The sequence below is a fragment of the Dendrobates tinctorius genome, unplaced genomic scaffold (assembly GCF_039654945.1).
Source record: "Dendrobates tinctorius isolate UK_male_01 unplaced genomic scaffold, ASM3965494v1 ptg000082l, whole genome shotgun sequence".
NCBI classification, from domain to species: Eukaryota; Metazoa; Chordata; class Amphibia; order Anura; family Dendrobatidae; genus Dendrobates; species Dendrobates tinctorius.
The window spans coordinates 18084015-18372372 of NW_027361750.1; the positions used below are offsets into that span (position 1 = coordinate 18084015).

Here is a 288358-nt window from a genome sequence, read left to right on the forward strand (position 1 = left end):
TATTAAAGGCGAATTGGCCGAAGCCAAGAAAGAGGCCACAAGGAGTTGGCCTGGGCCGGGTAAAGGAGGCATGAACCATCACGGCCCTCACCCAAGTCGGTCCCCACGACCATTCGCCTGTTACGATTGTGGAGAATTGAGACACTCTGCCCGAGAGTGCCCGCGTTCCAGGGGAAACGCGCCCCGTTGGCCAAGAAGAGCAGAGGACCCTGAGCCGTGGAGACACCGCCTGGAGCCGGAGCCCACCACACGGGGTGGAGGAAGTCACGAAGACCTGGTTGCACGGTGCCCAGTGGTATGGGCAGAGATCGAAGGCCGTGCCGTACGATGCCTAGTAGATACGGGATCGCAAGTAAGAACCATGCCAGAGACTTATTTTCGGCAGCATTTTCCCGAAGCAGTGAGACCTCAGTGGGGGTCCGTGATAAAGGTGGTAGCCGCCAACTAGCTACCAGTTCCTGTTGTCGGAGTAGCCTGGATGCAGGTTTTGATAAGCGGCAAATCACTAGGCCGCCGGGGAGTGGTCCTGACCCAGGGAGACACAAACAGCAAACATCCGGTTACTTTGGGTATGAACATACTACGAGAGTTCGGCAACCTCCTCCTCAATGAGCCCACACAAGAGACTCTGAGCCAGTGGGGCTCCTGCATGGCCCAGGGGCAGGTATTCCAGCAGTTGGTGCGGGGAGCGCGAGTCCTCTGGGACTGCCAGGAGGGCAAGGTACTGGGGAAGGTGGTCACGCCGGCAGCTCCTCTACTCGTGCTGCCACCTGGGCAGACGGTAGTAGCCTTGCCTATTCGGGCCCCTGTGCACCTGGAGGGAGTAGAGATGCAGGTGGAGCCGTGCTTCTCGGAGCGTCTGCCCTCTGGAGTCCTGGTGGCCCGCACCCTAGCCACCGTGTGGGAGGGGACCATCCTGGTGCGCTGCGTCAACCTAGAAGACCAAGACATTGTCCTGAAGCCACGAGCCGAAATGGCGAAACTGGTGAGACCTTTGGAAGAGGTGCTGCCGACCCCTGCGTTTCAACTAAAAGTGCAGGCAGGGGACCCTTGGGTGGTGTCTATCCAGTCTCTTCAGGCCACCGGGATCTCGACAGAAGAAAAGGGCCTAGCCATCCTGGAAAGAATGCGAGCAGAACCCTCGGGCCTTACATCAGCCCAAATTCTCCAGAATGAAATGCTTTCGGGTCAGTACCAGGAGGTATTAGCCAAACATGAAGATGATTTTGGATGTACTACAGCCATTACGCACGGCATTCCCACGGCAGGAACCGCTCCCATCAGAGAGCGGTATCGGCAGATTCCCCCACAACTATACCAGGAGGTGAAAACTTTACTGGGCCAGATGCTGCGGAAGGGGGTCATCCAAGAAAGCCAGAGTCCCTGGGCAGCTCCCATCGTATTGGTTCACAAAAAAGATGGCACCTTGCGGTTCTGTGTGGACTATCGGAAATTGAACGCATGTACCATCAAGGACTCATACCAGCTGCCGCGGATAGAAGAGTCCCTATCCGCCCTGGAGAAGGCAACGTACTTCTCGACTCTAGATCTGGCCAGCGGGTACTGGCAAGTGCCAATGTCAGAGGAAGACAGGGCCAAGACTGCGTTAATTCTTCCCATGGGACTGTTTGAGTTCAATCGGATGCTGTTTGGGCTGGCCAACGCCCCGGGGACCTTTCAGCGGCTGATGGAGCGGTGTCTGGGAGATCTCAACTTCGAAGCCATGCTGATATATCTGGACGACATCATCATCTATGCTACCACGTTTGAGGACCACCTGCGGCAGTTGGGGCAAGTACTCGTCTGGCTGCAGAAGTACGGGTTGAAGGTAAAACCCCAGAAATGCCACCTGTTCCGCACCGAGATTGAATATCCCGGGCATACCGTCTCGGCCTAAGGCATTAGACCGTCCCGGGAAAAGGTTTCCGCAATACAGGGACGGCCTACTCCCGAGACGGTAAAAGACGTGCGGGCCTTCCTGGGGTTAGCCGGATCCTACCATCGTTTCGTAAAGAATTTTGCACGTCGAGCCCCGACCCTGCAAGACCTGCTAAAGGGGGCTCCTGCCGGGGCGAATGGGTGGAAAATCCAGTGGCAACAACCGCAAGAAGACGCTTTTCAAGATCTCAAGGCTGCACTCTTGGGCGCCCCGGTGTTATCTTATGCGGACTTTTCGCAACTGTTCATACTGCACACCGACGGGAGCCTCCATGGATTAGGGGCTGTGCTGTCACAGGTTCAAGACGGCCGAGAGAAAGTGATCGCCTATGGTAGCCGATCACTACATGACTCCGAACATAACCCTGACAATTACAGCTCCTTTAAGCTTGAGCTCTTCGCGGTAGTGTGGGCAATGACGGAGCGGTTCGCAGAGTACATGGCGGGCTCCGAGGTAGTGGTGCGGACTGACAACAACCCACTGGCCCATTTGGAAAATGCCAAACTGGGGGCTCTGGAGCAGAGATGGGTGGCCCGGATGGCCAAGTTCAACTATAAGATCATCTATAAAAGAGGAGCCAAAAATGTACACGCCAACGCCCTCTCTAGGATCCGGCACACAACCCCAGGGAAAAGTCGGGATGACGAATTGGAAGGGGAAGAGACGTCGTTCGCCCTCACCACTGCCGCGCTTGCAGCTGTCGCGCAGGAAGCGTCCCATTCGGGACCATCACGGGGAATGCTGGAACAGACACGGGACAGATGGATCCAGCAGCAGCAGGAAGATGGAGAAATTGGACTCCTGCGTCGATGGGTAACCACTGGCAAATTGCCCACTGACTCACAGAGACAGACTTTGTCCCAGGATATGTTGCTGATGTTGTGCCAATTGGAGAAATTAGTCATCAAGAAGGGGCTATTATATCGTAAGGCAGTGTCACGGACAACGTCTGATATAACTTGGCAGGTGGTCGTGCCCCGAGCCCATCTAGGCAAACTGGCGCATGAAGCCCCCGAAAAAGGGCTCACTTCGGTGCTCAAAAGACTTTGCAATGGTTACAACAGATAGTTTACCACCCGCGCTTACACGCCGCTGTGGCAGAAGTTTGCCGAACCTGCCGCCCATGCGAGCTTGCTAAACCACCCGCACAACGAGCCCCGGTGCAAACAATCGTAACATCAGCTCCCCTTGAGCTCCTCACGGTGGACTATCTGACCATAGGTCCCGCATACCAGGGGTATGAACATTGTCTCGTTATGGTGGATCATTTCACCAAATTCGCCGTGGTCACCCCCATCCGAGACCAAACTGCAGAGTCGGCCGCCTATGCGATTTGTAAAAACTTCATCCAAGTGTACGGCTGCCCGCAACGAATACATTCGGCTCAGGGAGCGTGCTTCCTAGGAAGAGTCATGGAAGAATTGCATCATCTCTACGGTATCGATAAGTCTCGGACTACACCATATTACCCGCAGGGGAATGGAGCCTGTGAACGAATCGGACACTAATTCAAATGCTGCGTACCCTGGAAAGCGACCGAAAGGCCCGCTGGCCTGAGTATGTCCCTGAACTGGTGTGGGTTTACAACAATCGAGTGCACCGGGTGACCGGTTATACCCCCTATTCACTGCTGTTTGGACGAGAAGGCAAAGGGATCACAGAAGTGGAGTTAAAACCCGGAAGAACCTCAACCCTGGACTGGAGTATCCTCTTGGGTCCGGAGCCACCGGCACCGACTACAAACCCTCCACCGAATCGTCCATACAAAGCTCCAGGACCTAGAACACCAGGGGGAGCGCTACCGCCACCTACTGACTTTCAAACTGGGGATCGGGTACTCGTGCTTGATCAATGCCATCAAAACAAGTTAGAGCCATGGTGGGAGGAAAACCAGTACCAAGTGTTGCACCAAATAAACCCCGATGGGCCTGTGTATGAAATACAATCTGAAGGAAGCGGCGCGCCTGTCACTCGGGTTGTACACCGTAACATGCTACGTCCATGTATGTCCACTGATCCTCTGCGATCAGAGCCGTTTCCTCAGGTCCCCGACCCCCCGTCAGCGGTCTGGGACCTGGATGATGAGGAGGACTCCCCAGCCGTACCCACGGGCTATCCAAGTAGTGATATCGCAGTGGACCCAGCCACCCCACCAAAATCAACCGACCTACCACCATCCACCACCCCAGAAAACTCCACCACAACCGAACTTAGACGCTCCAAGCGGTCAAGAGCTGGCAAACCCCCTGAACGCTACGAACAGGACCAGTTCGTATGGCGACAAGAACTGTTGTCTCAAAAGACTAACTTGAGTCTACTAAAGCCCTTGCCCGAGGACTGGCAAGCATACAGGGTTGGGGAGTGTGGGAGAGAGGGTCCCCGCCGAGTGTCCGGGTCGGAACCAAGGGGACCGGCACCTAGGTTCCGGGGGAAACTGTTCCCGGGGTACAGAGTTCAGGGACGGACCTGTAAGATTGACAGATGGGCTGGGGGAGGAGCTGGTATAAAAGGGGCAGGGAATGAGAGTCACAGTGAGTCAGCAGAACGGGAGAGAAGGCGCAGGAGACCGTGGGAGCGACTGAGAGCCGGAGCAACTCACCGGAGCCAGGAAGGAGGCCAGAGACTGGAGAGATACTCCCCCTGGACGTCAGTGGGATGGTGCCGAGACGACCGTCCGAGAGCCGCTGCCCCGCGTCGACCGGCGGCTGCTGCCACCTTACTCTGGCCCGCGGCTGCGGCCTGCCCGCGGTCACCAGCAGCCGCTGCTGCCTTCCTCCAGCCCGCGGCTGCGGCCTGCCCACGGTCACCAGCAGCCGCTGCTGCCTTCCTCCAGCCCGTGGCTGCGGCCTGCCCGCGGTCACCAGCAGCCACTGCCGCCTTCCTCCAGCCCGCGGCTGCGGCCTGCCCGCGGTCACCAGCAGCCGCCTTCCTCCAGCCCGCGGCTGCCGCATGCCCGTGGTCACCAGCGGCCACTGCCGCCTCACTTCAGCCCGAGGCTGCGGCCTGTCTCCCGCCGCCTGCAGCCGCCCCGCTTCTACCTGTGGCCGTGGCTAGTTCTGTGCCGTTGGCAGCCACCACTGTCCCGCTCCAGTCCACGGCAAGGGCCGGGCCGTTGCTCGCCGCGGGTTCTCCGTTGCAGTCGCTGGCTGCGCAGGTGGCCTGCCAGCCGCCACCCCACATCGCCGCTGCTTGCCCCTATCCGGGGGCTACGGCCCATCTATCCAAGGACTCCTCCAGGGCCTGTTGTGCACCTGCTTCACCAGAGCGTTGGAACGCTCGAAGACTACGAAAGATCTTCAGTGGCTGGGCCCAGCGTCTGCTACGCCGAAGAACCATCGTCCGGGACGCCGAGGAACGTCGAGCCGGTTAAGTGTGACCGGCTTTGCCGGACTTAGTCGTGTTCTTAGATTTCCGTGTTGGCTTGTATTGAGTCCCTGCGAGGACAATTCCTGCTATTTTGGTCGGTTGCTTAGACTATCCCTGCGGATAGTTACCTATAAACCTATAAAAGTTGTTACCAAAAAAACACAAAACCGTCTCGCGTCTCGACACTGCATCCTGCGTACCTGCTGGTACCACACCTCTGCCGCCTACCAGCTTCCTGCTGGCCTCTGCAGCCTCCGAGTACCACAGTAGCACTGAAGAAGGCCAAGATAGGGAGCTAACAGTGCGCTCCAGTGCACTTCAGAGCAGCGCTGATAGAAAAGATCATGTAGCCTAAAAGACTAACCAAAACGGAAACACTGCAGAGGTGGCTGGTAACCAAGACAAGAGCAGTAAAAAATCTCATTCCAACATCTATTATCAGGGGAAAGTCAGAACACCCCACATACGTGTTAGATGGCGGCCAGTCCTTCTGGGAACGGCTGGTATGGCTAAGCTCATCTAAGGTGTGGTTGTGCATTTTTTTAATTTAGAAAAGTCACGTAATGCCATCATCTCATGAACCAATGACAATCTGACAGGTAATAAATAATGTGGAAAAACTCCCTAAAAGAGAATGATGTTATCTGGTCCCACCAGACAGAAGGACTAATTCTGAGGATGCAGAGCTTGCCTGTACAGGGCTTGTGTGCACACAATATTAGTTCCTCATACACACTTTGTTGTTATCAGACACTTTGGATGTATATCAGCAACATCATTTGTCAGTAAAATGAGTTTGTCTTCTGCTGGACCTGCCACATCCTGTCAGAGGATCCCTTGGTACTCTACTTGGCCAATTTGACCCTGTTCAGTAGATACAAAAGCATCATTGAGTGTAATTTCTTAAAGGAGCTGTCAAAGTTTGCACAAAGTCTGCAGTCACTCTATTTACCTGCAGATGTGTGAATTCTTACATTGCGTAAAAGCATATGCTGTCAGAATTTTCTGGTGCCTGTGCCAAGAGCGGGCAATCGTGACCACAAGAATGCTATAAGCGTACTCCTGGCCACATTCCAACTAGACATACACAGCTTCTCTTTATTGAAGGGAACTGAACCAGGTGAAGACACACCTCCTATTGAAATTTGGATGGAAGTATGCACATCGCATACTTGGGGTCACATGACCGTACATGACGCAGAGGCCACAACTGGGCCCTCAAGGGTGGTGGCCCACCGACATCAGCTCAAACATCAACTGGATGTGCATCCTCAGATGTACATTCAGCTGAAGTGTATTGCGACACAGAGACCTGATGGGTCCGTGCACGGCAATACATGCTGCCGGCCAATCAGAAGCCAGCAGCTGACATCAACGTGCACATGACGGGGGAAAAAATGGCAGTAACATCATGCACTTCTGTCGCTTGCACGCTGAAGTCAACTGCCGACTTCACAAGGGGACTTGGCACGGTGGGGGAGCGAAGGAAAGTTGCGTATTTGTTTATTTTTTTCTGAGCATTAAAGAACAGTGGCAGAATGGTGGACATATACCAGGATGGGGACCAAGATAAGGGACATATATATCAGTATGGCAGATACATATACCAGGATAAGGGATACAGTATATATACCAGGATGGAGGAGATATATATATATATATATATATATATATTTATATATACACATACCAGGATGGGGCCTAGGATAAGGGACATATATATCAGTATGGTGGATACATATACCAGGATAAGGGATATACAGTGCCTTGCAAAAGTATTCAGCCCCTTGGAACTTTTCAACCTTTTCCCACATATCATGCTTCAAACATAAAGATGCCAAATGCAATTTTTTGGTGAAGAATCAATAACAAGTGGGACACAATTGTGAAGTTGAATGAATTTTATTGGTTATTTTTAATTTTTGTGGAAATTCAAAAACTGAAAAGTGGGCGTGTAATATTATTCGGCCCCTTTACTTTCAGTGCAGCAAACTCACTCCACTTGTGGCTCTCTAAATGATCCAATGTTGTCCTAAATGACTAATGATGATAAATATAATCCACCTGTGTGTAATCAAGTCTCCGTGTAAATACACCTGTTCTGTTATAGTCTCAGAGTTCTGTTTGAAGCACAGAGAGCATCATGAAGACCAAGGAACACAACAGGCAGATCCGTGATACTGTTGTGGAGAAGTTTAAAGCCGGATTTGGATACAAAATTATTTCCAAAACTTTAAACATCCCAAGGAGCACTGTGCAAGTGATCATATTGAAATGGAAGGAATATCATACCGCTGCAAATCTACCAAGACCTAGCCGTCCCTCTAAACTTTCATCTCAAACAAGGAGAAGACTGATTAGAAATGCAGCCAAGAGGCCCATGATCACTCTGAATGAACTGCAGAGATCTACAGCTGAGGTGGGACAGTCTGTCCATAGGACAACAATCAGTCGTACACTACACAAATCTGGCTTTTATGGAAGAGTGGCAAGAAGAAAGCCTTTTCTCAAAGATATCCATAAAAAGTGTTGTTTAAAGTTTGCAACAAGCCAACTGGGAGACACACCAAACATGTGGAAGAAGGTGCTCTGGTCAGATGAAACCAAAATCAAATTTTTTGGCAACAATGCCAAACGATATGTTTGGCGTAAAGGCAACACAGCTCATCACCATGAACACACCATCCTCACTGTCAAACATGGTGGTGGCAGCATCATGGCTTGGGCCTGTTTTTTTTTCAGCAGGGACAGGGAAGATGGTTAAAAGTGATGGGAAGATGGATGGAGCCAAATACAGGACCATTCTTGAAAACCTGTTGGAGTCTGCAAAAGACCTGAGACTGGGGTGGAGATTTGTCTTCCAGCAAGACAATGATCCCAAACTTAAAGCAAAATTTACAATGGAATGGTTCACAAATAAACGTAACCAGGTGTTAGAATGGCCAAGTCAAAGTCAGACCTGAATCCAATCGAGAATCTGTGGAAAAAGCTGAAAACTGCTGTTCACAAACGATCTCCATCAAACCTCACTGAGCTAAAGCTGTTTGACAAGGAAGAATGGGCAAGAACTTCAGTCTCTCGATGTACAAAACTGATAGAGATATACCCCAAGCGACTTGCAGCTGTAATCGCAGCAAAAGGTGGCGCAACAAAGTATTAAGTTAAAGGGGCCGAATAATATTGCACGCCCCACTTTTCAGTTTTTGAATTTCTACAAAAATGTAAAAAAGCCAATAAATTTCGTTCAACTTCACAATTGTGTCCCACTTGTTGTTGATTCTTCACCAAAAACTTACATTTGGTATCTTTATGTTTGAAGCATGATAAGTGGGAAAAGGTTGAAAAGTTCCAGGGGACCGAATACTTTTGCAAGGCACTGTATATATACCAGGGTGGAGGATATATATATATATATATATATATATATATATACACATACATACCAGGATGGGGCCTAGGATGGGGAATATATACCAGGAAGGGAGATATATATACAAGGATGGTGCCTGGGATTAGGAACATATATACCAGGAGGGGAATATATATACCAGGATTGGGCCCAGGATAAAGAGCATATATACCAGAATGGGGGAAATACTGTACATACCAGGATGGAGCCCAGGATTAGGGACATATGTAAACTATATATACCTGGAAGAGGGATATATTCTGTACACATGTGGTCAAAATTATTGGTACCCCTCGTTTAATGACAGAAAAACTCACAATGGTGACAGAAATAACTTGAATCTGACAAAAGTAATAATAAATCAAAAATCTATGAAAATGAACAAATGAAAGTCAGACATTGCTTCTTAACCATGATTCCACAGAATTTTAAAAAAAAATAAAACTCATGAAATAGTCCTGGACAGAAATGTTGGTATCCTTAACTTAATATTTTGTTGCACAACCTTTTGAGGCAATCACTGCAATCAAACGATTCTTGTAACTGTCAATGCGACTTCTGCACCTCTCGACAGGTATTTTGGCCCACTCCTCAAGAGAAAACTACTCCAGTTGTCTCGTGTTTGAAGGTTGCCTTTTCCAGATGGCATGTTTCAGCTCTTTCCAAAGATGCTCCATAGGATTTAGGTCAGAGCTCATAGAAGAACACTTCAGAATAGTCCAATGTTTTCCTTTCAGCCATTCTTGGGTGTTTTTAGCTGTGTGTTTTGGGTCATTATCCTGTTGCAAGACCCATGACCTACGACTGAGACCAAGCTTTCTGACACTGGGCAGCGCATTGCTCTCTAGAATCCCTTGATAGTCTTGAGAGTTCTTTGCACCCTGCACAGATTCTAGACGCCTTGTGCCAGATGCAGCAAAGCAGCCTCAGAACATAACAAAGCCTCCTCCATGTTTCACAGTAGGGACAGTGTTCTTTTCTTGATATGCTTCATTTTTCCGTCTGTGAACATAGAGCTGATGTGTCTTGCCAAAAATTTCCATTTTTGTCTCATCTGTCCATAGGACATTTTCCCAGAAGCTTTGTGGCTTGTCAACATGTAGTTTGGCAAATTCCATTCTGGCTTTTTTATGATTTTTTACAACAATGGTGTCCTCCTTGATCCTCTCCCATGAAGTCCACTTTGGCTCATACAATGATGGATTGTGCGATCTGGCGCTGATGTTCCTTGAGCTTGAAGTTCACCTTTAATCTGTTTAGAAGTTTTTCTGGGATATTTTGTTACCATTCGCTTTATCCATCTCTTTAATTTGTCATAAATTTTTCTCCTGTGGCCACGTCCAGGGAGGTTGGCTACAGTCCCATGGAGCTTAAATTTCTGGATAATAGATGGAACTGTAGTCACAGGAACATCAAGCTGCTTGGAGATGGTCTTATAACTTTTACTTTAAGGCCGGGATCACACTATCGTGTGTGATGCGAGAAACTTGCACGGGTCTCTTGCATCAACACCCGACACTACCGCCGGCACTCAGGACCGGAGCTGCGGCTGCATAGAAATACATGCAGCCGCAGCTGCAGTCCTGAGTGCCGGTGGTAGCGCCAGGTGTTGATGCGAGAGACTCATGCAAGTTTCTCGCATCACACACGGCAGTATGATCCCAACCTTAACATGTTTGTCTATAATTTTCTTTCTAATCTCCTGAGACAACTCTTTCCTTTGCTTCTTCTGGTCCATGTTGAGTGTGATACAGCGCCACCATCAGGGCATTACTGCCCTGAATGGCATATGGGGCCCGGTGGGCAGAGGGGGCCCGCATTGGGCCCCGTCTCATCTGTTCATCGGGCCCTACCAGCAGGATAAACCGGGCCCTTAGCGGCGCTGCGGCATTTCAACTCTATTGACTTGCGGGCCTGGGCCCGCACATCAATAGTTAACAGCCGCCAGCCAATCGGAGGCTGGCAGCTGACGTCAGCCGCCGCGCGCACGTCGCCGGCGTCTGACGTCATTGTCAGTCGCATAATTAGTATCACAGGTGTCTACAATCTTGGAATCAATGAGTGGGCCTGTATAGAGGGATACAGATACTCACTGTGCTGTTTGGTGACATGGTGTGTATCACACCAGGGCTGCCACTAGGAATTTCGGGGCCCCATAGGCCCCATTCTAGATGCAACAAGGTGAATATTGTACACGCTCTATACTTGTATGATGACTGAATATTACTGTGCACAGAAACACTGAACAGAAAAAATATTTTCTGAAAAATGTTTTCATTTCTAATTTGCTTAATGTTTTCTTCTATGGCATCATTTTGCTTTACAGAGAAAAAAGTTCCTTCCGCCTGGGTAGACGATATTATCAAGAAAGAAGGCATCTCTTTCTTTATCCAAAGATTTGAAAGTGCTGGCATTGTGGCTGGCACCCATTATGGCATATTTCATACCCCCACCCTGCAGGACTTGACTAATACTTCTTTACGAGCTGTGCTTCAGTGGATGGATATGTTGCTCGCAGCTCTGGATTGTTATAATACATTTATGGGTATGCCTGCTGTGAAACCACAGACTTTGCTTGGTAAGTAAACTAGCCTTGTTTACCACTTGGAATTTGAACGAGTGACACATTGCCTTGATTTCTATGTAAGCGTTATGTTTATTTATAGCCATTCGTTCTGCTGTTTTTTAACATTTGGCTTCATGAATCAAAGCATTTTTAACTTTATAAAAAAGTGGTAGATCACTGAGGATCGACTCTTGGACCCCCAGCGAACAGACGGCACGGCAGCGGATTGGAGGAGTTTGAATGAAGTAGTGGTCCAGCCTCTGCCCACCACCATACTCAAACTCTTGGCACTGTTCAACAGCATCGACATACTGTATACCCTTCAATACTCTAATTTTTTCTGCAACATTGTGAAAATGCCACCAGCATGTTTACACAGTTGTACACTTTTGCTGCTTTGTGTAAATGTCTCAAATGTTCATAAAATTATTCAAGAGAAGAGGCCAAAATTTTCACAGTCCAGATCATAGTAAATATCCAAGCCATGAAAGCACTTAATATAACCACTATTAATGGTCGAGTGAATTGTAGGTGTTTTTTTCTAATCGTATATAAATGAAATCACTTGATGGTCTGACCACTCTGCTAGATGTTGGTGCCGTGCCTCTGTACCATGTGTCTATGATAGCAATTTTAAAAAATATATAAACTACACTTAGTCATATACGTCTCGGAGGGTGACAGATTCCCTTTAAAAAGAATTAAAAATCAACCCATCTGCAAAAGTCCCATGAAAGTATGCAATCATTTAACCCCTGAGATAAATGCTATAAAGCAAAAAAAACAAACAAAAAGGCCAGAAGTCCTCACTTTAACAAAGAAAAATGCAATAAAACATTGGATGGAAATAGTACCTATAAAATTTACATTTCGCTATTCCTAAAAATAGACCATCAAGCAACTCCCATCAACCAGAAAATAAAAAAAAATTAAAGAGCTTAAAATTTGGTGACCTAAACCAATTAATTTTTCACCAAATCGGTGAATGTTTGTTCAGCTCTTTTAAAAGAAAAACTATACAAGTTTGGTATCATCCTAATTGTCCTGACCCTGGAGAATGAGATTGCCAAGAGATTATTTGCAGTAAAGCATTGCCTGTTACATTATCTGTACTTACACTTTATACAGGTAAAGTTGTATCTGAACCTTGTACATAAATGCTACAAACAGTGAAGAGCAATTAAACGGCACAGATGTAAGGACTTCTGCTTCCTGTGGACCATATGGCAATATGGATCTACACAGATGGCTTTAATACTCTACTCAGGAGATCTGCCCATAGTGCACTTTTCTCTTATTTAGATTCTGAAATGAAATCAAACAAATTAGTTTACTCAACTCCTAAGTGGTGACATTTTTCACGTGTCGTCTTGAGTATAGTTAATACCATATGTCTTCACCGTGTTGCTGCGCCTTTCTTTTTTTTTTGTTTTGGGATTATTTCAAAAAAAGGTTTTTTTGCTCCAGCAAAAAGCCTGAATGATGTTAAATCCATGCCGTCTATTTTCATTAGAGATGACCTCCTCATATATTAGTGACTGGATGCAGCTGATAGCCCTTCACCACATATAGATACGCCTCTGAGCATTACACATGGCACCTACCATGCTGCAGGGCAGCAGGCGACGTGCCTCATGATGACTGTACACGCCAATGGTTTTCCGACATGTTGTATGTCATAAACACTTATAGGTGATCACATTTATAAAGAATTGTAAAGACTTTAAGAATAAATCGGTCCCTGGAGTGATCAAACCTCCCCGTCTTGCTAAAAAGTTTTAATACAATTCGACACAACTCTTTAAATGTGTCCAAACACCCTAAGGCATCATTCACCCATCCGTGTTTAAACACTTAACGTGAAAAAAATGACACCGGTGTCTTCAGTATTTTGGTTCCATGGGTCATCAGGGTTCGGTCCGCGCGTCCATTTTTACCATCAGTGTTTTTCATGGATGGGTGAAGTAATCAATAAATGACAAAGCTTCTCCTATACTTTGTAATTTTACATACGGACGGCACACGGTCTGTACACTGAGGCCATCTGTGTGCTCTGTGTTTTTCATGGACTCATAGATCTGTATTGGCCATTTTCATCCATGATACTGTAAAAAAAATGGACATCTTGTGTGTTGCACGGCCACATGGTGTGTGAAAAAACACAGACATGTGAATAGCACTGTAGATGGTAATGGGTACGCACTGAAAAAAGGGAATACAATACGTATGTGCAACATGGACGTATGAATGAGGACTAAAAAGCAGCCTATGTCTCATGGGAACAGAGGATCGGGCATAGTGAGCGCCAACATGCCCATTTCTTTCCTTCAACACCTGCCATTGGGGGTGAACTGGTGTAGCCAAAACCAATTCCATATCTGGCTGGTCCTACTAAAATCTAATGTGCATTGGCACCATAACTTAACTGTCATTAAAATCAATGAGAGTGTGTTTCCAATCTAGATTTTCAGAAGTGCTGAAAAGCTCAGGCGCCTTATAGGACCTATAATTTTAGAAATTAGACCAAAATTTAGCAATTTGATTTTCTGTCATGTGTTTATGACATCTGAGATTATTTTTTACTCTATTTTTCCCAGTTTTGCAATCGTGTGAACTATTTTCCTAGATAAGTAGCATATTCCTCCCTGTCTAGCAGCATTTAATCCCCCTTTTTCCAGTGTAACATGGCGTGGGGCGGTAGCCATGGGTGAAGTACTTGTCTTCCACACTCCAAGACGCTACATGAAAATAAGGGTCCTGGCTGGGTGTGTGGGTGTTGTCTACGGGGGCACTATCTGTGCAGGCCGCATGATTTTGGTGACTTCAGCTGACCAGGACCAGGTGTTGAAAGGTTCAGTGAGGGAAACCACCAGCCAACAATAAACAGTTAAGGCCCCGTCTCACTAAGCGATCTCGGTAGCGAGATCGCTGCTGAGTCACAACTTTTGTGACGAAACAGCGATCTCACCAGCGAGATCGCTGTGTGTGACAGCGATCAGCGAGCGGCCCCCCTGCCGGTATCGCTGGAAGAAACCTCTGGACATTTCTTTGGTCGCTGGCCAGCACGCATCGCTGTGTGTGACAGGCGGGAGACCAGCGATCAGGTGTAAAAAAATAATAAAAAAAATAAAAAATATAGTTATTCTCACCTTCCGACGTCCTGTTCAGCCATCCCGTCTCTCTCCACGTTCCGGTCCCAGTGATCCTTTGCACGAATGACAGCGAGATTTTATTATCCCTCGAGACCGTGACATTTCGCGGTCATTCGTGCAAAGGATCACTGGGACCGGTGCGTGGAGAGAGGCAGGATGGCTGAACGCGACGTCGGAAGGTGAGAATAACTATATTTTTTAATTTGATTCTATTTTTTACAGCGATGGCCAGCGATGCCGGGCGCTCGGCATCGCTGTGCTGATCACTGGTGAAGCTGTCTGTGTGACAGCTCACCAGCGATCACATAGCGACTACTAGCGATCCTGACACCTTGATATCGGTGTCGGGATCGCTGGTAAGTCGCTTAGTGTGACGGGGCCTTTAGTCTTTTACTGACAAGCAACTTGGGGGGAACTATGTACAGTAGATAGCGGGTGCATAACTTCACAAATGTTTATTTTTGAACACGTATCATCTTCACACACATTTTCTGCTTTCTTTCTCTAGGCTCATTTGCCTCTGCCTCACCTAGTATCGCTACCTTTGCTACTACCCATCACAATACTTACTTCGGGAGTTTCTCCAGTCCCCAATAACGGTATACAATCTAGTAAGTGGGAGTCCTATACTTCAACCTGAGGTTCCGTATCCTTCTTTTCACCTTAGGGGAGCCAGATTGCTATATGGGCCTTTACTTAGCTTCTCTTCTTGCTGACGCTTTGTATCTCCTGCCCGGGGCACTCTCTTTGTCTCACGTTTCCTGTTCCATACTGGCCCGTTACCTCTTTATCTTGGGGACGTCCTGTCCCAGGACCCGTCTCTGGTAAATCACTCTGTCCTTCTATCACTTTTCCTTTCTCTGCTCAAGATAACGTTTTCCACTGACTCGGTCTCCATTCACTTTGGGGACTGTAAGGGGAGGCCAGGACTATAGTCGTGGCCAGAGACACTAAAGCATCTGTGTCCCGGCCTTCCCTCACAGAGAATTGCATTACACTGTTCAGCGTACCTGCTTCTCCAGATTCAGGTCCCCCTCGGTACTTCCCAAGCGGCGTTGGCTCTTCTCCGTGGCAACTCCCAGTAATTGAGACACAGTCCAGAGTAACTTGAACATTTTCTTTACTTATGACTTTACACATTATATCCACAGTTGGCACATCATGGGATACACATTCAACTTCACTTGCTTCCTCAGCTCTCCCTACTTTGCTGACACTTCGATACGGCACACGTCCGGACTGGACCTTCTTAGACTGCTTCCCAGCTTCTTCCTGGCCTAACCTCGCCATGATGACAATTCCTTCTGCCTGTTCCCCCCCAGATTTGAAATCATCAGCCACCCGGTTTAGGTACCGTTCCCTGCGAAGCGCCAACTTCCTTCTGTTCCTCACTCCAACCGACTCCCGCCCTAAAGGCATCCACCCAGGCTATGAGTCGCCACATCTTCTCTCTACTGTACTGGCCCACGATATTGATGTCAAGTGGCCCTGGATAACGTGGGCTGTTGCGCTTTAACGTTATGTGGCTGCCGAGCCATTCTGGGCCAATTGCCCATGTGGACACTTCAGGCACCCTGGCCCTGTCTGAACTAACTTCCATTCTGCTTTAACCTTAACTTGTGGCAGCTCCTCTTATTATATTAACCCTACACTAAACCTATCTACTGACTACAACTAGTGTGTGCTAGGATGCCCCCCAACTAGTGGCCATTTCCACGCATTACACTTGCCCTATACTACAATGAGCATTTAACATTAATGGTAATACATTTAAGATGTAGCAGTACCAATTGCGTATACAGTGGTAATACACTAGAAGTGTAGCAGTACCACAAAATAACATATTTACATACAACGAGCAACAACATTTCTCTGTCCCCTTACAGGACCTCCAACTCACACGGCTCAGCTGAGTACACAGACCAAAGGTCTACTGTAGCTGCAAGAAGCCCTGTCTGACTCTCTACTTGGAAGTACTCTCTGATCTTGCTACATAGCTCACCCCTCTCTGGGCTAGTCCCAACTCTTAACTCTATCCATACCTATTCACTACCTGTTGCTGGGCAGAACACAACTGAATCACATAACAATGTAAAACATTATAATGCATCACATCACAGCACATATCAAGAAGGTCGAATGTGGGAAAAACTTCCATCTTTTTACATCAGCATGCAGGTTCTTTAAAAATAATTCTCAATCACCAATCATTCTAGGTAAGATCACTCAATAAATGTTTGAAAAATAGTGGTGTGGGGGTGTGCAGCTGCAGTAGGTTCTCTCCCTCAGTGTATGTGAGACTGCATGGTGTTAGAGCAGACATGTGATTGGTTCAGCACAGCTCGTAAGCCCCATACACTGTTGGGCAATCGATTGGTATATCTCCCACGACTCCTCTATACACAGGAAAGCTCCAGATTGCTGACTGTTCCTGTGTTCCCTATGTGAGCAGCGGTTTATCTCTGCTCTGAACCAAAGGATCAGTCACGGAAACTCAACAGATTGAATTCTTATTTTTCCCCAAATACTGTCATTCACATTAGATGGTTTTAACAATCCTGCTGAAATTGACAGGTTTGGCCACCATTTTTCTAATGAGTGGTGGTGTTAATATCACAAAAAGCAGGAGAAATATCTCATCAAGAGGCGGCTGCTCACTCAGCAAGTATGGAAGAAGAAAAATGTGTATTTGCAGAAACCATCTGAAGGAAAGAAGAATACCCAAATATGCTGGTTATGCACATTATTTCTTAATGTACACAGAAAATGTAGGTATTCAATTTGTATTTTTAGTTCTTTTAACAGGAGTGCCTGATCCATGTCATGACACACATGCCCGAATTAACTATATTGGGATCTGTTGCGTTTATATCCTAAGGTTATTCCATCTACTGAGCGGAGCCTCCAATGAAGATGTGAATAGCGCTTATTTGGCACCGTAGGGGCACTTTAATAAGCCGTGGATGCTCTACTGTACAGACGATACATACATCATTTCACCAACCTATTTTCTGCTTATAGTGAAAATTGAAATATTCAAGAAAATGATGTCAGACCTATATTCTCCATGTTCTTATAAAAGACATGCCTCCCCCCTCCTTATTAAAAACTGACAAATGCTCATCTATTCTCTGCCGCATTCACATACATGACAATATTTAGTATGACTGTCATGTGTTGTGGTAAAATATTCCATTCCATTATACAGGATTTTCCCAGCAGGGGCAGCCCTGTCCATTAGCAACAGAAAAATCCACTATAGATTCGCAATGTATGTTTCCAATGACAGATGTGCTCAGTGTGATAAAACAATGGTAGTGGATCCAGTTACACTAAACCAGTCCATGTCCATGATGTCCACCGGGAATGTTTGACTCTTAAACGCTGCGGAATTTCAGAGAACAACATACTTTAAAAGCTAGCGGGGACCGAGCCACAGGGGACACTGGTCGGACAGGCAGGTCCCTGGTGGCTTCTCTCCACTCGTTGCCCTTGAGTGACAGTCACTCCGAGGTGGGGAGAAGATGTCGGTGACCCCCCGTCTGACTAATCTCCTGTGTGGCTCGGTCCCCAGTGGTTTTTAAAGTATGTTGTTCTCCGAAACATCACAGGGTAAAACATGCATGGCTGAAATCATACATCCGGTGTCTGATACATGCTGCCCGTGGATCAGGCAACATGCATCATCTGTCAGGTTCCCTTTAAAATAGTTGTTTGTTAGACAAATATTTCTCATGTCTATCAAAAACAGTGCCACACCTTCCCACAGGATGTGTGTGGTATTGCAACTCGTTTCTCTTTACGTCAATAGAGCGGAGCTGCAAATCTATTCTTGCTAGGCAAGTGGGCATGGTACTGTCACGGGTGTGTCAGAGGCTGCAGATAGTTGCACAGCATCTGGCTGCAGAAGGTCTGTGCGGTTGACTTTTCAGAGGCCTTCCTAATCCTTCTGGCTCTTGGGTCCATTGGCAACCTCCCCCGGCTCTAATTGACACATCTGGACTGGGTGTTTATAGACTTCCTGTCTGCCTCTGGGAATTGCCGGTGATATTTCCATTTTCCCCTGTTGAGGCTTGGCGCTATAGCAATCGGCTAGCTTCCTCTTTGATGCTGTTGGATGACATCTGTGTTACCTCTCTGAGTCTACTCAAGATAAGTGTTCTCCTTGTTTGTCTATCCCAGCTGTCTTTAGTTGTAGTGGGGATTGGCTAGTGCATACCCCGTCCTTACCTAAGCAGGGCTTATTGTCAGGGTCAGGTATGGATTAGGTTCCTGCTCAGTAATAGGTGCAACACCTATATATGGATGTGTAGGGCAGACAGGGTGACGTTATATCTGCCTAGGGGTCCCCACTCCCCCTTTCCCTAGTGTTGGGATCCCCTCCCCTCATCCCTTTGTGTTGCACGTAGTCTTCCCACACTGTACATGACAGGTACTCAACTGTACTCTATGAGTATCTTCTGGAGGACCACGCCCAGTTGGCTGAGAAGACTAGATTTGTATACATGGCAGAAAGGCGATGTATCTTGCATGCAATGGCACAGGAAGAAAACAATAATGCCAGATTCAGGAGAACAGCGGCATAATGACCATGTTAAAAAAACCTCATATTTGTGATTGGCGACAGGTCGTCTTTACAGTTCTAGATTCAGACATTGGCCATGTCACATACATTACATGTGTAAATATATAATATCTAGCATTCCCATGCAGGATTTGTGGTCTTATCTAGGCTGATGTCGGTGTGTGGACAGCTTCCTGAAATATTGCATATTTTCACAATTCAGGCTTTTAACCTATAAATATTAAATGAAGCTAAATAATACAAAGACGGCTTGTGGTTATAAGTAACAGTTACTAGGTGTCAGTGGCAGTTAGAGGTAACATGCCCTGCATTAATCACTGATTTCTTCATATACTAATCATCGCTATAGACACTGTCTGCTGATGACATGCTGTATATCTGGGATACATTCTTCTAAGTGCTACAATTTTCCCACTATCCATTTGTGGAGAGATATGTATATCTCCGTGGTCCTCATCTTAGTCCACAGGGACTGCATTTCAGTACTGGTTTTAGAAGGAAGCATGATCGCTGTAAGTGCTCTTTTATTTCATCTTTATTTATGTCAAGAACTCTTGAGCTTGTTGAAAATCACCGTCATGTGAATAGTAGATGCTATATAACATTCTTTCCTTCTCTTTCAGGTTGCTTGAGAGTTTCCCAAAATAGTGAAGAAAGGCTCCTGGAAGAGACACAGCCGCCATGCAGAACGTCTTGCTGCAAGATTTTTTATGTCAATTGGCATAAAGTGTATCTGTCATTTTAGTTGACTTCACAGAATAACCTGTTGTGCGTGTGTGAGAAATACCACTATTTCTGGCCATTTTATGACTTGTATCCGGCATTTTTGACAAGTTTTCTACTCTGTAGCCTGTATCTTCAATTGTCAACTGTGGTTACTGACTAGCTATGATGTCTATTATATACAGCATGCACAGACATAAGGGATTCCTAATCTCTTGGGAATGTAGCGCACCTTCAGGATGTTATACAGCACTACTGAGCAGTGTAGATGTGAATTCAGCACTGGAGTGAGATAAACACTTACTATAAAGCAGCAACAAAGGTTAGTGTGTTCCTATCTCAACTGCTCTCTTCTTCATTCTCTCCTCATCCCTCCTCTGTTCAAAGACTTCAATGGACAGTTGTAATCGGATTCCTCAGTGAATTGGCAGCCCTTTGTGTTTCACCCAAGATGGATTTTAGCTGTAGTTTAGAGAAATAGATGAATTTAGGAGGCAGGGAAGAATACAAATTTTTCATGATTGGAGAAAGAAGCATATTTCTCTGATAAGATATAAACCATAGTTTCTTCTTTACTCTTGCGCTATTGATTTAAGCAAAGTTTATTGACCATTTATAGGCCAGCATTATTTGGGGCACTCATAGAATCATATAATTGTAGAGTTGGAAGGGACCTCCTGGGTCATCTGGTCCAATCCCCTGCTCAAAGCAGGATTCCCTAAATCATCCCAGACAGATGTCTGTCCAGCCTCTGTTTGAAGACTTCTATTGAAGGAGAACTCACCACCTCTCGTGGCAGCCTGTTCCACTCATTGATCACTCTAACTATCAAAAAGTTCTTTCTAATATCTAATCTGTGTCTCCTCCCATTCAGTTTCATCCCATTGCTTCTAGTCTTTCCTTGTGCAAATGAGAATAAAGATGGCTTGATCATTCATTGGGTTGCACTTTGTTATCACTGCTAAGGTCACTCTGACAAAGGCACTATACTGTGACCTGTGTGCCACACACATCTATGACAGGCTGATTCTAAAAAGCAGGCAAGTTTGCCCACCAGGCTACAAAATCAGGAGGCCATGGTGAACAGCTGGCCAATAGAAGACATCCTCTAATTGACCTGTCTGCAAAAGTTTTTACAAAGCTGGATTTGACATTTCAACATAATGTGCACAATAGCAAAAAAGAGGGTCCTATCATCCAGTAGCACCCAGTCATCCAGTAGCACCCAGTCCTCTTTTCACAGCACGTTACAACCTTGAGAAATGATCAACCTCTTTCTAATGCCACAGTAACCACATGTAGGTGGTACTGCCTATCGTGAATACTGTGAGAACATCAAGCATTACTCAGAAATCCATTGCATCGAGGTGAGAGATGGTTATCATCTAGTGATGTAGAGGTGTCAAGGTATGACCAAAGGGAACTTATTTCTCGCTTTTTCCAGCTCATAGTTTCTCTTATTTCTCAGAATCCAATAAATGTTTATCTCAATAGAGTAAATGGTGGAAGTCATTTCATAGACACATTAGCACGTTGGTCAGATGTACGGGACCCTGTAGGGTTCTAGATCTTATAAAGACATATGGGTTCGCCCCCACATTTCAAAAAAGACTACAGATAAAATATATAAATCTCATAGAAAACACAGCAGTAAGATCATTTCCTAAGTAATACAGTTACCAAGTAAATATCACCCCATTGTTGCTGAACAAGTCCGCTATTACAAAACTAATATATCAAAAGTAAACCACATAAAGGGGAAAAACAGCGCAATGACCATATGTTATCGCCATAGCGTAATAATAGTGTCACCCATCCAGGCCCCTTTCTTTAATAATGTTCCCTGTCCTCACACCCATAGTGTGCCCACATCTTGTCCTCATCCCAATGCTTCTTCTGTAAGCAAAAAAAAGTAAAAATGAATTCTTCTTACCTGTCCTTGCTCCTACGATAAGCAATGTCCTCTTTTTCCTATATAGCTGGAGCAGGGTGGCAGCGCGGTGCATGGCAGTGACGTTATGTGACGCCCATGAAGGGCATGCCTACGTCAGCTGTCAGCCGAAAATTGACTAGTGGCTTGTATGGCTATTTCGGTGAAGCAAGCAGCAAAATTGATTCTGCCAATAGGATATCAATAAGCAACAAGCTGGTAATTAGAATATATAAAAAAAAAGAATATTCAGGGTTGCAATTAGGTAGTGAATTCCCTGCCAGAAACCAAGTAAAACAGCAAAATATTTCAGGGAATGACATCTCCAACAAAGGGTCAGACAGGTTGTTAGCCCATGGTGTCCACAGAATGTGACCTTAGTGTACTTATTGTGATCTTAGACAGGCACTGACATATAAGAATCTTCTGTAACGTGCTAGGGGGCGTTGGATAGCGGCGTCCCAGTGACATAGGCAGACACAGTCCATATCAGGAAAATGGGGGGCTTTGTTTTCTGCCAAAATGTAGCAAACAATAAAGCAAGCGAAAAACAACAAAGCCTGCCCGGGTAGATGCTAACTAACACATCATAACTCTGACTTACGCTACCAGTGATGTGTGCGTGGCTTGGCTCTTCAGCAACTCAGCGTTTAGCACATTCAACCACCATGTAGGTCCTTCCCAGGACTACACCATATCACTCCGGAGGCTGTCTCTCTCTCTCTGAAGCTTTTTCTTCAGCCTTTTCTGTGTCTGTAATGAGACAATCTCACTCAACTGAGCTGGCTTCCCATACTGGAGCGGGAGTAGGAGTGATGAGTCCCACCACCAAATCCTCCCCATCACTCCAATAAAACCTAGCCTGAAACTATCATAAAAACAACGGCTCAGCACATAAGTTGCTGCACCAATCGCTACTATCCGGATTTAATATCTCAGCCCGCTTAACTTTCCCTGAGAGATATACACTCCATCCAGTATCTTTCCTGTAAGCTGCCTACACTTCATAATATATCTTAGAGAAAAATGCCTCTTTCTTGATGCATCAGCAGCTTCTTTTCACCCTACCCATCTTTCATTCTCAAAACTGCTAAAATTTGACTTCTAGGTCTGTGCATCTGCAAGTAATAGTAGGTTGCTGCAAAGTGAAATAAAAGCAGAGAGACACATAAAAAGTAAGTTGTTTTTTTTTTAAACCTGGTGCTGGATTCATATTTACACTGCTCAGTACTGCTGTATTATGTCCTGAATGCTAAGAGAGTTTACTACAGAGATTAGAGCAGGAATCCCGCATGGCTCTATGTATGGGAGACTTGCCCACTAACTTAGAGAACAATGACTATATATAACATCTGTACCAGTTCCTTATCCCTCTGATTCCACTCTAGCCACTGGGCGACTCTGCGCCTTTTTTTGCGGGCAACGCTTAATAGCGACAGCCCTCTTTTTTTAAGGGGACTTTTGGTGCCATTAAATCAGGGAGCTATGGGATGAATTATTTTCTGTTGTTGATTAATCCTTCCTGAGAGCCCTGGGCCAGGTTGGTGCTATTTAAATTCCTGTTCCTCTGACTTCCACTGCCAGTTAATAAGTTCTGCCTACCTGGTCTATAGCACTAGTCCTTGCTCTTGTTGTGTCTCCTGATTTATCCTGTTTTCTGACCTCGGCTTGTATTTTTGACAACCTGAATACTTTTTTATTTTATCCCTGATGTGACCTCTTGGTGCTGACCTAGCACGAAGAACTTTCTTGGGAGGAGCTTGCTGCACCATTCAGCAGCTGACTCCGTGGCCCCACCCCAGGGGTCTGGTCATTGTGTAAGTCCATATTCTAATATAGGGGTTAAAGGTTGAAGGCCAGAAAAACTCCTGGGATCTGGAAAACAGAGTGGTTTGCACTATGCTGGGTCCTTGGAAACCCTTTTAACAGCTGCCAGGCTTCCACGTATAGTGCAACAGTTACACAATTATATTGATATTACAAAGAGGGAAACTTGATAAAATGCAGGAGATACAATTCATATAATGTCTAAAAATGCAATATTCCTCATGCACACGCCATAATTTATTCTTAAAGTCACTTGAAGAGACAAATATGCTGTAATGTAAGTTGAAATAAAGCATAGAAGATGAAATGTTATCGACAATGTTATTGTCAAGTGTTTACAACCAAGTGGACTCAGGTTAGCCAATATATTTGTGTGTGTCCATGGGTGAGTAATCCTAATTCCTAGCAGAACAGAAGACACACTTCTTGACTATAAGGTGATAGGTGAAATCTAAAGTCTCTTTAAGACATCCGTACATGTTCTATCCATGTAATAAAAGCATGAAACTATCATACAGCAACCCAGTACTATCCTCTTTTCTTGACAGACTCATTCACTTGAATGGATGAGTTTGATCCACAAATCGGACATGTCTCTATTTGTTTTTACTTGCAGATAATTGGTCTTCAGAAAAAATCTGAGCAAGTGAACCTGTTCATAGACGATAATGGGTATGTGTTCTATGCATGAAAAGCACAGATGAAGCATACATGTGAAAAGCAGACATCTAAAAGAGTATAGAGGCTTTTTCACATCCTATTTACTGTGTACAGATGACATGTATGCCGGGGAAATCTCCTAAGCTATGAATCAGAGCCTGGCTGCACGATTGCCACCTGTTATATTTTTCTCTGAAATGCTCCAGATTATAGTTTGAAGAGCTTCCCGTGGACTATAGAGGGAGCTCTGACTATGTAGCACCATCGGATCGCTTCTTCCCATTCTGCTCCACTTGATTGATTTGTTCCTCCTTCTGTGTGACCCAGGGAGAAACCTGTCAATCAACTAGAGCGAAGCAAGAAGAAGCCAGATGAGGACAACACCTACTAGTCTGGTCTCTCGCCACAGTCCTCTCTGCCTCATACTCCAGCATCTCAAGCCACGTTTATACGTTCAGTGTTTGGTCAGTATTTTACCTCAGTATAAGCCAAAACCAGGAGTGGAACTTCTGTATTTATCACCCATTCTTTGTTTTGGCTTACAGATACTGATGTAAAATACTGACCAAATACTGAACGTGTGAACGTGGCCTCATAGACATTCCTGGCTGCCATCATGTAGCCAGCTTCTAATTGCCTGTAGATTGAGCAGCATGAATTGAGTGACCGATTCTTTTTAAAAATCAGGGTTGACATCAGACAAATAAATGTGGCAAAAAATAATCCATGTGGTTAGATTGGATGCTTGTTATATTCAGAAGTGCTCAATATTGCATGCAGACATTTTCCCATATCTGCTGTGATTCTGTTATTCCTCCGCGCACATATTATTTGTTGGATTATTAGGAGGCCATGCCATGGGCTGACATCGCTGTGAGCAGAGCTGGGGGCTTGGGAACAGGGAACGTCTTCCCATCATCATCTGACCATGTATGGCCAAATTACTCCTCAGCTTTCCTTCACCAAGAAAACCTCATTTTCTGCTTATCCATTATTCAATATAATATAATGTGCATATTAAATGTATTGTAATATCATACCACCATGTCACCGCTAGCTAGGCACGAACGCTGGGAATCCTTACACGGATGTCATCTCAAGCTGTCTTAGATCCATTTTGTTTCATACAGAAGAGCTGGTCAGATTATTTTCATCCATCGTAGGCGAGTAACAGGTTAATATTGCAATATATAATGCATGCAGCAGCCTTCACAACAAGCCACAAGGTGTTCCACTTAATCATGTCATCTCCTGTGTACGTGCTTCTCCGCGTTCCTTCTTCCCATTTTACTGACATCTCATGTGATGTATTTATTTGTGGTCAAATTATGCAGCACCTCTCTGGCTGCCAACAAATTGCTAGAATGAACAGTGTCAGGAAAGCTGCATGTATTAGAGATGACTCTGCCCCGGGCAGATTTGTATTGATAGCTCTACACAGGGACCTATTGATCATGTTGCGCAAAGTCATGAAAAGCCAAAATACGCTGCAATTTACTGAGTTTTTACATTCGGAAACTTTATCGTAATTTATCAATCTGACTTGTAGAATTGTGCTGAGGTTTGGAGGCCTCTGTGAGTAAACTACAATGTGAGAAAATACTGATTACTAGAATAAAAATATACCTCTAAAATATCTGGTAGAGAATACGTCATCCGACTAAGCATTGGTCTACACTCTCCATAATGAAAAGTCAAGGGACCTTATAGAGAGCTTACAAAAATGCTGAGCCAACACATCGAGGGACAGACAGTGGTCTCGTTTTTATTAAATGACAGTAAAAAACTCTACAGGTGCCAGATTATAACCCTGTATGGATTATCACCCTGAGTGAGTGATTACAGCCCTAGTGCCATAAATATCAGAGCAATATAGAGCCATAAAACAAGCAGCTCCCTAGGAGAACATCTATCACTATAGAAGTTAGTACGTAGCTGAAAGTTCGGTCAAAAGTAACATTTCTTTAATATGGCATCGTACCCCTGGACCAGACAGGAGTGGGATTTTCAGATACTCCGGACTGTCAGGTACCTGGTCATTGCTTCTCAATCTTCTATATCTAGTCGTGAGAAAATGTAAATTATATTTGAGTTTCTTTCTTTGTCAGATTATCAAATTTTGTAGAAGTTTGACTGCTGCACTACAGGAATTTCCATATACCACAAGCTTTTCAGACCTTTGTGATTGGTTATCTCCAGTGTCGGACTGGTGTTCTTTGGGCCCACCAGATAAAATTCTTTGATTTGTTTATGTCAGTTCTCTCCTGTATTTTTCCATGCTGATGATGATGATGATGATGATGATGATGATGATGATGAATAAAGCAGATACTATTTCTACCATTGTAAAAACAGTCCATTCTCCTACAATGTATGAGAGCTGATGATTCTGCTGAAAGCTGAAATCTGCAACAGCACAATCTTATAGTTGACTTATAACATACCATCACTATCTGGAATGAAATCAGCCATGTTTGAAATCTTCATCAGATGAGATGGAGGTAAGATCTTTTGCTGGTATAGAAGATCTTTTGTCCATGGATGAATCAGTGTTTATAGAATAGTAGATTGTGTGTCCTTCATCCAGTGTCATTGATCATGCATGGCTAGTTTCAACAACTGCAATATCCAGTATGGATTAATATGTGTTACGGCTATACTGACATAATCATCGTTCATTTGACAACCATTCATTCAGAGATTGTCAACGATCAACCTATTTTCATCTAATGAATGACCAGTTGACAATAACTGTACATCGTCAATTTTGGTAGCCTCAAAACACTCAGAGAACAGAAGTTGTCCAAGAGATACATTTTATGACCACTCTAACAGGTTGTTCAAATTCCCTTGGTTCGTCTCACAACCCTCCCATATAACATTTAGTATTGCTCCCATAACTTCCTTAATGTTAATGTTCCTTGTTGTTCAGGATTAAAAACTCAGTTTAGACTATTTTTTTTAAGATCAAGGAGTCATCAGAACGATAGAGAATAATACAGATAATATTTCTGTTGCAATATCAAGCTGAGGAGATATTGCATATTTATCTCATGTCAACTGAGTGTTAAATTTAAACTAAAATACGACACTTGTAGAAAAAGTTATAAAGATAAGAACAAATTAAGATAGTTAGAGGAAGAACAGACATTTATCTACAGTTATTCAGTGATTAAGATAAAATATCAGTACCATTGCCAGTCTGTCAATATCTAGGCAGGAACTAGATCATTTCGAACTTTCGAACTTGATAATTCACCTTTCCACTTATCTTTCAAGGTGGAGGAAGTTCATTTAGTTCTCACAGGTAAGGCTAGGTTCACATTGCGTTAATGCAGTCCGCTCAACGCATAGCGTTGGCGGACTGCGTTACCGCTACTCCTGATTTGTGATCGCGTTATGCGATCCCGCTAGAGCAGATGCTTCATCTGTGCTAGCAGTGACGGACTCTCAGAGGCTGCAGCCCGCTTCTGAGGGTCCGTCATAGAATGACAGCACATTGCTAACACATGCCGATTATGCTCCATTTTTTGGTTTGTAGTTGGGTGCTTAACTACTACTTAATAAATGTCTGGGTGGTCCACTCTTTACTCTGCAGTGACGTTCTAAAATGTCAATGCAGTTTAAGCAGCTTGTAAAAGATCTTGCAGCTGTGGGGATGGGAAGTTGGCTGTCATACACAGCTAGACTCCTCACGGAAAAGATAAACAAGGTTTATTACCGTATTTTCCTTCTCAATCTTTGTATGCACAGCGCTGATCCTTCTCAGGGCCCTGTGGTCACATAATCACTTGGTGAAAGGAGGGAATGTGAGGTGCTGGGTCCTGGCAGACCCAGTCAGTTCTGTCATGCAGATAGGAGGCAGCACTTTCCCCGTAACTGGGATTAATATATCAGCCCTAGTTACAGTGGAAATCAGCATTGAAAATAATGCATTAGTATGTGAAAATGATCCACAAGGGTCTTTTAAAAACCTATGAGGGACACAGTGTGTGAAATAAATGAAAAAAATAAATAAAAAACAACACAAAAATAGAAAGAAATACATATATGAATAAAACAAAACAAAAAAGAAACACTGACAGTCTGAATTGCTGTTTCCAGCACCATCCTTAATGGAAGAATGATGTCCAATATATAAAAATAATTTCTATGGAAAGTGGAACAATTTAAAATGTTTTTTAACAGTCTTTTGGGTCGTACAAAAAAATGTGAAAAATAGACACATTTTTTCTATTTTCCCCCAGTATCACCAAAAAAGGAATATAAAGATGACATAAAAACTTAATACCATGTGTTGTAAAAAAAAAAAAAAAAAAGAGTCAAATATTTTTTAAATATCCGATCGAGAAGATTTTTATAGAGCCATTGGTAACACATGTCCGATAAAACCCCAAAATGTGCCAGGTGTGGAATGGGATAAAATGTCCTAGTCCTGAACTGGTCAGCTAGGTGTCCTAGAAAAAGTATCCAGTTGTCAAACCTTCTCAGACATGATGACCTTTGGTCCTGACCTTTATGTGTTTGAATGCTAAAAAAATAACGTACCCTAAATTAAGCAAAGTTATAATTGCGTGAAATGACACCACAAATCATAATGTTGAAAGACAATGCGTTTTTCCAACTTTCTGGACAAAAAGAGACCTGCTGGAGTTCACGTCAGATGGCAGCAGTGGATCGCCTGCTTCCCGTGCCCTCATACTTTAGCTAAGCACCACGGATTTACACTGTCCCCCTGATTTCTGTGTGATTACTGGAAGTAATATGGTGGATAGTAGCTGGCTTCTAGGATATCTTAATTTATAGGTTAGGGTTGTCTTGGGGTTAAAGAAGAGGAGCAATTTTAGGCAGAGGTTAGGCTAGGGGTTACATTTCATTGCAATTTTTGGCATTGGGTCAAGCCCAAATGGTTTAGAGATGACATCAGAGTCAAATATATTTCCCTTCCATTTAGACTTTAAAGAACATTGCTTGGAAAGAAATGTGAGCTACAGATATATAGTTAATGGGTAAAATATTTGAATAAAATCACCACTAATAGCAGCCCAAGGTAAGAAGACAAATCTGTATCCAGAAATATACGGATGCACAAAGGGTCAATGAAAGGGCCACCCAATTACAGGAGCTGTAGTCGGTTGCAATGCTGCACACATAGATGCTTCCTGGCTGGTTTTAATCATTAAAAGCTAATTACAATTTTCAGCCTAAGGGTTAGACTGTGTTTGGCTTGATTTTCTGGAAGTGACAGGATGTTAGAACACCTCGTTTTATTTACTATGAACAGAAATATACACACACGTCCAACTCACAGAAAACAGAACAGACCTGTGCATCAACTTCTTATCGTATGCCAGGGCGTACATACATCCCGCTGAGGGGCGGCCGAACCCTGGTGGTTCCGTTCGTTTTGTATGGATCATAAAGGGTTTGTCTGAAGTAGGGTGACATGGGCATTAGTTGTTTATTGCAGTTTGGCTTTAATACATTTAGAATGGCTAGCTGAACCCAACCTGGAAATAGAGGGGGCATTGTCACAGGAATAATGCAGCCACGATTTAGTTGGTGTAAACAATCCTGCACGAAACAGACCATTTGATCACTTTGAGACTGTCAGGAATGTCTGCCTTCTGCATTGCTGGAAACTCTCTTTTTATTTCCTGGAATAAATCGTTTACTTTCCAAATTTTTAAAAGAATTTCTTCCTTTAGCATCTGTACAAAGCTATTTGTCTCTTGTTTTTAGCATGTTAAGAACTAGTAGTAGATTACCCCTCTATTGTGTGTGTCACTGCTTTTATAATCCTGTACTGTGACATCACTGTGTATATTATATCTGTACTATGACATCACTGTTTATTATCCCTGTACTGTGACATCACTGTGTGTGTCCTCTCTGTACTGTGACACCACTTTTTATTATTTCTGAAGTGTGACATCACTGTGTGTATTATCTCTATACTGTGACATCACTGTTTATTATCTCTGTACTGTAACATAACTGTGTATTATCTTGTACTTTGACATCAATATGTTTATTATCTCTCTGTACTGTGACATCTCTGTGTTTATCTCTGAAATGTGATATCACTGTGCATATTATGTCTGTACTGTGACAACACTGTGTTTATTTTTTCCGAAGTGTGACATCACTGTGCGTATTATATCTGTACTGTGGCATAACTGTGTGTATTATCTCTGTACTGTGACATCACTGTGTTTATTATCTCTCTGTACTGTAACATCATTGTGTTTATTATCTTTGAAATGTGATATCACTGTCCATATTCTATTGTGCGTGTCACTGCTTTTATAATCCTGTACTGTGACATCACTGTGTTTATTATATCTGTACTATGACATCACTGTGTTTATTATTTCTGAAGTGTGACATCACTGTTTATTATCCCTGTGCTGTGACATCACTATGTGTATTCTCTCTTTACTGCGACATCACTGTGTTTATTTCTGAAGTGTGACATCACTGTGTGCATTATCTCTGTACTGTGACATCACTATGTTTATTATTTCTGAAGTGTGACAACACTGTGTGTATTCTCTCTGTTCTGTGACACCACTGTTTATTATCCCTGTAATGTGACATAACTGTGTGTATTATTTCTGTACTGTGTGTGACAGCCATCTCGATTCCACCGCTAAGTGTATATTGGATGCAGTGACTGACAGCTCAGTTTCCAATCTAGTGCAGAGGCATTTTGTGTTGTCAGTATTTTGATTTACAGCTCAGTTGACCAATCTAGTGCATTGACCGTACTCAGCTGAAGATGTTTTAATTTACTGCTCAACTGTCCAATCTGAGACTGGGAGGTGCCGTGCTTCCTTCAGGTGTTCCCTGTTCCAAGTTATTACCCAACTACTTAACTGAGCTGTCAGTCCCTCATCTCTGCCAGATGTAGCTTTCAGCTCAGGGTGTGTTTCTCTGTACCTTATACTCGGGATTCAGGCAGTCTGATCTCCTGTAGCCAGAACCTGGATTTTAGTATTGACTACTCATTTGTATTACCCCTTTTGCCTTGACACACTCTGACCTTGGAATTCTAACTCTGGACTGTTACCTGATAACGTATATGTCTCTTCCCTCTGTTTATGATGTATCCTCCTGGATCTTGACCTCGGACTCCTTGACATCCCAGACTAACAACTTGTCTATGAGAAAGGATTCAGCGTCACAGCATCACTGTGTTCATTATCCTTGTACTGTGACATCACTGTGTTTATTATTTCAATAGTGTGACATCACTGCAGTTATCACGCCGCCTGTACTGTGACATTACTATGTTTATTTACCTGCATTGGGATGTCACTGTTTTAATTATCCCTGTACTGTGACAGATCACTGTGTGTATTATCCCTGTACTTTGACATCACTGTTTGCATTATCCCTGTACTGTGACATCACTGTCTTTATTATCCCTGTACTGTGATATCACTATTTATTATCCCTGTACTGTGACATCATTGTGTTTATTATTTCTGTAGTGTAACATCACAGTGGTTATCACCCCTGTATTGTGACATCACTGTCTGTATTATCCCTGTACTGTGACATGACTATCTTTATTATCCCTGTACTGTGACATCACTGTGTGTATGATCCCTGTACTGCGACATCACTGTCTTTATTTTCCCTGTACTGTGACATCACTGTGTGTATTATCCCTGTACTGTGACATCACTGTGTGTGTTATCCCTGTACTGTGACATCACTGTGTGTATTATCCCTGTACTGTGACATCACTGTGTGTTATCCCTGTACTGTGATATCACTGTGTGTATTATCCCTGTATTGTGACATCACTGTGTGTGTTATCCCTGTACTGTGATATCACTGTATGTATTATCCTTGTACTGTGACATCACTGTGTGTATGATCCCTGTGCTGCGACATCACTGTCTTTATTTTCCCTGTACTGTGACATCACTGTGTGTATTATCCCTGTACTGTGACATCACTGTGTGTGTTATCCCTGTACTGTGACATCACTGTGTGTATTATCCCTGTACTGTGACATCACTGTGTGTTATCCCTGTACTGTGATATCACTGTGTGTATTATCCCTGTATTGTGACATCACTGTGTGTATTATCCCTGTACTGTGACATCACTGTGTGTGTTATCCCTGTACTGTGATATCACTGTATGTATTATCCCTGTACTGTGATATCACTGTATGTATTATCCTTGTACTGTGACATCACTGTGTGTATGATCCCTGTACTGCGACATCACTGTCTTTATTTTCCCTGTACTGTGACATCACTGTGTGTATTATCCCTGTACTGTGACATCACTGTGTGTGTTATCCCTGTACTGTGACATCACTGTGTGTATTATCCCTGTACTGTGACATCACTGTGTGTATTATCCCTGTACTGTGACATCACTGTGTGTGTTATCCCTGTACTGTGACATCACTGTGTGTGTTATCCCTGTACTGTGACATCACTGTGTGTTATCCCTGTACTGTGATATCACTGTGTGTATTATCCCTGTATTGTGACATCACTGTGTGTATTATCCCTGTACTGTGACATCACTGTGTGTGTTATCCCTGTACTGTGATATCACTGTATGTATTATCCCTGTACTGTGACATCACTGTGCTTATTATCCTGTTTTGTGGCATCACTGTTATTAATATTCCTGTTCTGTGACATCACTTACCTGTAGTTACATATTATTGTAAGTATTACCCAGACTGTGTGACATAACTATAAGATGTATTTCTATGGCGCTGACATCACTGTGTGCATGCATTTTCAGTACACCACTACTATACAAACATGTAAAGTTACAGATTTTGCAGTCAGACAGGAATGTGAAGTTGTGCTTCTGCTTATCATCAAGGGCAGCAGAACAGAAGTTTGACTGAAGGTCTGTAATGGGGGATACTAATTATCTCTTTCAATATTCTTAGCCTATTTGTAGCTTTCCATTATAGATTTCTATAATTCCATATGGCTTCTTCTCTCACTTTCTGTTAGCTGACTACTATCAATAACCCAATTACCCCCTTTATGCACCCTCTAACTCCATTTACAGTACCTAATACCTGTGCTGGTGGTTCCTATTGCCTATTTCAGGGGCTTGCTCACAGTAAACCCAAGCAGTTCTCTATGTATTTAGTAATACAAAGTCTAAGGTGCTGCCAAGACTGTGCCGTACCAAAAAAAGTACAGCTTTATTGCAAAGTTCAAACTTGTTACGCATCTTGTCTTCCTCATTTTCGTGTTGGGTTTTGCCAGCTATAAAAATGGGTCTCTTATGTCACCAGCGATCTCGCTGTGTGTGGCACGCATCAGCGTCCGGCCCCCCCGCCGGGTATCGCTGATCGTGCAGGAATGTCCCGGGCCATTTTTTTATCGTTGGTCTCCCGCTGACCAGTACGCATCGCGTGTGGCAGTGGGAGACCAACGATCAGCGAGCTCCCAGCGCTGTAAGCAGACGCTGGTAGCTGGTATCCAAGGTAAATAGCGGGTAACTAAGTGCGCGCGTGGCCTAGTTACCCACTGTGTACCCTGGATACCAGCGTGTTCGCGCTGGGAGCTGGTATCCAAGGTAAACAGCGAGTAATTAAGCACCGCGTGCGTTTAGTTACCCGCTATTTACCCTGGATACCAGCGTCCTCGCTGGTCCTGTTCGCTGGTGAGATTCGCCTGTTTGAGAGCTCCCCAGCGATCATGTAGCGACGCACCAGCGATCCTGACCAGGTCGTATCGTTGTGGAGATCGCTGGTGTGTCGTTTAGTGTAACAGGGACCCTTAGATCAGCCACCCCTGCGGATTTCTGTGACATCTACCAACCATCTGATGTGATTAGCGGGCTCTCACCCCCCAATCCAGGTATCTGTGTGTATGGAGGAGTTGGAAGAGATCGTTCTCGTGTGTACGGTCAACTTTAAGACTCCTTTCCCTAAAGACCCAGTGCAGACACATGGACTGCCTGTATGGTGTGTGCACCTTTTGTACTAGGTTATAGTTTAAAAATAAAAAGCAAAAACATTTGAAAAAGTAATTAAATAACAAGTAAGATGATTTTAGACAATATAGTAACTAATCCAAGAAAAATAATGGCTGTTGAAAAATAACCTGTGTTGTGATCATGCGTCCACAAAGCAGCCGATGAAGGCCATTAATGCCCCCATATTAATAATACCAGTGTTATATCGGGGGATGTACGCCCGTGCCCGATACACGCTGGAAGACAGATCCTAAAGTGGACCTTCATTTTACCTTTGCAATGACTTTTGGTAGCACAGACATACCTAAGCGGAGACACATAAATTACCATGTCAGTTTTCTGCTGGAATAGTAGTTTCAGATTTACTAGCTGAGCCTGGGGCTTCCTCCTGTAGCTGCAATACTGAGCAAACTAGGAAAGGAAACACAAGAAAAGAAGCAGAGCCAGAGCCGGAGCAGGTCAGGAGTCAGACAGGAAGCAAGAGGTACAGGAGCCGGCAACATGATCCAGAGGTCACTGTGGTTGTTGTACCAGCAGCATGCTCTCCCTCGTCTGGAAGTATTTATAGACAGGCCTGACCTTTACAGGACTAATAATCAGGAGTAATTGGGCATCTGCAGACAATGTGTAGTCAGAGCTTCTGCTGCTGGGATGTCACCGCTGCATATGGATATAGAAGGACGGAGATCTGGGGATTTATTCTGACGGAATATAGGCTGAACTGGATGGACAAATGTCTTTTTCGGCCTTACTAACTATGTTACTATGTTATGTTACTATGTGCACGCTGCATCTGATGGTCACATATGTTCCTCACAAACAGGGACAAATCTCTTTGGTGAATATAGTCAGTTATTTTCGGCAAGTCACATCTTAGATATAACAACATCATTAATATTCCTGCATTGTTATACGGCTGTTAGTAAAGCTCAGGTTCCATTCACACTGCATTTAGGACATCCGTCAGAGAATGCTTCCAGCATATAACTACCGGTAATCTATTCATCTGTCTGCAATTCATAAGCCATTGACTCCGATCATGAAAGATTGAACCCCACGATTAAATTCAGCAAACAAAAACTCCAGCTCCACACATAATCACCGGCTGGAAATGATAATAGACTCAATGCTGTATTGTTTTTATTATGTTTTTTTTTTATATGAGCGGGACTAACCTGTGGTCATAGAAATATGGGGTGGTCTTAATGAGGAGAAGCACCTTGATAAGTAACTGACTTTAACCCCTTTACCAGGGGTGGGATTCAAATTTTTAACAACAGGTTCTGTGTTTGCGGGTAGGAAAACCTCACCCATTTTAAGCCATGCCCATTTTTAAGCCACACTTATTTTAAGCCACACCCATTAACACACACCTTTTCCTCAAACATATACAAGTAGGGGCGCAGTCAAACAGTTGAAAAAAAATAAATTGGAATGAGGTCAGAGCAGTGCACATTCTGACAAGTCCCCAATAGGCAGGTAAATGTCCCCAATAGGCAGCATAGGTCCCCAATAGGCAGGTAAATGTCCTCAATAGGCAGCATAGGTCCCCAATAGGAAGCACAGAGGCAGTACAGGTCCCCAATAGGCAGCACAGATCCCCAAAAGGCAGCACAGGTCCCCAATAAGCAGCATTGTTCCCTATAGGCAGCACAGGTCCCCAATAGGCAGCATTGGCCCCCAATAGGCAGGTAAATGTCCCCAGTAGGCAGCACAGGTCCCTAATAGGCAGCATAGGTCCCCAATAGGCATCACAGGTCCCCAATAGGCAGCACAGGTCCCCAATAGGCAGCATTGTTCCCTATAGGCAGCACAGGTCCCCAATAGGCAGCATTGGTCCCCAATAGGCAGCACAGGTCCCCAATAGGCAGCATTGGTCCCCAGTAGGCAGCACAGGCCCACAATAGGCAGCACAGGTCCCCAATAGGCAGCACAGGTCCCTAATAGGCAGCACAGGTCCCCAATCGGCAGCATAGGTCCCCAACAGGCAGGCACAGGTCCCCAATAGGCAGGCGCACAGGTCCCCAATAGGCAGGCACAGGTCCCCAATAGGCAGGCACAGGTCCCCAATAGGCAGCACATACTGACCTGGCATTCGAGTGGTACAGTACACGGTGACAGGCTGCATCTGAATTAAGTCCCGCGGTTGACCAGGCCTCCTGGATGGCCCCCAGGCCCCGCACCGCCCGTCCTGCTCCACTGTGTGCACACACACACTGGCAGCCATCCACCGCATGGTCCGCACCGGTGACTGGGCTGGGTGATAGAATGATGATCTGGCACACAGGCAGGCCACAGACGAGTCCAGCGCAGCTAACACTGGGCAGCGGCCCACGGTGACTCCTCCAGCTCCAGTTACCCGCCAATAGCCGCACTGCACTGCCGCAGGTATCAGTGCGCGGGGGCCACCGGGGTGTACTCAGTCCCCGTAGTCAGAGCATGTATCAGTGCGTGGTATCCGGCGGGCGGGGCTAGGAAGCAGAGCAAGAGTCCTCCTCTGCTCCTCCGGCAACAAAGTACCGGATTGTGGCTCTTGATCTCCCCGGTTCCGGGAACCGGCTGCTTTTTTAATAACCGGTTCCACTGAACCGGGGAGAACTGGCTGAATCCCACCCCTGCCCGTTACCCACCGAGGGTGGTTTGCACGTTAACGACTACGACAATTTTTACAATTCTGACCAGTCACTTTATAAGGTAATAACTCTGGAACGCTTCAACGGATCTTGGCAATTCTGAGATTGTTTTTTTTGTGACATATTGTACTTCACGTTAGTGGTAAAATTTCTTCAATATAACTTGTGTTTATTTGTGTAAAAAATGGAAATTTGGCGAAAATTTGAAAAATTTTACAATTTTCAAACTTTTAATTTTTATGCCCTTAAAACAGAGAAATATGTCACACAAAACACTTAATAAATAACATTTCACACATGTCTACTTTACATCAGCACAATTTTGGAAACAAAATTTTTTTTGTTAGGAAGTTATAAGGGTTAAAAGTTGACCAGCGATTTCTCATTTTTACAACAAAATTTTCAAATCCATTTTTTTTAAGGACCACCTCACATTTGAAGTCACTTTGAGGTGTCTATAAGGCAGAAAATACCCAAAAGTGACAACATGATAAAAATTGCACCACTCAAGCTGATCAAAACCACATTCAAGAAGTTTATTAACCCTTCAGGTGTTTCACAGGAGCAGAAGCAACATGGAAGGAAAAAATGAACATTTAACTTTTTAGTCACAAAAATGATCTTTTAGCAACAATTTTTTTTCTTTTCACAAGGTTAAAAGGAGAAAATGGACAGAAAGTTGTTGTACAATTTCTCCTGAGTACACCAGTACCAGATATTTAGGGGAAAACCACTGCTTGGGCGCACGGCAGAGCTTGGAAGGGAAGGAGTGCTGGAATTGGCTGGAATTGAGATCAGACGCCATGTCGCGTTTTGAGACCCCCTGATGTATCTAAACAGTGGAAACCCCCAATTCTAACCCCACCCCTTACACAGCCCTACTCCTAACCCTAATCCCAACCCTAACCCTAAACAGTGGAAGCCCCCCACATGTGACCCCATTTTGAAAACTAGAACACCCAGTGAACTTATCTAGATGTGTGGTGAGCACTTTGAACCCCCAAGTGTTTCACTAAATTTTATAACACCCGGGAGTAAAAATAATTTTTTTTTTTCACAAACATGAACTTTTAGTCCCCAATATTTATTTTCCCAAGGGTAAGAGGAGAAATTGGACCCCAAAAATTGTTGCCCAATTAGTCCTGAGTACACTGATACCCCATATGTGGGGGGAACCACTGTTTGGGCACATGGCACAGCTCGGAAGGAGCGCCGTTTGACTTTTTCAAACCAAAATTGGCTGGAATTGAGATCGGACACCATGTCGCTTTTGGAGAGCCCCTGATGTGCCTAAACAGTAGAAACCCCCAACAAGTGACCCCATTTTGGAAACTAGAATACCCAAGGAACTTATCTAAATGTGTGCTGAGCACTTTGAACCCCCAAACGTTTCACTAAAGTTTATAATGCCCGGGTGTGAAAATAAAACATCATATTGTTTTCACAGACATGATCATTTTAGCTCCCAATTTTTTATTTTCCCAAGGGTAACAGGAGAAATTGGACCCCAAAAATTGTTGTCTAATTAGTCCTGAGTACACTGATCCCCCTTATGTGGGGGGGATCACTGTTTGGGCGCACGGCAGAGCTCGGAAGGGAAGGAGCGTCGTTTGACTTTTTCAAACCAAAATTGGTTGGAATTGAGATCGGGCGTCATGTCGCATTTGGAGAGCCCCTGATGTGCCTAAACAGTAGAAACCCCCCACAAGGGACCCCATTTTGGAAACTAGACCCCCAAGGAACTTATCTACATGTGTGGTGAGAACTTTGAACCTCCAAGTGTTTTACTAAAGTTTATAATGCCCGGCCATGAAAATTAAAAAGCCTATTTTTTTTCCACAAAAATGATGATCTTTTAGTCCCCAATTTTTAATTTTCCCAAGGGTAACAGGAACAATTGGACCCCAAAAGTTGTCATCCAATTTGTCCTGAGTACGCTGATATCCCATATGTGGGAAAAAATACTGTTTGGGCACACGTCGGGGCTCAGAAGGGAAGTAGTGATCTTTGGAAGGCAGACTTTGATGGAATGGTCTGCAGGCATCATGTTGCATTTGCAGAGCCCCTGATGTACCTAAATAGTAAAAAAAAAAAAACACAAGTGACATCGTTTTGGAAATTATACCCCCAAGGAACTTATCTAGATGTGCCTAAACAGTGGCAATGCCCAACAGGTGCCACATTTTTGGAAGCTAGACCCCAAGGAACTTATCTAGATATGCCTAAACAGTGGCACTGCCCAACAAGTGCCCCCTTTTTGGAAACTAGACCACCAAGGAACTTATCTAGATGTGCCCCCTTTTTGGAACTAATCTACTGTGTCCTGTTATGTAAATTTAAGTAAATTAGTAGTGCATGGAGGTGTGGTACAGTTTTAAGCAATCTTTCATACACAGGTCAGGTTTTTCGGGGCAGGTGTCACATTGATAAATGGTGTCCTTGCGTATTCCCCTTTAAAACCTGAACATGTGAACAGTGTCTAAATGAACAGGATACATTACATTTTAAATACATTAGATAGGGACTGCTCCGTGAAGGGTTACCGTGACGTGTTGGAGCAGCTTGGCATATAATTTTTGCAAAAAACGTATCGACTAAATACCCTGTATTTGTTATCCAGCACTTGCTGATTACTGCCATATTTTTTACTGCAGAGTATTTTTGCAAATTTGTCATTTTGTGTTTTCTTGTTGTATTTCAGCCATTGGGTGGCGTGAGCACTGTCTGACCGACTTGTTCACATTTTGTGCATGTCACATATGTTTTTAATCCGTTTTTTCCTTGCTCAGCATGGTTTGGGAGACCCCACCCCTCTCTTGTGTGACGTGCACATAAATGAGCTGCCATAAACCACAAGCCCATATACTAGGAGGCGCCTGTCTGTATCCTGTTCATTTAGACACTGTTCACATGTTCAGGTTTTAAATACATTAGATAGGGACTGCTCCATGAAGGGTTACTGTGACGTGGTGGAGCAGCTTGGCATATATTTTTTCCAAAAAACGTATCGACTAAATACCCTGTATTTGTTATCCAGCACTTGCTGATTACTGCCATATTTTTTACTACAGAGTATTTTTGCAAATTTGTCATTTTGTGTTTTCTTGTTATATTTCAGCCATTGGGTGGCGTGAGCACTGTCTGACCGACTTGTTCACATTTTGTGCATGTTACATATGTTTTTATTCATTTCAACTGCGTCTACAGGAGACCAGTTAGAAAATGATGAACCGGGTTTTGTGCCAAAAATTGACGAGCATATAAATTAGTTTGGACCACCATGAGGTTATCAAAATCCTCAGAGAAAAAAAACTTTGAAAAAGTCTATTTCTGTGAGGCCGGTGGTGTCAAACTTGATTCCTGATTCTGCCACAAAATATGGAATCAGTGGCTCGTAATTTTCAGGGGGCGAGCTCCATACAGGGTCCATAATGGGGTGTGCTGGTTCATCTTCTGGAATGGTGGACGCCGGCTCATTTTCTGTCCTGGGACGTCTGCGTGGCCGTTCCACAGGACTCGAGGAGGAAAATGAGGAGGAAGAGGATGAATAATCTGAGAAATAAAGAAATGTGTGATCCTCTCCCTCGCTATCAGTGTCGGAGGCAAGGAAAGCATTTGCCTCCTCCACTGAATAGTGCTGTTGAGCCGAACGTGATGGGCGGAACTTTTTTATGAATATGGTGATTGTGTCTAGTACTTTATTTTTAACTGTGTGTGTGTGTATGGGATAGTGTTTGGTGTAAACTTTTGTCTGAAAAGAAAAAGCTAAAAGAAAAAAAGCACAACCAGGGAGAAAAAAATGTCTTTGAAAAGAAAAGTGTAAAACAGCAGGCGCGAGCTCTGATGAGTGAACTGTTTCACTTTTCAAAGTTTGGCGGCTTCTGGATGTGCACACGGAGGTGGTGAAAATAAAAGTGTCTAAAACAGCAGGCACGAGCTCTGATAAGTGAACTGTTTCACTTATCAAAGTTCAGCGGCTGCTGGATATGCATACGGAGGTGGCGCAAATAAAAGTGTCTAAAACAGAAAGCACGAGCTCTGATGAGTGAACTGTTTCCCTTATCAAAGTTTGGCAGCTGCTGGATGTGCGCACGGGGGTAGCGCAAGGGGGGGTGAGAAAGAAAAGCAAGCATGAGTGTTGATCGGTGAACTGCATCATCAATCAGCGCTCAGTGGCTGCTATATGTGCACACAGAGGTGGCGCAAAGGGGGATGGAGGGAGGTAAAAAGAGGGGGAAGGGGAAGGGGGATGGGGGATTGGGGGTGGATCAGGGATCAAAACACTTACGGTTGTAGTCTCTCTTCTTTCTTCTGTCTTGTCCTCTTTCTTCCTTCTTCCTTCTTCAGGACGGATTGTGGTTTCAAAGGCTTCCGTCACACCACAAGGCCCAGCACAGCAGGAGATCCTGTAGACAGACAGGTCACAGAGCGGTGCTCTGACCTGTCAATGGTATGATCGATGGTGACATCGATCACACCAATCAGAACTGGCCCTAGTGACGCTGGCAACAGCCTAGGATCGGAGCTCACAGCTCCGATCTTAGGCAGGTCATCGGCAGGGCACAGCACGGGCACACTGCGGCTGTGCCCTGTGATTGGGGCGATCAATGTAATCGTCGATCGTGCTAGTCAGCAGCTCCTAGCCTGGGACATCACTGTTTCAGGCAATCTGGTTGCCTGAAACAATGAGAGAGGCTGTGATTGGCTGTTCAGAATTGATCAGCCAATCACAGTGATCGTGAGTGCCGGTGGGTGGGGACACCCACCAGGATGTCAACATCATCTACCCACAGGTAAGATGGCGCCGGAATTTTAAGGCCATCAACGCAACTTCAGTCGCAGTGTCGCATTAAAGAAATGACGTACTATTCCGTCAACAGGCCCAGGTCCCATGGATGGAATAGTACGCCTGATGGCAGAAAGGAGTTAATGGGAAAAAAACATCTTATGTGGATCTTGCTTCATGACTCACCAGCCTGTGCAAAACCTAGCCTATTGCACAATAAATAATTTATTTCAAGATGCCTCTGAAATTGAGTATTTGATTATAGTCTCCGGTAGGACAAAAAACATCTTTATACAATAATACCACCCAAATGTATGTTAAAAATAGGGAATTTTGGGAAAACATCCAGTAAATGGGGCCCTATAGATATGGTTGGAGCATTTCCCAGTGCACACACCAATGGGTTATGAATCTTACCAAAGTAAGCTCTACCAGTAGCAATGGCTGAGTAGTATCTTCATACGTACCTGATTTTGCTTGCTGGAGGTGTAATTTCTAATACTGCTTTGAATCTCAATATAAAATTAATCAATTTTGCTGAACTGCATAAAGCAAAGAAAAAAAAAAGCTAATCTTCTTCTGACCAGGAGATGAGTGAAACGCGGCCTTCCAGAGTCATTAAGACCAGGAACAGCCCATGCAGCGTCCCAGCTCCATTACCGCACTCTGTCATTGTCGTTCTGCAGGAAGTGCTGGCTGCGTTCCTACCGCCGATCAGGACAATAGCCTCATTTTCTTTGACAATCTCCATGAACACCATTGACATTCATCTGAGACTCCTGTGTGGGTCACTGATTTATTAATGAATATACTTGTGTCACAGCCCAGTTTTTACATAGATGCTATTAGTTTTGACTTTGCATGCCATCGATGTGCAATGTGCACTTTTTTTTTCTCAGAAATGTCATGGCCAATTCTTATCTTTTTCACTTTCTTTTTAGATAAATAAGTAAATAAAACATGGAATCTCATCTCTATTGATGGACACAGTAAACAGAAATCTACTTTGATCATTTATGTGACTCAAGACTAACATAAATTCAACAATCTGTCAGCATGTTTTTGCTATGTAATTCAAGAGCAGCAGGATGTGGGGCCAGGGAGCCCGATTCCAATTACCGTATTTTTTGGATTATAGGATGCCCTTTTTTTCTCCAAAAATTGGGGGGAAAATGGGTGTGCATCTTATTAGGCCTGTTTCACACATCCGTTTGTGTCCATCAGTCAAAATCCGCCATTTTGCAAAAAAACGGATCCGCCATTTTTCTTGGCGGATCCGCTTTTTTCCCATTGAGTTGCATTACTGGTGGATCTTGACAGATGGCCATCCGTTAGATCTGTTTTTTTGCGGATCCGCCAAAATTTTGATGTCTGCCGACATGCCCGAACGGACCATGCAACGTTTTTTCGGGCGGCCGGATCCGCATTTCTCACTGCGCATGCCCGAAAGACTTCACTCAGCCGGAAATTTAACCCTAAACTCTGTTCTGGCGGCTGAAAAATTCTCTCTCTTTCTCTCTCTTCCCCAGTTCCCCAGGCAGCGGTTCCTTTAAAATTCTTCCTTTGACGGATCTGTTAAAATAACTGTCCGGTGCCAAACGTTGTGGTCAGTACAGGAACAGATCCGTTATCCGCCATTTTAGCGGATTTTGACTGACCAAAAAAACTGATGTGTGAAACAGGCCTAATGCGTATATACGTTACCAGTACCTTTGCTGCAGGCCACAAGCTGGGATGAGGGGGTGTCCGGCGCTGCTGCCCGGTGCTGATGCAGGTGTCTCCGATGCTGTGGGGGCTTTGCCGACATTTTATGAAAGGCCAGAGCCCCGGCAGTTCCATGGTTTCCTGTGCGGTAGACTCCGGGAAAATGGCCACCAGGGACAGCGCATGCTGAGATCTCATCTCCCGAGATCTTGGTGCCAAGATCCATCTACAGCACTGGGCAACACCGCCGGACACCCCCGTAGCACCGCCGGGCACCCGCAGCACTGGAGACACCTGCAGCAGCACCGGGCAGCAGCGCCGGACACCCGCAGCAGCGCCGGACACCCGCAGTAGCGCCGGACACCCGCGGTGGCGTGCCGCACATCAAAACACCCCCTCATCCTAGCCTGGGCCTGAAGCATCTCCCCACTTCTGCCTCCTCCAGCAGTGACCCTGGGACCCCCCTTCACTGCAGCCACCACCCCCGGTAAGCAATAAGACGCATAGATTTTAAGAAGCACTACCATTTTATAAAAAAAAAAATTCCAATTTTTCGACTCCAAATTTGGGGTGCATTTTATAATCCGGAGCATTTTATAATCCAAAAAATATGGTATATATCAATTACTGGGCTGTTTGTTGTAGTCTCAATAAATCGGTGCTTTTTGAGCAGGAGATTATCACTAGAGGACTAGTTGTCTTGTGCCATGTAGTCCTCCTGCTTTGTATAACCCTGCCCCACCACTGATTGCCATCTTTCTGCCTATGCATAGTGCACAGAGAACTTTGCCACTCATTATTGTGGGAGGGTTATACAGAGCTCAGCATTCAGAGAACTGCTAGATCTGCAGCATATAAAACAGTGACTTTATCAAAATGACAGCAAGTAGCCCAGTAAGTGACATCACTGGAATCAGGGTCTCTGCCTCTACATCACGATAATCTCAGATTACATAGTAAAAGTCTGGTGACAGGTTCCCTTTAATAGAAAGTAGGATTCCTGTCCAAGTTCCCCATCAATATCCAGAATGGATAGTGACACTCACGATGAAAGACCGACATTATGTGAACAGTGCATTGATTTTAATGTAATGCTTAATTTCCCCAGTAGTGGCGCTGAAGGGACATTGAACGCTTGTAGCAATGTTCCTCCATAAATTACAGAAGAAAGCCCTATGGTTAGTTTATGATTGGGGACCCTGCTAACGTCTACTTTTTATCAATTATGAAATTTGGTGAATTATATTCTTACCTAAAACTACAATTTTTCTATTTAAACAAAAGCAAAATGTATTCTACTATTTATTCCAATGTGAAGTATACGTGACAGACTTTTTATAGTGTGTTGGTTTATAAAAAGATGTTGCTATTTTCGTGTTTCTCACGAATCTCTTTTCATCAGCACTTCCTGCCCTTCCTCCACAATTTGTCCCTGGCATACTTGTATATAGAGCGCATTCAGTTCACTGGCAAGTTGGATAGTGAACACTTATTTTTCATGTAGGAGTTATTAATTATGTAGTGAATACTACTGTTGGGTGGAGTAGTGCCATAATCCCCAATGGGGGATGTCTATTAGGTCATTGGGTGTGTGACAGATCGCACAGGGGAAGGGGGTGTCGACTTCGCTCATCTCGGGGGAGGGGAGAGATGGACCCAACAGGGATCGGCTCTCTAGTGCTACCACTTGCCCCAGGTTAGTCAGGGAATTGCACTGAGAGTAAATAGTCGGCTGAAAGGCTTCCCTTGTAGGTACGAGTTAATGACGTGCTCCCAGTGAGGGGGGATATATATCACCACCAGTCCAGGCTGGGAATATATATATATATATATATATAAACCTCTCGGCCGTCACTGCCAGAGTTCCTCACTAAAACAGTACTGTTTGCTGCCACCAGTTACTCGTTTGAAATAAGCTCCGTCCGACGGCAGGCTTATATCAGGTCAGAAACCAACCCGGGTAGCGTATAATAACCAATGGAAAGTGTGGACGTGGGGATTTGTGTATCGAGATAAAAAAGCAGCCCAAGATTAATTTTATATTTAGTCGTCGAAAAGGCGCACTAGAAATAAACAGGTATATATTTACAGAAATAAATTACCATGTTATGTAGCATGTGACCACAGGGAGCGGCTGATGGATCACAGGTCCAAATCTTAGTTACGTGGTTTTCCTGGCCGCGTCAGCTAACGGATCCTCCTGCCAGTAGAAAACTAAGCTCAAGGGAGGCTGCTCCCTCCCACACTCTGTGCCCTCCCCTGGGCTTGTGCAGCCTCTCTTCTCCCATCTCTGAAAGTATTATTTTCCAGGCAGAACTGTGGATGGCCCATAACTTTCCTGCCCGTAGCTCCAAATGGGTCGGCGGTGCCGCTACTGGTTCCACTGGATTTTATCTGTGCAGGCAGACCAAATATGCCTACCGTATGTAATCCCTGGTAGCTACACTTCATAACTCCATAACACGGAGTGCTACAGGTGACTGTCGGGCACGGGAGTGTGGGGGAAGGAATGCTGGTTACGAGAAAGTGTTCGGCTAGGCTCAGAGATATTGCATTCTTTTATTATGGGCCCTTTTCTAGACTCCATATCTCAGAGCCTTGCTGTGACCTGTGGTGCATGAGTTAGGCAAGGGAATCTAGTTTGGCTGTGCCTGCAGGAGAGTTCACACCCCTGTGCTAATTGCTAGTCACTGAGCTTCAAAGGGCTGGTTCCTGGAGTTTAATTAAAGGAAAACAATGATCGAGTGGAATCCCAAGGGTGGGGGGCACATTTCAGGAGTGGAGTGAGATGTCCTGAACCTATAATCCAAAATGGAGTCTCCCTCATCCCTCACAGGGTGTATCAGGAGGTTCTGCTTCTCAATTTTCAGTGATTGTTGACTTATTCTCAGTTGTTTTCCATGCAGAAATCTTGAGGTCACTCATAGGCCTCAATTTTACTCCAATGTGTTCCTTCATGCCTTAAAAGGGTATTTTTCATGTTTTAGGAGGTTTGTAATTTTTTCTACGTGAACGTGAGAACGTCGTCATTTATCCATTAAAGATAATATAAAAATCAAAAATATTGTTCGTACCCATTCGTTATGCTTTACTGTCTTATGCTTTCTATTCAACTAAATTGGAACCGAGCAGCAGTTATCGGCACGGCCATTACACAGAGAAAGGAACTGTCCTCTTACTGCTCAGAACACTCCTTAGATCCGGCGACCACAAGAGCTAATAACAGCTGATAGGTGGAAGTGACGACTGTCAGGCCACACGATCTGGCATTGATGACCTATCGTCATGGGGATTCCACGATAGAGAGTCGTTTTCTTTTTTTCAGGGGTCCAAAGATTGCAGTGCACGAATGCGCTGGCTGGATCTACCTTGCTTTCCAGTTCGAGATGCGGATTTCCCCTGTTCTTTGGTTGCTACGGTTAAATTCTCTTGTTTGTCTCCTAAAGCTTTCCATCCCTCTGGTATAAGTACTCACCTCTCAGCTGGGGTAGTTGCCAGCGATATCTTGCTTTACCTTGGAATTGGCTTGGAGCTGTGAGCCGTGGAAAAAGAAGTTGTTTAGGAGTTGTCTCCAAAGATTGATGTTTGGAAGTTTGTCTGGTGTCTTCCTTTTCCTTATCTCACTGTATATACCATTCTATAGTCCGGAGGCGCGCTAAGTGATTGCTGTTTTCTTTTACCCTTGTCTGTTTACCTTTGTGTCTTTATTATACAGCAGGACTAGAGTTCCTGCTGCCCCACACATTAGCCAGGGCAGCGCTTAGGGCAAGGCTGGGGTAAAAACATCATCGCCGCAAGGGATGAAAGATGCCATCTAGGGTCATCAGGTAGCTCAGGGTTGAGCAGGGAAAGATTCAGGGGTTGTCCCTCTAATCTTTCCCTAGTGGCAGTGTTCCCCTCCGTCCTTGCGTCATTTGGCTCCTTGGTGGAGTGTGACATCACCTATGTGATACATACGTCATCAATATCAAAGCAATGGATAACCCCTTTAACGTTAGCTCAGTCCACAAATTTGCTCCACATTGAATAGTCACTTATGGCCAGATGGCACGCTGTTTTTAGATGAACATACAATAGGGCTTGTTGCATACAAATAACATCTGCAGCTGCTGTGCGGCATATAGATAAGTGGGGCTAATTACCCTATTATCATTTATACTGGACATACTGTAGTGGTTTTTGTGCACAATGTGTAGCAATAGCAGTTAAAGGGATTTTCGTATGAAAGACATTGATCCAAAAATTGTTAAATAGCTGGACACGGAAGAGACGCTACTGTTGGGACCTCTGTATAGGTATTAGAGTGAGGTTCGTTGAATGCAGAGAAGAGCCGAAGGCAGAGAAGGGGTTAACAGGATTTACTGATAAGGTATACTTCGCACAGGAAGATAAGTTCAAAAACGAAATGTCACAGGAACACTGAGACAATAACAGGATTTGAACAAAAAACACAATATTTGGGGGAAATGGTATACGAAAGAGGTTATTGCTTGTAGTTCTTGTTGGAGAGAGGCTGGAATATCGCCGGATGTGAACAATGTCTCTGGCTCTGTTCTGTCTCCCGACCGTGCCGATGTATCCAGACTCGCTTGGCTTGAGAATGTTGAAATGCAGAAACAGTCTTGTCGATTCCTCTGGGATGGTGCCGAACACGAACTGCATGCAGGACCTCAGAGCGCGGCAGCGTATGAACCTCTGAGTTCCTCGCTAGGAGCAGAGCGAGCAAAGCTATCCTTCACTGGGGGCAGGAGGGACCTCGGGCAACTCAGTAAAGACACGGTCTGTTGGTGAGTCAATCCGCAGGGGACCAAAGGATGAGGCGTTAGCAGTCAGAGCAATTGGAGCCGTGGGGAGGGAGTCAACCTCCCTGTTCTCCTGTCGCCTTCCCGCCAAATCTGCCCTGTTCCCGCCAAATCTCGGCCCCTTTTATCTCCCCCATGCCCCTGCTGTCCAGTCCAAAGGTCCTCCCCCACTCAGAAGAATTGTCCCCCGGCAACAGTGGTGACAGTCCCGATAGTTCCGGCCCCAAAGTGTACAAGGAACCGCTAACCCTGTCCTGGCTCATCTTCTTACACCTCCATAGGTCACAAGAATGGGAGAAGGGTCCGCTGTTCTTCCTCACTGCCATCAGGATTGTATTTATTTATTTTACTCATTATATAGCATCATTAAATGAACAGCGCTTTACAGACATTATTGGCACTGTCCCCATTGAGACCTACAATCTAGATTCCCTATCAGTATGTCTCTGGAGTGTGGGAGGAAGGCGGAGAACTGTGAGGAAACCCACACAAACATGGAGAGAACATACAAACTCCTTGCAGATGTTTCCTTGGTGGGATTTGATCCCAGGACACCAATGCTGTAAAGCAACAGTGCTAACCACTGAGCCACCATGCTGCCCCAATTTTACTGAGTAGCGTACTCTATTACAGCATTATGGTACAGTGGTTCGCACTGTTGCTTTGCAGTGATGTGGGTCTTAAGTGCAAATCCCACCATGGACACTGTTGTGAGATCATTTTCTGGTCCACCAGTTGTGAGTTCTCCTGCCAGGCTCCCTCTGGTGGTAACAGGAGGTAGTGAGGCTGATTTAATCAGTAGAGATCTGCCACCTGATAATGAGGATGACGATTGAACCTCAGGAATCTCAGACTGGATTTAAGACAGCCGAATACCTATTCTGGTGCTGGTGATTCCTTCTGGGTTGTCAGGTCTTGGTTTTCAGCTCTGTTCCAGTCATCTAAAGCTAAGTTTTTCTGCTAATGTTCGTTCACACTTGATCTTGTTGGTCTATTCAGTTTTTGTGTTGTCAGCCAGCCCCGGCTGGGGCTGTGCTGTATTTCCACTCTTATTTACCTGTATTTTCCAATTTGCTTTTTGCCCCTTATTAGATTGGCCTCTTTTTACTCTGTCTCAGAATATTTCAGAGTGCTGATATAGTGGGAGAAGTCTAGTGACTTCAGGGTTAATTTTGCTATCAGAAGTGTTGGACATTATTTTTGAAGGTTTTTTTGCAGATTGCAGACAGTGTCTTTCCTTTCCTATCCTTTCTAGTTAGTTTGGGCCCCATCGTTTGCTCAGCCTATTTTCCTGCCTGTGTTTGTGCTTTCATCTTGTTTCACCGTCAATACATGTGTGGGGGCTGTCTTTCCTTTGGGGTCTGCTCTGGGGCAGTTAGTTTTCCCCTTTTCTTGCTTCAGGCTTATGTAGTTCTCCGGCTGTGACGAAGCGTCTAGGATCATCTTAGGTACGCTCCACGGCTGCTGCTAGTTGTGTGGTTAGGATCAGGGATCTGCAATCTGCATAGTTACCAACCTCTCTGGTTTTCTTTGACTTAGCTTGTTTTGTTTTTTTCTCCTCGGTGACCCATTCATAACAGGACACCTGCAACTAGTTTGTATGTTCTCCCTGTGTTTGCGTGGGTTTCCTCCGGGTACTCAGATTTTATCCCACGCTCCAAAGACATACTGATAGGGAATGTACATTGTGAACCCCAATGGGGACAGCATTTCAAAATATTTGTAAAGCGCTGTAGAATTTGATGATGCTTTATAAATGAGCAGAAAAAAGAATTAGTTGTCTTTGACTGCTATTACTCTATTCCATAGACATAAGATCAGTAAATCACCTCACCAGCACAATGCCATACTATTACTGACAGTTTAGGAGCCTAATCAAAGAAAACAGCTCAATACACTTGGAGCAAGTGGTGAATGATCGACTGTGGGAATCGTGCCATATGTGAAGCCAAAACATCCAACCTAAGAGAACATGTTTTTTGTAGACAGAATTCTGTGGTCAGCCATCTCATACATACACTTGCACAGAATTTTTATACACCGGGTAGATAGGTGGGGAGTTATTGATTGCTGGGGGTTTAACTTCTGGACCCCCCTGATCCCATGATCATTTAAGAGTGATGATCCAGCAAGCTCACCACCATTTTCTTAATTACCTATGAGACTGAAGGAGATACCATGTTTCCCTGAAAATAAGACCTTCCCAGAAAGTAAGCCCTAGCATGATTTTGCAACATTTTTGAAGTATGCTTGAAATATAAGCCCTATTCCAACAATAAGCCCTAGTTAAAGTCAGGACCAGTGTTAGACTTGTGAACAAACTGGCCAGTTGCCCAGGCCCCTCACTCTGGTAGAGACCCCCAGGGTTTCTATTCTGAGGTTAAGACTGCTTTGGTGCTTTGCTTTGGTGACATCAAGTTCAAGTTACTATGGTGTCACCAAAGGTTCCTTAACTGTGGGAGTCTAGAGGAACTGAGGCAGACAGACTAGTCTGTAGTCTTTATTATATATGCAGTGTCTGTATATACACGTGTATGTATGTGCAGTGTGTTTGTATATACATATATATGTGCAGTGTGTTTGTGTGTATACATCTGTATGTATGTGCAGCGTGTGTGTATATACGTATGTATGTGCAGTGTGTACATGTGTATGTATTGTGGTGTAATGACCACTGTGTCCACGAGGGGGCGCTGTGTGGATGTCCCAAGAGTGTGAGTGGTTGAAGAGCCATTATGTATCTCAAGGTGGGTGACCTTGAGATAGAGACATATGTATGTTTATGAATGCTATTGTAAAGTATATATGTCTGTGTGAAGGACCTGTGGTGAGGTCATAGTCATGTGACCCGGTGGGCGTGGCTATGGACCATATAATGTGGCCAGGTTAGGTCACATGGAGCGAATGCTGGGACCTGATTGGTCCAGTTTGGAAGGTCCCGTGAGGAGAAGGATCTCCTCACTAACAGCAGCCTGTGGAGCGGCTGTGTGTGTAATGGCGGCCAGTATCTGAGAGTCCCTGAGGAGTGAGTGGACTTCAGCGGCCTGGAGAAACAGCCATATGGGAACCCTGACGTGGGTGAGATAACCCTGGGGCTAAATAGCCTGTATAATGGACGCTCTCCTGTAATGCTGTGTATATTGCTGCTGGAGGTTTATGAAGGATGAATAAACCTCATAGACTATGATTTGTTGGAAAATCCTGTGCTGGATGTGTTTTTCGATCGCTGCAAGCGAGAACCCCTTACTTACATGACAGCGCTACCTCACATATGGTGGAGAAAGCAAAGGGCAATATTGTAGCCTTGTTGCTAGGGGCAACGGAAAAGGACTGCAGATTCGGTTGCTGGGGGCAACGCTGAGCCAGGAGGGCTGACGGTCTTAAAGCCATGTGATGTGCTGACAGGAGTCAGTGGCAAAGACTTATAGGATACCTATGCGGTAGAGAGGTCCGAGAACCTGTGCGGCCAGCAGGTGCCGGTCGGGAAAGAAGGAAAGGGGAAAAAAAAAAAAAAAAAAAAAAAAGTGTTTTACTGACCTGGGTCAGTGGTAAAGACTGTGTTCCTGGAGGGTTCAGTGAGCAAGGTCCTGGAGGGTCAGTGTTGGGAAGAGCCCTGAAGCACGTGCTATGACCTTGGACCTGGTGAGGCGTGTGTTGGGCAGTCTCAGGTGGTGACGGATGTCCTGAAGAGCACCCGCTGAGCCCCTGGACCTGGTGAGGCCGGTGTGTTGGGAGACCCTGGGAGGAGGGCTGCTCCCTGAATAGCACTCGGTGCGCCCTGTGTGGTGGACGGTCTCAGGCGGAGACGGTACGTCCTGAGTGGCACACGAACAGGACACGTGAGAGACTGTGCATGTGGTTTTTTTTTTCCTTTTCCTCGTTTTCTCTGCAAAAACCTGAAAGTGCTTGCTGTGGCTCAGTGGGGTCACGAAGGTCTCGCAGCACAGGGACCTGGTGTTTTCTTTAAGGGATCTGCCCTGGGAGCATTGGTAGCAGACGCTGTCTGTCTACGCCATCCTGCTGCAGCTTTATGGCATGTGACTAAGCGGATACAGTAGTTGTGGCTTTACACAACTATTAAGGGTGAGTACCCTGTATTATTGCTGCATAACCCATTATACCTGCACTGGTAAGGCCCTATGGGTGCACTTTTGTGGCTTTTTTATCTTTGAGGGTGACAAGCGGCTTCCAGTAACCCGGCGGGGTTACGAAGGTGACAAGCGGCTTCCGGTGGATCGGCGGGTCCACGAAGATGGCGCAGCAGGAGCTGCAGTGACACCAGCCGCTGTGTGTGTGTGTGTGTGTGAACAGCAGCCGGAGGTGCCGGTGATCAGTGACAGCAGGAGCTGTGGTGGTGCCAGCAAAGACTTGTGTGGTATCGTTAAAAGACAAACTGTACTGTGTGAACTGTGGCCTAAGAGGTTCTGCAGGACGGACATGGGGAAATCCCAAAAGGGGGCGGTGACCCAAAAGGGGGCGGTGACCCAAATTGGAGTGGTAACCCAAAAAGGGGTGGAGTCCCAAAAGGGGGCGGTGACCCAAGTTGGAGTGGTGACCCAAAAAGGGGTGGAGTTCCAAAAGGGGGCGGTGACCCAAATTGGGGTGGCAACCCAAAGTGGGGTGGTGGTCCAGAAAGGGGCCAAGTTTGAAGAAGTGACAGCACTGGGTGACTCAGTGGGTATGTCTGGGAAACTGCAGTGTACGTGTATGTCGTTTCCAGAATGTGGGATATACTTTCCGGAGCATGACGGGCCGCAAGTGTGTACAGTGATGCTGCACCGGGAAGGAATCTCGGGACGGTTGGACTCCAAGAGTCAGGTGACTCTGATAGGAACTCCTCTCACTTTCTGTCTGACCGAGAAAATGGCCCAGGTTCGCTGTAAACATGGGGTCACGGTGAACTATATGCTAGACAGAGTGGTGTTTGAGGGGCCTGGAGGCAGTGAGTGCCAAGGTGGTGGGATACCACCAGACTAGGTGTATACCTTGGAGGGCGGCCGGGACTTTGTCATGTTGGATGACCTATGGTACGAGGAGGGAGACGTTCCTATAGTTGGGCTAACAGATATTAAGACGGTGACGGTTCCTGACGGGGAGAGGTCAGAGGTGGAAGTGACTGGGAAAAGGGGTATGTCAGCCCAACGGACGGACCTGACATCTCGTGACAAAACTGACGCTGACCTGGTGGGTAAGACGGCGGAAGTAGTCACACGGTTAGTGAGTAACTGGAGGGATGACTTAATCTCTGGGGGTGACTGTGGCTCTGAGAAAGAAAGGGAGCACAGAATAGAAGGGCTAGAGAAAGAAGTCTCTGAGCTCAAAGGCCACATGGTAACGTGGCAAGGACTGAATAAGGCCCTCAGAGAGGAGGTGGATGAATGTGTCAAACAAGAAAGAGGCCTGAGACAAACAGCTGAGCACAGAGTGGATGAGCTGGAGAAGGAAGTCTCTGAGCTCAGGGGTCACCTGTCAGCATGTCAAACTATGAACAAAGCTATAGTGAAGGATATGGAGGTGCTCAGAGAGGCCCAAGAGAAGCATCAACAGGAGATTCTCAGGAGAGAGGATGAGCGTCGCTACCTGGCAGAGGAGCGAGATAAAGTTCTGCAAGAACTCAGTGGAGTAGTAAAAGGTCTTCTGTGGGAGAAGAAGTGGATGGGCGAAGACGTACAGCGGCCGTCCCCGACTGATAGCAAGGCAGAACTGACAAAGCCCATCTTGGAAAAGGGTCCTGAAGACTGTGTAAATTTCAGGAAGATGGTGAGCCAAGAGCTGCACAAGACAGTCATCCGGTCATGACAGATATCTTAAGGGAAGTGTCCGTGGGGAACCCAGAGCCATCTGTCCAGGATGAGAGCAAGTCCACGACCTTCAAGGTTGTAATTGATGTACCAGAAGACATGCAAGAAGCCTGTGCTGAGGAAGGTGTGCATGAGGCTTTCAAAGAGGCGGTCAAAGCGTGTAAGGTGCACTGGGCACCTGAGACTCGGCAGTTGGTGATAGTATCAGCTAGGGAAAACACATCAAACCGAGTAGCTGTCCTGAAAGAGATGCATTTGCAGTGTCTACGTGTCAAACAATTGGTTAGGCGGAGTAATATGAAGGCTGCTCGACGCCTAGAGATAGCAAGAGAGACTATGGATCGGTTGGGTTTGAGGAAAGATGTGGTTCCGGTACCCAAAGCTCTGATTGGGAGAATCATTGGAAGGTCCGGGAAGGTGATGCAGGACCTTGTGAATTTCTCCGGTGTGGTGAGGGTGAGGATCCCTCCTGATGACGAAGACCAGGTGTCTGGTGAAGTGGGAAGGATTCCCATGATGGTGGTTGGCTCCATGGAAAGCCTGAGGAACTTTCAATTGCTCTTGGAGTATAGAGTGGGGTACCTGCAAGAGATTGAACAGTTGAAGCTGGACCGCCAGCGGATTAATAAAGAAGTGCGGAATACCAGGTGGCGGCCGCCTTCATACCAAGCTGATACTATCACCAACTGCCATATCTAAAGGGCTGTCACATTGTAGAAGGCTCAACTTTATTCTCATTTGCACAAGGAAAGACTAGGAGCAATGGGATGAAACTGAATGGGAGGAGACACAGATTAGATATTAGAAAAAACTTTTTGACAGTTAGAGTGATCAATGAGTGGAACAGGCTGCCACGAGAAGTGGTGAGTTCTCCTTCAATGGTAGTCTTCAAACAGAGGCTGGACAGACATCTGATTGGGATGATTTAGCGAATCCTGCTTTTAGCAGGGGGTTGGACCAGATGGCCCAGGAGGTCCCTTCCAACTCTACGATTCTATGATTCTATGATTCTATGATTCAAGATGTAAGGACCCCAGGGGTACCGCCAAGAAGTGACATGGCAGATGGCCGAAGAATGTCAGCGAGTGGCAATTCGACAGACCGTACGAGGTTGAAGGGCTGTAGTTCCTGTGAGACGTTGACTGAGTCAGACTCGTGCCAGACAGCAGGATCGACTAAGACTTATGACCGCACCAACCGAGAGAGACGGTCAATGAGAGAAAGATCAGGTGACAAGGGGCACTGTAACAGTGTGGTGACTAAACAGTGTCTGATGATGCAGACAGACCGTGACTGGAGGGTCAAAGACAATGACCGGTATTATGACCGCTGGGGGCGGGGGAGGCCTAATGTAGAGATGAGGCCGTATGACAAATGGAGACAGTTCTCTCGACCTGTGGGGCAAGGTGCAATACGTGCCCGGTCTCGAGACCCTGGTGTGATGTTGTGTGTTCAACCCCACAAGTTTGAACATAGGGGGGAGGTATGTGGTGTAATGACCACTGTGTCCACGAGGGGGCGCTGTGTGGATGTCCCAAGAGTGTGAGTGGTTGAAGAGCCATTATGTATCTCAAGGTGGGTGACCTTGAGATAGAGACATATGTATGTTTATGAATGCTATTGTAAAGTATATATGTTTGTGCAGCGTCGGACTGGAACACCTTGGGCCCACCAGAGAAAATCATTCTTGGGGCCCACTATGTAGCTGCATAGAGTTAAATACCAGACCACCAATTATGCGGTAAAACACGCTAATATCCGGGTATAATATAAGGTTGTACATGTCTTAATTATGTAGCAGGAGTTGGGGTAGCCCCCTCATAGAATATAATGCAGCCCCCTCATAGAATATAATGCAGCCATCTCATAGAATATAATGCAGCCATCTCATAGAATATAATACTGCCCCCCTCATAGGGAATAATGCACCCCCTCATAGGGTATAATGCACCCCCTCATAGGGTATAATGCACCCCCTCATAGGGTATAATACTGCCCTCCTCATAGGGTATAATACTGCCCCCCTCATAGGGAATAATGCACCCCCTCATAGGGAATAATGCACCCCCTCATAGGGTATAATGCTGCCCCCTCATAGGGTATAATACTGCCCCCCTCATAGGGTATAATACTGCCCCCCTCATAGGGTATAATACTGCCCCCCTCATAGGGTATAATACTGCCCCCCTCATAGGGAATAATGCACCCCCTCATAGGGTATAATGCTGCCTTCTCATAGGGTATAATACTGCACCCCCTCATAGGGTATAATGCTGCCCCCCTCATAGGGTATAATACTGCCCCCCTCATAGGGAATAATGCACCCCCTCATAGGGAATAATGCTGCCTCCTCATAGGGTATAATACTGCCCCCCTCATAGGGAATAATGCACCCCCTCATAGGGTATAATGCTGCCTCCTCATAGGGTATAATGCTGCCTCCTCATAGGGTATAATGCTGCCTCCTCATAGGGTATAATGCTGCCCCCCTCATAGGGAATAATGCACCCCCTCATAGGGTATAATACTGCCCCCCTCATAGGGAATAATGCACCCCCTCATAGGGTATAATGCTATATAGATATATAGATATAGAGTTAGATAGATATAGATAGAAAGATAGATGTAGAAATAGATAGATATAGAGATAGATAGTAGATAATGGATAGAAAGTAGATAGAAAGATTCATAGAGAGAGATAGAGATAGATATAAAGATAGATATAGAAAGATAGATAGATCGATAGGTAGATAGATATAGAGATAGATAGAAAATAGATAATGGATAGATAGATAGATATAGAGAAAGATAGCTATAGATAGAAAGATATAGAGATAGATATATAGAGATAGATAATAGATAGAGATATACAGATATAATAATAATAATAATAATAATAATAATAATAATAATATAGACATATAGATAGATGGCTATAAATAAAAATAGATATAGAGATATATAGAGATAGATAGATATAGAGATAATAGATATAGAGATAGATAGATAGATATAGAGAGATATAGAGACAGATAGATATAGAAAGATAGATATAGAGATAGATATAGAGATAATAGCTAGATATAGAGATATGTATAGAGATAGATAGATATAGAGTTAGAAAGATAAATATAGACAGATATAGAGATAGATAGATGGATAGATAGATATAGATAATAGAGATAATAGATAGATAGATAGAGATAGATAGATGTATAGATAGATAGATATAGAGATAGATATAGAGATAGATGGATAGATCAATAGATAGATAAAGAGATAGAGATAGAGATTGATAGATAATGAGATATAGAGATAGATATAGAGATATAGTGTTAGATAGAAAGATAGAGATAGAGATATGGATATAGAGATAGATATGGATATAGATATGGATATAGAGATAACAGATATATAGATAGATATAGAGATAGATATAGAGATAGATATAGAGATAATATATAGATAGATAGATATAGAGATAATATATAGATAGCTATAGAGAGAGAGATATAGAGATAGATATAGAGAGAAACAGATATATATATATATAGATATAGAGATAGATAGGTAGATAGATATAGAGATAATAGATATAGAGATAGATAGATATAGATATAAAGATAGATAGAGAGAGCGGTAGATAGAGAGATAGATATAGAGAGAGATAGATACAGAGATCGATAAATAGATAGAGAGATAGATATAGATAATAGAGATAGATAGATAATAAATATAGAGATAACAGATAGATATAGAGATAGAGAAAGATATAGAGATAGGTAGATATATAGATAATAGAGATAGCTAGATAGATAGACATTATAGATAGATATAGAGATAGATGTAGAGATAGAAAGATAGATATAGAGATAGAGCGATAGATAGAGATAATAGATAGATAGAGATAGATAGATAGAGAAAGATAGATAGATATAGAGATAGATAGATATACAGAGAGATAGATATAGAGATAGATAGATATAGAGAGAAATAGATATAGATATAGAGATAATAGATATATATATATATAGAGATAGATATAGATATAGAGAGATAGATACAGAGAAAAGATATAGAGATAAATAGATAAAGATAGATAGATATATAGAGATAGAAAGATAGATATAGAGATAGATAGATAGAGATATATAGATAACTATAGAGATATAGATATAGAGATAGATATAAAGATAGATATAGAGATAGATATAGATATAGAGATAGAGCGAGAGATATAGAGATAGATAGATACAGAGAAAAGATATAGAGATAGATAACGGATAGATTAATAGATAGATAGGTATAGAGATAGATAGATATAGATATTAGATAGAGATATATATATATATAGATAAAGATAGATAGATATAGATGGTAGCTAGATAGATAATAAATATAGAGATAGATATAGAGAGAGTAAGATTGATAGATATAGAGATAGATAGATATATATAGAAAGATATAGAGATATATAGATAGATGTAGAGATAGAAAGATAGAGCGATAGATAGAGATAGATATAGATATAGATAATAGATAGAGATAGATAGATATAGATAGAGATAGAAAGATAGATAGATATGAGAGATATAGAGATAGATAGATAGAGACAGAGAGAGCGAGAGAGATATAAAAAAAAAAAACAAACAAACACAATACTCACCTCTCCTCCTCGCTCCCACGCTGATTCCGGCAGCCGGCTTCAGTGTCAGGAGCTGCCCCCTCTGCCAGACACACAGCGGGTGCGCGATGTAGTGACGTCATCGCGCACTGGCTGTGAGCCAGGAGCAGAGAGGACTGAGGGCGGCGCCGGCCCTGATTTACAGCTGTAGTCTGCAGAGCAGCTTACTGGGCTGGGGGCGGGGCCTCTGGGGGGTGGAGACCTGAAATGATATTCACTGCTTCGCAGTGAATATTCATTTCTCTTTAGCAGCGGGGACAGGGACTCCTGCCTCCTGACACCCGCTGCTGCTCCGCTGGCAGGGGCCCCCATAGCAGCTGCATGGTGTGCGACACACCACTGGCTGGGGGCCCCTGGAGCAGCGGGGGCCCTAGGCAACTGCTGGCCCTGTATGCCAGCAGGTGCCAGGGCCCACCAGATGCCAGGGCCCACCGGAGAATTCACCGGTTCCCCGGTGGGCCAGTCCGACGCTGTGTTTGTGTGAAGGACCTGTGGTGAGGTCATAGTCATGTGACCCGGTGGGCGTGGCTATGGACCATATAATGTGGCCAGGTTAGGTCACATGGAGCGAATGCTGGGACCTGATTGGTCCAGTTTGGAAGGTCCCGTGAGGAGAAGGATCTCCTCACTAACAGCAGCCTGTGGAGCGGCTGTGTGTGTAATGGCGGCCAGTATCTGAGAGTCCCTGAGGAGTGAGTGGACTTCAGCGGCCTGGAGAAACAGCCATATGGGGAACCCTGACGTGGGTGAGATAACCCTGGGGCTAAATAGCCTGTATAATGGACGCTCTCCTGTAATGCTGTGTATATTGCTGCTGGAGGTTTATGAAGGATGAATAAACCTCATAGACTATGATTTGTTGGAAAATCCTGTGCCGGATGTGTTTTTCGATCGCTGCAAGCGAGAACCCCTTACTTACATGACAGCGCTACCTCACAGTATGTATGTGTAGTGTGTGAATGTGTATATGTATGTGCAGTGTTTGCATATGCGTATGTGTCATGATCCAGGTAGGATGATGACAGTTAAAAGCACATGTAACCTTTTTTTTTTCCTTAAGCTGTGTGCTTAAGTTTGGTTTTGCCCCCAGTGGCCATTAGGATTATTACACAGTGGTGTATTTTGTTCTAGTTTGCCCCCGGTGGTGGTTAGCATTATTACACGGGAATCATTAACAGGTGTGATTCCTCTGGGTTAACTATAAAGGTGTGTCATGTGCTCTCACTGGTGTTGGTGATAGTGCTCATTTCCAACCATCCTTGAGGAAGAAAGGAGCTAGAGAGAGTTCCTTGCAGCACAATCAGAGTCCTGGTGTGGAAGGAGTCAGAGGGGATTTCCTTGCAGCTCTGACTGAGCTTGGTGGCAGCTATTCAGGAGGAAAGCTGCATTCTGGTGGTGGACTCTGTTGCTGGGAGCAAGAGCAACAGAGCAAAGCTAAGTGGTGTTTCCCTGTTTGTGCCTTTCCTTTATGTGTGTTTCAGTGCAGTGGTGGGATTAGTCTCTGCACCGGCCATTTCACTAGAAAGGGGTAGGTGCAGGGCGAGCTAGGGTTTAAAGGTATCCTGATCGGCGCCCGGTTGGGAACCGGCCTAGGGAACGTTAGGAGTGTAGACACTGACTAAGGGGAGTGCAGGAGGTCTCCACGCCCCTGTTCCCTATCGCAGGGCCCACCATTGTAATTGTTTCCCTGGTGTTTCCCCTTATTATTTAAATTCGCCCTGCTGGAGGCGGCGTATCCAGGGTCGCGTGTGTCATATAAATTCGCCCTGCTGGGGGTGGTGTGTCCAGTCACACGTTGACCATTACAGTATGTATGTGCAGTGTGTGAGTATATACGTATGTATGTGCAGTGTGTGTGTATATATATGTGTATATACATCGTGTGTGATGACAAGACTATATTTCACTAAATGTTAATTATTTTGTTCAAGCATAAATGTGGATTGTTGTTCATGGGGAAAAAAAATAAGACATCCCTGAAAATAAGCCCTGATTCATCTTTCGGAGCAAAAAATAATATAAGACACAGTCATATTTTCGGGGTAACACAGTAGTCCTGTAGACCGCAAAATCCATCTCATAGACAAAAACATGAAGTTAGTGTGCAGAAAGGAGGGATTGGGGGACTAATACTTCATTCCAAAATGGTTCTGAAACCTTGTGCTCAGACCGGTGGGTGTTGCACTGCTCGGACCCCTGCGAGCAATAACTTATAGCCACGAAGGAGGAGATTGTCAGCGAAGCTGTAATAATTAGTTATTTTTGTATGTCACTAATATATTAGGAAGTGTAACAAAATCCTAGCCCCCTCCTTAATTGTTCTAGATTAAGCGGCCGCTGCCTTTCACCATAAACACATAATGAAATCGATATATTCATTTTTGGGATTTTCACGTGACCTTTAGTTGAAGGGGATGCAGAGATGAGAGCCTTTTAGCTGTCTGCTGTGCCTTCCACGTATCTCTAGAAATGACTTTCTTAACATCCAGTTGTAAGTTATAATTTCCGTCTACGTGATCTCATTCTATACTATTATTTTCTATTTTAGCGATCTGTGTGATTCGCCGAATGCGGCCTTCAGACTGTACAACATGCTATTCAGCTAATCACATTGTGTGAAGCTTGTTTCACTGTGAAATTAACAAAGTAATTAGATATTATACAATCACTCTTCTACTATTATTACTACAATCCTAAACTGTGTGATCATGAACTCAGCCGGCCGTGTCTTTATCCACTTTATATATATATATAGAAGGCTACGAACACACATCCCTGCACGGGAGGCCGTTGTTCACAATTCTTTATTTAGGACATTTAAAGAGGTTGTCCTGTCATAACCGTAAGGCCACGCTCACACGTTCAGTATTCTGTCAGTATTTTACATCAGTATTTGTAAGCCAAAACCTGGAGTGGGTGATAAATACAGAAGTGGTGACGTACTTCTATTGTACTTTTCCTCTGATTGATCCAATCCTGATTTTGTCTTACAAACACTGATGTACAATACTGACCAAATACTGACCGTGAACAGATCAGCTGCTGCTCCAGGGTCAGAATAAGTAAAGACATGGAACGCAGATGCAAAGCGCAGTTGCCTTCACTGTGTAGTGGCCACTGCTGCGTACTGCAGAACACGCCTATTCTACACTTTGCAGCTTCTTTCCATGTGTTTACAGCCAGCCGCAGGCAGAGCAAATAACAGCTGATCAGTGGGGGTGCCAGGTGTTGGATAGGTCATCAATAACTTATGACAAGACAACCCCTTTAATAAACTGCAAATTGTAGAGTAAAACTCTATTTATGTGGCACAATTAAGTCCAGGGATGATAATTGTGTATCATATTAAGCAGAATTTTTGGGGGGCATTTATGTTCAACTATTAGAACATAGAAGCTTAGGTCATACTCCTATTTATAATCTGCCATACAAGCCTGATGAATCCAGGTTTCTACAGTAATTCTTTAATCTATGGAAATGAAATGCAGCCATATCTGGGGCATATTCCATAAATACTTCAGATTGGAGTACCCCTTTAAAACAGATGGGTTTAAAGTGTGGATATTGTGTTGAACTGGATCAGACTGTTAAACTTTGAATACATTTACTTTCTATGGTGCCAGTAGAAGAGGCAATGGTGTTATAGTGCTGATGCGCTGCCAGCCCGATAAGGAGGTGTTAGGGCTAACGGAACGCACCAAGTAATAAAAGATGGTGTCAAGGTGTGTTCGCAGCCCGGGGTCCACCGTGCAGAGATGTTACCTGCTGCTCAGTAATGGCGGACGCTATATGGCAGTATAACTGGACACAGACAGGTTAGCGTCACCCGGTGTGTACAGAGGTGGATTCTGTTACTGCACAGAACCGCGAAATGCTGGAGCCTGCTAACACTCACAGAGCTCGGCAAACTAAAGGCATAGTGTGCAAGTGTGCACAGTACCGCTCTGGCGGAAGCCACTAACCACCCTGACTTGGGTTAGGAAAGCGCAACACCTGCGCATGGCGCCGCGGTTGCTGCTACTTGACGCGGCACGATTGTGCCTTGCACCGAATGGCACAAACTGGCGCTAAGTATGTGCTGATAACTGGGAGCACGGTGGCGCATAAGCAATGCAACTACTAGGCACTGACTCTAACTCCAATTCCCTATCCACAAGCACAACCAGAGGAAGGGGATCATAATGAGTCAGTTGCAAACACATGCATCCGTCAGCACACACACAAAGGTACAATATACTGTCTATACTAGCACATGGCCGAGCGGCCATGCGAACCTTTTATAGCAGCGTCCTTCTGGGACCTTCCCCGTGGGCCAATCGGGGAAGCAACAGGACCTGAGCATGTGACTCCTGACCTCCAATGAGAGGTCGACCCATGGGCATGCTCAATAGCCAGAAAGAAGGACAGTCCTAGGAACTGCTCACTGCTAGCTAGTGCAGGTTGCTATAGCTGACCCTGGGATGGCAGCAGCAACCAAACCGACAGCACTAGCTGGGGCAAGACACCGGGATCGACGTCTTTGCTGAGCAGCCTCCTCTGCGGTCGGGACCGAATGGGAGACCGCAGAAGGCAAGGCTCGGGATTCCTCCTATGCAGAGGCAGGAACCTGACACCTAACAGGAGGTCTCCTGTAATCGTGATCAGACACAGCGCATCACCTTAACCATACACAGACCCTGCCCATACACATATGATTTTTGTTCCGGCATAAACAATCCAATCACTCGATGAATATGCAGCATTTTGCCTGTTTAGTATAATACACTCACTATAGTCCTCCATATAGTATAATACACTCCCTATAGTCCTCCATAGATTAAAATGCACTCCTCAGTCCTTCATATAGTATTATACACTTCCCATAGTCCTCCATATAGTATAATACACTCGTCATAGTCCTCCATATATTAAAATACACTGCTCAGTCCTACATATAGTATAATACACTCTTCACATTCCTCCATATAGTATAATACACTCCTCCATATAGTATCATACACTCCTCAGTCCTCCATATAGTATAACACACTCCTAATAGTCCTCCAAATATTAAAATACACTGCTCAGTCCTGTATATGGTATAATACATTCCTCATAGTGCTCCATATAGTATAATGCATCACCATCGTCATCCATATAGTACAATTCACATCCCATAGTATAATGCACCCCATAGTTCTTCATATAATATAATGTATTCCCCATAGTCCTCGATACAGTAAAATGCAGCCCACATATAGTATAATGCAGCCACCCCACAGAGTACAATGCAGTCCCCTCAGAGTTTAATACAGCCCCGCCATACAATATAATGTAACCTCCATATAATATAATGCAGCCCCCTCCATAGAATACAGTTGTGGCCTAAAGTATTGACACCCCTGCAATTCTGTCAGATAATACTCAGTTTCTTCCTGAAAATGATTACAAACACAAATTCTTTGGTATTATTATCTTCATTTAATTTGTCTTAAATGAAAACACACAAAAGAGAATGAAGCAAAAAGCAAAACATTGATCATTTCACACATAACTCAAAAAATGGGCCAGACAAAAGTATTGACACCCTCAGCCTAATACTTGGTTGCACAACCTTTAGCCAAAATAACTGCGACCAACCGCTTCCGGTAACCATCAATGGGTTTCTTACAATGCTCTGCTGGAATTTTAGACCATTCTTCTTTGGCAAACTGCTCCAGGTCCCTGATATTTGAAGGGTGCCTTCTCCAAACTGCCATTTATAGATCTCTCCACAGGTGTTCTATGGGATTCAGGTCTGGACTCATGGCTGGCCACCTTAGAAGTCTCCAGTGCTTTCTCTCAAACCATTTTCTAGTGCTTTTTGAAGTGTGTTTTGGGTCATTGTCCTGCTGGAAGACCCATGACCTCTGAGAGAGACCCAGCTTTCTCACACTGGGCCCTACATTATGCTGCAAAATTTGTTGGTAGTCTTCAGACTTCATAATGCCATGCACACGGTCAAACAGTTCAGTGCCAGAGGCAGCAAAGCAACCCCAAAACATCAGGGAACCTCCGCCATGTTTGATTGTAGGGACCGTGATCTTTTCTTTGAATGCCTCTTTTTTTTTCTCCTGTAAACTCTATGTTGATGCCTTTGCCCAAAAAGCTCTACTTTTGTCTCATCTGACCAGAGAACATTCTTCTAAAACGTTTTAGGCTTTTTCAGGTAAGTTTTGGCAAACTCCAGCCTGGCTTTTTTATGTCTCGGGGTAGGAAGTGGGGTCTTCCTGGGTCTCCTACCATACAGTCCCTTTTCATTCAGACGCCGACGGATAGTACGGGTTGGCACTGTTGTACCCTCGAACTGCAGGGCAGCTTGAACTTGTTTGGATGTTAGTCGAGGTTCTTTATCCAACATCCGCACAATCTTGCGTTGAAATCTCTTGTCAATTTTTCCGTCCACATCTAGGGAGGTTAGCCACAGTGCCATGGGCTTTAAACTTCTTGATGACACTGCTCACGGTAGACACAGGAACATTCAGGTCTTTGGAGATGGACTTGTAGCCTTGAGATTGCTCATGCTTCCTCACAATTTGGTTTCTCAAATCCTCAGACAGTTCTTTGGTCTTCTTTCTTTTCTCCATGCTCAATGTGGTACACACAAGGACACAGGACAGAGGTTGAGTCAACTTTAATCCATGTCGACTGGCTGCAAGTGTGATTTAGTTATTGCCAACACCTGTTAGGTGCCACAGGTAAGTTACAGGTGCTGTTAATTACACAAATTAGAGAAGCATCACATGATTTTTCGAACAGTGCCAATACTTTTGTCCACCCTCTTTTTATGTTTGGTGTGTAATTATATCCAATTTGGCTTTAGGACAATTCTTTTTGTGTTTTTTCATTTAAGACAAATTAAATGAAGATAATAATACCAAAGAATTTGTGTTTGCAATCATTTTCAGGAAGAAACTTAGTATTATCTGACAGAATTGCAGGGGTGTCAATACTTTTGGCCGCAACTGTATATGGTAGCCCCCCACAGAAAATAATGCAATATATATGATAATAATGCAAATAATATATAGTATAATGTAGCCCATCCATAGAATACAATGTAGCCCTCCTCATATCGTATAATACAGCCTCCCATAGAATATAATGTAGCCCCCTCAGAGTATAATAAAGCCCCCCATACAGTATAATCTAGCCCCCTATAGAATACAATGTAGCCCCCTCATAGAGTATGATGCAATGACCCCCATAGAATATAATAAATATAATACAGACCCCATAGAATATAATGTAGCCTCCCATAGAATATAATAAAGCCCACCTCCCCATAGAATATAATATAGCCCCCATAGAATATAATACAGTCCACCTCCCCAAAGAATACCTTTAGTGGGACAACCTCAACAAATGATAAGAAAAAAAATAATTCACAACCAAGTGACATTATATCAGCACAGATGTTGTGAACATGAGACCCTTGTAAGGTGGAGGGCCACACAAGGGCAGTGAGAAAGACATGGGCAAACAGTGACTAGGGGGGCAGGACACAAGGGGGCTAGGGGAGACAGACAAAAGGGTGACACAAGGGGGCTAGGGATCAAGGAAGACAGGCACAAGGGGACACACGAGGCTAGGAGGCAGGGGAGAAGGGCACAAGGGGACACGCGCCACCCGTGAGCTCCTAAAGGGGGATCAGAGAGGTGTGGCATGGTACATTGTCCTGCTGGAAAAAACAGTCCTCAGAGTTGGGGAACATTGCCTGAGCAGAAGGAATCAACTGTTTTTCCAGGATAACCTTTTATGCGGCTTGATTCATACGTCTTTCGCAAAGATTAACCTGCCCAATTCCAGCCTTGCTAAGTCATCCCCAGATCATAATCCATCCTCCACCAAATTTCACAGTGAGTGCAAGGCACTTTGGCTTGTACACCTCTCCAGGTCTCCGTCTAACCATTAGATGGCCAGGTGTTGGGCAAAGCTGAAAATTAGACTCATCAGAGAAGATTACCTTACTCCAGTCGTCTATGGTCCAATCCTTATGGTCTTTCTCGAACTTCAGCCTGGCTCTCCTTTGCTTCTCATTGATGAAAGGCTTTTTTCTATCTTTACATGACTTGAGCCCTGCCTCTAGGAGCCTGTTACGAACTGTTCTTGCCGTGCACTTCACCCCAGCTGCCATTTGCCATTTCTTTTGTAGGTCACTTGATGTCATCCTGCGGTTGCTGAGTGACATTCGAATAAGATGACGGTCATCCCGGTCAGTGGAGAGTCGGTTTCGCCCTCTGCCGGGATGGAGGCAACATGACGCTCACTGTATCCCTCTGCTAGCAAAGCCAGAATTGAGCCCTTGTTTTCCTCACTCAAGACTTTTCTTTTCAACTCCTTTGGCATGGTTATACGTTATTTTTTCATTTCTATTACTTTTGGGATATTACTAGAACTTGTTTTGCCATCCAGCTTGCCTCATTGCAAGAGGATTGTGAACACCACAGCAGGGTTTTTAATACTTTCCTTCATTAAATAAGATTTGGTTCAGGTGACCCCCTAATCAGAAGCACATTAAGTAGAATGAGGTGTACTCTGGTTGGAATTTAACTGACACTGGAATGGAATGGCTGTCAGACATGTAGAGAAGCTGATTTTTATAAAACTGTAAAGTGGTCTCTTAATTTTTGCCAAAGCTGTATATTGCTACACAGGTGTGAACTTAGGTAGGTTCAACAAAGCAAATAGACAACAGCAATTCATGTAATTCATTGATATAAGAGAAGGTGTGAAGGAATCATGATTAAATAAATAACAGCGTAACTGAATCAAGAATGGTGAGATCAGTTTCACAGGATGAGAAGCACTAATGGTGCAAAAAATATATTACTTGGCTGTATCAGCATAACAGAGTAAAGCAACATGCAGCTAAGCCTGTGCAAAAGAAAGCACCTTAGAACCTTGCATAAATCTTATGAAGGGTATTGAGCATGAAGCTTAGAGCCAAAGGAATTCCTGTCAAAGACTCACAATAGAATGCCGCTTGCAGTAAACATAACTGTGATTAGAGTCAAGCAAAATGAGCAAGGCGCAAAGTTTCTACCCGAGGCGGGAAAGCATATGGAAGTGTAGAGGAGTCCTGCCCCTCTGCCCCGACATGCACGTTTCGCCCAGCTTCTTCACGGCCCCCTAATTTCACACCTGTCTAGCAATATATAGTGGTGTGCCACTTCAGAAAGTGACGCAAATTTTTCAGCTCTCACTGTTATATGAGTGTCTGGGGTGAAGATGCTCTGGAACAAAGAAATGTTAATCATAATTTGTATATTTATCAACGTACAGAGATTGTAATGTTAGAAACGAGTATTAGCTAAGTTGCTGTTGTGCTCGAAGACTCATTAACAAATCCAAAATGTATTCATGACCCTTTGCCATCTTGGTTTCCTGAAAGCTTAAAGGCATTGTCCAGTACTTTTATATTGATGGTCCGTCCTTAGGACAGGTTATCAATACTAATAGATTGGTGGAGGTCTGTCCGCTGTGTACAGATCCTTGGTGGCCAGAAAACTACACTTCCCAACACAGGACTTATCTAGAGAATGGGGCGCCATCTAATGTTATCGGGATTTAGAGGTAACTGAGCATCTGCAGCTCTCCATTCACCTCTATGGAAGTTACATAAATTGCCCTTTGAAAAGGAATCTCTCACCAGGTTTTTCTATGTAATCTGAGAGCACCATGATGTAGGGGAAGAGAGCCTGATTGCAGAAATGTATCACTTATTGGGCTGTGTTTTGCCATCTCAGTACAATCAGTGTTTTATCAGCAGGAGGGTATCACTATCGGACAACTGGATTAGGTAATACCATTGATCGGGGCCGGATTGGGGGGCAACTAGAGAGAGCACAAACATAACGCCGGACAGATAATCCTAGCAGCAGCCTTCCCAACACTTTCTGCTGTTCTCCATGCATCTCCTCCATGCGGAGCTGTGCGGGGCTGGCGTACATAAGGTCATGTCAGATCCAATTTAGGACAATGAAGAAAAAAGTCTTAGAGACAGAAACACAAAGTGTAAAGTGGTCACAATGCTTTGGAGACTATACAAGTCATGTATGTCCATACATTTATTAATTCTGTATATGCCATAATATTAAAAGGTTTATAAGAGATGGAAAAAATATGGCCTGGCTGCTTTCTTCCATGACCATTGCCACTCTAGTCACATTCCATTAAGGGCTGGTAGTTGTAGCTGGGGGGACAATATCCATGGCCCCTTCCTAGGCTATGAATATCAGCCCGCAGCTGTCTGCGTAGCCTTTCTGGTTATAAAATATAGGGGGACCACACGTCATTTTTTTGGGGGTCCCCCTATTTTAATAGCCAGTAAAGGCTATGCAGACAGCTGCGGGCTGATATTCATAGCCTGGAAAGGGGCCATGGGTATTACCCCCTTCCCAGGCTACAAATATTGGCCCCCGGCTTTCCCCTCTGACGCAGAAAATTGCGAGGGAGCCCACACCATTTTTTTTTATTGAAACATATTGTTCATTAATAAACATGGATATAGATATAATTACGATCATAAGCGATTAATTTTCTTGACATCACATTGGATGTTGACCATCGCGGTCTAATACAGACCGATGTTTACAGCAAACCGACCTCGGTTAATGCTCTGATTCATGCGTCCTCAGCTCACAATCCTTCCACCATTAGGGCCGTCCCGGTCCGTCAGTTCCTGAGGGTGAGGTGAATCTGCTCATCCGACGCCAGGTTTGAGGCACAGGCCTCTGACCTGGCATCTCGTTTTCGGGCCCGTGGCTACTCCAACAGATGCATTAGAAAGGGCTACGTTCGGGCCAGGGCTACTCCATGAGCCAGTCTCCATAGATCTGATGGGACCCGGCCCACTTCTGTGGGCTTTGGTCCGATTAGATTCATTTCTACTCCCCTTGAGAAAGCGGTGCTCTGTGCACGGGAAACGTGCATTGGGGCTTTTATACCCGGTCCTGGGGTCCTCTCCGCTGCCCTTTACATTCTTTGGTGAGTTCTCTGATGTTCGGTCTTCTTTGGTATGTGCATCCATGAGACTTTTTGCTGGCATAGCTAGTTTGATGTAGCTTCTATTTGCATATGCACTTTGCTATTTACCCTCTGCTACCAATTTTTTGCTCATGCACCATTCTTTTTACCCATATTCACACCGTTCATTTTTTGAGCTTCCCTCTTGCATATATACTTTTAGTTAGGATATGCACTTGCTATTTAACCCTATATTTATATGGTATTTATGTACACTGTGTTCCAAATTATTATGCAAATGATATTTTTCTCTGATTTTCCTAAATAGTCGGTACAAATGACAGTCAGTCTAATAAAAGTCATCACTCGTTAGAGTATACATCAAATTTTATTGAAGAAACCTCCCAATGATAACAGTATAATCTCCAAAATGAATAAAAACTCAAATTGCAATGTTCCAAATTATTATGCACAGTAGAATTTCTAAACATTTGATATGTTTTAAAGAACTGAAAATGCTCATTTGTAGAATTTGCAGCATTAGGAGGTCACATTCACCGAACAAAAAAGCTATTTAACTCCAAAACATCCTAACAGGCCAAGTTACATGTTAACATAGGAACCCTTCTTTGATATCACCTTCACAATTCTTGCATCCATTGAACTTGTGAGTTTTTTGGAGAGTTTCTGCTTATATTTCTTTGCATGAAGTCAGAATAGCCTCCCAGAGCTGCTGTTTTGATGTGAACTGCCTTTCACCATCATAGATCTTTTGTTTGATGATACTCCAAAGGTTCTCCATAGGGTTGACGTCAGGAAAAGATGGTGGCCAAACCATGAGTTTATCTCCTTTTATGCCCATAGCAGTCAATGACTCAGAGGTATTCTTTGCAGCATGAGATGGTGCAGTGTCATGCATGAAGAGGATTTTGCTCCTGAAGGCACATTTCTGCTTTTTATACCATGCAAGACAGCTGTCAGTCAGAAACTCTATATACTTTGCAGAGGTCATTTTCACACCTTCAGGAACCTTAAAGAGCCCTACCAGCTGTTTCCCCATGATTCCAGCCCAAAACATGACTCCTCCACCTCCTTGCTGACGTCGCAGCCTTGTTGGGACATAGTGGCCATCCACCAACCATCCACTACTCCATCCATCTGGACCATCCAGGGTTGCTCGACACTCATCAGTAAACAAGACTGTTTGAAAATTAGTCTTCATGTATGTCTGGGCCCACTGCAACCATTTCTGCTTGTGAACACTGTTTAGGAGTGGCCGAATAGTAGGTTTATGCACCACAGCATGCCTTTGAAGGATCCTACACCATGAGGTTCGAGGGACTCCAGAGGCACCAGCAGCTTTAAATATCTGTTTGCTGGTTTGTAATGGCTTTTTAGCAGCCGCTCTCTTAATCCGATGAACTTGCCTGGCAGAAACCTTCCTCATTCTGCCTTTATCAGCACAAACATGTCTGTGCTCAGAATCAACCACAAATCTTTTAACAGTACGATGATCACGTTTAAGTTTTTAGGAAATATCTAATGTTTTCATCTCTTGACCAAGGCATTGCATTATTTGATGCTTTTCAGCAGCAGTGAGATCATTTTTCTTTCCTAAATTCCTTGAAACCTGTGCCCTGCTTAATAATGTGGAACATTATTCTTAAGTAGTTTTCCTTTAATTGGGCTCACCTGGTAAACTAATTATCACAGGCGTTTGAGATTGATTTCAGTGATCCAAAGAGCCCTGATACACAATACCATCTATGAGTTTATTTGAAAAACAAAAAATTACATCTTTATGACACTTAAATCCAATTTGCATAATAATTTGGAACACAGTGTATATATTGGCACCGGAGTCCCTCTGTGACGCACCTGGTTCATCTTGCTGCAGTCTCATTATGTGTAGTTTTATGCATTAACTTGCTGTAATTTTTGACTATTTACCTAATAAAATATTACTTTTTCTTACATTTCTTACCTAGTAGCTCTTTTTCTCCTTATATACATGGATATAGATATATCTATGGATATATCTATGGAAAAGTCTATGGAAAAGTCTATGGAAATATCTATAGATATATCTATGGATATATCTATAGATAGATATAGATAGATCTATCTATCTATCCATCTATCTGTGTGTGTAATGGAGTGTGGGTTGGACAAATGTAAAAGAGGAGGTTGGACAGAAATGACATCACAAATCTTTTCTTTGTTAAATAACATATCTTTATTTAGCTTACAAAATAGCATACAAATCCACAGGCAGAAACGCACTGAAAAACCGCATCAAATCTGTGGCAAAAACGCATCAAATCCGCTTCAAAAACTCATCACAAATGCACCTGCATTTTCTGCCAAGAGCTACGGTTTTTGTGCGGAAAAATCCGCGGCAGAATCCACAACACGTGCACACACCCTAAGTTGCTGAAGTGAGCAAAATATAGGCAAAAATTACATTTATGGGAACAAATAGCTAAAAATTGGCATGTGCATATGTATTCACCCCTTTACCCCTTTTGCTATGAAGCCCCTAAAAATTTCTGGTACAAGCAATTGCCTTTATATCTTACATGATTAGTGAAACAAAGTTCACCTGTGGGCAATCTAAGTGTCACATGGTCTGTCAGTGTACACACACCTTTCCTGAAAGGTCACAGAGGCTGCACCGCAATTAAGCAAGAGGCACCACTGACCGAATACCATGAAAACCAACGAGATCTCGAAACACGTCAGGGACCATTTGTGGAGAAGTACAAGTCAGAGTTGGGTTATAAAAATAAAATTCCAATCTCTGATGATCCTCCGGAGCACCATCAAATCCATTATCATCAAATGGAAAGAACATGGTAACACAAGAACTCTGCCAAGAGAGGGCTGCCCACCAAAACTCTCAGACTGGGCAAGAAGGGCATTAATAAGAAAGGCCAAAGGTGACCCTGAAGGAGCTGCAGAGTTCTCAAGCAGAGACTGGAGTATCTGTCCATATGACCACAATAAGCCGTACACTTCAAAGACCTTTATGGAAGAGTGAGCACAAAAAAAAGCCTTTATTTACACAAAAAAATTGTAAGGCTCATTTTCAGTTTGCCAAATGACATGTGGGAGAGTCCCCAGATATTTGGAGGAAGGTGCTGTTGTCAGATGAGATAAAAATTGAACTTTTTGGCCACCAAGGTAAATTCTATGCCTGGCGCCAAAGCAACACAGCTCTTCAACCGAAGAACGTCATGCCCAAAGTGAAACATGATGGTGGCAGCATCATGCTGTGGGGATGTTTTTCAGCAGGGGAAGATGGATGGTGTGAAATACAGGGATATTCTTCAGTAAAACCTCTTCCAGACTGTCAGTGATTTGAGAATGGTACGGAGATTCACCTTCCCACAAGACAATAACCCAAACCATACTGCTAAAGCACCACTAGAGTGGTTTAAGGGAAGACTAGTAAGGCTGTGTGCATACGATGTGTTTTTTTAAGCGTTTCCGCAGCGTTTGAGCCGGCTCAGACACTGCAGAAACGCTTAAAAGATGCATCAAATTAATTAGCATGCGTTTTTGGCTTTCTGTGCCAATGCATGCGTTTTTAACCGCTCAGGAATCGCTTAGCGGCTAAAAACGCAGCATGCTCATTAATTTCCGCATTGCTGAGCGTTTTTAGCCATCCCCAATGATCCCAGAAATTGCGTGTCAAAAAACGCGTCAAAAATCGCTCAAAAAACGAGCGGAAAAAGACGCGCGATTTCTGGAAAGGGGATCCTTTTCCTGAGCGTTTAAAAACGCTAGCGTGTGCACATAGCCTAAATGTTTTGGAGTGGCTCAGTCAAAGCCCAGACCTTAATCCAATTGAGAATCTGTGGTCAGACTTGAAGATTGCTGTTCACCAGAGGAAACCATCTAACTTGAAGTAGCTGGAACAATTTTGCATAGAGGAATGGGCGAAAATCCCAGTGGAAAGATGGGGAAATCTCATAGAGACTTATCCAAAGCAACTTGCAGCTGTAATTGCCACAGAAGGAGGCTCTACAAAGTGATGACTTTTAGGTAGTGAATAGTTATGCACACTGAAGTTTTTAGTTATTTTGTCCTATTTGCTGTTTGCTTCACAGTAAAAAGGAAACCAAATGCTCAAAGTTTTAGGAAAGTTTTTTTACATGAATTGATGCAAACCCTAAAAAAAACAGTGCAATTCCAGATTGTGAAGTAGCAAAACACGAAAAATGCCAAGGGGGTGAATACCTTCGCAATCCACTGTATTTCCACTGCAGCAGCTGACCATATCCCAGACTTCAAAATTAGTTTGCCAATCTGTGGCAGAAGCTTGCTGATGATTTGTTCTATAGGACTTTGATATACGATAAGAATTCATTCTATAGATAGATCAAAACATCTGAGTCTAACACTGTTTTGCCTACAGCAATAAAGTCCAGCTATTAAATGCTGCTTTGACTGTATTTACTGACTGGACATGATGGATGAGCGTTAAAGGCTATGTATAGAATTTTTTAAATTATTCATTTGCTTCCTAAATGCTCAGTTAAGCAACTTTCTAAATAATCATTCGTTATCATTTTTCTGCTGCAGAGTGTCTGTAAGTCCTTTATTTAACTGAGCGCTTTACAAAAATGTAAATCTATCAGAGCTGCTGCTCAGTTCCGATGGATCTTTACTCTCATCTCTCAGTGTTAGAGATATCAGCAGGGTGACGAGGGAGATGTACACAGATCTCTAGAATACAGACAGGGGAGAAAGCATGTAGTCTCAGGGAGGGCAGATAAAACATGCTGTAGAAAATGGGGAAAGCACATGAAGAAGAAACAAGAAACATTTTGGAGCTGATATATGAGCTAAAGAAGACAGCAGAATGCTGGATACACATATAGCTCACATCCAACCTATATTACTGTGAGGGACATTACCACAAGGGAAAAATGTGAAACTTGGATTTGACTACAAAGTTCTTATCAAGAGGTCTGTAAATGAATGAAGGAGTGAAGATTGTATATGTGGCGCCCCTGAGGCTCAGTCGCCACAGAGGTACTGCACCTTCTCCTAAGGTGTAGTGCCCCACCAACTAGGTAAGTTGGGAACTCCTTTCCACACTCTAACACCTGCATCCCACACACAGGATAGTTCAGTAGGTCCGCCTAGCAGCTTCAGGCTGGGGGTAGCAGAGCACCCTTCGTGGAACCCTGCTTCGTAACACGAGATGTGCTGGGAGGTGGGTGGAGTTAGTATAAAAGAAGGGGAAAGTAGAGAATAGTAGGTCAGTCTGACAGAAGGTCAGTCTGGGGTGAGTCCCAGAGAAGTTCAGTTCTGAAGTTCAGTTTTGAGTTCAGTTTGAGTTCAGTTTAGAAAGAGAGTGCTGCAGCTGCCTCAGTGATCTGAGCCAGCTGGCACAGGAAAGAGAAGAGAAAGAGAAGGACGTAGACCTGCAACCTCAGCTTCCATAAGAGAGAGAAAGAACAGCGCGGAACGAAGGAGTAGGAGAACAGAGAGGAGTTGTGGGTTGAGAGAGTACCCTGCCTCTAGGTTCTCAGCGCAAGGCCGGGGCCCGGTCCCCGAGGTTGTATGGACACTTATGGTTCTGCAGCAGACATCGGTGGAGTAGTTGGCTGTAAATGCACTACTCCCATCAAAGACTTGGGACACAACAGCAACTGGACAGAGAGCCAGGACTTCTGAGAGGGAGTCCCCGATAGAGGCTACAGCTGTCTGTCATACAAGTAAGGTTCTAGGAACATCTGACAGGAGGAATTCCAGAGAACTACGGTACTGGAGTTCTTCACACTAAAAGGCGCAATAGAGGAGTCGTTCAGGAAAGGCATATGTTGGCGGAGTGTTGGAGAGGAGAACCCTGACTTGCCCGGGAGGTTGATTGAGTCTCTACCCCGGAGGACACGGCACGGAGGCAGGCACCAGTGGGTACCATGAACTGTGAGTAAAGCTTTAAAACTGCAAGCCCTGGTGTCCTCCATTCATTCGCCGATAACACCTTCAGCACCGCTACATCTGGGTACCAGCATCTCTACCATTCTGCGCCTCTCCTCATCCATTGCACCTACACTGCCCTGGGACTACAGCTCCACCTGTGGGTAGCTATACCATCTTTGCTGCACCACACCATCAGTCCCAGCGGATCTGTATGCAGCTTTGGCTTACCATCTCCCTTGCCAAACACCACGGGTGGCCTCACAAACTATTCAAATAAACTTTAACACCATTAACAACACCGCCATTGATATTGGGCGCCCAGGGCCACAGACCGGGTCACTGCTGCTGTGACACCTTCCCCCTGACACCGGCCCGTACCGAGTACCCCGCTGCCCTGGGTGTGAGGGCGACCCATATAAAGAAACTTAGTTCGGTTTTATTAACTGGAGGTTACCACTAACATATGTAAAAATAATTGTATCTATGTGGAAGGTACTGATATCCTTTAATGTGCGAACTGACTTTTCAAATCCCCTGATATCATTTTGATATGTAAGAAATCAATAGCTGGTGCAAGTCAGTGTCAATGTATAAAAATGTCATCCCTTGAGGAATAAGTGTTATGGACTTCGAAACGCGTTGGGAAATAAAAGGTTAATTTATCTACGTGATCTGGATTTGACACTCTATCTTGCAGCGCACATAAGTCCAAGAATTTTATTCCATAAGAAATGTATAAAAATGCCCATACATGACACGATAGTCGCAGAAAATAGATGATTTCAGGAATAATGAACATTCGAGTGACATTTAACAAACGTTTAGCCAACTGATCACAATCATTGCTAAAATAAAATCATCCATGGTTGAGTCTTTCATAGTCGGACAAAGATTTTTCATCCACCCATCTGTCATTGAGAGAATATTCCCAGATGGAACTGTTACCTGTCCTGGCTTCAGACTCGGTCCATGAGTCTTACTTCCCCAATGTCGACTCTCTATGATCTAGTGCAGTGTTCCCCATCTCCGATCCTTAAGAATCACCAATGGTTCATGTTTTCACGATTTCCTTAGTATGCCCCAGGCAATATTTCCATCACCTGGGCAATGCTAATGAAATCCTGAAAACCTGACCTGTTGGTGGCTCTGGAGGACCGGAGTTGGGGAACACTGAATTCTAGTGCATGTCAGACTATCATAGTAATCCAGCACACATTTCTGATGTCATAATATTGTGCCATTTACGGCTGACTCAGGTGGATTATTAAGGAGTGAAGCATATACTGCTACCAAGTTCCTACGCTCAGCCTAACTACATGACAAACCCACGGCTGCTATCTTTGGGCTCTGTTGTAATGCTCAAAATGTGTGACAAACACGTCTGCTGTTCCAAAGTGTTGTCTGCACACTTGGGTCTATTACATCAAGTAGGTTATTTTCCAATCCAAATTTGTTGCTCCAAGGTGTTGTCCACACTGTCAACTGTTATACTGAGCTGCTTTGGTATAGTAGAACGGAATGTACCAGTTTGGCTTTACTGTTCAAAGGTGCTGTCCGAGGTACCAGTCTGTCTACATGACTCCACTGTTCCAAGGTCCACACACTAGGATCTGCGGTACCAAGATCCACACACTAGGATCTGCAGTACCAAGGTCCACACACTAGGATCTGCGGTACCAAGGTCCACACACTAGGATCTGCGGTACCAAGGTCCACACACTAGGATCTGCGGTACCAAGGTCCACACACTAGGATCTGCGTTACCAAGTTCCACACACTAGGCTCTGCGGTACCAAGGTCCACACACTAGGATCTACGGTACCAAGGTCCACACACTAGGATCTGCGGTACCAAGGTCCACACACTAGGATCTGCGGTACCAAGGTCCACACACTAGGATCTGCGGTACCAAGGTCCACACACTAGGATCTGCGGTACCAAGGTCCACACACTAGGATCTGCGGTACCAAGGTCGACACACTAGGATCTGCGGTACCAAGGTCCACGCACTAGGATCTGCGGTACCAAGGTACCTGTCTCTCTACAATGCTCTGCTATTTGCAAGGTGCCTGTCTACATCTCCGGCTTGGTTTTCTCTCTTGTTTAAAGAGAGCCCAAATGAGTCTAGATAACACGTGACTGCAAGCAAGCAAAAACACACGTGTGCTCATGAGATTAGCGACTGGCACGGGAAATATAAGGGAAACGTTGACAGCGTTACACCGCACAATCTCACTATTCTACAGTCATATAGAGTCCCTGCAGATTTTTGTCCTAAGCCAGGCCAACCCCTTTAAGACTAGATAGTCTATAGATGCAGCAGATTTATCAACCAACATGAGATTATTCTAAGTTTGCACTGTCTAAAAGTTAGTTTTTTAGTAAATCAGGTCTCTGCCCCTTGATGGCCATTAATACACAAGTATAATATAATGAGAAATTAACACAATGTTCCTTTTCGGATGTATTTAAGGTTAATTTAATGAACATGATTATTAGCAAAGAATATTTTCTGGACTATTTGTGCCAATAATTATTTTCTTGCTAAAGATTCAGAATATTGGAAAAATGAGCTTCATTCTGTTGCTAAAAGCAGATAACACTAATGCTTGCATTTTATGTTTCCCTTTTCCAAAAGCCCTGTCAGGGAGTATTTGTCCCGTCACTCAGCCTATTTGTGTTGTGCTATGCAAAACTGCATGCTGCCACAAACTGTCATAAACACAATTTAGTCTAAATTACCATTGAATAATTTTACCTTTGCAATGGAAATTGGGCATGAAGTCTGGAATTCCACAGGCTCCTCTTGGCTTGATTACAGCTGTTATCGCACTGACAGCCGGATTTCAGTCTGTGGAGAACAGATGTAAAGGGTTTCCATGCCACCCACCGTTACATTTCCATGAGTATGATGCACTTCACACCTCAGTTTTCAATCACTACTGTGTTTACTCAGCTTAATATAGCGTTAGCAAAATCTGCTGAAAAGAGTTTATGTGAGTCCTGCATATATCTGTTCCAGTGACTGGACCTTGGGGAACCGCAAACATAACGCAGGGAGCCAACGCCAGCATTACCTGACATCATTGTCCGGATAGTAAATGACATTGAAAAGCTTACCATGTATGTCGGATTTATTCCTCTAGGCGGCCTCGGGCTTTCAGTTATAGAGGCGTGGCCAACGCGGTTTCAGTCAAGGCTCAGTAAATAGTAAGCGGTCACTGTAACTGCGCCCTGGCACTGACTGACAGCCAGCTCAGTGATTAAAATGTAACTGCGCCCTGGCACCGATCAACAGCTGACTCAGTGGTGACTGTGACTGCTCCCTGGCACTAGCTGACAACCATGTTCCAGGGAGGTGACTAAAACTGCGCCCTGGCTGACAGCCAGCTCAGCGGTGACTATAACTGCGCCCTGGCTGACAGCCAGCTCAACGGTGACTATAACTGCGCCCTGGCTGACAGCTGACTCAGAGGTGACTGTAACTGCGCCCTGGCACTGACTGACAGTCGAGTCAGCGGTGACTGCAACTGCACCCTGGCATTGACCGACAGCTGGCTCTGCTGTGACTGTAACTGCGCCCTGGCACTGACTGACAGCCGGCTCAGAGGTGACTGTAACTGTGCCCTGGCACTGACTGACAGCCAGCTCAGTGATTAAAATGTAAGTGCACCCTGGCACAGATTGACAGCTGACTCAGTGGTGACTGTAACTGCTCCCTGGCACAGGCTGACAGCCAGTTCCAGAGAGGTGACTAAAACTGCGCCCCTGCCCTGACTGTCAGCTCAACGGTGACTATAACTGCGCCCTGGCCCTGACTGTCAGCTCAACGGTGACTATAACTGCGCCCTGGCCCTGACTGTCGAGTCAGCGGTGACTGCAATTGCACCCTGGCATTGACCGACAGCTGGCTCAGCTTTGACTGTAACTGCTCCTTGGCACTGACTGATAGTCGGCTCAGCGGTGACTGTAACTGCGCTCTGGCTCTGACTGACAGCCGGCTCAGAGGTGACTGTAACTGCTCTCTTGCACTGAACAACAGTCGGCTCAGCAGTGCATCAGTACAGATATGGCTGTCATTCAGTGGCGGGTTACAATTGCTGCACACTATGTACAGAGCCTTGACTGAAACCATGTTGGCCATGCCTCTATGACTCAAAGCTTGTGGCCACTGGGAGGTATAAAGCTACTTTTCTCCTGGTAGCCAGGCTTCCAGTGCAGCTGCCGCATGTCTTTAGAATGCTATTAACTTGCAGATTAACCTGATATCTGCAGGTTAATAGTGATTTTTCAGGTTCCTTTTACCATCACACAGTAGGGTTGTATCATTTACACAAGCTTAGACTTGGCAGTCTTAAAGGGAATCTGTCAGCAAGTTTTTGCTAGGTAGTCTGAGAGCAACATAGTGTAGGAAAAGAGACCCTCATTTCAGTGGTGTCAATTATTAGGCTGTGTGCTCTATTGTCAATACAATAAGTGTTTTTTCAGCAGGAGATTATCACTGCCTAACTAGTTGTTGCTTGCAAAACAGTCCAGCTTATCTGTGTAACCTCTGCCCCAACCACTGTTTGTAAGCTTGCTGACACAATAAACAGTGTACATAGGAAGCTGTGAATCAGGGGTTGGAGCTGGGTTATACAGAGCTCAGCATTCATAGCACTGCTGCAGCTACAGGAGAGAAAACAGGGATTCTTGTTTTTGAGCAGGATTCAGAAAGGTAATGTCCGATGTGTTAATCTGTGCACGGCCCACAAGGCGTGTCCACATCGGACATTACCTTTCTGAATCCTGCTCATATAGGTACCATACACATGGTCAGGTTTTTAAATACATCAGTTAGGACTGCTCTAAGATGGGTATACCTTGACGTTTGGTAGAGCGGCTTAGTATACATTTTATGCAAAAAACGTATCAACCAAATACCCTGTTTTTTATCATCTTTTTACTAGCACTTGCTGTTTACTGTTACTTTTTTTTTTTCCAACAAATCATTTTTATACGTTTGTTATACTGTGTTTTTCTGTGTTTCAGTCTTTTGGTGGTGTGAACACTGTCCTACAGACTTGTTGACTGCGTGCATGGCCTATGTGTTTATATTACACCGGTAAACAAGCAAAATCTTAGTTCCTGTCCAACAAAACTGAGGTTATGGAGTGGCCAGCCCAATCCTCAGACCTTAGTCCGATAGAACACTAGAGGGGTGACATCAAAAATGCTGTTTCTGAGGCAAAGCCAAAAATGCCAAAAATGTGTGGGATGTAATCCAAGCGTCCTGGGCTGAAATAACAGGTGACAGGTGCCAGAAGTCGGTTGACTCTGTGCAACATACAGGTGCTTCTCACAAAATTAGAATATCATCAAAAAGTTAATTTATTTCAGTTCTTAAATACAAAAAAGTGAAACTCACATTATATAGAGTCATTACAAACAGAGCGATCTATTACAAGTATTTATTTCTGTTAATGTTGATGATTATGGCTTACAGCCAATGAAAACCCAAAAGTCATTATCTCAGTAAATTAGAATACTTTATAACATCAGCTTGAAAAATGACTTTAAAATCCGAAATGTTGGCCCACTGAAATGTATGTTCAGTAAATGCACTCAGTACTTGGCCGGGGCTCCTTTTGCATCAATTACTGCATCAATGCGGCGTGGACTGGAGGCAATCAGCCTGTGGCACTGCTGAGGTGTTATGGAAGCCCAGGTTGCTTTGATTGCAGCTTTCAGCTCTTCTGCATTGTTGGGTCTGGTGTCTCTCATCTTCCTCTTGACAATATCCCTTAGATTCTCTATGGGGTTAAGGTCAGGCGAGTTTGGTGCCAATCAAGCACAGTGATCCTGTTGTTTTTAAACCAGGAATTGGTACTTTTGGCAGTGTGGACAGGTGCCAAGTCCTGCTGGAGAATGAGATTTCCATCTCCAAAAAGCTTGTCGGCAGTGGGAAGCATGAAGTGCTGTAAAATTTCCTGGTAGACGGCTGCGCTGACTGTGGTCTTGATAAAACACAGTGGACCTACACCAGCAGATGACATGGCTCCACAAGCCATCACTGATTGTGGAAACTTCACACTAGACCTCAAGCAGCTTGGATTGTGGCCTCTCCACTCTTCCTCCAGACTCTGGGACCTTGATTTCCAAATTAAATGCAAATTTACTTTCCTTGTCGAGTGTGTCAATGACTCCCTTCTGGACATCTGTCAAGTCAGCAGTCTTCCCCATGATTGTGGAGCCTACTGAAACAGACTAAGGGACCTTTTTAAACACTTAGGAAGCCTTTGCTGGCGTTTTTTTTGTTAGGGCCCCGTCACACATAGCGACTCACCAGTGATCCTGACGATATGAACTTGTTAGGATTGCTGGTGTGTCGCTACATGATCACTGGTGAGCTGCCAAACAGGCAGCTTCACCAGTGATCAGCACCAGCGACAACGAGCGCGCGTGTCGCTGTGTACCTTAGTTACCAGCGCGCTGGTGCAGGGAGCTGGTAACCAAGGTAAACAGCGGGTTTCTAAGCGCCGTGTGGCACTTAGAAACCCACTGTTTACCTTGGTCATCAGCTCCCTGCACCAGCGCGCTGGTAACTAAGGTGCACAGAGGGTTTCTAAGCGCCACGCGGCGCTTAGAAACCCTCTGTTTACCTTGGATACGAGCTGGGAGCTCGCTGGTCGTTGCTCTCCCACCTGCCACACGCAGCGATGCGTGCTGGCCAGCGGGAGACCAACAACCCCCAAAAAAGTCCAGAGCTTTCAAGAACGATCAGCGATACCCGGCAGGGGGGCCGGTCACTGATACCTGTCACACACAGCGGTCTCGCTGGTGAGATCGCTGTTGCGTCACAAAACTTGTGACTCAGCAGCGAACTCACTAGCGAGATCGCTGTGTGTGACGGGGGCATTAATTATTCTAACTCACTGACATACTGACTTCTGTGTTTTCATTGGCTAGAAGCCATAATCATCAACATTGACAGAAATAAACACGAGATAGATCACTCTGCTTGTAATGACTATATTCAAATTTTAATTTTTACATTGAAGAACTGAAGTAAATTAACTTTTTGATTATATTCTAATTTTGTGAGAAGCACCTGTTAAGCCGTTCTAAAAAAAACTGTGGGTGTACAACTAAATATTAGGTCAGTGATTCACAGGAATGCTACATTGTCATAAAAAAAATTACATTTTGTGAGTTTGTAAAGCCAAATGCAGACACTGCTATTTTTTTAGAACAGCCCTATGTTCATTTTTTGTTATTTTCTGTAAAGTAGTTAAAAATGATATACATTTCTCTTCATGTTTTGAATTAGAAAACAGTGGCAATGTTCCCAATGCTGGAAATAAAAACTAGTATAAAGATTTTGTGATTAACTCATGATTTTGAACGCAATGCTGTTATTTTGAACACTACTGTAAAAGTAAGCATAACAAATAAACATAAAAATCACTGAGTAGTCGCACGTTGCCTCGGGTTCTCATACTTTTTTCCCTGTATTGAATTGGGTCACTCTTTGATAAGGAGAAACAAGACAAGAAGGGATATTACATACCGTCCACATCCATTCTAGACCCATTCGGTCCATGGTTGAGGAGTATTTCCTAAGGTATACAATCTATGTGAAGGCCAGTACTGCTGCGTTTGCACTCTTAATCTCATACTCTGTAGACAGTGGACTTGCTGGAACCTATGGTTCGTCAAAGCTGGACAATACCCACTCGCCTCAAAACTACGAGCTACAGTGTGCAGAATGAACTCTCCTTGGGAACCAAATAATGAATGTGACTTTGGGCATAATGACTATGATCTGCTCCTTCTAGTGGAGTAATACAGTTGTCAGTAATTAGAGGCTGCCTAGCTGGCTCGCTGACAATACTAATACAGCGGCTCTGTACATGGATTTGTTTAGGTCAGAAATCACCACTTGTCATTGTAGCCGGACAGCAGGGAGATCCTCGGTGCCACGTTAGCTCCACAATTTAAAGATTTGTTCTGTGACAGATGATCTTATATAAGACAACTTCTAAGAAAGGCATCGACTGCCGGCGCGCCGCAGAAAAGACTTGTCCTAATTAGACTTTGACTGACAATTTTTGTTTAATACTTGCCATTAGCGGTAACTGTTGACTCTAAGATAAATAGTCATTTTCCTATTAATATTAAAGAGTAACAGCGGCGTGCCATCCTGACATGAAAGATCCGCTGATTGCACACTGCTACATGTAATAATTATTTACTTAGATATCCACTATTTATATTACCAGCATTTAGCAGAATTCAATCTTCACTTTTTCTGGCATCTTCATGTAACTCCCTCGTTTCTGGCTCGCTGCTATATAGACCCTTTCATCCTTACAGCTTCATAACTTACAGGAAAACTGTTCCCCAAACTCCCCCAATACCCTTTGGGTCAAAAGTTTAACTTTTTGCGACCTAGTGGGTCTGATGAACAAATTTGGGTCTGACAGATGCTGGGAGAATGCTGTATACCAGACTGCAAAGCTCTCACTGAAAAATGTGATGGAGGTGGAAAAATAGAATGGGTTAACAGTTTTGGGAAGGCCCTTTTCTGTTCTTGCATTAGTGAGGTCCTGTGCTCAAAAAAAGTAAAAACAAAAAAAAGAAATGGTCTCAAATTCAGCTGGGTAAATGGGCCACACACAGAAAAAATTTGAATATGAAGGGCCATGCTATCTGCAGGATGTAATAATCTCCCCAATCCTGTAATAATCTCATGTCCTGGAATAATGTCCCCAATCCTGTATTAGTCGGTCCTTTCCTGCAATAATGACCCCAACATGTTATATTGTCCCCATCTTGTCATAATGTCCCTGTCCTGTAATAATGTCCCCTGTCCTGTAGTAATCGCCTCAATCCTGTAATAACGTCCCCTGTCCTCTAATAATGCTCATCCAGTGAAAATGTCCCTTATTCTGTCACTCTTTCCATATACATAAAAAAATTCTTCTCACCTGAACTCACTCCCTTGGCGAACAGTGTCCTCTTCCTCATCCACAGCCGGGAAGGCACATGGCAGTGTTGTTATGTGCGGCCTCGACAAAGAGCCTGACGTCAGTCACCGGTCTCTGATTGGCCCGTGGCTGGTACTGGTATTGCTGTGCAAAGAGCCGGAGTCTGCAGCACAATATATCCGAGGACGCACATTCAGTTGAAAAGGACTGTTATATGTTTTATGTACATATAGAACAACTCACCAGTGGTGCTTATATCACAAAGCGTGACCTTTCACAACTTTAGAACATTTTTACACAAATATGGCTTGTGAATATACTAACTGCCCAATCCTTTTTTTGTAGGGTGAGACGAAACCAAATGTTCCTACAGACTTTTTACTCTTAATCAACCACAAGGGTTCGGCCTTTCCAACCTATGGATGTATGTGCAAGCTGCTCTAGTACAATAATAGTGACATGACTGACCCCCCACCACATGTAATGGTGGAACAATGAGAAATAAAGACCAATTCATATGTCTATACAGTAGTTGGAGCTGCCCATATATGTATAGGCTTTTCAGAGAAGTCTGAATACCATCACTTAAGGACTTCATCTATCCCCAATGCATTTTACAATCGTGGATACCTTTAGCAAAGTCCTAAAATGCTGTTTTATAAAAAAAAAAAAATACTTAAATATTCATGTTTATGCCTATAAATTGGACCAAGGCAGTGTCTGAGATGCACACCACCTCCTGAGAATAAATGTTTATGATTTAGAGTTCCTCCATCTAAAAAGTGAATGTCAAAAACTGAACTCCTTGTGTTTCCTCCCTCCACTAACTTAGCTACACCCAATAACTCAATACTGCCATTTCCATGTGGTTGTAGCAGTACTCCCCAGCAGCACAACTGTGGTTTGGGGGTCATATTTGGTTCAGATCTTTCATTCAACCCCTACATTCGATCACTCAATCGCTCATGTCACCTACACCTCAAAAGCACCTCTAGAATTTGACCTTTTCTTACCTTTGACTCTGCAAAAACTCTTACTGTTGCTCTTATTCATTTTCATCTGGACTATTGTAACACTCTACTAATAGGTCTCTCTCTTACTAAACAGCGACCTCTCCGATCCATCCTTAACGCAGCAGCCAGGATTATATTCCTTTCCAACAGCTACATCGATGCCTTTACACTGTGCCAGTCATTGCACTGGTTGCCCATTCTCTACAGAGTCCAATATAAACTGATCACTCTCACCCACAAAGTGTTCCGCGGTTCAACATCACCCTGCATCTCCTCCATCATCTCTATCACCCTACCCGTGTCCTCGTTTCTGCTAATGACTTAAGACTAACATTCTCGATAAGCCGAACCTCCCACTCCCGTCTCCAACATTTCTACATGGCCAAACAGCGCTTGTTAAGGTGAATTGATGGGCCAAAATCGTCAAGTCTATATGTAACATTAAAGCCCCCATACACATTAGACTAACAGTCTGTGTAACGGTACAAGGGTAATGTGTATTGACTGTCCTCTGACAGACATCCAGTTTCGGACTGGCAATACATTTGCTCTCTAAGCAAATATGCAGCTGCCAGAGTTATCTGGCAGCTACACTCTCAGAGAGAACACAGGAACGGTCGGCGAGCTGAGCACTTCTGTGAATGGAAGAGTCGGAGGGAGATCGCTACCGGCTAAATGAGCAAAATAATCATGTTTTGGCCAACAGCTATTTATAAGTATCGGAGGGGTAGGGGGCAGGTAAGGGCTTTAGACTCCATAGTCTAAATTTGAATCTTGCACTAACTGCAGGTGCATCTCACAAAATTAGGCTATGTGCACACGTTGCGGATTTTATTGCGGATCCGCAGCGTTTTTGGCTGCACGGATTGGTATCAAATACGCAGTGCAGTGCACATTGACTAATGTAAACCTATGGGAAATGGAGATTTGTTGTGCATATGCTGCGGAAAAATCAGTGCAGAAACGCAGCATATTTTTTTCTACAGCATGTCAATTCTTTCTGAGGCTCTGCAGCGTTTCTGCACCCATTGACTTCTATTGAGTCTGGCACATCCTCAGCAAAACCGCAGATGTCAAAAAGATGTGTGGATTTACTGCTGATGTGGGTGCTAGAAACACTGCAGATCGGGAGGAGGGAAGAGTGTGTGCCGGTGTCTGTGTGAATCTGTGTCTGCGTGTGGGGGTCTGCGGGGCTGTGTGTCCCTGTGTGTGTGCGCGTGTCTGCTGGGGAGCCATTGTCTGATAGAACTACTGCATTGCCGATGATGGGAAAGTAGTCCCATCAGACAATGGATGTCAAGTGTAAAAAAACAAAACATACAGTACATATACACATACATTATAGACAGTACATACAACAAATAACACAGTACATACTCACCAATCACCTAGTCCCCGAAGCCCTCGATCTCCTAATAAAAATAATAAACCAACCTATACATTACCTTTCCACCGTAGTCTAGATAACGAGTGTCCCACAATGATCTCCTGTGTAGAACACTGACATCGGGTGATGTCAGTGCTCTACAGGCGCTCCTGCGATGAAATGACAGGCGGAGGTAATCTCAGCTGTGTATCCCTCCGCCGCCAGGAAAGAGGTCCCGTAAGCCTAACCATAATTCTCATGCAGAATTGCTGTACAGTGAGAGCCTGAACTCAGGTAACCTCAGTGATGCACTGCAGGATCCATTGTCTCCTGATGTGACATCTCTATAGGGGAGAACGTCGTGGGACACTCGTTATTAAATGGATTATATCAGAACAGGGAGTATTTGTTTGTTTATTTTTTTTCAGGAGATCGAGGGCATCGCATGGATTAGGCATACAGTAAACTGGGAAACCGGTGTAGTGTTTTATTTCTTTAAAAGACTTTTTTTCTGGCTGTGTGTTTTTATTTAACCCTTAAAAACTATAGAATTAGTTTCTAACCGGGCTTTATGTCACCCTTCAATACAAAGGTAAATTAACCCCTTAATACCCCATATTCCACCACTACAGGGCAGTGGGAAGAGAAAGGCTAAGTGCCGGAATTTGAACATCTTACAGATGCGCCATTTCTGTGGTGGGTGGGGGCAGATGTTTGTAGCCGGGGGGGGGGGGGGGGGGCAGTAACCATGGTCCCTTCCTAGGCTATGAATATCTGGCCCAAGTCGTCGGCTTTCCCTCTCTGGCGCAGAGAATTGTGCGGGAGCCCACGCCATTTTTTCCCGTTTTTTTTCCAAAGTTACACATATTGTTCATTAATAAACATCGGCCTTGCTATTATATATCTATCTATCCATATATCTATCCATAGAGATATCTACAGATATATAGTTATATCTATCTATCTATCCATAGATATAGCTATATATAGATCTAGATATATCTATGGATAAATCTCTCTAGCTATAGATCTATCTATTATCTATCAATCTATATATAGATTTATCTGTCCATCATCTATCTATAGATCTATCCATCTATCTGAGTGTGAAATGGAGTATGCAAAATAAGAGGTTGGACAAAGAAATGACATCACAACTTTTTTTTTTGTTAAATAACATATCTTTATTTAGCTTACAAAAATGCAGACAAATCCGCAGGAAAAAAACGCATGAAAATCCGCATCAAAAACACACTGATTTTTAGCTGCGTTTTCTGGCAAGAGATGCAGATTCTGTGCAGGCAAATCTGCAATGTGTGCACATACCCTTAGAATATCATCAAAAAGTTAATTTATTTCAGTTCTTCAATACAAAAAGTGAAACTCATACATTATATAGAGTCATTACAAACAGAGTAATCCATTTCAAGTGTTTATTTCTGTTAATATTGAGGATTATGACTTACCGCCAATGAAAACCCAAAAGTCATTATCTCAGGCTAGGTTCGCATTTGCGTTCAGGAGGGCTGCGGATGGCTCCCTACATCCTCCTTTCTTCCTCCCTGAAGGTTCGCCTATGCGCCGCCTACTCTGTATGCGTCCTGTGTTTCCCTGTGTACTTTATCTTTAACATTGGGTATGCAGGGACATGCGTTGTATGCGGATGCGTCCGCATGCATCGATTTGACGTGTGCGGCGACCGCACGAAAACACAAAAGCCTCAGTAAGTTAGAATATTTTATATCACCAGCTTGAAAAATGATTTTAAAATCCAAAATGTTGGCCTACTGAAATGTATGTTCAGTAAATGTACTCAATACTTGGCCGGGGCTCCTTTTGCATCAGTTACTACATCAATGCGGTGTTGCATGGAGGCGATCAGCCTGTGGCACTGCTGAGGTGTTATGGAAGCCCAGGTTGCTTTGATAGCAGCCTTCAGCTCATTTGCATTGTTGGGTCTGGTGTCTCTCATCTTCCTTTTGACAATATCCCATAGATTCTCTGTGGGGTTAAAGTCAGACGTGTTTGCTGGCCAATCAAACACAGTGATACTGCTGTTTTTAAACCAGGTATTGGTACTTTTGGCAGTGTGGACAAGTGCCAAGTCCTGCTGGAGAATTAAATTTCCATCTCCAAAAAGCTTGTCGGCAGAGGGAAGCATGAAGTGCTCTAAAATTTCCGGGTAGACGGCTGCGCTGACTTTAGTATTGACAAAACACAGTGGACCTACACCAGCAGATGACATGGCTCCCCAAACCATCACCGATTGTGGAAACTTCCCACTAGACCTTGGAAATCAAGGTCCCAGAGTCTGGAGGAAGAGTAGAGAGGCCACAATCCAAGCTGCTTGAGGCTTAGTGTGAAGTTTCCACAATCAGTGATGGTTTGGGGAGCCATGTCATCTGCTGGTGTACGTCCACTGTGTTTTATCAACACCAAAGTCAGCGCAGCCGTCTACCAGGAAATTTTAGATTACTTCATGCTTCCCTCTGCCGACAAGCTTTTTGGTGATGGAAATTTTATTCTCCAGCAGGACTTGGCACCTGTCCACACTGCCAAAAGTACCAATACCTGGTTTATAAACTACAGAATCACTGTGCTTGATTGGCAAGCAAACTCGCCTGACCTTATTGTAAAGAGGAAGATGAGAGACACCAGACTCAACAATACAGATGAGCTGAAGGTCGCTTCCATAACACCTCAGCAGTGCCACAGGCTGATCTCCTCCATGCCACACCACATGGATGCAGTAATTGATGCAAAAGGAGCCCCGACCAAGTACTGAGTGCATTTACTGAATATGCTTTTCAGTAGACCAACATTTCGGATTTTAAAATCATTTTTTCAAGCTGGTGTTAAAAAGTATTCTAATTTACTGAGATAATGACTTTAGGGTTTTCATTGGCTGTAAGCCATAATCATCAACATTAACAGAAATAAACACTTGAAATAGATCACTCTGTAATGACTCTATATAATATATGAGTTTCACTTTCTTGTATTGAAGAACTGAAATAAATTAACTTTCTGATGATATTCTAATTTTGTGAGATGCACCTGTAAGTGCTTATACATTATATGCGCATCCTTAGAGATGCTGGCTTGTCCTTTATTCTCATATCTACGACATGTCCAAGGACCAGAACATACCGCCATTGCTTTCATATACAGTTTGAAACTTAGTGTGCCAACTAACGATCGAAGATTTCTTTGCAGTGTTGTCCCTTTCTGGGAAGTCTTTGTGGCCATATGTTTGCCAACACTTCCACCTCACAATCAATTGTAGGAACCCTATAATACACTGCTGAACATTGACACTGCAACACAAAGAACATAAAGTCATGGGATAATTAAAATAACATGATTGATTGACATGTTAATGATGAAAAAAAGAACATTTTCAAAATATCTCAATTTATTCAGCACTGAGTATGTGTGCCATGTGCAGAAATCCTTGCACTAACATGCCTTGCCATGCTATCAGTGAGGTTACATCTTGGCACTGTCCAGGTTGAAAACTATCTCTCCCCTAGACATGGATTACGGTGTGGGATAGAACGACTGACAGGCGAGGGATAGTGTTGTTTTTTATTTTTGTTTTATTACAGGAGAACGAGGGCTTCTTTGGAATTAGGCATTAGGCGAGTATAACTGTGTTATTTTTAAATAAAATGGAAAAGTGTTTTGTTTTATTTCTAATAAAGGACGTTATTCTGGCTGTGAATTAATTAACCATATAACTATAGGATTAGTTATGGATAGGTGTCTAAAGGGCCTGTCACACTAAGCGATATTGCTAGCAATATCGCTATAACGTCACTGGTTTTGTGACGTTATAGCGATATTGCTAGTGATATCGCTATGTCTGATATTTACCTCCGACAGGCTCCCCCGCTGGTTATCGCTGATCGCGCGAGAACGGCCTGAGCCGTTTCTCGTCATCAGCTTCCTGTGTCGCCGACGAGCGACACGTGGACGCGGGCGGGAGGACGTCAGGATCGCCGCGTCTGACAGGTAAGTAGCGACCTCCGACCGCTGCTATGTCACTGGTGAGATCTGCCTGTGTGGCAGCTCACTAGCGACCACTTAGCGATGCACCAGCGATCCATATCGTTGTCGGAATCGCTGGCGCATCGCTAAGTGTGACAGTACCCTTATAGACGCTTCTCCATTATTAAGCCATGGGTTTGATGTCACCTGACAATACAAAGGTGACATCAACCCCACAAATATGAACCCCACTTACCAACGCAACAGGGCAAGTGGGAAGAGCCGGACAAAGCGCCAGAATTGGTGTATCTAACAGATGTGCCTTTTCTGGGTGGCTGCTATCTTTAGGCTGGGGGGAGTCAATATCCATGGCCTCTTACCAGCCTGAGAATACCAGCCCCCAGCTGTGAGCATTAGCAAGGCTGGTTTTCAAAAATGGGGGGCCCCCACGCCGTTTTTTTAAAAATTATTCATTTATTTAAATAAAAAAAACAGAGTGGGGACCCCTCTATTCTTGATAACCAACCTTGCTGAAGCTGACAGCTGAGGGCTGCAGCCCCCAGCTGTGAATGTTGCGAGGCTGGCTATAGAAAATACAGGGGAACCTACACCGGTTTTTCATTCAGTTATTTATTTATAGTGCAGGCAGCGGCTGATGAAAACCCCCATCAGCAGCTCCTGCTGTCACTGTTATTAGCAGCAGCAAGGGTCGGCTGATGGGAGTAATAGTCTCATCAGTCTCCGCCTAAATACACAGATGTGTGAAAGAAGCCCGGTATCGCTGTAATCGCACCGACCCAAAGAATAAAGCCGCCTAATCATTTAAACCGCACGAGGAACGGCGTAAAAAAATAAATAAAACCAAATCTTCACATGCTGTTGATTTTTTTAATTCTACCTCCCAAAGATCGCATTAAGGCACGGCGCACATTTATCCTATGCTGAGTGCTTGCACCGGTGTTGCCTTGTAAATCTCTGAAATACATGATTCAGAAGGAACCCCCGGCAGATGATTCCCTATAGTGAGGCACATGGAGGCACTGTGGACGCCAACTGACCTGTGATCCGGTGGTGTCCGTCTTTTTAGGATTGCATAAAATTGCCGTCGGCCAGTTTTGTGCACTTCTGAAAAGAGCACCACTGAACAGAGGCCAGACGGAGTCCAGAGTAACTCTGCTGCCTCACTATAGCGAATGGATCCCTCAGGGGTTTCATCTGAATCGCTTCACTCAGAAATTCAGACGGAAACTCCAAAGTAATTGGTCAGCGTAAAGCGCCGGATAAATGTAATCCCAAATATTATGTATATAAAGTGCTCTCAGTGAGAGAAACAAAATAGGAATCTTGTGGGTATGATACCTTTTAATGGCTAACTCACTGAGAGCACTTTATATATTTTTTTCTACTGGCTAACACGGTACCAAACCCCTTTTTTCGTTTTACCAAATATTATGTAAAATGCTACCAATAAAAGCTGCAACTCAATCCAGAAAAAGCAAGTTCCCACTCAGATACGCCATCTGTTAACGAAAATATAGGGAGCTTCCTCATTACTGGTAGCACAAAGGCTCTGGAAAAGTGAAATGGCTCCTCACCTGCCAAAATAAACTCAGTAAATTCTCCGCTACCAAATCTCCCGCTCCCTTCTGATCCCCACAGTGTACCTAAACCACATATTGTGTCCACGTCTGGCATTTCTGAAGCGATGAGAGCCCACCTAACTTACGGGTGCATGCCTCCAGAAGCACGGGCTGGGCATAACGTACTCGTGACTGCAACATACTGGTCACTAGAGGGTACTGCTCACTACAACGGCAGCTTGCAATTTTCACTTAGCAACATTCATTGATGCTTGTTCCTGGAAAATACCCATGGAGTCAAAATCATCACTATACCTGCAGATAAATTCCCCAAGGGGTATAGTTTCCCAAATGGGGTCAATTGAAGGGAGGGGTTTCTGCTCTTCTAGTAATTAGGTGCTCTGTACATGGAGTCTGCAAACTGTTCTAGGAAAATCTGCGCTCCAGGAGGCAAATAGCGCTCTGTTCCTCACGAGTCTCTCCGTATAAATTTTGGTGCTATTTTTACCCACTTTTTGTGTGAAAATGTAAAACCTGGGGCTAAAACAACATTTTGGTGGTAAAATAGGGATTTTTGTGGTACTCATCGTAAAATCCTTTTCTCCGAGACGCTCATTGGGGGACACAGGACCGTAGGTATATGCTACTGCCGCTAGGAGGCTGACACTAAGTGAACACAAAAATAGTTAACTCCTCCTCCACAGTATACACCCTCACGTTGGCGCTAAGCAAACCAGTTCTGTGCAAAAGCAGTAGGAGAACAAAAAAATCAACTTTAACACAGGTACATGAAACCCACCTATCAAAAAGGAAAACCAAACCAAACAAAAAAAAAAGAGCCATTAGGCTAACAGGGTGAGTGCTATGTCCCCCAATGTGCGTCTCGGAGACCAAAAATCCCTATTTCGCCTTCGCCTCATTGGGGGACACATGACCATGGGATGTCCCAAAGCAGTCCCTGGGTGGGAATTTGACCCAACGGTTTAAGCCCTAAAAACCAACTGTTTAAAGGTGTGCTACCGCTGCCAGGAGAATCCTTCTGCCCAGACTTGCATCTTCTGAAGTCTGAGTGGGGATATTGCAGTGCTTTGAAAACGTATGTAGACTAGACCAGGTTGCAGCCTTGCAAACCTGTTCTGCTGATGCCTGGTTCCGAAGGGCCCAAGAGGCGCCCACCTCCCTTGTGGAGTGTGCCCTGATCCCTGCTGGAACAGGTGCCTCTGATGTGGTAAGATTCCTGAATAGCTAAACGAATCCACCTGGCTATTGTCAACTTTGAGTCAGCGAGTCCCTTCCTGCGACCCTTGGGGAGCACGAACTGGCGAAAAGATGCCGTCTGTGAGACATACCTCCTGAGAGCTCTTACTAGATCCAACGTATGAAGGGCCTTTTCCACGTGGTGTACTGGTGCTGGGTAAAACTAGGGCAAGACAATCTCCTCGATAATGTGAAAAGAGGAAACAACCTTTGGCAGAAAAGGAGGGGCTGGCCTGAGAACCACCTTATCCCGGTGAAAGATCAGAAATGGGGCTCGACAGGATAGGGCAGCCAACTCCGAAACCCACCTGATGGACGTTATAGCAACGAGGAAAGCCACTTTCCATGAGAGGTACGTTAACGAGACATCCTGCAGAGGTTCAAAAGGAGATTCCTGCAGAGCACTAAGGACCAGGTTAAGGTCCCAGGTGTCCAGGGGAGTTCTATAGGGAGGTACCGCATGGGAGACCCCCTGAATGAAAGTCTTTACCTGCAGGTTGGAAGCAATCCTGCGCTGAAATAGGACGGATAAGGCTGAGATTTATCCATTGAGGGAGCTCGGTGCTAGACCCGAGTCCAGGCCGGTTTGAAGAAATTCTAAAATGTTGGGAATGGAGAAAATGAGCGGAGGACAACCGCGGTCTCTGCACCATGCAAAATAGACTTTCCATGTGCGATGATAGCTACATGCCAAGGCAGGCTTTCGAGTGCTAATCATTGTAGTAACCACATCCCGGGAGAACCTGGGATGGGTTTGGATCCAGGATTCAACGGACAGGCCGTTAAAACACAGGCCCCTGAGTTCTGGTGGTAGATCGGACCTTTGGAATGTAGATCCGGACGATTTGGTAGCCACCAGGGGACTTCGGCAACTAGTTGCACTAGCTCTGCGTACCATGCCCGACAAGACCAGTCTAGGACAACCAGGATTACTGGGATCCCTTCTGACGACCTTCCTGATGACTTTCGGAAGCAGCGGTAATGGGGGAAACACGTACGGGAGACGAAACTGGTTCCACGGCAGAACCAAGGCGTCCATGGCGATGGCCTCTGGATCCGGGGACTGAGCGACAAACTCGGGCACCTTGGCGTTTAACCTGGAGGCCATCAGATCCACATCTGGGGTCCCCCAACGTTGACAAATTTGTTGCAAAACCTCGGGATGGAGAGACCACTCCCCTGATGCAAGACCCTGCCAGCTGAGAAAGTCTGCCACCCAGTTCTTTAGGCCTGTTTCACACTTCCGTTTTTTCAAATCCGTCAAAATCCGTTGTTTTCCGTAAAAAAACGGATCCGCCATTTTTTGCAGGATCCGTTTTTTTTGTCCCATAGACTTCCATAACGGTTACCGCGGATCCGTCAAAAAAACGGATCCGTTTTTAAAAAAACGGATCCGTTTGCATCAGTTTCCGTCAAAAAAACGGAAACGGATCCGTTTGGCGGACACAAAAACGGAAGTGTGAAACAGGCCTTACGCCTGGAATGTGAACTGCCGAGTTCAGAGTGATTCTTCTCGACCCAGCGGAGAATGTGTTCCACTTCGCACATAGCCGCCTGTTGTGAACTCATTTTCTGGTCTACCAGTTGTGAGTTCTCCTTCCGGGCTCCCTCTGGTGGTAACAGGAGGTAGTGAGGTTGATTTAATTATTAGTAGAGCTCTGCCACCTGATGATGAGGATAACGATTGGATCTCTGGAATCTCAGACTGGATTTAAGACAGCCGACGCCCTATTCTGGTGCTGGTGATTCCTTCTGGCTTTTCAGGTCTTGGTTTTCAGCTCTGTTCCAGTCATCTCAAGCTAAGTGTTTCTGCTAATGTTCACACTTGATTTTGTTGTTCTATTCAGCTTTTTGTGTGGTCAGCCAGCCCCGACTGGGGCTGTGCTGAATTTCCACTCTTATTTATCTGTATTTGCCAATTTGCTTTTTGTCCCTTATTAGATTGGCCTCTTTTTTGCTGTCTCAGAATATTGCAGAGTGCTGATATAGTGGGAGAAGTCTAGTGACTTCAGGGTTAATTTTGTTATCAGAAGTGTTGGACATTAATTTTGTTGGGTTTTTTGGGCAGATTGCAGAGTGTCTTCCCTTTCCTATCCTTTCTAGTTAGTTTGGGCCCCATCGTTTGCTTAGCCTATTTTCCTGCCTGTGCTTGTGTTTTCATCTTGTTTCACCGTCAATACATGTGTGGGGGCTGTCTATTCCTTTGGGGCCTGCTGGGGCAGCTAGTTTTCCCCTTTTCTTGCTTTAGGCCTTATTTAGTCCTCCAGCTGTGACGAGGCGTCTAGATTCATCGTAGGAATGCTCCATGGCTGCTGCTAGTTGTGTGGTTAGGATCAGGGGTCTGCAATCTGCATAGTTACCAACCTCTCTGGTTTTCTATGACTTAGCTGGTTTAGTTTTCCTCCTCGGTGACCCATTCATAACAGCCGCCCTGCTGCGGGTGCCCCCTTGGTGATTGATGTAAGCCACGGCCGTGGCATTGTCCGACTGAATCCAGATCGGGCGACCCGCCAGGAGATGGTGAAAATGCTACAGAGCCAGCCGAACCGCCCGAATTTCTAGGTTGTTTGGGAGGCGTGATTCCCAAGGCGACCAGCATCCTTGGGCCGTGTGGTAACAGAAAACAGCTCCCCAGCTGTTGTTGGTTTGGGGAGATCAGACCCTTTCGGTCATCATGGTGAGGGAAAAAAAGAATGGTCTGGCAACCAGACTCGTGTGCCTCCTACGGACACTAAGCATAAACTGGTTTGCTTAGGCTATGTGCACACGTAGTTTTAGGTGCTGCGGATTTTGGAAAATCCACAAGTCAAAATACCTGCGGTTTCACACCTCTACAATGGAGGTGTGAAACCGCTGCGGATTCCGCACAAAGAATTGACATGCAACGGATTTGAACACGCGGAAAAATCCGCAGCATGTGCACAGCATTTTTCATTTTACCATTGAAAACAATGGTACTGTACAATGCAGCTAAATCTGCTGCGGTTCCGCAGAGCCAAAAATGCTGCGTATCCGCAGCAGAAACCGCGTGTGCACATGGCCTTAGAGCCAGCATGAGGGTGTATACTGCGGATGAGGAGCTAACTTTTTTTTGTGTTCACTTAGTGTCAGCTTCCTAGCAGCAGTAGCATACACCCATACATTGCGCCCCCCAATGAGGCGAAGGAGAAAATATAGTTATTTTGTCTTCACTGCCCAATGGTATAAAATTCTGACAACCATGGTATCAATATGATCATTGCACCCCTAGATCAATTCACTGAGCGGTGTAATTCGTAAACAGGGCTCTGCTCTTCTGGCACCTCCTGGGCTCTCCCAGTGGGTCATGGCACCTGCAAACCATAACAGTAAAATCTTGCGCTCCTTGCCTTCTGAGCTTTGCACTGTGCCTGAAAAATATTTCCCGATCACATTGGTGCACTCAGGAAAAAATGGACCTCAGTTTGATGCAAAAATATTTCCTTTTAGCCCTTAGAAAAATTAAGAACTTGGGGCTAAACAACATTTTAGTGGTGAAAATGTAATTTATTCTCTCGTCACTGCTCAATGGTATAAAATTCTGAGGCACATGTGGTGTCAATATGATCACTGCACCACTAGATGAATTCATTGGGAAGTGGTTTATAAAATCAGTTCACAAATAGGGGGTTCTGTTACCTCAGGGGTTCTGCCAATGTGACATGGCTCTCTCAAACCATTCCAGCAAAATCTCATCTCCAATATGGCGCCTCTTCCCTTCTGAGCTTTGTGCTGTGCCTCAGAAGTAGTATTCCCCCACATATGGGATATTGGCGTACACAGGAGAAATTGCACAACACAGTGTATGGTGCAATTTGTCTTGTTACCCTTATGAAGATCCATAATTTGGGGCTAGAATAACATTTTTGTGAGGAAAGTGTTATTTTATTATTTTCACGGCTCAACGTTATAAACTTCTGTGAAGCACCTGGGGGTTCAAGGTGCTCACCATGCATCTAAATACATTCTTTGAGAAGTCTAGTTTCCAAAATGGGGTCACTTGTGTGTGTGGGGAGTTTCCACTGTTTAGGGTTAGGGCTTTGTAAGGGGTGAGGTTAGAATTGGGGCGTTTTCACAATAAATCAGGGGGTCTCCAAACACGACATAGCGTCCGATCTCAATTCCAGCCAATTTTGCATTGAAAAAGTCAAACAGCGCTCCTTCCCTTCTGAGCTCTGCCATGCGCCCAAACAGTGGTTTTTTGTGAAAAAAAATTAAGTGTTCATTTTTTTGAAATATACCAAAAATTCCTGTTAAGCACCTGAAGGCTTAATAAACTTCTTGAATGTGGCTTTGAGCACCTTGAGGAGTGCAGTTTTTAGAATGGTGTCACTTTTGTGTATGTTCTATCATATAGACCCCCTCAAAGTGACTTCAAATGTGATGTGGTCCCTAAAAAAATTGGTGGTGTTGTAAAAATGAGAAATCGCTGGGCAACTTTTAACCCTTGCACTGCAGCGCTGGGTCCTGGGTTCAAATCGAACCAAGGACAACATCTGCAAGGAGTTTGTATGTTCTCCCCGTGTTTGCGTGGGTTTCCTCCCACATGCAAAAGACATACTGATAGTGAATTTAGATTGTGAGCCCCATCGGGGACAGTGCCAATAATGTCTGTAAAGCGCTGTGGAAATAATGGCGCTATATAAATGAGTAAAATAAATAAAACTAACCCTTCTAACTTTCCTAACCAAAATAAATTTTGGTTCCAAAATTGTGCTGATGTAAAGTAGACATGTGGGAAATGTTACTTATTACCGTATATACTCGAGTATAAGCCGACCCGAGTATAAGCCAACCCCTCTAATTTTGCCACAAAAAACTGGGAAAACTTATTGACTAGAGTATAAGCCTAGGGTGGGAAATGCTCCAGATTATTCCCCCATATGGTGTCCCCATAAGCTCCACAGATTATTCCCCCATATGCTTCCCCCATAAGAAGCTCCACAGATTCCCCCATATGCTTCCCCCATAAGAAGCACCACAGATTATTCCCCCATATGCTGCCCCCATAAGAAGCTCCACAGATTATTCCCCCATATGCTGCCCCCATAAGAAGCTCCACAGATTATTCCCCCATATGCTGCCCCCATAAGAAGCTCCACAGATTATTCTCCCATATGCTGCCCCCATAAGAAGCTCCATATTGTTCCCCCATATGCTGCCCCCATAAGAAGTTCCATAGATTGTTCCCCCATATACTGCCCTCATAAGAAGCTCCTTAGATTATTCCATGTGCTGCCGCTGCATGTAAAAATAAAAAAAATGACATACTCTGGGTGTCAGATATTCACCTGTCCTGTGTCCATGGCTGCTTGGTGCTGTCTGGCACGTCATCTGTCAGTGACGTTCAGACTGCAGGGGGCGCGGCGCGCACTAACCCCGTCACCGCGCCCTCTGCTGTCTGAACGTCACTGACCGATGATAGACGACAGCAAGCAGCCATGGACGCAGGACAGGTGAGTATCGCTATACTTACCCGTCCTGATGCTGTCTCTTGAGCCCCCAGCTTCTCCACGCTCTCTCTTCCTGTGTTCAGCGGTCATGTGATACCGCTCATTAAAACGCATGAATATGCGCATATTCATGAGTTTTAATGAGCGGTACCACGTGACCGCTGAAGGCAGGAAGAGAGAGCGCGGAGAAGCTGGGAGCTCAAGAGACAGCGTCAGGACGGGTAAGTATGGCCTGACACCCCCGCCCCCCCTCCACGGTGTATATGACTTGAATATAAGCCGAGAGGGGGACTTTCAGCCCAAAAAAAACGGGCTGAAAATCTCGGCTTATATTCGAGTATATACGGTAAGTATTTTGTGTGACATATCTCTGATTTAAGGGCATCAATATTCAATGTTGGAAAATTGCTAATTTTTCGCCAGATTTCCATTTTTTTCACAAATAAATGCAAGTACACATCAAAGAAATTTTACAACTATCATGAAGTACAATATGTCATGAGAAAACAATCTCAGAATCACCGGGATCCATTGAAGCGTTCCATAGTTATTACTTCATAAAGGGACACTGGTCAGAATTGTAAAAATTGGCCCGGTCATTAACAGGCAAACCACCCTTGGGGGTAAAGGGGTTAAAAATATAAAAAAAAATAAAAAAAAATAGAAGTTCAAATCATCCCCCTTTCGTCCCATTCAAAATAAAAAAAAAATACACATTTTGCATCGCCGAGTTCAGAAACGCCCGATAGATCAACATATAAAAATAATTAATCCGATTGGCAAACTGCGTAACAAAAAAAAAAAAAATCAACAACTCCAGCACTTTGTTTTTTTTGGTCACCGCACATTGCAATAAAATGCAATATCCAGTGATCAAAAAAATCGTATCTACCCCAAAATGGTATCACTAAAAACATAAGCTCAGAGCTCACAAAATAAGCCCTCACCGAGCCCCAGATCCTGAAAAATGGAGACGCTACGGGGTCTCTGAAAATGGCGCATTTTTTGCAAACATTGGAATTATTTTTCACCACTTAAATAAAAAAAGAACCTAGACATGTTGGGTATCTGTGAACTCCTAATGACCTGGAGAATCATAAAGGCAAGTCAGTTTTAACATTTAGTGAACATGGTAAAAAAAACCCCACCAGAAACCAAAGTAAAAAACATTTGTGGAATTGCACTTTATTTTTTTGCAGTTTCACCGCACCTGGAATTTTTCCCCCGCTTTCTAGTACACTATATGGTAAAACCAATGGTATAGTTCAAAAGTACAACTAGTTCCACAAAAAACAAGCCCTCACACGGCCATATTGATAGAAAAAAAAAGTTATAGCTATGGGAAGAAAGGGAGCAAAAAATGAAAACCCACAAGGTTGTGAAGGGGTTAATGTTGGAGTGTATATAAAGATCTGATATGAATGAGGGGTGGCCAAATAGAAATAATGACACATTTACCATTACCTTTCCTGCTGCTGAGGAGGGTAGTTTGAGTGAAACCTTATGAGCACAAGGGCCTGTAGTGGGTTTGCCTTTATTGCATCAGATTCCAAGAAAAATAATCGAGAAACTCAAGATGCCGGATTTCTACCACATTGCTACAGAAGCCATTACGGACAGAAAAAAAATGACAGGTTGAGAAGTCTGATCCCTATAGGACACAGCTGTAGGGAACGGCAAAATCACTTTGGGGAAAATGGAACATTTTTTTCAATAAAATAATTTTCGGTGATAATAGGCCAATTACGGGGCACCCTACTGACAATGGAGCCGATAATAAAGGAGATGATCATATACAAGATACGGCTGAAAAACACCAATAATTAAAAAAAAAACAGCAGTTACTAGAGAGGTGGTTTACAATATTAAGAAAAAGTACTTTATTTCAGTTTTTAGTTTTACATTTATGACATCATATTCGGACACATTGCAAAATCCACCTGAACAAAGATCTAGATGAAAAACTTAGATTGTGTTTAACACAAAGAAAAATATATATAAGCCTTCCATATGTAAAAGCCTGGAATAGTCACGCCTTGACCGATGAGTCGCCACTAGTGATGAGCGAGTATACTCGTTGCTCGGTTTTCCCAAGCATGCTCGGGTGTCCTCCGAGTATTTTGGCGTGCTTGGAGATTTAGTTTTCGTCGCCTCAGCTGCATAATTTGCAGCTGCTACACAGCCTGAATACATGTGGAGGTTGCCTGTTTGTTAGGGAATCTCCATATGTATTCAGGCTGTCTAGCAGTCGCAAATCATGCAGCTGAGGCGACGAAAACTAAACCTCCGACCACACCAAAATACTCGGAGGACACCCGAGCATGTTAGGGAAAACCTGAGTAACGAGCATGCTCGCTCATCACTAGTTGCCGCAGCTCCTCAGACTGGTGCAGGTTTCCCAAACCATTGGCACGCATCTAGTTCGACTCGTATGTTAAAAACCATACTGTACGATAACAGCAGTCACTGGACTGGGATGAACACGCCAAAGCAAATCCTATAGCAATGATCCGCAGAAGCTCCAAATACAAAGAAAAGTGGGTGTAAATTCATTGCAACCTTCGCTTGGCATACACACCAAGGCACGTCATCTCACACATTATATACAATATGTAAAGGCAGAGTACAGCATTAAGGAGAATTAGCCTGATTCCTGCTCAATGGTTTCATTATCAGGGACTCACATTTACTCATGTACGTCCACATATGCCGCCTGTAAAGCATGGTACGGCTGACGCCAGCTTTGACAATGACCTATGATATAATGTGTTGAAGCCATACATTCAGAAAATCAGCTCGGGCTGAGAAAGTGATTGGCCGAACGCCCCTCTAACCCCCCCGGGAGATATTCATTCAGACTCTACTCCAATGGGGAATTAGTTGCCGTGAGACCCTCTCTGATAGCGCTTTATTTCATGGAAAGGGAAAAAAAAAATGGACATTTTGAAATCCATCATAAACAGGACATCCTCATCAATTCCCATCCAAATCTGCTTGTTTAGCCAACTTGTCTATCAAATGTATGGGCAGCTCTGCTTATCGATTACTAGGTAAATGTAACATGGCCACCGATGGGACAATTACCGATCGGTATTTCAGGACTTGGGCAAAGGGGAATATTTCTACTTGTAACTCTTCTATCTTTTACCATGACTGATTAGTCTTGATTTTAAAGGGAATCTGTCACCAGGTTTTAACGACCTCATAGGAGAACAGCACAATGTAGAAAAAGAGATCCTGATTCCAGTGATGTATCATTTACTCTACTGGGTGCTGCGATTGTGACAAGAATTTTTAGATGTAGCAGATCCCAGAAAGCTGACCCTACCCACAGCACAACTTTCTGCGTACACTGTATATTGACAGTGAGCTGTTAAATCAGTGTTGGGGACAGGGTTGGACCAGGGTGCACGTGGGAGCTAGTCTGGCAGTTATTTCCTGCTGATAAACTTTGCGTGTTGAAACAACACACAGCCTAATAAGCAACACGTCCTTGAAATCCTACCTCATGCTGCTTTCAGATTACGTAGCAAAAACCTGCTGACTGATTCTCTTTTAGGAAGAATCACTGAGTCGGTGCCATGTGATGGTGTGAATGGATGATGGCAAGCGGACAGAACCAGTTCTCCAGGATATGCGTGGCACATTGGTACTCCCCAGATGTGACGCCATGCAAAGTGGTGGTGCGAAACAAAAACTCCTTCAACCTCAAGTTCTCACAAGGTTACAGTGAAAGAAATCTTTATTTCAAGCACAGAGCACAATAATAAGGCAAAAGAAAGGATTTCCAGTAGCAGTAAACCATGATCATGCCAGGATTAAAGCCAAAGCATTTAGAGATAACATATTCTGAGTTATAAAAATATCCCATGTATTTACAGACATGACCTACGCAAACCAAATCCACGATGCTAAAGAAAAGGTAAAGCGTGTAGATTAGGGGAGTCGCTGCAGAGCACACAATAGTGAGCACACCATTCCCAGCCCTGCCGTGCACACAGCGCAATAACCAGCTGCATCACTCCATGCTTACAACCTACGGCCAACACACTGATTACGGTCATTTCCAATGGCCCCTACCACAGTGGGTCACCCCCTCCAGAACCTGGAATGTATCATACATTATAGGGCACACATAGTGGCGGCAACGATCTGAGGACGAGGCCTGGCCACTTACATGGAGCTAGAATGGCTGGATTTCTCTTAGTGTCAAAGTGGACCTCCGGGAAAGCCACGTTCACATACAGAAGTACAAGTACAGGACTAGAAAAACCTGGCTGCTTTTCTTTCTACAAACAGCGCCCGTCATGGGTTGTGTCTAGTACTGCAGGGGATGAGCTGCGCACACAAGCTCTGGACACGGGCGGCAATGATTCTGGATAAAAGCAGCTATATTTTTCTAGTCCCATAACACTACTTAACAGTGATCAATTTAATCATATCCTACGTATAGACAAGTTTATTAACGAATTCATTTAATTTTTATTTTTTATTTTTTTTTTAATTATTCAGGTGGCCAAAAGCAAACCAGTGGCAGATGATTTGGTATGAATTGGCAACATTGGAGAGAGGCAATTTAAATCCAGACGTGGGATCCTTGTATCTGGAGCGATTACCCTGAGTCCATACATGGGGAACAATAGGGCTAGGGTGGTTTATCAAAGCTAAACAACAACTGTTGTCCACAGCAACCAATCACAGCACAGCTTTCTTTTTTAGAGGCCAATTTAAAAAACAGAAAGCTAAGCCCTGATTGGTTGCGACGGGCACTAAGGCCTATTTGGGTTATACTAGGCTCACTATTTTGCCAATGCCATCAGACTACAAATCACTTATATGTGGAAGTAAAGTTGCAGTGTCCTTTTCAGATGCATACACAGATCATGTAAAAGCAGCACATTTCATCAGCACGGTCAGCCCAATATTACACCGACAAGTCACTTCAGTCACAATAAGATGTGCAAAATAACAGTGCAAGAAAATTAAAGGGACGCTGTCAGCACAGAATGACTGTGCAAACCTTGTACAGGCCCTCGGTGCACCCTTGGCGTGGCCAAACACCCTTCTTTGGCTATTTGAAGCCAGAACTGCCAATCAAAACAGAGGAGGGAGGTGAAGATGTGGATAGAGGGAAAACAAGTAGGTGGGAAGGTGCACTTAAATGTTTGGCCACACCAAGGGTGCCCCGAGCGCCTGCGCTTGGTTTGAACAGTTGTTCCGTGCTGACAGAGTCCCTTTAAATGAAAAGCACACAAATGTTCTCACTAGTTCAGGTAACGACAATACAGCTTGTTTACTTCATGACAAATAAAAAGCAGGAATAGAGCAGATTAGGATTATTGTCTCCAGTAATTTAACCGGTTTAATACAATGTTGTGTTCACTCGATCACCTTGATTGTATCAGTTTGGCAGTATTACATGTCAGGAATATGCACACTATACATGAGTAAATTGGATATGGATACATTTTGGTTACAGCCGTTCTTCATGTCCACCAATATTTTACATAAAAAGCTTCTTCCTTCCCAGTGTTTTGAGTAGTGAACGGCTTAAGGCTCTCCTGTAAGGGAAGTCTTACCACTTCGCAGTTTGCGTATCGAGCCCCAACCATCAAAAAAAAAAAAAGTTATAAAACCGTAAAAATCAACCGTCCTACACCTTTGATTGTTACGCATTGGTTAAAGGGATATTGGTTTTAACAAATAAAAAGTATTCGCAGTGTCATTCATGAAAAGTTTGACAACTTTGGTTTTCAAGATCCCGACTTGTCCGTAAAAAGGAAACTTCATTTTTTTTTTTTTTACTTCCAAGGGATAAGGATCTCTCATGTGATGATGACACTGGTACATGGCTCTTTATAAGCTCGGCACGAGTGTGATCCCCCCATCAGATTCATCCAAAGGGTCACATTCGACAGGAGATCCTGAAAACCGCCACTCAAAGTCTATGAGAGCATGGCATGTCATTGTAGAATGAATAAGCTTTATTTGCCAAAACTAAAGTTACCCCAAAGGTAGATTCTCATGGGAGTTGTCCGGAGCGAACAATCCACAGAAGATCATTGCTGTAGAAAAGCAAAGGAGCTCCTACATATATCCGATTCCTTTGCTTTGCATATCTACAGTGAGAGATTGGAAGAAATTCACTGTAATGTAGCAGGTTTTCTGCATGCAATTCCATGGTGGAAAGTCTGCAGCGGATATGGACCGTGGGAACGTACCCTTCAATGACCTCCGCAGTTGAGCATCTCAGTTACTAGAATAGTGTCCACCTATAAAGCGGACATCCCTGTACAGGCAGCGCTCATGGAAATAATGAACATTTATTTTAACATGCACATCAACGTTACTTCTTCAATATTGTCCCATTTCCTTCATTAAAAACATATTGGTAGAGAGAAAAAAGGCGTCTCCAAATGTCCTTTATTATTGGAGGTCATGTCCCTTGGAACAGGCGACCACAGATCTGTGAATCCTAGCTACACAAGCCATTTAAAATACTATGAAAACGTTTTAGTGTTGATAATTCAGTTCTTAGTCAAGGGAACAAGACGACATTTAAACAACCACAATCAATAAACCTAGAAATCAAAAGCGAATAGATACAGTATGAATACAATTTCCAAAATCTCTCTCTTTAAAGTGAACATTGAAACTCTGGAGGAAGGGCAGGGTAATAGTACATGTAAATAGCCTATGAACAAGGTAAGGAGCCACAGGAGGCTCCTCAGATGGAAAAAACAAAAACAAAAAAAAAAAAAAAACAAAACAAAACAAAAAAGAAAACGCAGGTTCAACAACAGCTGCCCCCAGCTTGTCCTGCATTGTGCGGTCCGGTTGGCCCAGGCATTGGGTTTTGTGGTCCAATTTTAATGCCATTTGCCTAAAATAGAAAAAAAAAAAGATTAAGTATTTGAGGCTTGCTTTCTTCACCATACATCACTACCTTCATCATGTGCCACTGACGGCTCCGGCCAACCACTCCCAAATGACCGGCCCTAAAAGTCCAGGAAACCAGATGTAGTCACACCGTTCTGTCTGTAAGTATAGCAAAGCCACTCACCTTTATATCTACTACAGAACCTTCTTTCCGGGAAAAAAAATAAGACACCCCCCCATCCCCTCCGTTGTCTAAAGTTCAGATGAAGCTCCCAAAGCCTTCCGCCATCAGTCAAGTGTGGAAATTACCATGAGAAGACGGATGGCAGTTTTTCCTGAAAGGCCATGTTCACACTGAGTGTTTTTTATTTTTTATTAAACTTTCATTCGGAACACATGGGTTTTGAAGCTTTTCTGTAAAAAAAAAAAAAAAAAAAAAAAAACCCCTCACCAAAACTACAGTAAAAACCTCCCCTTTTGTGGCAATCTATGAACGGAAAACGCAGCAAAGAATAGATATCATGCTTTGTAAAAAAAAAAAAAAAAAAGGTTGGAAAAAAACCGCAACGCAACATCTATGCCTTTCTCATGTTGGCCTGTTGCAAGCGGATTTGCAGATTTTCTTTTTAATTGTATATTTAGAGCGGAACATTAGAAAAAAAAAAAAAAGGTATGAAAGAAAAACTATGTGAGCATGCCCGGTGACTTCTACAAGGCTGCTTTTGTCATACACTTTCTAAAAACTGCAGGTTGTCATCACTGAGGATAAACCGCGCTTTTTGTGGCATTTCTCATATTGAATATTATGGTTTGGGGGAGGGGAGATACCTACAACTGCCCTGAGTACACCTGAATGCACTGTGACATAGCCATCACCTGTGTGAGCAGGGCTAAGTAATAAGGGTTTCCTGTTGAAAACTGGTTAATGTCTACAGGGTTAAAAGGAATCTGTCAGCAGGTTTTTGCTATGTAATCTGAAGACAGCATGCTGTAGGGGTTAACACACAGATTTCAGCCATGCCTCTCTTATCAAGCTCTATGGGTTTGTTTGTTTGCAATGTTTGCATTAGCAGCACAAGCTCATCATTGCTGGCACACAGCAGCTCCTGCCTCCTGATCTGACACACCCCCTCCTGGTCTACGCAGCTCACTGCCTATAGACATTGTATAAACAGAGCCTGGTGTGGGTGGGGCAGCTTTGCTGGGGGCGGGGGCAGCTTTCTCAGCTCTGCTTCATGCTAAATCTAAAAAGTCTGATTATGTCAGGACCACTGCTCCCAGTAATCTAAGTGATACATCCTTGGAATCAGGGTATCTTTGCCTACATCAGGATGCTCTCAGATGAGTTGGCAAAAACCTGCTTACAGATTCCGTTTAAAGAACCCAATGGCATCTGACAAATTTAAAAAGAACCAATGTTTACGACCATTTTTAGGCCAATCGTATGAATCAGTAAACTATAGGAACAGTATTTTCATAGTCTCACTGGATCACCAAAGCTCGGGTTTAAAGGTGTTTTCCCTTAGTTTTAAAGTTTTTGTCAATGTGCCCGGGGTGGGCTCCAGTGAGGGTGACGTGCGATTGATGCAGCCTTCCCAAAGAAGCTGACTCGTATGGAATGTGAATGCTGCAGTCGATCAGCAGCCATTCATTGGCTGCAGCAGTCATGTGACACCTCCTCTGGAGACTGATTGTCCAAAACTGACAGGATTCAAAGTAGCAAAATTTGGTAGAGTTTTGCAGTCCAGGAGAGTATTGAAAAAATATATATACAGAACAGGAACATGATGCGCCATGGCAAGACAAGCCGCTGCATGGGATGTACCATCGACAGATAATGGAGGTGGCTGACATGGAGAAATCCTACCAATGACTGGAGAAAGCTGGACTCCGAGACAGCACAGAGGCACTAATCATAGCGGCACAAGAACAAGCACTTTGGCTGTGTGCAAACGCTGCGGATTTTGCTGCGGACCCGCAGCAGTTTCTACTGCGGTGTACAGTACCATGATTCCCTATGGGAATCAAAAACCGCAATGCAGATGGTGCGGAATTTTCCGCGCGGATTATCTGCGGTTTTCAATCCGCAGAAAGAATTGACATGTCAATTCTTTCTGCGGATTCTCCTGCGGTTTGCCATCTCCTCCATTGAGGAGATGAAAAACCGCAGGGCAAAACCGCAGAGCAATCCGCAGGTAAAACCGCAGGTATTTTGACCTGCGGTTTCACCTGCGGATTTTACAAAATCCGCGCGGATGAATCCGCACCTAATCCGCAGCGTGTGCACACAGCCTAAGTACCAGATCCATAGAAGCGGGATTCTACCACACAAGACAAGATCCAAGGTGCAGACTATGCAAAAAAACCTCAGAAACCATAGTGTCAGGATGCAAAATGCACGCAGGAACAGCGTATACCGAACGCCACAACCAAGTAGGGGGAATTCTATACAGGAACATCTGCACAGCATATGGGCTAAGTCCCCCTAAGTCCACGTGGAAGACCCCAGAAAAAGTGGTGGCGAATGAAATAGTTAACCAACCAGACATTGTGATAGTAGACAAGGATCAGAAGACAGCAATGATAATAGATGTGGCAGTGCCAAGTGACAGCTACATCAGAAAGAAGGAATATGAGAAGCCGGAGGAATACCAGGGCCTCAAAGGAGAACTGGAGAAGATGTGGAAGGTGAAGGCAACAGTGATTCCAGTGGTGATTGGAGCAGTGACCCCTAAGTTGGAAGAATGGTTACAACAGATCCCAGGTGCAATATCTGAGCTCTCTGTTCAGAAAAGTGCAATACTGGGAACAACTAAGATCCTGCGCAGAACCCTCAAACTCCCAGGCCTCTGATATTTTTTTTTTTTACCCCACCCCAGGCCCAATGGTGGCAACTTCTAAAGTAGGGAAGACCCCTTTAACAACAGTGATTTCACTGGCTGGTGGACAGCATCGTAGGTAAAAAAAAAAAAAAAATCCCTCAGTTTTCAAGTCTCTTGAAAAAACAAACTGATTCTGAAAATTCTTCATCAGAAACTATAGAGTTTTGGTGCAGGAAGTCTGAAGTCTGTGCTGCAGACGGCTGCTTACATTACAATACACAAAGCTGGCATATTCATAGACCCAAGGCAGGAAAATAAATGCATACATTGTATTGCGAAAAAAGGCACCGCTCTGCAATTACCAATGGGTGAAGCCCTACTACTCCTATTAAATAGGGTAAGCAGGTACACAGAGGTAGCAGAGTTAGGATTGTCATGTAACAACACACCATTATATCACAGCCAGTCACGCACATCATGGTTTGATGAGCCCCGACAAGCCAAGTTACACACAGAACCCTGCTACATGCAGACACCGGACTAAATGGTTCCCTGTACGATGCTCTCGACCTATGATTAAACTTCTCCGAAAACTTTCACCAGTATGAAACGAGTAAGTGGGGAGAAGGCCGGGAGTTTTCCGGCGGCTGCGAGTATTTTCTGTCTTGAGTCAGCTGTGTGGATGCATACAAGTGTTCAGTGTCATCAATAATTTCTATGATCCCCAAAGACATGGCAGCTCGCCAACAACCCACACACGGCGCAGCTCCTTTCATTCATCACGCTCCTATCTTAGCGCTTGCTACCTCAAGTGGGTTTCGCTGGGGAACACGGCACTGTGGGTGGGGGGTGGTGTAATACAGGAGCTTTCAGAAATTAAGCTCTTAAGGAAACTTTGCGTCACAGCAAGGCTCAGGTTTATGGTGCTTGGCACTTGTTCTGCAAGTAGCCTTGGGGTCTCTGGCAATGGCTGGGTATTGACAGCAGCTGAAGTGGTCTCGGGGCTTTCTTTGACTCTGCTTTAATAAAAAGCATGCCCTATGGCTCATTGGTTTTGCCCCCTCTCAGCTGGTAGCAAGTTTTGAGCACTCCGAGAGCCAGACCTGGCGCTGCGCCAGTTCAGTAGCGCAGACGGCGGGCTCTCACAGCAGATTGCAATCAGAGCTCCATAAAGGCACAGAGAAGCAGTCAGGTGCTGTAGGAAGCTGCACACCAAGAACCAACTATGAGCCGCGACCTGCCCAACTTTCCTACAGCTTTTTATATTCGCGTTGCTGGCTTAGAATAATGCATGATCTCCCCTCCCCCGTGTGCCATATCCACTCTCACTCCGAAAGACAAAGAGAATGAGATAATAGCCCAGACGCAGGGAAGGAGAGCTAACAGCAGTACAAAGGCACTCGGGGTGTGGTGGAGGATGCGGGCAAGTGGGGCATTGGAAGGTGGATGGGATTACACAAGTAAGTCATCCGAGAAGAGATGGTGAACACTGGCTGGAGAGTCCGTGTATCTGATGTACTGGGGAAATACACTGGAAGAGGCTCCACAGATAGGCGGACGTTTGGGCCAGACCCCTGGACACCATTATTGATCTGGGTGTGAGCTGCCATTGTCATACATGAGGCAATATGGTGCTGTGAGAGGAGCGCTGTAACTCGGGAAAGCAACATTTGGCCATGTTAAAAAGACAGCAAGCTGAGAATAAAGGGGGCCATACACATGGGATGAAGGTCAGCACAACCTTCCTTTCTTGGTGGGGCCAGTCAGCCATCCTTCTCACGAGAAATGTCGCAGTCAGGGGTCTCTGCTAGCAGCTTACTCCCCACTGAGAACACATGCATGCTCATCCGAGCTAAGCATGCATGCCTCAGGGAGTGGGATCAGGGTAAAAAGCAGTAGACCGAAAGCAGATATCTAAAGTGTACAGCCACTGTGAAAATGACTGTTTAATCAAGCTTTCATGTAAAAACATTTATTTTACATATTGGTAATTTTTTTAAAAAAAATCTTGCAAATTTAACACTACACTAGCCAAATACACGAACATAAGGGTCAAAAGAATGAATGACCCGACTGACTTGTAATTGTGAATGAAGAGGGAGGAGGTGAGCTGTGAATCTACTGTATATAGAGGTGTTACCTATCATTGTAATTTGGTCTGTGCTGATGGGGATAACGTAAAAGTCTTCTGTACAGAGCAGTGAATATGAGATGAATATAAAGCTGGTGATGCACATTAGATGGCTGTAGGACAAATGATGCTTGGGCTGTCTATACGGCCGACAGCTCTCCCATCCACAGGAGCGCTCACCCAGACGAGGCGTCCTGTGCTCTCTGTGATAAAGCCACTGACTGACACATCGGCTAATGTCTTATGTCAGGGAAAACAATGCGATTGGCAGTCTAAAAATTGCACGTGTGTGATTGACATATCTCCCGACCATCAGTCGGCCGGCGCCCTCATATACATTAGACAGCTGAACCCGGCCGACAGTCTAATGTGTATGGGGGCCTTTAGGCTTAGTGCCCAGTGTGAAAATTGCAAGATTTCAGATTATTAGTATTTTTTTCTCTAGGCGTTAGGAAAAAAAAATGTAGGAAACAAATGCCAAAATCTTAACGTAAACAATAGGCAATTATATAATGAAAAGCTATGCTTCAGCAAAGCAGTGTGCAATAAGGAGTGCGGAGGGCATAGGACAAGCTGGCCCTTCCGAACATCTAGGATCTACCTCCGGCATTTCCTGGGCCACCTTACACATACAGCAGCGGACACTACTGCCACGCTTCTGTGGCTGTATAGAGGGGTGTAATGTCTCTCCTGCCATCACCACTTGCGCGGCTCATAAATCTATAGTATTATGGCACATATTCTGTGAATGCTCGGGAACAGGAAGATCTATTTGCAATTGGTGGCAGGGACATTATTGTTCTATGCCCTCCACACGAGACAGCACTCACACCCCAGGGGTCCTGCTCTCGTCCCCCGTGTGGATGCTTATTGCCGCTTTCTCGCGTGCGCACTTTCCTTACTGCGCTGCTGACAGTGAATGAACGCACAGGAAGGAGCGAGGGAATGCATGCAAAGGGGGAAAGCATAAGGTGAGATAATAAAGATGGCAAGCGAGAAGGACATGGAAACTGCGTGAAAGAGAGCAGCAGAGGAAGAGGAGGGGGAGGGGACCGCACCAAGAGCTAGACACAGAAAATAAACAGATGACAGGATATTAGAGGCCTGTGCTCTCCATGTGGAGAGGATATTCCTGCAGCTAACTTGATAACCATTCTAAGGGCCAGAGAACCCTGACATTCATCTGATGCTATCAATGTGCATGGAGCCCATCAGAAGTAGAAGGCAATATATGGAAGATGTCCATCTCCACCTCTACTTACACGACTAGTCCATTAGTGTAAGAGCAATGACAATATACTGACATCAGATGTCCGCTCTATTCTGCATTTCCCTGTAGATGATGAGAATTGTTGCCTATTGTATAGGGGGGGGGGGGGTCCGCGATTATAACACAATCCTGTAATAACACTACTAGGGTGAAGTCAGCCGCTGGCACATCTGAAGCACTATAGTGAAGAGTACTGAATAGCGACAATCTGGCACTTGTCTACAGAACCGCACAATCGTGTTGAATTTCACATTATAGGAAGCAGAAGACGTCACAGCAAGAATCAAGGAAACTCAGCAGATGAAATAAGGTGATAGCAGGAAATATTCTATCACTCTTTTGTTAAGTTGGGAAGTCTTCTGGAAGTGTCTTCGTGAAGTTTACCAGTGAGCTCAAAATTAGTGATGGGCAAACCCGAACAGTCAACTTCGTACCCGGACCCGAAACAAGGCCACGGAAGTCTGTGTTACTGTTTGGGTTCGACAGCGCAGCCAATCAACAAGCTTTTCTGGTGTGGTAACTTCCGGCTCCGCCACAGCCATGCCACATGTTGGCATGGCGGCGATTAGCCGGCGCAATATTAAAACAAAAAAAAAAAAAAAAAATAGGGCGGTCCCTCTATTTTTGGATAACAAGATCAGGTAAAACAGACAGCTGCAGCCCTTAGATCACTTGTTTACCTTGGCTGGATATCAAAAATAGAAGTGCTGTCACACTTATTAAAAAAAAAATGATAGAATAAAAGCCGTAATTCATGTGCCACGTACAGTAAAATCACAGAATGACAGGAAAGAACAGATATATACACATAGAATAGGTAGATATATAGATGTCAGTAACATATACAGTAAGTGCAGTGTGTGCTTACTGTACATGGATTTATAATAAAAGATTATTTTTCTTACAAAAATGTCATGGGCTCCCGCGTAATTTTCGCAACCAGAAGAGGGAAAGCTGGCGCTCACGCTGATGTCATAAAGGTGAAGTGAGTTCATTGGCTGTTAACTCCCACGATCTGTCTGCAAGGAGAGCTTTCTCATGCTCGCGGGGCCCTCAGACAGGGAAGAGAAGTTCACAGGGAGACACCGAGCACACTCTGCTCAGTGTCTCCGCTGGATGGCAGCTGCATAGTCGCATCATGCAACCTGCCATCTAGATGTACTGTAGCAGGGCTAGACCAGTCATGGGACAAATGGATTATCATCTCTATGGAAAGGTGAAGAATATTGTTTTTTTTTTCTTTTTTAACGCTTTTGCAGACAACCAGGGCGTCAGTGGAATAGATGAGGTTGTAAGTATGGTTTAATTAAGATTTATTAAAGGAGTCTGTGTCATTCATTCAATTAAAGGACTTTTTTCTGGGTGTGTGTTTTATACGATATGACAATGGGGTTAGTAATGGGGGCGTCTTATTGACGCCTCTCCATTACTAACCTCGGGGCTTGATATCATCTGACAATACAAAGGTGACATCAAACCCCCAACCATCACCCCACTTGCCACCACTACAGGGCAAGTGGGAAGAGCAAGGCTAAGTGCCAGAATTGGCACATCTTATGAGATGCGCCTTTTCTGGGGTGGCTGAGAGCTGATGTTTTTAGCCAGGGTGGTGCCGGTATCCATGGCCCCTTCCTAAGCTATTAATATCAGCCTGCAGCTATCTGCATAGCTTTTGCTGGTTATTAATTATAGGGGGACCCTACGTCATGTTTTTTAGGGTCCCCCATTTTAATTGCCAGTAAAGGCTAAGTATACAGTTATGAGCTGATATTAATAGCCTGGGAAGCTCCATGGATATTACCCCCTTCCCAGGCTATAAACATCGGCCCCCAGTTGTCGGCTTTCCCTCTGCTGGTTAAGAAAATTACGCGGGAGCCCACGACATTATTTTTCAGAAAAATAATTTTTTTATTAATTAAATACATGTACAGTAAGCTGCACACACACTGTACTAATTGTATTTGTGTGTGTGTGTGTGTGTGGACATCTATGTATTCTATGTGAATATATCTATTCTATCTATTGTATTCTAACCTGTCACTCTGATTTTATTATATGCAGCACATGAATTGCCGGCTTTTCAAGGGACACCGATGAGTAAAAAATCAGACAGCATTCACATGGTCTGAGTGTTGTGCGATTTTTTTCTCGCACCCATAGGCTTGCATTGGTGAGTCTCGGCGCCAATCGCAGAATACTGCGATTTTACACGCATGCTGAATACGCCTGAGAAAATAAACGCTGATGTGAGCTGCCCCATAGATAAACACTGGGCTGAGTGGAATGCATTGTTTTCTATGGTAGTGTGACTCCAGCCTTAAAGGACTTTTCTGTGTGTTTATTGCTTTTGGCTACGGGGTTAGTAATGGGGTGTCTGATAGACATCTCTCCACTACTAACCCCTGGGCTTGATGTCAGCGAACATTAGACAGGTGACATCAACCCCGAAACCATTACCCCACTTGGCAACACACCAGGGCAGTCGGGAAGAGCTAAGGTCCAGCCTCAGAATTGGTGCATCTAATGGAGGGCTGGTCTTATTTTTCTGGCAAGGGGTCATGGCTTGTCTGGGAGGGGGCCAATATCCATCACCCCTTCCCCAGGCTATTAATATCAGCCCGCAGCTGTCTGCTTAGCCTCTGCTGTTTATTAAAAATATGGTGGACTCAACGTCATATTTTGTGTGGAGCCGCAACTTTTTAATAACCAATAAAGGCTACGCAGACAGCTGTGAGCTGATATTAATAGCCTGGGAAGCTCCATGTTTATTGCCCCCTTCCCAGAATAACACCACCAGCCCTCAGCTGTGCTTTCCTTCTGCTGGTTATTAAAAATAAGAGGAGTCCTACGCCATATTTTTCCCTTTTATTTCTTTATTAGCTAAATACATGTACAGTAAGCTACACACGCACTGCACTAATTATCTCAATGGCATATTTCTTACTATGCACAGGTGCCGGTTGGTGAATACACTCATCAGCGTTGCCTGGTTTCACTGCTATCAACAAGACCAAGCGCATGATGACGAGAGTAACCTTTTCAATGCCGGTCACAGCCACTGGTTCACACGCTGTCCTCTGTGTAACAGAGTGGGAACCTTCAGCGGTCAGCAATACCTAGCGACTATGACTTCAGTAAGGTTACTGCAGGTCAGTGGCGGTATTTCCCACACTGTCACACAGAAGATAACATAGGAACCGCTGTATGTTCAAACTCCCCATTCACTTGAATGGGGTCCGAGAACCGATCTGGTACCCCAATTTTTTTTTTTTTTTTAGAAAGTTCGTCCGGACCTGAACATCTGTCTATCCCTTGTCAAAATACCTATCTTAGGACATTTAATAACCCACCTGGCAGACCACCCATTATGTTTATTTGGTATATATCACAGTTGCAACTAGGGTGTATTGCTGGATCACAGGATGATGGATTTATCTGAAAGATACAGGAGGCCATAGCAATAAAGTTGCCCAGGTAGTAGGGATAAAGTGTTATTGCCACTGTTCTGTCCTGATCTTAGGGTTGAGGGTCATGTACACATAATGAGCCCCCACCTTGTGACATCCAGTCATGCCACTTATGTGGTATGCAGTGTGTACTGCAATGTCCCCCCTCCTTCAGACATACATGTCTGTGCCATTCCCGGAGTGGAGCATCTTGTTTTCTTGACAGCAAGTACTATGGCCCAATCCATAGAGAGTTGGACTGGACACAATACATTACTTGTCAAACTGCGACTTATCAATAAGAAGTCACAGGCTGACAAAGCTCAGCTGCAGATTACTGCCAGTCACCAACCAGTACATTGTGAATCTTTACTGGTCCTGACCTGACACTGTGCAGAACTCTTATTTTTATTGCAACTAGTATTTGTACGGAGAAAGCAAATGGCATGAGCCAATTCTTGTGTCTATCAAGTTGCAGCCACTTTATAGCCAATTTGAAGTCTGCATAAATTCTAAGTTCATGATTTCAATAACCTGGTACAGCATTGGACACTGCTCAGGGGAGGGCACTGAGGCTCTTGTAGGGAATCTATTAGTTGATTTTAGCTATGTAATTTTGCAGAGTATCAGAGCAGCATGCTATAGGGACAGAGATCCGAATACCAGAGATGTGTCACTTAGGGTGGTTTCACATTAGCGTTTCAGGGCGCAGCGACGGCCTGCGCACGGCCGCCGCTAAGCCCCACCCCCTGCCGTGCCTCCTCCGGTAGCTCCGCCTACCGGCGCATGACGCTGCATGCGTTCCCTATCTTTATCACTGGGGACGCAGGCCGTGCGCAGTATGCATTTGGCCGCGCATGCGTCCTTTTGACGGTGCGCCGACCAGCGCCAAACGCAACCTGTTGCAATTTGGTTGCGCTCGGCGCTCCGTCAAGGGGACGCATGCGCCGCAAAATGCATACTGCGCACGGGCTGCGTCCCCAGTGATAAAGATAGGGGACGCAGGACGCATGCAGCGTCATGCGCCGGTAGGCGGAGCTACCGGAGGAGGCGCGGCAGGGGACGGGGCTTAGCGGCGGCCGTGAGCAGGCCATCACCGCGTCCTGAAACGCTAATGTGAAACCACCCTTACTGAGCTGAAATTTTGATAAGAACAGTTTTGCTGCTGCAGACCTAGCAGTTTTCTGAATGCGGAGTTCTATATAACCCCGCCCACACCACTGATTAGCAGCTTTCTGTCTTTGCACAGAGGGCAGTCAATCAGTGGTGGGGCGGGGTTATACACAGCGGAGCGGGGTTATAGAGAGCAGGAAGACTATATGGCACGAGACATCTTGTACTCCTACTGATAAAACACTGATTTTATTGAAATTATAACAAGCAGCCTAGTAAGTGACATCGCAGGAATCAGGGTCTCTGGTCCTACATTAATAACATAGAAAAATCATGGGGACATGCAGCGAGCCCACACCATACCTGGCAGGCGATGGTTGTGGATTATGACCAGGATCTGCAGCTAACAATCGCTGATGGAGTGGAGCACCGTCCGTAATTGTTAAGGTGTTAAATGCCCCTGTCAGTGGCATTTAACACGAGCCTGACGTTCCCATGCGTCATTACCTCCACCCGTCGGCTCGCCAGTAACATGATCGGAGATGGGTTGCCATGACAGCCGAGGGTCAGCCGATAACCCCCATGGCTGTCATTAAGGAGCTCCTTTGAAACCCTGACTGTGATTTCTGCTATATGCAACAATGCTGTGGCAATGCTACATATAGCATAAGATCGCATCTTCAAGCCCCCTAAAGGGACTAAGTAAATCAGTAAAAAAAACAAACAAAAAAACAACAAAAAAAAACAAAACTAAAAGTTCAAATCAACCCCCTTTCTCCATATTAAAAAAGATTATATTAAAAAAGTAAAAAAAAAAAACATGTATCTCCGCGTTCAGAAAACTCCAATCAAAATATAAACACAATTAATGAGATTGGTAAACACCGTAAATGGAGAAAAATTAGAGAACGCCAAATTTAAGGTTTTTTTGGTAGCCACAATTCCATAAAAAATTCAGTAACAAGCGATCAAAAAATCATATCATCTCAAAATGGTACTAGTAAAAATGTAGTCTCGCCCAGCAAAAAATAAGCTACCATATAGCTCCATCGGGCACAAATCCAAATTTTTTTTTTTGCAATATTCAGTTTTTTCATCACTAAAATAATAATAAAAAAAACTGGACACGCTGGGTATTGCCGTAATTGTATTGATGAGCAGAATCATATTGCAAGGTCATTGTTTACCACAAAATGTACACCATAAAAACAATTCCCCAAAAAACAATGCCAGAAAGAATTGTATTTTTTTCACACTTTCACCTCATTTGGAATTTTTTTTTCTAGTTTTTACGTGGACAGAAAAATAAAAGTTATGGCTGTGGGAAGAAGGGGAGGAAAAAATGGAAATTAAAATAACCAAAATGGGCTGCGGAGTGAAGGAGTTAACTCCACAAGTTAGGATGGGCAATAACTTGCTGATCGCTGGGGACCCACCACTGGGTCCTTCGTTGAGCCAGGTGCCTGTAGTATTGGAGCAGTGGGAAGCACAATTCATTGTCCATGAGACTGCTGGAGAGAGCGCCATGTACAGTGCTCAGCAATCTCTGCTAGTACCATAAGCAATAAATGGAGGGGTGGCTTACAGGGGCTTTTCCATTCCAGTGGGGCATTTCAGATCCCCATTCTTGAATTCAGTGGAGGTACAAGAGGTGGAATGCCAGCAATCCGTTATCACCTAACCCGTGTAGAGGTTATAAAGGGTTATTTCCAAATTGAGACGTTAATGCCATCATTCCATTAGGCCAGGTGCCCTGATCCTCCTGCAGCTGCTCCATTTCGGGCCTCGGCATTTGCTCTTCCATCCATGGAGTGGACTTCTTTCATTTTAGCTAAGCAGCCACCTATCACTTGCCGAATCCCTGTCCTGCGTCAGGACTGGACACCGCCGGGACCTGAGAGTGTGGCTACACGAAGCTTACGGCATCGGGCCTAATAGAACTATATTATCCACTTAGGCAATGGACTGCTTAAAGTGGATTTAGAAACATATTTATTTTGCCTGGAAAACCCCTTTAAAAGAAGTGTAACAGATAGCAGGGAACAATTTACTGTCCTCGCTCCCAGGAAGCGCGGGGCGGCCATTGTGAAGTCCTGCATTTAGTAACGCTCGGAAGTTTGTCACTACAGCTACCCGCTGCGCTACACGACAGGTTACAGAGGAGCCGGAGATGGGACGGAGAAGCAGTTGCTGCCGATAAAGGAGTCATCACAATCCCTACAGTGTATTAGCATAATGATCCCATTCAGAGCAAATGGATCATAAATGCTAAGAGAATGGAGGCGGATTCACAAAGAAACTTCAAAGATCTCACTAGAAACGGTAAACTCTGGGGGGGAAAATGGACTGGAGCAGACTGCAAACTGTTAATGATCCAAAAGCAGCAGTCGATCTTGTATCAAAACGGGAAGACAAAGGAGAACAAGTCCTGCGGCGGCCCGCACTGGGCCAGGTGGCGACCCATCTCCTATCGGGGCTTTCCCAACAGCTAGTGCTTGAAATTTAAGTCCTCCATTTACTCCCAGGCCACATGTAGTGTAAGCAGCTGCAGGGCTGATGGAGTTTTCCCAAAATGCCCTGCCAACGTCTGCAACCCCTGACCCCGGCAGGCACCGCAGACCTCCAGAGAGCGCTTCCAGGGCGCCTCCTTGTGGCCGATCCCATCTAGCTGCTGCAGCTTATCTACAACTGAACTCCAGCAAACGTATTTATGGACATGAAACCGGGTCAGAAGGAAAAAGCGGAGATAAGGAGTAATGTCACAGATTATGCCAGAAGCCTCTATGGATTCATGAAACAGGAAGAAAAATTACAAAATGTACAAACACTGCGACTATGAGTGGGATCCTCCCTCGTATCCAGGTGTTGCCGTCTCCTTATGTCCTTATGAAATTTGCTTTTGCACAGAATTATTGCATATTCTACTTGGCCTGAGCAAAAGTTTTCTTTTCTTTATGGGACTTCTTTATAATTCTGCTTTTTGGCTCATTTACATGGATTGTGGCTTTAGGTGTTTATTTCCGTAACTAGAAAAGATAGATCAGATAGGATCCGATTCAGGCTGTTTGGTCCTGATAAACAGGATACACAGGGCAGATTCTGTGAAGATTTTTTTTTTAATAAATCAACGACAACAGGACGAATATCTAGTGATAAGCGAATGTGCTGGGATAAGGTGTTATCTGAGCATGCTCGGGTGCTAACAGTGTCTTCCGTGCGCTCGAAAAACATGTTAAGTCTCTGCGGCTGTTAAGACACAGCACATGGAGGGGATTGACTAACAAACAGGCTAGATGGCCGCAAAGCATGCATGGATAGGATAACAGCCGTGAGACATGCAGCCGTAGGGACTCAAACATATTATTCAATCAAACCGTAGACACACTGCTAGCACCCGAGCATGCTCAGATAACACCTTATCCCAGGACGTTTGCATATCACTACTAATATCCTGCTGCATCCTGTTTTAAAAAGTGCCAAAACGATATCCCTCATCAGGATGCAAAAAAGTGAGCCCAGCCTAAAATACACTGCACACATTAGATAAATGTGGTCAACCATCTGTAGAGGAGTCACACTAAAGGCCCGCAGGCAAAATCCGGCCCACCATATCATTCTCTGTGCCCCACAAGGTCAAAACAAAGAAGGACCATCTCTTCACGTTCCTTCGTATGGAGAGCTGGTTGGAGCAGTCTTGAAGTCTGTGCTGTAGCTCAAAATCTAAGATGGCAGCCGCCCCTTGTGCTGGCACAGGGAGCTGATGCCATCTTGAAATCTGACATGATGCAGTTAATGTTTAGTAGCACAAGGAGTTGGTGCCATCTTTGCGCACGCCGCGTCAGCAGTCAGCCTGCACAGTCCGCGCACGCCGCATCAGCAGTCAGTCCGCGCACGCCACGTCAGCCTGCACAATCGGTGCACGCCACGTCAGCAGTCAGCCTGCACAGTCCGTGCACGCCGTGACAGCAGTCAGCCTGCACAATCGGTGCACGCCGTGACAGCAGTCAGCCTGCACAATCGGTGCACGCCGTGACAGCAGTCAGCCTGCACAATCGGTGCACGCCGTGACAGCAGTCAGCCTGCACAATCGGTGCACGCCGTGACAGCAGTCAGCCTGCACAATCGGTGCACGCCGTGACAGCAGTCAGCCTGCACAATCGGTGCACGCCGTGACAGCAGTCAGCCTGCACAATCGGTGCACGCCGTGACAGCAGTCAGCCTGCACAATCGGTGCACGCCGTGACAGCAGTCAGCCTGCACAGTCCGTGCACGCCGTGACAGCAGTCAGCCTGCACAATCGGTGCACGCCGCGACAGCAGTCAGCCTGCACAATCGGTGCACACCTTGACAGCAGTCAGCCTGCACAATCGGTGCACGCCGCGTCAGCAGTCAGCCTGCACAATCGGTGAGCGCATGCTCAATTGCGGAGCTGCTCAGTCTTCTGAAAGTGGCCGTGACGGAGTACTACACATCAGCCTCCTATTAAAAATCAATAGGATATAGAGGTGTAGTACTCGGCCGAGGCCACTATCAGAAGATGGAGCAGCTCCGCAATGGAACATTTATGGCTGTCGGCTGCCGACACCGAGAACAGCTGACAAGCAGGAGTGCCGGGTGCAGGACACTAACCAATCAGACATTGATGACCTATCCAAAGGAAAGGTCATCAGTAGAGCTGGGCGAACCTGAACAGCAAAGTTCAGCGTCCGTATTGAACACCTACTGTTCGAGCCGAACCCCGAACCAGGAAGTCCGTGGTACTGTTCTCATTTGGCCATGTCATGCACATGTCAGCACGGCAAACACTGCTTATGATCGGCTGTAAAATCATTAACACTGGTCAGACAGCCGCGGTTCCCATGCTGTCAAATGATAGCGCGAGGCTGCAGCTGTGATCGGAGGTAAAACGTTTATGTCCAGTCACTGGCGTCGGTTGATGGGACTACTGCTTCCACCAGCCTAAGCCTGCTGGCGCTAATAACAGGGAGAGCAGGCAGAGGCTGTTGGGAGTATTTATTATTATTAGCCAGCATCTGCGCTCTATTTAAAAAAAAAAAAAGAAAAAAAAAAACATTGTGGGGTCCTCCCGTTTTTGACAACCAACCAAGCTAAAGCAGGCAGCTGAGGGCAGGTATTCTCAGGCTGGTAAGGGAACATGGACATTGCTGCCCCCCCAGTCTAAAAATAGCAGCCCGTAGCCGCCCAGAAAAGGCACATCAATTACTGAATGGGGTCCGGGTACTGTACTGGTACCCGAAAAAGCCGGTCCCTAACATCCGGGGGTCCGCCCCTCTTTAGTCATCAGTGATAAAGTAGTGGACAATGTCTTTATGCTCTGCATTATTTCAAGTAAGTAGACCCGAGGTCTGTCAGGGCAATGTGGTCCGTATACGGACTGTGAAACACGAATGTCTGAGTTCAGCCCAAGAAACTAACTGTAAGCTCAATTTACCTTTTGTTAATACCTGTACTGATTTACTGAGCTTGTCTCTCCTTTACTTTCTGTAACAACCCTCTAATTCACCAATATCGGCCTGCTCAGCACTTCCTGACTTGCACATTTTGCCCTTAATTAGGGAAGCATGAAGAGAATGACAGGCCTGCTTTATTCTGAGGGCTTTGGTGAAATGGAATCCATTGAAATGGCAGATTATTGATAGGCAACCTTTTTAGAAAAACAAATATTCTATAGAGCTTCACGTCTTATTGACAGAAGTACTGTAAGAAGTCATTGCCTCCCTATAACTGTAAAGGACAGCAGGCATTATCTAATTATCTTCTAACCAAATTGCACTGGATTATTAAACCTTCCCAAATTAACGGTTTAATTAAAGGGGCTGTATAGGCTTTTGAAACTGATGAACCAACCTTAGACTAGGTCATCAATATCAGATCGACAGCCTTTAACACCAGCGACTGCCGAATGAAAACACTTAACTGAACTGCACTATGGAGCACCTTTGAATGTGCAGTGGCTGCTGCAGAGTGCTGCAGATCAGCTCTTATTCAAGAGAACAGAAGCTAATCTGCAGTACTCAACAGCAACCGCTACATGCTGAAAGGGGCTGTGCCAGGTAGCTCCTTTCAATGTGTACATCTGGACATCAGTAAAGCCTATAGCAGCTGATCGGTAGGTGTACTGGGTGCCAGACCCCCAATGATGTAATATGGATGATGACTAAAGATGAGCAATCCCACCGGACAAAAGTCCAGTGCAAAGTTCGGAGTTCTGGGGGAAGAGAGAGAAAGAATGAGATTTTTTTTTTTCCAGCTCCAAAGCTGAGGTCCCCTTACATTTATTTTAATGGGGTTTGAGTTCTGGGTTACGTTCGCGTACCCGAAATGAACTTTGAACTAAAGTTCGGGTAGAGTACCAGAACCTGAACTTCCAAGGGTACGCTCATCCCAAATGATGACCTGTTCCAAAGATGATGACCTAGGTTTGGTCATCAATAAATACCTTTAAAAAGAAATATATAACCAGCTGTCACTGTAAAATTGCACTGCAACTGTCGCGGGAACTCAGCATTTCCATTAGGCCACGTTCAGTATTCGGTCAGTATTTTACATCAGTATTTGTAAGCCAAAACCAGGAGTGGGAGAGAAATCCAGAAGTGGCGATGTGTTTCTATTATACTTTTCCTCTGTTGGTTTTTGGCTTACAAATACTGATGTAAAGTACTGACCAAATGCCGAATGTGGCCTTAGAGGACAATATGCAACGAAAAGTCGCCATGGAGCCTTATTCATAATGTTGCTGTTGTGATTTAGTCCATAAATGTACCCGTCTAACACACGTGAGTAAATAAAGACATATACAATTACCTCGTTATTAATGTCAAAGACGCCTTCTTGAATTTTTTCATAAATTTCTTTTGCTGTGTTTATGAATGCCTGGAAGACAAAAATAGAGGAAAATATGAATTACTATGAAGTGATGGTTATCACCATCATGTCCAGAAATGAAAGGCACGAACCTATGCGATCATACAAAATACAATGAGCGGATACAACCATGAATTTAAAGGGCAAAGATGAACAACATATGGCCAGCACACCAACAGTAAACTACTAGACTATGGAAGCAACGCCAGCGAGCACTGCCTATATAATGCCTGTGTTCCTATGAAAAAGATTTCCTGTTTAGTAGTAACCAACTATCAGATGTTGAATATATTATTTATTATGCTTGGTTATATAGCACCAACACATAAAGCAGCGCTGTACACACATTATCATCACTGTCCCCATTGGGGCTCACAATTCCCTACCAAGTATGCCTTTGGATTGTAGCAGGAAACAAGGGGGAAAACATACAAACTCCCCTCAGATGTTGTCCTTGGGATGAGAAATAAGAAGGCTGGATCTTGCAGCAACCCTGAAGTGCTCATATGGGGGGGGGATAAATCCAGAGGGAAATAAATCTTGTCAGCAACGTCAAATACCACTAGCAAGGAATACAATATTAGAGTGTTTTCCTCACATTTTGGGGTGCTCTATAGGCTTGTGTCATTAGTTATTTCAGGGAACAGGTCACCAGTGATTTTACACATATTCTCCAATCTGGAGGCAACATGGTAAGCAGCAGCAGGAAACAGATTATTCATTGGATTCAGGATGTAGGAGTCCAGTGGGCGGTCCTAGCAGTGATCTACAGCATTTAATGTACAGGTATGCATGCAGAGACACAAGTCAGCCACCAAGAATCACAACCGACTAATGACATAAGTCATTTACCAAACACCCTCGGTGTTCTGCTCAGCTCCCTACTGATAGACCATGTTGTGGAATCCTACAGTATTACATTCAATATCTAGCACAGATTAAGTTGGGATCACACAGAAATAAACACTAAATTCTATATAGTCTCTAAAACATCTGAATAGCAACAAATAAATCATTTGCAGCTACTACATAACAGGTGCCCATGTAAGACCGCGAGAGCCATAAACCACCACCATAGGGAATGACAGGCCTCAGCCGTGGAAAGCGTTAAGTTGGGCTTTGAAGCATCGATTCCACAGCCCGGAAATCTTTCCTGAACTGTCAGGGAAGGCAGCTATATTAACCAATGGTGAAATTACAGAGCAGCTATGAAGTCACCGCAGTAACAGATAGCAGGCACACACTTTTACGAGCTGCCTGCTGCCGAGCTAGAGCCATTAAATATTAATGGTGACCTTCCTAACATTGGGCAGCAGACACTAGAGATGTTACGCTTCAGCGGCGTGCACTAGGGGAAGATGACACTGGCAATGGTTTATGTTCTGCACAGTGCAGCCGCATTTGCCCGCAACATTTTTTGCAGGGGAGGACAAGGATTACTGAGCCCCCATGTCCCCGAGTCTTCACAAGGTGCTTACATGTAGATTTAGAAGATGAATACAACCGTGCCATGCCGAGCATTTTCCAGCAGGAGGATATTTTATGGTGCCAATTAGAATGGAGTCCCAGCCATGTATTCACAGTATACAGGTTTCAAGCTCCGTAGTACCTAGAACAGCTTTAACCCTCAAAAGTGCTTTTCTTCGGCTTTGGTCTTACATCTTTTTGTAAACTTCTCAGTCCTAACTCTAGATGACCTAGGAACTTGCCATTCACCTCCTCCCCCCGCCCTTGGATAGATCACAAGGCATGCCTAGAAAACACGTCTATAGTCACATCCTATCTAATGTTGCTAATGGTCCATGTGACTGCTGTAAAGCAGATTGCTAAATGTCGTTAACAGCAGCACAAGCAAGATCGCTGCCCCCCCCAAAATAACTATAGAATTTTTTGAGAAAAAGGCGAATATAGAAAAAATAAAGTATTATGAAAAAAAGTATGTGATCTGGTTTTAATTAATCAATATAGATTGATCATCTATTACCTTTATTTAAAAAAATAATACAATAAAAGTGTGTTCAAAGTCTAAAAATTTTATTATTTATATAGGGCTTAATCAGCAGGTAAACGGTGTTGCAAGTTCCCTAGTATTACACTTCATAGAATCATAGAATGTTAAGAGTTGGAAGGGACCTCCAGGGTCATCTTGTCCAACCCCCTGCTCAATGCAGGATTCACTAAATCATCTCAGACAGATGTCTGTCCAGCCTCTGAAGACTTCCATTGAAGTCACTACCCCCTCGTGGCAGCCTATTCTACTCATTGATCACCCTAACTGTCAAAAAGTTTTTTCCAATATCTAATTGGTAATGTCTCCCTTTCAGTTTCATTCTTTTGCTTCTCGTGTTTCCATGTGCAAATGATAATAGGGATGATCCCTCTACACTGTGACATTCCTTCAGATATCTGTAGACCGCTATTAAGTCTCCTCTTAGCCTTCTTTTTTGCAAGCTAAACATTCACAGATCCTTTAATCACTCCTCGTAGAACATAAATTGCAGACCGCTCACCATCCTGGTAGGTCTTCTCTGAACTTGCTCCAGTTTTTCAATGTCTTTTATAAAATGTATATATCCAAACAATAAAAGTTAAAGCCTGCTCACCCAATCTGTCGTGTTTAGGAGATCCACTTACTGCCAGGATGCTACACGGAGTTGAAATGGAAGAGGAACACCCATGATGCAATAGCCACAGGAAACAACAAATATTTGTTGTTTCCTGTGGCTTTTATAAAATGTGGTGCCAAGAACTGGACACAGTATTCTAGATGAGACATGACCAAGCAGGAGTAAAGAGAGATCATTATTTCACGTGATCTAGACGCTATGCTTCTCTAAATACATCCTAGAACTGTTTGCCTTTTTTTGCTGCTGCATTACACTGTTGACTCATGTGCAGTCTGTGATCTATTCGTGTAACCTAAGTCTTTTTCACACGTCCTGTTGCTTAGTTCTATTCCTCCCATTCTGTAGATGTATTTTTTGTTTTTCTTGCCCAGATGTAGAATCTTGCATTTCTCCCTGTTAACTAACATTCTATTACTCTCTGCCCATTGTTCAAGCTTATCTAGATCCTTCTGAAATCCTTTGCATCATCTGCAAATTTGATCAGTTTACCTTCAGCACCCTTATCTAGATCATTTATAAAAATGTTGAATAACACTGTGGCAGGACAGAGCCTTGTAGTACCCCACTTGACACACACGTCCAATTGAATGTGCAACCATCATTTACCAGTGTTTTGAGTACGATCTTTGAGCCAGTTATGAATCTACCTAACTGTACAATCCCATACTTAAATCATTTTTCAATAAGGATAGTATGAGAAACCTTATCAAATGCTTTGCTGAAGCTGAGATATACTATCTATATCAACTGCATTTCACTGATCCACCCAGTCAGTGATTCCATCATCGAAGTAAATTACACATGACTTGTTTGCTACAAAGCCATGCTGGCTCTGGTTAATTATTGTATTCTTATCCAAGTATTTAAATATATGCTGTATAATTTGTTCAAAGATCTTTCCTGAACCAGAAGTAAAGTTCACTGGCCTGTATTTTCCTGGTTCCCATCTTTTTTCCTTTTTTGAAGATAGGGACAACATTTGCCCTTCTTCAATCTTCTGGGACTTCTGTTGTTCTTCAAGATTTTTTTTAAAGATTCTGGCTAGTGGTTCTGCAATTTACTCTGCTAACTTTTTCAGTACCCTAGGATGTAATTCATCTGGACCAGGAGATTTAAATTCATGTAAATTAACTAAGTGTTCCCTCCCCTCACCATCTCTGTTTATAGTGTGGATTCTTACCGGGCTATGTCTTCTGCACTTCTGGGTGTTGCTTCCGTCCCGCACCACCATCTTGTGACCACATTGTCTAACTGACATGAAGCCAGGCAACGGTCTCAAGCTCTCAAGTCTATGAAAGCCGTGTTCTGGCTTTCAAGGACTTATAATGAGTAGTGACTTCTGGATCGCCCAGAAAATAGGTCAGAAACTGCTGGAGACTGAATAGAGGGGCGCGAATAACAATAATATGGGGTACAATCATGCGTGTCAGTGGAGGCTACAGAGGATGGGACAGCTGTGTGGAGCAAAGGGTAGTATAAGGGCATCTGTGAAAGATAATGTTTTTCCTTTTACTGCATTTAGACGCAAAGTTTAAAAAACAAACAAAAAAAAACAAAAAAAAACAAAAAAAAAAACACCTCACCTGATAATTCTCCACTGATCCATCTGGACAGGGATTCAGTGGTAGCATCACAACTACAGTGCAAGACTGCTGCAGCCAATCACTAAACTCAAAAGCCTTGTGCCATCTACTTCTCATGATCATTGATTAGTTGCAGGCAGAATGCCACCGCTGAGGCCATGTCAACAAGCAGAAGAGGTGGCGCTGATGCATGAGGGGATAAGTAATGATGATTTTGTGACTTTTAAACAGTAGCAAATATTACTGAAGTGCAAAAAAAAGAAAACCCCTTTAATTATGACTCTTTACAAAAAAAAACAGAAGTTATATACAGTAATTTATTGCTAATTGACAAATTTAAAAAAATAAATAAATAAAAAATAGAAAACATGGAGTTTAATTTTTGCAAGTCTAACCCTATGGTTCCTCCTGAGATATGCTGCACAAGAAGCAACCCTTTATCCTCCAATTATTGAAAAATGAGGTTTAGCTAAGACAAATAAATTAGGGCCTCATTCAGATTTGCGTTTTTTGCATACGAGTGCTATTCTTGTTCTCCAGATACATAACTCGTACCTGTGATAGTCTATGGGGCTATTCACATGTCTGTGATTTTCCATGGACAGAGTGGTCCATGCAAAGTCACAGAGACACATTCGACTTTAATTTGAGTGCCAGATCAGAATTGGCAATGCAAGTCTATGTGTCCGTGGGAAAAAAAAAAAATAATCGGATAGCACTCAGATGGTATCCGAGTGCGGTCTGATTTTCACAGACTGTCAAGTAGGAGAAGGTGGAGAAACTTTTTCTCCATGTAAGAGGAAAAACTGATGACATTCAGACCACACTGATCAAAATAATCGGTCTGCTCCTCTCGTACGTCATAAAAACGAATGTGTGAATAATGACTAAAAGGAATGACTGGGTAATGATTATTTGAGACAATTTGTTCTAGAGCCAGACAGTAAGCCTGACAGTACAACATGGCCCTGTGAATAAAAAGTATCAAACGCTTACCCGATTGCTACCGTGCAGACCTAGAAACCTCCCAACGTGTATGGAACTACTCTTACCCCATTACTAGCGTGCAGACCTAAAAACCTCCAAATGATGTATGGAACTACTCTTACCCCATTGTTAGCGTGCAGACCTAGAAACCTCCCAACGTGTATGGAACAACTCTTACCCCATTGCTAGCGTGCAGACCTAGAAACCTCCCAACGTGTATAGAACAACTCTTACCCCATTGCTAGCGTGCAGACCTAGAAACCTCTTAATGATGTATGGAACAACTCTTACCCCATTGCTAGTGTGCAGACCTAGAAACCTCTTAATGATGTATGGAACTACTCTTACCCCATTGCTAGCGTGCAGACCTAGAAACTTCCCAATGCGTATGGAACAACTCTTACCCCATTGCTAGCGTGCAGACCTAGAAACCTCCTAATGATGTATGGAACTACTCTTAATTGCTAGAGTGCAGACCTAGAAACCTCCTAATGTATGGAACTACTCTTACCCCATTGCTAGCGTGCAGACCTAGAAACCTCCTAATGATGTATGGAACTACTCTTACCCCATTGCTAGCGTGCAGACCTAGAAACCTCCCAACGTGTATGGAACAACTCTTACCCCGTTGCTAGCGTGCAGACCTAGAAACCTCCCAACGTGTATGGAACAACTCTTACCCCATTGCTAGCGTGCAGACCTAGAAACCTCCTAATGATGTATGGAACTACTCTTACCCCATTGCTAGCGTGCAGACCTAGAAACCTCCTAACATGTATGGAACTACTCTTACCCCATTGCTAGCGTGGAGACCTAGAAACCTCCCAACGTGTATGGAACTACTCTTACCCCATTGCTAGCGTGCAGACCTAGAAACCTCCTAATGATGTATGGAACTACTCTTATCTCATTGCTAGCGTGCAGACCTAGAAACCTCCTAATGATGTATGGAACTACTCTTAATTGCTAGAGTGCAGACCTAGAAACCTCCTAATGTATGGAACTACTCTTATCCCATTGCTAGCGTGCAGACCTAGAAACCTCCTAATGATGTATGGAACAACTCTTACCCCATTGCTAGCGTGCAGACCTAGAAAGCTCCCAACGTGTATGGAACAACTCTTACCCCATTGCTAGCGTGCAAACCTAGAAACCTCCCAACGTGTATGGAACAAGCAGGAAGCTAAGACGCCCCCTCCCCTTCTCCTATTGGTAATTCTGGTCATAAGAGGGAGATGTAAATGATTGCGGACTGATAATACACAAATGCTGACAGACAATACATGGCCGGGCCAATCAATCAATCTATACATCAAGACAGATGCTTCTCAGATTCTTCAGAGGATTAGCTGTCTTGTGGTTTGGGCTCCCATCTCTGAAGTTTGAGATGCCTCTTCAGCATAATCCTTTACCCACAGAGTCTGTGGAGTGTTTTATATAGTTTTGACTCTTATTATCAACATTTCCATAACTACCAGACTAAACAATAGCACTAAGCAATTTCACGGCATTTCTGGCCAGGGTGTTTGCTTCATTTTTTCCTTTAGGCTATGTATACCTTTAAGCAGCAGGATTTTTCCCAGCCACGTAATACACACGACTACAGTGATGTAGGGACCGGACTAGGCATAAATAACCCTGTACAGCAGACGTATACAAACAGCGACACTGCCCCCAAGAGCGACATTCAGGGAGCACACTGCAGCAGCCATGGCAGGGTGAAAAATAGCAGTGACAGTGTCTGGAAAAACACTGTGCGTATGGTACAACGCTACAGCTCCTTATTGGGCCCTACAATCACATCCCCCAAGCTGTTGTACAGGAGATTTAGAATGAGAGAAGTAGAAAATTCAGGACTTTGTGAAGCAGCAGGATGGCTCAGTGGTTAGCACTGTAGTGCTGAGGTTCTGGGTTCACACCAAGGACATCGGCATGGAATTTGTATGTTTCCTCTGGGTTCTCTGGTTTCCTCCCACACTCCAAAGACATACTGATAGGGAATTTAGATTGAGAGCCCCAATGGGGACAGGGATGTATATGGGCTTAAAATAACTAAAATGAATAAGATGCTACTGTCAGATAAAAAAAATGAAAGCAGGAAGTGTTCATCAAATTTCACTCCTCTGAAGGCTGGCTGGGCTTAAAAATCGGCACTGCAGGGCGTCACTATCTTCTTCTTGGCAAATCAAAAGTGCCAGACACGCAGAAGAACGAACCCGTAATTAGCTGCTACGACTCAAAGTACAGCTATAGCTGCTGAAGGGGTCCCTTAATATTTGGCTGCTTGTAAATCAACCAAATGATCTTACATTTGCATGTATGGATTTATCTGTAGCTCTACAGTGGATCAGGTATGGACATAAATGAGAAGCCCCTTTATGTAGTTTCTCCCAGAAACCACATTAATCACCTATCCAAAAGATAGATAAGTGTATGATCATTGGGGCCCTGGCTATCAAAGCAGTGATCCATCTCTGCTCATCTGTGGACCTGACATCTACAGCCCCATTCGCCTCCTGATGCAGAAGTGAGAGGGGCTGGGGTTACACCTTTAAGATTTACACCATTCAAGATTTACACCATTCAAGACCAGAGAATTGAGTTGTAGTGAGCGTGTGCAGTGCAGGACCAGGAAATTGAGTCGCAGTGAGCATGTGCAGTGCAGGACCAGGAAATTGAGTCGCAGTGAGCATGTGCAGTGCAGGACCAGGAAATTGAGTCGCAGTGAGCATGTGCAGTGAATGCAGCAGAGGTCGCACATGCTCTCTACTGCTCCATTCATACCGAAGACTTTGGGACCCTGGTTTTCGTGAGAGTTGGACCTCCAAGGGTCGTGCATCCAGAGATCAAACATTTATCAGCTGTCATGTATGCACAAGATATGTTGATAACAGGAGGTTTTAATAATGATCTTTGTTTCTATGGTGCCAACACATTCTGCAGTGCTTTACATTACAGGCTTTCCCTTTATACTAGCATACACAGGGTATTATAAAAAGTATTGAACAATGAATCATTTTTTTTTCTCTTGTGGTGCTGATCCCATCCAATAATTGGATATGCCCTGGAAATCTCTGCACATAGAGGGATCTCATGCACATCTAAGAAAGTAAACAAGGTCCACGGTGGAAAAACTCATCATCGTCCTCCTCATTTGAGCAGTGGCAGCGTTTGACTGTTGAACTTGCCACCAGAGCTTTGTTTCCTAATTAACAGGACTGATATGTTTTCACCTTTAAAGGCCTTACAGCTCCCCAGAGCAATCAATCTACTGCAGCTCAATTACTGCACCGCGCTCAGGCCGCAGCTAAATAAGGCAGAGAGGGTGGCTGCAGCAGGCGGAGGGCAATATGAATATGCATGGCTTCTAAGTGGGTGATCGAATCATCGTAGAGGGGTCAGGAGAATTTGCTGCAAAATAATGAAAGGAATTAATCATCTCACACTTTCGTCAAGCACTTAGGAAAAAGCAAGTGCATTTTTTCAGGCGTGCCGCTAGGATAGAGAAGACCTGGCCCCGAGCCAGTTGCGAATTGATTCACAATTCTCTGAAATGGAAGTTTTTAATTTTCAAATAACGATGGAGGGGGGTGGGGGGGGAATTTCCTGGGCTTGCGATTAACATACCAATTATCGCGATGGCCTAACAAACCGTGCTAATTGAAAACGGCGGTCAAAAGCTGCACAAATCCGAGCAGCTGGGATCCCGTATGGGGTGTTCAGTTGTTCGCGTTAAGTAAAACATTGAGCAGAGCCATGAAATCCTGAAAACGTGTTATGATAACTTCATGTAAACAAGCACTTAACAACTGGCACACGGAGGGAAGCATTACAGCGCGCGCCGCTTCCTCCCGCCCTGGATTCATTACGGGGGAAAATCAGTTAAATTAAGTCCAAGGCCTCAGTTTATTTTAGGTCAAGAGAAATTATATGCGGATTTATGGCTCCACAAATCTCGTACTGTAAGTGTGACAGCGCCAAGAATGGATCACTGTAACTTTAGAGCAGTATACCGTTTAGCCGCAATTACCCACAAATAAACATCAGACAATTCCAATTTTCAATGGCTGACATCAAAAACAACATGGAAAGGGCTCTTATAGCGCATTATGCTGTCGCCAGCTTAAACAAACCAGCTTTGTTAGGAGAACGAGCACCAGATGAATCCCCGTGCAGCGGTGGGGCCGCGCGGCCAGATGTTTGGAATCACATGCACCACTTACTCTAACATACCTTAGCGTTCCCCTACTGTTCAGCGCTATATATTCAATCTTTCAACACGCATCAAGTTCAATTACAAAAATCTAGGTCTCCGTGTGCTCTTTGTCTGGCTTCCTGCTCCAGCCTACTATTCCTCTTGGCGAGTAAAACCCCAATTTGTTAGATGCTTCCTGGGCTGCACGTTTTGGCTCAAGAGAAAAGAACACCAAGCTGGCAAAGAAGAGGACTAGAAACCATGGCTGCCAGGACACAGACCGTTCTCAAGCATTCTTAAAGGAGAATGGCCACAAAGACACTCTCTTTTTCAGCTCTATACCACCATGACAATCCCTGAAGTTAAAGGGGTCGCCCAGGTAATAAGTGCTTTTAACGGGGGTTCAGTCTTGTATAAAATTAGAATTGATATTCTTGCTTTCCGACACCTACCTGGTCTTAGCTGGCTTTTGCTCAACACCCATAATTGGTAGGAAATTATAAGTAAGCTAAGCACCAGAAAGACCCATGGGGGTCAGTGAGGGCGATTATCAATTCTTTACTTATTTTACAATCGGGCTGAGCTGCTAAAAAAATATTTGTTGTGTTATGGCCTTCATTGTAGATGAGCGGGAGCGATGACACGAGCAGGTATCTAGGGTTATGTGTAAACCTCCACAGAATAGCGCAGTAAGGAGCGAGGTGGTACTAGTATGGGCACAACATATAACCCTGAAGCCAAATGCCAGCTGAGTATATAGCTCAGACTGATATTGGACAGCAATTGAAGACTTAAACAGTATTAGTTACTTGTTGAAAATTCAGTTACATGAATACTCAGTGTGGATCTACACTGATCATTGTCTTCAATGTGCGTTCCAGGAACGATAGGCCAGTGTGAACAGGCAGCCAATTATTTGATAAATGAGCAAAATGCTCTCTTATTGGGTTAAATGATTTTAAGCAGGCTTAAAAAGACAGAAAATTCTTCTGCTGCACATCATCTTGTGTAAACAGGACATGTGCTGCTGAAAACAATGACTGCCTATGCAGACCGAACGCTCTGTTATTGATCGCTCTGTGTGCATGGGTAGTGCAGTCGGCCTCTAACATGGAATTAAATGACCATCCATCGGCAACCGTAGCCAAACGCTGGTTATTTAACGGCTGCAGATGGTGCACGGTACACACGCCTTTTTGAGTTTCAGATTAGTAAATGTGTTTGAGAATGTTCCCATGTTAGTTTACAGGCTATACACCCCATGCACACAGAACCGAAGGAGTCAGATTGTGTCTGAAGGAGCTGGAAAACTCATTTACACTGGCCGATTGGCAATTAAATGACAACTGAACGGCTACGTTACCAATTGACTGCTGTTTAATAGCCTGCGAAGACTAAAGGGCCCGTTACACATAGCGATATAGCTAGCAATATCGCTATAACGTCACAGGTTTTGTGACGCAGCAGCGATATTGCTAGAGATATCGCTGTGTGAGATACTTACCTCCAACCGGCTCCCCCGCTGTCTATCGCTGATCGCACGAGAACGTCCTGGACCGTTTCTCGTTGGCTGCTTCCTGCTGTGGTGACGAGTGACGCATGGACGCGGGCGGGAGGACGTCAGGATCGCCTCGTTTGACAGGTAAGTAGTGACCCCCGACCACTGCTATGTCGCTGGTGAGATCTGCCTGTTTGGCAGCTCACTAGCGACCACTTAGCGATGCACCAGCGATCCTGACCGCGTCATATCGAGGTCGGGATTGCTGGTGCATCGCTAAGTGTAACGGTACCCTAACAGACTGCACTTACAATGGACACTGATTGTTGTCGTTCTCAACAGGACTGGTCAGGTTTACACAGGATGATGTGCTGTCATTTCTAACCCCTTAGTGATGGAGCCAAATTTTACAATTCTGACCACTGTCACTTTATGTGGTAGTAACTCTGGAACGCTTCAACGAATCCAGCTGATTCTGACTTTTTTTTTTTGTGTGACATTGGTACTTTATGAAAAGTGGTAAAATTTCTTCAATATGACTTGTGTTTATTTATGAAAAAAAAAATGGAAATTTGGCAAAAAACTTCCTAAGAAAAATGTTCAAACTAATTATTGTGCCCTAACATCAGAGTCATGTCACCCAAAATAATAAATAACATTTCCCACATGTCTACATCAGCAAAATTTTGGAAACAATTTTTTTGTTAGGAAGTTAGAAGGGTTAAAAACTGATCAGCGATTTCTCATTTTCCAGCAAAATTTTGCAAAACCATTTTTTTTTTTTAGGGACCTCATCACATTTGAAGCGACTCTGGGGGCCTATATGACAGAAGGTACCAAAAAGCGACACCATTCTAAAAACTGCACCACTCAAGGTGTTAAAAACATTCAAGACGTTTATTAACCCTTCAGTTGCCTCACGAAAGCTGAAGCAATGCGGAAGGAAAAAATGAACATTTACATTTTTCACAAAAAATTAACTTGGACCCAAATTTTTTATTTTCACAAGGGTAACAGGAGAAAATGGACCACAATATGCCAATATGTGGGGGAAATCTACTGTTTGGGCGCACGGCAGGGCTCGGAAGGAAAAGAGCACCATTTGACTTTATGAACGCAAAATTGGCTGGAATAAAGAGCAGATGCCATGTCGCATTGGAGAGCCCCTGATGTGCATAAAGAGTAGAAACCCCCACAAAGTGACCCCATTTTGGAAACTACATTCCTCAAGGATTTTATGCAGGGGTTAGGGGGCATTTTGAACCCAAAGGTACGACACAAAATTTGATAACATTAGGCTGTCATATTGAATAAGCAGTGGTTAGTGTAGAGCGCAAGTGCTCGCTACTCCAGTTTGAATCGATTGCTCGGGTATGCACCGAATATGGCAAGTGCTTGAGTGACTTGCTCGAGTCCCCCTACCCCCCAAAAAAAAAAAATTTTTTCTTATTTTATATTTTTTTTTCTAACTCAGAGAGTGGCAAAGGGGGATCTGATTTACAATTTTTTTTATTTTGATCACTGTGATTGGGCCTATCACAGTGATCAAAAGGAACCAATAGGACAAATTCCCTATTGTTGCGGGGTACTGCAGCTGCCATTTTTAAGTCGAAATTGTTTTTTTCCTTGTGTGATCGCCGTTATTTGGTGATTAACAGCAATTACATTATAGGGGAATGTAAAAACCTGTCCTGATCATGTTCTCTGTGGCTGAGCTACCCCACGCGGGGGGCCCTATACTCCTGTGTCTCAGCGACGTTAAAAAGCATTGCTGAGGAATAAGGCCCTTTAACGGTCAAGCCTTCCTACGAACACTCCTTTATGATGATTAGCCAGTGTAAGTGCACCCTCATGATTGGAGCTGCGGTGAGGTCTCAGACCAGTCAGATCCAACACAGCAAGCCAGCTTACATGATCAACAAATCTTATATTCTAAGAAAGAGGACAAGGTAGATCCCCTAATGAATATTCAATAACTAATATTTACTCAGATCACTGGTAGGAAATCACCCAGTGTAGAGTATATCACATGATCCCATCATAACCAAAGATAGAAAAATAAAACCGCACAGGCTCAGTGTCAGCTGTATGGTTCAGCGAAGACCAGAAGTGTAGGTAGATTTTATGGCACCCAAGGCAGGAATTCAGTTTGGCGCTACTTTCCATACTGGGCCCCCTGTCCTTCACTGTGTGTCCCCCTTACAGTGCACCGTCGCTATATTAGGCCCCCTCATCATATTCCCCCTCCTAAGTATACTGTCCCCTTACACTGCCCCCCACACTACCCAGTCTCTATTCTGTGCCCCATCATGCTTTTCTGCCTCTATAGTATCCTGTCAATAGCCTTCTCAAAATACTGTTTCAGCGGCCATTCGCCCCCACTCCTCATACTGTTTTCTCACATATTGCACACTGCCCATAACGTCTCCTCACAAGCCCCCATCACTCCTTAAACTGCATACTGTCCCTCCTCACAGGTCCCCCTCGCTCCCCAAACTGTAAATAATTGCTCCTCATACAGTGACCACACCAATCCCTTCCCTCTCACCTCATTCGGTGTCCACACCACTTCCCTGCTCATACTGTGTCTACACCAATATCTCCCTCTCTTCTCATACTGTGTCCACACCAATGTCCCACGCTACTTATACTGTGCCTGCACAATCCCGTCCGTTCTTTATAATGTGGCCGCGTTAATCCCCCAATTCTGTGTGTCTGAACCAATTCCCCACTGCTCCTCATACGGTGTCCACATAACCAACTATTCCTCATACTGCATCTGCACTAATCCCCACCACACTGCTCACTGTGTCCTCACAATCCGCCCCACTCCTCAGTGTGTCTGCACGAATCCCCCTTATTCCTCATACACCAATCCCCCATCCTCATACGGTGTCTCACCAATTCTGAGAGCACCCGCCTTAGTGTGTCTGCGCCAATCCACACCCTGCTCCCTATAGTGTGCACAAATCCATGCTCATACTGTGCCACACCTATCCCTACTGCTCAGTGGTACACACCAATCCACCACTCTGCTCCATATACTATGTCCACACTAATACTGGGTCAGTCTTGCTCCTCATGTCACCTTAAATTTATGCTCCCACCCAAATTACAATAATTCTTCAGTCTCTTCAGTTCCAGTGAAGCACCTCCAATGGTAACCACGCTTCTACGGCGCTGCAGAGTGATGTCAGCAGCGTGATCATTTGATCTGGTTGTGCAGCTGACTTCGCCCTGCCCCAGAAGTGCCGGCGTTCAGGGCTTCAATTGTACTTGTGTCCGAAATACACAAGTACAATTGATTGCAAGGAGCCAGCACGCAGCACCTTCTCCAAGCTGGTTGTCAACTGGCACCTAGAGCGGACACTCACAAGCTGGGGTAGGCAAAATGTACTAGCTGGGGAGACACGTCAGCCCACCACATCAGGTGGCCCGCCACATCAGGTGGCCCGCCGGTGCCTCCCTGCTGGCTGCACCCTGGACAAATACACTGCCTGCTCCCTAGATACACTGCTGGGGAGGACAGTCATCATATACCACTGTATATTTCTACTCCATCTGTGCGATTTTCTTGATTACACTTTTCTTTTCAAATTTTATTGGTTTTCAGTCATTAAACAGGGTAAGGGAAGGAAGGTAGGAAAGGGAATGGGAAGTAAAGAACCTTGTACAGGTACGGAAAAAATTTAAAACTAGAGAACCCACAAATAGGCATTAAATAGCATATAGCAAATAACAAAAAAGGAAAAGAAAATCGACAATCCTTATTATGGGGTAACATTCTTGGAAGGAGATACGACATCCCGGTACTACAACGGCCATGTTTAGGCCTCAAAACATAATACCTCTTAATAGGTGTATTTGATATGGAATTTGTTGTTCCAATTCTTCCATTTTTTTGTATATTTGTGGATGTGATTGTTGTTAATCGCAAATCTGAGTTCTAAATCACTATGTTGGCCTATTTTATCAAGTATGTCCGAAAACTTAGGAACCTCGACTTTCTTCCTTGATTACACTTTTCAACTAACTTTGGTGCAATTTATCGATATTGGTGAAAAGGAAACATGGAGCTGCTCCCATGACACCAGATCCCAACCTTTGTGTTCCAGAAATCCTTTGCAAAATGAAAGAAGTGACCAGATCGGTTGCTAAGTGTAAGGTTTCTCTTTATTCCATCACTCTCCATACCTCACATCCTGGCCATAATTGTGCTGGGAACTGAAGGTTATGAGCTAATAACAGCACCAGGTTCAATAAACGCGGGGACCACAGACTCTGGTTTATTAGCTCAGGGACCACTACATTATTCACCTCTTGTTCTAAAGGTTCAAGAAATTAGCTTTGTCCTAGACCTAAAATACATCTCTCTAGTAGCAATAAAATGCTCAAACTGGGAAAGAATTGTAGGTGGGTAAGGACAGAGATGGGGAGCAGTTCACATTAGACTGAACTGACAGTTTAGTATATGACCATCATCTGGAATAACACCTATGACACCGATCATGTCAGAATACTGCCAATATGGACGGCCACTGGGGATTGCTTTGATAAATGGCCTGTGCTATATAAAAAAAAAAACCAGACACAGAGGGCCTCATGTGTAAAAACCACTGCAGCCAAACACTGCTGACTCCAACAAGAGCCACTACACATACTTCTCAACACTGAAATTGTAACACAAAGAAGGAAAGTCATGAATTTATGGAGATCACAGGCCTGATAAACATGTTAATGATATAGAAATGATGAAAAAAAAAAAACCAAACATTTTCCAAACGTCTCGATTAATTCAGTATCGCCACATTCAGAAATCCCCACACTTCTACGTCTTGGCCGCTATTAATGAGGTTATTAATGGTTGTCTGTGGAATGTTCTGCCACACTGAATGCATATGGGCAAATCAAGATCCCTTTGCCATTCATTGCCACCAATGACATCCCAGATGTGCCCGATGGGAGACACATACTGACACACTGCAGGCAATGCTAGCACATTTACCACACATGGAAGGCCACATGTTGCGCGTGCTACTGTGCGACCCAAACGTTCTACCATCAGACACACAGATTGCCCCAAATAAACGACCGTAGCATTGAAGAACAATATTACAGCAATGAAGGCTAAGAGACAATCAGCACTCCTCCTTAGCAATGGTTGTGGCCTATTCTACAGTGCTGTACTGTACAATTGTTCTCTGAGTACTATCATTTCTATTGGGGCAATCCGTATATCTGGTCTGATGAAGGTCTTAATGACTGAAACGTCATATGTATATGAAATTGTATTGAGTACCTAAAATAATCATTCAAAAAACTGCATATATTTGGAGTGCCATGTGCTTTCTAACTCTTGGATTAAGGAGTGGAATCCTACCCATGCTCCCCGAGAATCAGTGTCGTGTATCCTATCAAACGTGCTGCTATGGCCTGCAGAAACACCGGACTCTTCTCACATTGGGCACATCTGGGACGTCATTGGTCGGCAATTGAACAGGAAGCTGCCAGCAGAGGATCTTGAGGTTATTCTTGCACAAGTACATTCAATGTGGCATGGCATTCATCAGACAACCAGTGATAGCAGAGAAGGTGTGTAACTGCGGGGATTATGGTGCATTGCGTTCACACTCAATGGAGGAAGTTTTGAAGATTTTGTTTCTATTTTCTCATCTTATGCATTTCATTAACCTATCGATCCTGTGATTTCCATGAATTTCCCTTCTTGCTGTAATCTCAATGTTAAGCAGTGTATATAGCGAGAACTCATTTCACTCCAATACAGTTTCTACTGTACAACTTACCGTAAGTTACTTTCACACTGCGTTCTTGCCCACGTTCAGTGGACCCGTCGGATTGCGTCCAACCCCACCACAAAACAGGATTTGGGTGTATGCGCTGGAGCAGCCATAGACTAAAATACTCAATGTGTGCTCTGTCATGCATCATATTCGGGTGTATACGCCTACTGGGAGGCGTATAAGTAGTTTACAAGTTTACGTAGTTTACTGTGTCTAAGTGTCCAACTCCTGTTGGTGTATATGTCTGGAGATGATGAGCACACGTTGAATAAGTCTCAGTCGGCCAGTGCTGTGGAGTTTGAAAGTCGATGTCCAATTTTGGTGCAGTCGGTATAAAATGTGGACCGACTCCGAAAATATATAATAAATTGGGTAGAGTAGTTCAATGCAGGATGTTTTGTTCCTGATCTAAGGATCTGGGCTTTTAGTTGAGATGAATCTGTGCTGCTCTTTATGTACATGCTCAGTAGTGAGGCAGGGCTGTGGAGCCGTAGGTGATTTGAATCTGTGCTGCACTTTATGTACATGCTCAGTAGTGAGGCAGGGCTGTGGAGTCGTAGATGAGATGAATCTGTGCTGCACTTTATGTACATGCTCAGTAGTGAGGCAGGGCTGTGGAGTCGTAGATGAGATGAATCTGTGCTGCTCTTTATGTACATGCTCAGTAGTGAGGCAGGGCTGTGGAGCCGTAGGTGAGATGAATCTGTGCTGCACGTTATGTACATGCTCAGTAGTGAGGCAGGGCTGTGGAGTCGTAGATGAGATGAATCTGTGCTGCTCTTTATGTACATGCTCAGTAGTGAGGCAGGGCTGTGGAGCCGTAGGTGATTTGAATCTGTGCTGCACTTTATGTACATGCTCAGTAGTGAGGCAGGGCTGTGGAGCCGTAGGTGAGATGAATCTGTGCTGCACTTTATGTACATGCTCAGTAGTGAGGCAGGGCTGTGGAGTCGTAGATAAGATGAATCTGTGCTGCTCTTTATGTACATGCTCAGTAGTGAGGCAGGGCTGTGGAGCCGTAGGTGAGATGAATCTGTGCTGCTCTTTATGTACATGCTCAGTAGTGAGGCAGGGCTGTGGGGTCGTAGATGAGATGAATCTGTGCTGCACTTTATGTACATGCTCAGTAGTGAGGCAGGGCTGTGGAGTTGTAGGTGAGATGAATCTGTGCTGCTCTTTATGTACATGCTCAGTAGTGAGGCAGGGCTGTAGGGTCGTAGATGAGATGAATCTGTGCTGCACTTTATGTACATGCTCAGTAGTGAGGCAGGGCTGTGGAGCCGTAGGTGAGATGAATCTGTGCTGCACGTTATGTACATGCTCAGTAGTGAGGCAGGGCTGTGGGGTCGTAGATGAGATGAATCTGTGCTGCACTTTATGTACATGCTCAGTAGTGAGGCAGGGCTGTGGAGTTGTAGGTGAGATGAATCTGTGCTGCTCTTTATGTACATGCTCAGTAGTGAGGCAGGGCTGTGGGGTCGTAGATGAGATGAATCTGTGCTGCACTTTATGTACATGCTCAGTAGTGAGGCAGGGCTGTGGAGTCGTAGATGAGATGAATCTGTGCTGCTCTTTATGTACATGCTCAGTAGTGAGGCAGGGCTGTGGAGTCGTAGGTGAGATGAATCTGTGCTGCCCTTTATGTACATGCTCAGTAGTGAGGCAGGGCTGTGGAGTCATAGGTGAGATGAATCTGTGCTGCACTTTATGTACATGCTCAGTAGTGAGGCAGGGCTGTGGAGTTGTAGGCGAGATGAATCTGTGCTGCACTTTATGTACATGCTCAGTAGTGAGGCAGGGCTGTGGGTCGTAGGTGAGATGAATCTGTGCTGCACGTTATGTACATGCTCAGTAGTGAGGCAGGGCTGTGGGGTCGTAGATGAGATGAATCTGTGCTGCACGTTATGTACATGCTCAGTAGTGAGGCAGGGCTGTGGGGTCGTAGGTGAGATGAATCTGTGCTACACTTTATGTACATGCTCAGTAGTGAGGCAGGGCTGTGGAGTCATAGATGAGAGGAATCTGTGCTGCACGTTATGTACATGCTCAGTAGTGAGGCAGGGCTGTGGGGTAGTAGGTGAGATGAATCTGTGCTGCACTTTATGTACATGCTCAGTAGTGAGGCAGGGCTGTGGAGTCGTGAGATGAATCTGTGCTGCACTTTATGTACATGCTCAGTAGTGAGGCAGTGCTGTGGAGTCGTGAGATGAATCTGTGCTGCACTTTATGTACATGCTCAGTAGTGAGGCAGGGCTGTGGAGTTGTAGGTGAGATTAATCTGTGCTGCACGTTATGTACATGCTCAGTAGTGAGGCAGGGCTGTGGAGTCGTGAGATGAATCTGTGCTGCACTTTATGTACATGCTCAGTAGTGAGGCAGGGCTGTGGAGTTGTAGGTGAGATGAATCTGTGCTGCACATTATGTATATGCTCAGTAGTGAGGCAGGGCTGTGGAGTCGTAGGTGAGATGAATCTGTGCTGCACTTTATGTACATGCTCAGTAGTGAGGCAGGGCTGTGGGGTCATAGGTGAGATGAATCTGTGCTGCTCTTTATGTACATGCTCAGTAGTGAGGCAGGGCTGTGGGGTCATAGGTGAGATGAATCTGTGCTGCACTTTACATGCTCAGTAGTGAGATAGGGCTGTGGAGTCGGAGTCAGGGAAACCGAGGAGTCAGAGGTTTGGATTACCATCTCCACAGCCATGTCGTATCACGGAGGGTTTGGACATAAGTCTTGACGAGACCACTGAAAGTGGGCAAGGACGTAATGTGAAAGCACCCTTAAACAACTGTATCTGCGGTAAACTGCTTATTGAAGAGGCGAGTACTTATACTAGTGAATCATTCGGTCTCGGGCATCCTTCACAGGTCATCTGATGCTGCCAAAAATGTATCGCTATTTTGGACACGATTTCTTGACATATGTTGGGCGTGTATATACCAGCATATCCTTATAGGTGAGCGAGTCCTTCACTGGGAGGCAATGTAAGACGTATGCCTATACAGGGACATACGATGGCGGCTGGTGGAATATTCCCAACATATACCTCTGAAGGAAGCAGAAAATGACGTGCGGACAGTATTATTCAGGCGTTCTGGAAAACAGTGATGGGGATAAGGAATAAAGATGTAGCTACTTTTCTCGCATAGCCATGTAATATGGACCTAAATCAGAAACCAGATATAGCCTTGTACTGCTCGGATAGTTTGCTCCATACTGAAGCACCGGGATGCAGGATACTTGGTGCGGAAATGATCACCAGGCAGAAAATGGAGACGGCATGATTAGTGAGAGGCTGAAATACTAGCACGAAACTGAAGGCAGATGACAGCCTCATTCATCACCGGATTTCCCTAAGGTATTTCTTTATTTGGAGCCGGTCTCTTTGGAAAAAGGCTCATACGCACCTTCCATAGAGGATCTCTCCTTTCACCTCTGACTGGGCGTCGATATTTGGGCATCTGCTGTCCAACACGACTGTACGGGATAGTGTCAGGCAAATACGGGCTGTTGTACTGTAGACTCAGATTATATACCACACAAGGGAATGACAGTAACCCTCACATGCCTTTTACCGCCACCTGATCTATGCAAGACACTGCGCAATGTACAACCAACTGGTCCATATTAAGATGCCTTAATTAAATGGAGAAAATAGATCTAGAACACAGATACATTATCACACAGGGTAAATAGCATAAAAAAGCCATGTAGTAGATGTAAACGTACATAGAATCCTCCTACAGTCTGATAGACGTATGAGGATCATAAAAAAAAAAATCCAAAACAAGTTATTCCTATAGAAAGAAATAACCTAATCAATTATAAGCTTCACAGATGCATAAGTGATAGATTTATCAATTATGTGAGAAAATGTGTGAATGTCACCCCTGATCTGCAGCCATCACAGGCTCGGCAGCCACGGGTGCTCGGTACATTTTGAGATTCTGTGTGTTACACTGCCACCTTGTGGAAAAAGCTGAGAAACTCCAAGACAAAAACTTGGAAATTCAGCTTGGTGAACAGGCACATACACATCCGCCGCAAAAGCAAACAAAATCTCTACATGGATGGGCTCCTTGATAGACTGATCATAAGACGTCCTTCTGCTGACCACCAGTGATCAGCTGTAGTTGGTGTCTGCAGCCGCAGCAAGCATTCAATATCTCTGTAGCGCCACCACAGGGCAAACTAAGCATAACAAAGGTTTTTCGTGACAATCACTACATGGTCGTGTCATTTAACTAGGCCCTTTCAAAAAGGCCCATATCGACCTTTCTTCTTCTCTGATGAGGCTATTTGCATATATATAAATTTCCAGAGATGCATTGTATGGCCAATAAGTTTTCCCACTTGTGCCGACTTAACATTCTCCACAAAGAGAAACTTTTTTGCTTTCTTTTTCCTTCTGTCAGAGGCCTCTCGTCCAGCCAAACCAGTTACGCTTTGCACTGATGAGGGGCAAACATCCCAAAACAAGCGTCTGCAAATGAAGGTTCTGGTGGGGTTAAGCTCTAAATCATGTAGCAAGGCCCTTTTTAAAGGGTGAATATGGAGTTTTGGAGCTGCTAAAGCCAATAGGTGGTAATGAACTTCCAGTCCTCTTCCTCTATGAAGCGGCAATTTGCACATTGGACTGATGAGTAATGCATGGATGTGGTAGGCCCTCCCATGAGGAGTCACAGCTTTTGCACTTTCTACGCCATTATATGTGAAAATCATGTGCTGGCAGAGGGCAATGGACATGTATTTAGAGTTCACTGCTAAACCAAATGATCCACTAGACCTCAATTTTGGAGGGTAATACACATGATGGCAGCTGCTGGACCCTGGTCCATTATACTGCAGCAGTGCAGCTCTCCTTCCAGTAGTTGTTCCCCCATCTGGTGACCCCAGAATCCTATCACATTGCTGCTTGGGGTAGTAATCTCTAGGAAAACCCTCCTGCTGGCTTTGCTCAAGTGCTAAATCTGCTATGGAAAGCCAAAGCTTGGTGAGAAGATGCATCTCCATTATTACTGAACTTCTAATTAATCTTGAGCTGTCATGTTGATGGGGGACCCTGCTAAGCTGGCTGACTTTCCACATTCCTTCCCAAGCCTCCCTTGTAGAAGCAGCAGAAAAAAAAAATTAAAAAGGTAAGGAAGCGGAAAGTTCCTGAGTACCTAATTAATGGGATGCCACTTGCAATTAAGCAAAACTCTGGTTAATTATTTCTGCAATTTCAAATATCTAAATTTATATTTTGTCTAGTGGAATATTTCATCCTAACTTGAGGTTAGCTGTAACATGCACAATTAAAGGGAAAACGAGAGGAAACCCCTTCACAACTCTCTTCTATGTAGAGTGTATGATGCTGACTCAAACCCGCAAAGTCCCATTATGACGGGATCCCTAGTTTGGAGGCTGGTTGGTGTGGGCCTCCTGTGCTTGTAAACTATGCTGCCAGAGTGGTGGGCAGACAAGGAGTAGTCTCCAGTAGACTCTACATTGTAGATCTGTAATGGTACGTAAAGCCTTGTTTCCATTCTGCAACTACTGTTTATTTTTCTTATACAATAGCTGATCAAACAATAGATGGATTCTCCGATGAGGAGAGTGTAACTTCAGCTCACCCCGTGTGGAGGATTATATGGCAGCTTGTAAGCCTGCATCCAAAAGATAATAAGACCACTGGACACTTTATTTTCCTTGTTAATAAAACATGTTCTTGACTTGTATGGATTGTACGTTAAAAAACGGAAAAAAGTTTAAAATGGATGAAAAGAAAAACAGAAAGAAACATGGGTAATTACAAGCAAAAGATAAGGGAATTTCATAGAGTTTATGCATTTCAGGCTGGTATGACTAAAGGCCCCTTTACATTTAGCGATGCACCAGCGATCCCGACAACGATCAGGATTGCTGGTGCATCCCTAAATGGTCGCTAGTGAGCCGTCACACAGGCAGATCTCACCAGCGATGCAGCAGCGATCTAGCGGTCGTTACTCACCTTTCAGACGCGGCGATCCTGACGTCCTCCGCCCGCGTCCAGCGTCACTCGTCGGTGCCAGCAGGAAGTGCCCGACGAGAAATGGAGGTGCGCGATCAGTGATGGACAGCGGGGGAGCCGGTCGGCGGTAAGTATCACACATAGCGATATCGCTAGCAATATCGCTATAACGTCACAAAATCGTTGATGCTTTAGCGATATCGCTGTGTGTAAAACCCTCTTAAGGGACAAACTTAGATAAAAACAAAATAGAGAGAACAGGACTCATGACTGAGGGCCGGGAACATAAGCTCCATACAGGAGTTCAGCACGAAAACCGAAGGTGGGCACATTCAGGAGGATGATATATGTTATAGCCAAATGGGTCAAAAAGGTCAGAAGACTTGCCAAAAGCAGAAATCACTGCGGCTTGTATGGGAAAAGCAGTTATTCGTTCACTGTGCTGCGCCTTCTGACAGCGTACAATATTCCAGCCCGTAGCCGTCATTCCATCTGTGACACAAACACCCCACACACTGAATTTCATGTCTTCCCTAAGGCACCTGCAGATCTACAGACAAATGCTGGAAATCACAATCCCCCCCACAGTAACGTGCTCTTTCTGCACTACTGATTAGGGGGGATTGCAAAGAAGAGGAGATTTACCACCTCCCAACAGGATGCATCTCTTTGGTGTTATTTAAGGATTAAAAAGCTCTAATAATCGATCCATGCTCTTGTCACATTGCATATCATCACCTGTTTTTATATTGTGACCTACCCTTAGAACAGCACATAATGGCGTGGGTGCAGGACCCACGCCTATCAGCTGCATGTGAACGGTGAATGAAGCGGAACAATACAGCTCTATACACAGTGTAGGGGCTGCTGGCAGGTACTGCAGAGCAGCTACTGCCTTCAGTAGGAGCTGACCTGCACAACTCTGCAGAGGTGATGACAGCTGACCACTGAGCATGCTGGGAGTCAGACCCCCACCAAAATTTCATATTGATCACTTATTTTATAGATAATAGATAGGTCATCAATATACAAGACAACCTTTTTAAAAATGAAGAAATGTAACTTTACTCTCAGTCCGGAGCTTCAGAATGGACTTAAAGAAGCACTCCCATGCATAAGGGTGTGTGCACACGGTGCGGATTCTGTTGCAGTTCTGCAGCAGATTTGGCCCTGCGGATCGGCAGCAGAATTGCAAGTGATGTACAGAACCATTTAAGGATATGTAAAACAAAAAACGCTGTGCACATGCTGCAGATTTTTCCGCGCAGATTTGGTGCGGATTTAAAATTGCAGCATGTCACTTCTTTTGTGCAGTTCTACATCTGCTCCATTACAGAAATCCGCAGGTGTAAAACTGCAGGGGAAATCTGCACGTAAAACGCAGTTCATTTTGCCTGCAGATTTAGCAAAATTTGCGTGGAAAATTCCATAGCAGAATCTGCAACGTGTGCACACAGCCTAAGTGTTGTGTAGTGTAGGTGTGTAGAGACACTCATCTGGGATCCTACGCCGTTCTGCTCAGCTAAGTCTAAACTGTAATGACATCACTGAGAAGAGAAGCAGAACGGCACTGGATCCCAGAGAAAGCGGCGGAAGGGGAGTATAGTAATACATGTACACATTTCATGAAAAAATATATTCACAGGAATGCTTCTTTATAGGAATTTTCCATAAATAGAACCAAGCACTTAAAAGGATATTCCCATGTCAAAGATCCCAATATGTAGTAGGTGTAATAATAATATTAGAAAATATCTCCAGTTAGAAATGTTGAAAACTAAATGTACAAACCATCAAAAGATAAAAATGATAATATAACTATTAGAAAAAAATATATAATAAAAACACAAATAAACGACATGTAGAACTGTCAAGGTTTATATACAGTGCTGTGCAAATTAATTGGGACAAAGCATTATTTTAAGTAAAATCGTAAGTTGGTGACGAGTCAGTGATTGAAACCAGTTTTAACTGCTTTGAACAGGTGTGAGTGCGTGTTCAAAGCATTTAAAACTGGTTAGAATTCTAATTGGGGGTATTTGCCAATATTATTACATCTACTACGTATTGGGATAGGATCTTGGAGAGGGGAATACCTACTGTAAACTAACGTCCAATAGATACAACGTGATGACGGGTTATTATATTACCTCCTCCACATTTGAAGCAGTTTTGGCTGAAGTTTCCATGAAAATTAGACCATGTTCTCTGGCAAATGCTTCACCTTCTTCTTTTTTTACTTCTCTCCTTGATTCTAAATCACTACAAACAAAATGTACACGTCAGACAGATCTAAAAATCGAGTTGACAGAATTATAATCCAAAATAAAAAATAAATATGTGCTAGTTTAACCATATATACTCAGGTATAAGCCGAGTTTTTCAGCACATTTTTTTGCGCTGGCAGTGAATATTCATTTTTCTTATAGCGCGCACAGATACAGCCGCCGGCTTCCAGCACACATCCTACTTACCTTCCCCTGCGTGTCCTCACTGCATCTCGTTCGCTCCGGCGCCAGCAGCTCTTCCGGCCGAGCGATCACGTGGCCCCGCTCATTAAGGTAATGAATATTCACGCCTTTCCACTCCCATAGGCGTGGAGTGAGTATTCATTACCTTAATGAGCAGGGCCACATGATCACTCGGCCGGGAGAGCTGCTGACGCGGGAACGAGATGCAGCGAGAGCGTGCAGGCAAGGTAAGGATGTTTTTTTTTTTTTTTTTTTATAAGAACCATGAATACAAGGATAGAGGATAAGGAGACATGCATACAAGGACAGGGACGGGAGAGCCATGCATACCAGCATAGGGATGAGGGGACAATGCATACCCGGCTTATACTCGAGTCAATACGTTTTCCAAGTTTTTATGTGGCAAAATTAGGTGCCTCAGCTTATACTCGGGTCGAATTATACTTGAGTATATATGGTATGTTTTCTAAAAATTATTACATGAACTCAAACTATACACAAAAATAATCTGACTTGGAAGAAATACATATTTTCCAGTTCCTGGTGACAGGACCGCATGATAGGCTTTTCTACATTCATGTCATCTTTTATCCTAATACCTTTAAAGAGCTCAGCTGAGCCCAACTAGCAATGGCAGAGGTGCTGAGGGGCCAGTGAAGAAAGCTGGCCCCGTTATTCACATGTTGAATGTGGTGCCTTTTCCTGCCTGATAGGTAGACGTCTTTATTAATTAGTTAGATAAAAAGGATCACATCTTTAGAACAGCTACACTGGAGATTTATATATATATATATATATATATATATATATATATATATATATATATATATATCTCTTTTGAAAATCTTCCTCTGATGGCTGTCAGTGACATATCTTCCTTGTAAAGTGCCTGTGAAATCATAGACGTGATTGAGGAAGTATTTCTCCAAATATATGAAAACTACATCTTACTACGTTTGTTTTAAGGCTGTGTGCCCACGTAGCTTTTCTTAAGCATTTCTGCAGCGCTTTTAGACAAGCGATTCTGCTGCAGAAATGCTTAAGAAAAGCATCCAATTGATTTTTAATGAAAAACGCACATGTTGTTCCAATGGTGCGTTTTTAACCGCTGCGGAAACGCTTAGCGATTAAAAACGCAGCATGTCCATCAATTATATGGGCAAAAATGCTTGACAAACGCGCGTCAAAAACGCATGCGTTTTCCCGGGAGCAGGGTGTGCGATTCTGCTCAGGTTTATTCTGCTTCAGAATTGCTACATGGGCACATAGCCTCAATCTACTTCGCCCCTTGAGACCAACTTCTAAGCGGCACAGATCCAGAGATCAGTGTGACGTCTGAAGTGCTTCACTTTCTAAATGGATGCAGAGCCTTAGGAAGGCCTTGAGACATATCCGGCTAACTTATTAATAGCCTGTGCAGAGATGTGGACATCCGACAAAATGATAACATCAGTAACGTTTTAATTTAATTCTCTGGTGCAACAAAAAAGTGGAAGACACCCCTCTACATGGCTGGGTTATCAGAACTAAACCGCTATAAACTTTTGGGGTGAATTACATGCCACAAATCTGCAGTCGATTATAACAAAAATAGATTAGACGGAGTTTGTCCAGATTTTAAAAAACTGCAGCTTGTTCATTATATTGTGGAAATGCTGAAGGTTTCATTGTTTCAATGTATAGATTTCAAATCTGCAGAATTGCCAGATTTAGTGTGAAATGTGCAATACGAAATTCCGTAACGTGTGGCTTTGGTTTTAGGCTATGTGCGCACGTTGCAGAAATTTCTGCAAGGTTTCTGCATCTCTTGGCAGAAAAACGCAGCGGAAAATACGCGCGTTTTTGTAAATCCAGCGCTAAATAAAGATATATTATTTATAAAAAAAAAAAAAAAAAAAAAAAGAAATGTTATAATGTTATGTTATTTCCTTGTTCAACCTTTCCTTCTCCATTTTGGAATGTACACATTTATAATGTTTACACACAAATATAAGTGAATATATTTATATATATTGTATGTAATACAAGCCCGAGGTTTAGTAATGAACAAGTGTCAGCCAGATACCCTCATTAATAAAACGGTACATAAAGAGTTAAATAAAGACACACACAAACACGGTGACCAGATTATGCAGGAACATTTACATAATTAACCTACATATGCTGTAACAAAACAGCAAGTGTCAGAAATCTGCGTGAAAAGCAATATCTGTTTATTTAAGAAAAAAAAAAAAAAAATTGCATGAGCTCCGGCATAATTTTCATGAACAGCAGAGGGAAAGCCGACGGCGGACGTTAATATTCTGGGAAGGAGCCAATAGCCTTAACGTTTCCCAGGTTATTAATATCAGCTCACAGCTGTTTACTTAGCCTTTACTGGCTACTTTACAGGGGAACCCCAGAAAGAAATTGACATGGGGTGCCACCCTGTAAAATCAAACCAGCAAAGGCTAGGCAGACAGCTGCGGGCTGATATTAACAGCCTGGGAAGGGGCCATGGATATTGGCACCCCCCAGGCTAAAAACATCAGCTTTCAGCCTCCACAGAAATGGCGCATCTTAGAGATGTGCCAATTCTGGCACGGAGCCTCGCTCTTCCCACTTGCCCTGTAGCGGTGGCAAGTAGGGTTTGTATTTGTGGGGTTGATGTTACCTTTGTATTGTTAAGTGACATCAAGCCCACAGGTTAATAATGGAGAGGCGTCTATAAGACCCCTATCCAGTACTAATCCCATAGTGATATTGTATATAAACACAGACACCCCATAATAAAGTCCTTTATTTGAAATAATGACACAGACTCCTTTATTGAATCTAAATTTACCATACTTACTGAACGCCTAAACCCAGACGCCCTCATGTCAAACAATCAAAAAATAATAAACCAACATATAATACTATCCTGTCTGACGTAGTCCACTTAATATGGGGTGTCCCATGGTGATCTCACGTGTAGAACAGTCACATCAGGAGATGTGACTGCTCTACCTGGCCTCTGGCGATACACTGAAAGGAGGTATTCGCTCTCGCAGTGTATCACTAAGCTGCCGTGAGAGTTCACCAGCTCCGGTGCTCTCACTTATGGCACTACTGTTGTGTGAGAACTTTCTCACGCAGCGGTGCCGTAAGGCCTGTTTCACACTTCCGTTTTTGTGTCCGCCAAACGGATCCGTTTCCGTTTTTTTGACAGAAACGGATGCCAACGGATCCGTTTTTAAAAAAACGGATTTTTTTTGACGGATCCGCGGTAACCGTAATGGAAGTCTATGGGACAAAAAAAACGGATCCTGTAAAAAATGGCGGATCCGTTTTTTTTACGGAAAACAACGGATTTTGACGGATTTGAAAAAACGGAAGTGTGAAACAGGCCTAATGGAATTACAGCAGCTGATCAGCTGATGAATTCCGTTGAACTATCTCACGGCAGCTCAGTGATACAGTGCAGGAGCGATTACCTCCTTTCAGTATATCTTCGGAGGCCAGGTGAGCTCACCGTGGGACACTCGGTATTAAATGGACTACGGAGAAAAAGTGAGTATATATTGGTTTATTATTTTTGATTGCTTGCAGGAGACACGGGCATTGGGGATTAGGCGTTCAGTGAGTATGTATTTTGTATGTGAAAATGTATGTAATTATGTAAATGTTTTTGATTTTTTTTTTTACAATTGAACACAGGTGCCAGATGATGAGATTATTCTCCCATCATCGGCTCATGCTGTCTCTGTTATATGTGACAAAAGATGTAGCCGGATGGGAGTAGTAGTCCCATCAGACGATGCCCAAGTACAATCACCATGGGCTGTTCGTCGCATGGACAGACACAGACAAGACAGACATTATCCGCCCACACAATCTTCCTCCTTCTGACGTAATTTCCTTTGACAATTTGCATTGTTTTTAGCAGCAAATCTGCAGAAAATACACAAACCTTTTTACACCTGCGTTTTAGCTGCAGATTTGACTGACTCAATTGAAGTCAATGAGTCAAAAACACTGCAGAAACGCAAAAAGAATTGAAATGCTGCAGAAAACAAAATGCTGCAAATACGGACGGAAATTTACTGATCATGTACCGTATTTTTCGGACCATAAGACACACTTTTTCCCCCCAAAATTTTGGGGGAAAGTGGGGGGTGCGTCTTATGGTAGCAATATACTTACATCCGTCCATGGCTGGTGCCATTGCCGCGGGGCACTGTGGTGCGGTGGTGGCGGCGGGCTGTGCTCCGGTGCAGGGGTAGCGGCTCTCTGTGCTCCGTGGGGGGCTCCGCCAGCATTTCCTCGAAGCCCGGAGGCCCCCGCACATCCGTTGCTGGCTGCAGCCATGTTGCGGTGGCCTCCGGGAACATGGACGCCGGGAAGATGGCCGCCAGTCCGGGGACAGCGCATGCGCAGGTTCAGATCTCGTTCCGAGATCTCAGGGGACGAGATTCAAATCTCGGCGGCCAGCAACGGATGTGCGGGGGCCTCCGGGCTTCGAGGAAATGCTGGCGGAACCGCAGCCCCTGCACCGGAGCACAGCCCGCCGCCACCCTCACCCCACAGAGCCCACCTGCCCCAGCCCAGCCCACCTGCCCCAGCCCAGCACAGCCCAGCTGCCCCAGCCCAGCTGCCCCAGCACAGAGCCGCCGCCACCGCACCAGCCTGGACCACTGAATGACCCCTGTGACCACTCCTCCGCCTGTGCCGGACCCCTTCCCAGGTAAGCTGAATTCGGACTGTAAGACGGACCCCCCATTTGACACATTATTTTTTTCCCTATTTTCCTTCTGAAAATTGGGGCGCGTCTTATGGTCCGGTGCATCTTATAGTCCGAAAAATACGTTATACAACACTTCAGGATTGTCATTGAATTACCTTGCATAAGTATTCCATTGCGTTTTTGGACCATTTACGTGCATAAAAAACTGCTGCAAAAACGCATCATGTGCACATAGCCTTGGGGGTTGAAAAGGTTTAAAAAGAACTTGTCATCAGGATTTTGCTAAGTAAACTATAGACACTGTCAGGTTTGCACTGTTATACCGATTAAAATGATACCTTGGTAGAAGAAATCTATCTTGTGGTTCTTGTTTAATCTGTGTTAGAAGTTTTCAGCTAAGATGCCCGTACTTCGGGGCGGCTTGTGGGCGACTTTTTTTTTGTGCTCTGGCCTCATCGTCATCATTGTGGCTTAAATGACAGGTTACCAAACCTTCAGAGTTCTGCCTCTTATTTTAAATACAATGCTTTTGCAGTTAATATTGTGGTCGGTAAAACAAAAAAAAAAAAAAAAAAAAAGAAAAAAGAAAAAAAAGGAACTCCAGCAAAATGCTGCTGCCAATTTTTTTTTTTTTGCTCCAACAACATGGCAGTGACGCATGCGCAGTAGCATCTATCAGCAAACGATGCTCTCAATCTGTGCAAGCGCCGCCAACCAGTAGGCGGGGTTTGCGCATATTAAGAGCATCACTTGAAGATATATGCTACTGTGAATGTGTCACCGGCGTCATTTTATTGGAGCAAAAAAAAAAAAAAAATGGCGGTGGCGCATGTGCAGTAGCATCTATCAACAAGCGATAGATGCTACTTCGCATGCGCCATTTTTCTGGAGTTACATTTAAAAAAAAAAAAAAATGGCCACAGTCCTGCCCCAATGCACGAGAATCTCATTAACTCAAAAAGTCACAGATTAGAAAAGAACCACAAGACTTTTTTTCAACCCAGGTATGATTTTAATCAGTTTAAAAACTCCAATCTGACAATGCCTATAGTTTACTTAGCAAAATCCTGATGACAGGTACACTTTAAAGGGGTTATTTGGGACTTTGCTTATTTTTCCCTATGGGACTAAGAACTTACAGGAAGTAGTTGCCAATAACCTACATGTTCTGGCCAGCGCCGATCTCTGCTGACTCCAGAGTGGTCACGGACTGCTCCTGACACCGTTTCTGCTGCTGAATTTGACCTCACATGAACAGAGCAGCTCCTCTTCTTCTGGTCTGCTCTGTCAACGGGGCTTCACTTTCCACCTCATGTTGATTGATAGTCTTTCCCTGCAGTTAGAGAGCATGAAGAAAGCTGCCAATAACCATGACATCGGCAGGGACAGCCCTTCAATAGATGAGAGTGGAAGAGAGGAAGATGAACTGTCAATGTGAGGTCACTGGGAGTGGCAAAATCGCTGACAGGAGCAGTCAGTGACTGCTCTGAGTTGGCAGAAATCGGTGCTGAGCAGAATAGCACCATAGGGAAAATTAATCAAAGACATGATTAAACCCCTTTAGATTTGAGCACTATAGCATTACATGTAAATAACGCAGATTAATAAACCCTCATTAATAGCTCTCCAGTCTAGCTTATGGAAGGGGAAGGGGAGATGGGATCTCAACCTGGGATTCATCCTCTGACATCCCTATGTCCTTTTATATCCTAACCTTTTTGGTCACTAGAATTCTTTCTGCCAATTTTGATAATTCTATAAGGATCCATAAACACTTACAGCGGTGTGAAAAAGTGTTTGGCCCTTCCTGATTTCCTATTCTTTTGCATGTTCATTGCACATAAATGTTTCAGATCACCAACAAAATTTAAATACTAGACAAAGATAACACAAGTAAACACAAAATGCAGTTTTTAAATGAAGGTCTTTATTATTAAGGGAAAAAGAAATCCAAACCTACAGGGCACTGTGTCAAACATGGATTTTTGTGAGTACTCACCGTAAAATCCTTTTCTCCGAGACGCTCATTGGGGGACACAGAGACTGTGGGTGTGTGCTTCTGCCGTCTGGAGGCTGACACTAAGTATACAAAAAAAGAGTTAGCTCCTCCTCCGCCGCATACACCCTCGCCCCCAGACCGGGCGTAACTCAGTTTAGTGCATAAGCAGTAGGAGAACGCGCCTTAAACTCAGGCAAGAAATTACACGTCTGAAAAAGGGACCACCCTGATCCTTACATAAGGATTTGTATAATTCAAAATAAACAGATGCCAACTGGCTAATAGGGTGGGTGCTGTGTCCCCCAATGAGCGTCTCGGAGAAAAGGATTTTACGGTGAGTACTCACAAAAATCCATGTTTCTCCTTCGTCTCATTGGGGGACAGAGAGACTGTGGGACGTTCTAAAGCAGTCCCTGGGCGGGATCTTAGCTCACCCAATCCATGCTATTTTGCGCCCCTGATTAGAGGTGCGCAACTGCTGCCTGGAGAATCTTTCTTCCCAGGCTTGCATCCGAGGATGCCTGGGTATGTACGTTATAATGTTTGACAAATGTATGCAAACTGGACCAGGTAGCTGCTTTGCACACCTGTTCCGCTGAAGCCTGGTGTCGCAGTGCCCATGAGGCACCCACTGCTCGAGCCGAGTGTGCCCTGATCCCTGCCGGAACCGGCGTGCCACTGATTTGATATGATTCTTGGACTGTCAGACGAACCCATCTGGCCAAAGTCGCTCTGGACGCAGCGAGTCCCTTCCGCCGCCCTTCTGGAATCACGAATAGAGTCTGTCTGGCGGAATGGCGCTGTCCTTGTCACATATCTCCTAAGGGCTCTTACCAGATCCAGGGTGTGCAATGCCTTTTCTACCCTATGGACCGGTGCCGGGCAAAACGAGGGTAAGACAATGTCTTCGTTGATATGGAATGCAGAGACAACCTTCGGCAAGAAGGGGGGAGCTGGCCTTAAAACTACTTTATCCTTGTAAAAAGTCAGGAACGGCGGTTTACAAGATAAAGCCGCCAGTTCCGAAACCCGCCTAATAGATGTTATCGCTACCAGAAAATCGACCTTCCTGGACAGGTAAGGTAAGGAGACTTCTTGTAACGGTTCGAAGGGAGGCTCCTGAAGGGCCCTGAGCACTAAGTTCAGGTCCCATGATTCCATCGGTGCCTTATAGGGGGGTACTAAATGTGCGACCCCTTGCATAAACGTCCTAACCTGCCAGACCGAAGCGACCTTTCGTTGGAAAAGCACCGACAGGGCCGAGACTTGCGTTCTGAGCGAACTCGGAGCCAATCCCGCGTCCAGCCCTGCCTGCAGAAAAGCCAGTACGTTGGGGATCGAAAAAATCAGAGGAGCCACTCCGCGATCCCTACACCAACGGAAAAACACTTCCCAAGTCCGATGATATACCTTCGCCGAGGAAGGCTTTCGGGCACTCACCATCGTGGCCACCACATCGCGCCTGAATCCTGCCTGTGTTAACAGCCAAGATTCAATGGCCACGCCGTCAAACACAGGGCCCCTAAGTTCGGATGGCAGATCGGCCCCTGGGACAGTAAGTCCGGCCGATCTGGGAGACGCCAGGGTACGTCCACCACTAGTTGAACCAGATCTGCATACCAGGCCCGCCGAGGCCAGTCTGGGGCCAGCAGAATTGCTGGAACCTTCTCTCTCCTTATCTTTCTGATGACTCTTGGAAGCAGAGGTAGCGGGGGGAACAAGTACGGGAGCCGAAACTGGCTCCACGGAAGCACCAGAGCGTCTGCTGCGATTGCCTGCGGGTCGAGGGATCGAGCGACGAACCTTTGAATCTTGGCGTTCTCTCTGGATGCCATAAGGTCCACGTCTGGTGTCCCCCACCGTTGGCAGATCTGTTGAAAAACCTCGGGGTGCAGGGACCACTCCCCTGCCGCGACCCCCTGTCGGCTGAGAAAATCCGCCGCCCAGTTTTCGATTCCCGGAATGTGCACCGCTGAAATTACCACGTGGTTTTTCTCGGCCCAACGCAGTACCAGCCCGACCTCGCGCATGGCTGCCTGGCTGCGCGTGCCCCCCTGATGGTTCACATACGCTACCGCTGTAGCATTGTCCGACTGAACGCGCACCGGCCGGTTTGTCAGCCAACGCTGAAAATGTTGCAGGGCCAATCGTATTGCCCGTATCTCCAGAATGTTGATCGGGAGAATTACCTCCCGAAAGGACCACCGCCCCTGGGCTGTGTGACTCTGGAAAACTGCTCCCCAACCCTGCAGGCTTGCATCGGTCGTCACCACCAACCACTGTTCCGGGGGAAAGGGTTTCCCCTGAACCAGAGACGAGTCGCGAGTCCACCACTGGAGTGACCGTCGGACCGGTGGAGACAAACTGCACCGATGATTGAGGGAAAGCAGCCTTCGGTCCCATGCTGACAAGAGCGCATGTTGAAGCGGACGGAGATGGAACTGGGCAAACGGGATTGCCTCCATCGCCGCCACCATTCTGCCCAACACACTCATGCCGTACCGGATGGATCTGGAGCCCGGCTGAAGAAGGTTCCGTACCCCCTGTTTGATCCTTTGCGCCTTGTCCTGAGGGAGGATCACCAGCCCCTGGGAGGTGTCGAAAACCATGCCTAGAAATACGATTCTCTGAGCCGGAACCAAGGACGACTTGTTCCGATTGATCAGCCAACCTAGGCGGGCCAGGGTATCCAGAGTGATACCGACATTCTCCTGGCACGCCTGAAACGACGGCCCCTTTACCAAAAGGTCGTCCAGGTAGGGTAGTACCGTTATGCCCCGAGCATGCAGGATGGCCATAACCACCGCCATTATCTTTGTAAAGACTCTGGGGGCAGTGGCCAGACCGAAGGGCAGAGCAACAAATTGGAAATGTCGCCCTCCGATCGCAAAACGCAGGAACCTCTGGTGTGGAGGAAAAATCGGGATGTGTAGATATGCATCCTGCACATCGATCGAGGCCAGGAATTCCCCTGGATCCATGGCTGAAATGACCGAACGGAGAGATTCCATCCGGAATCGCCTGACCCTGATAAACTTGTTCAGGATCTTTAAATCCAGTACTGGCCTTACTGTCCCGTCCTTTTTGGGGACTGAAAACAGGTTGGAGTAAAAACCTTGCGTCTCTTCGCTTTTCGGCACTGGGACAATGACCCCGTTGCGCTGTAGCGTCATTATAGCCTGCAACAGACCTTCCGCCTGCGATTCTGTTCCGGAGAGCCGGGAACGGAAGAAACGCCGTGGCGGGAGTCCGACAAACTCTATCTTGTACCCGGACGATATCAGTTCTGCCACCCAAGCGTCGCGTGCCACTGCGACCCAAACGTGGCTGAACCTTAGTAGGCGTCCGCCCACTCTGTCGTCCGTAGGTACGAAGTGCCTCGAGTCATTTTGCTGGAGGCTTTTGTGATCTGGCCCCCCTCGCTCTGGGCAAACGGCCTCGGCCTCTACCCAGCGGATTGGCCCTGTAAGAAACTTGCCTTTCTCTAATCTGACCATCATTTGCGGAGGTGGATGCCCTGGCCGAAGTCCACCTCCAGGAGCTACGAAAGGGCCGAAAACGCCTCTGCGTCTGCCTGAATGCCGGCCAACTCTTCTGTTGCGGTAGAAAACTACTCTTCCCCCCTGTGGCTTCTGAGATAAGCTTATCAAGCTTTTCACCGAACAACCGATTGCCTTGAAAAGGCAATGAGGTCAAGGATTTTTTAGAGATAGAATCCGCTTTCCATAATCTCAGCCATAATGCTCGCCTTACGGCGATCGCATTTGCTGCTGCCACAGCAGAACACTCGGCCGCATCCAGAGCGGCGCCGACGAGATAATCACTCGCTCCTGATATCTGATTTGTCACCTCCAAGATTTCCGCGGGCAGATCCCTGTCTTGGAGGGCCCTATGCAGAGTGTCTGCCCATGAAACCATGGCCTTAGCCACCCAGGTAGCCGCAAAGGAGGGGGCCAGAGCCGACCCTGCTGCCTCATACACTGAGCGGGCAAGCCCCTCTATGAGGCGATCAGTTGGGTCCTTAATAGAAGAACCGCTGGGTATCGACAATAGCGATCTTGATGCTAAACGTGACACCGGTGGGTCCACTACTGGCGACTCCACCCACCCTTTATGGAGTTCAGGAGGAAACGGATACTTTGCTTGCAGCGCCTTTTGCATTGCAAAGCGCTTATCCGGGTGTTCCCTATGTTTCTGGACTAGCTCCTCGAACTCCGGATGTGTGGCAAACCTTCTATGCGGACGCCTGGTTTTCTTGAAGGAGACCTTGTGACCTGAGGCCGTGGACACATCATCCTCGATCTCTAAAGTCTGGTTGACCGCCTCAATGAGGCTGTCCACCGAGTCCTGGTATCCCAGGCTTTCTGGATTCCAGGCTTCCTCCTCCTCCTCCTCGCCCTCGTCCTGATCGCTTCCTGAGCTTGGCGACAGGGAACGAGATGCCCTAAAAATCGCCGCCGACTCCCCAGAGGGCCCGGCCGACGGAGAACGAGCTCTCTTACCATGAGCTTGTCTGGTGCTGGAGCGGCCCCTAACGGACGAAGGGTCCTGAGACGTGGACGAGCTGTCTTCCGCTGGCAGACCACCATCCTTGACCCTGCCCGGGCCCCGAAGGGACTCAATTGCCTTCGTAAGGGACATCATAGAATGCGATAAAGACACTGCCCATTCTGGGGGGTCCTGACCCCTGGGCTCTGCAACAATGGGGGGCTCCTGGGCTCGCTCCGACTCACAGGCTTCGCAAAATTTACCCGGCTGCGCCTTAGGCAGCCTGACCCCACAGGAAACGCAAACAGCGTATAGGAAAGAGTGAGCTTTCCCTTTGCCAGACATATTGCAGGGTAGGGTAGGAGGAGGAGGGTAACCCCTTCCTTGACAACCAGTGCGGCACTCGAAACGGGGTTGCACTCACCCACCGGTAACGTCCCACCTCTTCCACGGGGTGCTCTGGACGCAGCGAAAACCCTGAGACATGGACGAGCTGCTTCACGTGCCGTTACTCGCCGGGGGCACTGCGGTGCACTTTGGAGAGAGGCGGCGGGGCTTCCGACCGCACTCCGGCGAGGAAATGCGAGGAGGGGGAGGGGGGCGGGAGCCTCTGGTCACTGTGCGCGCCCGCCGCGCTCCCCGGGCCGCCGGAAGTCAGTGGGCGGGGCTTCCGGCAACCACCGGAAGCGGCGGGCCTCGCTCGGAACTCGCGGCCCTCCCCATACAGCGGGGACCGCGGCCGCCGGCGGAGCTTCAGCCGTACTCCGGCGGGGACCTGCGAGGAGGGGGAGGAGGGCGCGCGCTCCCCGGTCACTGCGCACCCGCCGCGCCCCCCGGGCTGCCGGAAGTCAGTGGGCGGGGCTTCCGGCTACCACCGGAAGGGGCGGGCAGGCCTCGCGGATCTCCCCATACCGCGGGGACCGCGGCCGCCGGCGGGACTTCTGGCCGCACTCCGCATGTGGCACTACTCGCACCGGGTTCCACCGGGGAGAGAGTCGGGCCCCGTGAGAAAAAATAACCCCGTCGGGCGGGGGAACAGACAGCCCCGCGGCGCATTCTGGAGGGTCCCGTTACGGGGGGTGACCCTACAAACAAAGGTGAGTCTGGCCGCCGGGGGGGGCTCTCTTGGGGTGCTCTCAACCCCATCCCTGGGCAGGGAGGGGGAGGCTACTGGGGATGGATGCTTCGATCCCCTGGCTCACCTGCGCCTCCCACTGCACCCCTGGTGTCACTACCTAGGGGTGGAAGGGGCCAACCTGAAATCCCGCGTTGCAGGAGAGGAACAAAACGTGGAGTCCGTTGGGGATCGCCCATCGCTCACACGTGCTCGCCCGTTGTAGTTCATGGGGAAATCGAATCCTCTCATCAGGATGCGTTGCCCCTCTTTACAAAATAAAAAAGAAAAATGGTTGTCTGGGGAAAAGTCCCAGATGTGTCCCTCGGTGCGGGAGAGAAAACACGTGGAGGACTACTCACACGTGGTCGCCCGTTGATGATTTGGGGGAGATCGGACCCTCTCTATAGGATCCGTCGCCCCTGTCTTATCTTCAAAGAAAGGAAAAAAAAAAAAAAAAAAAACCTAGTCTGGAGCTCCAGACTGCGTGTGCCTCCATCAGACACTAAGCAAAAACTGAGTTACGCCCGGTCTGGGGGCGAGGGTGTATGCGGCGGAGGAGGAGCTAACTCTTTTTTTGTATACTTAGTGTCAGCCTCCAGACGGCAGAAGCACACACCCACAGTCTCTGTGTCCCCCAATGAGACGAAGGAGAAAAATTGATTGTCTCCTAAACCTAATAACTGGCTGGGCCACACTTAGCAGCAACAACCACAATTAAGCATTTGTAATAACTGTCCATGAGTCTTTTACATCGCTCTGGAGGAGTTTTGGCCTACTCATCTTTGCAGAATTGTTGTAATTCAGCCACACTGCAAGGTTTCTGAGCATGAACCACCTTTTTAAGGTCATGCCACAGCATCTCAATCGGATTACGCTCGGGACTCTGACTAGGCCACTCCAAAGTCTTAATTTTGTTTTTCTTAAGCCATTCAGAGGAAACTTGCAAAATAATAGGAAATCAGGAAGGGGGCAAACACTTTTTCACACAAGTGCCCACTGACTACGTTGCATAAATTTCATGTGAGGAAAGGTGATCACTTAGGACTAGTGATGAGAAAGTGTGCTCGAATAAGGTGTTATCAGAGGACGCTCGTGTCGTAATCGAATATTTTCTGTGTGCTCGAAAAAAAACGCTCGAGCCGCCGCGACTGCATGTCCTGCGGCTGTTCGATAGCCGCCACACACGCAGGAATTGTCTAACAAAAAGGTAATCTCTCGCTCATCACTACTTAGGACCCAGTTCCTACTAACTCCCCTCTAGAGGTCTAGAACAGACATCCCTAACATACATGGTATCAGAGAAGACACCTTTAGATCCCACATCATCAACAAAGACATTAGACACAATCACTTTACCTTTTATTGGCAATTAGCATGATCACCATGTTTGAATTTGAGTGTTGACGGGCATCTTCAAGCCAGGTAGTCAGATGATTGAAGGTGTCTCTCCTGGGTACAAATACAAAAGTGTGAGAAGAGATACCGGACCAGCTGTGTCACTACAGTGTACAGCGGCCTAAGCATCATAGTGAAAACACAAAATCTAAATTGAACTTATAGAACCACATTTTTTTTTTTTTTTACAAACAATTCACTAACAATGTACAGAACTATGGACAGCAAAAAAAAGTTTCTAATTGGCAGACCAAATGAAAAACTCCAAGCTTGGTGTCACTTTTTGTGTGGTTTCCGCAAGGAAGAGTGTTTACAAATTGATCTTCCATTGCAAGTGAGGAAAAAACTTCTGATTGTAACACTGGGAAAAGGATGAAGAAATGGCGACTAAACTGGGAAATAATCAGTGGGATTCCCAATTGTTACCTAGCAGACATGTAGAATCCAAGTTCAGGCATTTCTAAAGTCTAGAAGAAGGAAGCACAACTATAGCTACCGGTATACAAAATCCTAAATGTGATCTCAAAGCAACAACATGGAAAATCCTACCTTGTAATATCATAAACTAATAAAGCACCGGCAGCGCCTCTGTAGTATGATCTTGTGATGGAGCGAAAAGATTCTTGACCGGCCTGGAAAAAGCAACAAATGATAAGTTATTAAAATATATTCACTTTTAGATCAGCTACAAATGATGGAACGAAAAAAAGGGAGGGAGTATAAATGTGCACACCGCTCGAAATGGTCACCCCGAAAACTGTTACCTTCACAGCGGAGAAACTGGACGAACAGGATCATACAGCTCAATGGAAAGATTAGCGCAAACTTTGCTTCATCTTAAGCTTGTGTGTTTGTGGTTTATAGACCTTCTCTACATGTTGGTAATGTGATTTGTGGCACATAAGCGCAGCTCTCCTGTGCAGGTACACACAACCATATACACAAATAAACATATCTAAAGACTTATGATATAGGATACACCAGGTTGGTGTCAAGTCGCCACCATTAACCATCAGCTGTTTATAGGGACTGCACCCTCTACTGTCTATCATACATTTAGGGGTGGCCGTGCCAGGTATTGCAGCTCAGCGCCATTCACGTAAGTGAGCTGTAGTCAACTGCAGTACCAGGAACATTTCCTACTAAGGCGACGTTCCCGCTGTATTTGGTAAGATTTTGATTGTTGCGGATTTTCTGCAACATTTCCGCACTGCTTAGGTAATTTAGGTTACTTGCATTTTTTAAAATATTTATTGTGCTTTTGAGGTTTTGATGCTGTCATTTTTGTCTCTTGTTGAAATGTCATGCTTTAAATAAAGCTGCTTTGTTTTTTATTCTTCCTGCTATTTGGCTTTGACAAAACGATACTAATATAGTCATTTGCGGATTACATGCGTTTTTTTAAATGCATTTCCACAGAGGATTTTCTGCATCTAATGCAATTCTATTGGGAAAATCTGCACCTAAAATTGTGTATACTCACAAGAGAAATGGATATGTTACAGATATCAAACACACGTGGTAAAGAGTGCGGGAATACAGCGTTCCCCCCGTTACCCTCAAACAGATCACCGAAAGTGGCAAGAGTTGGACCTCTGCCAATATTTATGGCCATCCAAATAGCACATAATATAATTCTCACAAAAAATAAATAAATGAATGAATTCGGACAATGTTAACAGAGAAAAACAAAAACAAATTAAAGCTGGAAAGGGAATCTGGTAACACAGCCCCTGTCCACATAGGCCGACACAAAGTGTACAGCGACAGAACGATTACGACAACAATTCTGCCCCCCTTTCTACACACATCGCTGGCAGCGCCTGCTTACATGGGGTGATGTGCTACTGACTATGATGCATTTTATGCCGTTATAAATAATCCTATCAGCATTTTGCACAATCATGGGCCAATAGGTGGCATGTGTACACCGATAATCAGGAATGACCCATCGTTTGGCCGGTATAAATAGATATTTAGCCCTATGACCAATTTAGAAGGGCCAATAAATGGGGGATCAAGTTCATGGACAGAGGCAACAAGTCAATAGTCACTGTAAGCAAGCATAAAAAACATCGTCCTCAGCAGCACATTGTCCTGTGAGAGGGGATGTGCTGCCGATACCATGATATCCTATGCACACAGAACATTCGGCAGCCCGAGTAGCCTTGTATACAGCTGATCAGTGCTCATTAGCATCCTGGATTAGCCAATCAAATATACCCATCGGTCCATTTAAATGGCCATTAAACTAAAATTTGTAAGCCCTTAAATCCCTTCTGCAATACAGGGTCACCTAGGTGGAGAACACCTAGGCCTTCCACTCACTAAATGAATGTACAATGCTGATATGGCATCTGGAAATAAATCTTTACAATTCTGTTGTCTTTATGTCGAACTGGTCATCCAGCAAATGTCTTCTGTAACTCGCATAGAAATGAAAGTTCTCCAGCACCTCCACTCTTACGTGTCAGGTGATGACATTTTAGTCAGTCCCTATCTAGTGCTTAAGGTGCCCGGAGGAGATGGCAATAGATGCGAGGGCGATAATGTTCTTTATGGAGCATTAGCAGAGAATGAAGGGACGGAGCGCAGAACAGGTAGCGGCTTATCCAGCCTTCTGCTTTCGGTTTTCTCCAGGAACAGGCAGCCCTTCCTTGGCAATCCCTGACATCCCAATTTACTGAGTGGCTTCACAATACATGAATCATTATTAGACACAGAAAGGACTCCTAGCAACTGAGCCCACAAGACAAATCTGAAAGGAAGCAAATAACCCAGAGCGGCGGCGCATTTCAATTCAATAACCTGCTCCCTGGGGCAGCTGCTGACACTAGAATAAATAAAGCCCATTGTAAATAAATGATGAATGACATCTTTACGCCCACCATCTGCTGGTGGAAAGGTTGTTGGAAGGCCAAGGATGCAGATTTGCTCCCTTATATTGGAAGCAGCCGCCAGCCTTCCAGCAATCCCAAGACTTAATGTTGTCACTTTTCCCCTTTTAATCAGTTTAGGAAAAAAAATAAATTAAATTGATGAAATTCAGTTTTGTTGGTCACCTGTGCAAGTCATAATAGATTTCATCTAATTAGTAACTAATAAGAAAAAAAAAATAATAATGGAAACTGGAAACTTCCTGGAATGTGAAACACTATGTAACAACTCCGCTAATATGGGCTACATAATATGGAGATGTTACTTTCCATTAGAATCATAGCATATCATGCCTTATATGTTACAAACATAAAATCTCTTTATCAGGGAATGTATGATTCTTTTCTTTTCCTTTACAATTATTTTTTATACACCCTGATAGTGACACACATTCATTTTTTTTTTCCTATTTTGAGGTTGTAGAGGTTTGTATTTTATTTTCTGGTCATGATCATAAGGGCATTTAGACATCGGCTTTACAGCAGCCACATGGGCTGCAGAAACGATGGACTGGAGAGGGTCATTGATGGAGCGGTCAATGTGCGGGGGAGGGTGTAGTGGCGGTGACCATCACCTATTGTCAGTGGTGGATCTATCTGCCTCAGCTTTACAAGGCTATATTAAGGGGTGTGCTGCAGGGCCAAAGTCTCTGCAACTGTCCCAGTCATGGGACTCCTCTCAATCACACACTAAAGGCCCTTTTACATTTAGTGATGCACCAGCGATCCCGACCACGATATGACCCGGTCAGGATGGCTGGTGCATCGCTAAATGGTCGCTAGTGAGCTGCCACACAGGCAGACCTCACAGCGATGCAGCAGCGATACAGCGGACGATACTTACCTTTCAGGCGCGGCGATCCTGAGGTCCTCCCGCCCGCCTCCATGCGTCGCTCGTCGGCGCCAGCAGGAAGCGCCCGACGAGAAATGGAGCCGGCCGATCTCGCGCGATCAACGACGGACAGCGGGGGAGCCGGTCGGAGGCAAGAATCACACACAGCAATATCGTTATAACGTCACAAAATCGGTGTAAAACCCCCTTAAGGCTGTAAAGTCTATAGAGAGACACATACAAGCATGGTAATTCATCAGATAGCATATGCTAGAAAAATGCTGGCTAAAAAGGAGCACATTTTTAACCCCTTAATGACTGCCGATTTGCCATTTAACGGCGGCAGTTAAGGGTACTTATTCTTTAGCACCGCTTTTTAACGGCGCTGGGAAATAAGTGTACAGCGCCTCCCAGCGTCGAAAATTCTCCCTGGAGATGGTCGGTTTTTACCGCCCCCATTGTTGCCATCACGGAATAACGGCGACCGCAAAAAAAAAAAAAAAAGTCTGATTTCCCATTTAATTTCTCTCTCCTCAAATGATCTAGCACATCAGAGAGAAATGGGGTCTCCCCCCCCCCCCCCCCCCAGTATATCCGGTTTCCCTGGACCCTCCTGCATCCTCCGGTCCTGTTCCCCGGCCGTCGACATCTTCTTCCGGGAGAAAAATGGCAGGCACATGCGCAGTGCGCCCTCCAAGATCTGCCGACCGGCACCAGGCAACAATAGTAAATTTTTTCTATTGGTTCATTTTGATCACTGGGCTAAAAATAGTAAATCAACCACCCCCTAACGTGCACCCAAACATATAAGATATTGGCGTACTCAGGAGAAATTGCACAACAAAGTTTGTGGTCCATTTTCTTCGGATACCCTTGTGGAAATAAAAAAAAAACTTGGATACAAAGTAAATTTTTTGTGAAAAAAGTAAAATGTTAATTTTTTCCTTCAGATTGTTTTAGTTCTCATGAAGCACTTGAAGGGTTAATAAATTTCTTGAATGTGATTCTGTGCACCTTGACCCCGCAAACTCACTCCAAATGCGATGTGGTCCCTAAAAAAAATGGTTTTGTAAATTTTGTTGAAAAAATGAGAAATCACTGGTCAACTTTTAACCTTGAAAACGCCCTAACAAAAAAAAAAAAATCACGTTATCAAAATTGTGCTGATGTAAAAGTGACATGTGGGAAATGTTATTTATTACCATATACCGTATTATTCGCTTTATAAAAGACGCACCACAAATTTTGAGGAGAAAAATAGGAAAAAACGTTTTTTTTTTTTTTTTTTTAATAAAATGGTGGTGCCTCTTATAATCCAGGTGTCTTATTGCTTACCGGGGGTCGCTGCTGGAGGAGGCAGGAGTGGGGTGATACTGCAGGCCGCAGGAATGGATGAGAGGGTGCTCCGATGTGCAGCGCGCTGCCAGGGGGGCTCGTACTGCTACCAGGGGGGCCTGTACTGCTGCCAGGGGGGCTCGTGCTGCTACCAGGGGGGCTCATGCTGCTACCAGGGGGGGCTGTACTGCTGCCAGGGGGGCTCATGCTGCTACCAGGGGGGCTTGCGCTGCTGCCAGGGGGGGCTGTGCAGCAGCCCGGGGCTCTGCCCACATTTACCGGGTGTCCGTCGGCGCTGTGGGTGTCTTTGGGTGCCCAGCCGTGTCTCCACGTGCCCAGCGGTGTCTCCGGTTCCAATCCCGGGGCTCCGGCGACATTTTGCGACAGGCCAGAGCCCCGGGGCTCCATCTCGGTTCCCTCTGTTTTGGGCTCCGGCAATATGGCGGCCGCTGCCGGGGGCGGCGCATGCGCGGATGGTGATCTCGGGACTGAGATCTCGGGATTGGAACCGGAGACACCGCTGGGCACGTGGAGACATGGCTGGGCACGTGGAGACATGGCTGGGCACCCGGAGACACCCACAGCGCCGACGGACAGCCGGACACCCCTGCGGACCTACACCCGGTAATGTATATCCTCTTTGTAAGACGCACCCCCATTTTCCCCCCAAGTTTTGGGGAAAAAAGTGCGTCTTACAAAGCAGAAAATATGGTATACTTGCGTATAAGCCAAGATTTTCAGCCCATTTTTTTGGGCTGAAAGTCCCCCTCTCGGCTTATACGCGAGTCATATCAGGGGGTCGGCGGGGGAGTCAAGTCATACTTACTCCCCCCTGCCGCAATCTCTGCAGCCCCCTGCTTCTCCCGGTCTCAGGCTCCTTCCTTCAATGGTCACATGGTACCGCTCATTAAAGTCATGAATATGCGCATATTTATGACTTTAATGAGCGGTACCACGCGACCGATGAAGGAAGAAGCCTGAGACTGGGAGAAGCAGGGGGCTGCAGAGACAGTGCCAGGAGGGGGTAAGTATAAGATATATTCACCCGTCCCCGGTCCATCGCTGCACGCTGCTGTCCTCTCCTCCGTGTCCTCTGTCTGTGATGTTTAGGTCAGCCTGAACGTCACTGACAGAGCGACCTGGCAGACAGACGCGCAGCCATGGAGCGGGGATGGGTAAATATCGCCAGTGCCGGGAGCTATGGAGCATCTTATGGGGGCATAATCTATGGGGCATCTTACGGGGGCATAATCTATGGGGCATCTTACGGGGGCATAATCTATGGGGCATCTTACGGGGGCATAATCTATGGGGCATCTTACGGGGGCATAATCTATGGAATAACTTATGGGGCCATAACCTTTATGGGGCAGCATAAGGGGCATATTATTCTATGGAGCATTTTTAACCTTTGTGCAGCATTATATGTGGCGCATTTTGTATGGAGCATCTTATGGGGCCATCATGAACTGTATGGAGCATTATATGGGGCTCCTGATTCAATATGGATATTCAAATACATTTAACCTACAGATGTCTCAATTAATTTTACTTTTATTGGTATCTATTTTTATTTTTGAAATTTACTAGTGGCTGCTGCACCCTAGGCTTATACGCGAGTCAATAAATTTTCCCAGTATTTTGTGGCAAATTTACGGGGGTCGGCTTAGGCCTCTTTCACACATCAGTTTTTTGCCTTCAGGCGCGATCCGGCTTTTTTTGGAAAAAACGGATCCGGCAAAATGCAATGCCGGATCAGGTTTTTCCCCATTGACTTGCATTAGCGCCGGATCGTGCCGGATGGCATTGCGTTTCATCCGTTTTTTGCCGGATCCGGCAACTTGTCTCATTCCGGCGTCTTGAAAAAACGTCTACTGTAACGTTTTTTGTCTCCGGCGAAAAAGCCGGAAGCGCCGGATCCGGCGCTTCCAGCTTTTTGCTACAATGAAAGTCTATGGGCGCCGGAATGCGCCGGATCCAGAAAAAGACGGATCCAGCAACCGGATCCGGTTTTTGTAAGTCTGCGCATGCTCAGATCCAATTGGCCAGCCTCCAGGAACAGAGACGGATCCAGCAAAAAAACGGATCCGTTTCTACAGTTCTCCAAAATTTATGCCGGATCCGTTTTTTCTAAAAAAAGCCGGATCATGCCTGACGGCAAAAAACTGATGTGTGAAAGTAGCCTTATACACGAGTATATACGGTAATTATTTTGTGTGATATGACTCTCTGATTTAAGGGTACAAAAATTTAAAGGTTGAAAATTGCAAAATTTTTGCCATAAATAAACGCAAGTCATATTGAAGAAATTTTACTACTAACATGAAGTACAGTATGTCACGAATAAGCAGTCTCAGAATCAGTGGGATACGTTGAAGTGTTCCAGAGCTATAACGTCAAAGTGAGTGGTCAGAATTGTAAAAATTGGCTTGGTCATTAAGTACCAAATTGGCTGTAACTGAGGGGTTAAGCAATGCTTTGTTGTGAAAAATTTTGCATTTGGTTAGACAACATCTGCAAGGAGTTTATATGTTCTCCCCATGTTTGCGTGGGTTTCCTCCGGGTTCTCTGGTTTACTCACCCACGCCTAAGACATACTGATAGAGATTCTAGATTGTGATCCCCAATGGGGACAATGATGATAATACCTGTAGAGCGCTGCGGAACAAATGGCGCTGTGTAAGGCCTCTTTCACACATCCGTATCTCCGGTACGTGTGGTGACAGTTTACACAAGTATCGGAGACAGGTACTCACGTAGACCCACTCAAATGAATGGGTCTGTGCAAAACCGTGTGTCCGTGGCAAAACACGATGACATGTCCGATTTTTGCCATCAGCACGGACAGCAAAACGTCCCGCACACGGAGAACACACATTGATGTCCTCAGTGTGACACGCATCGGCACCGGGGAAGAAGCGTTACAGTAAGCGCTGTTTTCCGGCGGCAGGTGCTGAAGCCGGCTGTCATCATTCTCCCCTGCTCTGCCAGCGAGCAGAGGAGAATGAGGAGCATTATATTAAAGTCCGAACGACAGCAGATGGGGGCTTTTGGGACTCTTAACCCCATCATCCGACACCTGCTGCCACTAATAACAGTGACAGTAGGTGCGGATGATCAGAGTATTCCACAGCCCCCACTTGCTGTCGTTCGGAATTTAATATAACGCACATCATTCTCCTTTGCTCGCTGGCAGAGCAGGAGAGAATGACGACAACAGGCTTCAGCACTTGCCACCGGGGAACAGCGCTTACTGTAGCGTTTCTTCCCCAGCGGCTGTCTGTGTGGTACTGATGCGGCACACGGTTGCCATACGTAGTACACACGGACATCTCCGGTAGCGGAAATAATCGGACGTATGAAAGAGGCCTAAGTGAGCATAATAATTCTCCAATAAGTAGCTGGTGAGAGACAACGGGACTAATTATCTATCTTTTAACCCAGAAGGAGGGGTACTTTATAACAGAAAACTAATCCAGCCCATGGTAGACATCCTAAAGGGGATGTAAATATGGCACATCTTTACTCAGTAAACTTTTCTTTAATATTAGTTTAAGATAGGCCCGGTGATGACTCAGGCCCAAAGTGTTTAGATTTGTGAATATTTTATGGTCACAGGCTTCTCTAAATACATCATGCACTGGGTATCAGGACTGTGAATGATATGAGAAGGCTAAAAGACAGGAAGTTTCCAGAATATCATTATATATATACATACATACATACATATATATATACACATACATATATATACATATATATATATATATATATATATATATATATATATATATACACATATATATACACACACATACATATACACATACATTGGTGTTTTGTGTTTTTTTCCTTCTCCCATATGTCACTCCAGTAATGTTCAGTCTCTGCTATTGGTGGAGTTGCTGCCTTTGTGCTGCTGTTCTGTAGTTGGGAGTACACTTTGGATGGTTCTTTGGAGAACAGGGCATTTATCTTCTTGGCGTATCACCCTAGTCTTGCAGCAAGTGCTGTGAGCCTTTGCTTAGCAGTCTCTAGGGCTTCAGCTGGGGTCAGGTCTTTGTACTTGTCCAGCTTAGTCTTATTCTTGATCTTTATACCTTTTTGTATTTCTGTTAGTTGGCTGACTTCCCTTTGTGTCACCTTGATTTTTGTCTCCAGCCTTCTTTTCCAAGGGGGGCATGTACTTATGTTGCTTTTGCTGGTTGTATGGCCAAGCATTTCCATGATTACTGAGGCAGTAGCATAGATCAGTTTATTAGTATGAGTTAGGGTGATGGTAGGTATTGATGCAAAGTCCTCTAGTGGCATCTTCTAGCATAGTCTGGTGGTATTTCTTTGCTGAGCCTTGGTAGTCGATCTCTGGTATTGATGGTATTTAGTTTATCTAAGATCTTCTGTTTCAGAGCAGCTGCAGTGCTCTCTAATTGCAGGATTGGATCAGGATCTTCAGGGGGTTGCACATTTTGTTCTTTCAGGTCTTCATGTGGGGTGAATCTGAGTGTGTGCAGTTGATCCATCTCAAGTTGTGATAATAGCTTTCTCTTTATGATATTAAAATGTTGGGTGACTAGTTGTTTCTCAGTCAGTGGACATGCAGGTCTTATATCCATCCAGAGTTTCCTCATACGCTTCATATACCCTCTCTCATTGGGTCTGCTGTTATAGTAGCATTTCATCAGATCGAGGTTCCCTTGCCTTGTCCAATGGCACTCAGTACGATAATGAAATTGAACATGATCTGTTTCTGAACTATAAGCTGACGCCTCTGAATCACGTAAGTCACAAGACGCCCACATTTTGCTCCTTACAAACTGCCTTTTGCCATCCACATTCACTTTCATCATGGTGCGATCATGCACACAGGTCAACACCCTTGCTAATATGAAAACTGCTCACAGAAAAAAAAAGCGTAATAAATATACAGCCCCCTGACAAATGCTTTCCGAAACGCGCGTCGGGGCGGATGTGCAGGTACTCAGGAGCCCCTGTATACATTGGTAGCTATCCCAGATAATATAACGGTTAAATACTTTTTTCAATAATTATGATTGGTATTTATATATGGACTTTGATACCAAGCCATTTAGCAGTAACTGCAGAGTTTTGATAAAGCAGCATATAGTATATATAATTATTACATAAGACTTTCAGTTGACTGCTATAAATATCTATATATTGCACCTAGCCTGTGCATTCTGCACGTATGTTTCTGGTTTCCCCTGCCTGTATATTTTCTTATCTAATAAAGTCATTTAGTGATATACTCTTTAATACTATTGGACTTTTGTGATCGTCATTTTTCCTTTTTACTCCTCTTTTTCCTCTTAGTAAGTGCAGCCCCAACGTCACAATACCACCTTCTACTTCATATCCTTCAGAGACATTTGAGTAGAAGTAAAGAAAAAATATTCCACAGTCCTAGATAAATTTAACCAAGGTCAAAATTCCAGCTGAAGAAAGTTAGTGTGCATCACTGGCGATGCCAGGAGACACGTAGGGTCACTGGCTGATTACATCTTAAATGATGGATTAGGCCAATATCAACATGATTACCACATTAAGACACAAGGTATATGCAAAATTTACCCCTCTGAATGCCCAGGAGTGTACGATATGGCCACACCGATAACACCCCAGTCCCCTCTAAAGTAATAAGGGGAAGAAGGCTCACAATCTGTATGTGTGTAGTCACTACTGATGGTCCAAATCAGACTTTATGAAGTCCATTACTTAGTAAAGCAGCACATGCTTATTGCGCTTTTTTGTTAAGAGTCAGTTTTAGATGCTTTGAACTGACAAATCTTGAGACGTGTTCCTACTACAAATGCATGCAACTTGCTAGTATATTTGCATCTAGAATGGTGTCCCGGTTTTCAACCCCTTGAAGCTAATTGTCCAGTCCGGCACATGCCGCAGCAACCAATCGCTGGACTGAGCAGTCATGCCACGGTAAAAGGGCACAAGTGATTGGCTGCAGCAGTCACATGCTGTCGACTTGACGTCACTACTGAGTTTGTATGTTCTCCCTGTGTTTGCGTGGGTTTCCTCCCACATTCCAAAGACATACTGATAGGGAATTTAGATTGTGAGCCCTATCGGGGACAGTGATGATAATGTGTGCAAACTGTAAAGCGCTGCGGAATATGTTAGCGCTATATAAATAAAGATTATTATTTCTTTATATTACTGTATAGTCAAAGATTAAAAGAGCCTGCAGCTCAACTAACCCTTCTCTGCTGCTAATAATGTTAAAAACAGGAAAACCCCTTCAAGAACTGGTGGGCAAATGCTAGTGACTTGTGCTGACACCTTTACAATTAATAGTCACAGACAACTTCACTGGAGGAAAGTAATGAATCTGGAAATCATGAACTTCCTATGACAGTAAAGGGGTTGTCCACTACTTGGGACAACCCCTTTCTTAATACTATAGTCACCCATCTGGGTTTCCCCGAGGAACATGTGAGCAAAAAAGCCCATTAGAGGCCGCTGATCAGCTAGAAAGCTCACGTGAAAATGCCACAGAAATTCTGGGATCATTTTTTCAAATGTCCTTTCATCAATTTAGGAAGTTAAGGGCCTGTCACACTAAGCGATATCGCTAGCAATATCGCTATAACGTCACTGGTTTTGTGACGTAGCAGCGTTATTGCTAGCGATATCGCTATGTGTGATACTTACCTTCGACCGGCTCCCCTGCTGGTTATCGCTGATCGCGCGAGAACGGCCTGGGCCGTTTCTCGTCGTCAGCTTCCTGTGGCACCGACGAGCGACGCGTGGACGTGAGGATCGCTTCGTCTGACAGGTAAGTAACGACCCCCGACTGCTGCTATGTCGCTGGTGAGATCTGCCTGTGTGGCAGCTCACTAGCGTCTACTTAGCGATGCACCAGCGATCCATATCGTTGTCGAGATCGCTGGTGCATTGCTAAGTGTGACAGTACCCTTAGAAGACATAAAAGTTTATTTTCAAAATTTTCAATGGGATTCCCCAAAGCCTATTTTCTTCGTTAGGGATCTATGCACTAAAGTGACTGAGGAGCCTGTACACTGGAAAACACCCCATCGTAAAAACGGCATCCCTCAAATTAAAATAAAAAGCAATCAGGAAGCTCTGCAAACCCTTCAGGCGCTTCACAGGACTTAACAAAAAGTTGAATGAAACACACTTTTTTCTCCCACTTTACTGACTTAGCCCTAGTTTTTTCTTTTTGACAAGGGTATAAGGAGAAAATGGACCCCACAATTTTGGTGCTCATTTACGGCTGAACGGGGCAATCACCCACATTTGGAAACTACTTTGGGCACACGGAAGGGAGCGCCTTTAGAATTTAGGTGGTCAAATTAGGAGGGGTTGCAGTTAGGATGTCATGTTGCATTCGCAGATCCCCCCCAAGTTGCTCAAAAAGCAGAAACCCCACTAGTGAAACCATTTTTAAACTACGCCCCTCAAGAAAGTTATCTAGGGGTTTAGTGAGTATTTTGACCCCACAACAATTTCACAAAATTACATAACATTGAGTACAAAATAAATTACATTCTCTCCACTAAAATTGTGTTTTAGCCTGAAAGTGTTTTATTCCGCTCCCTCCCCCCCCTAACAAAAAAGAAACAAACACAAAAACATACCATAAAATCTGTAGCACAATTTCTCCCAAACATAGCAATAATCCATAGGTGATCGGTCAGAAACTGAATAATAAGTGCTATTGGATTTGGAGTGCAGATTATGCTGGAATAGTGTATGTGCGCCATTTGTAGTGCCCTCAAGATGCAAGAACAGCAGAAAATCCCTCAAAAGTCAAGCCATTTTGCAAATCACACCCGTCAGGGAATTCATCTAGGGCTGCCGTGACTATTTTGACCCCACAGGTGTTTTCCAGAAAAAAATGAATGTGCAGTGAAGGCTGCACAGTGAAAAATGCAATGGTTTCATTCCTGTTCAAGTTCAATTTTTAATATACAGCGCCCAACTTGTGCCACTGTGGACAGCTCTGGTTTCCTCATTTTTTTTTTTTTTAAATGCCCATAATGTTTAAGCTGAACACACAACATAGATAATGAGTGAAGGGTGCTCACGAGGCCCAAATTAGCAATAGGCATAGCACAGGTAGACAACTGTAAAGGCTCTGCGGTGAAAGAAAAAAAGGAGACTTGAGAAGTAATTCCATTTTGGAAATTACACCCCTCAAAATTTATCAAGGGGCGTACTGGCCATTTTGAAATCATAGTTGTGGTGCCAAGTGAAAAATGCTAATTTTTCAGAAGAAATGCCAATTTGGAGCCCAATATAATATGTTGTGTTCAGTTTTTGCATTGGAGACGCAAGCGCCTTTACTTTCTAAATGCGTTCTCCCAGACACATAAATAGGCACAAAGGTCAGTTTGGGCACAATGCTTGGCTCAGAACATGTGTCTGTTGGGGCTGTTCACATTTAACATTACGATCCCTGCATCTTTCTAGTGAGTAGGTAAGAAAACTGATAAAAGAGGTAGGCAAAAGTTAAAGTCACACTGGTAACACTTGGTACAACTATGCTGTTTCAACCATCCTTCTGCGCTTTTCTACACTTGACATACACAACGAATACCTCCTATAAAGATGGTCAAACTGGAAGTACAGCTGTGCCAAGTCCTGTTGGTACAGTAACTTTTTAAGGCACCTTTTTGTCATTTTCAAATGTATCTCTCAGCGGATGCAGAGATTGCAGCGCCTAAACTAAGTGTCATACAGAGCATAATATTTTTTGTGGGAGTGCCGGATGGTAAAATACAGCAATTATACCACTGCTTCCAGGTTTAATTTCACGGTGCTCAGTGTTCGATATAAATGACAAACTGACTTTATTCTGGGGTCACTAGGACTACGGTGCTAGCAAATTAATGTTTTCTATGGGCCAGACATTGCTGTGCATGAGAATCTGCCTCCAGAGCTTATATTACATGAAGGGAGTTACCAGTGTGATGGCCGCTCTCTGCTCTCCTGATCTCATTGCACAGCGGTGTGTGATCATACCTAACACATCTGCAGGCTCCTATCTCACAGGCAGACAGGGATACATTATTGTTACAACACAGCCGAGCTCAGAAAGCTGTGAAAAATGTGTTTGTATGGAGACCAAGTTCATTTCTCCTGTTCTGTCTTAGTTACATGTCTTACACTGGTAACTCCCCTTTCATGTAAAAATCTCTGGAGGCAGATTTTCAGGGAGATTTATGTCGTGTCCAGAGCCTGGAATAGCTGATTTACATATAAGAAATAATACATGGGTTAGTCTCGAATAAGACATTGGAGCTCAGATATCCACAATATCCCTTTATCCAGCTTCCTATGATCAACATGACATTTAATCGGCTTAGGAGGGTTGAACTTCCTGACAGATTCCCTTTAAGAGCCGTATCTCTTCCGCAACAGATCTGGGTGAAGGCTTTGTTTTCTGAGGAAGGAGAAGTTAGACTGGAATGGGATGATTTTAAATGCTCTTACTAACTGCATAATTTTTTTGCATTTATTTGTTACTTATTTTACACGTCTCGTCGTGCAGGATAAATAATGTCATAAATTAATAGTTCAGTTTATTATAGATGCAGCAATAGCAATAATGTCTTTTTGGGTGGGGGGAAGGAAGAGTTTGTCAAACAAAATTCTTATCACTGGAGTAATAAACTGTAATTTCCCTGCGTTGCTGTATTATAGCTCTCAGGTGGCAGACCTAAAAAGGTCAATGTTTGACTTTTGGCTGCAGTCACAACCAACAACTTTGTAGTAGGACCGTGGCAATTATTACATCTCAGTAATACCGATGGGATACAAAAGGAAACCCCCTTTTTAAATCAAATCTAGATGCCAGTGTCACTACTGAAAAGAGCTTGTAAGGGGACAAACAATGACAATGAGTGCAAGAGTTGATTAGAGGACATCCCAGCAGAGAGCCAGCTGTAAAGCACAGCTGTCATCCAATGCACAATGTCTCCCCTTCGATCGCTCATTGAGAGTTCACCAGGGGAAGACAGTGCTTGGAATCTGTGAGTTCCCTGATCAGGCCCCAACGTGGTCTCCACGACGTGAGCAGCTTGATTCAGGTTACAGCTGATTGGCTCTAATTTTTAAGATTCAGAGGAGGTTGTAATTACTTAGGACACCTTTCATGAAGGCTTATAGAAAAATTGCATTATTAGTCTATTGCATAATCTATTTAGTCTATTGAGCCTTCAGTACTCAAAAAACTTGTTAAATGTGTAGGTATTATATTGTTCACCCATTGACTATTCCATGGTCTTAATACATTTCCTTGGTATACAACTCTCAAAAAACATGTTCAAAATTTTATTGGTATTAGATGCCCATACATAAACTTTCATTTTCTTGGGTTGATTTTGTTGCTATATAAGCCTCAAAAACTTGTTGAAAAATGTATCAGTATTCTATTGCCCATCTATAGATTATTCTGTGGTCTGGAGTACATTTCTTTGGTATATAACCCTCAAAAAACATATTCAAAAATTTATCAATATTATATTGCTTACCTATAGACTATTTGGGAGTCTGGAGTTCATTTCCTTGGTATATAACACCCAAGAAACTCAACTCCGATGATGTATTCCTAATTACAGTTACATCACCTACTTTTATAAATGTCCTCTGTGTAGGGTATACCGTTTTAGGATCTCTTAGCTTAGTTTTTTAGCATAGTGACATGTTCCTATATGTTTTTTTTTTTCAGATATGCCTCATTCTTGCATTAACAAAGCTGATAGATTTTGCTACATATGAGAAGTCACTTTTGTGTCACAAAGGCAAAACTTGACTACCATGATAAGGAAAGCCTACAACCAGGATTTAGGCTGCAGAATAAGATCAGCACAACAGTTGGACTTGACACACATTCTGCAATAGATGTGCATGATACGCTACTCAGTGGTTGCATCTTGCATGGGAAGAGGCAATTATGACTTTTGAAGTCCCAATGATCTGGAGGGAGTTAACCAATCACACTGCCAATTGCTATTTCTGCATGGTGCCCCTTATTAGAATAAGAGATTTTAAGGAAGAAGTGGACTTTATGTTCGGATTTCTTTGTTCGGCAACAGTGATAAAGATCTAGTCCAACACTTTTTCATGTATGTCGATCTTGTGGTATACAGCATGAACAATTTAATGGAAGCTCTGGAGATAAGTCATAATCCACAAGAACGGAGGATCGTCAGATTTGTCCAAAACCATAAAAACCATCTTGCTGCATAATGGCAATGCGCTACCTCAATTACAGTTGGTTATGCAGTCCACATAATAATAATAATTTTATTTCTATAGTGCCAACATATTCCGCAGCACTTTACATTTTACAGGGAACGTGTACAGACAATAGACATTACAGCATAACAATAATCACACAAATCAACAGATACCAAGAGGAATGAGGGCCTCTGCTCACAAGCTTACAATCTATGAGGAAAAAAGGGGAGACACGAAAGGTGGGTGGTAACAATTGCTCTCATTTTCAGACCAGCCATAGTGTAAGATATCGAATGTTCATGTAATGCTGCATGAACCGGTTATCAGCCAGAATATGTAACAGTACAGACACAGAGCGCTATTAAATACATAAAGCGCGTGAGAACGTGATACGAGGAACCTGGTTATGGTAAAAATATTGAATAGGCAACACAGGTATAGTTAGGTTAATGCGTTGAGGCAGTAGGCCAGTCTGCGTTTTTAGGGCATGCTTAAAACTGTGGGGATTGGGGATTAATCGTATTATTCTGGGTAGTGTATTTCAAAAAATTGAAGCAGCACGTGAAAAGTCTTGGAGATGGGAGTGGGAGGTTCTGATTATTGAGGATGCTAACCTCAGGTCATTAGATGAAAGGGGGGCACATGTAGGGTGGTAGCCTGAGACGAGGGAAGAGCTGTAGGGTGGTGGTGAACTGTGGAATGCTTTGTGGGTGAGAGTGATAAGTTTATACTGGATTCTGGAATGGATGGGTAGCCAGTGCAATGACTGGCACAAGGTAGAGGCATCGGTGGAACGGTGGGTGGGGAATATGATCTTGGCTGCAGCATCCAAGACAGATTGGATAGGGGAGAATTTGTTAAGAGGGAGACCAATTAGTTGAGAGTTGCAATAGTCCAGAAGAGAATGAATAAGTGCAACAGTAAGAGTTTTTGCAGAATCAAAAGTAAGAAAAGGTCGTATTCTAGAAATGTTTTTGAGGTGCAGATAACAAGAGCGAGCCAGTGATCGGATGTGGGGGATGAGAAAGCTCTGAATCAAGTATGACCCCCAAGACAGCGGGCATGTTGCTGGGGAATAATGGTAGAACCACACACGGATATTGCATGAAAAATCTATGACAACATGAAGCAGATGTTGAGATGCCTGAACTATTACCACCATTTGTGGCCCCTCTGTGGTTACTTAAAGTTGGTGGCCCTCTTACATGATCTCCAGGGTGGAAACACAAAGTACTGCTATTTTCTGTGTGAGTGGGATAATCAAGCAACAGAATATCACTACAATAAAAGCGACTTGCCTCTCAGACATTCACTTCAAGGTTGAGCAAAGCAAAGATAAAGGAAGGAAACTTTATTGGACCTCAGACTCGCAAGCTTCTCCGTTTGTTGCAGGGCAAGGAAAAAGCTGCATGGGTGGCATTCGCAATAGTGGTAACTAATTTCTTGGGAAACTCAAGAGCAGATAACTGGCGAGTTGGTAGAAAATCTCCTAAAAAAATAAGGTTCTTGGCTATAACATGTCCTTAATGGGAATCTGTCACCGGAAGTTGGAGGCCTATGTAAATGGCCTGTGTGTGCAAGATTCATTTCTTACATTTGCAACTAGACTTTTTCACACCAAACTGAAATAAAGCCTGGTGAGAGATTTCACCAAGATACTGCGGCTATGTCGAAAAGATATGAAGGAAAATGGAATCTATCAATGCTTGCAGATTACTGTTGGACAATTGTAAGAGATGATCCGATGCAGGAGTACAAGAGATAAGCAAAAAAAAAGTTGTCAATGAATGTTATAAAATGTTATATGTTATAGTGTGAAATGTTATAGTGCGATTTCTGAAACGGTTTATAATTCGCAATAGTTTTAGACATGTTTTAGTTATTGGAATTGTTGCCAAGTTTCCTCTAAATAAACATTAGAAAATTTGCGTAAAACATTCTGTATCTTTAGCTTGGTAAAAATAATGCTTCAAAGTACTGAAGCTTTTTTTGCATTAATTATATGTAGCAGTAAAAGGAAATCTCTGATATAATAGAGACAAGAGCCAACTAACAGTTCACTGTTAGGTTTGAATTCAGGTCAAAATCATTCAGAAAAGGTCTAATTTCATAACTGAACCTGACAACTTTTGAAAACATACAGAACAGTGTTCTCAGAAGCATCACTTACTGTGTCCCATATCTGAAGTTTAATTTGCTTGCCGTCAATTGTTATCATTCGTGCACCAAATTCTACACCTAAAAGTTAAAAATAAGAAAGTTAACATTTCTTTTTCTGCAACTATTTTCATTGTTCTGTGGTGATAATCCAGAATCTGAATGCAGACAGGGGACTTTATAATTAAGGGGTCAAAGTTCAGCGCTAATTCAAGTCCTCCGAGGACCGATACAGAGCACGTCCAACACGTCAGGAACGCCGAGTTGCGAAGGAGCTTAGTGACTGCACATTTTATAAGGGAAATGCGCTAAGGTTTATTTTTATCCCACCTAAGGAATAATTACATTTTATTTCTATGCAAGTGACTCCTTATTGATGATTATGCATTCAATATGGCATTTCCAGAACTCTTTATGATTTACAGAAAAACATCCTAATACAAAACACACTGCCTTGAATGTGTGCACCGAACCTCACAGATCAACTATTGCCTTTACTTTCCGTCAAATCTCGAACACACAAAAAAATGGTAGGAAATGTCCAGTTGTCCAATCAGTGGCAGTAATGGTGACCGGCCTCAGCAAAGCATCCTGTCAATTCCAATGTGTTGATGATGACAGCATGAGACACGACCACGAAGTAGAGACCAGTAGAGAAAACTGTGTGCTGAACGGTGAGAATTCAATAAGGAACGTCGAGTATCAGTTATTTTATTTCTTTAAATCAGTCAGAGCTCTTTGAAGAATAATTTTTCACTGCAAGAAAACTTCTTTACGCTAAAGGACAATGTGTAAAGCCTCATGTGCCATCTACAAAAAAAGGACAACTTCTGTCTTATATTACTAGCCAAAATATATGAAGAGCATGGCCAAGTTTACAGCAGGTAGATGATCCTGCAGTACACTACGAGCACCTATTTGCGCCTGCCTTTTATATATAAAGAGTGTGGGCATCACTGGTGGATTGGTGATGATTCTAAATATCAACTGTTAACAAAAATGGCCAGAAGTAATCCAAATTTTGCGTTATTACATAGTGTGATTTCTGGACACTTGTTAACAGGTGATATTTATTAAAGTCACCATTCTGGGAACGCCAGCTCTTATTACATAAAAAGGGCAGCCCCAGACAGACTGATGAAAGGAACGCTATAATTTCTCTTGCAAAAGATGGCAAGAAAATAAAAAATGCTCATTCATCCATTTGATCCCATAACATCTCTCACAATTAACGTTGCCAGCTAGTAACAGGAGCTCCATACATGCTGAACACATGACACGAATCACTGACGGATGAGAAACCTTGTGCTCAACAGAAAATCCCAAGCACTTGTGTTTGTCAGCTCCAAGCAGACACTGCGACCTCCGGATGTAATGAGGCCACACTGCCATCTATCAGGATAGGAAAAAAATGATTTTATTGTATCACTTCTGCATTTACCCTCGTGCAGCAGTTCTATAGGACTTTATGTCATTGCTCTTAAAAATGTGTCCCCCAGGGGCAATCAGGGGATCATTACACTACTTGTGAACCATTAATTTTGTCAGGGAAGCCAACCAAACAAAATCTGTTAAAGGGAGTGTCCAGGCATACAAATACTGATAACTGATGCTCAGTATCAGATCACTGGAGACCCACTGTAGGAACAGGATAAAAGGAATGGTCCTTTACCTATCTATTGTTACATATTCCCATTTCTTTTGACCCTGAGGGTCTGACACCTTATTGCCCCTAGAGGTGTGCATAGGTTTCAATTTCACTCCCCAAACAGGATGAAGGAAAGGTCCTATACCTCTAATATTTTACTACATCTATCTGTCCCACGCACTCATCCGCATACAAGATCGCTTTTTCATGATTGGGTGACTTGTGTTGAGCCGTATCATATCTTTTGTTCAACACTTCTCATTCCATGACAGTTGTCCTTTGCAATATATTTTTTTTTTTTTAAACTCTTCTTATTGAAAGATTCCACAGGATTAAAGTTGCAAGCATATGATCTTCTAATATATACGTTACCTTGTAATGACTTCACATTCACACTGTCCAGATGTGTCCGGATCCCAGAATTCCAAGCGAAGGAAATTCACCGACCGCCATATTGGGACACCCAAGTGATGGGTGTCTCAATATGGAAACTGCTGGAGGTGCCAGCCTCTTGCGCGGTACCACCAGTGGAACACTGTGACACACCACACACACACTGTATATTCCGTACGCACCACACACACACCGTGCACACACGCTGTATATGCCGTACGCACCACACACTCACTGTGCACACCGTACGCACCATACACACACGCTGTATATGCCGTACGCACACACTGTATATGCCGTACGCACCACACACGCTGTATATGCCGTACGCACCACATACACTGTGCACACCGTACACACCATACACACGCTGTATATGCCGTACGCACCACACATTGTGCACACCGTACGCACCACACACACACTGTATATGCCGTACGCACCATACACACACGCTGTATATGCCGTACGCACCACACACTGTGTACACCGTATGCACCACACACACGCTGTATATGCCGTACGCACCACACACACACACACACTGTATATGCCATACACACCACACACACTGCATACGCTGTACGCACCACACACACTATATGCTGTACACACCACACACTGTATACGCCGTTCGCAGCCTCTTGCGCGGAACCACCAGCGTAACAGTGTCGCAAACACGCCGCCGGGATCAGCCGAATGATTCAATGACCGCCACCATCTTTGTATAGGAGGAGCACACTCTCTCACACACAGCCTCTTGCGCGGTACCACCAGAGGAACACCGTTGTACTGCGCCTGCGCGAACTCCACGCAGGTGCAGTGAATCATTCGGCTGATCCCGGCGGCAGATGTGCGACATGTCTACAGACAGAGGAAGCTGGTCACATTAAAGGGGTTTTCCAAAGAACGAAAGTTAATTTTTAAAATTGTCTGTGTCTGACCGTACCACATCTCCTGGGCAGGGGAGGAAGCAAAAGACAGCACTGACATTACAGCAGGGGATTGCAGAGGATACATTTTGTGAGGTAAAATATTTCACTGACTGTTTTTAAACAATATTTTACCTCACAAAATGTATCATCTGTGATCTCCTGCTGTAATGTCAGTACTGTCTTTTAGCCTGCCCCCATCGTGACATTACCGGCCTCCATCTAGTATCATAGTATAATGTCAGAATGATTCAAACATTTACCTTTATCCATTCAATACACTAACATGAACGTAACATCATCCTTTGCAATATCTGATCTGGTTTCTCTCATTGCCAGAGAAACTAGGTATTTTCTTTTACTCTTTAAGGAGGATGGACCCTTGGTCAGTATCACTGGAGTCTACTTTCCCTGACAGGAGGTCCCATCCCCCAGATTTTACCGGTGATATTAAGCACACACCTTAGTAAAGGAGAGGCTTCTATAAGACGCCTATTCATTACTAATCCTAGAGTTGTATAGTAAATAAACACACAGTAAGAATAGTCCTTTATTTGAAATAAAAAAAAACTTCTATTTAAAAATAAACCCCTATTGCTCATTCAACTGAAGCCATGGTCTCCTGTAAAAAAATAGAAAAAAAAACAACCGTACCCCTCACATGTCCATCGTTCTGTCCCACGCCGTAATCCATGTTTGGGATAAATGGTGTTCAACCTGGACGGTGCCAAGATGCGACTGTCCAGGCCGAAAACCACTGGGGAATGAGTGCAGCAAGCTTAGCCTCAGTGACTAGCGGTGACATCATCAAGGTTACCGCAAGTCACTGAGGCTACGATCCCAGCTGGGTCCCCCAACTGCGGTGAACTCTGCGAGATTACCGCTAGCACAGTGAGAAAAAAAGTCTCACGGGGCAGCGGTGAGTTCACCGCAGTTCACAGTGAGAAATCTGTGGTCACCAAAATAATACAAAATGTGCACATCATACAAAAAGGCACAGACATTCTGGCTAAAGCTAGTAAGTATGTTACAGTATAAATGGATCTAATGAAGCAATGAAGGATCATGGAAACACCATAAGGAGGCAGCACGCAATGTGTGTCAGGATACCAAGATCCTAGAAATTATACCTGATCCAATGGAGGTAGAATGGTGGTCAGGTGAAAGTTTGTTTATGGCAAAAGGGTTGTGCCATACGTTAATCAGTTGGGCATCCTTCAGCCATCTTTCCCCTAACATGGCAGCATTGCATCTTAAGCCCGTCACACAAAGCGAGATCGCTAGCGAGATCGCTGCCGAGTCACAAGTTTTGTGACGCAACAGCGATCTCACCAGGATATCGCTGTGTGTGACATATCAGGGACCGCCCCCCCCCCGCCGGATATCGCTGATCGTGCTCGAAAGCCCTTGACATTTTTTTGATCATTGGTCTCCCGCTGGCCAGCACGCATCGCTGCGTGTGGCAGGCGGGAGACCATCGATCAGCGAGCTGGAAGCCAAGGTAAACCATGGGTAACTAACCGCGTGCGTCACTTAGTTACCCGCTGTGTACCTTAGTTACCAGCGTGCTGGCGCTGGTATCCAAGGTAAAGAGCGGGTTTCTAAGCGCCGCGCGGTGCTTAGAAACCCGCTGTTTACCTTGGATACCAGCTCCCTGCACCAGCACGCTGGTGTCTAAGGTACACAGCGGGTAACTAAGCGACGCGCGCGCTTGTTAGCCGCGTCGTCGCTGGTCCTGATCGCTGGTGATATCTGCCTGTTTGTAGCTCACCAGCGATCATGTAGCGACACACCAGCGATCCTGACATGGTCATATCGTTGTCGGTATCGCTGGTGCGTCGCTATGTGTGACGAGGGCTTTAGACTATGTCATGCATATTGTCCAGCAGTAATCTGAGACACTCCCCTGCACTCGGATTGACCAGCAGAATTGGCCATGCCGAAAGCAGAGGGAATGGATGAGATTACCGTTTTATGACAAACTGGATGGCTGCTATAATAAAATGACCGACCGTTTGCAGTGCCCATTTTTCTTTTTACTCGATACACATGCAAAATAACGCACCATTGAGGTCTCCTGCTCACAGAAAGAACACAGTCCCTGCAGCTCAGTAACATGGAGCAGTAGGCACATTCTTTCCGGTGCAACATTACAAAGAAGTTCTGACAGAATTAAATCTAATGACAAGATCAAGCAAAAAACAACAAAATGTATGTGCATTTCTTTATGACAATGGGGGCACACAGAGATACAGAATCCCTTTAAAGTCTATGGGAACTAGATTACAGAAATCCACAGAAAATTCCCCTCAAATTCAATTTTAGTTAGACATGGCTTTAAAAGGAACCACTTATAGGACGTATGCCATACAAAAAATGCTTTTCAACAATTGAAAAATCGTAAACTGCTAATGTTTTTTTTTTAAATATTAACATTTCTTTTTAATGGCGTAAAATATGAAAATTGATTTAAAAAAGTTTCAATATTTTCCACTTTAAAACACTAGGGGAAGCAGCTGTAATTTGCCATGAAAACCCAATGTACAAGTAGCTCACATTACGATTGCAGTAAATTTGAGTGGGATCTGCTCACACATGTGTGATGTCACTACTCTCCACCCCTTCAGGGAGTTTGTAAAAGGATAAGGGAGGATGAAGTTTAGAATCACAGTGAGGAGCCATTTTTTTGGTGACTGCAAAGGGATACTGACATGTGGACAGTATCACTGAGGACTGCTGGCAGTGCCAAGTATGTTAGGGCCCCCAGAAACCTATTTTTCCTCTCAATGGGGCCCCATCAGGTGGCCAGCACTTCCAGGGAGGATGGTGAGATTATACATACTGTATTACTATTAAACACTGCGTAGGCGACCACCGCAGGGGCCCCCACGGTGGTCGACTATACAGTGTGTAATAGTATATCTCACCATCCTCCCTGGAAGCTGGCATTGCTCGTCTTCAGTAACACATCAACATCAACTGATAGTTGGAATAAATATTATTTTCAAGTGTAGGGGTGTGAAGTATGAGGTTCTGCAGCAGCTGAGGTGTGCAGTATGAAATTCTGCGGAACAGTATGAGGTTCTGCCCCCCCCCCAGGTTTGATCCTGGCTACGCCCATAGTGTGAATGTAGCCTGAGGATCTAGGCTTTATCTTAGCCGAGATAAGTCATAGTGTGTGTGTATATACACATACACACACACACAACCCTAGCTATAGCCTTAAACCTATCCCTATCCTTAAACCTTGGCCTAACCCTAAGCTTAACTCTAGCCCTAACTCTAGTTAGGCTTGGAAAAAGTGTAAATACTTAAAAGCATCTATTACTAATGAATGAAGACCGTGATGAATCATGTGCAGTCCACAAGATTTATAAAATACATGAATTAAGGAATACAATTGTGCCAGTCATTACACTGGCTACCCATCCACTCCAGAATCCAGTAAAAACTTATTACCCTCACCCACAAAGCTCTTCATGGCTCAGCACCACTCTACATCTCCTCCCTTGTTTCAGTATACCATCCTACCAGCGCTCTCCGTTCTGCTGATGACCTGAGGTTAGCATCCTCAATCAGAACCTCCCACTCCCGTCTCCAAGACTATACACGTGCTGCGCCAATTCTTTGCAATGCACTTCCCAGGTCAATACGAGTAGTCCCCAATCCCCACAATTTTAAGCGTGCCCTGAAAACTCATTTATTCAGACTGGCCTACCGCCTCAACACATTAACCTATGTGGCACAGCCAAAAGTTTTACCATAACTAGGTTCCCCGCATCATGTTCCCACATGCTTTATGCATCCATTAGCCCTCTGTGTCTGTACTGTTACACACTTAACATTATGGCTGGTCCATACAATCAGGGCAACTGTTACCACCCACCTTTCGTGTCTCCCCTTTTTTCCTCATAGATTGTAAGCTTGCGAACAGGGCCCTCATTCTTCTTGGTATTTGTTATAATCTATGTGATTATTGTTATGCTGTAATGTCTATTGTCTGTACAAATCCCCTCTGAAATGTAAAGTGCTGCGGAATATGTCGGCGCTGTAGAAAATTTATTATTATACAATATATATATATATATATATATATATATATATATATATATATACACACATACACACACACACACACACACATATACACATAGTACAGACCAAAAGTTTGGACACACCTCAATCAAAGAGTTTTCTTTATTTTCATGACTATGAAAATTGTAGATTCACTGTGAAGGCATCAAAACTATGAATTAACACATGTGGAATTATATAATTAACAAAAAAGTGTGAAACAACTGAAAATATGCTTATATTCTAGGTTTTTCAAAGTAGCCACCTTTTGCTTTGATTTCTGCTTTGCACACTCTTGGCATTCTCTTGATGAGCTTCAAGAGGTAGTCACCGGAAAAGGTTTTCACTTCACAGGTGTGCCCTATCAGGTTTAACAAGTGGGATTTCTTGCCTTATAAATGAGGTTGGGAACATCAGTTGTGTTGTGCAGAAGTCTGGTGGATACACAGGTGATAGTCCTACTGAATAGACTGTTAGAATTTGTATTATGGCAAGAAAAAAGCAGCTAAGTAAAGAAAAACGAGTGGCCATCATTACTTTAAGAAATGAAGGTCAGTCAGTCCGAAAAATTGGGAAAACTTTGAAAGTGTCCCCAAGTGCATTGGCAAAAACCATCAAGCGCTACAAAGAAACTGGCTCACATGAGAACCGCCCCAGGAAAGGAAGACCAAGAGTCACCTCTGCTGAGGAGGATAAGTTCATCCGAGTCACCAGCCTCAGAAATCGCAGGTTAACAGCAGCTCAGATTAGAGACCTGGTCAATGCCACACAGAGTTCTAGCAGCAGACACATCTCTACAACAACTGTTAAGAGGAGACTTTGTGCAGCAGGCCTTCATGGTAAAATAGCTGCTAGGAAACCACTGCTAAGGACCGGCAACAAGCAGGAGAAACTTGTTTGGGCTAGAGAACACAAGGAATGGACATTAGACCAGTGGAAATCTGTGCTTTGGTCAGATGAGTCCAAATTTGAGATCTTTGGTTCCAACCACCATGGCTTTGTGCGACGCAGAAAAGGTGAACGGATGGACTCTACATGCCTGGTTCCACCGTGAAGCATGGAGGAGGAGGTGTGATGGTGTGGGGGTGCTTTGCTGGTGACACTGTTGGGGATTTATTCAAAATTGAAGGCATACTGAACCAGCATGGCTACCACAGCATCTTGCAGCGGCATGCTATTCCATCCGGTTTGTTTAGTTGGACCATCATTTATTTTTCAACAGGACAATGACCCCAAACACACCTCCAGGCTGTGTAAGGGCTATTTGACCAAGAAGGAGAGTGATGGGGTGCTACGCCAGATGACCTGGCCTCCAGTCACCAGACCTGAACCCAATCGAGATGGTTTGGGGTGAGCTGGACCGCAGAGTGAAGGCAAAAGGGCCAACAAGTGCTAAGCATCTCTGGGAACTCCTTCATGACTGTTGGAAGACCATTTCCGGTGACTACCTCTTGAAGCTCATCAAGAGAATGCCAAGAGTGTGCAAAGCAGTAATCAAAGCAAAAGGTGGCTACTTTGAAGAATCTAGAATATATGACATATTTTCAGTTGTTTCACACTTTAATTATATAATTCCACATGTGTTAATTCATTGTTTTGATGCCTTCAGAATGAATCTACAATTTTCATAGTCATGAAAATAAAGAAAACTCTTTGAATGACAAGGTGTGTCCAAACTTTGGTCTGTACCGTATACATGTACATGTATACAGTGTATTACATATTTACAATTTATTACAGTTTTTTGTGTTCTAAAGTTGTATTCCAATAAATAGATATTATGTTCTATATAAATGTCTTGATTATTGGATCATAGAAATGATTAAATGTCTGATGTTCACATTGTACTACAATAAATTTTTCACTTAAATATAAGCAATATATGTGGGAGTCGGTGTAAGGGAAATTGAGGAGTCGGAGTCGCAGGTTTGGCTTACCGCCTCCACAGCCCTGGTTCTGTCCCCATCATTCTTTCTCAGACAGTGGAAAGAGGCCGGGAAACAAGTGTTAAACGACTTCAATTTTGTCGATCACACTCATTTAGCGGGCTTAACGCAAAGCATGTAAATACAATTGAAATGCTTCTGTGTGATGTGCAATATGTTAGCATTTGGGGCCCCATTTTAAACTTTGCCTAGGGCCCCACTTTGCCTAAAACAGGCCCTGCTCATACACATGACATGATGCAGCATCAAAGATCACAGTCTCTGCCAGTGCCTCCTATATAAGATACACACACACCACACTTTTATGTGGCCTAATATGTCATATGAGGCCTGTATACCGACCGTACAGACAGCACTATCATCCTCCTGTATGACGTCGTACATAGGCAGAGAGTGCGGTCTGTACAGTATCTAAGAGGGCGACAGTCTGTAGGTCTTATAGGGGGCTAATAGGAGGTCAACAGTCTGTATGTCTCATAGGAGGCCTAACAGGAGGCCGACAGCGTGTATGTCATATACCAGGCCAATATGTCGTACATACCGCAATATCGGCATACTATATACTGTACATACCACACTCTAAGCCTCTTATAGAAAGTATATATTATAGGAGACCGAGAGTGCGGTCTGTATGTGATATAGGATGCAAAATTACAGTCTGCACGATATATAAGAGGCTGAGAGTACAGTCTGTACGATATATAGGAGGCTGAGAGTACAGTCTGTACGATATATAGGAGGCTGAGAGTGCGGTCTGTACGATATATAGGAGGCTGAGAGTACAGTCTGTACGATATATAGGAGGCTGAGAGTACAGTCTGTACGATATATAGGAGGCTGAGAGTACAGTCTGTACGATATATAGGAGGCTGAGAGTGCGGTCTGTACGATATATAGGAGGCTGAGAGTGCAGTCTGTACGATATATAGGAGGCTGAGAGTGCGGTCTGTATGATATATAGGAGGCTGAGAGTGCAGTCTGTACGATATATAGGAGGCTGAGAGTGCGGTCTGTACGATATATAGGAGGCTGAGAGTACAGTCTGTACGATATATAGGAGGCTGAGAGTGCGGTCTGTACGATATATAGGAGGCTGAGAGTGCAGTCTGTACGATATATAGGAGGCTGAGAGTGCGGTCTGTACAATATATAGGAGGCTGAGAGTGCTGTCTGTACGATATATAGGAGGCTGAGAGTGCGGTCTGTACGATATATAGGAGGCTGAGAGTGCAGTCTGTACGATATATAGGAGGCTGAGAGTGCAGTCTGTACGATATATAGGAGGCTGAGAGTGCGGTCTGTATGATATATAGGAGGCTGAGAGTGCAGTCTGTACGATATATAGGAGGCTGAGAGTACAGTCTGTACGATATATAGGAGGCTGAGAGTACAGTCTGTACGATATATAGGAGGCTGAGAGTACAGTCTGTACGATATATAGGAGGCTGAGAATGCGGTCTGTACGATATATAGGAGGCTGAGAGTACAGTCTGTACGATATATAGGAGGCTGAGAGTACAGTCTGTACGATATATAGGAGGCTGAGAGTACAGTCTGTACGATATATAGGAGGCTGAGAGTACAGTCTGTACGATATATAGGAGGCTGAGAGTACAGTCTGTACGATATATAGGAGGCTGAGAGTACAGTCTGTACGATATATAGGAGGCTGAGAGTACAGTCTGTACGATATATAGGAGGCTGAGAGTACAGTCTGTACGATATATAGGAGGCTGAGAGTGCAGTCTGTACAATATATAGGAGGCTGAGAGTGCGGTCTGTATGATATATAGGAGGCTGAGAGTGCAGTCTGTACGATATATAGGAGGCTGAGAGTGCGGTGTGTATGATATACAGGAGGCTGAGAGTGCGGTCTGTACGATATATAGGAGGCTGAGAGTACAGTCTGTACGATATATAGGAGGCTGAGAGTACAGTCTGTACGATATATAGGAGGCTGAGAGTACAGTCTGTACGATATATAGGAGGCTGAGAGTACAGTCTGTACGATATATAGGAGGCTGAGAGTGTGGTCTGTTACTGTATGATATATAGGAGGACGAGAGTGCGGTCTGTTACTGTACGATATATAGGAGGCTGAGAGTGCAGTCTGTACGATATATAGGAGGCTAAGAGTACAGTCTGTACGATATATAGGAGGCTGAGAGTGTGGTCTGTTACTGTATGATATATAGGAGGATGAGAGTGCGGTCTGTTACTGTACGATATATAGGAGGCTGAGAGTGCAGTCTGTACGATATATAGGAGGCTAAGAGTGCAGTCTGTACGATATATAGGAGGCTGAGAGTGTGGTCTGTTACTGTACGATATATAGGAGGCTAAGAGTGCAGTCTGTACGATATATAGGAGGCTGAGAGTGTGGTCTGTTACTGTACGATATATAGAAGGCTGAGAGTGCAGTCTGTACGATATATAGGAGGCTGAGAGTGCAGTCTGTACGATATATAGGAGGCTGAGAGTGCAGTCTGTACGATATATAGGAGGCTGAGAGTGCAGTCTGTACGATATATAGGAGGCTGAGAGTGCAGTCTGTACGATATATAGGAGGCTGAGAGTGCAGTCTGTACGATATATAGGAGGCTGAGAGTGCAGTCTGTACGATATATAGGAGGCTGAGAGTGCAGTCTGTACGATATATAGGAGGCTGAGAGTGCAGTCTGTACGATATATAGGAGGCTGAGAGTGCAGTCTGTACGATATATAGGAGGCTGAGAGTGCAGTCTGTACGATACAGGAGGCTGAGAGTGCAGTCTGTACGATACAGGAGGCTGAGAGTGCAGTCTGTACGATACAGGAGGCTGAGAGTGCAGTCTGTACGATACAGGAGGCTGAGAGTGCAGTCTGTACGATACAGGAGGCTGAGAGTGCAGTCTGTACGATACAGGAGGCTGAGAGTGCAGTCTGTACGATACAGGAGGCTGAGAGTGCAGTCTGTACGATACAGGAGGCTGAGAGTGCAGTCTGTACGATACAGGAGGCTGAGAGTGCAGTCTGTACGATACAGGAGGCTGAGAGTGCAGTCTGTACGATACAGGAGGCTGAGAGTGCAGTCTGTACGATACAGGAGGCTGAGAGTGCAGTCTGTACGATACAGGAGGCTGAGAGTGCAGTCTGTACGATACAGGAGGCTGAGAGTGCAGTCTGTACGATACAGGAGGCTGAGAGTGCAGTCTGTACGATACAGGAGGCTGAGAGTGCAGTCTGTACGATACAGGAGGCTGAGAGTGCAGTCTGTACGATACAGGAGGCTGAGAGTGCAGTCTGTACGATACAGGAGGCTGAGAGTGCAGTCTGTACGATACAGGAGGCTGAGAGTGCAGTCTGTACGATACAGGAGGCTGAGAGTGCAGTCTGTACGATACAGGAGGCTGAGAGTGCAGTCTGTACGATACAGGAGGCTGAGAGTGCAGTCTGTACGATACAGGAGGCTGAGAGTGCAGTCTGTACGATACAGGAGGCTGAGGCTGAGTGCAGACGGGGTTTTGAGCCCTGCGGATTTTTCCGTGCAGAATGGAAGAAAACCGCAGGTCAAATGACCTGCATTTTTCCTGCGGATTTCTTCCATTTTTCACGCGGTTTTCATGCGGTTTTTGTGCGGTTTTCCATTGCGGTTTTCCCTCTGCGGATTTGGTAACAGGGGAGATAGAAAACCGCACAAAAGAAGCAACATACTGCGGATTTTGTACCGCAGGAAAACCGCGCGGAAAAATCCGCAGCGTCTGCACAGCGTTTTTTTTTTTTCATTCATTTTAAAGGTACTGTACATCACAATGCGGATATGCAACGTTTCTGCGCGGTAAAATCCGCTGCGGAAACGCTGCAAATCTGCATCGTGTGCACATGGCCTGAGAGTGCAGTCTGTACGATACAGGAGGCTGAGAGTGCAGTCTGTATGATATATAGGAGGCTGAGAGTGCGGTCTGTATGATATATAGGAGGCTGAGAGTGCAGTCTGTACAATATATAGGAGGCTGAGAGTGCGGTCTGTATGATATATAGGAGGCTGAGAGTGCAGTCTGTACGATATATAGGAGGCTGAGAGTGCAGTCTGTACGATATATAGGAGGCTGAGAGTGCGGCCTGTATGATATATAGGTGGCTGAGAGTGCGGCCTGTATGATATATAGGAGACTGAGAGTGTGGTCTGTATGATATATAGGAGGCTGAGAGTGCAGTCTGTACAATATATAGGAGGCTGAGAGTGCGTCTGTATGATATATAGGAGGCTGAGAGTGCAGTCTGTATGATATACAGGAGGCTGAGAGTGCGGCCTGTATGATATATAGGTGGCTGAGAGTGCAGTCTGTACAATATATAGGAGGCTGAAAGTGCGGCCTGTACGATATACAGGAGGCTGAGAGTGCGGTCTGTACGATATATAGGAGGCTGAGAGTACAGTCTGTACGATATATAGGAGGCTGAGAGTACAGTCTGTACGATATATAGGAGGCGGAGAGTGCGGTCTGTTACTGTACGATATATAGGAGGCTGAGAGTGCAGTCTGTACGATATATAGGAGGCTGAGAGTGCAGTCTGTACGATATATAGGAGGCTGAGAGTGTGGTCTGTTACTGTACGATATATAGGAGGCTAAGAGTGCAGTCTGTACGATATATAGGAGGCTGAGAGTGTGGTCTGTTACTGTACGATATATAGGAGGCTAAGAGTGCAGTCTGTATGATATATAGGAGGCTGAGAGTGCAGTCTGTACGATATATAGGAGGCTGAGAGTGCAGTCTGTACGATATATAGGAGGCTGAGAGTGCGGCCTGTATGATATATAGGTGGCTGAGAGTGCGGCCTGTATGATATATAGGAGACTGAGAGTGTGGTCTGTATGATATATAGGAGGCTGAGAGTGCAGTCTGTACAATATATAGGAGGCTGAGAGTGCGTCTGTATGATATATAGGAGGCTGAGAGTGCAGTCTGTATGATATACAGGAGGCTGAGAGTGCGGCCTGTATGATATATAGGTGGCTGAGAGTGCAGTCTGTACAATATATAGGAGGCTGAAAGTGCGGCCTGTACGATATACAGGAGGCTGAGAGTGCGGTCTGTACGATATATAGGAGGCTGAGAGTACAGTCTGTACGATATATAGGAGGCTGAGAGTACAGTCTGTACGATATATAGGAGGCGGAGAGTGCGGTCTGTTACTGTACGATATATAGGAGGCTGAGAGTGCAGTCTGTACGATATATAGGAGGCTGAGAGTGCAGTCTGTACGATATATAGGAGGCTGAGAGTGTGGTCTGTTACTGTACGATATATAGGAGGCTAAGAGTGCAGTCTGTACGATATATAGGAGGCTGAGAGTGTGGTCTGTTACTGTACGATATATAGGAGGCTAAGAGTGCAGTCTGTACGATATATAGGAGGCTGAGAGTGTGGTCTGTTACTGTACGATATATAGAAGGCTGAGAGTGCAGTCTGTACGATATATAGGAGGCTGAGAGTGCAGTCTGTACGATATATAGGAGGCTGAGAGTGCAGTCTGTACGATATATAGGAGGCTGAGAGTGCAGTCTGTACGATATATAGGAGGCTGAGAGTGCAGTCTGTACGATATATAGGAGGCTGAGAGTGCAGTCTGTACGATATATAGGAGGCTGAGAGTGCAGTCTGTACGATATATAGGAGGCTGAGAGTGCAGTCTGTACGATATATAGGAGGCTGAGAGTGCAGTCTGTACGATATATAGGAGGCTGAGAGTGCAGTCTGTACGATATATAGGAGGCTGAGAGTGCAGTCTGTACGATATATAGGAGGCTGAGAGTGCAGTCTGTACGATATATAGGAGGCTGAGAGTGCAGTCTGTACGATATATAGGAGGCTGAGAGTGCAGTCTGTACGATATATAGGAGGCTGAGAGTGCAGTCTGTACGATATATAGGAGGCTGAGAGTGCAGTCTGTACGATATATAGGAGGCTGAGAGTGCAGTCTGTACGATATATAGGAGGCTGAGAGTGCAGTCTGTACGATATATAGGAGGCTGAGAGTGCAGTCTGTACGATATATAGGAGGCTGAGAGTGCAGTCTGTACGATACAGGAGGCTGAGAGTGCAGTCTGTACGATACAGGAGGCTGAGAGTGCAGTCTGTACGATACAGGAGGCTGAGAGTGCAGTCTGTACGATACAGGAGGCTGAGAGTGCAGTCTGTACGATACAGGAGGCTGAGAGTGCAGTCTGTACGATACAGGAGGCTGAGAGTGCAGTCTGTACGATACAGGAGGCTGAGAGTGCAGTCTGTACGATACAGGAGGCTGAGAGTGCAGTCTGTACGATACAGGAGGCTGAGAGTGCAGTCTGTACGATACAGGAGGCTGAGAGTGCAGTCTGTACGATACAGGAGGCTGAGAGTGCAGTCTGTACGATACAGGAGGCTGAGAGTGCAGTCTGTACGATACAGGAGGCTGAGAGTGCAGTCTGTACGATACAGGAGGCTGAGAGTGCAGTCTGTACGATACAGGAGGCTGAGAGTGCAGTCTGTACGATACAGGAGGCTGAGAGTGCAGTCTGTACGATACAGGAGGCTGAGAGTGCAGTCTGTACGATACAGGAGGCTGAGAGTGCAGTCTGTACGATACAGGAGGCTGAGAGTGCAGTCTGTACGATACAGGAGGCTGAGAGTGCAGTCTGTACGATACAGGAGGCTGAGAGTGCAGTCTGTACGATACAGGAGGCTGAGAGTGCAGTCTGTACGATACAGGAGGCTGAGAGTGCAGTCTGTACGATACAGGAGGCTGAGAGTGCAGTCTGTACGATACAGGAGGCTGAGAGTGCAGTCTGTACGATACAGGAGGCTGAGAGTGCAGTCTGTACGATACAGGAGGCTGAGAGTGCAGTCTGTACGATACAGGAGGCTGAGAGTGCAGTCTGTACGATACAGGAGGCTGAGAGTGCAGTCTGTACGATACAGGAGGCTGAGAGTGCAGTCTGTACGATACAGGAGGCTGAGAGTGCAGTCTGTACGATACAGGAGGCTGAGAGTGCAGTCTGTACGATACAGGAGGCTGAGAGTGCAGTCTGTACGATACAGGAGGCTGAGAGTGCAGTCTGTACGATACAGGAGGCTGAGAGTGCAGTCTGTACGATACAGGAGGCTGAGGCTGAGTGCAGACGGGGTTTTGAGCCCTGCGGATTTTTCCGTGCAGAATGGAAGAAAACCGCAGGTCAAATGACCTGCATTTTTCCTGCGGATTTCTTCCATTTTTCACGCGGTTTTCGTGCGGTTTTCCATTGCGGTTTTCCCCCTGCGGATTTGGTAACAGGGGAGATAGAAAACCGCACAAAAGAAGCAACATGCTGCGGATTTTGTACCGCAGGAAAACCGCGCGGAAAAATCCGCAGCGTCTGCACAGCGTTTTTTTTTTTTCATTCATTTTAAAGGTACTGTACATCACAATGCGGATATGCAACGTTTCTGCGCGGTAAAATCCGCTGCGGAAACGCTGCAAATCTGCATCGTGTGCACATGGCCTGAGAGTGCAGTCTGTACGATACAGGAGGCTGAGAGTGCAGTCTGTATGATATATAGGAGGCTGAGAGTGCGGTCTGTATGATATATAGGAGGCTGAGAGTGCAGTCTGTACAATATATAGGAGGCTGAGAGTGCGGTCTGTATGATATATAGGAGGCTGAGAGTGCAGTCTGTACGATATATAGGAGGCTGAGAGTGCGGTCTGTATGATATATAGGAGACAGAGTGCGGTCTGTATGATATATAGGAGGCTGAGAGTGCGGTCTGTATGATATACAGGAGGCTGAGAGTGCGGTCTGTACGATATATAGGAGACTGAGAGTGCGGTCTGTATGATATACAGGAGGCTGAGAGTGCGGTCTGTACGATATATAGGAGGCTGAGAGTGCGGTCTGTATGATATATACGAGGCTGAGAGTGCGGTCTGTACGATATATAGGAGGCTGAGAGTGCGGTCTGTATGATATATAGGAGGCTGAGAGTGCAGTTTGTACAATATATAGGAGGCTGAGAGTGCGTTCTGTATGATATATAGGAGGCTGAGAGTGCAGTCTGTACGATATATAGGAGGCTGAGAGTGCGGTCTGTACGATATATAGGAGGCTGAGAGTGCGGCCTGTATGATATATAGGTGGCTGAGAGTGCGGCCTGTACAATATATAGGAGGCTGAGAGTGCGGTCTGTATGATATATAGGAGGCTGAGAGTGCAGTCTGTACGATATATAGGAGGCTGAGAGTGCGGTCTGTATGATATACAGGAGGCTGAGAGTGCAGCCTGTATGATATATAGGAGGCTGAGAGTGCGGCCTGTATGATATACAGGAGGCTGAGAGTGCGGCCTGTATGATATATAGGAGACAGAGTGCGGTCTGTATGATATATAGGAGGCTGAGAGTGCGGTCTGTATGATATATAGGAGGCTGAGAGTGCGGTCTGTATGATATACAGGAGGCTGAGAGTGTGGTCTGTACGATATATAGGAGGCTGAGAGTGCAGTCTGTATAATATTTAGGAGGCTGAGAGTGCACTCTGTACGATATATAGGAGGCTGAGAGCGCTCTCTTTTGCACACTGTACAGCTTGCTAAAAGGCACACGTTTTAGTGGGAGAGGCCAAAAAATGAACAAGTAATAAAACAGTTTATGGTAGCCATAGGGTAGGCCCCTAGAGTCAATTCCCCTGGTGGGCCATAGGCACCCCAGTCCGACCCTGTGTATAGCTTTCCCCGGGCAGGTGTAAAACAGTCAGGTCTGGGTCCTGCTCTGTCCCATCTGTTTTGAGGTCTGCTGACACAGTAAAGTACTAGAGTTAGGGACCATCCTGATTGTGACAAGGTGTACCCAGTGGGATGGGTTTTATGCTTTTTTGCTCAAAATATTGTCAGCTAAGTACCCTATGTTATTTACATGTACTATTTATGTACTTACTACAAGATATTTAGTCATTATTTTTATCCTACGTTTCTCTGTATATGGCCAGTGTAAATGTACACATTGCACTTACACTAATAGATGTGCAGGCCCATTTTTTTGGTCTTACATATTCAGATAAGCGCACTTTGCTCAGGTAAGATACTTCGATGAAAGCATCCTGAATTACACTGAGCACATTCAAATTGTACTAATGGTCATGTTATGGTAGAACTTGTGCATAACCATCACAGATAAAGATTCATCTCGTCTCCTTTAAGAGGTTGTCCGGGCTATAACGCATGATATCAAGTGTATGGTGCTAGGCTAGGACCATTATTTAAAGCACCCCTAATTCCAGGGTGCTGTACATATGAAAAAGGGGTTAAAACATACATGAAACTTTTTAAGTAAACAGACTCCCAGGAACAGAGGTGGGGAGGATCCTGCCTCATGGGCTTACAATCCACAAGTTACAGGGGATGGAGGCAAGAGGTTAGGGGGGCTTGCAGCAGCTCCGGTAGTGGGGTAATTGCAGGCTGTAGGCGTTTTTTGAATAGATGAGTTTTCAGGTTCCTTTTGAAGGTTCCAACTGGACGTCTTGGTGCAGCGAGTTCCAAAGAATGCCCAGGTGTCTTGGAGGTGATTGGGTGAGGAACGCAAGACAGAAGGTGGTCTTGTGAGGACCGAAGATTATGTGTGGGGAGGTATCGGGAGATAAGTTTGGAGATGTATGGAGGAAGATGGATTATGGACAGCCTTGTAACATAGTTTTGAAGTTGAGTTTTTGGGCCGGAAGATCTGTTGCAGGTGACCATGTGGATTTTCTTCTCTTCCATATTGCTATTGCTGATGCAGTCTATGAGACCTGGCAAGTCCCAGTGATCGATCAGCTTAAGGCAACTCTTCTCTTCCCAGAATGCACCGGAAATATGCAGATGAGCTTCCTGCTTCTCCAATCCCTGGTTTTGCGATGTCCTCAAACAGCGAGACCAGGCAAGTCCCAGCGATCGATCAGCTTAAGGCGACTCTTCTCCTCTTCCCAGAATGCACCGGAATTATGCAGATGAGCTTCCTGCTTCTAAATCAGTTAGTAGATTAAACTGGGATTTACTGGGGGATTGAAAGCCAGTGCAGGGATCGACAGACAACTAGTGGGGTGAGAGGTGGATTAATCGGGCAGCAGAGTTAAGGACAGACTGGAGAGGTGTGAGAGTGTTACCAGGAAGGCCACAGAGGAGGATGGTGCAGGAGTCAAGGTAAGAGATGAAGGCATACACCAACAATTTAGTAAATTTGGAGTTGAAAAAAGGACAAATTCTTGGATATAGGGTTTGATGGACAGGACGGGATCAATATATATTGTACTATAATAAAGCTCAATACAATTCTGAAATTATACAGAGCCACAAAAGGGTTGTGTTAATGAACACAATCACTGATGGTCAGGTGTTGGATACTACTCTCTGTTGTGCTTACTGCAAATCAGCAGAAAAACTTTATATAATTTATTTAAAAATAATGGAAAAACGTATGTTGGTTGTGGGGGACAGACCCATAATAGTTAGCAAGTGACAGCAAATCCCAGCAATTAACCACTAGCTGCTGCCAGAATACACCGTCATGTGCAGAAACGTTTTGATTCATGATTTATAACCTCCAATGAATGACATCAACGAAAAATAAATGTACAGTATATATCTGTATGACTAGCGCTAAACAGTGTAATCATAATGTCGAACACGGCTGAATGCCAATCCCCATTCTCTCCACACAATGCAGGCTATCTTTTCTGTTCACTCACCAATGGTCAGGTCGTGGACTGGCTGGAACCTCTTGTCTGTGAACTGCAATAGTAGACATGACTTCCCAACACCTGACACCAAGACAGAAATGAAAGACGTTACACATTATAAAAAGCACAAATCAAAAGGATTAGCAGTTTTTCTTCCATTTATACAATTAGCAAACGAGGATTAAGAAAAAGGAGCAAGGACCTAAATGATCCATATTGTACAATGTTAAAAGGGAACTTTGGCCAAAACCTAGGGTGACATATCAGGCGTCATCAGCAACGCTGAGGAGTCGGGAGTCTATTTTGGTGGAGTCAGTATAAAAAGGACAGAATCCCAAAATCTATAATAAAAGCCCTAAGCAGCTTCCGGTTGTAACAACTTCCGTCCAGTTGTAACCGGTGACGTCACCGCACACCTCTTTCCATGTTAACTCTTAACACACCACTCCTCCTCAACACACACACTCCTCTCACCTTTCACCATCTCCACTCACGTCCACTCACTCTTTCACTCCATATACGACCCTTTCTCACTCCGTCTCTCATACTCACGCCGTCATCACCGCTGATCCACGATCCCCGACATCATCTTCCGCCGGCGCCATCCTGGATCCAGACGTCCTCCACGCCGGCGACACGTTCTTGCGGCGACGCCATTTTGGATCGGCGAAATGCCGCGATAGTCAAGATGGCGTCGCCGCAAGAACATGTCGCCGGCGTGGAGGACGTTGGGATCCAAAATGGCGTCGGCGAAATCTCGCGAGATTTCGCCGACGCCATTTTGGATCCAAACGGCATCCACGCCGGCGACATGTTCCTGCGGCGACGCTATTTTGGATCGGCGAAATCCCGCGATACTCAAAATGGCGTCGCCGCAAGAACATGTCGCCGGCGAGGACGACGTCGGGATCCAAAATGGCGCCGGCGGAAGAAGACGTCGGGGATCGTGGAGCAGCGGCGATGACGGCGTGAGTATGAGAGACGGAGTGCTGGGCGCACTTTTCACCGGTGCAGCGTCTGCGCATTTCACAGGTGCAGCGTCTGCGCATTTCACAGGTGCAGCGTCTGCGCATTTCACAGGTGCAGCGTCTGCGCATTTCACAGGTGCAGCGTCTGCCCATTTCACAGGTGCAGCGTCTGCCCATTTCACAGGTGCAGCGTCTGCGCATTTCACCGGTGCAGCGTCTGCGCATTTCACCGGTGCAGCGTCTGCGCTTTTCACAGGTGCAGCGTCTGCGCTTTTCACAGGTGCAGCGTCTGCGCTTTTCACAGGTGCAGCGTCTGCGCTTTTCACAGGTGCAGCGTCTGCGCTTTTCACAGGTGCAGCGTCTGCGCTTTTCACAGGTGCAGCGTCTGCGCTTTTCACAGGTGCAGCGTCTGCGCTTTTCACAGGTGCAGCGTCTGCGCTTTTCACAGGTGCAGCGTCTGCGCTTTTCACAGGTGCAGCGTCTGCGCTTTTCACAGGTGCAGCGTCTGCGCTTTTCACAGGTGCAGCGTCTGCGCTTTTCACAGGTGCAGCGTCTGCGCTTTTCACAGGTGCAGCGTCTGCGCTTTTCACAGGTGCAGCGTCTGCGCATTTCACAGGTGCTGGGCGCGCTTTTCACAGGTGCAGCGTCTGCGCATTTCACAGGTGCAGCGTCTGCGCATTTCACAGGTGCAGCGTCTGCGTATTTCACAGGTGTTCCTGTGGCGACGCTATTTTGGATCGGTGAAATCCCGCGATACTCAAGATGGCGTCGCCGCAAGAACATGTCGCCGGCGAGGACGACGTCGGGATCCAAAATTGCGTCGGCGAAAACGCACGAGATTTCGCCGACGCCATTTTGGATCCCGACGTCGTCCACGCCGGCGACATGTTCTTCCGGCGACGCCATCTTGAGTATCGCGGGATTTCACGATACTCAAGATGGCGTCGCCGCAAAAACATGTCGCCGGCGTGGACAACGTCTGGATCCAGGATGGCGCCGGCGGAAGAAGATGTCGGGGATCGTGGAGCAGCGGCGATGACGGCGTGAGTATGAGAGACGGAGTGAGAGAAGGGTTCGTATGTGGAGTGAAAGAGTGAGTGGAGATGGTGAAAGGTGAGAGGAGTGTGTGTGCTGAGGGTTAACATGGCAAGAGGTGTGATGATATCGCATCCTCCCAATGCGATAGCATCGGGCCATAATCTAGTACATAATATTCATTATTTCAGTGCAGGATGTGCTGTAAATGTTTTCATAATAATTTGGGAAAGTTATAAAATGTCTGTTCGTGATCTAAGGATCTTGGCTTTTGGTTGACAAGAATCTGCACTTTATGGACACGAGCACTAGTTTGGCAGTGCTGTGGAGTCGGAGTTAGTGGTTTGGCTTACCACCTCCACAGCCCTGGTCATCAGAACCTTGGTCAATCACAGCCAGAATGACACTGCATAATCTCCATTGGTCTGTCACCTGCCTCAATAGTGTTGTGGTTTCTTTTAGATCCACTTACATTAGAGGGACAATGTCAGCACAAAATGACTGTTCACAACATGTACAGGCATTCGGTGCACCATTTGTGTGACCAACATTTAAACGCAGCCTCCCACCTACTTGTTTTCCATCTTGCGCCATCATTCACTGGCTCTATAAAGCCAGAGCTGTCAAAGAGGAAGGGTGGAGATAGAGAGAAAACAAGTAGGTGAGAAGATGAACCTAAATGTTAGGCCACATCAATGGTGCACACAGCGCCTGTACTTTGCAGTCATTGTCCCAGGACAACAGATCACCAGAGGATTTTGTATTGCCAACTGCTTTGTCCTCCCAGAAATAAGATTTCTCACAGAGAAGACAGAAGCATTCAGCTGTATGAGAGCTCCCATGTATGAGAAGGCCGGCCACGACAGCTGGTGGCCGAATGATAGGCCGAAGCTTCATTTGGTCAACAGCCATCTAATGTGTATGCTGGCTTTCGGATCCATTAACTTGGTCTTACTGGCACGCTAAATGACAACTGATTGCTAAATATTTACATATCAGCTGACGGTTAGAAGTCTTTTTACAAACCTTGATTCAGAAGGTAATATACATGGAAGTTCCCTTGGACGCCTTAGGCCATGTGCACACGCTGTGGATTCACCTGTGGATCCACAGGTAAAATGACCTGTGGTTTTCCCCTGCAGTTTGACAGCTGGACAATGGAATAGGTGGCAAACCGCAGCAGAATCCGCAGAAAGAATTGACATGTCAATTCCTTCTGCGGATTTAAAACCGCAGCTTTTCCGCAGTGAAAAAAACGCAGCATGTGCACTGCGGATTGTAAATCACATAGACTTACATTGTACTGTACACTGTCTGCAGAACTGCTGCGGATCCGCAGCGGCCAAATCCGCAGCGTGTGCACATACCCTTAATCTACGTTCTCAATATAGCTCCTGGAGGAATGGGGAAAAATTCCTCCAAACTGCTCCTACACTTATTAACTGCTGCGTTGTCTGACTGCTCTCTAATGGAGGATGATGGTTTCCCCTTCCTATCAGGACCTACTTAGTAGAACTGCTAATGTACTGAGGATGGAATACCTTGCGGCAACCCTTAATGCTAAGGTGGACTTATTTGAGTCAGTTTGGGCTCAATAAAGCATTTAACCCACATAACATAGTATTTCTTCCTCTTGTGGGTGTCCGAGTCTTTTGTCTTGCGTCTCTTGGTTGTCAATTTCAGATTTTTAATTATCTGGTAACTGGAGACCAATACTAATTTGTGATTATGTGTTCAACAACTTTCATTGGTGTAATGTTTGAGCCACTGAATGCCCTATGATTTAGCTTCCACACTCCTTTTTTTATTCTACCTCTTATATCTCTGTTATGCTAAAATTACCAGAATGCTCTTTTTGTTGTTTGTAAACGGTTTCAATACAGTGCCATGTAAAAGTTTGGGCACCCTTGGTCAAAATTGTTGTTATTGTGAACAGTTAAAGTTGAAGATGAAAAGATCTCTAAAAGGCCTAAAGTTAAAGATGACACATTTCATTAGTATTTTAAGCAAAAAATATATTTTTACATTTGAAAAATTACAAAAGAAAATGGGACGATGCAAACATTTGGGCACCCTTGGAGATTTGTGTACTCATAACTTTGACCAAGGTTTCAGACCTTAATTAGCCTGTTAGGGTTACGGATTGTTCACCATCATCCTTATGAAAGGTCAGGAGACCAGGTGATGTAAATTTTACAGCTCTTCCTATAAACCCGGCCTCCTCTAATCTTGTACCTATTGTTATCTAGCACTTTTATACCTTTCAACTCCAAGAACATGCAATATTCAGACTACCCAGCTTCCTGACAAATGTCAGAATTGTTTCTCAATTGTACCTAGTAATGGGGCCATTGTTGAAGCTTGTGACACAAAAGCCAGCACAATGCCCAAGTGTTACATTGTGGTACGAGTACATGATGTGCAAGTGGCAATTCTCAAACAATCCTGACACACTGCTGGAGGAGCTCTTGTTGTTCAGTACATGGATTGTAAGCTTATATGTTTTCTATTTCAGAAACTGCTCCGACAGCAATTGTGGAAACAGAATATTAGCAGCATGACAAGTCACAAGTGTCCCTCTGGTGTAAAGGTGGTTGAGTAACCAATGTGCATATAGACACGGACATCATCTAATACTAGCAACTAATCTGTTTATGTCTAGAACGATCTGTATGTACACACTACACGTGCTACATTAGTACATGTCTTCTTGGGCACAATCCAACTCAGAACCCTTCAGTCCAGGCACGTTATTAGCAGTTATCACCTACATGAGCATTGATGTTCAAGAAAACGCCTAAATGACAATAGTATTTCCCCAATGACAGTGGTCTCCTTCGAAAGGATAATCCGTCCCCCATTCAATTACACCCGGACGCACTGTAAAATCTCAGGAATGGTTTGATAAACATGATCATTTCCCAGGTCGCAATACAGATGAGCATCTGTGTGATGTGCTGGAAAACAAAGTCCAATGAAGACCCAACCTCACTAATAACAGGAATCAAAAAGGTGGTCTGCCTTTTAGAAAAGTGGTCTCCAAACGCTTTTATAAAATTGTAAAACAACAAATGGAAAAGGTGCTCACCCTCCTCAGGTCCAGCACTGGCTCTGAGACACTGCTCCGGTCTCTGTGCTTGGGTTGCACTGATGGCGTCACATCGAAACTGCAGCCAGTCACTGAGCTCAGTGCCTCTGCCAATGTACATGGCACAAGCTGCTGCAGTGATGTGTGCTGACGATGTGACATCAACACTGCAGCCAAACACAGAGACCAGAGCAGTGTGGGGGAGCAGCCTATAGATGCAAGGATGACAAGCACCTGCTCAGGGGATCACTTTCCATAAACTGGAAAACCCCTACAACCGCTTCCTGATACAAGCAGTTTTTATTTTTTCATCCAACAATTTTTTTTTTAATGTTTCCATCAACATAGCTCTATAAGGGTATGTGCAGACGATCAGTAAGCGCTGCAGGTTTGATGCTGCGTACTTGCGCAACGTCCAACACGCAATGTTCAGATGTTACAGCACAGTGGATGGGATTTCAAGAAATCCCACGCCCACTATGCATCCAGAGACGACAACATATAATTTACAGGATATTCTAAAAAGGACTTTTAGGCTGTGTACCCACGTTGCGGATTGTATGCGTTTTTGCCACGTTTTTCGCCACGAAAACTCTGCGAAAATGCATACAGAATGCACCCCATGCATTCCTATGGCATTCGGCACCTGCCGTGCTAATGCTGCGCTTTTTTCCTGCGGCGGAATCGCACAGCGGAAAAAAACGCAGCAGGCTAATTGTTTTTGCGGAATTGCCGCGATTCCGCACGCATAGGAATGCATGAGATCCGCGTACTTTCCGCATGTGGCTATGCCCACCATGCGCAAAGTGAGCGGCTCATGTGCGCGGATGGTACCCATGGTCTGGAGGAGAGGAGACTGTCCTTCAGGCTCTGGGTACCATATCCCTGTAAAAAAAAAAAATAATAAAAAAAAAAAAAATAATCGGGTTATATTCACCTTCCGACGTCCCGTGCAGCCTTACCGATGCTCCCGCCAACTCCCGTTCCCAGTAATGCCTTGCGGCAAGGACTCATGATGACGTAGCGGGAACGGGAGCATGGTGAGGACTGGGAAGGCTGCGGGGGACGCTGGAAGGTGAGAACAACATCATTTTTTATTTTTTTTTACATTCTATCATTTACTATTGATGCCGCATAGGCAGACTCAATAGTAAAAAGCTGCTCACATTTGTCAAACACTATGTTTGACGAGTGTGACCAACCTGTCAATCACACTGCAAGCGATGCTTCAAATCGCTTGGAATGCGCTTTAATTCTGCATGCAAAAATCACGTGAAAAACGCATGCGAATTCCATGCGTTTTTCCCGCAGCGGAAATTTCCGCAGCATCTCTGCAACGTGGGTACATAGCCTTAATGCTGCGTGCCCACAATCATGGATGGTAGCGTTTTGGACGCAGCAAATTTTCACTGCATCCAAAACACTGTGTTCTACATACTCACTTGTTTTTTTAGAACTATATACGGATTTACCACATCTAATGAGAGTCTTTTCAGGGAAAGTGCGCAGAGGAGAAAAGAGTCTCCTCTACAAAAACTAACATACTGCGTCTTGGAAACCCACACCGCAGGTAGGTTTACGCAGCTTTAAAAAAAAAAAAAAAAAAAAGGACGCACAGTGGACATGAAGTTGCAATGTAGAACGCAGCGTTTTTGATGCAGTGAAAATATGTTGTGTCCAAAACTCTCCTATTCCAGATTGTGGGCACACAGCCCAAGGCTGAGTGCACACGTACTTTTTTGCCCTGCGGATTTTTCCACGCAGAATTGAAGAAATCCGCAGGTCAAATGACCTGCATTTTTCCTGCAGATTTCTTCCTGTTTTCTTGCTGTTTTTGTGCGGTTTCCCCCTGTGGATTTGGAGAATGGAGCAGGTGGAAAACCGCACAAAAGAAGTGACATGCTGCATATTTTGAACCACAAGAAAACCGTGCGGAAAAATCCACAGCGTCTGCACAGCGGGTTTTTTTTTCTATTGACTTACATGCTACTGTACATCACAATGCGGATATGTAGCGTTTCTGCGCGGTAAAATCCGCTGCGGAGCCGCAGGAAATCTGCATCGTGTGCACATGGCCTAAGTGAGAAAGGGTTTATTTATAATGAAAAAAAAATAAAATAGCACTACTGTTAGTGAATACCAGAGAAAATGAAACAAAAACTATGTTAATCTGATTTTTTTTTTTTACCAAATGTTTACATCTATTTTTTTACTATATGAACAACTTAAAAACGGTATGCTTCTCACAATGTGGTGGCAGAAACTACATTTTTTTATTTTTCCGTTGTTGGGGGCTTGCTTTCTCCAGCAGAGCTAGAGCTTTCTTAGCCTATGTACAACATTTGATACTTTTTCCGGGGATTTAGTTCATCCCTGGGCAGTGATTTTCACAGCAGTGATTCAAGATATTGCAACGCTGTCCTATTCACTTCTATGGAACAACTTTGCAATATCTTACACAGCCACTTAACGGGATATGTAGAAAAAAAAAATGGCACAGGTATTAGCCTGTAAACTGCGATACACAATGAAGATACTGTAGCACTCACACCAGTCCCACATCTTCATCTGACAGCTGATGAAATCCATCAATCTAATATTGATGGCCTATCAAAAAGATCAGCCTTTAAAAATGAATGGCTCGATAGCCCTTTAAACAATATAACGGATAATGTCTTGGTATCAGATAACAAAAGTCACTTTGAAGTCATGTTTGGCAGAAGGGGAAACAAATGTTCCAAAATAAGAATGTTTTAAAAAATAGTAACTAGATGGAGGCCCGATGCCATTGCATCAAGAGGGCGGTAATGTCACGATGGGGGCAGGCTTTGCAGCGCTGAGAATCTTTCCCCCTCCCCCCCATGTGCTCACCCACCTATCCACTCTCTCTTTCCCCATGTGCCGACTTCTCTCATCTGTGCTCTCTTCTTTGACCTGTCTACCCCATGTGCTATCCCCCTTGTCAGCTGTCTCGCTCCTTCCTGTGCTGTGTTCTCCCCTCATGTGCTGTCCCGTTTGAGCTGTCTCCCCCCTGTGCTCTGTCTCTCTCACCCGTGTCTGACCGTTTACAGCTCCTGGGCAGGGGAGGAAGCAAAAGACAATACGGACATTACAGCAGATCGCAGAGGATACATTTTGTGAGGTAAAATATTGTTCAAACACAGTCAGTGAAATATTTTACCTCACAAAATGAATCCACTGTGATCCCCTGCTGTATTGTTTTGCTTCCTCCCCTGCCTAGGAGCTGTGGTAAGCTCCGTACACGGTCAGACACAATTTTAAAAATGAACTTTCGTTCGTGGGAAAACCCCTTTAATGTTACCGGCTTCCTCTGCCTGTAGACACGTTGCGCATCTGCCGCCGGGATCACCCGAATAATTCACTGCGCCTGCGCGGAATTTGCGCCGGCGCAGTGCGACGGTGTTCCGCTGGTGGTACTGCGCAAGAGGCTGTGTGAGTGTGTGCGCGCGCGCGCGAGTGTGGTGCGACGGTGTTCTGCTGGTGGTACCGCGCAATAGGTTGGTACCAGCAGGTTTCCATATTGAGACACCCATCACTTGGGTGTCCCAATATGGCGGTCGGTGAACTTCCTCCGCTTGGAATTCTGGGATACGGTGACATCTGGACAGAACACGAAATGAAAACATTACAAGGCAATTATATAAATAGATGGATTGTATCAATTGACAAAATGCAAAGAAAAATATATACGTATATACTTGCCACAAAAAAAGGGAAAACTTATTGACTCATGTATAAGTCAAGGGTGGTGCTGCACAAGGGTTAATGGTGGTCCAAAAAGATGCTCCATAGATAAAATACCCCCATAAAATGCTGCACAAGGGTTAATGGTGGCCAAACAAGATGCTCCAAGGATAATTACCCCCCATATATTGCTGCACAAGGGTTAATGGTAGCCCAAGTAGAAGCTCAATACATAAAATACCCCCCATATGCTGCACAAGGGTTAATGGTGGCCCAAGTAGAGGCTCCATACATAAAATACCCCCCATATGCTGCAAAAGGGTTAATGGTGGCCCAAGTAGATGCTCCATACATAAAATACCCCCCATATGGTGCTGATATATATATATATATATATATATACACATACACACACACAAAAACACACTCACCTCTCCGTCGCTGGGGCCTAGGTGCCGGTGTAGCCGCTGCTTCAGGCCCCCAGCACTGGCTATATTTACCGTTCCCAGCTCCATCGCTGTCTCCTGGTCCTATGCAGTGACGTTAGCAGAGGGCGCGCACTGACTACGTCAACGCGCCCTACGCTGAATGTCACAGCCAGAGGACCCGGGAGACAGCGATGGAATGGGGACCGGTAAATATTGCTCTGCTCCCCGTCCTCCCCCGTCATACTCACCCCCCTCGTTGCGCACGGTCTCTTCAGCCACTGCTTCCCGCATGATCTCGGCGTCCCAGCTGTTCCTGCATTCAGCAGTCACGTGGTACCGCTCATTAAATATGCGCATATTCATGAGTTTAGTGAGCAGTACCACGTGACCGCTGAATGCAGGAACAGCTGGGATGCTGAGATCACAGGGCAAGCAGGGGCTGAAGAGACCGTGCCAGGAGGATGCGAGTATGGTCTCTGACACCCCCCACTCCCCCTCCAACCCATATATGACTCGCGTATAAGCCGAGAGAAGGGGGGGGGGGAATTCAGCCCAAAGAAATGGGCTGAAAATCTCGGCTTATACACGAGTATATACTGTAAAACCATTAAAAAAAAAAAAAAAAAAAAAAAAGAAATGAAAAGAAAAAGATGAAACATTGTGCACAAGGGCTGGAAAGTCTTAGTTACTCACCGGTTAACGGTATTTTTCGGAGTCCATGACAGCACCACCTGAGAGAAGGGATCCGCCCTTCAGGAACAGGAAACCTACAGATACAAAAGGGCGGCACCTCTCCCACGCATCAGTTGGATTACAGAGCACAAGAGGACCACAATGCTTAATAGCATAACTTATATATAATACTATACACAACTATTTAAATTACCCGTGTACGTATAAGAGGAAGAAGTGCACACCCAAAATAGACTAAAAGGGAGGGAATATACGGGTGCTGTCATGGACTCCGAAAAATACCGTTAACCGGTGAGTAACTAAGACTTTATTCGGTCGTCCATGACAGCACCACCTGAGAGAATTACAGAGAGTAATAACTATTTAGGGAGGGACTACAGCCTGCAGTACCCTTAAACCAAAAGAGAGGTCTGTGGAAGCACCCAAGTCTAGCCTATAATGACTATAAAAGGTGCTCGGAGAGGACCAAGTAGCCGCCTTATATATCTGGTCGATGGAGACTTCTGATCTCTCGGCCCACGAGGTCGCCATGGCTCTGGTGGAATGTGCCCTCAGCTTCCCGGGTGGCGACCTGCCTTTTGAAGTGTATGCTACAGAAATTGCTTCTCTAATCCACCTGGCTAGTGTATTTTTTGACACTCTACAACCTTTCCTAGGGCCTTGGTGGGAAATAAATAGGGCATTATCTTTCTTCCAAGGATCGGTAGCTGCCAGATATTCTATGAGGCATTTCCTAACATCCAGGGTATGTAGTTTTTCTTCCTTCTCATTAGCTGGATTAGGGAGGAAGGATGGAAGGACTATTTCCTGAGTCCTATGAAAGTTAGAAACCACTTTAGGTAAGTACGCCGGATCAGGTCTGAGTATTACCCTATTGTCCTTAACCTGTATATAAGGAGGATGCCTAGATAATGCCTGGATGTCGCTTACTCTGCGAGCTGAGGTTAGAGCTACCAGGAAGGCTACTTTGAGGGACAGATTTTTAATGGAAGCTGATGAAATAGGTTCGAATGGAGCTTCCGTCATGGCCGTAAGGACTAGATTCAATTCCCATGGCATGAATCTATCCTTCACTACTGGCCTGGACCTACCTGCTGCCTTAAGGAACCTAGCGATCCAGTAATTACCTGTGATGTTGCAGCTAAAGAGAGCCCCCAAAGCTGATACTTGTACTTTAAGAGTACTAGTGGAAAGTCCCATATCCAAACCCTTTCTGAAGAAACTCTTTAAGATCTGATTTATTGGAGTTGAACCCCCAGCAACTATTTCAGAGCGCTGCAGGAACTTCTTCCAAATTCTAGCATAGATCTTGGTAGTAATGGCCTTCCTACTCTTAAGTAGGGTGTTAATCAAGTCTGGGGAGAAGCCTTTTTCTTTTAAGAGTGCCCGCTCAAACTCCACGCCGTCAGATGTAGGCCAGCCACCTGAGGACGGAAGACTGGGCCCTGGGATAGGAGATCTGGGATGTCCGGAAGAACCCAAGGATCGGACACCGACCTGGTCCTGAGGCATGAGAACCATGCCCTCCTGGGCCAAAATGGAGAAATGACTATGACCCTTGCTCTGTCTCTCTTGATTTTTCTCAACACAAAGGGTAGTAGTGATAGGGGAGGGAAGGCGTATGCTAGCTTGAAGTCCCACTTTATCAGAAAGGAATCTACCGCCAGGGGGTTCTCTCTGGGATTTAGGGAGCAGAATAGTCTTAATTTCTTGTATTCCTTGGTGGCGAAGAGATCTACCTCTGGCTGTCCCCATTTTTGTATAACCAGGTCGAAGATCGAATTGTTTAGGGACCATTCTCCTTGTTTTAGTAGGTTGCGGCTTAAAAAATCTGCCATCATATTTTCTTTCCCTTTATGTGTAGTGCTGTCAAAGATAGAAAATGCTGCTCTGCTAGTTGGAACAACCGTTCTGCCACATTCATCAGGGGTTTGGAACGAGTCCCACCTTGGTGGTTGATATAAGCCACGGTGACCTGATTTTCGGATAACACTCGCACATGATGGCCCTGCAGATACATAAGTAACTTCTTAGCTGCCTGCTCTAATGCTGTCAGTTCTTTCAAATTAGATGACATTTTTATCTGGTGATGGTCCCATAGGCCCTGGGCTAGGACTTCGCCCATATGAGCCCCCCAACCAGAAGGGCTAGCCCAAGGATTTTTTGATGCAGTAAGACCTCGCCCTGTAGTATTCTTAAATGAAACTGGGCCCACTGGACCGCCGGGATACAGGAGGAAAGGGAACCCAGAAGGGACATGGCTTTCCTGAGGGACATGGTGAGGTTATTGGCAGCGTTTAGGATCTGATAGTGTAGGCGAACAAGCTTCTCCGGAGGCAGACGGCATTCCTGTTTCTCAGAATCTAGAATCAGGCCTAAAAATTGCTGAATTCTCATCGGCTGTAACCGAGATTTTTTGATATTAAGCAGCCAACCTAACCGCTCTAGGGCCGACATTGCCCTCTGTAGCTGTTCCTTACAATGTTTTGCCGTTTTCCCTATAATCAGGACGTCATCTAAGTAGGGGACTACTAGAATGCTAGATTCACGTAGATGGGCCACAACTTCCGCCACCACTTTAGTAAACACCCAGGGAGCGACTGCCACCCCAAAGGGGAGGGCCGCATATTGGAAATGTTCAACTGACCCATTTAACTGAACCGCCACTCTGAGGAAGCGTTGATGGACCGTATGAATGGGTATATGGTAGTATGCATTTTTTAAATCTAACACCACCATAAAGCAGTTTTGAAACAACAACTTTATTGTTGAATTGATTGTTTCCATTTTGAACGGCCGTATAACCAAGAAATCGTTGAGGGACTTGAGATTAATTATAGTCCTAAAGGGACTGTGTGGCTTGCGGACCAGGAACAGAGGGGAGTAGAAACATTTTCCCCCTTTCTCCCTCTGGAACCATAGTCAGGACATTCTTGTGGCAAAGATCATGAACCTCGGCCTCCAGGGCAGCTTGTTCTGATGTGGAAGACCTGAGAGGGGTGACCTTAAATCGATCTAGGGGAACCCGGGTGAACTCTAGTCGTAAACCCGCCCCCCAGTATCCAGTTGCTACTAGAGATCAGCGACCAGGCTGGGTAGAAGGCAGCTAGTCTCCCCCTCTCCTTCTTTTGTCATCCCATCTGCCCTAATCTCTGGACGGCCTTCTACGGAAATATCCTTTCCTGGTGAAGGGGCGACTATAAGAAGGATTCGGGAGGCTGGGGAACTTCTTTTTATCGTCCCCAGATTTCTCTAAAAGTTCGTCCAGGACGGGGCCAAACAGATATTCCCCCTCACCTGGAATGGAGCAGAGTCGTGACCTGGCCTGGATATCTCCTGGCCAGCATTTTAACCAGAGGGCCCTTTGAGCTGCGTTTGATAACCCAGCTGATCTAGCCGCCATCCGTGCCGAGTCTGCTGAGGCATCAGCCAAGAAAGCCGCAGCACTCTGGATGATCGGTAGAGTTTTCCGAATGGATGCTCTTGGGGCTCCGTCCTTCAGATGGGAATCTAGTTGATGTAGCCAGACCATAACGGATCTGGCTGTACAAGTGGCAGCTATCGCCTTAGGGCGCCTGCTGACATCTCCCATGTTCCTTTTAGAAAGGAATCCGCTTTTTTATCCAGCGGGTCTTTTAAGGAGGCCATATCATCGAACGGTATGGAGGACTTTTTGGAGGCTTTGGCTACTGCCGCGTCCAGCTTAGGGGCCTTATCCCATCTGTTTACCACTGGGTCATCAAATGGGTACCTCCGTTTGAAGGCAGGTGGTAAGGAGCCCCTTTTTTCGGGTCTCTTCCATTCCCTTTCTATCAGGCTCTGGACCTTATCATTTAATGGAAAAAAGGCTTTGAGTCTGCTATTCCCAAGGTGGACCTTATTGCTTTAACTAGCTTGTCCATCTGGTGTAACGGGAAGCAAAATCGGCTTGAGTCTTCATCCGAAGAGGATGAAGTGGAGGCCGGGGAATCCGAGGAGTCATTGTTCCTAGGGGCAGTTGAGGACTCCGACCCTGAGAAACTAAATTCTCTCCCACTAGAAGAGTCCCTTTTAGATAGGGCTTTCATCTCTGTCCTGATTATTTCAGGTGAGAATCCGGTGTTTCTTCCGCTACCTGTAAGGACGGGGGAGAGTGTAAGGGCCTGACAGTCTATCCCTGGTCCCCCGTCCCCTTCCAACCCCTACCGTCTGTCGCACACATGGCTGACATAGACTTTTGGGGTGGCCGTCTGGTAAGGGGCAACTACAGAGGGCACATTCCCTGTGCTTCTGTTTTACCGTAGCTTTCCTCCCCTGTGAAACAGGCATAAGGGAACACTGCATCAGGGTACATTCACGGAGATCTCTTACCCATACAGATGAGGCAGGTACCGGATCACGGAGGGAGGCAGGGGGATCCTTTAGACTGGAGGAACTTCTGCGGCTCTGCTCACTCGTCCGCTTCTTCTGCTGGCCACTCGTATGAGGCTTCACCGAGGCCTCCTTCTGTGGGCGCTCCCTGCACGTCCTGCTGCTCTATGGGGGCTTCTGTCGTATACATCACTGGGCCTTCAGAAGCACCCCGGCAGCATCACCTCCTGCCCTTTAAGGCCTCCCAGTATCCGGTCAGCAGGGCACTGGCGCGGCGCCTCCCCCAGGAACCTTCCCGCGACCTTCCCCCGCACGGTCCGTCCCCCCCCCACCGCCTCGGGTACCGCGCGTCCCCCCGGATCGCCGCGCACACTGGGAAGCCGGCCGGCACCCGACTTCCGGTTTTGGCGTTCCCGGCCCCGCCCCTTCCGCCGCGTCACAGGCCGCGGGAGCGCGCGGAAAGGAGCCGGCACGGCGCCCCCGGCTCCGGTATGCCTGGCGCCCCCATGCGCGCCAGCCTGTGCTTGCCGACCGGACGTAACCGCCGACCCGGCCGGAGGGGGTTTGAGACCGGACCCCGGGGGAGATGCATCAGGAGGGGCCTGCATACATACCTGGTGCCCGCATTCTGGAGACGGCTGTCCACCGGACCCTTTGCTCTGCCTGCTCTAACCACTGCCGTGGCGACCTACCTGGCCCCACCGTGGCGCTTCCAGGTACCCCGAGCTTGACTGAGGTAGGAGATCCCCCCGCTACCTGAGTCGGTCAGCCGGCCTGGGAATCCCTCGACGACTCCATGATTGACGATCTGAAGGAAGTCCCGTCCTCTAGGAACAGGAAACCAACTGATGCGTGGGAGAGGTGCCGCCCTTTTGTATCTGTAGGTTTCCTGTTCCTGAAGGGCGGATCCCCTCTCTCAGGTGGTGCTGTCATGGACGACCGAATAAATAAAGATAATTTTCACCTTTTCGAGACATAATATATACACTTTTTTTTTTGACTAGCAGGTGCATGAAGCACATCAATTCCTACAAATGTGTATCACCGTGGGGATCTTGTAGGGATTACATGTGAACATGTATAAAGAAGTTTCTATCGACACTTGTAGCTGTAGATACTGGGAGATTCCTGTTATACAACCATTTTTATTTCTGATATCAATACAAAGCTGTTTTCATTTTTGAAGAGCAGTGTAACAAATGTAAGTTGTGCTGGGATTGGTTGTTATGAGTTGCAAAGTTTTTAAGTTTCCATGAATCTCCCCTACGTGCTTACAGAACGTATTATAGCGATGTGTATTCGCACATGTGACAGTCCATGTTGGTCAAGTGCAAAAGTGGCCCAGTGGTTAGCACTGTTGCTCCACAGCGCTGGGGTCCTGGGTTAAAATCTCATCAAGGACACCATCTGCAGGAAGTTTGTAGGTTCTTCCAATGTTTGCGTGGATTATTCCAGGTTCTCTTGTTTCCTCCGACAGTCCAAAGACATATGATAGGGAATTTAGATTGTGAGCACCCACCCCAAAAAAAAAAAAAAGGGGTCAGCAATGACAATGAATGTACAGCACTGTGGAATATGGTGGTGCTATAAAAAATATAAGCATAACACTAGCACTTTTAGTGTAAGTAGGGTAATCCTTTAAGAGATATTCTCGCAATCACTTTTCACAAAGCACAGTAGATTCTTATTAAAGGGAACCTGTCAGCAAGATGGTGCACAGTAACCTACGGACAGTGGCAGGTTGGCGCCGTTATACTGATTACAATCAGGGCTGTGGAGTCGGAGTCGTGGAGTCGGTGCTCATTTTGGTGGAGTTGGAATCGGTATAAAATGGACCGACTCCTAAAATATATAATAAATTGGGTACAGTAGCTAAGTGCAGAATGTGCTGAATATTTTTTCATAGGAATTTGGATAAGTTATGAAGTGTCCTATAAATGACTGTTCTATTCCTGATCTAAGGCTACATTCACACACAGCGTTTTTCCTGCGTTTGAGGATACGTTTTTCAGTTGCAAAAGCAGATCAGCTTTTTAAAAAACTGCATCACCTGAAAGGTTTTTGAGCTCATAGATGTTTCAATAGCAAAAGCAAATTAGAAAACTGCTCTATATATCCATTTATCCATATCTTATCTGTACCAAAAAGAATGAAAGCCGGATAGCACACAGACTAACACTCCTTTTTTTTTTTTTTTAGCACCAGTCAGGTACACCTCATAGCTGCCCAAAAGGACGCCCAGGACAGGCATTGCTCAGCTGAGGTGTGCAGTATGAAGTTCTGCCACCCCCACCCCCCCAGGTTTGATCCTGGCTACGCCCATAGTGTGAATGTAGCCTGAGGATCTAGGCTTTATCTTAGCCGAGATAAGTCATAGTGTGTGTGTGTGTGTGTGTGATATATATATATACACACATACATACACATACACACACACACACATACACAGTACAGACCAGAAGTTTGGACACACCTTCTCATTCAAAGCGTTTTCTTTATTTTCATGACTATGAAAATTGTAGATTCACTCTGAAGGCATCAAAACTATGAATTACCACATGTGGAATTATATAATTAACAAAAAAGTGTGAAACAACTGAAAATACTGTGTCTTATATTCTAGGTTCTTCAGAGTAGCCACCTTTTGCTTTGATTTCTGCTTTGCACACTCTTGGCATTCTCTTGATGAGCTTCAAGAGGTAGTCACCGGAAATGGTTTTCACTTCACAGGTGTGCCCTATCAGGTTTAATAAGTGGGATTTCTTGCCTTATAAATGAGGTTGGGACCATCAGTTGTGTTGTGCAGAAGTCTGGTGGATACACAGGTGATAGTCCTACTGAATAGACTGTTAGAATTTGTATTATGGCAAGAAAAAAAGCAGCTAAGTAAAGAAAAACGAGTGGCCATCATTACTTTAAGAATTGAAGGTTAGTCAGTAAGAAAAATTGGGAAAACTTTGAAAGTGTCCCCAAGGGCATTGGCAAAAACCATCAAGTGCTACAAAGAAACTGGCTCACATGAGGACCGCTGCAGGAAAGGAAGACCAAGAGTCACCTTTGCTGCGGAGGATAAGTTCATCCTAGTCACCAGCCTCAGAAATCGCAGGTTAACAGCAGCTCAGATTAGAGACCAGGTCAATGCCACACAGTTCTAGCAGCAGACACATCTCTACAAACAACTGTTAAGAGGAGACTTTGTGCAGCAGGCCTTCATGGTAAAATAGCTAGGAAACAACTGCTAAAGACAGGCAACAAGCAGAAGAGACTTGTTTGGGCTAGAGAACACAAGGAATGGACATTAGACCAGTGGAAATCTATGCTTTGGTCTGATGAGTCCAAATTTGAGATCTTTGGTTCCAACCACCATGTCTTTGTGTGACATAGAAAAGGTGAACAGATGGACTCTACATGCCTGGTTCCCACAGTGAAGCATGGAGGAGGTGGTGTGGGGGTGCTTTGCTGGTGACACTGTTGGGGATTTATTCAAAATTGAAGGCATACTGAACCAGCAAGGCTACCACAGCAACTCGCAGCGGCATGCTATTCCATCCGGTTTGTGTTTAGTTGGACCATCATTTATTTTTCAACAGGACAATGATCCCAAACACACCTCTATGCTGTGTAAGGGCTACTTGACCAAGAAGGAGAGTGATGGGGTGCTACGCCAGATGACCTGGCCTCCACAGTCACCAGACCTGAACCCAATCGAGATGGTTTGGGGTGAGCTGGACCGCAGAGTGAAGGCAAAAGGGCCAACAAGTGCTAAGCATCTCTGGGAACTCCTTCAAGACTGTTGGAAGACCATTTCTGGTGACTACCACTTGAAGCTCATCAAGAGAATGCCAAGAGTGTGCAAAGCAGTAATCAAAGCAAAAGGTGGCTACTTTGAAGAATTTAGAATATAAGACATATTTTCAGTTGTTTCACACTTTAATTATATAATTCCACATGTGTTAATTCATTGTTTTGATGCCTTCACTCAGAATGAATCTACAATTTTCATAGTCATGAAAATAAAGAAAACTCTTTGAATGAGAAGGTGTGTCCAAACTTTGGTCTGTACCGTATACATGTACATGTATACAGTGTATTACATATTTACAATTTATTACAGTTTTGTGTTCTAAAGTTGTATTCCAATAAATAGATATTATGTTCTATCTAAATATCTTGATTATTGGATCATAGAAATGATTACCGTATTTTTCGGACTATAAAACGCACCGGACCATAAGACGCACCCCAATTTTCAGTAGGAAAATAGGGAAAAAAAAATAATGTGTCAAATGGGGGTCCATCTTACAGTCCGAATTCAGCTTACCGGGGAAGGGATCCGGCACAGGTGGAGAAGCAGTCACAGGGGTCATTCAGTGGTCCAGGCTCGTGCGGTGGCAGCTCTGTGCTGGGGCAGCTGTGCTGGGGCAGCAACGCTGAGGCAGGGGCAGCTGTGCTGGGGGGCTCTACGGTGGTGGCAGCGGGCGGCACTCTGCGGTGCGGTGGTGGCAGCGGGCTGTGCTCTGGTGCAGGGGCGGCGGCTCCGCCGGCATTTCTTTGCAGCCCAGAGGCCCCCGCACTTCCCTTGCTGGCCACCGCCATGTTGCGGTGGCCTCTGGGAGCATGGACGCCAGAAAGATGGCCGCCGGTCCGGGGACAGCGCATGCGTGGGATCAGATCTCGTCCCGAGATCTTGGGGGGACGAGATTCAAATCTCGGCAATGAGATCTCGTCCCCCAGGATCTCGGGACGAGATCTGAAGCTGCACATGCGCCGTCCCCGGACCGGCGGCCATATTCCCGGCGTCCATGCTCCCGGAGGCCACCGCAACATGACGACGGCCAGCAAGGGAAGTGCGGAGGCCTCCGAGCTGCGAAGAAATGCCGGCGGAGCCGCCGCCCCTGCACCGGAGCACAGCCGGCTGCCACCACCACACCGCAGAGCGCCTCCCGCTGCCAACACTGCACCGCAGAGCCCCGCCCGCTGCCACCAGCCACCAGGTTAGTACCGTGTATTGCGACCATAAGACGCACCCCCCACTTTCCCCCAAAATTTTTGGGGAAAAAAATGTGTCTTATGGTCGGAAAAATACGGTAAATGTCTGATGTTCACATTGTACAACAATACATTTTTCACTTAAATATAAGCAATATATGTGGGAGTCGGAGTAAGGGAAATTGAGGAGTCGGAGTCGCAGGTTTGACTTACCGACTCCACAGCCCTGATAAGGCCTGTTTCACACTTCCGTTTTTTCAAATCCGTCAAAATCCGTCGTTTTCCGTAAAAAAACGGATCCGCCATTTTTTGCAGGATCCGTTTTTTTTGTCCCATAGACTTCCATTACGGTTACCGCGGATCCGTCAAAAAAACGGATCCGTTTTTTTAAAAACGGATCCGTTGGCATCCGTTTCCGTCAAAAAACCGGAAACGGATCCGTTTGGCGGACACAAAAACGGAAGTGTGAAACAGGCCTTACAATGACACCTTGGTTGATTAAATCCGTCTTATGGTTGTTCTTTAATTTCAATTTTTTGCTAATATGCCTGTGCCCCAGGGCAGCCTGTGGCGGGGGGGGGGGGATCTTCATGTGGTGCTCTGCTTAGGTATTCATAATGCAGACTGCTGACAGGTCACTGATCCCTCACTGACCTGCCCCCTAGTTTATATAATGAGTATCTGTACATACATTAAAAAAAAAAAAAAAACCTTCTGAAGGCATAATCACGTTTCCTGTGCCAATAACTCTTAGTCATGTTATTCAGCTAGAAAGAAAAAAGAAATCAATTTGAAAATGGCGCCTGCACAGTAGCAGCTATCGGTGTATATAACTGTGAGCCAATTGCTGCTACTGCACACGAGCCGGCGGCGCCATCTTACTGAGATGCAAACTATGGGGCAGGTCAGTGGATGATGATTACCTAAGCAGAGTACCACATGAAGATCCCCACACTCCAGGCCCACCCTGAGGCACGAGCATATCATTAACTAAAAACTGAAAATAAAGATTAAACAACAACCACGGAAAATAAAGATTAAACAACAACCACAAGATGGATTTAATCAACCAAGGTATCATTTTAATCAGTATAACGGCGTCAACCTGACACTGTCTGTAGGTTACTGTGCACAATCCTGCTGGTAGGTTTCCTTAAACTATTTCCAAACTGACGTTAAATGTCTGGGTCACCACACTAACTCTACAGTGACATTTTAAAACATCCCTGCATTGGAGCACAACTACATGTGGTTGTGTAGCTACAGAAGCAGGGAACTGGCAGTCAGTTTCTTACAGTCTTTGTCTTCTCCATCTCTGTGCACTTAGCACTAAAGAGGCGCGGTGTATACAGTAATAGGAAGCGCTGATGGCGAGCCTCATCTCTAAGAACGATTGTCAAGCTCATCTAAGTATAGAATTCACATTGTGCTTCTGTGCCCTGTTTGTGTCTGCACAGTACTCTGCCTGACTAGTTTTATCTTTCAAAACTTAGATCAGTATAGCTGAAGTGTAGTTTTACATCATTAGCTCATTATAGCAAAGCACAACTCCCCTGCAATATTTTACAACAGCAGTGTAGAGCCGTTTGCTGACTGTTGCTGAGAAATTTGTGATGTGAAACTACAAATGCCGTTTTGAAACCGTATTGATGCACACATCAGAAGACAAGCCTCTGCCATATGCATCAACACAGCGGCAGATTCACATCACTGATCTCTCAGCAGCAAGCATACACGTCTCAACTAATCTCAGCCTTATGCTGCAGTATCTATCTCCTTAGTGCCTTGCTATATACAGCCCCATTCTGCAGTACATCTCTCTTTATAGCCTCCTCCTGCAGTATATCGCTCCTCTATACATAGCTTCTCCTAGTTACCAGCAAACATACACCGCTGTTTCCTGGTATGAGCTCTCTGCACTGTGATGAATGAGGTTGCGCCCCTCTTCATGACATCAACTTTCTGGACACAGCAGTTATGCTGACAAGAGACTGCATACAATCAATGAAGAGCTGGAACTGCTAAAAAGACAGTTCCAATGGCCACTGAAAGTTAAATAGAGCCTGCGAAGGGTATCCTCAGGGTATATACGCACAGTGTCTTCTAAAGACTGTCACACCCCCATTGCTTTTGAAGCAGTAGACTCTTCAGGAAAATGTCTGCAGTGTTTTCCCTGAAGAGTCTTTTCGATTGTCTCTTCCAGCAGTTTCTAGTTCCAAATAAGATAGTAGTAATTGTCTAGTGGAAGCCACCTACACAATGGACCAGTCATTTCTTTCAACGGCTTCATGGATTTGGAAGCCTGTACCAATTAAGTTACACAAGACATAACATATGCACAGCAAGTCGTTTTGATATTGCTGCAGATATGTTCATTCTTTCATGCGCTTTATGTTTGTGGTTTGTTAGGTTTTTTGATTGGAGTCAATGGGAGTACAGATGAGTGAATGTCCGGAAACTATCATCAAACATGAAATCGGCATCAATATGGTACAATTATGGCACGTTTGGTTTCGGCGATTGATTTCCGAACATATTCGCTCATCTCTAGTCATGTGCATATACCCTAAGGCTGTGTGCACACGCTGCGGATTTTGCTGCGGTTCCGCACCATGTAGCGACGCACCAGCAATCCCTACCAGGTCGTATCGTTGTCGGGATCGCTGGTGCGTCAATATACGAATATGTGAAAATGTTTAAGGGGGAGGCAGAAAAAGGGTTGAATGAGGCAGTTGTTGGAGTGATTTCGAAGTGAGAGGATCCAAGCTGGGATGGATGACAGACTATGGAGTTTTGGAGATTGATTGTTGGCTGGAGGGGTATCCATGAGCTACGGTTGCGATATCCATCATCTGGAGGAACAGAGGCTATGACTGCACACTTAATCGGCTGGAGCTACCAAAAGCTGTGGGCCAACCAAAAGTTGGGAGACAGTGGGTATCGCCTGGTATGGTGCCAGTAGGACTACCAATCTCAAATTGGGAACATGTGGACTGAGGACATAATATGTTGGCCATCTACATGGATTTGTTGTACAACCATGGATGTATGGAATAAAAATAGTTGCATTGTTACCCTGCCTAGGTGATTTTTATAACCCACAATCTCACATCTTCACATATACGGTAGATATTTTTGCACTCCTTAAAGGGAACCTGTAAGCAGGACTGTGCTCATTAACCCTACACACAGTGTCAGGTTGGCGCTGTTATACTGATTACAATGATACGTGGGTTGATTAAATTCGTATTTTGGTTGTTGTTTGATCTTTACTTTCAGTTACTGAGATTCTGGTGCTCTGATTAGGTATTCACACTGATGGCTTATGTGACAGGTCACTGATCCCTTACTGACCTGCCCCCTATTTTACATACTGTATATATTATTTTGTAGTTCTAAAAAAAAAAAAAAAAAAAAAAAAAAAAAAAAAGAAATACCGTATTTTTCGCTTTATAAGACACCACAAATTTTGAGGAGAAAAATAAGAAAAAAATATTTTTTAATAAAATAGTGGTGCTTCTTATAATCCTTGCATCTTTTGTTGCTGGAGGAGGAAGGAGCGAGCGGGGTGATGCTGCAGGCCACAGGCAGGGATGAATGGGGCTCAGATGTGCGCCGCTGCTGGGGGGTCTTGTGCTGCTGCCGGGTGTCTCCTGTTACCCGGCGGTTGCTGGCCGATGCTGCGGGTGTCTCAGGTGCCCAGTGGTGCTGCGTGTGTCTGGCGCTGGCAGGGGCTCTGACGACATTTTGCGGCAGGCCAGAGCCCCGGCATTTCCACGGTTTCCTGTGTGTGCGGTGGTTCCGGTAAAAATGGCCACCAGCGCATGCGCAAATGTGAGCTTGGGACCAAGATCTCAAGAGATGAGATCTCAGCACTGAAATCTCATCTCTCGAGATCTAGGTCCCGAGATCACATCTGCGCATGTGCCAGAGGCCATTTTTTACCGGATCCACCGCACACACAGGGAAATTCCGGGGCTTTGACCTGTCGGCTGTCGCAAAATGTTGGCAGAGCCCTGGACACACCCGTAGCACCTGCCAGCAACCGCTGGACACCCCCTGATCACGGCCTATGGTAAGGTATGTACGCTTTGTAAGACGCACCCCTATTTCCCCCAAAATTTTGAGGAAAAAAAAAGTGCGTCTTACAAAGCGAAAAATATGGTAACTTTACATTCATCAAAATGGTGGTGGCACCTGCGCTGTAGCATAATACAATGCCCAATATGAATTTATGATTTAGTCATTATTGTGGGGAAAAATACATATATCTTCATCAAAATGTTGATGAATGTTAATTTTTCTTGTTGTAACCTCACAATATGATATGCAGTATGTAAAATAGGGGGCAGGTCAATGACGCGTCATAAGCCAATAATGATAAATGTATAAGTAGAGCACCACATAAAGCCCCCCACCCCCACAGGCTGACCAGTGCACGAGCATCTCAATAACTGAAAACTACAAATGACTGCACTTTGCTGATACACCATGACAACCCCTTTAATAAGTGTTCTAGTGATAACTGCATAAGTGGGGTTTTGACAGCTGGGACCCCCCCAAAAAAAATCAACAGATATGTCCCCCATTTTGAGTGCCCATGCTCCAGTCCAGCAATTGCTGAGGGTCCCAGACGTCTGTCTCCCGTTTGAAGTGATCGCCAATTCTAGAAGAAAGCCTCTGTTGTAGGAATTCTTTGGGGTGCCCAAAGATCAGATTGTCTCCATTCTAGTGATACCCTATAATTTAGCTTGGTGGGAAAGCAACTCTAAGGCCACATGCACACATTCAGTATTTGGTGAATTTTTTACCCCAGTATTTGTAAGCCAAAACCAGGAATGGAACGGTCAGAGGAAAAGTAGAATAGAAACATTTGCACCACTTCTGCATTTTTCACCCACTCCTGGTTTTGGCTTACAAATACTGGGGTAAAATAATACTGAATGTGTGCATGTGGCCTTACAGGAAAAACACAACCCATTTTGATTTTAAAAGTAGAAAAATAATAGCATCTACATTTTGGGGAATGTTTATTTTTTAGTACATGGATCATGCAGGGAAAGCAGTGATTAAGATGATTGGGCAAGCAGCATTTCTCAGATAGGACGCTCAGACATTATCCCAGGTATAGAGGTATTAATCCTTCACACTTGGGACAGATCCAGAGCGTTGTAATGACTTTATAGTGCAGCACTTTCCCTGAAGAGATCTCAGTGTGATAGGGTTAGAGCCATGATTCTCACACTGAATATGCATGTTCTGACCTCTAGTTTACTTTTTTCTTCCCCTGTAGGACATTGTCCTCTTATGATTGGACATTATCATACAGGGTACAAAGTAAACATTTCCTAGAAGAAGCTCTGCTAACAGGTCCCCCCTCCCCATTTAAAGGGGTTGTCCGGGCTTTTCACATAATCTCAGTAGATATCTGGGCTGCAGAATTATGACAATAAGTAATTTACTTTCTGTCACTAGTTTGCACAGTTTTCTAGATATTCTGAACAGAACGTCCAAGGGGGGGGGGGGTGTTATGGCATTGAAATGAGAACTAGTCGTAACGTCCTATTCTACTCCAAACATGCCCTCTATAGCAACACCACCACCCTCCATAGCTACAGGCCCTCCCCGTCCACATGAAGAAGCCCTCCTCACACAGTAACAAATCCTCCCCCTCTAGCAGCCTCACTGCAGAGAGCTCCACCCCCCCCCCCCCCGGACGTTCTGTTCAGAATAGACCACCCAGCTGCTCCTCCCCCCAGACACACGCTGAACAGTGATCTATAGATAGTGATACTAGTGAGGCGGGAAAATCGTTGTTGCTATAGAGGGGATGGTTGGAGTAGAGTAGGAGGTTACGACCAGTTCTCATTTCAAAGCCATAACACCCCCCCCGGACGTTCTGTTCAGAATATCTAGAAAACCGTGCAAACTAGTAACAGAAAGTAAATTACTTATTGTCATAATTCTGCAGCCCAGATAAGTACTGCGATGTGAAAAGCCCGGACAACCCCTTTAAGGTGAAATAGGCACCCTAAACTTTGGAAGCCAATATTGCCACAATCGAGAGGGAAATGAGGAAAAAAGGAAAACTGTGTTATAAATCAGCTCTTTAGCCAGCTTACTAAGCAAAATGTAGTAAAAGGTCTTTTGAGCACAAGTCTTACTTTTGTCATTCTTGTGGAAATACAGGATTTTACATTATCATTTGTGACTCAAAATACTAAAGACTGAAGAAGGTAGTCTCAGCACTACGGATCAGGAAAAAGATCTCTAGACACTGTTGGATAGAGATCCCAAAGACATACACTTAACACAATGGGGGGGGGGGGGGGTTGTAATGTTGTGGCCGACACTACATAAAGGAGAAGGAAATAGTAAAAACCATTTAGCTTACTGTGCCGTCCCCATGGGACACTGACCAACTGCTGACTAATCTTCCTTCCTCTATACTTAGATATATAATGTATACTATAAATAGGATGACCGGACATTAATTTCACTTAAATAGCTAACCTAGGCATATACTACACACAGGAAAAACGCATGGAATAACATTGGACAGACAATAGCTACAGGCCCCAAATACAACCTCAATATATGCACTTCGGAAAATCATCAAGATCTGCTGCTGGCAGCTCCCTGTGCATCTGAGGGCCAATCATGTCTCAGATGTGCTCGGTGGGAGACAAGTCTGGAAATGCTGCAGGCCATGGTAGCAGGTTTAGACCATGAGCAACATCTGGCCTGGCCTTGTGTTTAAACGCACATCCTGCCAGACAGCCAGACAGACAGACAGCCCTGGCACACCAGCCTGACCAAAGAGCTGAGGCGAGCTTCCAGGGCTGCTGAGCGCAGATGGAAAAGATCCCACTCCAACGAGCATTTCATCGCATTCAAACAGTCCCTCACTACTTTCAAGACCACACTCGCCACAGCTAAACAAACCTACTTCTCATCTCTCATATCCTCCCTGTCTCAACCCTAAACAGTTATTCAACACCTTCAATTCTCTCCTCCGCCCCCCAGCACCTCCTCCCTCCCCACTCATCTCAGCTGAAGACTTTGCCTCATTTTTCAAGCAGAAAATTGATAACATCAGGGACAGTTTTGGTCAACAACCCCCAGAGCCCTTCCTCCCGACTTCCCAGCCCTCCACCTTCAAAACCAACTTCTCCACCATTACAGAAGATCGACTCTCCACTCTACTCTCAAGATCACATCTCACCACCTGTGCACTCGACCCGATCCCATCCCACTTCATCCCAAACCTCACCACAGTCTTCATCCCAACCCTAACCCATCTCTTCAACCTATCACTAACAACTGGTGTTTTCCCCTCAAGCTTTAAACATGCCTCCATCACACCTATCCTCAAAAAGCCCTCTCTTGACCCATCCTCTGTATCTAGCTATCGCCCTATATCACTTCTCCCATACGCCTCCAAGCTACTGGAACAACACGTCTACCTTGAACTGTCCTCCCATCTCTCTTCTTGCTCCCTCTTCGACCGCTTACAATCTGGCTTCCGGTCACACCACTCCACTGAAACTGCCCTTACTAAGGTCACCAATGACCTCTTAACTGCCAAGAGCAAGCGACACTACTCTGTCCTCCTCCTCCTGGACCTGTCGGCTGCCTTTGACACAGTGGACCATTCCCTATTATTACAGACCCTCTCATCCCTCGGCATCACAGACTTGGCCCTCTCCTGGATCTCATCATACCTAACAGACCGGACATTCAGCGTCTCCCACTCACACACCACCTCCTCACCTCGCCCCCTATCTGTCGGAGTCCCACAAGGTTCAGTCCTAGGGCCCCTGCTGTTCTCTATTTACACCTTTGGCCTGGGACAGCTCATAGAATCTCATGGCTTTCAGTATCATCTTTATGCTGATGACACACAGATCTACATCTCTGGACCAGATATCACCTCCCTACTAACCAGAATCCCTCAATGTCTGTCCACTATTTCATCCTTCTTCTCCACTAGATATCTGAAACTCAACATGGACAAAACAGAATTCATCATCTTTCCCCCATCTCACGTGACCCCCCCTACGAACCTATCAATTACAGTAAATGACTGCCCACTCTCCCCAGTCCCACAAGCTCGCTGCCTCGGAGTAATCCTTGATGCTGATCTCTCCTTCAAACCACATATCCAAACCCTTTCCACTTCCTGCCGACTTCAACTCAAAAATATTTCACGCATCCGTTCATTCCTCACCCAAGAATCTGCAAAAACCCTAGTCCATGCCTTCATCATCTCTCGCCTTGACTACTGCAACCTCATGCTCTGCGGCCTCCCCTCAAACACTCTCGCACCCCTCCAATCTATTCTAAACTCTGCTGCCCGACTAATCCACCTGTCCCCCCGCTATTCCCCAGCTTCTCCCCTCTGTCAATCCCTTCACTGGCTCCCAATTGCCCAGAGACTCCATTACAAAACCCTAACCATGACATACAAAGCCATCCACAACTTGTCTCCTCCATACATCTGTGACCTCGTCTCCCGGTACTTTCCTGCACGCAACCTCCGATCCTCACAAGATCTCCTTCTCTACTCCCCTCTTATCTCCTCTTCCCACAATCGCATACAAGATTTCTCTCGCGCATCACCCCTACTCTGGAACTCTCTACCACAACATATCAGACTCTCACCTACCATCGAAACCTTCAAAAAGAGCCTGAAGACCCACCTCTTCCGACAAGCCTATAACCTGCAGTAACCACCGATCGACCAAACCGCTGCACGACCAGCTCTACCCTCGCCTACTGTATTATCACCCATCCCTTGAAGATTGTGAGCCCTCGCGGGCAGGGTCCTCTCTCCTCCTGTACCAGTTATGACTTGTATTGTTTAAGATTATTGTACTTGTTTTTATGTATACCCCCCTCACATGTAAAGCGCCATGGAATAAATGGCGCTATAACAATAAATAATAATAATAATAATAATCCTGGAAATCTTTGAATAAATGGCCATACCACTGGTCCTCAACAGATCAATTCCTTACTGCAAGAGAAATAGGAAATCATATAACAAGCCTAAGGCAAACAGTGTCTACACAAACCATCAGAAGGTGTTTGCACATTAGGCTATAAGCCAGATATCCAGCAACAAGTCATCCACTGACTTCATGACAAAGCTCTGAAAAGCCATCATGGTGCAGAGCAAGACAGCCATGGAGGCTGGAATGAGTCCCACCTTTTCAATTGGACACTGATAGTTGAAGATTGGTCAAGAGACCACATGGTCAATGCCACAAAGCGGCCTTCATGAGGGAACAATACACCAGGCCTACTCAAAGGATTATGGTGTGGGATGGCATAACGTATGTTTGTCAGAACCTGTAGTCTTCATCCAGGTAAACCAACAGCTCAGCGTTCGTGTATCCCTGAAGCACTTTTTCAATTACACTAGGCCGCATGTTGCCCTGCTACAGTGAGCAGTCCGAGTGGCAAAACTGTGTTACCATGGCCGGCAGCGTCTCCGCACTTGTGTCTGAGTGAGCACATCTAGGACATCACTGGTCGACAATTGCAGAGGGAGTTGCCAGCAGCGGATATTGATGATATATTCCCAAGTGCAAATGACGCACCACGGCTGGAAGTGGGACATTGCCAGGGATCACACGCGACTGCTCTATTCCCTCCCCGTAGTGCAGCCTGGAGACATCTCTACCAAGTTATACAGGGGTCGAACATAAAGCTTGTGGGCCCCAATAACAGAATCACCAAAAGGGGTCCCCAGGGAGTTTAATAGTATTAGTATTCTCATACAGCTCAAAGGGACCAGTTGAACCCCCCCCCCCAGGCTCCAGCCAACACCCCATACACCCAGCTGTCCAGACTTCCCTCCAACACACCAAACGCCCAACTGTGCAGACATCCCCCCTCGAACACACCTAGCTGGTCAGACCCCCCAGCACCAACATGTCATACTCTCATATGCCTGGTTGCGCACCCCCCCCCAACATGCGATTCACTCGGCTATATTACCCATAGAAAACCATAAGCCCAGCTCTAAACCCAGCTGTATGACCCCCCTATAAACCCATCACCCGGCTGTATGACCCCTCTATAAACCCATCACCCGGCTGTATGACCCCCCCCCTATAAACCCATCACCCGGCTGTATGACTCCCCCTCCAAACCCATCACCCGGCTGTATGACTCCCCCTCCAAACCCATCACCCGGCTGTATGACTCCCCCTCCAAACCCATCACCCGGCTGTATGACTCTCCCTCCAAACCCATCACCCGGCTGTATGACTCCCCCTCCAAACCCATCACCCGGCTGTATGACTCCCCCTCCAAACCCATCACCCGGCTGTATGACTCCCCCTCCAAACCCATCACCCGGCTGTATGACTCCCCCTCCAAACCCATCACCCGGCTGTATGACTCCCCCTCCAAACCCATCACCCGGCTGTATGACTCCCCCCCCTATAAACCCATCACCCAGCTGTATGACTCCCCCTCCAAACCCATCACCCGGCTGTATGACTCCCCCCCCTATAAACCCATCACCTGGCTGTATCACCCCCCTACAGACCTATCACCCCCTACCCCCAGCTGTATCACCCCCCTACAGACCTATCACCCCCTACCCCCAGCTGTATCACCCCCCTACAGACCTATCACCCCCTACCCCCAGCTGTATCACCCCCCTACAGACCTATCACCCCCTACCCCCAGCTGTATCACCCCCCTACAGACCTATCACCCCCTACCCCCAGCTGTATCACCCCCCTACAGACCTATCACCCCCTACCCCCAGCTGTATCACCCCCCTACAGACCTATCACCCCCTACCCCCAGCTGTATCACCCCCCTACAGACCTATCACCCCCTACCCCCAGCTGTATCACCCCCCTACAGACCTATCACCCCCTACCCCCAGCTGTATCACCCCCCTACAGACCTATCACCCCCTACCCCCAGCTGTATCACCCCCCTACAGACCTATCACCCCCTACCCCCAGCTGTATCACCCCCCTACAGACCTATCAAGCCCTACCCCCAGCTGTATCACCCCCCTACAGACCCATCCCCCCCTACACCCAGCTGTATCACCCCCCTACAGACCCATCCCCCCCTACACCCAGCTGTATCACCCCCCTACAGACCCATCCCCCCTACACCCAGCTGTATCACCCCCCTACAGACCCATCCCCCCTACACCCAGCTGTATCACCCCCCTACAGACCCATCCCCCCCTACACCCAGCTGTATCACCCCCCTACAGACCCATCCCCCCCTACACCCAGCTGTATCACCCCCCTACAGACCTATCACCCCCTACACCCAGCTGTATCACCCCCCTACAGACCTATCACCCCCTACAGACCCATCCCCCCTACACCCAGCTGTATCACCCCCCTACAGACCCATCCCCCCCTACACCCAGCTGTATCACCCCCCTACAGACCTCTCACCCCCTTTACACCCATCAGTATCACCCAGCTGTATCCCCCCCCTACAGACCTATCACCCCCTACACCCAGCTGTATCACCCCCCCTACAGACCTATCACCCCCTACACCCAGCTGTATCACCCCCCCTACAGACCTATCACCCCCTACACCCAGCTGTATCACCCCCCCTACAGACCTATCACCCCCTACACCCAGCTGTATCACCCCCCCTACAGACCTATCACCCCCTACACCCAGCTGTATCACCCCCCCTACAGACCTATCACCCCCTACACCCAGCTGTATCACCCCCCCTACAGACCTATCACCCCCTACACCCAGCTGTATCACCCCCCCTACAGACCTATCACCCCCTACACCCAGCTGTATCACCCCCCCTACAGACCTATCACCCCCTACACCCAGCTGTATCACCCCCCCTACAGACCTATCACCCCCTACACCCAGCTGTATCACCCCCCCTACAGACCTATCACCCCCTTCACCCAGCTGTATCACCCCCTTTACACCCATCACCCAGCTGTATCACTCCCCTACAGACCTATCACCCCCTTTACACCCATCACCCCCTTTACACCCATCACCCCCTTTACACCCATCACCCCCCTACAGACCTATCACCCCCTATACACCTATCAGCCCCTACACTCAGCTGTATCACCCCCTTTACACCTATCACCCCTATATCCGGCTGTATCACCCCCCTATACACCTATCAGCCCCTACACCCAGCTGTATCACCCCCTTTACACCTATCACCCCTATATCCGGCTGTATCACCCCCTATACACCTATCACCCCTATATCCGGCTGTATCACCCCCCTATACACCTATCAGCCCCTAAACTCAGCTGTATCACCCCCTATATCCGGCTGTATCACCCCCTATACACCTATCACCCCTATATCCGGCTGTATCACCCCCTATACACCTATCACCCCTATATCCGGCTGTATCACCCCCCTATACACCTATCAGCCCCTACACCCAGCTGTATCACCCCCTTTACACCTATCACCCCTATATCCGGCTGTATCACCCCCTATACACCTATCACCCCTATATCCGGCTGTATCACCCCCCTATACACCTATCAGCCCCTACACCCAGCTGTATCACCCCCTTTACACCCGGCTGTACAGGACCCATGCCCCGCAGTTCCGCCCCACACAGGCCCGGGCTCGTTATCAGGCGGGCAGCAGCCGGGCACACAGCGCTCTCCCCTGCAGGACCAGGCCCTGGCACCTCTCGCATCCACCACGTCAACGACTCCAACACTGCGGAAATGGTTGGACCGGCGGCCCCGCCCGCACAGCAGCCTCCGCACACAGCAGCGCCCGTACCCCGCACATCCTTAGCGCGGCGCCACCTCACACAGCACTGCCGCAGACATTGCCCGAGCCGCCTCTTACCGGTGTCGCCGATGATAATATACTTAAAGAGATAAGCGTACGCCATGTCCGGATGATCAGTCTCCTCGTCACTGCTACTAGCGGCCGCACTGACGTAATCACGGGCTCGTCCACGACAGTCCTCGCGAACATGACCGAACGCGCATGCGCTCTCGTACTTCCCGGGTTACCTCCTGTGGTAGTGTGGAGGATGGCTGCGCGTTTTTGGTGACGGGTGATAATCGCAGACGCTCCACGTGTGCACAGGGGTCAGGGCCAGATAATGGCTGCTGTCGTGTCCGGGTCATGATGCGTTTACTTTATGATGACTGAGCATTTAAGGTCCGTTTCACACATCAGTTTTTTTGTGTCAGTTAGGCTGGTTTCACATTTGCGTTTTTTTGCGCTGGAAAAAAACGCATATGTGCGCATGCGTTTTTTCCCCTATATTTAACATGGGTGCGCAAACTGCCTCACACTTGCTTTTTTTTGCAGCGCGTTTTTCCCGCAAAAAAACGCATTGAAAAACGCATACAAAAGCATACAACTGCTGCGTTTTTTTCAAGCATTTTTATGAGCATGCATGAAAAAAACGCAGCGTTTTTATGCGTTTGTATGCGTTTTTAGTGCGTTTTTACCGCGTTTGCGTTTTTTTCCAACATTAGGTGGCCCCTCACACTACCCAAACCATGACTTTACTAACCCTGACCCTAACCCTGACTCTAACCCTAACCCTTAACCAAACCATACTTAACCCTGACCCTAACCCTAACCCTTAACCAAACCATACTTAACCCTAACCCTGACCCTAACCCTGACCCTAACCCTGACCCTAACCCTTAACCAAACCATACCTAACCCTGACCCTAACCCTGACCCTAACCCTTAACCAAACCATACTTAACCCTAACCCTGACTCTAACCCTAACCCTGACCCTAACCCTTAACCAAACCATACTTAACCCTAACCCTGACCCTAACCCTTAACCAAACCATACTTAACCCTAACCCTGACCCTAACCCTGACCCTAACCCTTAACCAAACCATACTTAACCCTAACCCTGACCCTAACCCTGACCCTAACCCTGACCCTAACCCTTAACCAAACCATACTTAACCCTAACCCTGACCCTAACCCTGACCCTAACCCTAACCCTTAACCAAACCATACTTAACCCTAACCCTGACCCTAACCCTTAACCAAACCATACTTAACCCTGACCCTAACCCTGACCCTAACCCTTAACCAAACCATACTTAACCCTAACCCTGACCCTAACCCTGACCCTAACCCTAACCCTGACCCTAACCCTTAACCAAACCATACTTAACCCTAACCCTGACCCTAACCCTTAACCAAACCATACTTAACCCTAACCCTGACCCTAACCCTAAACCCCCTTAACTAACCCTAACTCTAACCCAAACCCCTAAATTCCATGGTTAACAAAAAAAAAACGCATGTGCAAAAAAACGCATACATAAGCATGCCAATGCGCACATATGCGCACCCATAGACTTATATTGGGTGTCTTGCTGTAAAAAAACGCATTGCGCGCGCATGCGTTTTTTTGAGGCAAATCGGACGCACAAAAAATGCAACAAGTTGCATTTTGTGCGCCCGAGCGCATACCGCAAAAAAACGCATGCGCGGTAAAACGCATGTGTATGCGCACATAAGCGCATCCCATGCAAAGTATAGGAAAAAAACCCGCATGCGCTATTTAGCGCTAAATTACCGCGAAAAAAAACGCAAATGTGAAACCAGCCTTAAAATCCGCCAAAATGGCGGAAAGCGGATCCGTTGTTAACAGATGTGAACGGATGCCACCGGACCGTTTTTTTTGATGGATCCGCCGAATGAAGAATTTTAACCCCTTTCTGCCATTAGACGTACTATCCCGTCCATGTGCCTTGGGACTTAATTCCCAATGACGGGATAGTACGTCTAATGCGATCAGCGGCGCCCACGTGGTGAGCGCCGCTGATAGCGGCCGGGTGTCAGCTGATTATCACAGCTGAAACCCGACACAATGTGTCCGACACGTTAACCCCTTGTACACCGCGATCAAACACGATCGCGGTGTACCGGGAGTTAAAGGGAAGCATCGGCAGGGAGGGGGCTTCCTCCGTGCTTCCCTGAGCCCCCCACGGCAGCACAATGTGCAGCGCTGCTGCGGGGGACTCTTTCCCTACAGGCCCCCGGATCCAAGATGGCGACGGGAGCTGACTTCCTCACTGCCTGCAAAGCGTAGGCATGAGGAAGTCTGCAGAACTGCCTGTGACAGATTGCTGATCACAGGACAGTGATGTCCCACCTGGGACTATGTAATAAAGTAAAAAAAAAATAGAAAAAAGTGTAAAAATAATTTTAAAAAAATCACTAAATTAATTAGTAAAAAAAAAAAAAATATTCCCCAATAAATTCATTTTTTGAAAATAAAAAAAAACAAACAATAAAAGTACACATATTTGGTATCGCCGCGTCCGTAACGACCCACCCTATAAAACTGTCCCATTAGTTAACCCCTTTAGCGAACCCCTTAAAAAATAAAAATAAAAAACAAAGCAAAAAATAATGATTTATTATCATACCACCGAACAAAAAGTGCAATAACGCGCGATCAAAAAGACGCATATAAATATCCATGGTACCGCTGAAAACGTCATCTTGTCCCGCAAAAAACAAGCCGCCATACAGCATCATCCGCAAAAAAATTAAAAAGTTATAGCTCGCAGAATAAAGCGATGCGAAAATAATTATTTTTTATATAATTGTTTTCATTGCAAAAAACCGACAAAACATAAAAAAAGACCTAAATGAGGTATCGCTGTAACCGTACCGACCCGAAGAATAAAACCGCTTTATCAATTTTACCGCACGCGGAACGGTGTAAACGCACCCCCCCAAAAGAAATTCATGAAACGCTGGTTTTTGTTCATTCTGCATCCCAAAAATCGGAATAAAAAGCGATCAAAAAATGTCACGTGCCCAAAAATGGTACCAATAAAAACGTCAACTCGTCCCGCAAAGAATAAGACCTCACATGACTCGGTGGGTCAAAATACGGAAAAATTATAGCTCTCAATATGTGGTGATGCAAAAACTATTTTTACAATAAAAAGCGTCTTTTAGCATATGACAGCTGCCAAACATAAAAACCCACCATAAATAGTAAATCAAACCCCCCGTTATCACCCCCTTAGTTAGGGAAAAATAATAAAATTAAAAAAAAGTATTTATTTCCATTTTCCCATTAGGGTTAGGGCTAGGGTTAGGGTTAGGGCTCAGATTAGGGTTAGGGGTGTGTTGGGGTTAGGGTTGGAGTTAGAATTGGGGGTTTCTACTGTTTGGGCACATCAGGTGCTCTCCAAATGCAACATGGTGTCTGATCTCAATTCCAGCCAATTCTGCGTTGAAAAAGTCAAATGGTGCTCCTTCCCTTCCAAGCTCTGCCATGCGCCCAAACAGTGTTTTACCCCCACATATAGGGTATCAGCATACTCAGGACAAATTGCAAAACAACTTTTGGGGTCCAATTTCTCCTGTTACCCTTAGGAAAATAAAAAATTGGGGGCAAAAATATCATTTTTGTGGAGAAAAATGATTTTTTTATTTTCACGCCCAGGCGTTATAAACTTCTGTGAAGCACTTGGGGGTTCAAAGTGCTCACCAATCTAGATAAGTTCCGTGGGGGGTCTAGTTTCCAAATGGGGTCACTAGTGGGGAGCTTCAATAGTTTAGGTACATCAGGGGCTCTCCAAACGCACATGACACCCGCAGACCATTCCATCAAAGTCTGCATTCCAAAACGTCACTACTTCCCTTCCGAGCCCCGACGTGTGCCCATACATTAGTTTTCTCCCACATATGAGGTATCAGCGTACTCACGACAAATTGGACAACAACTTTTGGGGTCCAATTTCTCCTGATACCCTTGGGAAAATAAAAAAATTGGAGACTAATTGATCATGTTTGTGGAAAAAATAAGATTTTTTTATTTTCATGCCTGGGCATTATATACTTCTGTGTAGCCCTTGGGGGTTCAAAGTTCTCACCACACATCTAGATAAGTTCCTTAGGGGGTCTAGTTTCCAAAATGGGGTCATTTGTGGGGGGTTTCCACTGTTTAGGTACATTAGGGGCTCTCCAAAGGCAACATGACACCCGCAGACCATTCCATCAAAGTCTGCATTCCAAAACGTCAATACTTCCCTTCCGAGCCCCGACGTGTGCCCATACAGTAGTTTTCTCCCACATATGGGGTGTCAGCATACTCAGGACAAATTGGACAACAACTTTTGGGGTCCAATTTATCCTGTTACCCTTGGGAAAATAAAAAAAATGGGTACTAAGGCTAGTTTCACACTTGCTTTTTTTTGCAGCGCGTTTTTCCCGCAAAAAAACGCATTGAAAAAACGCATACATAAGCATACAACTGCTGCGTTTTTTTCAAGCATTTTTATGAGCATGCATGAAAAAAACGCAGCGTTTTTATGCGTTTGTATGCGTTTTTAGCGCGTTTTTACCACGTTTGCGTTTTTTTCCAACATTTTTAGGTGGCCCCTCACACTACCAAAACCATGACTTTACTAACCCTAACCCTGACCCTAACCCTGACCCTAACCCTGACCCTAACCCTTAACCAAATCATACTTAACCCTAACCCAAACCCTAAACCCTAACTAACCCTAACCCTAACCCTGACCCTAACCCTAACCCTGACCCTAACCCTTAACAAAACCATACTTAACCCTAACCCTGACCCTAACCCTGACCCTAACCCTTAACCAAACCATACTTAACCCTAACCCTGACCCTAACCCTTAACAAAACCATACTTAACCCTAATCCTGACCCTAACCCTGACCCTAATCCTTAACAAAACCATACTTAACCCTAATCCTGACCCTAACCCTAACCCTGACCCTAACCCTAACCCTAACCCTGACCCTAACCCTTAACAAAACCATACTTAACCCTAATCCTGACCCTGACCCTAACCCTAACCCTGACCCTAACCCTAACCCTGACCCTAACCCTTAACAAAACCATACTTAACCCTGACCCTAACCCTAACCCTGACCCTAACCCTTAACAAAACCATACTTAACCCTAACCCTAACCCTGACCCTAACCCTGACCCTAACCCTTAACAAAACCTTACTTAACCCTAATCCTGACCCTAACCCTGACCCTAATCCTTAACAAAACCATACTTAACCCTAATCCTAACCCTAACCCTGACCCTAACCCTAACCCTGACCCTAACCCTTAACAAAACCATACTTAACCCTAATCCTGACCCTAACCCTGACCCTAATCCTTAACAAAACCATACTTAACCCTAATCCTGACCCTAACCCTGACCCTAACCCTAACCCTGACCCTAACCCTTAACAAAACCATACTTAACCCTAATCCTGACCCTAACCATGACCCTAATCCTTAACAAAACCATACTTAACCCTAACCCTGACCCTGACCATAACCCTAACCCTAAACCCCCTTAACTAACCCTAACTCTAACCCAAACCCCTAAATTCCATGGTTTAAAAAAAAAAACGCATATGCAAAAAAACGCATACATGAGCATGCCAGTGCGCACATATGCGCATCCATAGGCTATAATGGCCATTTTTAGCGCAAAACGTGCGCATATGTGCGCATGCGCTTTTTTGCAAGGCCAAAAAATGCAACATGCTGCGTCTGGAAAATCCCAACGCACACCCCAAAAAAACGCAGCGCATGAAAATCGCATACATGCGCTGACCAGTGCGCAGGTATGCGCACCCATGTTAAATATAGGGGAAAAAACGCATGCGCAGGTGTGCGTTTCTTTCCAGCGCTAAAAAACGCAAATGTGAAACCAGCCTAAAAGATGATGTTTGTGGAAAAAATACGATATTTTTATTTTGACGCCCGGTCGTTATAAACTTCTGTGAAGCACTTGGGGGTTCAAAGTGCTCACCACACATCTAGATAAGTTCCTTAGGGGGTCTAGTTTCCAAAATGGGGTCACTTGTGGGGGGTTTCCACTGTTTAGGTACATCAGGGGCTCTCCAAAAGCAACATGACACCCGCAGACCATTCCATCAAAGTCTGCATTCCAAAACGTCACTACTTCCCTTCCGAGCCCCGACGTGTGTCCATACAGTAGTTTTCTCCCACATATGAGGTATCAGCGTACTCAGGACAAATTGGACAACAACTTTTGGGGTCCAATTTCTCCTTGTACCCTTGGGAAAATGAAAAAATTGGTGACTAAAAGATCATGTTTGTGGAAAAAATACGATTTTTGTATTTTCACGCCCGGGCGTTATAAACTTCTGTGAAGCACTGGGAGGTTCAAAGTGCTCACCACACATCTAGATAAGTTCCTTGGGGGGTCTAGTTTCCAAAATGGTGTCATTTATGGGGGGTTTCTACTGTTTTGGTTCAATCAGGCGCTTTCCAAACGCGACATGGTTTCCGATCTCAATTCCAGCCAAAAACGTCAAATGGCGCTGCTTCCCTTCCGAGCTCTGCCATGCGCCCAAATAGTGGTTTACCCCCACATGTGGGGTATCAGCGCACTCAGGACAAATTGCACAATATCTTTTAGGGTCCTGTTACCCTTGGAAAATTAAAAATGGGGTCACTTGGGGGGGTTTCCACTGTTTAGGTACATCAGGGGCCCTCCAAACGCGACATGGCGTCCGATCTGAATTCCAGCCAATTTTGCATTGAAAAAGTCAAATGGCGCTCTTTCCTTGCTGAGGTCTGCCATGCGCCGAAACAGTGGTTCCCCCCCACATATCAGGTATCAGCGTACTCAGGACAAATTGCACAATAACTTTTGCAGTCCAATTTCTCCTTTTACCCTTGGTAAATTAAAAAAAATTGAACCTGAAGTATTTTTTTAGTGAAAAAAATTTAAATGTTCATTTTTTTTAAATATTCAAAAAATTCCTGTGACGCACCTAAAGGGTTAATAAACTTCTTGAATGTGGTTTTGAGCACCTTAAGGGGTGCAGTTTTTAGAATGGTGTCACTTTTGGGTATTTTCTATCATATAGATCCCTCAAAGTGGCTTCAAATGTGATGTGGTCCGTAAAAATAAAATGGTGTTGCAAAAATGAGAAATCGCTGGTCAACTTTCAACCCTTATAACTTCCTAACAAAAAAAAATTTTGGTTTCAAAATTGTGCTGATGTAAAGTAAACATGTGGCAAATGTTACTTATTCAGTTTTTTGTGTGCCATATGTCTGATTTAAGGGCATAAAAATTCAAAGTTGGAAAATTGCGAAATTTTCAACATTTTCGCCAAATTTCCGTTTTTTTCACAAATAAACGCAAGTTATTTGAATGAAATTTTACCACTAACATGAAGTACAATATGTCACGAGAAAACAATGTCAGAATCACCGGGATCCATGGAAGCGTTCCAGAGTTATGACCTCATAAAGGGACAGTGGTCAGAATTGTAAAAATTGGCCTGGTCATTAACGTGCAAACCACCCTTGGGGCTTAAGGGGTTAAAGGAACCGCAGCCCGAGAGAGAGAAAAATGCGGATCCTGCAGCACAAAAAACGTTGCATGGTCCGTCCAGGCATCTCGGCGGATGCAAAAAAATTGACGGATCTGCAAAAAAACGGATCCAACGGATGGCCATCCGTCAAGATCCACCGGTAATGCAACTCAATGGGGAAAAAAACGGATCCGCCAAAAAAATTGATGGTCAAAAACGGAAGTGTGAAACAGGCCTAAGGCGGAGCAGGCAGCCGCCTGGGGGAGAAGGAAGGGGTCTACCGAATGCTTCAGTTCACAAATGAAAGCAAAGTATCGCCACCTGCTGGACAGGCTGCTCCTCTGCGCTTAGTGCTGTGTCCCCACAGGGGCCTGGCGTCCACATCTGGCAAGGGATGTCATGTGACCCTCGCAGCCAATTCCTGATCTGGCAAGGGATGTCATGTGACCCTCGCAGCCAATCACTGACAACATGGTGTGTCGCTGAGTGTTTGCCGGTGGCTGGACCTGGGCTGCCCGGATGGTATCATTGGTCTAGAACCATATAATTGCCTGGGATCACACTGCGACCGCTCTAGTCCCTCTCCGTAGTGCTGCCTGGGTACGTCTCTGCCCATTAATACAGGGGGCTGATATAAAACTTGTGGTCCCCAATACAGAATCACCACAAGGGCCCCAGGGGATTTAAAGGGCACCTGTCACCCCCTCCAGGCGTTATTAAAGGGGTTGTCCGGGCTTTTCACATAATCTCAGTACATATCTGGGCTGGAGAATTATGACAATAAGTAATTTACTTTCTATCACTAGTTTGCACGGTTTTCTAGATATTCTGAACAGAACGTCCAAGGGGGTGTTATGGCATTGAAATGAGAACTAGTCGTAACCTCCTACTCTACTCCAAACATGCCCTCTGTAGCAACAACCCCACCCTCCATAGCTACAGGCCCTCCCCGTCCACATGAAGCAGCCCTCATCACACAGTAATGAATTCTTCCCCTCCAGCAGCCTCAGTGCAGAGAGCTCCACCCCCCTGGACGTTCTGTTCAGAATATCTAGAAAACCATGCAAACTAGTGACAGAAAGTAAATTACTTATTGTCATAATTCTGCAGCCCAGATATGTACTGAGATTATGTGAAAAGCCCGGACAACCCCTTTAAGGTGAAATAGGCACCTTGTGCAGCACTAATGCTGCATTCTGTCAAGGTGGCTCTTTTATTTAGCGTCCCTTTCACCAACGAAATAATCATTTTTAAAATTGGTCAGACATACCTGATATTTGACAGGGGGGCAGGTCTTCCCCCCCTGGACACAGACGCCTCACATCCATCAGTCATGTCCTGCTTTTGAATTTGGCGCCGCCTCCTCAGCGTTCATTTCTTTTTCTTGCACATGGGCTCTAATATTCTTTCAGTGGTGCAGCAGGACCTGTGATGACGTCAGCACCATGTGACCAGTAGGGGCGGAGCTCAGCCGAGCAGTGGTGCAGCAGGACCTGTGATGTTGACAGCACCATGTGACCATTAGGGGCGGAGCTCAGCAGAGCAGTGGTGCAGAAGGACCTGTGATGACGTCAGCACCATGTGATCCGTAGGGGCACAGCTGAGCAGGGCAGCAAGACCTGTGGTGACGTCAGAATACGCTGAGGAGGCGGCCCCAAATTCAAAAGCAGGACATGACTGACGCATGTGAAGTGTCTGTCCAGGGGGGAAAGACCTGCTCCCCTGTCAAAAATCAGGTATGTCTGACCAATTTTAACCCCTTCATGACCCAGCCTATTTTGACCTTAACCCCTTTCTGCCATGAGACGTACTATCCCTTCCATGTGCCCTGGGACTTAATTCCCAGGAACTTGATAGTACATCATAGCGATTAGCGGCGCCCATGTGATGAGCACCGCTGATCGCAGCCGGGTGTCAGCTGATTATCACAGCTGACACCCGGCACAATGTGTCAGGGGCGGTCACGGACGACCCCCGACACGTTAACCCCTTGCACACCGCGATCAAACATGATCGCGGTGTACCGGGGGTTAAAGGGAAGCATCGGCAGGGAGGGGGCTCCCTCCGTGCTTCCCTGAGCCCCCCCCGGCAGCGCAATGTGCAGCGCTGCTGCGGGGGTGTTGTGAGCTCATCTGTTCATTCATCTTTTGTGTCTGAGGATCTCCCTCTTCTAGTGAAGGAAGGTAGTGAGGCTGATTACCAAACACCTGATCAGGTGGATGGTGACTGGGTAACGGGAACTTCTGACTGGATATAAGGCAGCCGACGCCCTTCTGAGTCGCTGTTGATTTCTCTGCTGGATTCTTGGAGACCAGGCTGATTCCTGCTTCCCAAAGATAAGTTTTTGCTCTGCTATTGAACTTATTAGTTTTGGTTTTGTTTACCTTGTTTTTTGGAGTTCAGCCATCCCCGGCCGGGGGTGTGCTGGATTCTTTTTCCTTGATCAGTGTTCTCTTTTGCTCTGCTTCCAGAATATTCTGAGTGCTGATATAGGGTTTGAAGTCTAGTGACTTCAGGGTCCTTTTTGCTTATCAGTTGTGTTGGTAATATTTTTAGCAGGGTTTTCTCGGATTGCAGACAGCAGCTTTTCTGTCCTGTCCTTTTTAGTTAGCTTGGGCCCCATCATTTGCTCAGCCTATCTTTCTATCTGTGTTAGTGTTTTCATCTTGCTTCACCGTCATTATATGTTGGGGGCTGCCTATTGCTTTGGGGTCTGCTCTGGGGCAGTCAGTTTTTCCCTTTTCTCTCTTTAGGCTTATGTAGATCTCCGGCTGTGACGAGGTGTCTAGGATCACCGTAGGAACACTCCACGGCTACTGCTTGTTGTGTGATAGGATTAGGGGTCTGCAATCCGCTAATTTCCAACCTCTCTGTTTTTCTGGGCTGAGCTTGTGTTTTGTTTTTTCCTCCTCGGTGACTCAATCATAACAGGGGGGCTCCTTCCCTGCAGGACCCAAATCCAAGATGGCGACGGGGGCCTGCAGGGAGCCGGCTTCCTCAGTGCCTGCAAAGCTCAGGCACGAGGAAGCCTGCAAAGCGCAGGCACGAGGAAGCCTGCTGCACTGCCTGTGACAGATCGCTGATCTGCCACAGTGATCTGTGATGTGACAGATCAGCGATCTGTCACAAGACAGTGCTGTCCCACCTGGGACAATGTAATAAAGTTAAAAAAAAGTGTTAAAATAATTTTAAAAAAATCGCCAAATAGAATAAAAAAAAAATATTCCCCCAATAAATTAATTTTTTGGAAATAAAAAAAAAACAATAAAAGTACACATATTTGGTATCGCCGCGTCCGTAACGACCTGCCCTATAAAACTGTCCCATTAGTTAACCCCTGTAGCGAACCCCATAAAAAACGAAGCAAAAAATAATGATTTATTATCAGACCGCCGAACAAAAAGTGCAATAACGCGCGATCAAAAAGACGCATATAAATATCCATGGTACCGCTGAAAACGTCATCTTGTCCCGCAAAAAACGAGCTGCCATACAGCATCATCAGGTTAGGGTTAGGGCTAGGGTTAGGGCTGAGATTAGGGTTAGGGGTGTGTTGGGGTTAGGGTTGGAGTTAGAATTGGGGGTTTCCACTGTCTGGGCACATCAGGTGCTCTCCAAATGCAACATGGCGTCTGATCTCAATTAAAGCCAATTCTGAGTTGAAAAAGTCAAATGGTGATCCTTCCCTTCCAAGCTCTGCCATGCGCCCAAACAGTGTTTTACCCCTACATATGGGGTATCAGCCTACTCAGGACAAATTGCAAAACAACTTTTGGGGTCCAATTTCTCCTGTTACCCTTAGGAAAATAAAAAATTGTGGGCAAAAATATCATTTTTGTGGAAAAAAATGATCTTTTTATTTTCACACCCGGGCTTTATAAACTTCTGTGAAGCACTTGGGGGTTCAAAGTGCTCACCACACATCTAGATAAGTTTCGCGGGGGGTCTAGTTTCCAAAATGGGGTCACTTGTGGGGAGTTTCAGAAGTTTAGGTACATCAGTGGCTCTCCAAACGCCCATGACACCCGCAGACCATTCCATCAAAGTCTGCATTTCAAAACGTCACTACTTCCCTTCCGAGACCCGACGTTTGCGCATACAGTAGTTTTCTCCCACATATGGGGTATCAGCGTACTCAGGACAAATTGGACAACAACTTTTGGAGTCCAATTTCTCCTGTTACCCTTGGGAAAATAAAAAAATTGGGGACTAATTGATCATGTTTGTGGAAAAAATACGATTTTTTTATTTTCATGCCCGGGCATTATAAACTTCTGTGAAGCCCTTGGGGGTTCAAAATGCTCACCACACATGTAGATAAGTTCCTTAGGGGGTCTAGTTTCCAAAATGGGGTCATTTGTGGGGGGTTTCCACTGTTTAGTTACATTAGGGGCTCTCCAAAGGCAACATGACACCCGCAGACCATTCCATCAAAGTCTGCATTCCAAAATGTCACTACTTCCCTTCCGAGACCCGGCGTGTGCCCATACAGTAGTTTTCTCCCACATATGGGGTATCAGCGTACTCAGGATAAATTGAATAACAACTTTTGGGGTTCAATTTCTCCTGGTACCCTTGGGAAAATAAAAAAAAATGGTGACTAAAAGATCATGTTTGTGGAAAAAATACGATTTTTTTATTTTCACGCCCGGGCGTTATAAACTTCTGTGAAGCACTGGAGGGGTCAAAGTGCTCACCACACATCTAGATAAGTTCCTTGGGGGGTCTAGTTTCCAAAATGGTGTCATTTGTGGGGGGTTTCCACTGTTTTGGTACATCAGGGGTTTTCCAATCGCGGCATGGTGTCCGATCTCAATTCCAGCCAAAAACGTCAAATGGCGCTGCTTCCCTTCCGAGCTCAGCCATGCGCCCAAATAGTGGTTTACCCCCACACGTGGGGTATCAGCATACTCAGGACAAATTGCACAATAACTTTTAGGGTCCTGTTACCCTTGGGAAAATAAAAATTGGGGGTGAGAAGATCATTTTTGTGGAAAAAATATGATTTTTTAATTGTACCGCTGTACGTTATAAACTTCTGTGAAGCCTTTGTGGGTTTAAAGTTCTCACCACATATCTAGATAAGTTCCTTGGGGGGTCTAGTTTCCAAAATGGGGTCACTTGTGGGGGGTTTCCACTGTTTAGGTAGATCAGGGGCTCTCCAAACGTCACATGGCATTCGATCTGAATTCCCGCCAATTTTGCATTGAAAAAGTCAAACGGCGCTCCTTCCCTTCTGAGCTCAGACATGCGCCGAAACAGTGGTTCCCCCCCCACATATCAGGTATCAGCGTACTCAGGACAAATTGCAAAATAAATTTTGCAGTCCAATTTCTCCTGTTACCCTTGATAAATTAAAAAAAATTGAACCTGAAGTATTTTTTTAGTGAAAAAAAGTTAAATGTTCATTTTTTTTTAAATATTCAAAAAAATTCCTGTGACGCACCTAAAGGGTTAATAAACTTTTTGAATGTGGTTTTGAGCACCTTAAGGGGTGCAGTTTTTAGAATGGTGTCACTTTTGGGTATTTTCTATCATATAGACCCCTCAAAGTGGCTTCAAACGTGATGTGGTCCGTAAAAATAAAATGGTGTTGCAAAAATGAGAAATCGCTGGTCAATTTTTAACCCTTATAACTTCCTAACAAAAAAAATTTTGGTTCCAAAATTGTGCTGATGTAAAGTAAACATGTGGGAAATGTTATTTAGTAACTATTTTGTATCATATACTTCTCTGGTTTAACAGAATAAAAATTAAAAATTTGAAAATTGTGAAACCCTTGTTAGGACATTATAAGGGTTAAAAGTTGACCAGCGATTTCTCATTTTTACAACAAAATTTACAAAACCATTTTTTTTAGGGACCACCTCACATTTGAAGTCACTTTGAGGGGTCTATATGGCAGAAAATACCCAACAGTGACCCCATTCTAAAAACTGCACCCCTCAACCTACTCAATACTACGTTCAAGAAGATTATTAACCCTTCAGGTGCTTCACAGCAACTAAAGCAACGTGGAAGGAAAAAATGGACATTTTAATTTTTCCAACAAAAATTTTCTTTTAGCATCAATTTTTTCATTTTCACATGGGTAACAGGATAAAATGGATCCTAAAATTTGTTGGCCAATTTCTCCTGAGTACACCGATACCTCATATGTGGTCATAAACCACTGTTTGGGCGCACGGCAGGGCTCAGAATGGAAAGAGCGCCATTTGACTTTTTGAATAGAAAATATGCTGGAATATTTAGCGGTTGCCATGTCAGTTTTGGAGAGCCCCTGTGTGCCTAAACATTGGCGCTCCCCCACAAATGACCCCATTTTGGATACTAGACCCCACCAAGGAACTTATCTAGATGCATAATGAGCAATTTGAACCCCCAGGTGCTTCACAAATTGATCCGTAAAAAAAAGTACTTTTTTTCACAAAAATGTTCTTTTAGCCTCAGTCTTTTCATTTTCACAAGGGCAACAGGATAAAATGGATCCTAAAATTTGTTGGCCAATTTCTCCTGAGTACACTGATACCTCATATGTGGTCATAAACCACCGGAAGGGAAGGAGCGCCATTTGACTTTTTGAATGGAAAATTAGCTCCAATCGTTAGTGGACACCATGTCGTGTTTGGAGAGTCCCTGTGTGACCCTTGGCAAAAATTATGGAATCACCGGCCTTGGAGGATGTTCATTCAGTTGTTTAATTTTGTAGAAAAAAAAGCAGATCACAGACATGGCACAAAACTAAAGTCAAATCAAATGGCAATTTTCTGGCTTTAAGAAACACTAAAAGAACAAAAAATGTGGTCGTCAGTAATGGTTACTTTTTTAACCAAGCATAGGGAAAAAATTATGGAATCACTCAATTCTGAGGAAAAAAATTATGGAATCATGAAAACCAAACAAAAAAACACTCCAACACATCACTAATATTTTGTTGCACCACCTCTGGCTTTTATAACAGCTTGCTGTCTCTGAGGCATGGACTTAATGAGTGTCAAACAGTACTCTTCATCAGACTGGATCCAACTTTCTCTGATTGCTGTTGCCAGATCAGCTTTGCAGGTTGGAGCCTTGTCATGGACCATTTTCTTCAATTTCCACCAAAGATTTTCAATTGGATTGAGATCCGGACTATTTGCAGGCCATGACATTGACCTTATATGTCTTTTTTCAAGGAAAGTTTTCCCAGTTTTTGCTCTATGGCAGGATGCATTATCATCTTGAAAAATTATTTCATCATCCCCAAACACCCTTTCAATTGATGGGATAAGAAAAGTATCCAAAATATCAACATAAACCTGTGCATTTATTGAAGCTGTAATGACAGCCATTACCTGACATGCAGCCCCATATCATCAATGACTGTGGAAATTTGCATGTTCTCTTCAGGCAGTCATCTTTATAAATCTCATTGGAACGGCACCAAACAAAAGTTCCAGCATCATCACCTTGCCCAATGCAGATGCACCAGTTCGGTCACAGACGTTGACTCCAGTTTCCTCCCATTCGTTTCTCATTTGCTTTGTTGTGCATTTCCTGTTTTGGAGACTTATTGCTTTATGTTTCCGGTCTTGACGCTTTGATGTCTTCCTTGGTCTACCAGTATGTTTGACTTTAACAACCTTCCCATGTTGTTTGTATTTTGTCCAGATTTTTAGACACAGCTGTGAACAGCCAACATCTTTTGGAACATTGTGTGATGATTTACCCTCTTTTAAGAGTTTGATAATCCTCTCCTTTGTTTCAACTGACATCTCTCGTGTTGGAGCCATGATTCATGTCAGTCCACTTGGTGCAACAGCTCTCCAAGGTGTGATCACTCCTTTTTAGATGCAGACTAACGAGCAGATCTAATTTGATGCAGGTGTCAGTTTTGAAAATGAAAATTTACAGGGTGATTCCATAATTTTTCCTCAGAATTGAGTGATTCCACAATTTTTCCCCTATGCTTGGTTTAAAATAGTAACCATTACTGACTACCACATTTTTTGTTCTTGATTTCTTTTAGTGTTTCTTAAAGCCAGAAATTTGCCATTTGAAAAGACTTTAATTTTGTGCCATGTCTGTGATCTGCTTTTTTTCCACAAAATTAAACAACTGAATGAACATCCTCCAAGGCTGGTGATTCCATAATTTTTGCCAGGGGTTGTATACCATTTATAACCACCCTCTGCTTTCTATGACTAAGCCAGTTACTTACCCATTGTAGGCATTTGCTCTGGTAGGCAATGGCAGGGACGCAGTAATGAGGCAACACACAGGCTTATAGTCCAACTTCAGTGGTTTAACTCCTTTCTGCCATATGACGTACTATCTCGTCCATGTTCCCTGGGACTTAATTCCCAGGGACGGGATAGTACGTCATAGCGATCAGCGGCTCCCACGTGGTGAGCGCCGCTGATCGCGGCCGGGTGTCAGCTGATTATCACAGCTGACACCGGGCACTATGTGTCAGGGGTGGTCACGGACCGCCCCTCGACACGTTAACCCCTGGCACACTGCGATCAAACACAATCGCAGTTTACCGGGGGTTTAGGGAAGCATCGGAAGGGAGGGGGCTCCCTCCGTGCTTCCCTGAGACCCCCACAGCAGCGCAATGTGCAGCGCTGCTGCGGGGGGCTCCTTCCCTGCAGGTCCCCGGATCCAAAATGGCGGCGGGGACCTTCGGGGGCCTGCAGGGAGCCGGCTTCCTCAGTGCCTGCAAAGCGCAGGCACGGTTATCTCCCCCCTGGGACATTGTAATAAAGTTAAAAAAAAGTGTAAAAATAATTAATAAAAAATCGCTAAATAAATAAAAAAAAATTCCCTAATAAATTCATTTTTTGGAAATAAAAAAAAACAAAACAATAAAAGTACACATATTTGGTATCACCGCATCCGTAACGACCCCCCCTATAAAACTGTCCCATTTGTTAACCCCCTTAGCGAACTCCTTAAAAATAACAAACAAACCAAAAAATAAAGCTTTATCATCATACTGCCGAACAAAAAGTGCAATAACGCGCGATCAAAAAGACGGATATAAATAACCATGGTACCATTGAAAACGTCGTCGTGTCCCGCAAAAAACGAGCCGCCATACAGCGTTATCAGCGAAAAAATAAAAAAGTTATAGCTCGCAGAATAAAGCGATGCAAAAATAATTATTTTTTATATAAAATTGTTTTCATTGCATAAAAGCGCCAAAACATAAAAAAAGACATAAATGAGGTATCGCTGTAATCGTACTGACCCGAAGAATAAAACTGCTTTATCAATTTTACCGCACGCGTAACGGTGTAAACGCACCACCCAAAAGAAATTCTTGAAATGCTGGTTTTTTTCATTCTGCATCCCAAAAATCGGAATAAAAAGCGATCAAAAAATGTCACGCTCCCGAAAATGGTACCAATAAAAATGTCAACTCGTCCCGCAAAAAATAAGACCTCACATGACTCAGTGGGTCAAAATACAGAAAAATTATAGCTCTCAAAATGTGGTGATGGTAAAAACTATTTTTACAATAAATAGTGTCTTTTAGTGTGCGACAGCTGGCAAATATAGAAACCTGCTATAAATAGTAAATCAAACCCCCCTTTATCACCCCCTTAGTTAGGGAAAAATAGTAAAATTAAAAAAATGTATTTATTTCCATTTTCCCGCTAGGGCTAGGGTTAGGGCTGAGATTAGGGTTGGGGGTGTGTTGTAGTTAGGGTTGGAGTTAGAATTGGGGGGTTTCCACTGTTTGGGCACATCAGGTGCTCTCCAAACGCAACATGGCGTCTGATCTCAATTCCAGCCAATTCTGCGTTGAAAAAGTCAAATGATGCTCCTTCCCTTCCAAGCTCTGCCATGTGCCCAAACAGTATTTTACACCCACATATGGGGTATGAGCCTACTCAGGACAAATTGCAAAACAACTTTTGGGGTCCAATTTCTCCTGTTACCCTTAAAAAAATAAAAAATTGGGGGCAAAAATATCATTTTTGTGGAAAATATGATTTTTTTATTTTCACGCCCGGGCGTAATAAACTTCTGTGAAGCACTTGGGGGTTCAAAGTGCTCACCACACATCTAGATAAATTCCTTAGGGGGTCTAGTTTCCCAAATGGTGTTATTTGTGGGGGGTTTCCACTGTTTAGGCACATCAGGGGCTCTCCAAAGGCAGCATGACACCTGCAGACCATTCCATCAAAGTCTGCATTCCAAAACGTCACTACTTCCCTTCCGAGTCCTGACGTGTGCCCATACAGTAGTTATCTCCCACATATGGGGTATCAGCGTACTCAGGACAAATTGGACAACAACTTTTGGGGTCCAATTTCTCCTGTTACCATTGGGAAAATAAAAAAATTGGGGACTAAATGATCATGTTTGTGGAAAAAATATGATTTTTTTATTTTCACGCCCGAGCGTTATTAAGTTTCGTGAAGCCCTTGGGGGTTCAAAGTGCTCACCACACATCTAGATAAGTTGCTTGGGGGGGTCTAGTTTCCAAAATGTTGTCATTTGTGGGGGGTTTCCACTGTTTAGGCACATCAGGGGCTTTCCAAATGCGGCATGGCGTCCAATCCCAATTCCAGCCAAAAAAGTCAAATGGCGCTGTGTTATGATTGGGTCACCAAGGAGAAAAACAAGATCAAACTAAGCCACAGAAAACCAGAGAGGTTGGTAACTAAGCGGATTGTAGACCCCTGATCCTATCCACACAACTAGCAGTAGCCGTGGAGCGTACCGACGATGATTCTAGACGCCTCGACACAGCTGGAGGACTAAATAAGCCTAAAGCAAGAAAAGGGGAAATCTAAACTGTCCCAGAGCAGACCCCAAAGGAATAGATAGCCCCCCAATATATATTGTCGGTGAGACAAGATGAAAACACAAACACAGGTAGGAAAATAGGCTGAGCAAACGATGGGGCCCACACTAACTAGAAAGGAAAGATACTGTCTGCAATCACGCCAAAAACCCTGCAAAAATGTCCAACACTTCTGATAGCAAAAAACCCTGAAGTCACTAGACTTCACCCACTATATCAGCACTCTGGCATATTCTTAAAACAGAGTAAAAAGAGGCCAATCTAATAAGGGACAAAAAGCAAACTAGCACAAACAGTAACATAAACATTGAAATTCAGCACAGCCCCAGCCGGGGCTGCTGACCTCACAAAACTGAATAGACAAAGCCAAATCAAATGTGAACAATAGCAAAGAACACTTAGCTTGAGAATGCAGGGACTGAACTGGAAACTAAGACCTCAGGAGGCAGGAAAAATCACCAGCAGGGATAGAGGGAGTCGGCTCTCTTAAATCCAGTCAGAGACTCCAGATGTCCAATCGTCGTCCTCATTATCAGGTGGCAGGTCTCTGTTAATTAGATCAGCTTCATTACCTCCTGCAACCACCAGATGGAGCCCGGAAAGAGAACTCACGACTCCTCTGTCAATACAACCAGCTCCACCACCCTCACCAGCAACCAGAGGTAGACCAGAAAGTGAATTCACAACAGCGCTGCTTCCCTTCCAAGCTCTGCCATGCGCCCAAATAGTGGTTTACCCCCACATATGGGGTATCAGCGTACTCAGGACAAATTGCACAATAACTTTTAGGGTCCTGTTACCCCTGGGAAAATAAAAATTGGGGGTGAAAAGATGGTTTTTGTGGAAAAAATATGATTTTTTAATTGCACGGCTGTACGTTATAAACTTCTGTGAAACCCTTGCGGGTTCAAAGTTCTCACCACATATCTAGATAAGTTCCTTGGGGGGTCTAGTTTCCAAACTGGGGTTACTTGTGTGGGGGTTTCCACTGTTTAGGTACGTCAGGGGCTCGCCAAACATGACATGGCATCCGATCTGAATTCCAGCCAATTTTGCATTGAAAAAGTCCTTCCCTTCTGAGCTCTGCCATGCGACCGAAACAGTGGTTCCCCCCCACATATCAGGTATCAGCGTACTCAGGACAAATTGCACAATAACTTTTGCAGTTCAATTTCTCCTATTACCCTTGGTAAAATAAAAAAAATTGGACCTGAAGTAATTTTTTTGTGAAAAAAAGTTAAATGTTCATTTTTTTTAAACATTCAAAAAATTCCTGTGAAGCACCTGAAGGGTTAATAAACTTCTTGAATATGGTTTTGAGCACCATGAGGGGTACAGTTTTTAGAATGATGTCACTTAAGTTTTTTGTGAGCCATATCTCTGTGATTTAAGGGCATAAAAATTCAAAGTTGGAAAATTGCAAAATTTTCAAAATTTTCACCAAATTTCCATTTTTTTCACAAATAAACGCAAGTTATTTGAATGAAATTTTACCACTAACATGAAGTACAATATGTCACGAGAAAACAATGTCAGAATCACCGGGATCCATGGAAGCGTTTCAGAGTTATTACCTCATAAAGGGACAGTGGTCAGAATTGTAAAAATTGGCCCGGTCATGACCGTGCAAACCACCCTTGGGGGTTAAGGGGTTAATGTCACTTTAAAACAGCAGGTTAACAGAAAGTAACGGAAAAACATAAAAAGACTCCAACTTGATGAACCACTGATCCCAGACTCACCCTTGCAAGGGATAGGCTTAACTAAGCGGCTGCCAGGTCAGCAGCATCCTCCAGGTGCCATTCTCAGGGTTGTTTGGAGTCTTGCTGCTATAGCTTTGCAGCACGGGTAATCCTGCTAACAAATTCAGGATAACTCCAGCCTAGTTCCAGTATCTTCCACAAACACTCACCCTGTGCCAAATACCAACATCCATTACATAGCCCATAACCCCTCGCACAGGTGAGGTAGACATCACATGGGCTGATCACATGACCCTGACATCATCGCAGGTTCTTGTCTTTAGGGAACAATCCGGGCAAAAATTAACTCGCTGGAAGAAATGTATCTCCCATCCAGTAAAACACCCTTTGCTGTACCACATACCTCCCTCCTATGTGGTGGACACATGACATACAGTGCACTCTGGACAGGGCATCTGCGTTCCCCTGTAGTCTGCCTGACCGATGTTCTACTGAAAATTTAAAATTTTGCAGGGACAGGAACCACCTGGTGACTCGTGCATTTCTCTCTTTAGTTTGACTCATCCAGTAAGAGGGGAATGATCTGTCACCAAACGAAACGTTCTCCTCAGCAAATAATAGCACAATGACTCAAGTGCCCACTTAATGGCCAGGCACTCTCTCCACAATACTGTACCTGGTTTCAGCTGGGGTAAGCTCTCGGCTTAGGAAACTAACGGGATGCTCTTCCCCCTTAACCTCCTGAGACCACACGGCACCGAGCCCTATCTCAGAGGCATCAGTCTGCACAATGAACTCGCTTTTGAAATCGGGTGTGATCAGAACTGGTGTAGCACACACAGGGCTGCCACTTGGAATTTCGGGGCCCCATACTGGCAAAGTTTTCGGGCCCCCCTTGAGACTCCACCCAGGCTCCACCCAGCCCCGCCTCCACCCCTCGAACTGTCCACAGTCCCACCCCGCCCTCTCTTAGAAAAACTCCACTTCTCACCTATCACACATTAACAGTTACCATCACCCGATCACACATGTAGCCGGCAGCTTTTGCTTTGGCCAAAAGATTTTTTTAAGCCGCCACCATAACACTGTAGACACTTTTGGCTGCGCCCTACTCTAACCTATTAAATATTTGTTAAAATATGCAATACAATTTAGTTATATTTTTATTTATTTTTCAATTTTTAAAATGACTAATAATATCACATGCAAGGAACAAATACCACTGCACCATGTCCAGATCACATATTACCACCACATAGTGACCTATAATACCACATACAAGGAACAAATACCGCCACACCATGACCAGACCACATATTACTATCATAGTGACCGAATAATATCACATGCAAGGAACAAATACCACTGCACCATAACCAGACTACATATTACCACCACAAAGTGACCAAATAATAGCACATACAAGGGACAAATACCACCACACCATGCCCAGACCACATATTACCACCACATGGTGACTGAATACTACAATACTGATCATTAATAAAAAAAACATAATGCTATCATCATAAGTGCCATTGTACACAGGAGAGCTGTACTTAGTATGCAGTGTCTGTGTACAGGTAATATAGTGATCAATGACATTATACACAGGAGCCCTGTATATACTGTACAGGTAACACAGTGATCACTGGTGACATTATGCACAGGACCTCTGTATATAGTATACAGTGTCAGTGTATAGGTAACACACTAACTCACTGTTAGGCGTCGGATTTCTGGGTCTGCACAACAGGAATCCAGAGCCGTACATCCAGCGGTCTCCTATTCCCCTCCGACTGCTCAGGGACCTGCTCAGCAATCCCGGTGATCCAGGCGTCCTGCTCAGACTCTCTGTGAGCCTGGATGTTGCTGCCATCTCTGGTGCAGCAATAATAAATAAATAAATAATCTTTATTTTTATATAGCGCTAACATATTCCGCAGCGCTTTACAGTTTTGCACACATTTTCATCACTGTCCCCGATGGGGCTCACAATCTAAATTCCCTATCAGTATGTCTTTGGAGTGTGGGAGGAAACCGGAGTGCCCGGAGGAAACCCACGCAAACACGGGGAGAACATACAAACTCCTTGCAGATGTTGTCCTTGGTGGGATTCGAACCCAGGACTGCAGCGCTAACCACTGAGCCACCGTGCTGCCCTTCCCAGCAATGGTAGCGCAACCTGCTCTGCAGGGAACCACTCCAGAGGCTAAGTCCTCGCCGTGCTGCTGGGCATGCCCACAAGATGACCTCAGTGGAGAGCAGGGGTCACATGCTCAGGTCCTGTGTCGGATCTGATTGGTCCTTCCCAGAGTACTGGAAGGTCCCGCTAGTGTAGACTTATTATGCTATGTGTGAATGGTGATGGATGCATGTGTCTGGTGACTGACTTATTTGAAACCCCTACCCTCGGATATTACGAATGGTGACAGAGTGTTGGTTTAGTCAGCGCCAGGTAGTGGCTAGCTATGCGCCACTGAGCTACCATACCATACACTAGCGTCAGTCAGTGACCGCTTCTCCGGCACTGACGTTAAGTGGCCTCAGTTTATGCCGCGCTGCAGTCAGCAGCATCTCTTGGCGTTTGCGGCTGCGACGCCACACGCCGGCAGCCTGTGATGTTAACAGGTCCGGCGCTTACGCCTTATTTCCTCTAGGGCATCTCTGTGCCTGTAACAGAGCCGCGCCTAGCACCTCGGGTGACGCTAACCCGAGTGTAGTGCTCCGCCTCCTAGCTAGTCTGCCATTGTCCAGCAGTGATCTTGTCACCTACCGCACGGTGGACCCCGGGCGGCGAACGCACCTCTTATTTATATTTGGTGCGTTTCGCCGTCCATAACATTACACTAGCGCCAGGGTCTGGCTGGTAATGGCAGACCTGCAGCAGCTGCAGCGCTACATTCGGCAGCTGGAGAGCATGTTGGCGACTATTGAGAGCGCCAACTCAGCTGCGAATGCTGCTGCCCAGACAGTCGCTGAGGCTGACTCATGTGTGCCCGCACTTTTGCCCATGCAGACAATCTCTCGCCTCCCGCTTCCCGACAAGTTCTCTGGTGACAGCGCCACCTGTAGGGGATTCGTGAGCCAGTGCTCTATTCAGCTTGAGTTACTGACTACAGAGGTCTCAACGCTATCACGGTCAAAAACAAATACCCTCTCCCATTGATCTCTGAGTTATTTGACAGGTTGCGAGGGGCCTGGATCTTTACAAAATTAGATCTACGGGGGGCGTACAAACTGATCCGCATTCGCGAAGGAGACTAGTGGAAGACAGCTTTTAATACTAGGGATGGCCATTACGACTATCTGGTCATGCCCGTTGGCCTTTGTAAAGAGCCTGCTGTCTTCCAGGATTTCGTTAACGACGTCTTCCGCGACATGCTCTCTACCTCGGTGGTCGTCTATCTGGATGACATACTCATCTTCTCGCCAGATTTGACCACCCACCGGAGAGACATCTGCAGGGTCTTCGACCGTCTGCAGGTGAACTCTCTCTTTGCCAAGCTGGAGAAGTGCCAGTTTGAGCAGGAGTCCTTGCCGTTCCTGGGCTATATCATCTCGGCCCAGGGATTGGCTATGGATCCTGCCAAACTGTAAGCGGTGATGGATTGGCAGGAACCCCATTAACTCAAAGCGGTGCAGCACTTTTTAGGGTTCGTGAATTATTACCGCCAGTTTATACCGCACTTTTCCACACTGGTGGCTCCTTTGGTTGCTCTCACTAAAAAAGGAGCTAACCCCAACCCTTGGTCGGAACAGGTCTCCAAGGCCTTCACGTCTATAAAATCTCATTTTGCTGGCGCTCCCATCTTACATCGTCCCGATGTAGATAAGCCATTCTGGAGGTTGATGCCTCTTCCGTCGGTGCAGGAGCAGTCCTTTTTCAGAAGGATGCTCAAGGTCAGAAACATCCCTGCTTCTTTTTCTCAAAGACCTCACCGGCGGAGAAGAATTACTCCATCGGTGACAGGGAGTTGCTAGCCATGAAGTTGGCCTTTTCCGAGTGGAGACATCTCCTGGAGGGAGCTCGGTTTCCCTTCCAGATATATACGGACCATAAAAATCTGGTCTATTTGCAGATGGCCCAGCGCCTGAACTCTCGTCAGGCTAGGTGGTCGCTCTTCTTTTCCCGCTTCACCCTGCATCATCTCTCAGGGGAAAAGAACGTCCGTGCGGATGCTCTCTCACGCTCGGTAGTTTCTGCGGAAGAAGGAGAGGCTGAGCCTCGGATAATTCTCCCACCGGAGAGTTTTATGACCGTGGCTCCAGTTGCTCTCGAGTCAGTGCCACCGGGCAAGACCTTGGTGCCTCCCCAGCTCCGGCCGGAGGTTCTCGCTTGGGCACATGCCTCCAGGGTAGGTGGTCACTTTGGCAATAAGCAGACCACTGAACTCCTGGCAAGGTCATATTGGTGGCCACATATGGCTCGAGATGTTAAGGAATACATACAAGCATGCGTCTTGTGTGCACGGAACAGACCCTCTAGACAGAGGCCGGCGGGGCTTTTGTATCCTCTGCCAGTGGCGGATAGACCTTGGGAGATGGTTGGCATGGACTTTGTGGTTGGCCTGCCCAAGTCTGGCGGCAGTATGGTCATCTGGGTGGTCACCGACCATTTTTCCAAAATGGTGCATCTGGTGCCACTCGCACGGTTGCCTCCCGCTCGTGGTCTTGCCACTCTGTTCATAAAGCACGTATTCTGTTTAAATGGCATGCCGGACAAAATCGTTAGTGATCGAGGCCCCCAGTTCGCGTCCCGGTTTTGGAGGGAGCTCTGCAGTCTACTCAGCATCGAGCTAAACCTGTCCTCCGCTTACCATCCCGAGACGAACGGCTTGGTTGAGAGAGCCAACCAAACCTTGATCACGTACCTGCGGCATTTTGTCTTGGCCAGGCAGGATGACTGGGCATCCTTGCTACCATGGGCTGAGTTTGCCCTGAATAATGCAGTGGCCGATTCCACTGGTCAGACGCCCTTTCTTTTAAACTACGGCCAACATCCACGCGTCCCTGTCCCGATGCCAGTGTCCTCCGCTGATTCCAGGGTGACAGACTGGGCAGTGGAGGCTCGTGACATTTGGGATCGCACTCAGGATGCTATCCGGGCCTCTAAAGAAAGGATGAGGGCGACTGCCGACACATGTCAGCGACCCGCACCAAGTTTCTCCCCCCGGCGACATGGTGTGGCTCTCTACTCGAAACATCAAACTGCGAGTCGAGTCCCCCAAGTTCGCGCCGCGATACATTGGGCCTTTTAAGGTTCTCGAGCGTATCAGCTCGGTGGTCTATCACCTGGCTCTTTCTCCACATTTAGACATTTCGGACGTTTTCCATGTGTCCCTCCTCAAACCAGTTCATATGGCTCGGTTCACTGAGTCATCTGCCAGGTCGTCAGACTTGTCATCTGACGAGTTCGAGGTTAACGCCATCGTGGGACGCAGGATTGTCCGTGGCAAGAAAATTTATTTGGTGGATTGGAAGGGTCAAGGACCGGAGGCTCGGACCTGGGAGCCGGTGGAAAATATCCATGCTCCACTTCTGATCGCGGCCTTTGAGCGTAGCGAGGCTCAGAGGGGGGGGCCCTAGGAGGGGGAGTAATGTTAGCCGTCGGATTTCTGGGTCTGTACAACAGGAATCCAGAGCCGTACATCCAGCGGACTCCCATTCCCCTCCGACTGCTCAGGGACCTGCTCAGCAATCCCGGCGATCCAGGCGTCCTGCTCAGACTCTCTCTGTGAGCCTGGATGTTGCTACCACCTCTGGTGCAGCAATGGTAGCGCAACCTGCTCTGCAGGGAACCACTCCAGAGGCTAAGTCCTCTCGCCGTGCTGCTGGGCATGCCCACAAGATGACCTCAGTGGAGAGCAGGGGTCACATGCTCAGGTCCTGTGTCGGATCTAATTGGTCCTTCCCAGAGTACTGGAAGGTCCCGGAAGCGCATGGCTATAAAAAGCCCGCATGGCGGCTCGGCCATGCGCTAGTGTAGACTTATTATGCTATGTGTGAATGGTGATGGATGCATGTGTCTGGTGACTGACTTATTTGAAACCCCTACCCTCGGATATTACGAATGGTGACAGAGTGTTGGTTTAGTCAGCGCCAGGTAGTGGCTAGCTATGTGCCACTGAGCTACCAAACCATACACTAGCGTCCGTCAGTGACCGCTTCTCCGGCACTGACGTTAAGCGGCCTCAGTTTACGCCGCGCTGCAGTCAGCAGCATCTCTTGGCGTTCGTGGCTGTGACGCCACACGCCGGCAGCCTGTGATGTTAACAGGTCCGGCGCTTACGCCTTATTTCCTCTAGGGCGTCTCTGTGCCTGTAACAGAGCCGCACCTAGCCCCTCGGGTGATGCTAACCCGAGTGTAGTGCTCCGCCTCCTAGCTAGTCTGCCATTGTCCAGCAGCGGTCTTGTCACCTAAAGCACGGTGGACCCCGGGTGGCGAACGCACCTCCTATTATTTATATTTGGTGCGTTCCGCCGTCCGTAACACTCACCAGTGATGTCTCTAGGTGAAGTCCTTCATCCTTGCTTTTCATCTTTCATCCAACACAGATCGCCATCATGTCTTCCAGCCAGGGCTCGTCTCTGCAGGAAATAACACAGTTATCTAGAGCTCCGCTTGCAGAACACATTACTTATTTTCTCCCAACTTCTACATTACACCACATGAAGAAAAAAACGTGACATTGTGTCGCTCTGCACAGTGACAGGACCGCTCCCCCATTTAAAACAGTATACTCAAAAAATTAAATACATCACTGCAGTAATAATATCCCTTAATTAGCCCCTATGGTAATAATATCCACCATCCTGACCCCCGTGTGTCTCATTCCTGGCTTCAGCCATATGTTCTCCCATTCCACCCTCATGAGTATCCATTCTGCCCCCTATGATCTCCCCATCCCGCCCCATCTGTCTCCATCATATCCATCCTGCCCCATGATCATGTGCGATCTGTCTCCAACCCTGCTCCATCTGTCTCCAATCATGCCCCGTATCTCCATTCTACCCCATGTCTCCAATCATGCCCCATGTCTCGCATTCTGCCCCCTACTGTGTCTTACTGTCACTTTCTGCCCCAGCATCCAGCATTCTGCCCCAGTGTCCAGCAATCTGCCCCCATGTCTGCATTCGGCACCAGCATCCAGCATTCTGCCCCAGCGTCCAGCATTCTGCACCCATGTCTGCACTCTGCCCCAGCATTCTGCCCCAGCGTCCAGCATTCTGCCCCGTGTCTGCACTCTGCCCCAACATTCTGCCCCAGCATCCAGCACTCTGCCCCCAGCGTTCAGCACTCTGCCCCAGCATTCTGCCCCATGTCCAGCATTCTTCCCCAGCATTCTGCCCCATGTTCAGCATTCTGCCCCAGCATTCTGCCCCCAGCGTCCAGCACTCTGCCCCCAGCGTCCAGCACTCTGCCCCCAGCGTCCAGCGTTCTGCCCCCAGCGTCCAGCATTCTGCCCCCAGCATCCAGCATTCTGCCCCCAGTGTCCAGCATTCTGCCCTCGTCTCACAGTTTGCCCAGGGCCCGCCAGATCGCCGCTCTAAAAAAAAAAAAAGTTCTTACCTGGCCGCGCTCCAGCGGCGACACTCCCTCCACGCCGCTGAAGCGCACACTTGCCGGCGACTGACAGTGACGTCAGACGCCAGTGATGTGCACGCTGCGGCTGACGTCAGCTGCCAGCCTCCAATTGGCTGGTGGCTGTTAACTATTGATGCGCAGGCCGCAGCGCCGGTAGGGGCCCGGTGAGCAGAGGAGACCGGGTCCAATGCGGGCCCCCTCTGCCCTCCGGGCCCCATACGCCAGTCAGGGCAGTAATGCCCTGATGGCGGCCCTGACCACACAGTACCAATTTTAACTTTACAAAGGCCTCCTCTATCTGATCATTCCAGCGGACCATCACAGATTTCCTCCCCTTTAAGCAGTCTGTTAAAGGAGCGGACAGGGTGGCAAAGTTGGGAATAAGCCGCCTGTAATATCCCACTAAACCTAGAAAGGCTTTTATCTGTTGGTTGTGAGGGGACGGGGCCAGTTCTGGATTGCCTCCACTTTGTTTACTTGGGGTTTGAGGACTCCTCTCCCAATGACGTAACCCAAGTACCAAGCTTCCTCCAACCCTATGGAACACTTCTTTCGTTTGGTAGTTAGCCCTGCGTGTCGCAGGGAATCTATCACCGCCTGTACTTTCGGTAAGTGACTTTCCCAGTCTGTACTGTACACCACAATATCGTCTAGATAGGCTGAGGCATAGCGGCGACGGGGACGGAGAACAATATCCATTAACGCGCGCCATGCAACCCAAAGGTTAGCACCTTATACTGGAACAGCCCCTCGGGTGTTACAAAAGCTGTTTTTTCCATCGCCGCCTCTGTTAGGGGTATCTGTCAATATCCTTTTGTGAAGTCCAGAGTTGGAAAAATACCGTGCCTGCCCAAACCGCTCTATCAACTCATCAACCCGGGGCATGGGGTAGGCATCAAAGTTTTCTGACATCATTACGGAACCTTAGAGTCCCATCAGGCTTGGGTATTAGGACTATGGGGCTGGCTCACTCACTTTGGGACTCTTCAATGACCTCTAACTGTAGCACAGTTTTTACCTCTTCTGAGATGGCTTGTCGCCAGGCCTCAGGCACCCGATATGGCTTTAGTCGGACTTTGGTCTGTGGCTCCGTGACAATGTCATGTTGGATTAGGGAGGTGCGTCTAGGGAGCTCCGAAAAAACATCTGTATTTCAGCTAACAAACTCCTGGACCTCCTGAACCTGTCTAGGAGACAAAATATCTGCTATTTTGACTACGGAGTGGGTTTCTCCTGACTCGCCCAGAGGTAATGGAGCCTTCTCCAACTGAAATGCAGGGAGCGGACTATCCCCACCAAGGTGGTCTCTATCTTTCCATGGTTTAAGCAAATTAACATGGTAAACCTGTTCTGGCTTTCTCCGTCCTGGCTGGTGTACCTTGTAGTCTACTGGCCCCACCTTCTCCATGATCTTGTAGGGTCCCTGCCACCTTGCTAGAAATTTGCTATCTACAGTAGGCACAAGTACCAACACCCGATCCCCAGGGCTAAAGGTTCTTACCCGAGCCTCCCGGTTATAGACCCGACTGTGACCGTTGTGCTGCCTCCAAATGTTCCCGGACTAATGGTAGGACTGTCTTCATTCTTTCTTGCATTTTTGCAACATGTTCTATCACACTTTTGTGGGGGGTAGGTTGGTTCTCCCAGGCCTCTTTTGCTATATTGAGTAAGCCCCGTGGATGTCTGCCATACAATAGTTCAAAGGGCAAGAACCCCGTAGATGCCTGAGGCACCTCCAGCACTGCAAACAACAAATAGGGCAATAAGAGATCCCAGTCCTTCCCATCTTTGGAAACTGCTTTTTTTAACATGCTCTCCAGCGTCTTATTGAACCTTTCTACCAGACTATCTGTTTGGGGATGATAGACCGATGTGCGCAATTGTTTAACATTTAACAAGCGGCAGAGTTCCTTCATAATTTTTGACATAAAGGGGGTTCCCTGGTCTGTTAAAATCTCTTGAGGAATTCCCACTTGCCAAAACATACCCATGAGTTCCTTTGCTATAAGCTTAGCTGATGTGTGGCGCAGTGGAATGGATATCAGGTAGCATAATCTAGAACTACAAGGATGTGTTGGTGTCCCCTTGCTGACTTATTGACAAACCCAACCAGATCCATTGCCACTCTTTCGAAAGGTACTTCCATAATTGGTAAAGGCACCAAAGGACTCCGAAAGTGAGGCTGGGGACTGGTTACCTGTCACACTGGACAGGAATTACAGTACTGTTTAACTTCTTCATGGACACCTAGCCAGTAAAACTGCTTCAGAATTCGGTCTAGGGTTTTCTTTTGGCCCAAATGCCCACCGAGTACATGCGCATGCGCTAAGTCCATTACCAGCCTACGATATCCTGAGGTACTAGCAATTGTTGTACCATTTCCCCCCGTATTTTCTCGACACGATACAGCAAATCTTGGTTCAGCTCAAAATGTGGCAACACTGTAGCTGCCCCAGGTTGCTGGGGTTCCCCATTGACAAATAGTACATTTTCCCTGGCTCGTGCCAAAGTAGGGTCTCGGAGTTGCGCCGTACCAAAATTGTCACCTGATACATTTGTCAGACAATTCAGGTCCCGGTGGCAAGTCTTCCACCTCTCCAGCCAACACTTCTATGGAGAATTCTTGCCCTCCACCGAAGGGAAGATTACCCCAATAGCCAGCACTTCTTCCTCTGGGCCACTAGGTTCATGCCCTACTTCTGGAGAATGTAACCTGGTTGCCTCTGGTGCCGGCAGTTGCTCAGTGGATGGGCAACAGTTGGTCACAGCACAGAAAATAAAGGAAAGTCTCTTCCAATTATCACTTCATAATGCAAATTAATCACAACCCCCACCTCGTGGCACTGCCTTCCTGCTGGCGTGTTTATCACCACTAGTGCAGTAGGATAGTCTTTTAAGTCTCCATGTATACACAGCACCCCAATTTTCCGACCAGTATACTCACTGGTTCGTACCAGGGTTACGAGACTCCCTGAGTCCAGTAGGGCCACTGCCGGGGTACCCTCCACTTCAACCTTACACAAATGTTCCATATGGGGGCCCCTCGGGGTGCCCATTGCACACATCGGTTTGGCTTAGTGGGACTGGCGGTACCCAAAGTTTGTGTCCATGGGCTCAGCCAGGTGGGGGCAATCAGCTCTCACATGACCTGGCTCCTGGCACTGCCAGCAGATTATGTGGCTCCTTTCTTCCACAGATAAGTCCTGAGTGGCCTTCCTGGTCTCTGCTTGCCGAGCCAGGGGTGGGGACTTAGGGAAGCTTCCTGTCACCTTCCGGGGAGTCGCTCCCTGTAGCTCTTTGGTAGCCCCATATCTTTCTATGAGGTCTATCATCTGGAGGGCATTAGTAGGGGATGCCTGTCCTACCCATGTTTGGAGGGAGTGGGGCAAAGCCCTCCACAATTTATCAGTTACTATGCGGTCCAGCATGGCCGTAGGAGATAATACCTCAGGCTGCAACCACTTTTGTAACAAGTGCACCAGGTCGGAATACTGGGACCGAGCTGGCTTGGAGGGGGTAAACTCCCACTGGTGTACCCACTGGGCCCGAACTAACACATTTAACCCAAGACATGCCAGTATCTCACCCTTGATGATCGTGTAGTCCGCCCTTTGCTCAGTGGGTAGGTCCTGATATGCTTTCAATGGTCCTGGGGCCAGAAACAGAGCGATGATTTCCACCCACTGGTCACGGGGAAGTTTCTCCCTCTCAGCCACTCCTTCGAACATCTCCAGGTACAGTTGTGGCCAAAAGTATTGACACCCCTGCAATTCTGTCAGATAATACTCAGTTTCTTCCTGAAAATGATTGCAAACACAAATTCTTTGGTATTATTATCTTCATTTAATTTGTCTTAAATGAAAAAACACAAAAAGAATTGTCATAAAGCCAAATTGGATATAATTCCACACCAAACATAAAAAAGAGGGTGGACAAAAGTATTGGCACTGTTGGAAAAATCATGTGATGCTTCTCTAATTTGTGTAATTAGCAGCACCTGTAACTTACCTGTGGCACCTAACAGGTGTTGGCAATAAGTAAATCGCACTTGCAGCCAGTTGACATGGATTAAAGTTGACTCAACCTCTGTCCTGTGTCCTTGTGTGTACCACATTGAGCATGGAGAAAAGAAAGAAGACCAAAGAACTGTTTGAGGACTTGAGAAACCAAATTGTGAGGAAGCATGAGTAATCTCAAGGCTACAAGTCCATCTCCAAAGACCTGATTGTTCCTGTGTCTACCGTGCGCAGTGTCATCAAGAAGTTTAAAGCACATGGCACTGTGGCTAACCTCCCTAGATGTGGACGGAAAAGAAAAATTGACAAGAGATTTCAACACAAGATTGTGCGGATGTTGGATAAAGAACCTCGACTAACATCCAAATAAGTTCAAGCTGCCCTGCAGTCCGAGGGTACAACAGTGTCAACCCGCACTATCCGTTGGTGTCTGAATGAAAAGGGACTGTATGGTAGGAGACCCAGGAAGACCCCACTTCTTACCCTGAGACATAAAAAAGACAGGCTGGAGTTTGCCAAAACTTACCTGAAAAAGCCTAAAACGTTTTGGAAGAATGTTCTCTGGTCAGATGAGACAAAAGTAGAGCTTTTTGGGCAAAGGCATCAACATAGAGTTTACAGGAGAAAAAAAGAGGCATTCAAAGAAAAGAACACGATCCCTACAGTGAAACATGGCGGAGGTTCCCTGATGTTTTGGGGTTGCTTTGCTGCCTCTGGCACTGGACTGCTTGACCGTGTGCATGGTATTATGAAGTCAGAAGACTACCAACAAATTTTGCAGCATAATGTAGGGCCCAGTGTGAGAAAGCTGGGTCTCCCTCAGAGGTCATGGGTCTTCCAGCAGGACAATGACCCAAAACACACTTCAAAAAGCACTAGAAAATGGTTTGAGAGAAAGCACTGGAGACTTCTAAGGTGGCCAGCAATGAGTCCAGACCTGAATCCCATAGAACACCTGTGGAGAGATCTAAAAATGGCAGTTTGGAGAAGGCACCCTTCTAATATCAGGGACCTGGAGCAGTTTGCCAAAGAAGAATGGTCTAAAATTCCAGCAGAGCATTGTAAGAAACTCATTGATGGTTACCGGAAGCCGTTGGTCGCAGTTATTTTGGCTAAAGGTTTTGCAACCAAGTATTAGGCTGAGGGTGCCAATACTTTTGTCTGGCCCATTTTTGGAGTTTTGTGTGAAATGATCAATGTTTTGCTTTTTGCTTCATTCTCTTTTGTGTTTTTTAGACAAATTAAATGAAGATAATAATACCAAAGAATTTGTGTTTGCAATCATTTTCAGGAAGAAACTGAGTATTATCTGACAGAATTGCAGGGTTGTCAATACTTTTGGCCACAACTGTATGTCTCAACATCGTCAGACTTCTCCATTTTGGGAACCGCTGTATGAACCGCTTTCTGGACATCATGGATTCCCCAGGAATTTCCTGTTGTCTGCGCTGTCATGATATGCTGTATCAACAGCCGATTGTTTTCCTGCTGCTGCATAGCCTCCTGCTGCTGCTTAGCCTGCTGCTGCTGTCCCATGACCTCCATAAGCATTTTTACTGTGGTCTCCATTTCTGGAAAGTTCTCCACCTGAGTCTTTTCACCCAGGACATAAGCTGGAGTACAGAGCAAAAAATGAGCAAAAAACAGCCTGGCCTCACTGCGTATGCCCGCATTCAAGCCAACAATTGTAGGGATTTGCTCTGGTAGGCAGTGGCAGGGACGCAGTAATGAAGCAACACACAGGCTTATAGTCCAACTTCAGTGGTTTAATGTCACTTTAAAACAGCAGGTTAACAGAAAGTAACGGAAAAACACAAAAAAACTCCAACTTGGAGAACCAGTGATCCCAGACTCACCCCTGCAAGGGACGGGCTTAACTAAGCGGCTGCCAGGTCAGCAGCATCCGCCAGGTGCCATTCCCAGGGTTGTTTGGAGTCTTGCTGCTATAGCTTTGCAGCACGGGTAATCCTGCTAGCAAATTCAGGCTAACTCCAGCCTAGTTCCTGTATCTTCCACACACTCTCACCCTGTGCCAAATACCAACCTCCATTACATAGCCCATAACCCCTCCCACAGGTGATGTAGACATGTCTTTAGGGAAAATCACGGCCAAATATTAACTTGCTGGGAGAAATGTGTCTCCCATCCAGTAAAACACCCTTTGCTCTACCACACCATTTGCACACATTTTCCCTCAGACCCAGCATTCTCATTTTGTGTACCAACCTCTTGTGTGGCACGGTATCAAACGCTTTGGAAAAATCAAGATATACCACGTCCAGTGACTCAGCTTGGTCCAGTCTATAGCTTACCTCTTCATAAAAACTGATTAGATTGGTTTAGCAGGAGCGATTACTCATAAACCCATGCAGATATGGAGTTAAACAGTTATTCTCATTGAGATAATCCAGAATAACATCCCTCAGAAACCCTTCAAATATTTTACCAGCAATAGAGGTTAAAATGAGGAGGATGGTGGGCACCACAAGATATCAAACAATTTATGTAGCTTGGTGCAAACAATGTGCTAAAACACTGTAAACACTAGCAAAGAGAAAAAAAGAGCACAAGAGCAGTGCACACACAGCATGATCAATAGAAAAGGCTTTAAGACACCAAATTGCCAAGGAAAAAAAAACATTTAAAAACAATTAAAAAGAGCAGTATGAAAACATACAGTCATATGTTAAAGTTTGGGCACCCCTATTAATGTTAACCTTTTTTCTTTATAACAATTTTGGTTTTTTCAACAGCTATTTCAGTTTCATATATCTAATAACTGATGGACTCAGTTATATTTTTGGATTCAAATGAGGTTTATTGTAGTAACAGAAAATGTGCAATCTGCATTTAAACAAAATTTGACCGGTGCAAAAGTATTGGCACCCTTATCATTTTCTTGATTTGAACACTCCTAACTACTTTTTACTGAGACTTCCTGAAGCACTAAATTGGTTTTGAGCTTTGAACTTCATAGCCAGGTGTATCAAATCATGAGAAAAGGTATTTAAGGTGGCCACTTGCAAGTAGTTCTCCTATTTGATTCTCCTACGAAGAGTGGCATCATGGGCTCCTCAAAACAACTCTCAAATGATCTCAAAAACAAAGATTATTCAACATAGCTTTTCAGGGGAAGTATACAAAAAGTTGTCTCAGAGATTTAACCTGTCAGTTTCCACTGTGAGGAACATAGTAAGGAAATGGAAGAACACAGGTACAGTTCTTGTTAAGCCCAGAAGTGGCAGGCCAAGAAAAATATCAGAAAGGCAGAGAAGAAGAATGGTGAGAACAGTCAAGGACAATCCACAGACCACCTCCAAAGACCTGCAGCATCATCTTGCTGCAGATGGTGTCACTGTGCATCGGTCAACAATACAGCGCACTTTGCGCTCTTCCAGGGGAAGAGTCTTGAGGAGATCATTTGCATATTCCCAGTGCCTTCTGGGATAAGTGAAGAGTCTCCGCGAGCTCAACGATCACTGGGTTTTGGCCGTTGCAGCTGAAAAGAGGAAATCGGAAAACCAGGGGAAGAGTCTTGAGGAGATCATTTGCATATTCCCAGTGCCTTCTGGGATAAGTGAAGAGTCTCCGCGAGCTCAACGATCACTGGGTTTTGGCCGTTGCAGCTGAAAAGAGGAAATCGGAAAACCAGGGGAAGAGTCTTGAGGAGATCATTTGCATATTCCCAGTGCCTTCTGGGATAAGTGAAGAGTCTCCGCGAGCTCAACGATCACTGGGTTTTGGCCGTTGCAGCTGAAAAGAGGAAATCGGAAAACCAGGGGAAGAGTCTTGAGGAGATCATTTGCATATTCCCAGTGCCTTCTGGGATAAGTGAAGAGTCTCCGCGAGCTCAACGATCACTGGGTTTTGGCCGTTGCAGCTGAAAAGAGGAAATCGGAAAACCAGGGGAAGAGTCTTGAGGAGATCATTTGCATATTCCCAGTGCCTTCTGGGATAAGTGAAGAGTCTCCGCGAGCTCAACGATCACTGGGTTTTGGCCGTTGCAGCTGAAAAGAGGAAATCGGAAAACCAGGGGAAGAGTCTTGAGGAGATCATTTGCATATTCCCAGTGCCTTCTGGGATAAGTGAAGAGTCTCCGCGAGCTCAACGATCACTGGGTTTTGGCCGTTGCAGCTGAAAAGAGGAAATCGGAAAACCAGGGGAAGAGTCTTGAGGAGATCATTTGCATATTCCCAGTGCCTTCTGGGATAAGTGAAGAGTCTCCGCGAGCTCAACGATCACTGGGTTTTGGCCGTTGCAGCTGAAAAGAGGAAATTGGAAAAACCGCGCGCCTATCGGCGCGTGAAATTTGGCTCATCTTTCATCGTTTTTAAGAAATCTCAAGATGGAAGAGGCCAGGAGCCATTTGGTGAGCTGCATTTCTTGCTACATGTTCACAGATTTACCAGTGGAAAAGCCAAACTTCACATGCCACAAATGCAAGCTTGTGTCCCTGTTGGAGGAAAAGTTGCAAAATCTCGAAGAGAGGTTAGCTACGTTGAAGATCATTAAGGAAGGTGAAGAGTTCTTGGACAGAGCAGAATTATCTCTTCATGTTACAGAAAGAGAAGAAATTCGAAGTGCACCTGAAGAAACAGAGGAATGGAGACATGTGACCCAGAGAAGCAGGAGGATCAGGAGGCAGTCAGCACCCATACTGCTCAGGAACCAGTACCAGGCTCTAACGCAGGAAAACGATGAAGAAATACATCAGGATAAGACTTTGCCAACAAACAGCAACCTTGTACGCCCTCAGAGTCCTCCTGGATGGAGAAAGAAAAATGTTGTGAAGAAGAAACGGAGAGTGGTGGTCATGGGGGATTCCCTGCTGAGAGGAACAGAGGCCGCTATCTGCAGACCGGATATAACTACAAGAGAAATGTGCTGTCTTCCAGGTGCAAAAATTAAAGATGTGTCTGACAGGATATCAGGACTCTTCAGACCTACAGATGACTACCCATTCCTGCTACTACATGTGGGGACAAATGACACCGCAAGAAACGACCTGGAAATCATCTGCAGAGACTTTGAAGACTTAGGCAAGAAAGTGAAAGAACTGGGAGCGCAGGTGGTCTTCTCTTCCATCCTCCCAGTGGATGGCCATGGAACAAGGAGGTGGAATAAGATTCTGCAGGTGAACAACTGGCTACGTCGATGGTGCCGTCAGCAACGATTTGGATTTCTGGATCACGGAGTGAACTACTTATACGATGGACTACTTGCTAGAGATGGGGTGCACCTTACGAAGACTGGAAAGCATGTATTTGGAAGTCACCTTGCTACACTTGTAAGGAGAGCTTTAAACTAGAACAACATGGGAAGGGAAGCAAAAGACCAGAAAAAGCCATACACCTGACAAATGCTATTGAGAACTCTGCTATTAGAAGTGGAAAGGAAGAACAAAGACGAAAGAATCTAATTAATAAAAATATTGGAGAAAGAGAAACCAATCACAAACTAAAATGTTTCTATACTAATGCACAAAGCATGGGCAACAAACAAGGAGAATTGGAACTACTAACACAGGAACAGAAATATGATGTAATTGGAATCACTGAAACTTGGTGGGACAATACACATGATTGGAATACAAGACTAGAAGGATACAACTTATTTGCAAGAAACAGACTTGATAAACGAGGAGGGGGTGTCGCATTGTATGTTCGAAACGCGTATATCTGCACAGAGATTGAAGCTTCAGAGACTGGGAGTTCTGTGGAAACTGTTTGGGTAAGAATACAAGGACAGAACAATGGAAAGGACACCATTGTAGGCATTTACTACAGGCCACCTGTGCAAGCCGAAGATATAGATGAACTCTTTATGCATCAGATGGCCAAGTTCTCCAAAAAATATGACATAGTTGTCATGGGAGATTTCAACTATCCAGACATTTGTTGGGAATCTCTCTCAGGCAAAACTAACAGGTCAAGGAAATTCTTATCCTCTCTTGCTGACAACTTTATCTTCCAAAAGGTAAGGGAGAAAACAAGGGGAACTGCTACCTTGGATCTAATCCTTATAAACAGGGAGGAAATGGTTGAGGAGGTAAAAGTGGCTGGGACCCTAGGAGGTAGCGACCATGCTATTTTAGAATTTTGGATTACTAGAGGTGGAAGACCTGTGAAGACTCAGACGTCAAGGTTAGATTTCAGAAAGGCAGATTTTAAGGGATTCAGAAAGAGAATTGGAGGGATCCAATGGCTGGATATCCTTAAAGACAAAAATGTCCAGGAAGGATGGGAAATCTTGAAAAATGAAATTCTCAAAGCACAGTTGTTAACAATTCCGAAAAGAGGGAAGAATAGGAAGCATTTAAGGAAACCAGGATGGATGAACACAGAACTTAAGCACATGCTAAAAAGGAAGAAAAAAATGTTTATAAAATGGAAAGAGGGAGACATATCTAAAGAAGAATATAATGCTGTCTGCAGAACCTGCAGGGCACAAATCAGATTAGCTAAAGCTGAAAATGAACTGAGGCTTGCAAGAGATGTCAAAAGCAATAATAAAGGATTTTGGGGATATGTCAAAAGTAAAAGAAAAGTCAAAGATGCTATAGGATTTTTACAGGATGAAAATGATGAAATGGTAAGACAGGATGTTGAGAAGGCTGAACTTTTAAATTCCTATTTTGCATCTGTTTTCTCTCAGAAAGGAAATGCAACATCAACTGTTATTCACTGTCCTATTAAGGGAATAGAAGAATCCAGGATATCTATAAACAGAAAGATAGTGAGGAAACACTTAGCTAACCTAAATGAATTCAAGTCTCCAGGTCCAGATGAATTACACCCCAGAGTACTGAAGGAGATAGCAGAAGAAATTTTTGAACCCCTCTCCATAATCTTTGAAAATTCTTGGAGAACAGGAGAAGTGCCAGAAGACTGGAGAAGAGCAAATGTTGTTCCTATCTTCAAAAAGGGGAAGAAGGTGGACCCAGGCAACTATAGGCCGGTGAGTCTGACTTCTATACCAGGAAAGATCTTTGAACAAATTATTAAACAACATGTATGTCAATACCTGGATAAGAATGAAGTGATTAAACAGAGTCAGCATGGGTTTCTAACTAATAAGTCATGTCAGACTAACTTAATTTCCTTCTATGACGGTATCACTGATTGGGTGGATCAAGGAAATGCTGTAGATATAGTATATCTTGACTTCAGCAAAGCATTTGACAAAGTCTCTCATACAATCCTTATTGAAAAAATGACTAAGTATGGAATGGACAAGGCAACTGTTAGGTGGATTCATAACTGGCTTAGTGATCGGACCCAAAGAGTGGTCGTAAATGGCTGCACATCCAGTTGGAAGAATGTCTCAAGTGGGGTACCACAGGGCTCTGTCCAGGGCCCTGTATTGTTCAACATCTTTATCAACGATTTAGATGAAGGAATTGAGGGTAAACTGATTAAATTTGCTGATGACACAAAGCTAGGAGGGATAGCTAATACTAGAGAAGAGAGAGAGAGGATTCAAAAAGATTTAAATAAACTGGAGAAGTGGGCAGCAACTAACAGAATGGTTTTTAACAGGGAGAAATGCAAAGTACTACATCTGGGCAATAAAAATGAAAAAAGCATATATAGAATGGGAGGAATAGGGCTAAGTGACAGCACATGTGAAAAAGACTTGGGTATACTAATAGATCACAGACTGAATATGAGTCAACAGTGTGATGCAGCAGCAAAAAAGGCAAATGCAATTCTAGGATGTATTAACAGAAGCATACAGTCTAGATCACGTGAAGTCATTATTTCCCTCTACTCCTCTTTGGTCAGACCTCATCTGGAATATTGTGTCCAGTTTTGGGCACCACATTTTAAAAAAGACATCAACAAACTGGAGCAAGTTCAGAAAAGAGCGACCAGAATGGTGACCGGTCTGCAAACCCTGTCTTATGAGGAAAGGTTGCAGGATTTGGGAATGTTTAGTTTGCAAAAGAGAAGACTGAGAGGAGACTTAATAGCTGTCTACAAATATCTAAAGGGCTGTCACATTGTAGAAGGATCAACTTTATTCTCATTTGCACAAGGAAAGACTAGAAGCAATGGGATGAAACTGAATGGGAAGAGACACAGATTAGATATTAGAAAAAACTTTTTGACAGTTAGAGTGATCAATGAGTGGAACAGGCTGCCACGAGAAGTGGTGAGTTCTCCTTCAATGGAAGTCTTCAAACAGAGGCTGGACAGACATCTGACTGGGATGATTTAGCGAATCCTGCTTTGAGCAGGGGGTTGGACCAGATGGCCCAGGAGGTCCCTTCCAACTCTACAATTCTATGATTCTATGCACAAGGAGAAGCTGTATGGGAGAGTGATGCGAAAGAAGCCGTTTCTGCAAGCACGCCACAAACAGTGTCGCCTGAGGTATGCAAAAGCACATTTGGACAAGCCAGTTACATTTTAGAAGAAGGTCCTGTGGACTGATGAAACAAAGATTGAGTTGTTTGGTCATACAAAAAGGCGTTATGCATAGAGGCTAAAAAACACAGCATTCCAAGAAAAACACTTGCTACCCACAGTAAAGTTTGGTGGAGGTTCCATCATGCTTTGGGGCTGTGTGGCCAATGCCGGCATCGGGAATCTTGTTAAAGTTGAGGGTCGCATGGATTCAACTCAGTATCAGCAGATTCTTGACAATAATGTGCAAGAATCAGTGACGAAGTTGAAGTTACGCTGGGGATGGATATTTCAGCAAGACAATGATCCCAAACACCGCTCCAAATCTACTCAGGCATTCATGCAGAGGAACAATTGCAATGTTCTGGAATGGAATGGCCATCCCAGTCCCCAGACCTGAATATCATTGAACATCTGTGGGATGATTTGAAGCGGGCTGTCCATGCTCAGTGACCATCAAACTTAACTGAACTGGAATTGTTTTGTAAACAGGAATGGTCACAAATACCTTCATCTAGGATCCAGGAACTCAGTAATAGCTACAGGAAGTGACTAGAGGCTGTTATTTTTGCAAAAGGAGGATCTATGAAATATTAATGTCACTTTTATGTTGAGGTGCCCATACTTTTGCACCAGTCAAATTTTGTTTAAATGCAGATTGCAAATTTTCTGTTAGTACAATAAACCTCATTTCAATCCAGAAATATAACTGAGTCCATCAGTTATTAGATATATGAAACTGAAATAGCTGTTGCAAAAACCTAAATTGTTATAAAGAAAAAAGGTTAACATTAATAGGGGTGCCCAAACTTTAACATATGACTGTACAAAAGAATGGTGAGCAGGCAAGCAAATATATATTCTCTATCCACAGTACTGTATAAAATTTTAATAATAGTGTGAATAAGGAGACCACCACCAAAGGGATCACATTTGAAATTGGCAAATAATGTGACCAGTGTCTAAATGAGAGGACTAATAAGGCAGAAACCTACCCAACAATGAAATGTGAAAAACACATGAATAAAAAAATGCTCTCATTACCATCAGTATCACATGATTATAGTCACATAATATACAAGAGCCATATTTGTCCAGTGGAATTACCCAGAAATAAGATGTAAATAGGACATAAATGAAAAAATGCTCTCATAAGTATCTGTATCACATAATTATAATCAATGATATAGCTGAGCCATATTTACCCAGTGGGATGTGGTGGTGCCCGCACAGCCCAACGAGTATCACTGCCCGAAGCAGCTTCGTCGGGAAGTAGTACTTGGCAATTTGGTGTCTTAGGCTACTTTCAGACTTCAGATTTTTAAATCCGGCGGGCTGCGGCAAAAAGTTGTCAAACCTGATCCGGTAGAAGCCGCAGCCCGCCGGATCATCTGTTGTGGCCGAAGATGGTGCAGGAGAGGGAAAGGGTGAGAGAGTCTTCGGGCATGCACAGTGGAAAAAAGCGGTCCAGTGCTGTCAAAAAACGTTGCAGGGAACGTTTTTTGCAGACGCCATCAGGCGCAATGCGGCGATAATGCTAGTCTATGGGGGAAAAGCCGGATCTGGTGTCAACCGGCGCCGGATCCAGCTTTTTGATTTTTCGGTGTATTGTGCCTGATGCTTAAAAACTGAAGTCTGAAAGTAGCCTTAATAAAGCCTTTTCTATTGATCAAACATGCTGTGTGTGCACTGCTCTTGTGCTCTTTTCTTTCTCTTTGCTAGTGTTAACAATAGAGGTTAGACTTACTAGCCTGTAATTTCCAGGTTCACTTTTAGAGCCCTTTTTGAATATTGGCACCACATTTGCTATGCGTCAGTCCTGTGGAACAGACCCCATCGCTATAGAGTCCCTAAATATAAGAAATAATGTCTTGTTTATTATATTACCTAGTTCTCTTAGTACTCGTGGGTGTATGCCATCTGAACCCAGAGATTTATCTATTTTAATCTTATTTAGCTGGTTTCGCACCTCTTCTTGGGTTAGATTGGTGACCCTTAATATAGGGTTTTCTTTGTCTCTCGGCAATTCGCCTAGCATTTCATTTTCCACCGTGAATACCATGGAGAAGAAGGTGTTTAATATATTAGCTATACTCTAATCTATTAAATATTTCTTAAAATATCCAATAGCCTTTTTAGGTATATTTTTCTTTATTTTTCTTTAAGAGAATGAGTCACATGAATTTTTAAAAGTGATCAAAAATACTGCACACAAGGGACAAATATGGCCGGATCATATATTACCACCACAAGTGACCAAATACTATCACAAACTGGACAAAAACTGTCACACCATGACCAGATCACATATTGCCATCACATAATGACCGAATAATATCACAAACAGGGGACAAAAACTGTCATATCATTACCAGATCACATATTCCCATCACATAATCACTGAATAATACCACATACAGGGAGCAAATACTGCCACACCATGTCCAGACCACATATTACCATCACATAGTCACCAAATAATACCACATACAAGGGACAAATACCATCACACTATGGCAAATCACATTTTAGCATCCCATAGTGACCGAATAATACCACATACAAGGGATAAATACAGTCACACCATATTACCATCACATAGTGACCGAATAATACCACATACAAGGAACAAATATTGTCACACCATGGCAGGACCACATATTACCGCCAGATTCTGACCGAATAATACCACATACAAGGGACAAATACCATCACACCATGACCACACCATATATTAACACAACATAGTGAATGAATAATACCATGTATAAGGGAGAAATTCCGCCACACAATGGCCGGACTACATATTATCACCACATAGTGACTTAATAATACCATGTACAAGGGAGAAATACTGCCACACCATGGCTGAACCACATATTACCACCATATAGTGACCAAATAATACCACATACAGTACAAGAGACAAATACCGCCACACCATGATCAAACAACATATTAACACCACATAGTAACCGAATAATAGCACATCCAAGGACATCCAAGGAACAAATACCATCACATCATGACCAGACCACATATTATAACCACATAGTGACCAAAACATACCACATACAAAGGACAAATATCGCCACACCATGACAAGACCAAATATTACCACCACATAGTGACCAAATAATACTACATACAATCAACAAATACCGCTACATCATGATGAGACCACAAATTTCCACCACATAGTGACTGAATAATATAATACTGATCATTAATTAAAAAAACACCATACTAATATTACCATAAGTGCCATTATACACTGGAGCTCTGTTTATAGTGTGTTAGCACCACGCCGGATCCCTGCTCTGACAGGCAGGGTCTCCAGCTTGTTGCTTCACTCACCCGCGCTGTGGTCGGTTCCTCTCTTCCTCATGCTCTGCATGCTCCCAGCAGCACTTCCAGCCGGGCTTCCTGCCATGTCTCTGGGGCACGTGCTTCCGCCTTCTTAAAGGGCCAGTGCGTGCACTTGCTATTTCCTCCCCAGCCAATGGTTGAGAGGCATTATGTATATATTGCTTCCTCTCCACTGAGGAGGTGCTTGAGCAACCTTCCTGCTTTGCAGTCTAAGTTGTGTAAGAATTTTAACTAGAGTTATCATACCTAAATTTGATCATTAATGTCAAAATATGTAAATTGGGCAACTCAAAGCATTATTAGAATCCACAAAAAACTGAGTTCAAAACAAGCCCAGCCAATATGAACAAAGTATTCAGCACGAAAACAGCAGTTTTTTAATACGTGCAAATATTCATTTTATTCAATTTTAATACATTTTAAATACATGTATACTAAAAAAGGCAGACATACAAATGAGAGTATATATAAGGTGGTAGAACCAAAACACAGACCATCCAGCACATAAATTGCTCATATTGGAAGGGTCTCCATTCAAGTAAGGTGATCAATGGCAAAATGGGTGCATATAAAATCAATGCAGCCTCCCCCAAATCCATGGACAACTACCATTGAGACAACATGAACAGCATCTTATGGGTAAGATGCTGTTCATGTTGTCTCAATGGTAGTTGTCCATGGATTTGGGGGAGGGGACGTGGAGTAGACCGCAGACAGTGAGGCCTAACCATTATATGCTCCCTCTCCCTGTTCATTAAGGTGAACAAATTATATGATATAAAACTTATTAAAAATTTATTATCTATTTACTGGCACTTAGGCTGCATTGATTTTATATGCACCCATTTTGCCATTGATCACCTTACTTGAATGGAGACCCTTTCAATGTGAGCAATTTATGTGCTGGATGGTCTCTGCTTTGGTTCTACCATCTTTTATATACTCTCATTTGTATGTCTGCCTTTTTTAGTATACATGTATTTATTAGAATTGAATTAAGTCAATATTTGCACGTATGAAAAAACTGCTGTTTTCGTGCTGAATACTTTGTTCATATTGGCTGGGCTTGTTTTGAACTCAGTTTTCTGTGGATTCTAAGTTGTGTAAGGTTGCATACCAGTCCCTGCTGCGCTCTGGTGCAAATCCTGCCTGCTGCACTCTGGTGCAAATCCTGCCTGCGGCACTCTGGTGGAAATCCTGCCTGCTGCACTGTGGTGCAAATCCTGCCTGCTGCACTCTGGTGCAAATCCTGTCTGCTGCAGTCTGATGAACATCTTGTCTGCTGCACTCTGGAGCAAATCCTGCCTGCTGCACTCTGATACAAACACTGCCTGCTGCACTCTGATATAAACTTTGGTGTGAACTTTGCTGCACTCTGAAGCAAACTGTGTGCTGCATTCTAAGACAAACTCTGCCAGCTGCTTCCTCCAGGCTGTCCTCTGGGTCCAGCTGCTGCGTGTCCATTCGTCTGTCCTGGAGTGGCACCTGGCGTTCATCGGGAGCCAAGGCTAACCTCACCATCAGAGGCTCTAGTGAACAGTCAGGTGCTCACTTAGTCACACCCCTCCAGGCTCTCCATGGTCCGTGGCACAGTGGTTCCACAAACCACATCCGTGACATCGTGTCAGTGTACAGGTAATACAGGGATCACCAGTGACATTATACACAGGAGCTCTGTATATAGTGTCAGTGTACAGGTAATACAGTGATCACCAGTGACATTATACACAGGAGCTCTGTATATAGTGTCAGGGTACAGGTAATACAGTGATCATCAGTGACATTATATGCAGGAGCTCTATATAGTGTCAGTGAACAGGTAATATACTGTACAGTAGGGTGACCGGATCTCATATGGGGGGGAAAAAATGTCGGAATCTTGTTCATTTGGACCCCACAAAACAATTCCCCTTTCCAGATATTGAGATAGCCAAAATTTCAGCTCGATCAAACGACGTTAACCCGTGCCGCTCGTTGCTCAAAGTTTGAAAAAATCCAAATTGAGGTATTTTAAGATTTAGATATTTTGCATAGTCTGTTAGACTATAAAGAATGTGACAACAACATTGCAGAAATAGCCCTGACCAAATTTTCGAACCATTTGTGGTATTTGAATGCAGAGTTGGTGGGATTATCGTTTTTTGATCCCACCATTACAGACAATGAAAAGTTGTTAATGGCTAATAAATTGCTCAGTAGCACAGATGAACCATCAGAGCACGCTAACCTACATGAGTTGATAATTTTACATAGTTATCTATTCTAGAGCTTTTGTTAAAGTAGTTTTTGAAACGTCAGAATATAATGCTCGGCATTTGCTTACAACTTGCAGGACATATTGCTTTTGTTCTTCATCTTTTGTCAGAAGGTCGTTAAAGTCGGTTACTTCCTACCTCTTTTAATTTTTCTTTCCTAACTTTTGGATTTACAACCCTAGCGTGCTCTGATGGTTCATCTGTGCTACTGAGCAATTTATTAGCCATTAACAACTTTTCATTGTCTGTAATGGTGGGATCAAAAAACGATAATCCCACCAACTCTGCATTCAAATACCACAAATGGTTCGAAAATTTGGTCAGGGCTATTTCTGCAATGTTGTTGTCACATTCTTTATAGTCTAACAGACTATGCAAAATACCTAAATCTTAAAATACCTCAATTTGGATTTTTTCAAACTTTGATCGACGAGCGGCACGGGTTAACGTCGTTTGATCGAGCTTAAATTTTGGCTATATCAATATCTGGAAAGGGGAATCGTTTTGTGGGGTCCAGACGGACAAAATTGCGACATCGATTTTTTGCGGTCACCCTACTGTACAGTGATCACCAGTGACATTATACACAAGAGCTCCGTATCTATAGTATATAGTAAAAGTGGGAGGACAAGCCAAAAGATTTACAATCATACAGTCCATCAATGAAAAACAAATATAGCTTTATTGGTCAGATTAACACAAGTACAGGTGGGTAGGGTAAAAGGTGGGCAGACAACCACCATACAACGTGGAGGGCAGATGCAACCAGTGAAAACATCTATTTTAAGATAAAAAAAATAGTATTGTAGGGAGAATATTACATACTCCAACTTGCCAGGCCCTAAAATGTATTAGATATTATGGAGTAATATACATTTCTCAGGCACCATACATCAAAATAGTACTATTATGCATTATATAGAAAAATGGTGCTTTGTATCTTTAAATATTACAATGAAGGGTTACTATATCAAACATGCATAGTGATTACCTGGCAGGGAGTAAAGATGAGAACACCTGTCCCCTGAGGAAGGAGTATTTTACCCGAAACGTTCATTGGGGCGGGCAGGTCGACCAGGTGTTAATCTGACCAATAAAGCTATATTTGTTTTGCATTGATGGACTGTATGATTGTAAATCTTTTGGCTTGTCCTCCTCCTTTTATGTCTTAGATACATTACAATCGGTCCTATTTAGTCCTACATATTAGTCCGTAATAATATATATATATATATATATATATAATTATTACTTATTGATGACTTTGTACCATCTCAGTTGGTTATTATTTTATTCTTCCCGGGCATATTCATGTGTGTCATTACTATATATTGTTATATATTGTATAGTGTACAGGTAATACAGTGATGACCGGTGACATTATACACAGGAGCTCTGTATATAGTGTCAGTGCACAGATAATACAGTGATCATCAGTGACATTATACACAGGAGCTCTGTATATAGTGTTGGTGCACTGGTAATGCAGTGATTACCAGTGACATACAAGTAATACAGTGTTCGTCAGTGATATACACCGGAGCACCGTATATATAGTGTATAGTGTACAGGTAATACAGTGATCACCAGTGACATTATGCACAGGAGCTCTGTATATAGTGTCAGTGCACAGATAATACAGTGATCATCAGTGACATTATACACAGGAGCTCTGTATATAGTGTTGGTGCACTGGTAATGCAGTGATTACCAGTGACATACAAGTAATACAGTGTTCGTCAGCGATATACACAGGAGCGCCATAAATATAGTGTATAGTGTACAGGTAATACAGTGATCACCAGTGACATTATACACAGGAACGCCGTATATATAGTGTCAGTGTACAAATAATACAGCGATCATTGGTGACATTATACACAGGTGCTGTGTATATAGTGTATAATGTACAGTATATTACCTTTGAAGCTCCACTTCTAGTATCCTGCCGAGTGCTGTGCATACATGACGGCATGTACGCGATGATGTCATCGTGTGTGCACCTTCATAAGCGCATTATATAAGAGGCGGGGAGACACACTTGGGGCTGCATGGCTGTTCCAGGGAGCTCCAGGAAGCCTCCCTGCGCTGACACAAACTAAATTATTATACCCGGGGGTCCTGTGAGCAGAATCACAAGAGGGGGGTCCGGATTAGGTCTGGGCCCCCCTCTTTCCTTGTGCTCACTGGACCCCATACAGCAGTAAGAGCAGTAATGCCCTGATGGCCTCCCTGGACCCTATCACAGTGGTCAAATAAAATAGTAAATCAAATCCCCCTTTGTCATCCCCTTAGATAAAAAATATAAAATAAAAAAAATTGGCCTTTTTTCCATTCTTTGCAGTTGGGGTTAGGTTTGTGGTTTTGGGTAGGGGTAGGTTTGTCTTAGAGTTGGGATGAGAATTGCTTTTTTTTCAAAACAAAAAAAAAAGATGATATGACAGCTTGTGTTGAGCGCAAGTGCTCACTACTCAAATTTGCATTTGATTCTCGGGCATGCATGGAGTATCGCGGATCCCTGCATGGTTTTTTTTGATGTCTAACAGCTGTGAAACATGCAGGGCAGGGACTCGAGCACCCGCGATATTTGGTGCATACCCGAGCAACCAATACAAGCTGGTGTTAAGGGTCCATGGGTGGGACTCAGGAGCTTCCAAGGAGAGCCTTATGGGAGGTTCAACGGTAGCATGATAAAGAGTTAGCTGTTAGGGTTGCGGATCGCACTAAATATAAAATATAAGGAAGTGTGATCGCAACTCGGGGTCCACCATGCAGAGATGGAAACCTGCTGCTCAGTAATGGCGGAGTACCAACAAAACACCGGCGGGTTAACCGCTGATCCGGTGTGTACAGGAGCGAACTCTGTTACTTCACAGAGCCGCTGTAACAAATGTCGGAGCCTGCTAACGTCACAGGACTCGGCGGAGTGAGCGCTAGTGTACAGTCTCAGGACACAGCCCCAAAGATGCTGGGTTAGAGTCCTAGACCACTAGCACTCGGCGCCGAAACTGCGGTGCCAGGTAGAAGCTCAACTAACAGAAAACGGCACTGAAGTGCATACAGTGCCGTACTGGCAGACGCCACTAACCAGCCCAGACTCAGGGCTGGAAAGCACACTCTAATGGCACAGAAGTGCGCACGGCGCCACTCTGACAGGCACTGCAGTAGATGCGGTACAGTGGTGCCTTATAGCTTGGCGCACACTGGTGCTAGTGTGTGTGAGGAGCAGGGAGCACTGTGGCGCTAAGCAGTGTCACAACTCGGCTCTGACTATAAACTCTAACCCTACCAACATGCATATCAAAGGGAAGGGGTTTCATAATAAGTTAAGTCAGCGTTTCACAAGCATCCATCAACACACACACCTCTACCAAATACTGTGTATACTAGCGCATGGCTGATCGGCCATGCAAACCTTTTATAGCAGCGTCCTTCCGGAACCTTCCTGAAGGTCCAATCCGAGCTGGAGAAGGACCTGAGCATGTGACCTCAGATCTCCAATGAGAGATCAACCCATGGGCATGCTCAGTAAACCAAAAGGAGGACTTAGTTCCTGGAGTAGCTTGCTGCTGACCAGCATGCATTGCTATAGCTGGACCAGAGCTGGCAGCAGCAACCAAGCCTACAGTGCTAGTCTGAGCAGAGCACTGGGATTGACGAGTCTGCTGAGCAGGCTCCTCTGTGGCTGGAGAGGAATGGGAGACCGCTGAAGGCAAAGCTTGGGATTCCTGCTGTGCAGTGACAGGAACCTGACGCCTAACATTAGCTTGGCTGCTTGGTGGTATTTAGATACATTGGGAACTCCCAGATCTCCTTTCAGATGATGTTGGTACAAAGTTTCTCTAATCATCCTGCAACATTTTTCTTAATGGTACAACCTCTGCTTGCTGCTTATCATCCTGCAACATTTCTTTTAATGGTACAACATCCTTTCTGTCTGTCATCTGCTGCTTATCATCCTGCAACATTTCTTTTAATGGTATATAATAGTGCCTGCTGAATCTTTGCTAAATTCATTTGTTCAATTGTACTCAATACTCACTGCTGTATATCCATGGTTGGGGTCACTAGAGATGTTTTCTGGTGCAATGTGTTATAGCATATAGATGTAGCCATGCCCAGTGTCTTTGATCATCTATCCTTCCCTGGTGTGCTGACCAGTTGCTAACTTATCCCAAACCAGCTCCCACAATCCCTCTCACCAGATCCTCTACTCAGTCCTATAAATTTAGTAGCATAGGAGGCTAGAAGTTGCCATAGCGCGATCGCCTCTGCTACATAGAGGTGATGCTCAGATCACCTCTATGCAGCAGAATTACAGGCTTGCTATGAGCGCCGACCACAGGGTAGCGCTCATAGCAATCTGCCATAAACAACCATAGAGGTATCGAGGAGACCTTTGGTTGTGAAGGCAATGCAGCGATGACCCCCGATCACGTGCCGGGGGTTGACGCGTGTAGTTCCAGCCCGGTGTTCGGAAGTGCATTTAAATGCCCGCTGTCACAGTTTGACCGCAGCATTAAACTACTTAATAGGCGCGGGCGGATCACAAATCCGCTTGAGCCTATTGCGGCACATGTCAGCTGTTAAAAGCAGCTGACATGTCGCGGCTTTGAGGTGGGCTCACGCACTGTTCTTCACTCCCTGAAGAACGGGGCGGAGCCTGAAATTTAATTTACAGGCCTCCTGAAACACAATAAATTTGTCTCTCCCTCCAGAAAACTTGTCAGGGAGAGATATCTTTGGTTCTGGTTGAGCCAGTACCTGAGCAGAGGCCCAGGTCCCCACCAACTGCTGCAGTTGTTGCACCATCTCACCCCGCAGCACCTTAAGCTCATCGGTGAGAGACTGTAGCAGTTGGGGGAAGGCCTGCATTTGAGCCATGGTTCACCAGGAAAAATGTGACGGTTGGTGATAAGTTCACGGGGCATTAAGGGGAAAACAGGTGACGTGGAACCAGGGCCCCTGAACTGCCCCTAAGACTAAGGGGGTGTCCTGACTTTCCTTAACTTTGGGGTACACTTAATGGTAGTGAGGCCCAAGTCCCCGACCTGTCCCTATCTCCTGTTTAGCCCTGAGCTAAAACCCCAACCCCCTCCCCAGGAGGTGAGACAGGGAAAAAGTGTGTGCATTGCCTTCCTCCAGGGTGGGTGATGTCATGCTTGGAAGCAATGAAGGGTCTCTCTGACAGAGAATCATTGTCATGCAACACAGTTCCCACTCCAGGCCAGCAGAGGGAGCTCTAAACCAGGATTGGGGGAGGAGCGCGCTCTGAGGGCCAGGAAGGGAAATAGTGAATTAGTGTGAGGAGGGCAACGAGTGTAGATGTGTGGAGAGAAGCTGGAGGTTGAGCTGAGGATAGAGAGCTCCCTCACAGTGAAAGCGCATGATCTGGAGCCTGGTCTCCATGGTTGTACGGATACTGAAGGTCCTGCAACAGAAACCAGAGGAATAGGAAGCTGTAAATGCTCTATTCCCACCTAAAACTCGGAGGCACAACAGCGACGGGTGAGCCAAGAGAGATAGATGGCTACAGCTGTCTGCCATACGAGGTAGTTCTAAGAGACAATAAGAAGGAGGAACTTCAGTGTAACACTGTACTGCATGTACCTCAAGCCAGCGCTAGGAAGGAGACAACACAACCCATCTAATAGAGAGATTCCTGAGTTGCTTCCAGGCTAGCCTGCTCCTGTGCCATCTGTAATCAGGACCCTGGACTGCGTTTGCCAAGTAAAGGTAAAGAAACTGCACCCTGTTGTGTCCTTGCCTCCTTCCTGCAACATCCTCAGCACTACTACATCTCTGTGCCAAACACTGCACCCTCTTCCTAAACTTTCCGCTACACTGCCCTGGGACCAACAGCCCTACCTGTGGAGGGCTACAACATCATTGCTGCACTGCACCATCTGTCCCAGAGGATCTGTCTGCAGCGTTGGCTTAACACCTCCCTTGCCGAACACCACAGGTGGCGTCATGAATCACTTATAAACTTTATTCCCAACTCAACCCCTTTTACATGGGCGCCCAGGGCCATGGACCGGGTCACCGCTGCTGTGACAATCCCCTCTGAGAAACCGGCCCGGTGCCGAGTACCCCACAGCCCTGGGAGGGCGACCCAATGCACTGTACCAAAAACCAAAGGAAAGATCCAACAGACAGGGTAAACAAAACAAATTTAGCTTGCTGTGCTGCAATGCTCCTGGACAGCAGAGTTAGCCACTTGAAAACAGCATACAACTGAAGTACCACAGAATCCTGCCAGCTTCTGAACTCCAGCTTAGTTGGTCTCCCAAGAGTAAGTGTATCACCAACAATGAGCTGCAGCACCAGGTGGCCTAATAAAGGGAGGTGGGAGTGGCACCCACCTGCATAGATAATTAAACACAATGCAGTAACACCAGCGGCCACGGGGGGGAAAAACTGATATTAACACCCGATGGCCTGAAAGGAAAAAAGTTTTAATGTGAGCCGCCAAGACTGACATAGATCCAAAAATGAATCCTGACAGATACAATATTTTGTTTGCCCATTATTGCATTTTATTGTAATGTAGCGGCAACCAAAATTCCTAATTCTGTCGTTTTTAATTTTTTTCTCGTTGTGCCGTTTAGCGATTAGGTTAATTATTTTTTTATATTGATACTGAAAGTGTCGATACCAAATATGTGTATATTTAATTTTTATATACAGTTGTGCTCAAAAGTTTACGTACCCCGGCAGAATTTTTGCTTTCTTGGCCTTTTTTCAGAGAATATGCATGATAACACCAAAACTTTTTCTCCACTCATAGTTAGTGGTTGGGAGAAGTCATTTATTGTCAAACTACTCATTTTAAATCATAATGACAGCCCAAAACATCAAAATTACCCTGATCAAAAGTTCACATATTCCATTTCTTAATACCGTGTATTGCCCCCTCTAACATCAATGACAGCTTGAAGTCTTTTTGGCTAAAGTCAATGACAAATGGTGTCTGTGCAAAAGGGAGCACTTATTTATCCTGGAGATGCATCCAGCACAGGTATTTGAAAATCAGTTTGCAGAGGAATCCCCAACGTTATTGATATTTAATATTTTTGGAATGGAGGATTTCCAGATATGGTTTCATGGTTTGCTATAGTTGTGGGTTCCAAGTCTGGAAACTGGCTTTGAAGTTGGCACTTCAGGGGCGAGGAATTCTGTGCAGCTGTAATAGTTGTTCTTTCTTCTTGTAGAAATGAAGTTTGAGAATAATGTCGCTGGGCAGACTGTCTGGTTTGCATTTACTCAGGACTCTATTAATGTGGTCCACCTCAAGTCGTTCACTGTGGATTCCAGGTAGATTATCTTGAAATAAGGCAGCTGCAGTAGATTGAAGATCTGTAATTGTTTCGGTCTGGCAGATATTACTCCGAGCATGATTTTCAAAATCTCCTAGTTGAAGGAATAGATTTCTTCTTAGAGCATATCTGTCTCTTTTTTTTGTCTTTTTCGACTCAGCTGGAGATTGTGGACCGGAAGACATATTATCATCGAGATCTGTTGGGATTCCAGAGGTTAGGATTAGCCGAGGCGGTTGTGCGTGATTTCGGCATGTGGGCAGTTATGAATAGTTGGACAATCTGGTAACTATGACTCAGCACTGGTTGAGTAAGTCAAAGGGAAAGCATATTGCATGTTGATCTTTACAAGGTGGAGAGGAAGAGGGTTAAGCCATCACGGAAGTCCCATGCCTCAGCCTGCTAGAGCTAGCTTTGTTGGGCAGGCTTGGATTCAGGTTAAAGTGTACAGCTAGTTAATGCGGTCACAGTCTGAAGTTTTGTTATTCCGAGTAGTCTGGAAAAATGAAGGTTATGAGTCGTGACTTCTGTGACTAAATATGCGATTGTAATTAATGACCACTAGGTGTCAGCAGCAACCTACTAAATATTTCCACAAGTGTAGAATTAATCCTAAAAATGCAAAACTGTGTTTAGTCAAATGAATGTACAGTATATGAGGGATAACCTTGGATGTAGAGAAGAATTAATAAGCCCCTGTGTTCTTATGCCTGGGGAGATTCTATTGAGTAGCTGCTTGGAGTCGCCTGAATGCAGTTTTACTGCTAGGTAGTTAAAGGCAGGAGAGTACTGTCACAGGGATACCATGATAGAGAGTGGTCTTCTCTATGTCAGCAGTCAGAAGATCGCTGTGTTTGTCAGAATATCGCTGCTATGTCGCTGTGAGATCTGCCTGTGTGGCAGCTCACTAGCGACCATTTAGCGATGCACCAGCGATCCTGACCGGGTCGTATCATTGTCGGGATCACTGGTGTATCGCTAAATGTAAAGGGGCCTTTAGCCTGGGTAGTTGCCAGTGATAGCTTACTATTTCTTGTTTTCAGTTTGCAGGTGTGAGCTGGGGAAAGAGAAGTTGTTTAGGTGTCATCTCTAGAGATTGCTGTTTGGAAGTTTGTTTGGTGCCTTCCTTTTATTTATCTTCCTTTTGGTTTGTGTCAGCCTTCTTTGCCCTTTATACCTTTTTTGTTTAGTCTGGGTGTGAGTTGTGTGATTGCTGTTTCTTTTACTCTTGTCTATTTCCCTTTGTGTCTTTATCATAGAGCAGGACTAGTTCTCCTGCTGCTCCGCACACTAGCCAGAGCCGTGTTTAGTGTAAGACAGGGATAGGAACGCGATCACCACACAGGGTGAAATAACCCGTCTAGGGACATCGGGGAGCTCAGGGTTACGCAGGGCAAGTTTCAGGGGTCGCCCCTCTTATCTTTCCCAAGTGGCTGTGCTTCCCTTCCCATCCATCTTGTCATGCACCGTCTGGCTTCTGGGTGGAGCATAGTATCCAAGGACTGCCACAGAGTGGTGCTGTCTGCCATCAGCCAAGTCCAACCTCACCATCAGAAGGTTGGTGTACACCCGCTAGTCACTAAGGCCCACCTCTCCAGAGTAAGTCTGGTCCATCACTCAGAAGGTCTACACCCGCCCACGTGACAACTACTTAGAAAAAGCTGCCACAATCACAGCTGGGCTGTGAATGCAGTCAGAGGGGGGCAATATTGGGTATGGTGTTTCCCTCCCAAGTAGCTGCATCATCCAGGAGAGGGGTACTCGACAAAAGTGGCTTGTCTGTGGGTAGCGCAGGTCTTATCATGTATCAGCACCATTGCCTGTCTGGTAGGATGACATAGCTGCAGTGAATTCTCTCCCACCAAGGAGCATGGGTATCTCAACTCTGGAGCCTCAAGTCTTCCATTAGGGCCGTCCCATCGCTGGACTGGAGGAAGAATGACCAAGGAAATTCGCCAGATCTGAGCAGGGTGTGCAGGTGCAGAAAAGGCCGTGGTCTCTGTCCTTCAAGTAGGCCTCGATGTTGGTGGTGCTGTAGAACAGCAGGAGCGAGCTCAGTATGGTCTGGGCAGTAGCATTGAGCAGGGGTACATAGCCTGGAAGTGAAATGGCCTTACATTCACCATGGGATTAAAGGGAACCTGCCCCCAGGTTTTTATCATATGAAGTAAAGCCTGTACCTGTAAGCCATCATATGCAGCATTCTAATATATTGTACTGTATGCCTCCAATACTGGTCTTTATCCTGCACCTTCTCTCTTGAGATTGCTGTCCTCTTGCACTGCTTTGTGTGTATGACGTGTCCTACGTCATCCACACAGTGTCCAGCATCACGCTTGATCAATTGCGGTGAACTTGGACATATAGGAGTACAATATCTAAGTAATTGAACGCATGCTTCTTGTGCACAAAGAATGAGAACAGATGATTCAATGAATGTAGAGTAGGAAGTGTATGGAAAGCAGTAGGCAAGGAGGATGATTTGGGCTGATGTCTGCAACAAGGCACTTCTTGCAGGTGCTGACTGGTTAACAGAAAGACAATCATGAGGGCATGATGAGGACAGCTTGAGCCATG

General features: G+C 45.1%; 1 protein-coding gene across 2 annotated transcripts; it reads right to left on the minus strand.

The window, feature by feature from the left end:
- Positions 1-102838: 102838 nt before the first annotated feature.
- On the minus strand, positions 102839-233066 carry RAB2A (RAB2A, member RAS oncogene family). 2 transcript variants are annotated; one of them, XM_073583949.1, is made up of 8 exons: positions 232765-233066; positions 200730-200801; positions 181031-181098; positions 163069-163151; positions 162481-162573; positions 148495-148606; positions 123601-123669; positions 102839-105997 (listed from the first exon to the last, which is right to left on the minus strand). In XM_073583949.1, exons 1-8 carry the CDS (start codon positions 232877-232879, stop codon positions 105908-105910), a joined length of 702 nt encoding a protein of 233 aa, XP_073440050.1. In that variant the 5' UTR covers positions 232880-233066; the 3' UTR covers positions 102839-105907. The 2 variants fall into 2 exon arrangements, with proteins under 2 accessions (XP_073440050.1, XP_073440051.1); XM_073583950.1 differs by having other exon boundaries at positions 232834-233057.
- Between the last annotated feature and the right edge of the window lie 55292 nt (positions 233067-288358).

What these genes read in the sequence shown, in the direction of transcription:
- RAB2A (XM_073583949.1), bottom strand. Translation starts at nt 232,879, where the DNA reads ATGGCGTACGCTTATCTCTTTAAGTATATTATCATCGGCGACACCGGT. An exon ending in CCGCGCTAAGGATGTGCGGG is followed by an intron (nt 200,802 to 232,764) that starts GTACGGGCGCTG and finishes TCTTGGTGTCAG; the next exon opens with GTGTTGGGAAGTCATGTCTA. An exon ending in ATGCTAATTGCCAATAAAAG is followed by an intron (nt 148,607 to 162,480) that starts GTAAAGTGATTG and finishes TTTTGTTTGTAG; the next exon opens with TGATTTAGAATCAAGGAGAG.